Source organism: Mustela erminea, chromosome 16 (assembly GCF_009829155.1).
Source record: "Mustela erminea isolate mMusErm1 chromosome 16, mMusErm1.Pri, whole genome shotgun sequence".
In the NCBI taxonomy this organism is placed as follows: Eukaryota; Metazoa; Chordata; class Mammalia; order Carnivora; family Mustelidae; genus Mustela; species Mustela erminea.
The window spans coordinates 7,280,199-7,568,556 of NC_045629.1; the positions used below are offsets into that span (position 1 = coordinate 7,280,199).

The 288,358-nt window shown below is 39.5% G+C and overlaps 3 protein-coding genes and 1 non-coding gene across 13 annotated transcripts in view; 1 reads left to right on the top strand and 3 right to left on the bottom strand.

Moving 5' to 3' along the window:
* Positions 1-17,910: 17,910 nt before the first annotated feature.
* On the bottom strand, positions 17,911-167,070 carry ATP6V1H (ATPase H+ transporting V1 subunit H). Of its 3 annotated transcripts, XM_032316052.1 has the most exons (15): positions 166,829-167,069; positions 166,099-166,144; positions 165,348-165,503; positions 155,539-155,641; positions 154,446-154,535; positions 143,873-143,986; positions 142,957-143,061; positions 139,608-139,661; positions 117,737-117,834; positions 108,666-108,858; positions 94,393-94,571; positions 91,493-91,618; positions 79,533-79,634; positions 58,664-58,777; positions 17,911-18,274 (listed from the first exon to the last, which is right to left on the bottom strand). In XM_032316052.1, the coding sequence occupies exons 3-15, from the start codon at positions 165,458-165,460 to the stop codon at positions 18,214-18,216; spliced, it is 1,452 nt and encodes a 483-aa protein (XP_032171943.1). In that variant the 5' UTR covers positions 165,461-165,503; positions 166,099-166,144; positions 166,829-167,069; the 3' UTR covers positions 17,911-18,213. The 3 variants fall into 3 exon arrangements, with proteins under 3 accessions (XP_032171943.1, XP_032171942.1, XP_032171944.1); XM_032316051.1 differs by lacking the exon at positions 166,099-166,144 and having other exon boundaries at positions 166,829-167,070; XM_032316053.1 differs by lacking the exons at positions 139,608-139,661; positions 166,099-166,144 and having other exon boundaries at positions 166,829-167,070.
* On the bottom strand, positions 115,171-115,278 carry LOC116575586. The gene has a single exon (XR_004279849.1). It is a non-coding gene; the product is annotated as a U6 spliceosomal RNA (small nuclear RNA).
* A 30,609-nt stretch (positions 167,071-197,679) lies between the features above and the next one.
* RGS20 (regulator of G protein signaling 20) lies at positions 197,680-273,161 on the top strand. Of its 6 annotated transcripts, none has more exons than XM_032316079.1 (6): positions 197,680-197,878; positions 220,936-221,270; positions 256,574-256,722; positions 263,762-263,848; positions 269,383-269,617; positions 272,170-273,161. In XM_032316079.1, the coding sequence occupies exons 1-6, from the start codon at positions 197,728-197,730 to the stop codon at positions 272,356-272,358; spliced, it is 1,146 nt and encodes a 381-aa protein (XP_032171970.1). In that variant the 5' UTR covers positions 197,680-197,727; the 3' UTR covers positions 272,359-273,161. The 6 variants fall into 6 exon arrangements, with proteins under 6 accessions (XP_032171970.1, XP_032171965.1, XP_032171968.1 ...); XM_032316074.1 differs by having other exon boundaries at positions 197,681-197,880; positions 220,968-221,270; XM_032316077.1 differs by lacking the exons at positions 197,680-197,878; positions 220,936-221,270 and adding an exon at positions 222,106-222,162.
* Positions 273,162-283,180: 10,019 nt separating this feature from the next.
* The window catches only part of TCEA1 (transcription elongation factor A1), a 41,371-nt gene continuing 36,193 nt past the window's right edge, over positions 283,181-288,358 (bottom strand). For all 3 annotated transcript variants that reach the window (XM_032316081.1, XM_032316080.1, XM_032316082.1), the window contains 2 exons: positions 286,540-286,611; positions 283,181-284,783 (listed from right to left, as the gene is read on the bottom strand). In XM_032316081.1, coding sequence (XP_032171972.1) covers positions 284,775-284,783; positions 286,540-286,611 — 81 coding nt within the window. In that variant the 3' untranslated portion in view covers positions 283,181-284,774. The remainder of the gene's footprint in view (positions 284,784-286,539; positions 286,612-288,358) is intronic.

Genomic DNA, 288,358 nt, shown 5'->3' on the forward strand with positions numbered 1-288,358 from the left:
CATCTGAGAACAATAGCCAGGGCAGTAAGGAGGAGGGAACCATTTAGAGGAAACCCATCAAAGTCATACCTTCCAAGGACATTATGTGCTCTCTTTGCAGCTACAGATACTAAGAGCCAACTCTGGTGAAACACCTTCATGTCCAAGGATTAAATTCCCATAGCTTGAAATATACTTCTGAGTTCTTCCCCAAAAGCCAGGGAATAGGTTTCCCTCAGTGGATATGCAGTATGTCAAAGACCAAAAGTTTAAACTAGTGTTTACAGTGCAAAGTCTCTAGGCTCAGGAATGCACAGCCACCCCTCAAAGACCAGACTCACGGACTTTCCTCTGGAGCTGCCTACTGTGGGATGATTCATTTGGCTGAGAAGAGGAGGGCCCATGGCATCTGCTTCTAGGGCTGTGGCATCAGGTTCTGACGCTGGTGAGGAGGGTACTTGGTATCTCCAGGCCAGGCTGGTTGCAATCTACACTCACTTTCAGAATAAGCTTTCTCTATGGCCAGATCCACTTCCATTTGAGGCGCAAACTTCTCAGGGCACTTGGCTTATTCAATCACTGGTTCCCTGTAACTCTTCCTGAGAGAAACTCATGATGGAAAGTAGCTGTCGGAAAGCACCAGTCACCAGGCTGGTGGATTGTTCCTTATACCAGTAGTGGTAAAAATTAAAATTCCAAGCCTATGAGCATAACCCCAACAAGGGTCCTGTTTCCTCCCTATCCTCTGAGGATTCTGTGGGGATCACTCTCCCTGGCCTTTCACAATCAGAAGTCCTGCTTTACCGTTCATGGTACAGTGGACATGGGGGCTAGCTCACTCCACATCCATTCACCCTACTCTCCTTTGCCAGTGGAAGCCCCATTGTGTTCAGGCTCCTCCCTCCTCTTCAGGAGAAGATGGTGGTTATAAAGCAAGCAAGGTCATCCTAGTTGACCCTCCTGCCCAGCCCTTGGCTCTGCACTGCTTTTGACCATGAGAAGTGTGAGGATGTCTGCTAGAGACTTCTAACGTGTGGAGAGCAAGTCCTGTATGAGGCCTGGGGAGCCCAGCCTAAGGGTGAGCAGATACATAGGAAGGGACAGAACTGAGAGAGCCAGGGAACGGGATCTCCCCATGCTTCTCACATGGGACATGGACACTGATTTAAAGCTAGCATAAGACAAGTCTTCTTTTACTTGCAGCCAGAAGCCAAAGGACACATCTGTGTAAGATTTCTGTATGATTAAGCCTCATCACTCAACACTGAACACTTTCACAGGGCAAAGTCATGCAGTTTTCAGTCTATTCACTATGACCTTTCAGTTGCTAGAGTGGGCAACATGGAGTAATCAACCATAGAGCTGAGGTTTCTAATGGAATTTGGGGTTCCTTCAATCCATTTCCAGGATCTCAACCTGATCATGGTCTGAGCATTACTTTTATCAAACACTAGCATGAGGACATAACATTATAGTTATAAAATTCTTAGGTGACGAAAGCCAAGAGGAATTGCTAATAAACTAAATTAACAGCTGAAGGATTTGAAAATATGAACATCATTTACTTGTATATTAAAGAATAATTTGCCATGACCAATCCTAAACTATAAAGACATTTTAGCTTTGAGAAACCCATAGATTAATTTGGGGGTGACCTTAGAAGATCACATCCATAGGTCAAATACAATCTTTCATGGGATGAGTCCAAGAGCTGACACGAAGGTATGGACAAAATTCAACATCTACCACTGACAGGGGAAATCTTGGAGCAGACCAGCAACATGTGTCTCTTATGATTGATTGATTGATTGATTGATTGATTTTCAGGAAAGAGACTGAGAGAGAAGACAAGCAGGGAGAGTAGCAGGTAGAGGGAGAAGCAGGCTCCCCGCAGAGCAAGGAGACTGATGCAGCACTGGATCCCCGGACCCCGGGATCATGACCTGAGCTGAAGGCAGCTGCTTAATTGACTGAGCCACCCAGGCATCCCAACATGTGTCTCTTCTGAACATGTCAATCCTCCCAGGCCAACAAATGAATGTCACATAAAATAGAAATACTGGAGGTATTACCTTAAATATTAAGACCCGCCAAGAATACCCTATTAAGTAGTACTGTCCTGTGAGTTCAACCAACACAATAACTAAAAAGAAGCATTTTAAGTGCTTAGTATATACAGGCTCACACATTCTCTCCTTTAACCCTTGTGACTCCATCAAGCAGATACTACCATTTTTCTATTTTACAGGAAACAAAACCAAAGCCAAAAGAAGTTTGATAGTATTTAATTAAGAGGTGAATCAGAGCTTATTTTTAACCTTGATCTTCCCTTTACATATGTGGAATAGAAAGGGCCTGCACAGCTACTGGAAAGGATAAAATTGTCATTACATGTGATTATACACAGAAAAACTATAGGGCTGAAAGATTGTTAAAGTTCATAACAACATGGTGAAGCAACTAAATACAGGATAATGATATACATTCATAAACAATGTCCCTATATGCTAGCAATAGTGGTTAGAAAAGATAATGGGAGGGGGGAGGAGTCAAGATGGCAGAGAAGTAGCAGGCTGAGATGACATCAGGTAGCAGGAGATCAGCTAGATAGCTTATCTAAACATTGCAAAGACCTACAAATCCAATGGGAAATCAAAGAAAAGATCAACAATTCTAGAAACAGAAAATTGATCACTTTCTGAAAGGTAGGACCTGCAGAGAATTGAGTCCGAAGTGACGGGAAGAAAGACCTTGGGGGGAGGGGCCAGCTCCCGGCAAGGGGCGGCAACGGAGCACAAAATCAGGACTTTTAAAAGTCTGCTCCACTGAGGGACATCCTCCAGAGGCTAAACCGGGGTGAAGCCCAGGCGGGGTCAGCGTAACCCCAGGTCCCGCGGGATCACAGAAGGACCAGGGCTGTCTGAGTGTCGCAGAGCTCGCAGGTATTATGGCGGGGAAGATGGCTACAGTGACAAAGCCGAGGAGTGAGCTCTCAGCTCAGGGTTACCTTGAACTGGTCACAGGCTGGGTGAGCTCAGAGCGCAGCCAGAGGTCATGGAGAAGGAAGCGACCAAGCGTTTTTCTCCAAATACAAGCGACTGGGCGCTTTTCTCCAAGCTTCAGCGACTGAGAGCTTTTCTCCAAATGTGACCAGAGGCCAGGGAGACGGGAACAATTGGGTGCTATTCTCTGAGGGTGCACGGAGGAGTGGGACCCCGAGCTCTCGGCTCCTCTGGGCTGGAGATCGGGAGGCCGCCATTATCATTCCTGTCCTCCGGAACTCTACAGAAAGTGTTCAGGGAACAAAAGCTCCCGAAAGCAAACCGAGCAGATTACTTAGCCCAGCTCCTGATAGGGGTGGGGCAATTCCGCCTGGGGCAAAGACACTTGAGAATCACTACAACAGGCCCCTCCCACAGAAGATCAACAAGAAACCCAGCCAAGACCAACTTCACTTACCAAGGAGAACAGTGGAACTCCAGAGGAGGAGAAAGCAAAGGAAGGAATTCATGGCTTTCTCCTCATGATTCTTTAGTCTTGCAGTTAATATTTTTTTTCTTTTTTCTTCTGCTAAATTATTTTTTTTAACTTTTTCCCTTTCGTCTTTTAAAATTTTTTTTAAAGATTTACTTATTTATTTGACGGAGATTACAAGTAGGCAGAGAGGCAGGCAGAGAGAGAGAGGAAGAAGCAGGCTCCCTGCTGAGCAGAGAGCCTGATGCGGGACTCTATCCCAGGACCCTGAGATCATGACCTGAGCCGAAGGCAGCAGCTTAACCCACTGAGCCACCCAGGTGCCCTCGTCTTTTAAATTTTTTTAACTAGTTTATCCTAACAATACCTTACCAAAAAATAATAATAATAATTTTTGAACCTTCATTATTATAGTCATATTTTATCCTCCATTGTATCTAACTATATTTTTGTATATACAAAATTCCTTTTTTTAATATTTTTTCCTTATCTGTTTTTTCTTTTCTTTTCCTTTCTTTTTTTTTTTTTCTTGTTTATCCCCTTTCTGCCTCCCACAATTTGGGGTCTCTTCTGATTTGGTTAAAGCACATTGCCCTGGGATCTTTGCCTCCCTTTTAACATTTTATTTGCTCCTTTATATATTCTTATCTGGACAAAATGACAAGGTGGAAAAACTCACCACAAAAAGAAGAACAAGAGACAGCACCAAGGGCTAGGGACCTAATCAATATGGGCATTGGTAATATGACAGATCCGGGGTTCAGAATGACGATTCTCAAGGTTCTAGCCGGGCTCAAAAAAGGCATGGAAGATATTAGAGAAACCCACTCTGGAGATATAAAAGCCCTTTCTGGAGAAATAAAAGAACTAAAATCTAACCAAATTGAAATTTAAAAAGCTATTAATGAGGTACAATCAAAAATGGAAGCACTTACTGCAAGTATAAATGAGGCAGAAGAAAGAATTAGTGATATAAAAGACCAAATGACAGAGAATAAAGAAGCTGAGCAAAAGAGAGACAAACAAATACTGGACCACAAGGACAGAATTTGAGAGATAAATGACACCATAAGATGACACAACATTGGAATAATTGGGATTCCAGAAGAAGAAGAAAGAGAGAGGTGAGCAGAAGGTATATTGGACAGAATTATTGTAGAGAATTTCCCAAATATAGCAAAGGGAACAAACATCAAAATCCAGGAGATGCAAAGAAGGACCCCCAAAATCAATAAAAATAGGTCCACACCCCATCACCTGATAGTAAAATTTACAAGTCTTAGCCACAAAGAGAAAATCCTGAAAGCAGCCCAGGAAAAGAAGTCTGTAACATACAAGGGTAAAAACATTAGATTGGCAACAGACTTATCCACAGAGACCTGGCAGGCCAGAAAGAACTGGCATGATAATTTCAGAGTACTAAATGAGAAAAACATGCAGCCAAGAATACTATATCCAGCTAGGCTATCACTGAAAATAGAAGGAGAGATAAAAAGCTTCCAGGACAAACAAAAACTGAAAGAATTTGCAAACACCAAACCAGCTCTACAGGAAATATTGAAAGGGGTCCTCTAAGCAAAGAGAGAGACTAAAAGCAGTAGATCAGAAAGGAACAGAGACAATATACAGTAACAGTCACCTTACAGACAATACAATGGCACTAAATTCATATCTCTCAATAGTTACCCTGAATGTTAATGGGCTAAATGCCCCAATCAAAAGACACAGAGTATCAGATTGGATAAAGAAACAAAACCCATCAATATGCTGCCTACAAAAAACTCATTTTAGACCCGAAGACACCCCCTGATTTAAAGTGAGGGGGTGGAAAACAATGTACCATGCTAATGGACATCAAAAGAAAGCTGGGGTGGCAATCCTTATATCAGATCAATTAGATTTTAAGCCAAAGACTATAATAAGAGATGAGGAAGGACACTATATCATACTCAAAGGGTCTGTCCAACAAGAAGACCTAACCATTTTAAATATCTATGCCTCAAACATGGGAGCAGCCAACTATATAAACCAGTTAATAACAAAATCAAAGAAACACATCAACAATAATACAATAATAGTAGGGGACTTTAACACTCCCCTCACTGAAATGGACAGATCATCCAAGCAAAAGATCAACAGGGAAATAAAAGCTTTGAATGACACACTGGACCAGATGAACAACACAGATATATTTAGAACATTCCATCCCAAGGCAAAAGAATACACATTCTTCTCTAGTGCACATGGAACATTCTCCAGAATGGACCACACCCTGGGTCATAAATCAGGTCTCAACCAGTATCAAAAGACTGGGATCATTCCCTGCATATTTTCAGACCACAATGCTCTGAAGCTACAACTCAATCACAAGAGGAAATTTGGAAAGAACCCAAATACATGGAGACTAAACAGCATCCTTCTAAAGAATGAATGGGTCAACCAGGAAATTAAAGAAGAATTGAAAAAAATTCATGGAAACAAATGATAATGAAAACACAATGGTTCAAAATCTGTGGGACACACAAAGGCAGTCCTGAGAGGAAAATACATAGCGGTACAAGCTTTTCTTAAGAATCAAGAAAGGTCTCAAGTAACCCTACACCTAAAGGAGCTGGAGAAAGAACAACAAAGAAAGCCTAAACGAAGCAGGAGAAGAGAAATCATAAAGATCAGAGCAGAAATCAATGAAATAGAAACTAAAAATATAATAGAACAAATCAACAAAACTAGGAGCTGGTTCTTTGAAAGAATTAATAAGATTGATAAACCCCTGGCCAGACTTATCAAAAAGAAAAGAGAAAGGACCCAAATAAATAAAATCATGAATGAAAGGGGAGAGATCACAACCAACACCAAAGAAATACAAACAATTAGAAGAACATACTGTGAGCAACTCTACGCCAAGAAATTTGACAATCTGGAAGAAATGGATACATTTCTAGAAATATATAAACCACCACAACTGAACCAGGAAGAAATAGAACACCTGAACAGACCCACAACCAGTAAGGAGATTGAAACAGTCATTAAAAATCTCCAGACAAACAAAAGCCCAGGGCCAGATGACTTCCCAGGGGAATTCTACCAAACATTTAAAGAATTAATTCCTATTCTCCTGAAACTGTTTCAAAAAATAGAAATGGAAGGAAAACTTCCTAACTCATTTTATGAGGCCAGCATCACCTTGATCCCAAAACCAGACAAGGATACAAAAAAGAGAATTACAGACCAATATCCCTGATGAACACAGATGCAAAAATTCTCACCAAAATACTAGCCAATAGGATCCAACAGTACATTAAAAGGATTATTCACCACGACCAAGTGGGATTTATTCCAGGGCTGCAAGGTTGGTTCAACATCCACAAATCAATCAATGTGATACAATACATTAATAAAAGAAAGAACAAGAACCATATGATACTCTCAACAGATGCTGAAAAAGCATTTGACAAAGTACAGCATCTTTTCCTGATTAAAATTCTTCAAAGTGTAGGGATAGAGGGCACATACCTCAATATTATCAAAGCCATCTATGAAAAACCCACTGTAAATATCATTCTCAATGGAGAAAAATTGAGAGCTTTTTCGCTAAGGTCAGGAACATGGCAGGGATGTCCATTATCATCACTGCTATTCAACATAGTACTAGAAGTCCTAGCCTCAGCAATAAGACAACAAAAGGAAATTAAAGGCATCCAAATTGGCAAAGAAGAAGTCAAATTATCACTCTTCGCAGATGATATGATACTATATGTGGAAAACCCAAAAAACTCCACTCCAAAACTGCTAGATCTTGTACAGGAATTCAGTAAATTGTCAGGATATAAAATCAATGCACAGAAATCAGTCACATTTCTTTACACCAACAACAAGACAGAAGAAAGAGAAATTAAAAAGTCCATCCCATTTACAATTGCACCCAAAACCATAAAATACTTAGGAATAAACCTAACCAAAGAGGTGAAGAATCTATACTCAGAAAACTATAAAGTACTCATGAAAGAATTTGAGGAAGACAAAAATGGAAAAATGTTCCAATACTCCTGGATCAGAAGAACAAATATTGTGAAAATGTCTATTCTACCTAAAGCAATCTACACATTTAATGCAATCCCTACCAAAATCCCATCTATTTTTTTTTCAAAGAAATAGAATAATCTTAAAGTGTATATGGAACCAGAAAAGACCTCAAATAGCCAAAGGAATATTGAAAAAGAAAGCCAAGTTGGTGGCATCACAATTCCAGACTTCAAGCTCTATTACAAAGCTGTCATCATCAAGACAGCATGGTACTGGCACAAAAACAGATACATAGATCAATGGAACAGAATAGAGAGCTCAGAAATAGACCGTTAGCTCTATGGTCAACTAATCTTCAACAAAGCAGGAAAGAATGTCCAGTGGAAAAAAGACAGTCTTTTCAACAAATGGTGCTGGGAAAATTGGACGGCCACATGCAGAAAAATGAAATTGGACCACTTCCTTATACCACTCATGAAAATAGAATCAAAATGGACGAAGGACCTCAATGTGAGAAAGAAATCCATCAAAATCTTTGAGGCAAACACAGGCAGCAACCTCTTTGACCTCAGCCACAGCAACTTCTTCCTAGGAACATCGCCAAAGGCAGGGAAGCAAGGGCAAAAATGAACTATTGGGATTTCATCAAGATCAAAAGCTTTTGCACAGCAAAGGAAACAGTGAACAAAACCAGAAGACAACTGACATAATGGGAGAAGATATTTGCAAATGACATATCAGATAAAGGGCTAGTATCCAAAATCTATAAAGAGCTCAGCAAACTCAACACCCAAGGAACAAATAATCCAATCAAGAAATGGGCAGAGGACGTGAACAGACATTTCTGCAAAGACATTCAGATGGCCTACAGAAACATGAAAACATGCTCCAAATCTCTCGGCATCAGGGAACTACAAATCAAAACCACAATGAGATACCACCTCACACCAGTCAGAATGGCTAAAATTAACAAGTCAGGAAATGACAGATGCTGGCAAGGATGAGAAGAAAGGGGAACCCTTCTAACTGCTGGTGGGAATGCAAGCTCGTGCAGCTACTCTGGAAAACAGTGTGGAGCTTCCTCAAAAAACTGAAAATAGAGCTACCCTATGACCCAGCAATTGCACTGCTGGGTATATATCCTAAAGATACAAACGTGGTGCTCTGAAGGGGCACGTGCACCCAAATGTTTATAGCAGCAATGTCCACAATAGCCAAACTATGGAAAGAACCTAGATGTCCATCAACAGATGAATGGATAAAGAAGATGTGGTATAGATATACAATGGAATACTATGCAGCCTTCAAAAGAAATGAAATCTTGCCATTTGCGATGACGTGGGTGGAAGTAGAGGGTATTATGCTTAGCGAAGTGAGTCAGTCAGAAAAAGACAACTATCATATGATCTCCCTGATATGAGAAAGTGGAGATGTAACATGGGGGGTTTGGGGGGTAGGAAAAGAAAAAATGAAAGAAGATGGGATCGGGAGGGAGACCAACCATAGAAGACTCAATCTCAAAAAACAGACTGAGGGTTGCTGGGAGGAGTGGGGACGGGAGAGTGTGGTGGGAATATGGACATTGGGGAGGGTATGTGCTATGATGAATGCTGTAAAATGTGTAAACCTGGCGATTCACAGACCTGTACCCCTGAGGATAAAAACACATTATATGTTTATTTAAAAATTTATGGAGAAAAAACCCTTTTCACAAAAATTAAATTTAAAAAATAGGTGGAAATAATTTAACAGAATTTGTAGGCTCTGTATGTTGAAGCTATTATCACTTGAGACACCCTGACTAAATGGAGAGAGCATTTAATTTTTTTGGATGGGACAAGTTAGTGCTATTAGAGCCTTTCCAAATTAATATGTAGATTAAAATAAATTACATAAAAATCTCAATGGTCTCTTTTGAATCTAAAGAAGTGATTTAAATCTCATCTAGAAAAACTTAGAGAAAATCTAGAGAAATCTAGGGGAAAGGGAAAAACCTACAAAGTGAGTAGAGGAAAGCATCACTCACCTGCCAGTACCAGATATTATAGTGTATTTTAAAACATTAATAATCAAGCCAGCATGAACTGGAGCTGAGACATAAGAGAGCTCTTTGTACTATTCTTGCTACTTTTCTGTATGTGTGAAATTACATAAAAATAATGAATAGTATTATGTCAAAATAAGTCAGCACCTGAGCTTGTTATGCTGCCAAGACTAATTGGCTATGTCTGCATGCATTCCAATTCCATGGTCCCTGGGAGAGGATCCCATTGGAGCCAGGCTACCTCTGGGAGGGAACAGGAATGTGGAGTGCCCACTCGGAGGCCAGGGGTCCTTTGCTGGGTCTGGTGGGAGACTGTTCCTGGAGGATGAACCTGGAAGCCATTGCAACAGCATATTTGATGAGGCAAGTAGACTGAACACTCACTACCACAGAGCTCTGTATTCAGGAGTTGCAGCATCTGCTCTGGAGAATGGAGGTCAACAAGTCCGTCTTCATAATCACTGCCATGTCTTGGAAGCACTTAGCTCTCAGTGGAAACAAACCTCAGTAAGATGATTCAAGTGATGGATGGGTAGACGGACAGATATGCAGAGAGAAAGATAAATGGACATGGGAATAAACCTCCCTTGATGGCAAGGAAGAGTTCTGAACTTTCTACCATGCCCCTAAAAAGCTCCCTTTCCTTCAAAATCATCCTGACTCTGCAAGTGACACTTTGCAAGTGACAGAAACCTGTTTGCCCAGGCAAGTTCATCCCATCATGCAAACCTGACTACACCAGCCTCTTGTCCACCTAATGTGGATTGAGGCCACACACAAGACACTCCTAGGGCAACCTCCAGTGTGTGCTTCAGCCTCCTTCAGAAGGAATGCTCAGGTTAACCAGCCAATGAGAACAGGTAAATACACTCTGAGAAGCAAGGGAGGCAGAAGCTCCACCAGCACACAGGAAGGATCCTGTGCCAGCAGTGCCCCAGGTCCCCAGGGCCACTGGTTTTCAGCCAGGTGAAGAAAGGGCCACCTCTCTGCCTCCCTGCAGCTCCCACCTAGCTGTCACCCAACTCACCTGTCCACTCTTCACCCCCTCTATCTTCCTCTCTAACTCTTCTGTCTGTATCATCTCACTGCTTGTTACTTCTATCCATCCTACACGCCATTGGCTCAAAAGAGAGGTCTGAGTCAGCTGTGATGGTCCTGCTGGGCCCCCCACCTGGACTGGGCTGCCCCAGCTCCCACCACCATCTCCCTATTTGCTGCTTGTGGGTTCAGTCAGCTGTGCTGATGTACAGGGTGCCTGAGCGCCATCAAGGCAACACCCCTGCACAAAGCACCTGTCAATACCACTCCTTTTGTGGTGACCAAGGGCACAGCCCAGCTGCTCTCTATAGAGCGCTACCTCTAACAGTTGCAAATGCCTTCCTTTAATGTGGTTTTGGGATAACCAACCAACCAACCAACTCAAAACTTCACTTCTGCAATGGTTTCTCCAGACAGTTCCTGATGTCTAGGCTGCTGGGAGGAGGGCCACGTGACACCTGTTTTCTTCAACTTTGTACATCAAAATGTGATCCAGAATGTTTAGCATTCAAATAGAAACATTTTACATGACAAGGAGTTATTATTTTAGAATGAGTGCTTTTATTCACTACATCTGTATCTTTGGGGTAAATACCCAGTAGTGCAATGGCAGGGTCATAGGGAAGCTCTATTTTTAAAATAAAGTTGAACCTGAAAGATCAAACTTGTTCTATTATTCTAAATACTTGGCTCAAATGTTGAGAATTACTACAAACTGATAATGGCTCAGAGGGAGAAAATACTCTAACTAGAGTTGTTTGCAATAAAGCAGGTTGCCTGTTGCTGGTATTAATCACGAAGAGGCAGGATATCCATCTGTCTATGATGCCAGCTAAAATAATCCCATGTAATGATTACAATCTGTTTTCAATCCTTTACACTAACACAAATTTGAATTCTCACTTCAGATGGTAAGCGTTGTTGGAACAGACTCTAAAATCCTTCCAGCTCTGAGGCTATACACTCTGGCAAATCTGCCCCTCTCACTCCCAAATTTAATCTCAGTCTATTCTCAAATGAACTTTACATGTCAACTTTGATTAAAAATACCACTTTAGGGACTTTAGGTTAAATATAGTGAACGTTCTAAACACACACATTTGGGTGCCTGGGTGGCTCAGTCAGGGGTAAGTATCTTCCACTCAGGTCACGATCCGGGAGTCCTAGGATCAAGCCCAGCATCAGCTCCCTGCTCAGCGGTGAAACTGCTTCTCCTTTTCCCTCTGCCTGCCACTCCCCCAGCCTGTGCTCTTTCCCTCTCTCTTTCTGTCAAATAAATTAATAAAACCTTAAAAAATAGATAAACAAACACACACATTTATCTCTGCTTCTTCCCCAACCTGGGAAAACAGGTTTCTGTCACAAAACAGGTTTCTGTAGCAAAAGGCTACAAAGGATTAAAAAAGGAATAAAAAAATAAATCAAAAGGAATAAAGCTACAAAGACAGAGAGAACAAAAGAAATCATAGCCAACGCTATCATGAAAATTTGGGAAGCTGTACAAATGGTAACTAACTTCAGTGTCTGCTTTTCTACTCCACCGAACAGCCTGAAAGGGGTAGATGAGAGGAGGTGACGGCAGCCAGCCACACAGCACTCCAGGACACACCCTCTTCTCAAATCTTGGGAACTGGAAGCAGTGGGGCTTCCTGCACACAGTAGCGCTAAAGAGTTAAAATTCTGGAGGTATATAGAGGGGTGAAAGACCCAGACCCCTTCTGTGAATGTAGTTATTGTTGGGTTAAATCCGTTTTCTTGCTGTTTACATTCTGTGTCCCTTCCTTGTTCCTCCTCTCCTGCCGTCTTTTGGGTTAATCAAGTATTTGGAGTATTCCATTTTATCTTCACTAATGGCTCCTTAGCTATACCTCTTACTTATTGACTCAATGGTTGTTCTAGGGAATTATATATGCGTTCTTATTTCATCATGGTCTGTATTCATGTTACACCACCTCACACGTAATGTAAGAACCTTACAAGAGCGTAATTCAATTTCCATCCCCTTCATATTTTCTTTCTACCTGTTACTCAGTAATCTTTGTGCATTGGTTCTTTCGACCAAATTCCCTGATACTTTCTTTCTTTGGGAGGGAAAAAAGACAATGACATAGATGGTTACTGGAAGGTAAAGTATCTAGAACCAGTATTCCTCAGTCATAAAAGTGGCTAGTCCACTTTTATTCCATTTTTGGAAAAGTAGTCAACATTCTCTTCTAGAATCTGAAAGAGAATGTAAATTCCATGTCAGCTTTGCATAAATGAAGTAACATTATTTGTAGCTCATTCATCTTTCTGACTTTTCCACTGGGACCTTGTTCAGAAAGTTAAAGGAGCCACATCTCTTAACCAGAACAGAACATTTTGTACAGCAAAACAAAAGAGAACTTTGAAACTAAAAAGTGATTTCATCAGAAGGTTCAGATTTGGAAAATAACTTTGACACCTACGAACATTGAGTGGTTTCAAAATTCAGTCTCAAATATTCTCTATTTTCAAAGGCAAAGATAAAAACAGAGAATCTTTTAGGTGATTATGAAATAAATCAAAAGCATTAAAACTTGGCTCTGAGCTTTCCAAGATTTGACAGCTAGAGGTTACAAAATTATTTAAATTTTAATTACAGGAAAATTAACCTCAATTATTCTGCTGTGGCTAAACAAGAAGGCAAGGAGTTTTTTTCTAATTGGACATATACTATCAATCTGATACGTGTGACTGGCCTGGTGCAATGTGTAGGACGAGGCTTCACCAGTCAATGGGAAAGCTTTTCCCAAATTTTAAAATATAAGGGTCAACAAGATCCCCACAAGAGGAATTTTCCAGAAGAGCAAGATATTATTTCATTCTCCCTTTAATCTGAATGTCTATGTACCTCGAAAGATCTGAAAATCAGGTCTTTTTTTTTTTTTTTAATTACTGTGCATACCTACTCAGGTTAATTTTACTATAAATGATGGATGTATAATAGTTTAGAAATTTATTAAGTTTTCTCTCAAACTTTGTAGAACCTACTGTGCCCTCAACAAGAAAACCAATAACACCTGAATTCTGTACCAACTTTTTTCTAATATATTTTATTTTTAGCAAAATTTTTTTTCTCAAGTTGAAAACAGACTGATAGCCAATGAAACACAAAAGGATTTTTAAAACTACATAAAAATAAGTACAGAGAAACTGTTGAAATTATTCAATCCTGTATTTGATGATATTGTGTAAACTGTGTTTATTTAGATGGATTAACAAATTCTATAATCATCGTGCTCTTTGTTTAGGCTATTTTTAAAGATGTTTAAAAACGCTTAACAAAATTTGTTCTACTAAATGTATGCCTAATTAGATTTATAAGCATTAACTACTATCTGTTTGTCAAATTTATAAGTCTACCTTGTTAGGTGTTTGCAGTTTTTTTTTTTTTTTAAGATTTTATTTATTTATTTGACAGGCAGAGATCACAAGTAGGCAGAGATGCAGGCAGAGAGAGGGGAGGAAGCAGGTTCCCCGCAGAGCAGAATGCCCGATGTGGGGCTCGATCCCAGGACCCTGAGATCATGACCTGAGCCGAAGGCAGAGGATTTAACCACTGAGCCACCCAGGCGCCCCAGGTGTTTGCAGTTTTGTTGAACATACAAGTGGTATTAAAATTTTAGGCGGATTTAGTCAATGAATGTTAAAAGCCTTAAGCAAAGATAAAAAATGTTTTTGTAATTCTAAGAAATAAGTTCTATAAGTTGAATGTAAAGATTTGAAGGAGAAAAAGGTGCCTACAGATCATTTTAATACATGGGATAATAATTAAAATATGAGGACATGGGAGTATTGCTTCCCATGTCCAAAACCATTTCTTGGGAATTAAAGCATTTACAATTTCCATCAGAAAAACTGTCATTGAATCTACTTTAGAATTTATGCAAAATGAAACTAAAATCAGAATAATGTGCTCTTATGAAATTCAGAAAACTGCATTGTCTCATTACCAGAACTTCTGAAAACTGAAAGTCTTTCAAAACCTAATAATGTTACAGACCATTATGTTAACATGAAAACTGATCCTCTGCTGATGCAGAATCTGTAATTACTACATAGAAAACTTTTATCTCTTGTTTTTCCATGTTTGGGAAGTAAAAATATCTAGGTCAAAGCAATTCAGAAAACTTTCAGTCAAATAAATTGGTTTGGGGCGCCTGGGTGGCTCAATTGGTTAAGTATCTGCCTTTGACTCAGGTCATGATCCCAGGATCCTGGGATCAAGCTCCGCCATGGGCTCCCTGCTCAGCAGAGAGTCTGTTTCTTCTTCCTCTCCCTCTGTCCCTCTCTCAGTCTTCTCTCTCTCAAATGAATAAAATGTTAAAGGGAGGGTAGGAGGGAGGGAGGGAAGGAAGGAGGAAGTATTGGTTCAATCAGACTACCTTTTTTCTTGGCAAATATGAAGTCAACTCTCAAAGAAAACCCTTTCATCATCTTTATCCATTCATCTGTTGAAGCGTGTCTTGGCTCTTTCCACAGTTTGGCTATTGTGGACATTGCTGTGATGAACACTGGGGTACATATGGCCCTTCTTTTCACAACACTGTATCTTTGGGGAAAAGATGTGTCCATATATACAATGGAATATTACTCAGCCATCAGAAAGAATGAATATCCAACTTTTGCATCAACATGGATGGGACTGGAAAAGATTATGCTGAGTGAACAGAAGTCAAGCAGAGAGAGTCAATTATCATATGGTTTCACTTATTTGTGGAATATAATGAATAACAAGGAGGACATTAGGAGAAGGAAGGGAAAAGTGAAGGGGGGTAAAATCAGAGGGTGCGATGAACCACGAGAGGTTGTGGACTCTGAGAAAAAAAGAGGTTTTTAGAGGGCAGGGGAGGTGGTGGGGGAATGGGTTAAGACTGGTGGTGGGTATTAGGAAGAGCATGTATTGCATGGAGCACTGGGTGTGATGCATAAACAATGAATCAAGGAACACTACATCAAAAACTAATGATGTGGACACCTGGGTGGCTCAGTTGGTTAGGCGACTGCCTTTGGCTTGGGTCATGATCCTGGAGTCCCAGGATTGAGTCCCACATTGGGTTCCCTGCTTGGCGGGGAGTCTGCTTCTCCCTCTGACCTTCCCCCTCTCATGCTCACTCTCTTACTCTCTCTCTTTCAAATAAATAAACAAGATCAAAAAAAAGAAAAAAAGAAAAAAATCTAATGACATACTGTATGGTGACAAACATAATAAAAAAATAAATATTTGCTGTGGGTCTTTCATAGATAGATTTTATGAAGTTCAGGAATGTTCCCTCTATCCCTATACTGGAAGAGATTATACTGAGTGAAATAAGTCAAGCAGAGAGAGTCAATTATCATATGGTTTCACTTATTTGTGGAGCACAACAAATAGCATGGAGGACAAGAGGAGTTAGAGAGGAGAAGGGAGTTGGGGGAAATCGGAAGGGGAAGTGAACCATGAGAGACTATGGACTCTGAAAAACAATCTGAGGGTTTTGAAGGGGCGGCGGGTAGGAGGTTGGGGGAGCCAGGTGGTGGGTATTGGAGAGGGCACAGATTGCATGGAGCACTGGGTGTGGTGCAAAAACAATGAATACTGTTACGCTGAGAAGAAATTTTTTAAAAAAGGGAAAAAAAATAAAGTGAGGGGGTGCAAAACCATTTACCATGCTAAAGGACCATGCCATGGTAACCAAACTGTGGAAAGAACCAAGATGCCCTTCAATGGACAAATGGATAAGGAAGACGTGGTCCCATATACACTATGGAGTATTATGCCTCCATCAGAAATGATGAATACCCAGCTTTTGTAGCAATGGACAGAACTGGAAGAGATTATGCTGAGTGAAATAAGTCAAGCAGAGAGAGTCAATTATCATATGGTTTCACTTATTTGTGGAGCATAACAAATAGCATGGAGGACAAGGGGAGATGGAGAAGAGAAGGGAGAAGGGAGTTGATGGAAATTGGAAGGGGAGGTGAACCATGACAGACTATGGACTCTGAAAAACAATCTGAGGGTTTTGAAGGGGCGGGGCGGTGGGAAGTCGGGCTACCAGGTGGTGGGTATTATGGAGGGCACGGATTGCATGGAGCACAGGGTGTGGTGCAAAAACAATGAATACTGTTATGCTGAAAATAATTAATTTAAAAATAAATAAATAAATAAAAATAAAGTTCTTCTCATTAAAAAAAAGAAGAAGAAAAGAAAAACCATTCTGGTACATGAAATCACTAACCAAGAAAAACATCTGTTATCTTAACTAACTTTTCCCAAAGAATCTCTATGCTGCAAAGAAAGCAATATTCAATCGTTGAACACTACATCAAAAACTAAAGATGTACTATATGTTGGCTAATAATGAACATAATAATAATTTTAAAAAGAATAAAAACAAAATAAATAAATTAATCGATTAAAGACGAAAGGCTCAGATTTGGGGGTAGGGAGAGGGAACATGTATGCTAGGCATGCCCTGCTCAAGGCCTGTAGTTCCAGAGTAAAGAGGGAAGAGGACAGAAATAACTATCTACTGGCAATACTGAAACCAAAAAGTATTAAAAGAAAACAGACTTGAGGAGCGCCTGGGTGGCTCAGTGGATTAAAGCCTCTGCCTTCAGCTCAGGTCGTGATCCCAGGGTTCTGGGATCTAGCCCCCAATCGGGCTCTCTGCCCAGCAGGAAGCCTGCTTCCTCCTCTCTCTCTCTCTGCCTGCCTGCTTGTGATCACTCTCTGTCAAATAAATAAATAAATAAATAAATAAATAAATAAATAAAAACTTTTTAAAAAAGAAAAAAAAGACAGACTTGAGGTATGAAAATCCAAGAAAGAAAGTACAGGAAATCAATAAAATAAAAATAACTCTAGGGGTGCCTGGGTGTCTCAGTGGGTTAAGCCTCTGCCTTCAGCTCAGGTCATGATCTCAAGGTCCTGGGATCGAGCCCCACATCGGGCTCTCTGCTCAGCAGGTAGCCTGCTTCCCCCTCTTCCTCTGCCTGCCTCTCTGCCTACTTGTGATCTCTCTCTCTGTCAAAAAAAATAAAATCTTTTAAAAATAACTCTAAAGCTAAAATTCTTCACTGAGCTCCACAGGCAAATCTTTTGGACCATAGCATTATCTTAAAAATGTATTTAAAATTTTAAAGTTCTTTAAATATTAGCAGAGGATTGCTGTAATGTGTATGTGTACATGGTCAGATGGGCGGACGGATGGGTAGATGGACACAGATATGCAGAATTTCAGAATATTTACTTACCATTCATTACCTTACAACAATTCTCCCAATTTGGTTAGGAAAATAGATGATTTTTGTTATAGTTCGAGTAAGAAATAAGTAAATAGCAAAACCTTTTTGAAGCAAGAATCCTTTAATAATGATACTCATTTCCAGAGAACAATAAATACAGAAATTACAAGCGGTACATGTAACAGTAATCTTTTCCTTAGCAACAGAAAGCACCTACTTTTATACAACTTACAGGGCAAACACATTTAATGAAAATCAGCACTGGGAAAAGCGACACAACAGAAGAAAATTGCAAGTAAAATGAAAAATTACTTGTTCTTGACACTAACTAGTGAGATTCATACTCAGGTACTCCATCCCAGGCGAAACCGGAAGGCTGGAGATTCTGAGGTTAGAGGGCATGTTCAGCTTCGGGCAGCAGCGGTCTGGGGCTGCTCAGATTGGAGCTGTTTACCAAGATATTCCCTAAAACAGTAGGAATAAAATAACAAAGTTGTTTAACAAAGCTTAAACAAAATTTAAACGAAGTTTCAAAATCAAAGCACAGTACATCATGTCATCTATACTTACTTTAACATCTAAAAATTAGTGAAATATCTCCAGAAAACTAAACTTTTCCAGATTTGAAAGGTACCTATACTGAATGAATTTGAAACACTCTCTTTACCATGCATAAGTCATTACACACACAAACAGGTGATTCTACATGCAACTACAAGGCAGTGTCTACCTCCCTGTCCGGGTCAAGTTTTGTTTACTGCAGTCATACTTTTGCAATCGACGAAGTTCAAAATCAACTGAAGTAGGATTCCAAGTCAGTGGACTGATACATGAAAAACACATTTCCTGATACTAGTGAATGAATATTAAGTACCTAGACCTCGGAATGAAAATAAATCACTAAAAAATACCATCAAGATTGACAACACTTAACGAAACTTGTTACTGTGCACTTTCTCTGCACCAACATAGTCTAAAACCTTCACAAAGATGGTCATACTGAATCCACAAACAATCCCAAGTGCAGAGAAGTAGTATTCTCATTGTACAGGTAAGGCAACTGAGGCTTAGAGCAGAGGTTTCCAAACTACTTAGGTCACATTCTCCTTTAGGAAATGAACGTCGGCCCAGAGAACGTGTATACTTAGCTCTAAATTACACACAGATTTCACTGTTAATTCCAGGGGGAAAAAATAATCTCTTTCCTATTTTCCTGTGAATGACTTGCCCAAACTTCTGTTTCTGAACAAAAGAAGAGATTTTGTGAATAACATTTTAAGAAGTCCCCACTATGAAAAGGAAAGAGCATAAGTTTTGGATAGAGACCTGGATTTACATTCTGGGTGCATGCCTTCCCATGGACATAACAGTTCCAGAGGCTGTGGGATGAGGGCACCTGCTGGGGTCGAGTAGCAGGCACATGCAGGCGCACTGTCATCTTCTCTCCTCATTAGCTGACATTTAACCTCTCCTTGTCTAAGCACCTCCAGGAAATGACCTGTGGGCCACCAGCATGGACCAGTAATGTGACCCTACCTTTCTCCACAGAGGTCCAGAGAAAGGGGATTGAGGTAGTCCAAGGATTTTACTATGCTGCTCTACCTCCACTATCATGGCCTTAGTCCAAAGCTATCAAAGATATGAAGCAAGACTGAGAAAAGGAAGACAAGTTTGAGATAGGAACCAGACGGAATTCTGTGGACTTGGGCCAGTGAAGGTTTAGCGACCCCCCCAGCTCACGAAGATAAACTAGGACTGAAAATACTTAGGGACTGACTGTAACCTCGTATAGCATGAACATGATTTATGTGGGGGTTTTTTAACCCTTATACTGACTTATTAATTTTGGGTGTCATATTAAAGCACATAATATATTTTTGTGTCACTTAAGAGCTACACAAACAATCTAGACAATGGGTGTGGATCTTACTTTCAACCAACAGTAAGGAAGTAGTTCTGTCTAACTCACACAAGGGCAAAAAGGGAAACCACCTATAAAGTTTATTAGGAAAAAAGTAAGTTTATTGTCAATATAAATGTCACCACTCTGGAGAGGCCTGCAACTATGGAGTATGTGTGACTGCATAAGTTTGATGTGCTGGGCTATACTGCTGTTCTTGGGTCGGGAGGAAGATGAGAGGGAGGGTATAACAACATTTACCACAAAATTTCCAGATCTTATACATATATTATATATGCATATATAATATATACATATATTTGTTTTTTCCTATGTATTTAAAAAATCAAGCCTGAAATAGACATGCTTCATTGCAAGAGGGCCCTCTAATATTCCAATTTTAAATGTTAGACTCTTTAGTGTAAAGGATGAGCAGAATATGCAACCCCAAAATATGTCACTTTGGTGTACTATTGTGAACTGTAGATACTTGAAAATAGCCAAGTGCAGGGAGAGGCTTTCTCTGAACTCCCCTTATCTACCTAAAGACAGGTCCTCCAAAAGAACTCAGTTGTCCTAAGTCCCCTCCCTGGGAGTTTCATCAAACAGGGAGGACTGACTCTTATAACAAGAGAATAGTCTTAAAGTCCACATTACATCGAGAGAGACTTGACAGACCATGTCACAGTCTCGTATCTCCCACCTACTCTTGCTACGGGCCCAGCCATCATTCCTAAAAATCACATACTCCTTATAAGAGGCCTACATCCCCACTCTTTGTTCCCTATTAAGATGGAATTTAATCTTAAATTCTAAAGCTACAACTTTAAGTTACCCATTTTTTCCTGGGTATCTCCCATGTGTACATGAGGTATAACATGTTAATCAATAGCTTTTTTCACATTCATCTGTCATTTACTACAGGGTCTCAGCTAAGAACTCAAGAGTGTAGAAGGAAAATTAGTTTTCCTCCCTTCTTAGAAAACATTTAAAAAGTGTACCTAAAGATACCATGCCACCCTTCAATTATAATAAGCTGTGGTACTTTCAATAAGGTCCAGTGCGAAGGGCCATGTTCTAATTAGAAGTTTCCAAGACAAATCACAAGAGAATAGAACAATGCCTTCCAGAGCTCAGTGCTCTGAACTGCCAAGAGATGGAAAAGGGTCTGGCTGGCTCTGATCACACACAAAGGCTCCCATCTGCTCCACGCCTTAGAGAGACATGAAGGGTGGTTCGCTTCCCATACCAGGTTTAACTGATACTCAGGGATGAGAGTGAATACTTGGGAGGTGAAAGAGCTAACTGATTTCTTCACAAAAAAGACATAATTGAAATAAGGGTCAAAGAGGAATAACAGAACAAAACAAAGATGAGCCGTTCTGGCAGAGAATATAAAACGTGTCGAACCATGGCTTTTTGCTCACTGGTTTTCTGCTTTGTTTTTCTTGGCCAAAGGTCTTTATTATGGATGACATGCTCTACTATCCTCTCATTTTTTTTTTTCCTACATACAAAGTGGCCCTGAGACATCTACTTCTTTTTCACTACTTTAGTGCCTGGGATGCAGAAAACACAAGCCTTCCTTTGTGTCTGTTAAATAGAGTTTATGCAACTTAAAGATTCAAAGAACAAGAAAGAACACACATAAGGGGTTCAACTGTGAATGTGTACATCAAGAATCCCAGAGGAAACTTTGTGAGCCTAACTTGTAGGTCACAAAATGCTGAAAGTCTAATAGGAGAAGAAACCAAATGGGACCCATGGAGAGAAGAATCAAATCTCCTCAGGCTTTTCTAAAATTACTGTTTGTAATGGCTTATTGAGTTGTTAAAATACCAGAGAGAGCTGACCTGAGGCCCAACTGAAAAAGATATTAACTGTAGAAAAAGGATTTGGCCTACCCAAAGCTTTGGCAAACATCTACTCCTTTGAACTTAGCTTATAAAATGTTACAGTCTGTTTCCCTCATGTCAATTGGCAACATGCAGTCCATTAAAATATTCCCCAAAATCATCTAAGCCTGCCTGTGAACTCCCCATGACCCCCCAGCCATAGGGAAGTCCTGGCACTATGTGCCTGGGGCAGAGAACACAGGACAGTTGCCACATTCCACACATTATTACAGCAATCATGGACACCTGTTTGTAGGTATACCCACGCGTTATCCTCCTGTGTTTAAAGCATCTGTGTGAGGTGAGTGTTATCTCCATTTATAGCAAATCAAATGGAGCCTCAGAAAACTTCCAATAACAAGCTCAAGGACAAACTGAGCAAATGGCCTGGACAGGGCTCAGATCCTATTCTCTTTAATACTGTGAAGCTGCCAGGCCCCCAGAAAGAGCTCCAAAAAGTGTGAAAAGCAGCCACTATTCCTAATTTTACACATTAGAGAATAATAAGAAGGTATGAATAATGTCTTCAGGTTAAGGTAACATTACTGTCAGGCAAAAGGTAAAATAACTATGGATTTTACTTCCAGGGATTATAATGGATCCATAACAAAGGACTCAAGAAGAGTTATTTTAAGTGAATTATCTATGTATTGAGTTGGTCTTTCTCTCTGTACCTGAAAATCAATACAAAAATAAAATTCAACTTATAATTTGTTCAGAAAGTACCCAATTTGTACCAGCAATCCACAGGAGTTTGACATTAAATGTTTACTTCTACTAAGAAGCAAAATTTGAGAAGTATAATATTTTCTCCTCTTTAACTTCATCCATAATTTATATCATTTGGGAATCTAAATCTTTGAAACTGAAAAAAGAAAGGGTCTGAAGACCTACTCCCCTTTTTAAAAATCCATGTACAAAATTTCTCACAAAAGAAACCATGCTGCATGCTGGGAAAGCACTGATTAAGAAATATCTATTTTAAGGGGCACCTCGGTGGCTCAGTCGGTTAAGCATCTGACTCTTCGTTTTGACTCAGGTCATAATCTCAGGGTTGTGGGATTGAGCCCTGAGTGAGGCTCCATGCCCAGCAGGGAGTCTGCTTGAGACTCTCTCTCTCTCTGCCCCTCCTCCCACGGGTGCCCATGCACGCACACATGCTCTCTCTAAAATAAACAAATCTTTACCCACCCACCCCCCAAGGGCGCTTGTGTGGCTCAGTCAGTTAAGTGTCCAACTCTTAATTTTGGCTCAGGTCATGATCTCAGAGTTCTGAGACCGAGCCAGTGTGGCGCTCCATGCTCAGAAGGGTGCCTGCTTCAGGCTCTCTCTCCCTCTCCCTCTGTATCTACCCCTGCTCACGCTTGCTCACATGCTCTCTCTCTCTCTCTCTCTCAAATAAATAAATAAAATCTTTAAATTAAAAAAAAAAAACACCTATTTTATTCTCTTGTCAATGGCCATAAAAAATCTATACTTTGGCACTGACCATAATACCAAAAAATCACTTTCCAATTCCTGAGAAAGCTACACAGGGCTTGAAAGAGGTAGTCTGAAGATTAGCTACCTCGGTTGCAAGCTGTTAGTAGCTAGCATATCAAGAAGTGTTTACCTGGTGTATTTTTAACTCCTAGACGAGAAAGGCCTTCACCATATTACAATCTTCACTATACTTAGGGCTGTGTAAGTAGTTGAACATTTTTATTCTTTCTTTAAAATTATAGTTGAAAAAAAAAAAAAAACCCCGTAGTTGAAGGAACTATGATATCATCCAATATGCTTCACCTATATATAATTTAAACTCACAGTGACTTCACCCATACAATTTAGTGCCCGGAAAAGAGAGAATTTTCTCCTGACAAACATATTAATCTGTGAAAACTACAATCTCCCTTATTTCTCTTTTTCCCTTGGTTGCCAAAAAGCTCAGTAGAAATTCCATGGTTACTATCATTTTTATATTATTTTCTTTAGTCTCCATTTGATATGTAAGCTTTCATTACTAAAATTATGAAGGACATACAATTCTATATCCCACATCCTTCTGTGAGTTTATTACAATAATTATTAAAACTACAACTGAGGTAGAGGAGTTCCCTGTGAACGATAATCCTTCTGCTGTGTGGCTGCTACAGATCATCACTCAACACAAATAACTATCCAGCCCCAACTGTGAACTGTGAAAAGGAGAGGCCCAAAGATGGTGGAGGAGGAGGGGAATCCTATCTCAACCAGTGCCAAGTTGAGCTGAGTATCTACCAGACGATTCCAAACACCTATGAAATCAGCCTGTGATGTAAGAAGATATATCTGGATCCCTACAAACAAGAGTATCTCCAAGGCTGGTCTAGAGATATGAAATAGGGAGCCAAGATTCTGCAGGCAGATATCAGAAGATAAACAGAAGGAGGAGGGAGCCTCCAGGATCCCTGAACCGCTGGAGCACAAAAGCCTCCTGTGCTGGGGACCAGGCACAGACTGGCAGACTGGTCGCAGCAGGGAAAGGACTTTAGGTCAGCTCCCCAGCCTTCTAGTCTGAAACCTGGAGATTATGAACTGAGGGGCAGCTGGTGGTTTTAGAAGCACAAAGGGCAGAGATGTGCCTGGACCTGGAAGCGAGGGCTGGTAATGCTACTGTGGGGCGCACAACCCAGTATCCTGCCATTTTTAGCAGCATAGACAAATGGAGAGGGTATGGCCTGGAGAGCTCACTGAAGAACAGACTATGATCTCTCTGTTCTGAAGAGGTTTGGATACAGTCACTTCTGCTCTGACTCAAAGAGATGTGGAAAGCCACTAGGGAAAGCTGCCAGAGAACAGAAGTCCCAGGAAAACTGTTTTCACTGACCCCATTGCCCCCGCACAGAGGAGTCAGGGCAACTCTGCCCAAACAGAGTTGCCTGAGTAACAGTGCTGCAGACCCCTCCCCCAGAAGACAGGGTGGAAGTACCAGAGGCCAACAACCCTAAAGTCCCTATAAAACAGGTGCATCTTGTTGTGGTCAATAATCTGCAATCTATACATTCCCTCAACCACCTCAACAGAATAACTAAGAGGAGGAACCCACAATGTAGGAAAAACTCAGACTGCGACCTCTGCCACAGAACTAACTGTGGATATAAGCAAGATGTCGGAAGCAAACTTCAGCGTTCTGAAGACAATAGCTAAGATGGAGAAAATTATTAATGGCAACATAGATTTTCTAAGGGCAGAAATGAAAGCTGATCTGGCAGAACTTAAAAATGCTATCCACGAGATCCACTCTAACCTAGATACTCTAACAGCCAGGGTAAACAAGGCAGAAGAACAAATTAGTGATCTAGAAGACAAACTGACAGAAAAGAAGGAACAGGAGGAGGCCTGGAACAAATAGCTTAAAATCCATGGAAACAGAATTAGAGAAATAAATGATGCCATGAAACCTTCCAATGTCAGAATTACTGGGATCCCTGAAAGGATAGAAAGGGGGGGGGGTGATCATTAAATATATCTGACCAAATCATAGCTAAGAATGTCCCTAATCTGGGGACTGAAACAAGTATCCGTGTCCTAGAGGCAGAGAGGACGCCTCCCAAGATCAAGGAGAACAGACCAATACCCTGGCACGTAATAGTAAAACTTAGAAATCTTAGAACCAAGGAAACCATCTTAAGGGTAGTTAGGGGGCAGAGATTCCTTACATACAGAGGGAGGAACATCAGAATAACATCAGACCTGTCCACGGAAACCTGGCAAGCCAGAAGAGGCTGGCTGGCAAGACATATTCAGGGTACTAAATAAGAAGAACATGCAACCAAGACTTCTTTATATGGCAAGGCTGTCACTCAGAATGGATGGAGAGAGCTTCCAGGACTGGCAGAAACTTGAAGAACAGGTAACCACTAAGCCAGCACTACAAGAAATACCAAGGGAGGTTCTATAAAAGGAGAAAAACCCCAAGAGTAATACAGAACAGAAATATACAAGGACAGTCTACAGAAACAAGGACCTCACAGGAAACATGGTAACAATAAAATAGTATCTCTCAATAATCATTGTCAACATGAATGGCCTAAATGCTCCCATAAAGTGGTACAGGGCTGCAGATCGGTTAAAAAGACAGGACCCACCGATATGCTATCTACAAGAGACTCATTTTGAACTTAAAGATAGATCCAGACTGAAAGTGAAGGGATGGAGAACTAACTTTCATGCCAAGGGACCACAAAAGAAAGTTGGGGTAGCAATTCTCCTAACAGACAAATTAGATTTTAAGTTCAAGACTGTAGTTAGATACACAGAAGGACACTGTATCATTCTTAAAGGATCTATCCAACAAGAAGATCTAACAATTGTAAATATCTGTGTCCCCAACATGGGAGCAGCCAACTACATAAGCCAACTGTTTACCAAAATAAAGAAACATATTGGTAAGAATTCATTAACTATAGGAGATCTTAACACTCTACTCTCAGCAAGAGACAGATAATCTAAGCAGAAAATCAACAAAGAAACATATCATATGGTTTCACTTATTTGTGGAGCATAACAAATAGCATGGAGGACATGGGGACTTAGAGTGGAGAAGGGAGTTGGGGGAAATTGGAAGGGGAGGTGAACCATGAGAGACTATGGACTCTGAAAAACAATCTGAGGGTTTTGAAGGGACGGGGGGTGGGAGGTTGGGGTACCAGGTGGTGGGTATTATAGAGGGCACGGATTGCATGGAGCACGGGGTGTGGTGCAAAAATAATGAATACTGTTATGCTGGAAATAAATTAAAAAAAAAAAAAAGAAACAATAGCTTTGAATGACACACGGGACCAGATGGACCACACAGATATACACAGAACATTCCACCCTAAAACAACAGAACACTCATTCTTTTCAAGCGTACACGCAACTTTCTCCAGAATAGACCACACTGGGTCACAAATCAGGTCTCAACTGATACCAAAAGATGGAGATCATTCTCTGCATATTCTCAGACCAAAATGCTTCAAAACCGTAATTCAATCACAAGATAAAGTTTGGAAGAAATTCAACGACTTGGAAGCTAAAGACCATCCTGCTCAAGAATGTCTGGATCAGGGACACGTGGGTGGCTCAGTTGGTTAAGCAGCTGCCTTCGGCTCAGGTCATGATCCCAGCGTCCTGGGATCGAGTCCCACATTGGGCTCCTTGCTCAGCAGGGAGCCTGCTTCTCCCTCTGCCTCTGCTGCCACTCTGTCTGCCTGTGCTCGCTCTCCGCCCCCCCACCCGATAAATAAATTTAAAAAATCTTAAAAAAAAAAAGCTTTAAAAAAAAAAAAAATGTCTGGATCAACTAGGAAACCAAAGAAGAATTTACACAATTCATGGAAACCAAAGAGAACAAAAACACATCGGTCTGAAACCTATGGGATACAGCAAAGGCAGTCCTAAGGGGGAAATAGATAGCCATCCAAGTGTCACTCAAAAAAATAGAAAAATCCTGAATACACAAACTATCTTTACACCTTAAAGAACTGGAGAACCAACAACAAATTAAGCCTAATCTATGCACAAGAAGGGAAATAATTAAGATTAGACCAGAGATCAATGAATTAAAAACCAGAAATATAAAAGAACCATCTATGAAACTAGAAGCTGGTTCTTTGAAAAAATTAGTAAGATCAAAAAACCACTGGCCAGATTTACCCAAAAGAAAAGAGAACAGACCAAGATTAATAAAATTATGAATGAAGCAGGGTAGAGCACGACTGACACCAAGGAAATAGAAATCATCACCAGAAATTAGAAGCAACAGCTATATGCCAATAAGTTAAGCAACCTAGAAAAAATGGATGCATTCTTGGAAATCTATAAACTTCCAAAACTGAATCAGGAAGAAACTGACAACCTGAATAGACCAGTAACTAGAACAAGATTGAAGCAGTAATCAAAAACCTCCCAAAAAGCAAGAGCCCAGAACCTGATGGATTCCCTGGGGAATTCTACCAAACATTCAAAGAAGAAATAATACCTATTCTCCTGAAGCTGTTTCAAAAAAACAGAAACAGAAGGAAAACTTCCAGACTCTTTCTATGAGGCCAGTATTACCCTGATCCCAAACCAGGCAAAGACCCCATCAAAAAGGAGAATTTCAGACCAATATCCCTAATGAATATGGATGCCAAGATTCTCAACAAGATACTAGCTAACAGGAGGACCCAAAAGTACATTAAAAAGATTATCCACCATGACCAGGTGGGATTTATCCGTGGGATGCAGTGGTAGTTCAACATTTACAAATCAATCAATGGGATAGAACAAATTAACAAGAGAAGAGAGAAGAACCACATGGTCCTCTCCATGCCGAAAAGCCTTTCACAAAATACAACATCCTTTCCTGATTAAAACTCTTCATAGTATAAGGATAGAGGGAATATTCCTCAATTACATAAAATCCATCTATGAAAAACCCATAGCGAATATCATTCTCAATGGGGAAAGCTGAGAGCCTTAAGATCAGGAACACAAGAAGGATGCCTATTCTCGCCACTATTGTTCAACATAGTACTAGAAGTCCTAGCAATAGCAATCAGACAACAAAAAGAAATAAAAGGTATTCAAATTGGCAAAGAAGAAGTCAAACTCTCTTTTCACAGATGGAAAACCCAAAAGACTCCACACCCCCAAATTACTAGAACTCATACAACAATTCAGTAATGTGGCAGGATACAAAAATCAATGCACAAAAATCAGCTGCTTTCTTATACACTAACAATGAAACTGTAGAAAGAAAAATTAGAGACTTGATTCCATTTATAATAGCACCAAAAACCATAAGATAACTGGGAATAAACCTCACCAAAGAGGTAAAGGATCCATACTCTAGGAACTACAGAACACTCATGAAAGAAATCGAAGAAGACACAAAAGGTGGAAAAACATCTCGTGCTCATGGATTAGAAGAGTAAACACTGTTAAAATGTCTACGCTGCCCAGAGCAATCTATATTTTCAACACCAATCAAAATACCATCCCAATCAAAATACCAATGGCAGGGTGCCTGGGTAGCTCAGTTGGTTAAGCAACTGCCTTCAGCTCCTTCAGTCCTGGGATCGAGTCCCCCATCAGGCTTCCTCTGCTCTGTGGGGAGCCTGCTTCTCTCTCTCCCTCTCCCTCTGCCTGCCACTCTCTCTGCTTGTGCATATTCTCCCCCACCCTCTGTAAAATAAATAAAATGTTTAAAGGAAAAATACTAGTGGCATTTTTCAAAGTGCTGGAACAAACAATCCTAAAATTTGCATGGAATCAGAAAAGACCCCAAATCACCAAGGAAATGTTGAAAATGAAAAAGCTGTGGGCATCATGTTGCCTGATTTCAAGCTATATTATAAAGCTGTGATCAGTAGGACAGCATGGTACTGGCACAAAAACTGACACACAGACCAATGGAACAGAATATAGAGCCCAGATATGGACCCTCAACTCTATGGTCAACTAATCTTTGACAAAGCAGGAAAAAATGCCCAATGGAAAAATAATCGTCTCCTTAATAAATGGTGCTGGGAAAATTGGGACAGCTCAATACAGAAGAATGAAACTGGACCATTCTCTTACACCATATACAAAGATAAATTCTAAATGATTGAAAAACTTCAATGTGAGACAGGAATCCATCAAAACCCTAGGGGATGACATAGGCAGTACCTCTTCGACATCGGCCACAGCAACTTGTTCAAGGCAAACAAAAGTGAAAATGAACTTTTGGAACTTCATCAAGATAAAATCTTCTGCACAGCAAAAGAAACAGTCAACAAAACAAAGAAGGAACCCATGGAATGGGAGAAGATATTTGCAAATGACAATATGGATAAAGGGCTGATATTCAAGATCTATAAAGAATTTCTCAAACTCAACACCCAAAAAATAAGTAATAAGTCAAAACATGGGCAGAAGGCATGAATAGCCACTTCTCCAAAGAAAACATAATAATGGCTGAGAGATGCATAAAAAAATGTTCATCATCATTAGCTATTAGGGAAATTCAAATAAAAACCACATTGAGAGACCACCTTACACCAGTTAGAATGGCAAAACTTGACAAGGCAAGAAACAACAAATGTTGGATAAGTTGTAGAGAAAAGGGAACCCTCACACTGTTGGTGGGAATGCAAGTTGGTGCAGCCACTTTGGAAAACAGTGTGGAGGTTCCTCAAAAAATTAAAAATAGAGCTGCCCTATGACCAAGTAATTGTATTACTGGGTATTTACCCCAAGGATACAGATGTAGTGAAACAAAGGGCCATATGCACTATGTCCACAATACTCAAACTGTGGAAAGAGCCAAGATGCCCTTCAATAGTCATCTGTATTCAAAAAGTTATGTCCACAATAGCTGAACTGTGGAAAGAGCCAAGATGCCCTTCAACATATAAATGGATAAAGAAGATGTGGTCTTCTCTGGACTACAATGGAATATTACTCAGCCATCAAAAAGGATGACTACCCAACTTTTGCATCAGCATGGATGGGACTGGAGGGGATTATGCTAAGTGAAACAAGTCAAGCAGAGAAAGTAATCTATCATATGGTTTCATTTATTTATAGAACATAAGGAATAGCATGGAGGACATTAGGAGAAAGAAGGGATAAATGAAGGGGGGAAAATCAGAGGGGGAGGCAAACCATGAGAGACTACGGACTCCAGGGGAAAAACTGAAGCTTTTAGGGAGGATGAGGTTAGGGGAACGGGTTAGCCCAGTGATCGGTATTAAGTAGGGCACAGATTGCATGCAGCACTGGGTGTTACATGCAAATAATGAATCATGGGACACTACATCAAAAACTAATGATGTACTGTATGGTGACTAACATAACATAATAAAAAAGATACTAAAACAAAAAAATAGAAAAATGAAACTACAACTGAGCCATAATTGTATTCCTCTTAACCTTTACGTATCTAGTCAGAAAACAAATGGGTATAATATAAATCAAAAATGAAATATCTTTCTCTGGATGTATAAAAACAACTTTTTTTAAAATATTAACTTTATACTGGCTTATAACACAGATTTCTATTGGGTGAAGAGTAAACAATATTTAAATATTTTATACAGGCTTGGGTTTTTTAATGCTAGTTCACTATAGTTATTCCTCAGGCTTCTAGCATGATTTTCTGTATCATACACAAAGCAAATTTTGTTTTTACAAATCAGTTTTCTTATGTAACTACCGAACTATGTAAAAAATCAGTGCTCTCTCCCATCAGCATCTGATTTACATAGAGACACAGTTAAATTCCAAATGTAAGGACATAGAGTCAAACTGTTTCCACAATACTTTAAATATTTCAACCTAGGAATAGTGACCACAATGATGTGTACCATTTCCTAGTGCCTGCTATTTACTTAGCACTGCACTAACAGCTCCATCTACATTTTCTTATTTACTCTCCACCATAATATTCATAAAAGCTGTGGATGAGCCCCATTTTTATAAATAAGGAACAGGAATAAGAAACAGGAATTGAGCAATGAAAATGACACGCTGTAATGTTAGGGAAACTAGTTAATGGCCAGAGAGTATTTGTATCCATGTCTGATTTAAAAAGTCGAAGTCTTAATCACTATATAGTACCACCTCATGGTACACTATTCTACCTCACACTGACTGAGGCCATATTATTGTGTAGATGTGAGAGTAAAGAGCTTAAGAACATCACAATGTGAGTCCTCAAATTTATTTCTCAAATATATTTTCCTAACCACCAGCCATTTTATTTCCTAACAGCATCTAAATTCAAAGATTAATAGATTAGCAGTATCTCTAAAGAGGTCAGTGATTCTAAAAGTAGAATCTGTTTATGTGAATTCTGGTCCTAAGAAACAAAGATGTATATTTTAAAATCAATTGCATTAGAGTCTATTACAAAAGCAATTTAGGCAAAGTTTGCAATAACAAAATTATTTTTCACACAGGAATTCCAACAATCATTTTAAACTAGCTACTTAATCTAAAACATCCAGCCATAAAATCTATAAAATCTAAATATCCAGAGTTTCTTTAGCTCCAGCTTATTTTCAAGACTAGTCCCTCTTTACCTATTACCACCAGATTTATCATTAGATCAGCAGTGTCTTTCATACTTTATCATTTTTCCAACATATGGAGATGATATGCAATGCACTGAGCCACTCAAAGTATCAGACACTTCTTTTCCTTTTAACGATTTTAAGACTGGTTTTAATAGAGCAGTTTTAGGTTTGCAACAAAACTGAAAGGATGGGACAGAGATCTCCCATATACACCCAGCCCCCACGCATGCACAGCCTCCCCTACTATCACATCCCATACCACACTGGTACATTTTTTTTACCAAGGATGAACCTGCATTGACACACTATAACCATCCAAAGTGCATAGTTAACCACAGGGTTCATTCTTGATGCTGTCCATATTATGCCCTTGGGTGATTGTATAATGACATATATCATCATCATACAAAACAGTATTTTTAGTGCCCTCAAAACCCTCTCTAGTCCAGCTATTCATCCCTTCCTCCTTCCCCACACAACTGATCTTTCTATAGTCTGCAGCTTTGCCTTTTTAGACGTCACATGGTTGATTTATACAGCATGTAGACTTTTCACTTTGGCTCCTTCCACTTAGTATGCGTTTCAGGTTCCCTCACACCTTTTCAAGGCTTGAGAGCTCATTTCTCTTTCATGCTAAGTAATATTCCATAACCCTGATGGACCCAAGTTTGTTTATGCACTCACCTACTAAAGGACAGCTGGGTAGCGTCCAAATTTTGGCAATTATGAATAAAGTTCCTATAAACGTACCTGTGCAATTTTTCGTGTGGATTTAAGTTTTCAACCCCATTTGGGTAAATGCCAAGGTGCATCATTGCTGGATCATAAGAATATATTTAGTTTGATAAGAAACCACCAAATAGTCTTCCAAAGTGGCTGTACTATTTTGCATTCCTACCAGCAGTAACTGAGACTTCCTGTTACTGCATACCCTGGCCAGTATTTGCTTTTTGTCAGTATTCCAGATTTTGGCTAATCTAACAGGTATATAGTGGTATCTCATTTTTGTTTTAATTTGCATTTCCCTGATGACATATGACGTGCATCTTTTCATATATTTATTTATCAACAGTGTATTTTCTTTGGTGAGGTGTCTGTTAAGGTCTTGGGCTCATTTCTTACTGAGGCTGTTTTCTTATTATTGAGTTTTAAGGGCTCTTTGTATATTGCAGATAATAGTCCTTTATCAAACGCGTCTTTTGCAAATAAATATTTTCTCCCAGTATGTAGCCTGTCTTCTAATTCTCTTGACATTATTTTTCATAGAGACGATGTTTTTAATTTCCATGAAACCAACTTCTCAATTATTTCCTTCACAAATCATGCATGCCTTTACCATTGTATCTAAAAATGCATCACTATACCCAAAGTCATCTAGGCTTTCTCCCATATCATGTTCAAGGAGTTTTACAGTTGCACATCCTGCAGTTAGGTTTATCATCCATTTTAATTAATGGAGTTAGTTTTTGTGAAGGGTGTAAGGTCTATGCCAGATTCATTTTTGCATGTGGACATCCAGTTGCTCCAGTACTGAGACTATCTTTGCTGTACTGTATTGCTTTGCTTCTTTGTCAAAGGTCAGTTACCTATATTGGTGGGGGTCTATTTCTAGGTTCTCTATTCTATTCCACTGCCCTACTTGTCTGTTCTTTCATCAGTACCACACTGTCTTGTGTACTGTAGGTTTATATGAAGTCTTGAAGTCAGGTAATGTCAACCCTCTTAACTTTATCCTTCCCCTTTAATACTGTGTTGGCTATTTGGGTGTTTTGTTCTGCATATAAATTTTGGTATCAGTTGGCTGAAATTCACAAAATAACTTTCTGGGATCTTAACTGAAGTTGTACTGACTCTATGGATCAAGCTGAGAAGAACTAACACCTTGATAATACTGAATCTTCCTATTCATGAACACAGGGTCTCTCTCCATTTACTTAGTTCTTTGATTTCATTCATAGAGTTTAGTAGTTTTCTTCATAATATAGCTTATATATATTTTTTGTTAGATTTATACCTAAGTACTTCGTTTGGGGGAGGGAGTGGCTTTTTAATTTCAAATTCCACTTTTTCATTGCATGTATATAGGAAAGTGATTTACTTCTGTATATTAACCTTGTACCCTGCAATCTTATTGTAATCATTTATTAGTTACAGGAAAGTTTTTCTGTCAAATCTTTAGGATTTCCTACATAGACAATACTGCCATCTGCAAACAAAGTTTTGTGTCTCCCTTCCCAATCTGTATACCTTTCATCCCAATATTAGTTCCCGGAAAGTTTTTCTGTCAAATCTTTAGGATTTCCTACATAGACAAATGTCATCTGCAAACAAAGTTTTATGTCTCCCTTCCCAATCTGTATACCTTTCCTTTCCTTTTCTTGCCTTATTGCATTAAGCAAGAATTTCAAGTCTGATGTCAAAAACGGAGCCACACATGAGAGGGGATATCCTTCTTTGTACTTGATTGTTGTGGTAAAGCTTCCAGTTTCTCAATATTAAGTAAGATGTTAGCTATAGGGTATTTGTTTTTAAGATTTTTTATTTACTTATTTGGCAGAGAGAGATCATAAGTAGGCAGAGGGGCAGGCAGAGAGACAGAGAGGAGGAAGCAGGCTCCTTGCCGAGCAGAGAGCCCAATGCGGGACTCGATCCCAGGACCCCAAGATCATGACCCGAGCCGAAAGCAGAGGCTTAAGCCACTGAGCCACCCAGGCCCCTCAACTATAGGGTATTTTTTTAAAGATTTTATTTATTCCTTTGAGAGAGAGAGAGAGAAAGAGCAGGAGCAGGGAGAGAGGCAGAGGGTGAATCAGATTCCCTGCTGAGCTGGGAACCTGATGTAGGGCTCTATTCTGGGACCTAGAGACTATGATCTGAGCCAAAGGCAGAGGCTTAACCATCTGAGTCACTCAGGCACCCCTACAGGATTTTTAAATAGATATTCTTTATTAAGTTGAGAAAATTCGTCTCTATTCCTAGTCTACTGAGAGTTTTTATCATGAATGCATGGTGGATTTTGTGAATGCTTTTTCTGCATCTATTGATAAGATAATGTGGTTTTTCTTCTTTAGTTTGATGTGATGGATTACAGTAATTGATTGTTTTTGTTTTATTGTGTTATGTTAGTCACCATACATCATTGGTTTTTGATGTAGTGTTCCATGATTCATTGTTTGTGTATAACACCCAGTGCTCCAAGCAATCCGTGTCCTTCTTATTAGGGAGGCTCACCCAACCCTTCCCCCACTTCTAAATCCCTCCATTTTAGAAGGTTCATCTCCCACTCCAATTTCTTCCCCTTCATTTTTCCCTTCTTCTAATGTCTTCCATGCTCTTCCTTATAGTCCATAAATAACTAAAATCATATGGTAACTGACTTTCTCTGTTTGACTTATTTCACTTAGCATAATCTCCTCCAGTCCTATCCATGTTGACGCAGAAGTTGGGTATTCATTCTTTCTAATGACTGAGTAATATTCCATTGTATATATGGATGACATCTTCTTTATCCATTCATCTGTTGAAGGGCATCTTGGCTCTTTCCACAGTTTGGCTACTGAGAACACTGCTGCTATGAACATTGGGGTACATACAGCCCTTTACACTATATCTGTATTCTTGGGGTAAATACCCAGTAATGCAATTGCTGGGTGATAGGGTAGCTCTATTTCTCATTTTTTTTGAGGAACCTCCTGCAACTGCCCCTCAGAATAATGTGTTACTTAAACTATAACCCCTGGAGGATTTTACTAGTTACCAAGCACATTTAGATACGGCCTTAAGAAAAGCACAAGCTGGCAACAGGTCTTTGGGGGAAAGGACGATATATGGCCATGAAGCTGAGCAGCTGGGGAGCTGGGGATGCCCAGCCTGCTGAGGGCGGAAGGAAATACCGCCTGCTTCCCTTTTCCGTTGTCTCTCCTTCCTCTTCCCAGAAGTTCCCGTTATTCGTTAGATGAGTCCTTTAAATGTGCTTGGTTAACTGTAAACTTTACTCTCCTTCTTGTTTGTCCACAAGACATGTAACTAATGTTTGACCTTCATCGGTTCTTCTGTTGGCTAATGTATCTATCTAATAAAAGTGCGACTGTGGAGTTGCTCAGGGCAGCAGTCTTTTCGACTGTTGTCCCCTGCTCCCAATCTCTTGCAGCTGACTTATTTGTGCCTAATTCTTCTCCCGTTCGCCAACTGGTAGTGGCAACCTCCACACTGTTTTCCAAAGTGGCTGTATTCCCACTAACAGTGTAGAGGGTTCCCCTCCTTCCACAACTTCTCCAACATTTCTTGTTTCTTGCCTTATCAAATTTTGCTATTCTAACTGGTGTAAGATGTGGTTTTGATTTGAATCTCCCTGATGGCTAATGATGATGAACATTTTTTCATGTGTCTGTTAGCCATTTGTATGTCTTCTTTGGAAAAGAGTCTGATCGTGTCTTCTGCCCATGTTTTGACTTATTACTTATTTTTTGGGTGTTGAGTTTGAGAAGTTCTTTATAGATCTTGGATATCAGCCCTTTATGCATATTGTCATTTGCAAATATCTTCTCCCATCCCATGGGTTCCCTCTTTGTTTTGTTGACGGTTTCCTTTGCTGTGCAGAAGATTTTATCTTGAAGTCCCAAAAGTTCATTTTCACTTTTGTTTCCCTTGCCTTTGGAGACATGTCTTGAAAGAAGATGCTGTGGCCGATGTCGAAGAGGTTACTGCCTATGTTGTCCCCTAGGATTTTGATGGATTCCTATCTCACACTGAAGTCTTTCATTCATTTAGAGTTTATCTTTGTGTACGGTGTAAGAGAATAGTCCAGTTTCATTTTTCTGTGTAGAGCTGTCCAATTTTCCCAGTACCATTTATTGAAGGGATTGCCATTTTTACACTGGATATTTTTTCCTGCTTTGTCGAAGATTAGTTGACCACTGAGTTGAGAGTCCATATCTGGGCTCATTAACTAATTTTTTTAATGTTGAACCAACCTCACATATCTGGGATAAATCTTACTTCGTTGTGGTATGTAATTCTTTTTACACAAACTTTTAGATTCAATTTTTGTTGAGGATTTTTTGCATCTATGTTCGTGAAAAATACTGTTCTTTAGTTTTCTTGTAATGTCTTTGTCTTTGGTTTCAGTATTTAGGTAATGCTGGCCTCACAGAATGAGTTACGAAGTATTTGCTCTACTTATATCCTCCGAAAGAGACTGTGGAAAACTGGTCTAATTTCTTCCTTAAATGTTTGGTAGAGTTCAACAGTAATCCCATATGGGCCTGGTACTTTCTTGTTTTGGAAGATTATTAATTGTGGATTCAATTTCTTTAGTAAAGCCCTATTCAGATCATCTGCTGCTTCTTCTGTGAGTTTTGGCAGACTGTGTTTTTCAAGGAATTTGAAATTTCATCTAGGTTATCAAATTTGTGTGCACCAGACTATTCACAGTATTCATTTATTATCCTTTTAATTGCCATGAGATCTGTTGTGCTGTCTCCTCTTTTGCCTCTGATATTAATTTGTGCCTTCTCTTTTTTTCCTTAGATAGCCTGGCTGGAGGCTTATTAATATTATAGCTTTCTTCAGAGAACTAGTTTTTGGTTTTATTGGTTTTTTCTATTTGCTGTTTTCAATTTCTTTGATTTATTCATATTATTTCTTTTCTTCTACTTATTCTAGATTTTCTTTTCTTTTTCTCATTTCCTAAGTTGGAAACAAGATTATTGAGTTTTCTTCTTTTCTAATATATGTACTCAATTTTATATATATTTTCCTCTAAGCACTGCTTTCAGTGTATCCCATAAATCTGGTCAGTTATGTTTTCATTTTCATTAAGTTAAAAATATTTTTAAATTTCTCTTGTGATTTCTTCTTTGACCCATACATTATTTTAGAAGTATGTTGTTTAATCCCCACATGTTTGGTAATTTTCCAGTTATCTTTCTTTTACAGATTTCTAGTTTAACTCCACTGTAGTCTGAACACAGACAATGAATGACTTCTAGTCTTTTAAATTTGTTAAGGGGGGTTTTATGTCCCAGAATCTTACTGACTGTTCCCTTAGCTTGAGAGAAATGTATATTCTGTTGTTGGTGGGTGAAGTAATCTATAGATGTCCATCACATCCAGCTGACAGTGTTGTTGAGTTTAACTATGTCCTTAGTGATTTTCTGCCTGCTGGATCCATCCATTTCTGAGAAGGATGTTGAAGTCTCCAACTATAAGTGTAAAATTCACCTGTTTTTCCTTATAGCTCTATCAGTTTTTGTCTTGCATAGTCTGATGCTGTTGTTAGGTGTATACATGTTAACAATTACATTATCTTCTTGGAGAACCCACCCCTTTATCATTTGTAAAGCCCTTCTTTATCCCTGATAAACTTTCCTTAATTTGAAGTCTGCTTTGTCTGAAATCAATACCTGACTCCTGCTTTCTTTTGATTACTGTAAGCATGGTATATTTTTCTCCATCTATTTACTTTTAATCTATATTTGTTTTTATATTTGAAGTGGATTTCTTATAGACAATATAAAGTTTGTCTTCCACTTTTTTTTTTTTGGCCTTTTATGGTTTTAACTGAGCATTCTGTATGATTCCACTTTCCTTCCTTTCTTACCATTATCATATATATATCATATTTTTTTTTTTTTACTTTTTTAATGGCTGCCCTAGAGTTTGCAACACACATTTACAATTAATCCATGTCCACTTTTAAATAACACTTCACGGGTAGTGTGAAAACATTGCTGTCATCTATTTCAATTATGTATAAGGGTACATAAGCATATACACACACAATCGTCATAATCAAATACAGTGTTGCTATTAGTATTTTTGAACAAACTGCTGTTGCATCAATTAAGAAGAAACATTTTTATTTTACCTTCAGCTATTCCTTCTTTGATGTACTTCCTTTCTCTATGTAGATATGAATTTCTGACCTCTAATATTTTCCTTCTCTCTAAAGAACTTCTTTCCGTAGTCCTTGCAAGGAAGATCTACTAGCAACAAATACCCACAATTTTTGCCTGAAAAATTTTCCATTTCTCCTTTACTCCGGATAACTTAGCAGAACACAGAATTCTAAGGTGGTAGGCTTTTTCTCTCAACACTTCAAATATTACACGCCACTCTCTTCTTCCTTGCATGCCTTCTGAGAAGTTTTGTTCCTCTACAGGTAAAATGTTTCCACCATGGCACCCCCACCACCACGCCAGCAACTTTTTTTTTTAATTTATTTTTATTTATTTTCAGCGTAACAGTATTCATTATTTTTGCAGCACACCCAGTGCTCCATGCAATCCGTGCCCTCTCTAATACCCACCACCTGGTTTCCAGCAACTTTTTTTTTCATTGAGTTCAATTTTATGTAATTTGAAAATTATATGCCTCAGTGTAGGTTTTTGGCATTTATCCTGCCTGGTGTTCTCTGAACTTTGTCAATCCATGGTTTGAGGTCTGCGATTAATTTGAGGGAACTTCTCAGTCATTACTGTTTGAGCATTTCTTCTGTTCTTTTCTTTCTTCCCCTTCTGACGTTCCCATTACACGTATTTTACACCTTTTGTAGATGTCCCACAGTCCTTGGTTATTCTGTTTCTTTCAATCTTTGTTCTCTTTGCTTTTAGGGTTTGGAGGTTTCTACTGATATTTTTTCTAGCTTAGAGATTCTCTCCTCAGCCATGTCCAGTACACTAATAAAGACATCAAAGGCATTTTTCATTTCTATTATGGTGGGGTTTTTTTTAACTACAGCATTTCTTTGTGGTTCTTTCTTAGGACTTCGAGCTTCCTGCTTACACTCTTCACCCGTTCTTGCATACTGTTTATCTGTTAGAACCATTAGAGTCCTTAGCATAGCAATCATAGTTGTTTAAAATCCCCCGCCTGATAATTCCAACATAACCGCCATGATTGGTTCTGATACTTATTGCTTCTCCAAACTGTGCTTCTTGCCTTTTGGTATGACTTGTAATATCTTCTTGATAGTTGAGCATGATGTACTAGGTAAAAAGAACTGCTATAAATAAACCTTCAGCAATGTGGTGGTGAGATGGAGGGAGAGGAAGCATTCTATCGTCCTATGATTAGGTCTCGGTCTTTTAGTGAGCCATGGCCTCTGGACTGTGAACTTTGCAAGTATTTCTCAGGGTTTTTTCTCTCCACTTGGGTGGGACAGGATGGCTGGACTGAGCTGACTTGGTTATTTCCCCTCCTCAGGCCAAACAGACTCTGATAATATCCCAGCAGATAAGGCTCTATCTAGTTAGCTAGTTTCCCCTCTGGATAGGCTTTGTTAGGAAAAACAGGGTACTCAGGCATATTTCAAGATGGTCCTTTCCCCCTGCTTCTGCCAGAAGCATAAGGGGATTTTTCTCAGGTATCTACTATGGGAACCTGTTCTAACTTCTGGAGATAAATCTCACTGTATGGTAAGGACTTACTATAACTGGGTCCCCCTGGAGTTTTTAACTCTCAGACCTGCCCACACTGAGCCTCCTGAAATTCAGTACAGTTCAGGTTTTCCAAATCAGGCACTGGTTCCCTCACTGGTTTCTGCTTATGGGTCTGCTCCAATATGCTTAAACTCTGTATGTTACTTATCAGTCTATCTGTCTCCAGTCTTGAGAGCTTCTGCTAGCCCAAGTCTTCCTCTCTCTTATGTATCCAAGAAGAGTTAGTTTTTCAGTATGTTCAGCTTTTTACTTATCAGGATGGAGTGGCAACTCCAAGCACCCTACACGCAGCACCAGAAATCAGAAGTCCCTCCTTTTCCTTTTAAATGCTGGTCCGAATCAGCACGTGGTTATAACCAAAAGTAATCTGTGCAATGAAGAGTATATACCCTAAGTGACCTTAATACATACAAATCTAGTTATGCACCATACAATGTGGGAGAAATGTCTGTGTTGTTATAGGCACTTTTAAGAAAAAAGTTTATTTTTTTATTAGTTATCAAAATAGTATGTAGCAAAGTCCTTATTTAAGGCTTATTACAGACTCTTTTTTCTTGAATTATATTTAGACTATTAAGACTTTTAAGTACATGACAGTAGAGAGAGTGTCCATTTATCTTCTTTGAGTATTAGTACCTGGCATATTCTAAGAGGTCAATAACTGTTGAATGAAAATAGCTGACAAAATCCCACAGGAAGTTAGAACCTGAAAAAGAATGCCTTTTTCTCATAACAAGAAAATGTTCTGAAACACGAGATGAGACAAATATGCCAGCAGTTAAACCTACCAAATACTTCATAATCTAAGCCAGTTCGTTACTAGCAGAAACCTCAAAATTTAAGACTTTTAGAATCTGCTTAAAATACAAGAAGGCTCAACTAAATCCACAGTAAAGAATATTTTAGAAGGCAAGTTCAATGTTTTATTGGTATGTAGCAGAAAATGTATTAAATTAGCTTTATAATTAAGCTTAAAAGATCTTCTAAGCCTACAGAATTATTCTTTAGGGAAGCATTTCCCTGCAATATATGCAAAAACAAAAATAAACCAAAACATGTAGGCCAGTTGTTCCTCCAATATGAATTTATAATCACCTGAAATGAATCTCAGAACTATTTAAAATAAAGTAGATTATGCAAATTTGGAAAACAACGTGCACAGAAATAAGAGGGTTGTGATTTGTTTGTCTGTTTCATAACTAAGAATATAAACTATAAACCTTTAGTGTCACGGGTCTCCTCCCTCTTTTTCCCCCATACCCAACTTACCTCTAGGTTTTTTAGATTCTATTCTTTCCAACCCATGACCTACCTTACTAAATGGACATCTTCATAACCCACCGCCTGGCATGAATCTGTAGTATCCTTACTGATGTTTTTCCCTCCAGCCTTACCCTTTCAATTCCACCAGCCCCTGCTGTCTCTAAAATGGTCTTTCTAAAATGACAGTGTGATTATTTTTGCTAACCTCTGTCATTTTCTATAGTCTTCAGAAAAGAGTCCAAACCTAGCACAGCAAAGATAACCATCATCTGGCCACTACTGTCTCCAACTATATTTTCGGCTTCATAACCAGACTCCAGCTGTCTGGAACCAGTGGAAATTCCCCAAATGGGTCAGGATCTCAATATAAGTGCACACATAACTCTCTCCCTAGAATCCACCACACACATCCTGCTCTCCCTCCTCCCCTTCATTAGCTACCACCCCTTCATCTACCAACAGCTCCTACATCCCTTCTGCCTAAGACCTTCCCAGGCCTGAACTAGGGCCACTCTCCACATGGCCACACAGCCTTTCCCCACGTTGCTACAATGAAGCATGTGCCTGTCACACTTTACACACAGGAGTGGTATTACATTACTGTTCAATGAACAGTCTAACTTTCCCTTGAAAAATACCCGTAAAGTTAGCTTTCTTCAAATTCAGAAGTCCAGTGTAAATTTTTTAAGTACAAGATTAATGGAGTTGCCAATTATCAGCATCAAACTTCTCTTTCAAAAACTAGCTTTCAAATTAAAGTAAAATGAATTCATTTAAATAAAAACTACAACAAGCTAATTTTTTCGTTAATAAATCAGTAGTGGTAGTATAACTACTTTAGTGGTTTTAATTTCATAAACATTTCAAACATCAAATCTTAAGTTCTGGCAATGCCTAATACCATAAGGATTCCCAAACATTAACTTTCAAGGGATTACAAATAATTTTTCTAAAACCCTTAAAGGAAGAAGGGATTTTAAAAGAACATCAACCCCAAACATAATCCCAACTTCCTCTATTAGCTATGACAATGGAGGTAGGTCATATGGGTCCCAAAACCTAATAATCAATATCAAAGCACATACTTATCATTTTAACACATAAGATTATATAAGCATATTTAACTTTTTGGATTTAAACTTCTTGTTCTCCAGCAGCCTTTTTCTCTCCTTCTTCCTCAAAAATAGAACCAATGAACTTTTTTAGTAGGACATGTGACTTTAGCAAAGCCTTCATTTTCCAGTACCTTAGCCACATAACTAAGTACTTTTTGGGGGTGCAAATTCTAGGAGGCTCCCAGTTTCCTGGCCCATCCACAGTGATAAGAATGAGGGCCACACCCTAGGAATGGCAGTATGCAGAGCAATACCTCTGTACTATCAGTTCTGGACTACCTAGCCCTACCCTTTCGTGAGAGACAGTTTAGAACAAACATCTATCATGTTTCAACTACTGTTATTTTGGGTCTCTGTTATATCATTAGCTTATCATTAACTTATCCTTCCCATTATTTTTCTTCTTGAATAAAAATATGAGTATCTATACTAGATACACACTGACTTTAACACAAGTGTATGTGACTAGGTCAATTAACCTGGCATATAAAATATGCTAAAATAACAGTTCCCTGACAAACTTAAATAAATCCAGAGAGATGGCAGAACTCAGATTTTTTCAATACTGAAATTCTGACATTTTCCTCAGTGTTCTGCTTCAATACATAGTGGTCTCTGACACCATTTCCACCTGAGAGCTCATCATTTATGTGCTGCCTGTCCTAATTCTCACCCATGCAGAGATGAGCACAAAGGCTGACAGAGATGTCAAGCCAGAACTAACAAAAAAAGATTTAACAACAAACAAGTTAGAAAGCCTTAAGCACCACAGAAAATAGCAAATTATGACCATATGATCATCTATCCCAACTGAGAAACTAGCACATTATTCAAGACTAGTTAAGCAAAGAGACAGAAAAGCAGAAATCAACAAAAATAGCTACAAAAAAATGCCAGAATGTGATGACTTGCTTTTATATTATCCTTTGGGAAAAGTTCGAGGTTTCAAGTTGAATATTAATGATGTTTCTAAAAACATGATATTACGAGCATCTTGATCTGAAGAGCATTTATCACTGATAAGAAATCATTTAGTGGAGAAAACACAAAGTAAATTATTCATTAGCAAAATGAAGGGGAAATCAAAATTCTTTGTTTTAAACATTTCAGGCCACAAATTATATTCAAAACTGTGCCAAAAATCATTCAAGTAAAAAAAAAAAAAAAAAAACAGCAGCTACTCTAATAGCTACCTATTTTTTTGCTTTGCCACAAATACTTTTGGCAGTAAATATTCCATTCTATAGACAAACCTATTTGCTTGTTTTTATTTATTTGTTGACTTTAAAGATTTATTTATTTGAGAGAGAAAAAGAGAGGGCAGGGGAAGGGGAAGAGAAGGAGAGAGAGAGAGAGAGAGAATCTCAAGCAGACTCCCTGCTAAGTGCAGAGCCTAACTCAGGGCTCGATCTAATGACCCCTAAGATCATGACCTGAGCTGAAATCAAGAGCGGGACACTTAACTGACTGAGCCACCCAAGCACCCCTAAGTTGGCTTTTATAGTTAATAATCAATTTAATGCCTATTATTTATTGCACTCACCCTAATTTAACATGATATTAAGGTAAAATAACTTCTCCTAACAATTTTCTCCCAATTGGGAGCTTTGTTCTAAAGCTTCAACTTAAAAATTGATTTCAGGAAAGTAATTGATCTCTTTTGTCACAATATAAGATGTCTATTCTTACAGTCCTAATTTTTTAAAGTATATATTTAATAGTTTAAATCTAAGGTACTTAATTGTTTTTATTTCTACAGGGTTAAAAAATCAACAACTTTAACCTTGTTAAAGTAAATCATGGCTACCAAACAGTAAATAGATACTATTCTATCATGATACCTAGAGGAACCTCAGAATATTATTCAGGAACAAAGGCCCAAACAACTAACGTGTTCTGCTATCACCAACAAATAACTTCTGTATTCTTGGAATCCTCAAGCTTTAAAAAAAAAAAAAAAAAAAATGGTAAGAGAAGCATGAGAAACATTACTTCAAAGAGACCATAAATGATAAAAAAAAAAAAAAGGTGTTCCAAAAATGTATGCTAAGAGGGGCACCTGGGCAGCTCAGTTGGTTGGGCATCTGACTCTTGATTTCAGCTCAGACCATGATCTCAGGGTCATGAGATCAAGCCCTGTATTGGGCTTTGCTCTGGGCATGAAGCTTCCTTGAGATTCTCTTAACTCTCCCTCTGCCCCTCTCCTCCTGCTTCTATGCATGCTCCCTAAGGAAGGAAGATAGGAAGGAAGGAAAAATGGGAGGGAGGGAGGAAAATGTATGCTGATATATAATAAAACACATATAGTTACTTGGGGGAAGAAAAAACAGGTCCTGAGATGGCAACTGGGGCCGATCCATGAGTTCCTGCGTGTAGGAAAGGAGTGTCTGACTGCTGGGCAAGATCTACATACTGCTAGCCTTTCTGCACAAAAGACAGAGTGTGGAAGGAACAAAAGGAATGAAGAGATTCCTGTAATTAAGTCAGTCAGCAAACAGACCTGGTTTCTGCAGTCGAGACAAACATAGCAAGGACTTGAGGGCAATGGGACGAGGGTGGGGGGAATGATCAATACTGACAATGTTGATTGTCACTGACACTGACAACAAAATAGACACTGACAATGAACAGGCAGAGAGGAGACAGAAGGTGGGCTAGTGGTACAGCAATGTCACCTGAATACCAAACCAAAGTCCTGCCAAGTGTCTTAAGAAGTGTCTTACTGTGTAGGTATAATGGGAAAGTGTACACTCATTAGGCCCCCAAGTATGCTTTACACAACAGAATGACAACTTGGAATTTGAATTATACAGATGCAGGTTCAAATCTAAATCCATAAATCAGAGAACCTGGAAAATCACTTAACCATCGTTATGCACTGGACTTCACATCTGTAGAACTGCGAACAGAAATGTCCGTCCATCTTGTAGAAATGTGTGAAGACTATGTACATCCCTAGCTACTGCCTTAAGAATATTAATTCTCTTCTCTCTCACAGTTGGGAATAGGACTGTTCCACTCCACCTTCATCTATTATCTATATAGCATACCCAAATAACTGGTAAGAGTGGGAAATATTCTGAACACTTCAAGAACTGTTGCTTCCTAGCCACTTCCTAGTGTCAACTTCATTTTTTTAATATCAATTTATTTACTTTCAGCATAACGGTATTCATTATTTTTTCACCACACCCAGTGCTCCATGCAATCTGTGCCCTCTATAATACCCACCACCTGGTAGCCCAACCTCCCACCCCACTGCCACTTCAAACCCCTCAGATTGTTTTTCAGAGTCCATAGTCTCTCATGACTCACCTCCCCTTCCAATTTACCCCAACTCCCTTCTCCTCTCTAACTCCCCATGACCTCCATGCTATTTGTTATGCTCCACAAATAAGTGAAACCATATGATAACCGACTCTCTCTGCTTGACTTATTTCACTCAGCATAATCTCTTCCAGTATAGGGATAGAGGGAACATTCCTGAACTTCATCAAATCTATCTATGAAAGACCCACAGCAAATATCATCCTCAATGGGAAAAAGCTTTCAGCCTTCCTGTTGAGATCAGGAACAAGACAAGGATGCCCACTTTCACCACTCTTGTTCAACACAGTATTTGAAGTCCTAGCAACAGCAATCAGACAACAAAGAGAAATAAAAGGTATCCAAATTGGCAATGAAGAAGTCAAACTCTCTCTTCGCAGATGACATGATTCTTTATATGGAAAACCCAAAAGACTCCACCCCCAAACTACTAGAACTCATACAGCAATTCAGCAACATGGCAGGATACAAAGTCAATGTGCAGAAATCAGTGGCTTTCTTATACACTAACAATGAAAATACAGAAAGGGAAATTAGAGAATCGATTCCATTTACTATAGCACCAAGAACCATAAGAAACCAAAGAGGTAAAGGATCTTTACTTGAGGAACTACAGAACACTCATGAAAGAAATTGAAGAAGACACAAAAGGATGGAAGACCATTCCATGCTCTTGGATCAGAAGAATAAACATTGTTAAAATGTCTATACTGCCTAGAGCAATCTATACTTTTAATGCCATTCCGATCGAAATTCCACCGGTATTCTTCAAAGACCTGGAGCAAATAATCCAAAAATTTGTATGAAATCAGAAGAGACCCCGAATCGCTAAGGGAATGTTAAAAAACAAAAATAAAACTGGGGGCATCACATTACCTGATTTCAAGCTTTATTACAAAGCTGTGATCACCAAGACAGCATGGTACTGGCATAAAAACAGACACATAGACCAGCAGAACAGAGTAGAGAGCCCAGATATGGACCCTCAACTCTATGGTCAATTAATCTTCGACAAAACAGGAAAAAATATACAGTGGAAAAAAGACAGTCTCTTCAATAAATGGTGCTGGGAAAACTGGACAGCTATATGTAGAATGAAACTTGACCATTCTCTTACACCGTACACAAAGATAAACTCAAAATGGATAAAAGACCTCAACGTGAGACAGGAATCCATCAGAATCCTAGAGAACATAGGCAGTAACCTCTTCGATATCAGCCATAGCAACTTCTTTCAAGGTATGTCTCCAAAGGCAAAGGAAACAAAAGCAAAAATAAACTTTTGGGACTTCATCAAAATCAAAAGCTTCTGCACAGCAAAGGAAACAGTCAAAAAAACAAAGAGGCAACCCATGGAATGGGAGAAGATATTTGCAAATGACAGTACAGACAAAAGGTTGATATCCAGGATCTATAATGAACTCCTCAAACTCAACGCGCACAAAAGAGGCAATCACATCAAAAAATGGGCAGAAGATATGAACAGACACTTCTCCAATCAAGACATACAAATGGCTATCAGACACATGAAAAAATGTTCATCATCACAAGCCCTCAGGGAGATTCAAATTAAAACCACATTGAGATATCACCTTATACCAGTTAGAATGGCCAAAATTAACAAGACAGGAAACAACATGTGTTGGAGGGGATATGGAGAAAGAGGAACCCTCTTACACTGTTGGTGGGAATGCAAGTTGGTGCAGCCTCTTTGGAGAACAGTGTGGAGATTTCAAGAAATTAAAAACAGAACTTCCCTTTGACCCTGCCATTGCACTCCTGGGTATTTACCCCAAAGATACAGATGTAGTGAAAAGAAGGGCCATCTGTACCCCAATATTTATAGCAGCAATGGCCACAGTCTCCAAACTATGGAAAGAACCAAGATGCCCTTCAATGGACGAATGGATAAGGAAAATGTGGTCCATAGACACTATGGAGTATTGTGCCTCCATCAGAGAGGATGAATACCCAACTTTTGTAGCAACATGGATGGGACTAGTGCCACCTTCAAATATAAAGTCTGAAACATACAAAATGAAATCTTTAGCTAGGAGGAAAACATGTGCTTGGCACAAACTGGACACTTACCCTCCCCAATTTACCAATTCATTTCGATAAATATTTGCTAAATTGGTTCAGACAAGAGTTTTAATCTCACCAAGAGAAGAGGTACTGGCAGGGAGGTTTGTCTATACAGTTAATAGTAGACAATCTCCACCAAATTACCTTTCCAAGTAATAATCCCATCCAGCCTCTTCAGGGCCTTCCCTTTATCAGTTTCTCCCACTCTAACTGTCCCCCACCACCACCACCACCAATTGCATTTAAACATTTCCTAATATAGAAACAAGTGATGACAGCAAACATCCACTGTCTACCTCAGGCCCCCCATGAAATGCTGTCCTTCCTCCTCTGTCTCCTAGAGGGAATGACCACTGTGACTTGCTTTAATTCTTTACCATCTCTGGGGCAATCTGCCTGCTCATGGCCACCAAGTGCCCTGACCCAGGGCACCAATGGTTTTCTTGCTGTCACATCCAAGACGCACGTTCATGCCTCCTTGCCCTGGTCCCCTTGGTGGTAATTCACACTACCTACCACTGATCCAGTCTTGCTTGAAATATACTCTTTTTCTTCCCTAACAGTGTATGTTCCTGGTTTTCTCCTAACCCCATTTCTCATTAGAATCAGTCTTTCTCCCACCCCCACCCTCCTTGTGTAAAATCTATTGTTATTCTGTTGACACCTTAATACTTTTGTCTCAGTTTCTAACAGTGGTTCTTAACCTCTTCTGGCCCCAGACCCCTTTGCAAATTTGAGGAAAAGCATGTACCCTGCCCACAGAAAGTATTTATACACAGGCTTTTGCATACAATTTCAGGGAGTTAATCCAAACACCTCCTAGAGAAGAGTCCCATTCTTACATATATTTGGGGGGTAATCTCATCTACTGCCATGACTTCAATCCTCTAATGACTGCTTTAGCTCTATAAACTCCAGCTCACATCTTGCTCTGGAACTCCAAACCTGTATTTCTATCTTTTGAATTTCTCCTTGGATATAATACAGGGACATCAAATTTTGGGGTCTAAAATATCAACATTTCACTGCCATTCATGAATCCTGTTCCTCCTTCATCAGGTACAGAAGAGACCAAGGAACAGGCCCAGCAGGAAGCATGGAATCTAGAAGGGCATACATATAGTCAGCTCACTACAGGAAGCTCAAGTAGACAATCATGAAGACACTGAGGGGTTAGCCTGCAACCGTGGAGAAACCTGGAGAGGACCCTGGGCAGAAAAGCCAGCCTACAGAAAATAACTAAGCAGATGGGCTACAGATGCGAGGATTCACGTGGTCAGAAGGAAAAGGAGGTAGAAAAACTTGCTGCCTTGCTTCCCACCCCCTTTCTGGTTCCCAGTTTCAGCGAAACTGTGTGACTTCACCTACTACTGGATTCTGTGAGCTAAGTCGACATCCTTCTAATAGAGTTTCTTATATTTATACTAACTTGAGTAGATTTTTGTTTCTTGTAAATAAACCACTCCTAGTGAAGTAAAGCACACATACACAGAAGTTCAGATCATAGTTTACAAAGGTACTCTCACTAGCGTACTACAACCAATCACATTCTTATTTTGCTCTAGAAACTTCTAGTGGCTAATTTGTTTCTGTAATTTTATCATTTATATTACTTCTTGTGCAGCTCCTATTTAAATATGCAGCCTCTACAGGCAATCCACAAAAACACTGCAAATATTTTTTTATTGTCATCTAAGAATAAATTTTTACCACCCTTCAATTTTATCAGAAATGTAAGTTAACAAGTTAGCACACATATTCTTACTTAAAATAACTTTTAAAAATAGCAAAATTGCTGTAGGTTGTCAAAACATAATAAATTGGGTATACTTGATTCTGAACATGCAGAATATACAGAAAACATCTTAGAAAATAGGTATATATGATACATCTATACACACATACATATACACACAATTCTCTTATGTAGGAAAAACAAAATTAGACAAATGAAAAAGTACTCTCAAAATAATGTTTTGGGGCACCTGGGTGGCTCAGTGGGTTAAGTCTCTGCTTTTTGGCTTGGGTCATGATCCCAGGGTCCTGGGATTGAGCCCTGCATTTGGCTCTCTGCTCATCAGGAAGCTTGCTTCCTTTCCTCTCTCTCTGCCTGCCTCTCTGCCTACTTGTGATCTCTGTCTGTCAAATAAACAAATAAAATAAAATAAAATAAAATAATAATGTTTTACTAACATTACTAACACACTAACCATCAACATATAACCACCTTACCAAGTAAGACATCTCATTAATTTATATGTCTAATATGTCCGAAGAAAACAGATGTCTGCTGTCATCTAAATACCTTATGATTAAACTTCCTTAAAACTGTGTTAATGTTTGAATACATTAAAACAACACATCACTCGGTGTGCCAAATAAAACCTCTACTACTAACATCTGATGAAAGGTATGGTTAGGAAATGTTTTTTGAACAGTTTTGCAATGCCTATTATAAAAACACTCCTGAAGACATCAAAGATATAACGCCATTTTCAGAAAATAATATCTAAGATAGGAAGCTGCTATCAAGTCACATTTCTCTCAACATTGCTACCTGAGGGAAACTTATCAAACAGTACTCAGGTGCTAGGAAAGAAGCACTAACACAAAATTCTTCCTGGTTCAGGAGTGCTAACTTCTGGAATGTCAAGTGCCTGACTATATCCTCTTCTGCTTCTCCAGTGTCCCAGCACAACCCACGCAAGATCCTTCATGGATTGTTGCATTATCGTTTCTCCAGATTCAGTGTCCTACACACTGATAAATACAGACAGACTGCTGGCTCCAGAGGCATTACATTACACCTATAAAAAATAAAATCCCAAAACGCATTTTGCAATTACAACAATAATAACTGACTCTTGCGAGAAGCACCACTGGATGCTGAAAAAAAAAAAAAAAAGGACTGAAAGTTTGCTGGGAAACACAACCAGTATTTACAGTCTCCAAGTACTTCCCCAAAGATTACTTACTAATTATAAGAGGGAGAGAAGCTCATTACAGTAGAGAAACCTTATGCCACTTTAAGCAGGTGGAAGTTAACACTACCAATAATAGGGTAAATTGACTCAAATGCTTCCTGCTGAAAACACCAAGAAGAACATGACATCACCTCTGTGGTGTTCTGAGAAAAATGCATACCCTAAAGCTAATCGGGAAGAAAGAGCAAACTGAAATTGAGGGACATTCTACAAAACAGCTGGCCTTGTAGTCATTAAAAATACCAATGTTAAAAAAGACAAACACCAAAAAACTATTCTATTTAAGTGACACTAAAGAGACAGGATAATTAAATACAATGTATGATCCTAGACTGGACAAAACATATTTGCTACAGACAACAGTGCAAACAATAGACAAGGAAATATGAATATCAACTATGGATTACAGAAGCACATCATTGTGCTATAGTGATATTAAAAAATCCAGGTCCTAGGACATACGTGCTGAAGCATTTAGGGCTAAAGGATCATAATGTCTGTCACTTAGTCTCAAATTCTTCAGAGAGAGAGACAGGGAGACAGAGACAAAAAGAGAACATACAAATGCAGCAAAAAGTCAACAAGTGGTCAATCTAAAGAAAACAGCACTAGTTCACTGCATTGTTCCTTAACTTTTCAGTAGTTTAAATTCTTTCCAATTAAAATGTTTTTTAAAAAAATAGAAGTTTGGTTTTTTTTTTTCATATCTCCCTTCTCCTTTGCAACTGAGGGATGAAAACTACATCCGAGGGATAGGGGAGCAGGAAGCTGAACAATCCTGGTTCTTTTATGACCTCGTTCACTCACTCAGTGATTATACCAGCTCTGGATTTGCCTCGCCAACATGTACAGTTCACATTCCAAGAGAAAGATAAATCCCTGACATAATCCCTTCCGTAGGTACAGAGAATTCCAGGGAAATGTTCTAGAACACATAATCCCTTCTGTAGGTACAGAGAATTACAGGGAAATGTTCTAGAACTCTGATACCGTGTATGTCTAAGGAACCTGAAGAAAAAAAATTGTATTCAGATTACTGTGGTTGCATTAAATCTTCCTGCAATACTAAGGCATATGACCTCAAAGCTGACCTTTTAGCAAAAGCTCAGCCACTCCCAGGCTCCCAATTTCCTTTCTGGTGACACAGCTAGGGCTTCCCATATGCAGCATGCTGACAGAGTGCCTCTACGTAGAAGTCCTCCCTATCTAGACTCATCTTCACCAGCTAACTCCTTCTTGATCCTTAAGAATAAGCCCGGGCATCATCTCCTCAGGAAAACTTCCCTTTTGAAGGCCCAGGAAGAATGAGCCACAATTCCCAAGCTCTGATGGCACCTACTCATACTTCTGCCCAGCCCTCATGACATTGCACTGAAGGGGTGCTATGTCATGTGTGCTATGCCCTTATTTTCTACTTCCTATCTATTTTAGCACATATTCAATCATCTAATAAGTATTCCTGTCCATGTCTAAATCTCTGATTTAGTAGTAATAACTAGAGAGTAATAATACTCTGTATTTATTATTAATACTATATAATATATTATTATTATTATTACTCTGTAGTAATAACTACAGAGATAACAGTAAACACTCCCTCAACTGGGAAAGTAACTGCTACAAATGAACAGCACAGTGTTTAACCAAATGCTAAAATATTTTCTCATAAGATATTTCTGGGCTGTTTAGCAAGGCAGAGGAAACTGTCATTCAAGACACTATTTTTGTTCAGGCATCTCCACATACCTGCCCTTAAGGAAAGTGAGGCAAAAAGCTTCTGTAGGTACAGAGAATTACAGGGAAATGTTCTAGAACTCTGACACTGTGTATGTCTAAGGAACCCGGTCTTTTAGGAACACCACTGGCTCCTATTAACTTTTTTTTTATTTATTTATTTTCAGCATAACAGTATTCATTATTTTTGCACCTATTAACTCATTTTACTGAATTCATTTTTAAAAATAACAAGTGAGGGGGCACCTGGGTGGCTCAGTCATTAAGCGTTTGACTTCACTCAGGTTATGATCGCAGGGTCCTGGGATTGAGCCCCACACTGGGCTCCTTGCTCGGTGGAAAGCCTGCTTCTCCTTCTCCCTCTCCCTCTGCTTGTATTCCCTCTGTTGCTGTCTCCATCAAATGAATAAATAATCTTAAAAATATTTAAAAAAAAAAAAAGCGAGGACTGGTGATGAACATTCACGGTGAGGGTTAGATATATAGTAGGTACCTAATGCATGACTGTATAATTCTTTTAAAAAGTAAATCTAATACAAATTTAATTAAAGGAAATTTACATCAAAAGCTATCTTTGTTTAGACGACAGACTTATCACCATTTTTCTAAATGTATACCTCAAAATTTCAGTGGTGATGAAAACTTACCAATTCATTTGTTACCCATAAGATTTTGTTCCCCATCAAGAGAACATCTGGATGATCTACTTAAACGGAAACTAAGAAAATAATCCAAAAATGTAATCAAATCTCTAAGATGAATAAATATAAAGTTTGCTAAGTCTTTATCTAATTTTTAGCATACTCTATTCTATGGAGCTTTATTTAACACACACACACACACACACAAAGCCCATGAAACATTCATGTGACCAAAAACTAACTGCCCAACCCGCTGAAAGAGAAAGGAGAAAAAGCATTTAAAAGCCAAGCATGTTAGTTCATTTTTCTCTGTCTCCCCTTACTAGACAAGACTTTTCTTTTCTCCACACTTTACTGATCCTTCAAAACCCCAATCAGATGTCTGTCTGTCTAAAAAGCCAAGCCTAATGGAACAAAATAACAACATGAATTTGATCCACAGATACACTAGTCACATGCCCTTAAATGTGAAATCTGCATTTGATTTTACACTTAATTATAAAGTACAGCGACTCCACTGTCTATCAGTGGTTTTATACTCTTTATTGTCTAAATGCTCATTGTCTACCTCTTCCAAATGTTTACTTAGGCTGGTACTTTGCAACAATTTAGGATTTATGTTACACTGCCATCTCCAAAGCAATTGTAATTAAGTGGTACATAGTGTCCAGACAAATTAGTACAGCCTCAAAACATCTCTAACTAGCAAAGTAGAAGCAATTTTAGCCACCAACTTCATGGTGAAAAACAGGCTATATAGAATTCTTCTTCACTTGGAATTGGTTTTGACATATTTTCTAATTGAATTATATTTGTTTTGGAAAAATACACAAACGTGATACTAAAAACATATTCAAAGATTCTTCCACTAAAAATGTTGTATGAATAATGTGAAAAATTCCAGCACCCAAAGGGTGGCCACAATTTTTTAAATTAATCCTGGAAAATGTTAAATCTGGAAATGTTTTATGCTTATTAAAAATCACATGGAATGTTTTAGTAACATGATTATTAATGATAAAAGGCTTAATGTAGATTTTTTTTCCTTCAGTTCAGTTCAGTTCATAAGTATCTATTTTAATCACTGTATTTATGGCTATGTACTTACAGAATAATATACTAAGCAGACATAGACATTAGAGAACAAAGTAGTATCACTCATACACTTGGCTTGGGGAGGTCTCCGTTACATTATATACCTACACATAAAATAACTGGAGGGAACAACACTCTTATAACTTATTATTCAGCTTAAAAAAAAAAACACTGAAAAATAATCTAGAAACAAACAGACAATTCTACACAAGATCCACTACCTACAAAATTCAGTGTTTCTTTCCTGAAGTCCTGAGCTGTCCATATGCACATACTGTTGCTTCTGAATTAGAGGCTGATTACATTTAAAATCATTCTGTAGGAGAAAAATGATGACATTTTATGATATTGAATTATAAAGTATAAACTGAGGGTATATATAAAAGTTCTCTAGAGTATGTTGTTACTGTTTATATATTTTGGCAAATTTATTAATATAAAAATCTGGAGCTGTTCAAAGAATAAGAGGCACAGAATAAATGCACAGTGGGTATGGGAAGAGCATTTAGAAGGAGGGTTGTTAAGTGGGATTGACCTGCTCAATACCTCCTGAACTGAGGAGACATGCGTGTGTGCCTACCGTCCCCTCCCTCCCTGGCAACTCCAGCCCCCATCCACTCCCCAACCACATCAATGAGCATTTTTGTGTTCCATCATTCCATGTAAACATAGAAGAAGGGGAGAAACAACAGCAACGCTAAGACCTGCAATTCATGATACTTTTGAAATCAACCATAAAATCATGAAAAAGAATTAAGAATTTTCCCATGATATATAACTCTATATAGTCCCTGTTACATAAACTCAAATCCATCTCTATATTATCAAAAACTTATTATTTAACTCCTTAAAATGAAGAATCAAAATAAAAATCCATAGACAGCTCAGTTCTATAATTTCATAAGTATCCAATTTATACTTAAAATGTAATTTTAAACACATTTAAAACAAAAAAAATTCCATGCAGTAAAAAATAAGTATTATTTTACCATATCCAAAATTATGATTTAGTCTCATAAAATACAAGCTTTAGAAGGAATGCAACATCAAAAAAATCTAAAAATCATGTAGGGTAGAAAAGTGAAAGAAAATCCAGAATGTGTGGGAAATCTCAAAGTGTGGCCTAGGAGCAAACAATGAGTACAAATAAACATGCAAAAATGTCATGAAAAGCTGCTATTGCCATTGAGGCAGATTTCCATTCTACTTTGATCTATGATTATATTTTAATTATGCTCAACTAATTTCTTTCACTACACTGTACTAACATAAATCATTTATAAAAACTCATTTTAATTAAAACAAACAAAATGCCAGAAGGAAACAAAATCAATTCTGTTTTCATGTTTGTATCTGTGTGAAAATAAAACAATTCCAAGAGAATTTTGTAAGACTCAATCAATAAACATCTTTAAGACACAAGTGCCATATTTTCAGGGGGAAAAAAATCATTTACTTTAGGCAAGTAGGAAGGCAGTCTCCACCAGCATGATTTAATGAAGACAAATTAGATACCTGCATAAAGGCATAAGCTCAAAATCCTTTTTACAACTGGGGATATACTTTGCAGAAGATTTACTTTCCAAACTGCATTCTATTTGATCTCATGTTAATCTGACATTTAAATAAACCGCTATTACTTGAGCAATTTTCATACTCTGGCACAAAGAGACATGGAAATGTATATGTCACAACAAAATACGTGTCACAAAAAAGTTTTTCTTTATATGAAAATTTTTTTCAAAAAGAAAATGTAGAAAAATACTGACTCCATCAAAGGAGATTTGTCATAATTAAAACAAAGTTAAAAGAGCTTAGCCCATAATTAGGAGGAAAAAGGATATTCTCTCATCAGCTCGTCAGTGATAGAGAGCAAAGAACCAGTTTCTGGCTATAAAGACATTTATTTTTTTCTTTTGTAATCATATATTGAAAAATGTACCAAGAAACTAAATCAAGTTCCTAAATTCAAGGAAAATATTCCAATTGCACATGTCATCTTCAATGCATGATCATTTAAACAACGAAAATTTTCAACCAAAAAATTTTCTCCACTAGTAAAGAAAAAAGGTTAACTAACATTTTATCTCATACCCATCTTTTCTTCAACATCAGAAGTATATATCAAAAAAGAGATAAACCCAACAATAAATCCTTCATGAGAAAGAACTATTCAAATGAATTTTTCTTATTGACAAAGCAGGATTTATACTTCAGCAACCTTAAATTCAACAAAAAGAGAAAGTAAAATTGTGTTTTACAGAAGGCAAATATAACTTTGCTGGTTGCAAAAGCCTCAAATTCTACTAAATGCAAACATTCTTTAAACTAAATTCAAGAAAGAGGCGCAAAGAAACCAAGAGATATAAAATTACTAATGAATTCATTTTTGTTGAAAATGTGGCCCATGGTAAAGTGAAACAAGGAGAGAAATCCAGTGGAGTATTCTGTTTTTACTGATAGCCTTGAAAAAATTTTTCCTCCTGCTAAAGAGATAAAAACCATTTCTAGTGCCCTCTGCCTTGATTCCTTTCTTCTTGCACTGAGTATATGAAAACAAGTAAAAACACCTTCAGTCCATCAGGTGCAGATAGCACTAGCTCTGAAATCTATCCAAGTTCACCTACTTGTTACCTCAACTTTCGGTGTTCTAGTCCAAGCCACTAGCCATCTCTACTCTCAACCACAATGAGAATCTACTAAAACAGTCCTTTGCTTTCACACTTACCCAGGTATAATCCACTCGCCAGAGAGTAGCCTAAGAGATCTTCTTAAAACATGTATCAAATATTCTCATTCTTCCATTTTAAAATTTTTCAATGGCTTTCAACTCATCTTGTAAAAGGAAGAGCCAAATGGTAGCCCACAAGACCCTACATGATCGGTTCCCTGAGAGCATCTTCTTTCCCATCTAGTTCCATGCTGGCCCTCATACCACCCTCAAATTAAAGTCTCTCACACGTGGCACTGTTGACAGATTGGGCAGGACACTTCTTTGTGGTGGGGGGCTGTCCATGCATTTTAGAATATTTAGCAGCACCCCTGGCCTCTACCCACTTATACCAGTAGACCAGCACCCCCCATTGTCTCTGGACAACCAAATATGTCCCCAGACATTGCTTTTAAAGAAGCCAAGCTTCATGGCCCTTTCCTTCTCATCCCCTTTACCTGAAATGTTACCCCTAATACCTGGATTGTATGGCTAGTTCCTTATCATTACAGTGCCAGCTTAGCTGTTTTGGCCTACTCGGAGAGGCCTTCTCTATTCGTCCTACGTAAAGCTGCACCTATTTCCATCATATCTATAGCCCAGCATTTCATACAGGGTACAAAGTCCTCAAAAGGTGGTTATTGAAAAAATGCAAAATGTATTTATGAAAAAAAGTGCTTAAGTGGCAACATCTTAATATTTCATGTATGATGCCACAGCAGTGCTCCTGGATAGTCCCCTATACTGTACTGCCTGCATTTTTCAAATGCATGTCTTCCAAAGCACCATTAATTCTTTCCTTGGAGGTACTGGCAGTGTACCTGCCAGTTACATGGAATGTGTATTTGTTCACTGTGCCTTAACAAAACAGCCCAGCCCTAAAGCACCCTTCCAAATGGTGAAGCACGGAGAGGTACATGACCTCTTCAGTAGAGCATTGGAAGCACTCGACACCCAACTCACAGTAAAAATAGCCAGAGCAAAGGGAATTCTGGTTTGTTCCATCATGGACACAAAAGGCTCACCACTGTATCTAAACAATCACTCTTCAATTTATCTTGTTTTAGGTAGGTACAAAAGGTCCATAACTTTTATTTGAAAAATAAAAACAAATGAGAGGAAAAACGACTTCCATTACTTCAAAAGTAAAAGGCTATAATGAATGAGATGTGAGAGAGCTGAATCTTAGTTGATCAATCAGCTTTTAGTGTTTTCTTTAGTGTTTTCACATGAACCAGTAAAAACCATTTAGGTTAACCATACGCTGAATAGTTACACTGTGCAAAATTGTAAAGCCTCTGATTAGTAATCCAGCTGGATTCCATTCAACTCCAAAAAAGCTGGATTCCCTTAAGCCACAAATATCCTTTTAGTTAATCCTAGAATTGTTTTTGATATTAGTACTGTGAATACACATTTTTTGAGAATATCAATGCAGTTAGTCTTCCCAAAATGTTATCATTGCTCTTGATTACTAAAATATATTTCTAGATATTTCATCAAAACTGCTGATTTAAAAAACTACCCCTCATCAGTGCATTTATCAGAGAACCTTTCAAAGGGACAAGTGAGAGCTTACAGATCAGTATGGGAGAGGAAAGAAAAAGCCAGCACATACCAGTTGTGCACCATGAGTTTCTGCACAGCCAGAAGAGCATTGTAGCGAACCTGCTGGTCCTCGTGGTGCATGTGGTTCATGACCAGCTGCTTCCCACCAAGCTGTTCAATGACCCTGTGGAATAGAAGCCACTTTATGAAGATGCTGCAATTCCTTGCTAACTCACATTGTTAGTCGGCAGAGAGCCCACATACCAGAGCACCAAGGGATTTTAAAGAGAGAAGTTCCCATATAGGTGAGTAAACCAACACGTCTTTTTCAATATCATTTTCCCTAACCCACAGATTTAACATATTCAAGTATTTTCTCTTTTGAATTCTTACTGGGGAATCCAGCTGTTATTCTCATTTCCTAATCCAGGCAAGTATCCTCTACCTGGATACCTCACAAACAATTGTAGTATTCTAGAGTACAGTTTTCTAAGTTGTTGAGTATTAAAACTGATTACCAGTATTTCTGGCCTGCTTAAAAGCAGTATACTGAACAGCACCTAATGTCTGTAACAGTATCAGATCAGCATTAAATCCACCAGTTGCCATGCTGTGAGCGAGGCTCAGAAGACAAAAGCAGGGAACACAGGGTTAAAAAACACCCAGCAGAAGTCGTGTTAATTTCCTAAAAAAGACTTGATTTATAAGATATCTTCCCTTTCTTGTAATGAAGAAAGATGCCACATGACCTCCTGGCCAGTGAAACAGAGGAGAAAATTCCTACTGTCAAGAGCACCAAGGTGATTGACAAGTGACACTGCTTTTTATCACTGTGTCCTGTAATACCCTGAAAAATCCAGTTATCACAGATGCAAATATGAAGCGAAAATGGTGATTTGCTTCATGAAAAGAGGTTCTCTGTTTGTTGCAAGGGTGCAGCTGTGGCTAGAGCTGTGGAGGCTTTTAACCCAGCCCAACAGTGTGGAGTCTTCGGCCCACACCCTCTAGTGGGCACCACCATCACTACCACACAATCAGCAATAATGCAGGCAGGGCTTTGGTGGTTGCAGACAGTCTCAAGGACAGGTGGATGGCAGTCAGGAGTGTGAGAGAGAGGCTTTTGTCTGTAAAGCTTTTTATACTTTATTATTAAAGCACCTTTAAAAAAAAATATATTGAATTGAGGGGGAAAATACAGTGTAAGTATACCCAAACATCAGTTGAGTGCTTGTTATGCACCAAGTACTATGCTTTAAAACGTTGCTTACTTATCTAACACCAGCTCTGCTCATTATTGGATAGATTACATTAAGTCATTTAACCTAGTAAACTCCTTCCTGTCAAGTGAGGGGAACAAAGACACCTCTTTCATGGCATTGCTATGAAGACCAAAGGCCATAAAGCCCTGGTCCCTGCAATATGGTACGCCCATGTCTGTTGTTATAATGATAATGACACTGATGATGGTGACTGTGATGGTGGTGATAAGGACACAGGGGCTGCTTCCCTTAAATCCATTCTCCTCCAAGCAATCTTCCCCAAAATCTGAATTATCACTTCCCCTGCTTAAAACAATGCCTGACTGGGTCCTTCACAGTCTGACTTGGAGTCACAGTCACACACCTTTGCTCTCTGCACTGACTCCCAGGCCTTCTTTCAGGTCCTTCAACCACAGGCTCTTGGCACATGCCATTTTCTCTCCCAGAAGCTTTCCCACTTCATGTAACATCCCAGTATATAAAGGTAACTTCTATGCACCTTTAAGATCTTGCCTCAATTGCCACTTCCTCAGAGAAGTCTTCTCTCTGCCCATATTAATCCCTCAAATATGCCCTTTCATGGCGCTATGTATCTTTGCCTGTACTCACCTGAGTTGCAATTTTACACCTGAATGACTTTATAAAATATTAAATTTGTCTTCCTCATTATACAAGAAGATCCATGAAGGACAAACTATGCATGGTGTTGCTTACCCTATGTTCCCAGGGCTCAAGACAGAAAGTCCTCATCAAATATCTATTAACTAGATTATTGTATCTTCTTAATATGTACTACATTAGTAACAATATCTATTATCATCCAGTTTATTTTTGTAAAAATGACATCATTAAAGGTCAAATAAGCCTTCAAAAAAATAGCCTTTTATTGTAGTAAAACTGCCTAATGATAACCCTCCCTCAATTGCTCTTGCATACTATTACCAGAATCCCAAGAGCGAACATTTATGTACCACTTACTACCTGCCAGTTATTCATCTTTGCACTTTCCATTATTAACTCTTCCAAGAGTTTTAAGTAGCCTAGGATGGCAATTGGGATTACTAATGGAAAACAGAAATTTAAAAGAAAAACATACAAATTAGGAGTAACATTCAGGACAAAAAGTCATAAGGTCCAATATGCCTTTTTCTCGCATGTGCTTAGAATTATCCATTGCCATACTAGAAAATAATGATCTCCCTAAGGGGATGATTTAACTAGATATCAGTTTACCTAACATTTTTGTAATCACGTTAATTTTGTGGAACTGCTAAAACTCATAGGTATACATGTACACATGGTTGATGATAATAATATGGAATTCCTTCTGCCTCAGTATCACTGAGATGCCAAATCAGTAGATATCAGACACTAAAGTGAATCTGTGAGAGAACATCACATACAGAATTCATCAAGAATTCTAATAATTTTTAATCCCCTTGGGGAATTCTATGTCAAATATTAAAGGATCCAGGAAGGAGACGGATGATTTGTATGTGCTCTGTGGAACGCGATGAACCACATGGTAGGTCCCTCCCCAGCAGAAAAGAAAAAGGTGGTGATGGCTTCTAACTCCATGCCAAGGAAACCACACACAGAGACAAGCACATATTCCCTGCAGTGGCCCAAGCCTGAGAGGTCATGGTAATCCACAGCAGCAAAGTAGAGGGAGCCGCATCAGGATCAGCTAACATTCCCAGAGCCTGGGGATACAAAGAAGTTTGAGTGGCACCACGAGCCAGATAAACACAACACCCAGCCTAGGAGAGCTGTGGTGAATGGCCCAGAAGAGGTACCTCCAATATACCCAAAAATGTGCTCCAAAGAAAAATTCTCAGCTTCAGACATTTCTCAGGTGGAAAAACATTAAGCAGCCGTCAATAATACCAAATAAAAAAATCCCTGCTTCTCCCTGTTGCCTCCTCCTTCCCCATTCACAGCCTCAGGAAGACTGAAGCAGCAGTAGGTAAGCTCAGGGTAACAGAGCCAGGAGGCACCTGGGTGGCTTGGTGGGCTGGGCCTCTGCCTTCGGCTTGGGTCGTGGTCTCGGGGTCCTAGGATCATGCCCCATGTCGGGCTCCCTGCTCAGTGGGGAGCCTGCTTCCCCCTCTCTCCCTGCCTACATGTGATCTCACTCTCTGTCAACTAAATCAATAAACCTTTAAAAAAAAAAAAAAAAAGAGGAAGAGAAAGGACTGTGGGCCTGCACCTGCTGCGGGCATCACAGATAAAACAGAGAAGTACTATTTTTGAATAAGTAGCATGAAGGGCTACCAAATGTCTTCAACCAAATCATTTTTGTGATTTAAAATGATCATAGGGCTGTGAGGGTAAAAGTCATAACCTACCTAGGTTTTCATCCGAAGGCATGAAAAGATTATTAAAGGGGTTTGGGGGGAACAAATGTGAAGATATTGTTATTTCACCACAACCTCTTATTCAACCAACCAATCTGGTATTAGTATGTATGAGCTACTTTGGGGGTGGGGCCTGGCACAGCTGGCTTCTTACTCCCCCTAGTAAAGGTAATGCCTCTGTCTTCCCCTGCCTGTGCCTACTCCTTCCGGGGATACTTCTGTGCATGGTGATTTTGCAAGCAGGAATCCATGACACACAAATCCACTTTCTTTTCTCTTCCACACTGGTTCAGCGCCACCTGGAGCTAACGGGTTCAGTAACAGGAAGGCCATCTGTCTATTATTGACTTTCTCAGGGAAGATTCTATTTTGGCCTCTATCTGTTATTTCCTTTGTCAAGTTTCTCAATAGTCTGGAATTCAGACAAGTAGGAAGGTAATTATTTATTGGGCCCCATCTGGATCCTCCAACACATGGAAAATACAGCCGATTCTCATTATTTATGGAGGTTGTGTTCTATAAAGTCACCATGAATGCTGATTTAGTGAATACTGAGATTCTTAGGGGAAACACAGGATTATGGTCCTGCAAGCCTCTGGTCATGACATTCCCAACAACATTTCAATACATAGCCTTGTTTTACAGGTTTTTGTTTAAAGACAACTTAACATCTATTGTTGGTTCATCAACAATGAACTCCTAGCCAACAGCACCATAAATCATACTGGAATAAGCCTTATCTAACACATGCACTTCCTCCCTAAGGTACATCCCTTCATGTGCTCAGGACACCAGACAGCACTTCAGCTTGGAGGCCAATTTACACAGTGAAATCACCAAGAAAAAGCACAAAAATGCAAAAAACATGGCACTAAACAAATCTCAAAAAGGTCACCAGTTTATAGTGTAAGAACTAAGACAAGAAGGCTGAGCATTGCCTTCTTGGACTTCAGTTGTGTGCCCAGCAACTCAAACTTTCCTCTGCCCTGCATGTGTCTAAAAATGATCTTGAAAGCATGAATATTAATTTAAGGATTATCCATAAATTTTATTTTTTTTCAGTGTTCCAAAATTCATTGTTTATGCACCATACCCAGTGCTCCATGCATAATACCCACTGCCAGATTCACGGAACCCCTCACCCCCCTCCCCTCCAAAACCCTCAGTTTGTTTCTCAGAGTCCACAGTCTCTCGTGGTTTGTCTCCCCTTCCAGTTTCCCCCAACTCACTTCTCCTCTCCATCTCCCAAAGTCCTCCGTGTTATTCCTTATGTTCCGCAAGTAAGTGAAACCATATGATAATTGACTCTCTCTGCTTGACTTATTTCACTCAGCATAATATAATTATATATACTTATACATAAATTTTAACAAACAGGGAAATTCACAAATACAGAACCCATAAAAAACAAGGATTAACTATACATGAATAAACATAATCTCAAAAAGCCACCATCATATGTGTACAATATGATGGGTTTAAAAAATCAGAGATCACATACCATTTATAACAACAACAACAGCATTTTATACACGCTGGGCACAAAGCTAAGCATATTTTTTTATGTCATGTAATCCTCACAGCAAATGTGCTGCCTACCCCTCTATGGTAACCTCATATTACCAGCCGCAAGTAAATTTTAAAGAATTTTGCTTTTAATAATTTACATTATTATATTTATTCATTAAGCCTTCATTTCCAAACTCCAGAGATTCCAACAGATCTCACAGAGGGATGGACAATCTCTACTCCATGGAAATTCAGTGCTATAAAATGAAAAGACATTTCCTGTCTTCTAAATTTAATTGAAACACCAATTACTTTCATATTATACAGATGTCCAAAATCATTGATGCTTGAAAAAATAGTAAGAAAAGAATCTTCCCAGTTAGTATATTAATACAAGACATCATTAACACAAGACACCATAAAAAGGCAGGACAGCTGAATGATTTAATTTAGGACTTAGATCCAAGTACCTTTTTCATAAGGTACTATCTAATAACGGAAAACTCGCTAACTGTATTCCGAAGCAAGTCCAGTCACTAGCACATTAGGCTTTAAAGACTTGCAGTATTTAACAAACTCAGTATTGGCAAGAATTTTTTTTTTTAAGTGACTGAGAGAGGGGTTGGACAGAGAGAGAGAGAACACGCACGAGTGCATGAGTAAAGGAGGGGAGGATCAGAGGGGGAAGCAGACTCTCCACTGAGCAGGGAGCCTGATGTGGGGCTGATCCCAGGACCCCAGGATCATGACCTAAGCCAAAAGCAGATGCCTAGCCAACTTAGTCACCCACGTGCCCCCTGGCAAGAACTTTTAAGAAATGTGCAGCTGGGGGCGCCTGGGTGGCTCAGTGGGTTAAAGCCTCTGCCTTCGGCTCAGGTCATGATCCCAGCGTCCTGGGATCCAGCCCCACATCGGGCTCTCTGCTCAGCAGGGAGCCTGCTTCCTCCTCTCTCTCTGCCCGCCTCTCTGCTTACTTGTAATCTCTGTCTGTCAAATAAATAAATAAAATCTTTAAAAAAAAAAAAAAAAAAGAAATGTGCAGCTGGTGAACAGAGAAATGTAATTTTAGAATAAACTTTAAATATCCTAAAAAGCACAGCACTATTTTTGTTTGTTCTAAAGGTCTTTTCCCCTCTTAATGTAGTTCTACAATATATAATAGAGTTACATAAAATATCTTGATAAGGATTCTACTGTTCAGTATACTACTCATGGTTAATGAAGTTATATCACACTACAACATATTATGATTCCACAACTTGTTGCCAAAAATGGTTAAGTTGCATGTACTTAAACAAAAGTAGATACTTGCATATCTAAGAAAATAATGCACCCTCTAGAGTTTGTAAGTTTAATAACACAGAAATCACTATTTTGTTCACTATTTTGTATTATTCCATTTTGTTCCCCTTAAAGAAGGTCATTAACATTTCTAAAAATAAAAATAATTTAGGTAAATATTTACCAGGTTTCTAAATGGGAACATTCCTTCGAAGCTTAAAAGTGGAAGAAAACACAAAGATTTTTCACTGCAATGTAAGCTTCATGAGACAGTGCTGAGAATGGTACCCAGAATACAACTGATGTCAAATAAAGCCTTAATGCCTAGTGAATTAATGAATTTGACCATATGGTAACTGACATTAATATGATAAAAATTTTATGAAAAAAAATGAGGTAAAGAGCAAACTTTGAAAATCTCTATCTCAAATGTAGCAGCTAAATTCCCACTAAGTCACATAAATTAAATTAAAGTACAAATTAAAAGCACCAGGTACCGGTTTCCCCCATGAGAGTTTAAAGAGAAATGGTAACACTCATTGCTGCAGAGAAGGTGGTAGAGATGCTATTCTCACACACTACTGCTTGGAGCTTGAAGTCCTCTCTAATAATGTTTTTAAAATCTCAGGGCGCCTGGGTGGCTCAGCCATTAAGCGTCTGCCTTCGACTCAGGTCATGATCACAGGGTCCTGAGATAGAGCCCCAAATCGGGCTCCCTGCTCCTTCCCAGAGGAAGCCTGCTTCTCCCTCTCCCACTCCCCTTGCTTGTCTTCCCTCTCTTGCTGTGACTCTCTCTGTCAAATAAAAAAAAAAAAAAAAAAAATCTTTAAAAAAAAAAGTAAAATAAAATAAAATTTCAGAAGTACTTATATACGTTCTTTCAATGAATGTATTTAAGGGACCAGAAAATAATCAGAAATATCTGCAAAGAGTTACTCTGTTTTTATAATAATGAAAAATTGGAAACATACCAAATGGTCACTAGTAAAACTTGAGCACACTGGAATACATTTATCTATAGGCAGCATTAATATATATGTTTTAAAATTTGTAGATGGGAAATTACCATGAAAAATAAATAAAAACATGAGATAAAATGGGAGATATTACATGATCAATACTCTGAAAGGAAAAAAATGTATGTATAGAGAAAAAAACCTGAAAATAAATAAACTATTACTTTTACCTCAAAACTAGAGTCTTGTTTTTTCATTATTCTTTTCTGCATTTTTCAAGTTTTCTATAGTAACTTGTTACTTTTCATGATAACTCTAACTTAGAAAAGATAAATGAACAAGTTATTAATTTTTATTTGTACATACTATGCTAGGCTTTGTACAAAGGGAAACAAAGCTATTTACCTCATACAAAAGTGTGCATTTTAAGAGAATAAGCAGGAATTCTTTTGATAGCTCTTTCTCTCAACATTTACTCTGCCCTACTATGGTCAACGATATGCCTCATCAGATATAGTTCCTCTTTTTGAGAGCTCAGAGACCAGTTTCAGTGGGGAGAGGGGATATAATGAGGTGATCATTATGTATAAGCTGAAAAGGGCTATGGATATATATACTGAACACCGAAAGCACAAAAAATTGGACAGATACTGTGTTTTGTTTTAATGGCAATATACTGGTTTTCCAGATTAAAAAGAGAAGAATTTTTTTATCAGTCGTATTTTTACTTGAAGAGATAGAAACTTGCCTACCTAATTAAGACAGTTAAAGAATCCCTGAAAGGCAAGTACAGCTTGGAAAGCTGGGGAGCCGAGCGTGAAGGCTGTCCAGACTGATTCACAAGCAAGCGACCAAATTAGCAGTCCAGCAAGTGTGCTACTGGGGCGAGGCACAGAACCTTAAGTTTCCTCTGCTCGTCCCAAGACACAAGTGCTACGGTCTCCCGTCTTCATGGAGCCCAGCCACGGCTACTGCCTTAAAGCAATGCCTGCAGTACCCACTTCCCTCCATTCCTCATTCCTGCCAGAAATCTGGGGCAGCGAGATCTGATTTGCTGACTGAGGCCATAAGCATGTGGCTGGAAGCAACTGAGTTTAGGAAAGCATGCTGCTGGCATTTTTATCTTCTACAACGAAAGGGAGCACATGCTTTGGAAGGTGGGAATTCCTTGAATATAGGAAAACTGTTTAGATGTTGTACTACTTAAAAGAAAAAAAACAAATAAACATGCACTGCAGTATTCGAGGCAGAGAGAGGGAGGGACGTGCACTTGCCCAAGCCCTAGGAGGGTCTGATGGGGCTCTGGGTTGCTGTTGCAATGTTCTGCTGCCTGGGAATTATGCATGCAAAGGGGGGATGCTCTCTTCGGGACAACTCTCAGGCGCTAGTCATCAAAGTGTGATTTCTGGGTGTTCAGCAGGGCCACAGGTGGTCTTGTGCTTTTCAAGGACAAAGCAATGGAACAGTTTTATTCACATCCCACCATACACACACATTTGAAAAATAAGATTAATGAGTGGTGTTTGTTTCCTGGAAATTGTATCACAGTCTTAAAGGCTGTGGGTCCTTCATAAGAATTGAACTGGCAAGTACAGTTGACAGAATAAATTCATTCCGATAGTTTACTTTCATCTTATTTGCATTTATTGAGGGCACTTATTAAATTTGCTGTTGGGGGGAAGTTATGTTCTCCACCTGAATTTACAAAAACAAGTTAGTGAATCGAAAGGGTTTCTTTAAACTACAAAAGGAGTCATGAAAATAACAACAAATAGGTAAAACAACAGTAAATAGGACTCCATTTTGAATATCATATGTAAATCTGCACGTCAAGACAAATCTCAGTGTGATGAAAGAGAATGACAGATAGGAAATACGGCAGTATTACTACCTAAATCTTCATCACTGGACCAGCAATATATTCACCTGTAGTCTCCAAAACACTTTTGATATGAAACTTTGTCAACTGATTGATTTTACTGTTTGAGATGGAGAAGGGACAAAATTCAAAAGGAGGGAATGCCTGCTTTGTGATGAGTACAAATCATTCCCAAGAAACTTGTAAAAAGAAAAAAGTCCACCACAAGAACACTATATTCTTAGAGAAAGCCAAATTTCCTTATTAGGTAATGTTTAAAATCACATGGTATCAAAAACATACAGTGGAGTACAGCTGAGCTTTAAACAACATTAGGGTGGAGGTGGTTAGGGACACCAACCTCTCACACAGTCAAAATCCACATATAATTTTTAACTCCCCCATAAGTTAAGTACTAATAGCCTACTGTTGGACAGAAGTCTTACCAGTAACATGAAGAGTCAATTAGCACTCTTCATATAGCATATTTTGTATGATACACCATATACTACATTCTTACAATAAAGTAAGCTAAAGAAAAGAACTGTTACTAAGAAAATCGTAAGACAAAATACATTTACAGTACTGTATTATAAAAAATCCACATACAAGTGGACCTACACAGTTCAAACCAATGTTGTTCAAGGGTCATCTGCAATTGCTATGGTGCAGGATAGCAGATACTTAGCAAATGGACAAAATTACTCATTGAACTGGTACTTACTATGTGTTAAGTGGTGTTTAAAGCACATTACATATGAACTTATTTAGTTCTCATATTCAGAGGAGGAAACTGGCACAGAGAGGATATATGGCAAGGTTGTACAGTTACCAGGTGGCAGGGCTGAGATCTGAACCTAAGAAGGCAAGTTTAGTCTATGCACTTAACCACCAGGTAATTCAGTACAGATGACTGTGGTGCCCATTAGCTATTAGCATATGTACTGTGCGTGTATGGAGGAGATACTCCTGATTTCTCTGGAGGGCATAATGTGGACAAGAAGTTGTTGGACTTAGTACTGACAGAGGACTAGTTACGTTTGCCATGGAGAATTAGTGCTACATGGACAAAGAGATTAACTCAACTGGACCTTGCCTGCCTACTAATCTTGTCAGTGTTAAAAGAAATGCAAGTGTGAATTTGATCAAGTTATAAGAACTGAGTGAAGAAAAACATGGGGGAGCATAAGACTGCCTTTCTAAACAGAAATATGCCATTCTTTTTTCTGGGGGTGGGGAACTTACTTTCTTTGCTCGTACTGTTTTTCCTCAAGTTGTAGGAAAGGATAATTATTGGTTTCCTCAGTATGTGATACATAAGACAGCACTTACAGTGATAAATACCAGTAAAAATCCTTTCCATTATTCTAAGCAACTTAGCAATGTAGTAGTCATCATCTGAATAGGTTAAAAAATATCAACATCAGAGTGCCAGGATGGCTTAGTCGGTTAAGCATCCGACTCTTGATTTCAGCTCAGATCAAGATCTCAGAGTCCTGAGATCAAGCTCCACATCAGGCTCTGTGCTCAGTGCAGTATTGCTTGTTCCTCTCTCTTTGCTCTTACCCCACTTGCCTTCTCTCCCTCCCTCTCTTTCTCTCTAATACATAAATAATCTTAAAAAAAAAAAAAAAAAGAATATTGGGACACCTGGGTGGCTCAGTCAGTTAAGCAGCTGCCTTTGGCTCAGGTCATGATCCCAGGACCTTTGGATCAAGTCCCACATCTGGTTCCTTGCTCAGTGGGAAGCCTACTTCTCTGTCTGTCTGCCACTCCCCCTGCTTGAGTTCTCTCTGTCCCTCACTCTCTCTCTCTCTGACAAATAAATAAAATCTTTAAAAAAAAAAAAAGTATCAACATCAAATTTAAGATACCAACACAATTTGTTAAGGTGACTGATTTGTAATTAAAATAGATATATCATTGAAAGTTTGAATTTTTCCAAATCTAAATGTTTTTATTTTATTCAAGAAGGAAAAAAAATGAGGACTATAGTTAAAAACCACATCCACAAGCTACAACTGAATTTAAAGAGATACTTTTATATGGCCAACTGCAACCATAAAGTAGACTGGGAATTTTTTCGCCTCTGCCTCACAAGTAGCAACATTCATTTCCCTGCTTTTACATGGAATGGGCCAGTCAACTTAATATCTGATGAACTGTTAAAGCAGGTTTCAGGGAGAAGTCCTTCTGAGTCCACATATGATCTGAATATCCAGAACTATCTGCAAGAGGCTTAAAACTGTTGTAGGCATTCCTGCCAACTTACTGTAATGAGTTAACATTTTTTTAAATTTAGTAGCAATAAAAAAGAGAAAGTGAATAGAGACCTTGACTTATGCATGACTCAAGCATTCTGTTCTTGATACCTTGGTAAAAGATCATGAACAAAATAATTCCTATAACTGACATTAAAGAGTTATCAGTACTTCAAACTATAATTACATTTTTTGAGTATTGATTAATTTTATTACTGTTTATTTCAAACTGTGGGTCTGCAAAACCACCAACAGTCTATTTATTAAGTTTGAGAAATACTCCTATGTAGGAAGATGTGAGAATGACTTCACAGAGAGAATGAGAGTCTTCAAGGGGCTATGTGATGAGGAGAAAATAATTTGAAAATATATTTCAAAGAAGGAGGAACAGAAAACTGTAGAGAAATTAAGTTACTCTGAGATAATACTGGTGAGTGACTTCAAAAAAGAATGAATATACTAGTCCATGGATCCATGTAAGCCACTGGAAGGACAAAGAAAAATAGTAGCAGCGCCAGCGCTGCAGGCAGGCAGGCAGGCATGAATGAGTGAGTAACTGTTTGAGGAAGTGTTTTAGCACTGAGGATTGGTGCATATATGATACCAGCGATATGTAGTCTGAAGAAGTTAAGCATGGTGTCCAAGATAATCCTTAACTGGGGGAGACGCTTGGAAGGGAAGAAAAGTAGGGATGTGGTAGAACTGGATGATGTGAAGGCATAACAGGTTTCTGATTAGCAGTAGATACGGTGTAAACAGTGTATCCATAAGACACAATTGAAGCCCTAGGGTTCAAGACATTGGTAACAAGTCAGTACTGTAAAAGTAAGTTCTTAAATAAGCTTTTCACCAGTTTTATGATTTAGAATGAGAAGATTTTATCTATATTTGCTTTTTCCCTTTCCAAAAGTATTATAAATAAGCGATTATATCATTATGAAGGATTCACCTATCCTCTCTGTTTTTCATGTTAAACACATCTTAGGTGTGCCTGGGTGGCTCAGTGGGTTAAAGCCACTGCCTTCGGCTCAGGTCATGATCCCAGGGTCCTGGGATCTAGCCCCACGTTGGGCTCTCTGCTCAGCGGGGAGCCTGCTTCCTCCTCTCTCTCTAGAGTGTCTCTCTGCTGACTTGTGATCTCTGTCAAATAAATAAATAAAATCTTAAAAAAAAACACACACACACATCTTAGATGGGCTAGGGACCTGGGTTATTAGCTATATTTATATAAAAGCAAAGTTCATCTTTGTCTTATCTGAAGAGTCTCAATTTTTCATAATAAAATAGGCTATTTTATTTTTTTAAATTTATTTTTTATTTATTTTTGGCATAACAGTATTAATTGTTTTTTTTTATTTTTATTTTTATTTTTTTTTATTTTTTTTTTTTTTTAAGATTTTATTTATTTATTTGACAGAGAGAAACCACAAGTAGTCGGAGAGGCAGGCAGAGAGAGAGAGGGAAGCAGGCTCCCTGCTGAGCAGAGAGCCCGATGCGGGACTCGATCCCAGGACCCTGAGATCATGACCTGAGCCGAAGCAGCGGCTTAACCCACTGAGCCACCCAGGCGCCCAGTTTTTTTTTTTTTATTTTTAAAGTGGTATTAATGTTAGTTCTTATCATCAAAGTGTCAAGAACTAAAGGTCTTAGCTTTCATCCCACTTGCAAGCTAACAAGTAGAGCTGCCATAGTTTCATGGAGACCTGTAGAAGACACTGAGACTCCTGGGTCAAAGATAAATGCTAGTTTGTTACTCAAGGCAACTGCAGTAGCAAGAATATTAGAACTTTGTGCTGGTTCCCCAAACCACAATTTCACAGGAAAACATAAAGAGAATTCAATGAGCCCTGCATAAACAGTGTAAAGAAGAGGAACCCTGAACTTAGAGAACCCAAATCTCTCCTAATGGACAGTAAGCATCCTGCCCTTTGCTCCCAGGAAGACAACCATTTGAAAAGAGCATTCAACATGCAAGAAGGACAGAAAGCTGAGAGAAATATCTCCCCACATATAAAATCTTCATTTATACTTTATCTTGCTTTCTGGCAAGTTTACCTATGAATATACATCACTACAGTGGTCACTGTGATTAATCTGGCTGATGCAGGCTGGAATCAAATCCATAGCATCAGGATAAAGCACAGTGATCTTATCCAAGTCCCCCCAAGGTCCTGGATCTAATCAGCTGGAAAAATGCCATAAACCACCAGGGTCTACTTAAAATTCATGGGCTTTCCCCTTAAGTTTCTGTAGTGACCTTTACACTTGGCATTAATCCAAGTATAGATGGATACTTTATAAAGAATGTGCAGATTCTTCCTTGGAGCAAGAAGGAAGTCTAGGGCAATTCTGTCAACTGGCCAGTGCCAGTTTTGTTATTCTAAAATCTAAAATTTGTTTTCTCATTCTAAAATCATAAAACTGGCACTGTCAATTTGGCCATAACAAATGCTGGCCAGTGAACTGAATGGCCAGCAAACTGAATGGCCAGCCAATTGAGGCTAACTTGAATGTCTTCCAGGGTTAAGGTAGTATCACTAATCACTTCTTTTTGGGAAACACCACCGAATCACCAAAGGTAGTTCCTTTTATAGAGATCTCCATGTTCACCTGAGGACTGTATGATCTACTGGTAGTGTTTCCTTAAATACACAGAGGCTACTTATAATGTGTAAGTTACTATGGTTTGGGGAGGGAAGCAAGTTCATGCCTGGCCTTCATACAGAAGACCAAGGACATACCAAGGACACTCACAGCCCCTGGAAAAAAAGTGAGATCTTCATCAGTGGTTGTGGTGGGACAGGGGGAGGGCAGACAAGCTGACAGTGCCCTCAGTGTCACTTCCAGATGGATGGGTGAACCTTAGGGGTCTCAGTTGAAGTCAAATACCTGAGTCTAGTCCCAGTTTTAGGAAAGAATGACCTATTTGTCTATGGTACCAGATAGGTAGTATTTCTCTGCCCCGTGGAATGGTTAAGAGAGGCTCCAGGATGGAGGGTTGGGCAGACAAAAAGAGCTACTGACAGGTATTTTGCATGGAAGGTGCAAAAGCTATTATTATCCCTTCTGTTTCCAAAAGACTTCTCAACAGGTTAAAGGGAATGGCCATCAAATTGTGGCAGCACTCTCTGGAGGTAGATGACAGAGCCAGCAGTCAATTAAATATAAAGTGTCCAACAGTGGAGAGATCTCTTGTGTCTTTCTTCATGAGAAAAGCTATAGGAACAATTCCCTGAAAAACAAAGATCAGTAATATTCTCCCTCTCCTGTGTCTCTATTTTTCTCTGCATGTGCTAAAGTTGTTACCCTTCACTGCTACAAAATCAGCAACTATAACTTCACTTATTTTACAGCCATTTGATTAAATGTATCCAGACCTCAGTTCACAAGAAGGGCAAGAGCACTGCTATAAAACTTGCAGAGATGGGCGATGGGAGTGATGTCTGCTAGATGGCTGAATAAGACATCCTTCACATGTATCTCTCCTCCTCAAAAGCAATAATTTGCTATCCATCCTTGGAAAACTGCCCTCCTGGGAACTGTGGGATACAGATAGGGACTATGAAACCCTGGTGCTCTCTCCAACTGAAGAAAGACATCTTGAGAGGGCAGGATCACACCCAGGCAGCTGATTCACTGACTGCTGCCCTGGCTACAAACCCAGAAACAGCTCTAGAACCCTGAGAATTCTACCATCCCTATTGGCTCTGATTCTACCAAAATAAGGGGCCCTGAAAGAGTCACACCTACCCATCCATCAGCTAATAGGCACAGAGACCTCAGTCCCAGTTGTGTGGACCCTGAAAGAGCCTTTGTACAGACTCCAGCATCTCTCTGCTGAGTTCTGGGAGTCCCTCCCTTACCCAAGAAGTAAAGCCTTTTAAACTTTGTCAAACAGATTCTGAAAGGGTCCTATAACTGGTCTCTAGCTCATTCTGGCCAGTCCCCAAACATACTTGCTGGCACAGAGACCCAGCAGGGAACTTCTGGCTGCAGCCTTATAGATTCTGAGGGGTCCTATACATGGCTCTAGCTCCATCACAGGTGGCCTGCCAGCAGGCCAGCCAGCTTCAGGGACCTAGCAAGAGATGCTCTGAAAATACCCCAGAGAAGGCAGAAAGGGCCCTATATTCAGGTCCATCCCTTCCCAGCCAGTCCATGAGCAGTACTGCTGACCCAGAAAACCAGTGGGAGACACTCCCATCTGCACCCCAAGATCCTGGAAAGGTCCAATACTTGGTTCAATTCCCTCCAACCTGCAGTTACAGGCAGTCCTCCAACATAGGGACCTGGTGTGGGACACTAACATCTGTGCCTCAGGATATCTTGAAACAATCCTATACTCAGCTTCAGTTCCTTCAGCCAAAGTCAGGGAGTAGTTCCACCCACCCAGGGACCTGTGGCACAAATACCCATCTGTGCCTCTAAAACCAGATATGCAGACTTCAGCTGTGGCTGGGACACCTGAATCAGCCCTGGAGCTTGGTTCCAGTCCCTCTCAGCCATGGCCCAGGGCCTATCCTGCCCAGGGATCCATCAGTGACCAGGTAGCAGTGCTCCCTGGGACCTGCAGGACCCATCCACACACCTGGTAAGGGGATAGCTAAGGACACAACTGTGGAGACCGAAATGGATCCTTGTTCCGGCACTACCCTACTAAACAAGGTAATTGAGGCAGTCCCAGCCATCTGAAGACCAGACAGGAAACACACCTACCTAAGACCCCAGTAACAAACCTGCCAACCACGGACACCCCTGCAGACTCATATCTGTGCATAACCCACTCCAACTCAGCATGTATGTACTTTCAGAGGTAATGCCACCCATTAGCCCAGGCGACAGAGAAGAGTTCATTATCTGCTGAAAATGGTCTTAAAAGACTAGATGAGGTATTTACTCCTTTAAACGCACAGACATCGATGTGAGGCTACACATACCACAAAGAATCAGGTAAATATAACACTACCAAATGAAAATTAATAAAGTTCCAGTAACCGATCCTATAAAAATATGTATCTAAAATCTGCCTAATAAAGGATCAAAATAATCATCTTACAGAAACTTAATGACATGAAAGAGAACACAGACAACTAAGCAAAATTAGAAAAACAACACATGAACAGAATGACAATAAAGAAAGAGAAATAAACAGAACCAAACAGAAATCTTGGAGCTGAAGAATACAAGGACAAGACTAAAAAATGCAACAGAAATCTTGTACACACAGACTTACAAATCTGCTGTATCTGTGCCATTTGCTTCTGACGTGCATCCGGAATAAAGTTCTATGTAAGACCAGTAACAGCTCTATACAGAAGAATGAAACTGAACCACTCTCTTACACCAAATACAAAAATAAACTCTAAATAGATGAAAGACCTCAGTGAGAGACAGAAATCCATCAAAATCTTAGATGACAACATAAGCAATAACCTCTTCAACACTGGCCACAGCAATTTCTTTCAAGACATGTCTCCAAAGGCAAGGGAAACAAAAGCGAAAATGAACTTTTGGGACTTCGTCAAGTTAAAAAGCTTCTGAACAGCAAGGGAAACAGTCAGCAAAACAAAGAAGCAACCCACGGAATGGGAGAAGATATTTGCAAATGACACTACAGATAAACGGCTGATACCCAAGATCTACAAAGAACTTCGCAAACTCAACACCCAAAAAAACAAATAATCAAATCAAAACATGGGCAGAAGACATGAATAGACACTTCTCCAAAGAAGACACAGAAATAGCTAACAGACACGTGAAAAAGTGCTCATCATCACTAGCCATCAAGGAAATTCAAATCAAAATCACACTGAGATACCAACTTACACCAGTTAGAATGGCAAAAATCAACAAGGCAAGAAACAACAAATGTTGGGAGAAGATGTGGAGAGAGGGGAACCTACTTACACTGTTGGTGGGAATGCAAGTTGGTGCAGCCATTTTGGAAAACAGTGTGGAGGTTCCTCAAGAAGTTAAAAATAGAGCTTCCCTATGAACCAGCAATTGCACTACTAGGTATTTACCCCAAAGATACAGATGCAGTGATAAGATGGGCAACATGCACCACAGTGTTCATAGCAGCAATGTCCACAACAGCCAAACTGTGGAAAGAGCTGAGATGCCCTTCAACAGATGAATAGATAAAGAAGATGTGGTCCATCTATACAACAGAGTATTACTCAGCCATCAAAAAGGATGAATACCCAAACCTTTGCATCAACACGGATGGGACTGGAGGAGATTATAATGAGTGAAGTAAGTCAAGCAGAGAAAATCTATTATCATATGGTTACACTTACTTGTGAAACATAAGGAATAGCATGGACGACATTAGGAGGAAGAAGGGAAAAATGAAGCAGGGAAAACCAGAGGGGGAGACAAACCATGAGAGACTACGGTCTCCAAGAAACAGACTGAGGGTTTGGGAGGGGAGGAGGGTGGGGGGCTAGGATAGCCTGGTGATAGGTATGAAGGAGGGCACGTATTGCATCAAGCACTGGGTGTTATACACAAACAATGAATCATGGAACACTTCATCAAAAACTAATGATTATACTGTACGGTGACTAACATAACATTAAAAAAAAAAAAAACAGTAACAAAGGCTGGCTGGGTCAGCATGAAAACATCCTGCAGTTCAAACACTGAGTGATTCAGTAGCTACACTCAAGAATTTTCTATTTTTCCTAAAATAGGTATCAATATCCTGAGTAGTTTCCCATATGACATTTGCCTAATGTTCTCTCATTTATCCTCCATAAAAGAGGCATTTTGCACTCCAACATATGGAGTTCAGAGATGTTCATGCTCATTATTCCCATCCAGAAAAAGTGCAAGAGAAACTCTTCACTCAAAATGGACATGAACCTCCTCTTCTCATTTCTGAGAGCAAAGGGAGGCTGTCCCTTACTAACCTCAAGCCTACTTCTCCATATAGCAATGTCAATCCTGACAACTCAGCCCATGATCCATGTGATATCCCACAGCCCTGGCAAATTCTGCTCCAGATGAAACTGTCATAATTTTGGAAATGGACTTTACCAAGGTCCAATACAAAGCAGCCCGAGCAGCCAAATCAGATCTAGAAAAAAACAAGGTGAAGATCAAAAACAATATAGGTCAGAGACACTTGGAGCGAAAAGATAATTTCTCTGCATCTGGATCCAGTCACTGACATAATGTTTTATAATGCTTAAATATTTATACACTATAAGGAGAAGAGGAAGTTATGAAGTAATTGTGGAACGTTAAAGTATGCAATTACTTCTGTGGCTCTGCCAATTTTTCCTCACATTCTAAGATGTTCTGGGCTTACTTGACACTGTATAATAAATAAGATTAATGCTATCATGTCTTCCTTATAGTTTTGATGAATATAAAATATCCATATTAGTAATAGTAAAAGTAGCTAATACTTACTGAGTACTTGCTGTGTATCTCCTGGCACAACTCGGATCACTGTATTGGGTTAACTCATTTAGTCCTTACATCAGCCTCATGAGAAAGGAATACGACTATCGTCCATGGGAAAGGAATATGACTATCGTCCCAATTTTACTCATTAGGAAACAAACGAGCAAGTGAAACAGCAACAATTCACACCAAGGCACTATGCATTTCTGCTTTTCCAAATAACAGAAAACACCCCTTTTCTACCTTAAATGTTTTCTCCCTTGATATAATATTGGTACCCTGATTTCTTATTTTTCCCAGAAAAAGCCCAACTTTTCATTGTTGAGGTATCTAAATGATTTTAAATTATGTGGCTACCATCACCACATCTGTAAAGTCTTATCTATCTCATCCCACATGGAATTCCTCTCTTCTCAATACTCTGAAATACATAATTTTATCACTATACATCTACTATAACTTTTCTTTACAGGTATTATATTTTCTTCAATATTGTGAATCTAAGAAGAGAATCTAAGATCCTCTCTCTCACTCTCTCTCTGCCCCTCCCCATCATGCACATGTATGCACTCTCTCTCTCTCTGAGAAGGAAGTAAATCTTTTTTTTTTTAAAGATTTTATTTATTTATTACACAGACAGAGATCACAAGTAGGCAGAGAGGCAGGCAGACGGAGGGGGAGAGAAGCAGGCTCCCTACTGAGCAGAAAGCCTGATGCGGGGCTCAAATCACAGGACCCTGAGATCATGATCTGAGCCGAAGGCAGAGGCTTAACCCACTGAGCCACCCAGGTGCCCCAGTAAGTAAGTAAATCTTTAAAAAATAGTAACAATAGGGGTGCTTGAGTGGCTCAGTCGGTTGGGCTCTGCCTTTGGCTCAGGTTGTGGTTGTGGTCTCCAGGTCCTGGGATTGGTATCAGGCTCCCTGCTCAGAGGGCTCCAGCAGGGAGCCTGCTTCTCCCTCTCCTTCTTTCCCTCCCCACTCAGCTTGTGCTTGATTTCTCTCTCTCTCAAATAAATAAAATCTTTTTTAAAAATTAAAATAATAATAATAATAATAATGATGATGATGTCTCATCGTCTCTGTAACCAGCAAGACAGGAAACAACGTGTGTTGGAGAGGATGTGGAGAAAGGGGAACCCTCTTGCACTGTTGGTGGGAATGCAAGTTGGTGCAGCCAATTTGGAGAACAGTGTGGAGATTCCTTAAGAAATTTAAAACAGAGCTTCCCTATGACCCTGCAATTGCACTACTGGGTCTTTACCCCAAAGATACAGATGTAGTGAAAAGAAGGGCCACCTGCACCCCAATGTTTATAGCAGCAATGGCCATGGTCGCCAAACTGTGGAAAGAACCAAAACTGTGCCCTTCAACAGAAGAATGGATAAGGAAGATGTGGTCCATATACACTACGGAGTATTATGCCTCAATCAGAAAGGATGAATACCCAACTTTTGTAGCAACCTGGATGGTACTGGAAGAATTATGCTGAGTGAAATAAGTCAAGCAGAGAGAGTCAATTATCATATGGTTTCACTTATAACATGGAGGACATAGGGAGATGGAGAGGAGAAGGGAGTTGATGGAAAATGGAAGGGGAAACTATGAACTCTGAAAAACAATCTGAGGGTTTTAAAGGGGTGGGGGATGGGAGGTTGGGGGAGCCAGGTGGTGGGTATTATGGAAGGCTCGTATTGCATGGAGCACTGGTGTGGTGCATAAACAATGAATTCTGTTATGCTGAAAAGAAATTTTTAAAAAATTAATTTAAAAAGTGAAAAAAATTTTTAAATGATAATAATAATGTCTCATCGTCTCTGTAACTACTAGTAGTAGTCGAAAAATAATGAGTACTAACAAAATGGCTACTAAATTAAAATCATAAAAACCAAAGAAAATCATGAATGTGAAATTTCTAATGTGATCTCTGCTAGCCACCACACAACAGTGTTATTTTAATTAGGTTTATCATAATTCCCTATATTAATTAAGCATCTTGATTTCACTTACTCCATCAGTTTCTCTGCTAAACTACTTTTCCCTTACCGTTTGCCTCGTGGATAATGCCGCACATATTCTCCAACATCATGAGCAGCAACAGCTAAGACTTGTGGATCATCTGACACCTCCAGAAGTTTTGTCAAAATTCTGAAATAAATTTAATCCAAAGAGAGACTTATTTCTAGTTGTTCTAGAGGGCACAACAGAGCACAGTGTATTTTCAGGTATCTCCTGAAAATAGACATTTACAAAAGGATTTTCTACAGCTTTTACTATTACACATAATATATTACGTATGAGTTAGCAGTTTTCAAATCTTTACACATTATTATATCAGGTTACTTTCAAATTCATAATGCATACCACACACAATCCCCAAAATATCAAAAAATCCCCAATATAACTTTCCTGTTCTCTCAAAAAAGACAACTAGAATGTGAGTTAGTATTATTTTAATATACAGTTACCAGTGAATCCTTGCCAATTATATTTTGAAGATTAATCATTTGTAAGCCTTTTGTTAGTATTAAGAAGTTGCTTTAAGTTGTGATCATGATGGAACATGAGCCCTCAGCATAGACATTCCTTGTGCCCCCTCTCCCGCCTTCTTTCTCACTCCAAGTCTCAGGAAGAACTTGAACCTGAACTTCATAAGTAAAACAATGCAAAACAGCAAGTGAATGTTTCTGAGAAGATGGGCACCCAAATTCATAATCCTGGTTCCCTTGCTGTCCTTTCTCCAAAGCAACTGCACAGGCAGAGTGAAACCACTGCAGGAGCCTGACGGTGTTTCTAAGAACAGGAGCCAACCAGACACAGAGAAGGCTCCCTTCTGCTGGGAGCTGGAGCCTTGACCACAGATTTCTGCTTCCTCGAGGACCTCCAGGAAAAGGACTCATCTCACCCAGGAGATGTTTCTGGGTGCATGTTTCCTCAGGAATGAAGGGAAAGAGGGAAATGCACTACCCAGAATCCAATCCAGTGGGAGAGAGTCTTCAGCATGAGAGTGAGGGAGATCACTCAAGGAACGGATCATTCCTGTGTTATTGAAACTACTCAAGGGCACAGAAATGGAAAGAAAGCTCAACTCATTCCACAAACAGAACATACTGGGATAATCAATCAGAAGCAGTAATTATTTTAACTGCCAGGCAGAAGACCAACATATTAAAAAAAACTGTTTTCTAATATGCCAGCAACAGTCACTCCCTTAGACACAGATATATGAAAACCTTACAGAACTAGCTAACTGAATCAGTACAATACTGAGAGAGTATCTTTTCAGTTCTCAGCTCAAATATCACCTCTTGCTTAAGAGTCTCTGATCCCAAGATAACACCCTCCCCCTCACCATTTTCTATCCCCATTTCTTGATTTATTTTTCTTCACAGGACTCATCAGCACTAGCCATGGTATTACTTAGTTTCCTGACTACCTGTTTAGTCTCGTTCTCTACAAAATACAATGTAAGCCTAATGACAATAAGAAATTAATTTTATTTGCCATTGTGTTTGCAACACCTAGAAAAGTACTGACCATACAAAAAATGCTCAATACATACTTGCTGGAAAAAATGAATACACAATTTAAGTATAAAATGGTGATGCCGCCAACTGGGGAAACAATGTGACAGCTTCTAATGGAATTTAAAATGCACAGACCCTTTGATCCAGCAATTCTACTTCTAGGAATCTAACCTACAGAAATACCTTCACATTTCTACAAGGATAACTATGTACACTAGCTTAAAAATGACTAAGAGGGGCGCCTGGGTGGCTCAGTGGGTTAAAGCCTCTGCCCTCGGCTCAGGTCATGATCCCAGGGTCCTGGGATCGAGCCCCGCATCGGCCTCTCTCCTTACTTGTGATCTCTGTCTATCAAATAAATAAATAAATAATAAATAAAAATAAAATAAAATAAAAAATGACTAAGAGAAAAGGTTAGGGGGTAGAGTCCACATACAAGAGTTAGGTTTTTCCCTCCATTTCTTCTTCCGTGCTGGTGGCACCCGCTTTGTCCTCTATAAACCAAGTATGTCATGTACAAAGCAGTTTCACATTAACCATTTTATCAAAATCTCTACAACTTAGGATTATTGATTCTTCCTATTTTACAGAGAGGTAACACCAGAGGCTCAGTGGAATAAAGTGGCCCAATTAAAAAGAAAATAGATTTCAATTTTAAAAAATAATAAAACTAAGTCATTTTAACAGAGCCCAAGCCATAATTAGTGAAAAACATAAGTCAAAGACTAACATACTTAGATGGAACATGTATAATTAACTCTACATAAAGATGCAGATACAGATATGTCTATGAATGAGAGAACACTGGAGAGTATATCACCTGACTCTGGTTACCACTGGGGAAGACTATGAGAGAGAACAGCAGTGAAGAAATCTTTTTATTTTATTTCTGTATGCCTACAAGAATACTTAAATGAGGTGGCCCAGACTGTTCTATATAACTTAGAATTCAAAAATTCAGCACACATATTTTTTTTAAAGTTACTTAATTTTACTAACATGCTCAAGAAGTTACCATCCCTTAGAATTTCTAATTTTTTTAATTTAAATTCAATTATCCAACAGATAGTACATCATTAGTTTCAGATGTAGTGTTCAATAATTCATCAGTTGTACATAACACCCAGTGCTCATCAAATCACATGCCCTCCTTAATGCCCATCATGCAAGTACTCCATCCTCCCCAACCCTCCTTCCCTCTAGCAACCCTCAGTTTGTTTCCTATAGTTAAGAGTCTCTCATGGTTTTTCTCCCTCTCTGATGACTTCCCATTCAGTTTTCCCTCCCTCCCTATGATCCTCTGGGCTGTTTCTTATATTCCACATATGAGCGAAACCATATGATAATTGGTTTTCTCTCACTGACTTGTTTTGCATAATACCCTCCAGTTCCCTCCACACTGATGTAAATGCTAAGTATTCATCCTTTCTGACGGTTGAGTAATATTCCATTGTATATATATACCACATCTTCTTTATCCATTCATCCATGGATGGGTATCACTTGGCATCAGGGAAATCAAATCAAAACCATAATGATATACCACCTCACTCAGTCAGAATGGCTAAAATTGTCAAGTCAGGAAACAACAATTGAGGACATGGAGAAAGGGGAACCCTCTTACACTGTTGGTAGGAATGCAAGCTGGTACAGCCACTCTGGAAAACACTATGGCAGTTCTTCAAGAAGTTAAAAATGGAGCTACCCTATGATCTAGCAATTGCACTATACTTCTTCGATTATAAAATACAAACCTTATTTCTTAAGATCTGTATTAGGAAACATCTTGAATCACAATGATATTTGCTCATATCATTTGCATTAAAACAAAACTTAAACACTTAAAATACTTAAGTAATAAGAATCTACTTTAATAGTTCAAAAACCTGTAAAAGTCTATGAAGCTTGTGTACTTCAGTTTCTGCAGCTCATTTATTTGGTAACGTCTCCCAAGAGTACAACTCAACACTTCTTTGCCTACCTTTTTCTATCATCATGTCAGCATGTCACATATCTAACTCTATAAACAACAGGAAACACTAAAAAAAACCTGTCAATCAGGGAATTATTTCTTAGGAAGTACTTACACATGCCTTTTATCTTCCAGACTAACTGAGATATCTGCATTTCCAAATAATAGAAGAGATTAAATGAAGATTTATTATATGCATACACGTTTCAAATTCGATGTAAACATATACCTCACAACAAGAACCCGTAAATGAGAAAATGAGACCCAGAGAAGTTCCACAGTCTGCCTACAGACACAAGAAATGTTGAAACAGATTTGAATCACTGTTGACTCTAGTCCACACTAAACACAACTGCACCATGATGGCAGTTCCCTCAACTCAAGCACATGTAAACCCACAAAGAAAAAGCAAGACATACAGTCAATCTCCCATACATTTACTTTACTGGGTCACAAATCAGGACTCAACCGATACCATACATTTACTTTAATTTCAAACTTGCTCTTTTTAAAAGGCCAACTTGCAAAGGATTCTAAAATTACATTTAATTCAACTGAAACATTTTAATAATTTCAAAAGGTCGAAGTACTTTGATGTTATTTTTATTATTTTGAATTTTTATTAAGGTATCATTTTAGGAAATAAGAACATATCAACATAAGATTCCCTAAAAGCATAACAGAATATTTGTTCTGAGTACCTTAAACCAGAAACTAGCAAATTATAGCTGAAATCCAAAGTCAGCAGCTTCCTGTTTTTGTACATAAAGTTTCATCAGAACACAATCACACGCATTAGTTTACATACTGTCCACAACTGCCTTAGCACTTCAGTACTGATGCTCAGCAGTTGTGACAGAGAACAAATGGCTCACAGAGACTCCACTGCTTACTTTCTGGGCCTTTACAGAAAAAGTATGCCAATGCCTGCCTTATACAACCTGAACCATTCTTCATCTAGCAGAGACCTTTGATACTCAAAATATGGCCTGCAAACTCACAGCATTGGTATCAGCTTAAGAAATGCTGAATTACAGAACAAATCCTGGATCTCCAGAGCTAGAATATGCATTTTAACAAGATCTCTATTAACATTTGAAAAATATAGTCTTAGACTCAAAAAATGGTGAAGTAACTAAAATCAAATCTAGAAAATATGGAAATGATTTAAATGGTTATCCTTTAGGACCATTTAGGCCACTGAATACGTTCATCAACAATGAAAATATTTTTGTATTATTATCTGTAAACTGAGCATGCTTTCCATTTCTATATTCAAGTCATCAATGAAATTTTTCAAAAGAATAGGTCCAAAAAAAGAGATTCTGTGGTAAGCAAAGAAAGAGCTCCCTCCAACTCTTCTCTGAATACTTTTTTTTTTTTTACATTCTTAAAATTTTTTTATTATGTTATGTTAGTCTCCACATGGTACATCATTAGTTTTTTTTTTATTTAATTTAATTTTTTTTCAGTGTTCCATAATTCATTGTTTACGCACTACACCCAGTGCTCCATGCAATACGTGTCCTCCTTAATACCCACCACCTGGCTCACCCAACCCCATAACCCCTCCTCGCCAAAACCCTGAGTTTGTTTCTCAGAGTCCACAGTCTCTCATGGTCTGTCTTCCCCTCTGATTTCCCCCAACTCACTCCTCCTCTCCATCTCCCCATGTCCTCCATGTTATTCCTTATGCTACACAAGTTAAGTGAAACCATATGATAATTGACTCTCTCCACAAGTAAGTGAAACTATATGATAATTGACTTATTTCACTCAGAATAATCTCTTCCAGTCCCGTCCATGTTGATATAAAAGTTGGGTATTCATCCTTTCTAATGGGTGCATAATATTCCATTATATATGGACCATATCTTCTTTTTTTAATTTCTTTTCAGTGTAACAGAATTCATTGTTTATGCACCACACCCAGTATGCAGTATGTGCCCTCTATAATATCCACCACCAGGCTCCCCCAACCTCCCACCCCTCGCCCCTTCAAAACCCTCAGATTGTTTTTCAGAGTCCATAGTCTCTCATAGTTCATCTCTCCCTCCAATTTCCGTCAACTCCCTTCTCCTCTCCATCTCCCCATGTCCTCCGTGTTATTTGTTTTCATATAAGTGAAACCATATGATAATTGACTCTCTCTGCTTGACTTATTTCACTCAGCATAATCTCTTCTAGTCCCGTCCATGTTGCTACAAAAGTTGGGTATTCGTCCTTTCTGATGGAGGCATAATACTCCATAGTGTATATGGACCACATCTTCCTTATCCATTCGTCCGTTGAAGAGCATCTTGGTTCTTTCCACAGTTTGGCGACCATGGCCATTGCTGATATGAACATTGAGGTACAGATGGCCCTTCTTTTCACTACATCTGTATCTTTGGGGTAAAGACCCAGTAGTGCAATTGCAGGGTCATAGGGAAGCTCTATTCTAAATTTCTTAAGGAATCTCCACACTGTTCCCAAATTGGCTGCACCAACTTGCATTCCCACCAACAGTGCAAGAGGGTTCCCCTTTCTCCACATCCTCTCCAACACACGTTGTTTCCTGTCTTGTTAATTTTGGCCAATCTAACTGGTGTAAGGTGGTATCTCAATGTGGTTCCAATTTGAATCTCCCTGATGGCTAGTGATGATGAACATTTTTTCATATGTCTGATAGCCATTTGTATTTTTTCATTGGAGAAGTGTCTGTTCACGTTTTCTGCCCATTTTTTGACATGACTATCTGTCTTGTGTGTGTTTAGTTTGAGGAGTTCTTTATAGATCCTGGATATCAACCTTTTGTCTGTACTGTCATTTGAAAATATCTTCTCCCATTCCGTAGGCTGCCTCTTTGTTTTGTTGACTATTTCCTTGGCTGTGCAGAAGCTTTTGATCTTGATGAAGTCCCAAAAGTTCATTTTCGCTTTTGTTTCCTTTGCCTTTGGAAACATGTCTTGAAAGAAGTTGCTGTGGCTGATATCGAAGAGGTTACTGCCTATGTTCTCCTCTAGGATTCTGATGGATTCCTGTCTCACGTTGAGGTCTTTTATCCATTTCAAGTTTATCTTCGTGTATGGTGTAAAAGAATGGTCGAGTTTCATTCTTCTACATAGCTGTCCAATTTTCCTAGCACCATTCATTGAAGAGCCTCTCTTTTTTCCACTCTATATTTTTTCCTGCTTTGTTGAAGATTATTTGACCATAGAGTCGAGGGTCCATATCTGGGCTCTCTATTCTGTTCCACCAGTCTATGTGTCTGCTTTTATGCCAGTACCATGGTGATCACAGTACCTGGTGATCACAGCTTTGTAGTAAAGCTTGGTATCAGGCAATATGATGCTGCCAGTTTTGTTTTTCTTTTTCAACATTTCCTTAGCGATTCCGGGTCTCTTCTGATTCCATACAAATTTTAGGATTATTTGCTCTAGCTCTTTGAAAAATACCGGCAGAATTTTGATCGGAATGGCATTAAAAGCATAGATTGCTCTAGGCAGTAGAAACATTTTAACAATGTTGATTCTTCCAATCAAAGAGCATGGAATGGTCTTCCATCTTTTTGTGTCTTCTTCAATTTCTTTCATGAGTGTTCTGTAGTTCCTTTCCTCTATAGTACAGATCCTTTACCTCTTTGGTTAGGTTTATTCCCAGGTATCTTATAGTTCTTGGTGCTATAGTAAACAGAATCAATTTTCTAATTTCCCTTTCTGTATTTTCATTGTTAGTGTATAAGAAAGCCACTGATTTCTGTACATTGACTTTGTATCCTGCCACGTTACTGAACTGCTGATGAGTTCTAGTAGTTTGGGGGTGGAGTCTTTTGGGTTTTCCATATAAAGAATCATGTCATCTGCAAAGAGAGAGAGTTTGACTTCTTCATTGCCAATTTGGATACCTTTTATTTCTCTTCATTGTCTGATTGCTGTTGCTAGGACTTCTAATACTATGTTGAACAAGAGTGAGAGTGGGCATCTTTGTCATGTTCCTGATCTCAATGGGAAGGCTGTGAGATTTTTCCCATTGAGGATGATATTAGCTGTGGGTCATTCATAGGTAGATTTTATGAAGTTCAGGAATGTTCCCTCTATCCCTATACTTTGAAGCATTTTAATTAGAAACAGATGCTTGATTTTGTCAAATGCTTTTTCTACATCAATTGAGAGGACCATGTGGTTCTTCTCTCTTCTCTTATTGATTTGTTCTATCACATTGATTGATTTGCAAATGTTGAACCATCCTTGCAACTCAGGGATGAATCCCATCTGGTCATGGTGGATAATCTTTTTAATGTGCTGTTGGGTCCTATTTGCTAGGATGTATCTTGATATCTTTGTTAATGGACTCAACTTTCCTAAGATAAATAGGGATTAAAAACTGGTTTACCTATAGGGGTAGCATTGATTGGGGAAAGGGAATTACCTTGAAGATTAACTCTATATGAATATTTAAAAAAAAAAAAGAATAAACTAAAATAAAAATTTAAAAAAAAATAAAAAGTAAAAAAGCAAAAGAAAAACACAGGTGTCTGTATCAAAAAGTTCAGGTTAGGGGCGCCTGGGTGGCTCAGTGGGTTAAGCCTCTGCCTTGAGCTCAGGTCATGATCTCAGGGTCCTGGGATCGAGCCCCTCATCAAGCTCTCTGCTCGGCGGGGAGCCTGCTTCCCCCTCTCTCTCTGCCTGCCTCTCTGCCTACTTGTGATCTCTCCCTCTCTGTCAAATAAAAAAAGAAAGTTCAGGTTAAAAGGTTATTATGGAATTTGATGTACTGGACATCTCACTATGATGGTAAATAGGTTAAAAAGTTATATATATACATATATAAAATATATAAATTGTGGGAGTGAATTAAAAATAAAAGTTGTATCTATGAAGTAGTGGTGGTTGTCCTCATGTCTTTTTTTTTTGTTGGTTTTCTGGGGGAGAGGCCAGGGTTTTCAGGCAATGTCCCTAGAGTTAAGGCCTCCTGCCCCCATCAAGGGGGTGGGCTCTGAGGAAACCGGTTTTTCAGGCTTTTGTTTTCTGGAGATTTTGTTTGTTTCTTTGTTCAATTGTTTTCTCTCCCCTTGGCAGCTTTTGAGGGGTTTTGGAGGTTTAGAGGAAAGAAACTGCATCCAGACCTCCCTCTCAGAGAGAAGCCTCAGTCTGTTCCCCTCTGGGTGTTCCAGAGCACATAAATTCCCCCTCTGCCGCTGGCAGAGCACATTCCCAGGCATGTTCCCAGTCACGGTCTACGGGGTCATAGAAACTCCTGCTTGTACCTAAAACCACCATAGCTTCAGCTGTCTGGGCAGCTCCAGATCACCAGAGAGATTCTAAGAAGCGACAGTGCACTAAGATTTTCCCGCTGGCCCGGGCTGGGAGTGCTTAGACTCCCTGGTCCGAGAGAGCACTGGCTGGCCCCTGCAGGCACCTCTCAGGGAGGGGTGTGGGGCACAACTCAGACTCTGGTAGCGCAGCATGCGCGGAGAATGCAAAAGGCTGTGGTTCTGCCAGCTGGCACCTGCACACACCTCTCTGGGGAAGGGGTTGTGGGGCACAACTCAGACTCTGGTAGCACGGCGTGCGTGGAAAGTGCAAAAGGCTGTGGTTCAGCCGGCTGGTGAGGCTCCCTGCCCATCACGCAAGCCACCACCCAGATGCTCTCAGGAACCAAGACCTGGTTTCTTTGCCGCACTCTCTATGGCTCAGCGCCAGGGGTGGCTGTCCTAGGTCTGGGGACGTAAACCCCGGTCCCTAACCGTCCCAATTCCCACAATTTTCCCCCCACGATCCTTTGCTCTTTGAGTGCTTCCAACCAGATTCCAAGTTAATGCTGGTCCCCATGTACAGGGCACTCTCGTATTGGGGTATTACTTTCCAATGGGTCGCTTCTGGTGGCTCCCTCCCCTTTTGTTTTTCTTCGGATATCAGTACAATGTTCCCACTCCACTTTACCTGCCCCTGTAGAGATCCAGAAGTATATAATTTTAATCTCAGGCTGATTTCATGAGTGATCAGAGTTCTTTGGTAGGTAATCAGCTCACTTTAGGGTACAGGTTGAAACGGTACCTCCTCCTACTTCCCCGCCATCTTGTCTCCCCCCCCCCAATACAGCTGTTAAGTCAATGATAGATTCATTAATCAAGAGCCAAATCTCAATTACCACATTAACCACAGCTGAGATTCTGTCAGACACTCCAATGGGATCAAGGCAGCAACACAGCTTTGGAGTTCGAAGAAATGTGAATTCTGACTCTGACATTTGATCAAAATGTAATCTCGGAAAGGAGGCTTGTTCAAATCCAAAACAGAATTTATATTATTATTCTGACTGATCACTCCACAAATTTGTTCTTGTTCACTTTCACAATGTTTTTCCTCTGTTTTAAAAGCTTGTTTGCTCCCTCAGATTCTGCTTTTATTTTTAACATCTTAATTTTATTTTTTTCAGTGTTCCAAGAATCATTGTTTATACACCACACCCAGTGCTCCATGCAATACATGCCCTCCTTAATACCCACCACCAGGCTCACCCATTCCCCACCCTCAACCCCTCCAAAACCCTCCGTTCGTTTCTCAGAGTCCACAGTCTCTCATGCTACCCCTCAGATTTACCCCACTTCACTTTTCCTTTCCTTCTCCTAATGCCCTCCATGCTATGCTCCATAAGTAAGTGAAACCATATGATAATTACCATCTGCATGGTTTCTTATATTTCAGAATATTTCCTTATTCAAAATACATACTTATTTCAAAATTTTAACATGGAAGATTACAAAGTACTTTCTGTATACTATCAAACTAAAATTGATGGAGGAAAAATGAACTTACACTGTATACTTGCTAAGTTTGAAATTACCTGATAAAGAGGTCAAAGCCTCAGGTAAGTACAGTTCTCCACAGATAAAAAGAAGGCTAGTATTCACTGGGTTGGTTTTTTTTTTTTTTTTAAATAACAGAATGAAGATTTCTTCTGTATCTATTTTATCAGCTAGTTTGAAGAGCGGCACTAGCATGCACCTCCTTGCCAATCATCTCCAGACAGACAACTTTTAAGAACAGAAGCTGAGGGGATGCTGGGTAGCTCAGTCAGTTAAGTGTCTGACTCCTGATTTCAGCTCAGGTCATGACCTCAGGGTCATGTTAAGCCCCATATCAGGAGTCTGCTTGTCCCTCCTCTGCCCCCTCACCCCCTCCCAACTCACACAAATATACACGCTCATGCTCTCTTTCTTTAAAATAAATAAATTTTTAAAATCTTTAAAAGAAAAAAAGAATGGAAACTAAAAACAAACAATGACTTCAAATTTCTCTAAAACTAAAGTTCGACATGTCATTGTTTCTGGTTATTTAGTAAAACTACAGAGGCTCGTAAGAAGGTAAAGAGTAATATGAAGGAACCACAAAATTTAAAACCTAATGACAGAAAACAGAACATGCAAAAGGCTCTTTAAGTGTATCATAATAAAAATACATGTAATGCTTTAGTAATAATTTATAAACCAGCTCCCCTCCATTATATTCAAGTTCTCCAAAAACTAGATTTAAAAGGCATTATTCAAGCTCATTTTGCTACTTTTAAAAACTCAAAGGAGCACAACCATGCTGAAAAGATAATCCAGTTCTCCCACCATCTATTCTCCATCAGTCGCCAACATCTATCAATCACTCACTCTGGTTTGCCAAATGTTGAAATAAGCATAATGTATCCTTTTTGGTAATACAGGGAAAATAAGTATAAACAACAAGGATAGGTCCATGTAAGGTCTACATAAAACTCCCCACTGGACACTCGTATATATTTCATCTTCTCCTTCTAGATATCTCATTAAAATGACAATAAAAGAATTTTTTTCTTTTTTTTCTTCAAGTTTTTATTTCAATTCCAGAGGAGAGTATGCCTATCTTGAAAGGCCCTAGGGGGGCCTTTTTGGCTCAGTGATTATGTGTCTTACTCTTGGTTTTGGCTCAGGGTCTTGAGGATCTCCACCTCAGGGTCTTGAGATGGAGCCCTGCATCAGGCTCCAAGCTCAGAGTGGAGTAGGCTTAAGATTCTTTTTCCCCTCTCTCCCTCCTCTCTGAGCATCCCCACCCTGCTCACAGGAACATGTCTCTCTCTCTCTCTCTCTTTCAAATAAATAAATAAAATCTTTAAAAAAGGGTGGTTTTTTTTAAAGATTTTATTTATTTATTTGAGAGAGAAAGTGCCCATGAGAGAAAGAATGAACAGGGGAGAGGAACAATCAGGCTCCCCGCTGAGCAGCGTTCACGACCTGAGCTGAAGGCAGATGCTTAGCTGACTGAGCCACCCAGGTGCCACTAAAAAATTTTTTTAGATGCTTGAACAGTCGTTTCTGGAAAAACATATATCCAAATGACCAATAAGAATATGACAATGTATCCAACCACATAAGGAAACAAGAAAATACAAATTAAAATCATGAAATGGCTAAACATTTTTAAAGACTAACAAAAACATGTTGGCAAGGATGTGGTACAACAGGTATTAACAGTGTAAACTGGAATTTAATGACTTACTTTAAGAGCTCATAATTCTTCTCATTTAACCTCACAGCATTTTCTCTCCAAAATTTCTCAGATTTGTGCACAGGACTCCACTCCAATCTTCCAGATTTAAGTTCTGAACTGTATTCATCAAATGAGCTAAAAAATTTTTTAAAGAATTCAAAGTTTAGGAGAATCTAAGAGTTACTCGAAACTTAAGCAAAATAAAACATTTTTACCATGTCAACTATACTAAAAAAATCTTCACTGATGATTTAACTGCAAAGACTGACAAACCTTTGTACCTTAACAAACTACCACTAAACAGTTTCAACAGCTTGAATAATCTTTAATAAATCATGTGAAATTTATTCAAGGTCCTAATGTCCAATACTCCTGTCAATTCGAATGCTCATCATGAGATATTAAAAGGAACACCTGCTTTCAAATCTTCATCCTAATAAATAAATGCATACCAGCAAAGTATCTGATAATCTAGCAGTTTCTACCATGCCACTTAAAATACTGCATCTGCCAGCCCACTAGATACATTAATGTAAATTTATATAAAAGTATGTTACCTAAATATAAAATAAAATAGCATTTTCTAATACCACAAATGTCATAAACCATACACCACACTATACAAATAAAAATACACATCTGAATATAATATTGAAAAATGTGATTACATACACTGCAGAGGTAATTCACTAAATTAACACATTACAGATTAATTAAAAACAAAAAACCCTGTGCATATAGCAAACTGCAATGCAATTTAATTCAAAAATCATTCACTATGTATCAAGTAACTTAACTATTCAAAATTTTATAATATAAAAAATGTTTAATGTTGTTAGCCAGTGGACAGTGACAGGACAACCTTGAATATCCCTTCAAGTGAAAACTTAAAAAAGAATTAGCCATTTCAATACTGATTGGTAATTCGTAATAACCAGGATTTTACTGGTCAAGTTGAACAGAGTGTCTTGTTGAATAAAGTAATAATAAAGCCAGTCTGTGTAAGAAGTAAGTTAGTATCACTTAATATTAATATCCTAAACCTATAACAGGAAAACAGAGACAAAGCTCTTTTACCTGTCCCATCACCCTACTGGCATTAATGTAAATACCAGTATATTTCAAATTACCAAATTCAACATGAAAAATCAGTAAGTATTAATAACTGGCTAACACGGATTAAATAACTTAGAAAGCTAAGTATCACTAATATTTTTTTAAAAGAGATCTTAAATCATTATTACAGGAGAACTGATAATAAATTTTTAAATGAACTTACAAACATAATTTATAAAAATTTCAAGTTTACTGCTGGCTGGGCTACTTTATTACAATCAATTTATTCATATTTAAAAGTATAGAGAGACAAAAAATCATTCGCTTCTCTCCACAAAACTCCATTACAAATCACTGATGTGAGTGATACGCCCCTCTCCATAAAAGCATTTGGGCCTTGGGATTACAAACTGCATTGAATTATCTGGTAAATTTATATTTCTGGAACACATACTAGACTGAAGGCTAGACATTTGCTAGACACCTGAAAACTCACAACAAATCGTACAAGGTTAGAATTTTTAATTGCTATTTCACCAAAAGGAAAACTGACACTTTAAAAAGTCAAGAAGCTTGTGAAGGCTACACAGGAAGAAAGTAGCCAAACCATTCAAACTTGGCTCAGCCTGGCTCCCAAACCCAAACCACCTACAAAGAAAGATCTACTTCTAGATAGTAATTCTCTTCTAAAGATGTATCAATAGTTTAAAAACAAAGAATACATAGGTTTAGGGGAAAGACCACCAATACATTATGAAATAAAAAGAACAAAGTCTAGAAGAATATACAGAAGCCCATTTGTATATGTGTTTATCATGCTGGAGGGGCAGAGCTAGGATTTTTTGGAAGTAAACACAGGAAATGAGGCTGGGGACAACTATGTGGAGGAGACATGAAGTCCCTTCTGAACTACACAAGGATTCTTTTTTTTTTCTTATTGCATTGTACGTCATTTGCATAATTTTTTTTTAAGATTTTATTTATTTATTTGTCAGAGAGAGTGAGCACAGGCAGACAAAGTGGCAGGCAGAGGCAGAGGGAGAAGCAGGCTCCCCGCTGAGCAAGGAGCCCGATGTGGGACTCGACCCCAGGACACTGGGATCATGACCTGAGCCGAAGGCAGCTGCTTAACCAACTGAGCCACCCAGGCGTCCCCATTTGCATAATTTTTAATATAAAAAACAAATAGAGGCGCCTGGGTGGCTCAGTTGTTTAGGCGTCCAACTCTTGATTTCCACTCAAGTCATGATCTCAGGGTCTTGAGATCAAGAATCATACTGGGCTCATGTTGGGAAAGGAGCCATTCCTTCTCTCCCTTTCCATTTCCCCCTCCTACCCAACCACGCCCACACCTGCCCCCCCTCCCCCCGCCGCCACAAACACACTGCGTGCCCTCTCGCTCTCTAAAAAATAAAAAATAAATGATACCAATAGGACTTACAAAAGCAGGAAAAAAAAATACTCATTTCACTTATGGCCAAACCTCCTCCACAAATTAACAACCAGTACTGCTTAAAAAGATTCTAAACCGGGGAGATTCTTTATGGGTTCTAGGGTGACATGAACATCCTGTGGGAGTACAACCAGTCAGATTTCAGATAAGAGAATGGTGGGAATTTCCCCAAAAGAGAAGAGATAATGCATAGTTATCATTAACTGCTACCATAGTGATGAGCCAGTCTGTCATGAGTTTTTGTCCCTCGTATCCCCCAATCCTTAACAGAAGACACAAGAGTTTTAGTGAACTCTTTCGAGTTTATGGTTAGTAACAAATTTAGACTTTCTTAAAATACTAGGAAAGTCCAACAAGGCCGTATATATCCAGCCTGTAAGAATTTTAAAAAATTACATACCTAAGATCTTGGACACTCTCACCAAGTTTTTCCAAAAGAAATTTTATATCTTCACTGATATCTTCGTCATCATACTTCTGCTGTTCCAAGTTCTCCAACTGTTTCAGAACTTTGCACTGAATCATAGCCAGAGCATATTCTTGGCGAGTTTCTCTTTCAGTCGATTTTTCCAAAAAGTTCTGAGTTAGACAAAGACATGAAAAACTGTGTAATTTCTTACATGTGATAGTCTTAGGTCTCTGAACTTTCTCTTGTACCTTCTCTCCTCCTCTATTCTTAAGTTAACTATCACCTTTATGCAATGACTGTATCACAGATCCTTATTTCTTTGCTGTACACTTGTCCCATAACAAAATCGAACTTCTGATTCCTTGCTTACTTCCCGGCTTAACTAAAAGTTTTAAAATACTGACCCAGACAAGTCTCAAAACACTGAATATGTTTACAATTAAATCCATCAAAGCCTTGCTCACAGCCCGTTCCTGAGCTTCTGAAAGTTCCCAGTGAACTCTCCATTTGTTCATTAGCCACCTAGAGTACTCAGGATACTAAGAGTTTCTTCAGGTATCTCTATTAGAGGTTCTCAGTCAGTCTCCTTTTTTCCCTTCCAATCAACATCAAAGGGAAAACGGGCAGTAATTTAAAACAAAAACAAAAACAAAAAACTCTCTTGCTTGAACAATTATGAGAAGAGTTTTGTGACATCCTGGAAAATCCCCTAGTTTTCTTCTGTGATTTTCCTATTTATTAAGTACTTACAAAAAGAGCAAAAGAATCCTGAATACACTTGACCCAAAAACAACATGGGTTTGTCCTGTGCAGGCCCACTTACATGAGGATGTTTTCAAAATAATTCCAGTATAGTACTGGAAATGTATTTTCTCTTCCTCATGATTTTCTTAACACTTTCTTCTTTCTAGTTTACTTTATTGTAAGAATACAGTAATATAATACATATAATATACAAAATATGTATACTTGGCCATTTATTTGTTCAGTAAGGCAATAGTATGCTATTCATTATTAAATTCTGGGGAAGTCTAAAGTTATACATGGATTTTTTTAACACCAGAGGGGGTCAGCACTCTTACTTCTACATTGTATAACTATATTTATACAAATAAACTGTTAATTAAATTGACCAGTATTTCTAAGCGAAGACCATGCTCAGGCTTAGGGACAAAAACAAGCTCTGAAGAAAGCTACTTTCACCAAAATGATAAAGAAGACTTGACAAATGCCTCCCCTGAACCCCACCAAAAAAATCCTATAATAACAATTTCAAGTCAACAATACAAAATATTAAATTTTCTTCATAATACCAAAATATGAAATTATTTTCATAATACCAAAATATGAAATTTTTGTAGGCAAATTATATTCCTAATAATTATAGTAAATAAACACAGAAGGAAATTTAACTTAGCATATGGAAATTAGTGAAGTCAATCCTAACCAAAATTCCAATGACATTTTTCATGGAAGTAGAAAAAACAATCCCAAAGTTTGTGTGGAATCACAAAAAACCCTGAATAGCCAAAGCAGTCTTGAGAAAGAACAACGAAGCTGGAAGCACGATACTTCCTGATTTAACTAAACTACAAAGCTATATTGATCAAAACAGTATAGCAGTAGCATAAAATAGACACACAGACTAGATGAACAGAATAGAGAGCCCAAATAAAAAACCCCACGTATAAAGTCAGCTAATATTTGACATGGGAGCCAAGAATACTCAATATGGAAAGCATAGTCTTTGCAACAGCATTAGGAAAACTGGGTAACAACATGCAGAAAAATTAACATGGAGCCCTATCTCACACTACTCACAAAAATTAACTCAAAATGGATTTAAAGACTTAACCATAAGATCTGAAGCTATCAAATTCCTAAAAGAATACATAGGGGAAAGCTCCCTGACCCTGGTCTTGGCAACAATCTTTTATATATGACACTAAAGCATAGACAACAAAAGCAAAAATCAACAAGTAGGTAACATAAAACTAAAAAGGTGTGCACAGTCTCCTAGATCCACTACATTTAAGAGATTCTGCACAGGGAAAAAAAATAAAAACAATAAACAAATGAAAAGGTATCCTATAGGATGGGAGAAAATATTTGCAAAATATGTATCTGACAAGAGGTCAGAAAACTCCTACAACTCAATAACAACAAAATTTTAAAATGGGCAGAGTATCTGAACATTTTTTTCGAAGAAGGCATACAAAGGACCAACAGGTACATAAGAATATCACCAGTCATCTGAGAAATACAAATCAAAACCACAATGAAATATCACTTCACAGGGTGGCCTGGATGGCTCAGTCATTAAGTGTCTGTTTTCCACTCAGGTCCTGATCCCAAGGTCCTGGGATAGAACCCTGCACCAGGCTCCCTGCTCAGCAGGAAACCTGCTTCTCCCTCTCCCACAACCCCTGCTTCTGTTCCCTCTCTCACTGTGTCTCTCTCTGTCAAGTATATAAATAAAATCTAAAAAAAAAAAAAAAGAAAGAAAGAAATACCATATCATATATGTTAGGATGGCTATCATCAAAAAAACAAAAGACAACAGGTGTTGCCAAGGTTATGGAGAAAAGTGCACACTTGTGCACTACTGATGAGAATACAAACTGGTACAGCCTCTGTGGAATACAATATGCAGGTGCCTCAAAAAATTAAAAACAGAACTACCATATGCTCCAGCCATTCTACTCCTAGATATTATTCCAAAAAGAGTGAAAACAGAGGATATCTGTATTATTATCTGCAGAGATTATCTGCATTCCCATGTTTATTTCACCATTATTCACAATAGCCAAGATTTGGGAATAATCTAACTGTCCATGGAAGGATGAGTGGATAAAAAAAATGGGGTATATGAGTGTATATACATATACACAAATGGAATATCATCCAGCCATTAAAAAAAAAAAGGAAATATTGCCATTTGTGATATCATGGATAGACTTTCAGGTCATTATGCTAAGTGAAATGTCAGAGAAAGACAAATGCTATATGATCTCATTTATATGTGGAAGGTTAAAAAAAAAAAAAAAAAAACTTCAGTTAAAAAAAAACCCAAACTCATAGATACAGAAAACAGAGTGGTGATTGCCAGATTGCGGGGCAGGGGCAGTAGGGGGAGAAGGGAAGTAAACTAGGTGAAGGGAATTAAAAGGTACAAATTTCCAGTCACAAAATAAGAAAGTCCTGGGTGCGTGCCTAGCTCAGTTAGTTGGGTATCTGCCTTTGGCTCACAACCCACACCAGGCTCTCTGGCAAAGAGCCTGCTTCTCCCTCTCCCTCTGCCTGCCACTCCCCCTGCTTGTGCACATGCATGCTCTCTATCAAATAAGTAAATAAAATCTTTTGAAAAATAAAATAAAATAAGTAAGTCTGGGGATATAATATACAGCATGACGACTGTAGTTAATAATACTATATGTATTCCCAAAAGGTGCTAAGAAAGTAGATCCTAAAAGTTCTCATCACAAGAAAAAAAAAATTGTAACTATGTGTGGTAATAGATGTTGTTAATTATTAATCAGACTTACTGTGGTCATCATCTTACAATATATACAAATATCAAATTATTATTTGATAATAAAATGTTGTATGTCAATTATATCTCAATTTTTACTTTTTTTTTAAAGATTTCATTTATTCATTTGACAGACAGAGATCACGAGTAGGCAGAGAGGCAGACAGAGAGAGAGGAAGGGAAGCAGGCTCCCAGTTGAGCAGAGAGCCTGACGAAGGGCTCAATCCCAGGACCCTGGGATCATGACCTGAGCCAAAGGCAGAGGCTTTAACCCACTGAGCCACCCAGGTGTCCCTGTATCTCAATTTTTAAAGAATAAAGGTAAATAAACAATTTTTAGATACTGAAATTAAGATAACTGGTCACTAGCAGACCTGTGGTAGAAGACATGCTGAAGCACAGGTGGCCTATCTAAGGAGGGCCAAATAGTCAATATTTTAGGTGTTGAGGTCTCTATCACAGCTATTCAATTCTGCAATTACAGTGCAAAAGCAGGCATACAAAATACAATAAATAAATAAATAAATAAGCACAGCAGTGTTCCAACAAAGCTTTACTTATAAAAACCGGTGCTGGACCAGATTTGGCCCATGAACTACTACAGACTGACGAGCCCAGAACTAAGGGAAATTCTGCAGGTGGCAGAAAATGACACTGTACAACAGAAAGATGAATCTACAGGAAAGAAAAAAAGAACCGCAGATACAGTTCTGAATAAATATAAAAAACGATTTTTCCCCTCTTCACTTGGTACATTCACCATGAAAGACCATAAGATGAGCCATAAAACAAGTCTCAAATTTCCAAGAATAGGAACTTTTTAGAATATGTTCCCTGGCCATAATGAAATTCAATTATAGACCTTATTCTGTGGGGAGCCCTAAATTCTGATACCCTCTCCCTTTATGAAACTCTTCCCTTCTCCCTTTGCTTTTGTTAAGACTTTACCATTATTTTGCTGAATTTTCTGTTACTTTTTCAAGTTATTTTTCTTACTACTTTCTTCTAACTTTAGAAACATACCAAAACTCTTGCTCATATGATCCATATGTTATTTGCTCATAAGATCTGCTGACTAGAGAATTAAATTTCATATTTGAGGTATTATCATAACTAGTGATTTCAACTCTAACCTCAACACAGTTAATATAATAACTAAGGTAGAACACCACTATTACATTCTTCTAAAACCACCTCTTCTCTCAATTCTCCAAAATAATAGTACTCTAGAACTTAGTCATACTTGATTCTCCCCTTCTTTAACCCTATGTCAAATCAGTCAATGAGCCTTATCATTTTCCCTTTAGGTTTTAATTTCATCTTTTGCTCTCATTATAAAAAATGAAAAGGATTGAATGAATTATGAAAAGCACTTAAGAAACTGAACTTGCCAAAAACAAACCTAGATAATCCAGCAGCAATGTACTCTTTAAAGGCCCTAAAATTCAATGTCATTTTTACCTTAACAAACTCAAAAGTATAAATATATCATTTTTATCTTTTTGTCCAAGTAAAGGTGCAGAAATCTTCCCTAAGAGCACAGAGGAATCATGTGACAATTCAGCTCTTTCCTTCACCAGGACTGCTAGCCTTGTGAAATTATACAAAGCAGGGCTTATATTATATATATATATTATATTATATTATATTATATTATATTATATTATATCATATTATATATGCTATGTCTTTTTTTTTCTTTATCATTCTCACATTCCTGTAACTGTTAAAGAAGGACTTCTCAAACCGTCTGTGGTGAAAACCAGTTGTGTTTGTTTTTTAACTTCCAATCAGTCATGAACAAATACTTTTATAAAATACAATAAAAATGATTTTTAGAAATATGCATTTTAAAATACACACAAAATATAAGCTCAAATTTTATATTATTAAATTTGACAGATATGCAACTATTCCATCAAGTTACTGTAAGCTTCTAACAGCTTACTCTTACTTTCTATACGTACCCACTGCAGAATGCTAACAGTCCACAGCACTGCACTGACATGACACCACACTTGAAGTATCAATGTATAAACACTTACCCTGAGATTAAAAATTGTCTCAGTATTACTATACCTCATTCAAACTTGGTACCTAATGCGCAAGATAGATAAATACCTGAAATAAGGAATGAGGTACAGACTTGGGAGTAAAAATTTTTTTTTAATATTTTATTTATTTATTTGGCAGACAGAGATCACAAGTAGGTGAAGAGGCAGGCAGAGAGAGAGGAGGAAGCAGGCTCCCTGCTGAGCAGAGAGCCCGTTGCGGGGCTCGATCCCAGGACATTGGGATCATGACCTGAGCCGAAGGCAGAGGCTTTAACCCACTGAGCCACCCAGGCGCCCCGGGAGTAAAATTTTTTGATAGCAATACTTCCATGCCAAAGCAGTAGGCAAAACAGCACCCACACACTTGAACTAGGGTGGACCTACCTGAAAGGGCGACAACTATAAACAGCCTGCACAGAAAGATGTAGGTAAGTACAGGTCTGTGTCTGCGTGTTCATGTGTGTGGGGTAAATTAAATATCATGACTACTATAGCCAATAAAAATCCAAGTCCAATTTGGTGGTATTTCTTTTGAACTAAGCCTTTCTGCTGAAAACCACTGAGATGTAAAAATATAATTTATCTTATTATCTGATATATTACATAGGCTCTTGACTAAGTGGAGCCAGAAAGAGAAATAATACTCACAACCAATGTAAAACTCTAAACAACAAATATGATCTTCGATGTCTCTTTCAGCCACAGACTCAAAACGTACTAATTTATTTTAGGAACTAAAGATTGACAAATCAATTTAACCAACAGAATAACGTTTGCAGAGACCTGGAGTCCAGCACCTGCTATGAATAAGTGAGACTGACATTTTCAAAAATAAAATTCACCAAACCAAATGGAAAAAAAAAATAATTAGCCATTTTTCCAGCTCACAGCAACTCAGCAAGCTTCCTGAAGTCTTCAGCACAAAAATTTCCTTCCTGAGTTTCAAGATGTGGGAAAAAATACACAACTAGACCATCCTTAAACAACCTCATCAGTGAATCTTCTTTAACAGTTACAGGAATGTGAGAATGATAAAGAAAAAAAAAAAAAGACACAGCATATTTTCACCTACTGAAGGTCTAAGTCAAATGGCTTTACTATGCCACTACTAATGACTCAATTTTAACTCTGTTGTGTACAGTAAAGTTACGAATGTCTAAAGATATTCTTCTCATTTTTGGCCCTTAGAATATTCCCTTAATGACTGTGCGGTCCCAAATTTAGCACAGCAGAGTCTAAAAAACCAATATTCTTGCCAAGAGATTGAGTCTATTTTACATAATCTGAAATCCAAATGAGATAACAGAAGCCCAGGAATTAGCCTAATAATTAGTTCCATGTGCTGTGGGTACAAAATTCAAACTGTAAATAAAGTTTAAAAGGTTTTTAAATCTTGTTAAATGTTAGTTAAATATTCATGCTGCCTTTTCTAAATCAAACAAGTCAGCATTGAATCTTTGCCTATGTTCAACAACAAGCAAGAACGCAATTTACAGAGGTAGGGGATTTAATAGGCAAACTGCTATTATTCTCCGACTTTCTGGAGAGAAAAGGCGAAAACTGTATATTTACTATTGCCAGGCTCCTGCTGTCTCTCTGAATCCTTACCTAACCTCAAAATGAGTTAAGTATTACTAACCACCTTTCACAGACAGAGAAATTCATTCTAAGTTCAGGTCATTCTCCCAACAACACAGCATTGAATTCACACCGACATCTTACCCACTTCAGAGACTATACTCTTTCTAATACACCATACTGAAAGGAAAATCAGAAAAGAGCTACACTATTGTACTTCTCAAATTTCCATTAAAAGTAGATAAGCAATCTAGACAGGTCAAAAAAAAAAAAATAGAAAAGGAAAGAAAAAACCCTAAGAACGTCAGTCCAGCTACATAGTTCTTTGGGACTTTTTGAGCTTTTTATGTTGTAAACCTTCTTCATGATGACTTCATGAAGTCACTGCATAAAGACAAGAATTTTTTTTAGAGATTTATTTAGATATGAGAGAGAGAGAGAGAGAGAGTGCATACATGAGCAGAAGGAGGGACAGAGGGAGAAGCAGAGTCCTTGCTGAACAGGAAAGCCTGATGCTCAATCCCAAAACCCCGGGGATCTTGACCTGAGCGGAAGGCAGCCACTTGACCAACTGAGCCGACCAGGCACCCCTAAGGACAAGCATTTAAACACAATACAAAATCCTGAGAAAAAGTATCTTATCTTTTTCATTCTTCTATTTGCTCAGTCCGTTACCACAATTGGTCTTTAGTCAACATCTGATAGATGAATAAGACAATCCATGAAAGAGGAAGAAAGAGTGGATGGGAAAAGGAAAAGGATAAGAAGACAGGGAGAATCTCAAAGGTGGGATTCAATTAATATCAACTAACACCTCTCATCTATGATGTGGCAATATTAGAAATACCTGCTTCCAATGGCCCCTTTATTTTACATAATAATGATCTAAAATGAAAATCAATGAGATGGAAGAGGAACTAGGCAGGAGAAAAATATTAAGCAGGGTTTGTAGGCTCAGATAAAAAAATGACCATATAGGGGCGCCTGGGTGGCTCAGTGGATTAAAGCCTCTGCTTTCAGCTCAGGTCACGATCCCAGGGTCCTGGGATCGCGCCCCCTATCGTGCTCTCTACTCCGCGGAGAGCCTGCTTCCTCCTGTCTCTCTCTGCCTGCCTCTCTGGCCTAGTTGTAATCTCTGTCTGTCAAATAAATAAATAAAATCTTTATTAAAAAAAAAAATGACCATATATATTATATTTAAGGCAGCTTATCCTGAGCTTTAGATTAAATCTTAATCCATTACTATAAATTACTAGTAACTGATTTCTTACTATAAACTCACAGAAGTTACTATATTACCTAAATAATACTTATTAGAAAATACAAGTTTATTGGGGCACCTAAGTGGCTCAGTCGGTTAAGCATCTGCCTTCAGCTCACATCATGATCTCAGTGAGGGTCCTGGACTCAAGCCCCACCTCCGGCTCCCTGCTCAGTGGGGTGTCTGCTTCTCCTCCCTCTGCCTCTCCCTCCTCTTGTGCTCTCTCTCAAATAAATAAAAAAAGAAAAATTTTAAACAAAGCGTAATTTATGAAAACTGAGGGGAAAAAGTTAAAAGTGTAGAGATCTACTCTTTCAAACAGAAGAGCTAAATTAAGAGCCTGACTTTTAGACCTTCTCTCTTCCACATCATACCTTTAAAAAACAAGTTACCTTATTATCAAATTATAGGAAGAAATAACTTTCGATAAATGTTTACAATATCAACACTTAGAACAAACATTTTAACTTAAAATATATAACTAACATACAAAAAAGGATAAGTATATATAAACTGAAAATACTATTCATTTGCAAGTTAATTACTTAGACAACTGTTGATTTATTTCCCAGAAAAGAAAGTCATACAAAGAAAAAAGTAAATAATAATGATCCAAATCATCTTTCTAGGATAATCTAATTGCAGACATTGAGCTGAGGGTAACTAACTTTCTATGCAATTTAGCAATTACTAAATACATCTCATTTTCAAAAAGAGTTTTCATGACAACTTAGGAAGAGTTTCCAATTTAGAAAAAAGTCTGTGCACTAACACAAAATAGGGACTCTCTCCTTCTACTCTTGCTTTCCACAGTAAGTTTTGTTAAGTAGATTATTTTAATAAAATTCTAACATATCAGTAACCTTAACATACTCATGAAAACTGGAGTAGGAGACTCACGGGTAGGTTCATTCTCAGTGCAGAAATATTTGCAAGTAGATATTCTGTCACTGAATTTTATTATCATATTTTTAAACATGAGAACCAAGCAAAGCAGCCAAAAATTTAAAAAGGAATTTAACTCAGTCAATAAAGAAAAAAAACAATAAAAATACCAATAAATTCAATACCACTACCCCACTCTTTATACTCCTACAGTCACAGATACTTGTAATACTTATTGAGGGCCTACTATGTGCCAAGTACTCATTTAGCCCACATTTATTTTTTCAAAGGGCATTATCATATGAGCATAAAGTCCAATGAGAGACTTAAGACAGATGATATTACTCTCACCAGACACATGAACAAACCTGAAGCATGGAAAGGCTAAGCCAATTTGCCAAAGGCACAGAAGCCAGCCCAAGAGCCCAATGAACATGAACAAGAACGCACTGTGCATGCTGGGCATACCCACTACCACCAATCTGAGTGCACACACACTTCGTAGAAATTGACACCCAGCGTGATCTGCCCAAGCATGATCTGTAAAGAGATGATAATTCAGACCCCCTCTTAACCATTGTTTTCAGTGCCCACTACAATTCATCCAAAGTTGATCCACCATGTAGAAAGGGAACAAAGATCATAAATTACAGATTAAAATATCAATAGGCTTAGGTGCTTGGGTAGCTCAGTGGGTTAAGCCTCTGCCTTTGACTCAGGTCATGATCCCAGAGTTCTGGAATCAAGTCATGCATCAGGCTCTCTGCTCAGCAGGAAGCCTGCTTCCCCACCCCACCCCCTTCTCTGCCTGTCTCTCTGACTACTTGTGATCTCTCTCTGTCAAATAAATAAATTAAATCTTGAAAAAAAAAAATATATATATATATATCAATAGGCTTCCATTTCTGGGAGTGAGACTATGTTTAATGTTTATAATTTTTCTACAGTACCTTTTTTTAAACCTAGAGAATATTATTTTCATGTATAGGAAAAAATCAATTTTTTCCATTTTCTTAATTACAGGTGCTTAATTTGGAATAAGAAGTTTTAATAAATTAAAGACTCCTATAACTACCACAGGACAGAAAGGAAGAGAAACAAGGGAGAAACTCAAAACAAAGACAAGCTTTAAGCCTTCAAAAAATAAATACATGGAGTTGAAAAGATATAATCCGTATTCAGCCATAAAGAATAGAGTTTAAAAATGCAATCAGCTCTGCCTCATGTCCATCAGAGTAGGCACAATATACAATAAAGTAGCACGAGCAGATCTGACAGAGCCTTGTTCAGACGCACTGTGCTTTGGTGCGTAATGCTCCAGAGCATGAATACACCTTAGGGTGATGAAGTGACACGATGGCTGAAGGATTTACATTGGCCCCACCAGTTCAATGCCCAGAAGGATAATACAGATCAGCAAAGCAAATGCTCCATTTTACAGAGCGCGTCTGTTCCTTCAGGAAGCAAATGGTCATGAATCAGGACAGTATCTTCAACGGCCAGACTTATGTGCTCCATTTATTCCCTTAATATTCATATCAAGGTGGGGACAGGGGACGATCAATAATCAATCTACAAGAACAAATTACTGACAATTCCAAAGTCAGCCTCTTAGTTAACATTTATTAACCTCTCTCCACCTTTGTATTAAAACATTCTTCCAAAATCTCTGGGAGCCTTCTCTTCTCCAAAGCTTCTCCTTAAACCCACAATTCTCACCCTCCACCTTTTTTTTTTTTTTTTTTAAGATTTTATTTATTTGACAGAGAGAAACACAGGGAGAGAGGGAACACAAGCAGGGGGAATGGGAGATGGAGAAGCAGGCTTCCTGCCAAGCAGGGAGCCCGATGTGGGGCTCAATCCCAGGACCATAGGATCATGACATGAGCCGAAGGCACACAGTTAACTGACTGAGCCACCCAGGTGCCCCCCCACCTCTTTTATATTACTTTTCTTCTTGTACATTACTTAATGCTCCATTAAAATGACATTATTTATTTACATATTCTGTCTTCACTAAACTACAAGCCTTCCAGTGTCAAGCTATAGCTCAGGCATTTGTGGTCCCTATTAATTACATAATGACTGAAATAGAAAAGGTACTCAAAACTTGGTTTTTGTGAATTAAATTGAGCTCTAGCAATGAAAGGAGACCATTGGAAGATCCTAATTCTAGAATTCTTCATCTTTATTAAATAAATAAGACAATGAATAATGAAACAATGAAACACTCAAGTAGAAAAAAGAAGTATATTCAACTTAGCTACTAAAATACTTCACAGGGTGGAGTCTTATTAATACACCTACTCTGATTTAAAACTGATTATTACCTTATCTGGACTTAAGTGAAATTTACCTTGACAATTCACATAGTTTGCTAGAAAATCTAAAGGCAGAGCCAGTACGGTGAGGCATAGAAGGTACCACATTTACCTATTTCTTAAGAGTAAACTACAGAACAATTTCTACATGAAAAAGAATGTATTTTCTTTTTTTTTTTTTTTTAAGATTTTATTTATTTACTTGACAGAGAGAGATCACAAGTAGGCAGAGAGGCAGGCAGAGAGAGAGAGAGAGGAAACAGGTTCTCTGCTAAGCAGAGAGCCCAATGTTGGACTCAATCCCAGGACCCTGAGATCATGACCTAAGCTGAAGGCAGAGGCCCACCCCACTGAGCCACCCAGGTGCCCCGAAAAAAATGTATTTTCAAGTAAGCAATCTGAATTCCTCTCTCAGCAGGACTGACAGTTCTCCTTTTCATGGTTTCCCTCCCTTTTAATGCCACTCTTAAGATTCCTGAGAAAATGCACTAAGAAAAGAAACAAAGAAGATGACAGAGTTGTTAAGATGGTGGCTTTGGAGCCAGACAGCACTCACTGAAACTCCAAATTCCAATCCTACTGCTTACTAACTGAGGAATCAATCTGCAAATCTTGGTTTCCTGATCTATAACATTAAAATAATCACAGAATGTATTGGATGATCAGGAAGATTAAATAAGGCAATGCATGAAAATCATTAATAAATTACAACAGTTATTATTCTTAGCATCAAAGACAGGTTAGCATGATGGTTAAGAGCATGAGTTATACTGCCTGAGACTTAATTCCTGCTCTGCCACTTCCTAGCTATTTTGGCAAATTACTTAACCTCTTGAGGCCTAACTAATGCCCATTACATGGAATTCTTGGGAGATTAAATGAGTAACACATTTAAAGCAATTAGAACAGTGCCTGACACTGAATAAGCTCTCAATAAACATTAGTTATTATTGCTATTAACTATAAACATCTAGAAAAGAGTTCCTACACGTCAAATTTTAAAATTTTAAAGGTGACAAATGCTATGAGTAAGCAATTTATAGGAAGAACAGAAATAGCTGATAAAGATACTAAACAATGCTCAGCTTCATTCATTATTAACAGAATACAAATTTAAAATAATGATTTCACTTTTCAGCTCATCTTTCGCAACAATTAGAAGAAATGCAAGTGAAAGAAAGGAAAAGCATGCACTCTCAATATGTAGCTGATGGAAACGTAAATTTGCACATTAATGAAAGGTGATTTGATGTTACCCTAACAAAACTGTAAAAGTTTATTACTTAATTCAGCAATTCCATCTATAGAACTATATCTCAACAGAAATATTCATCAAAGTGGGTAGACATGTAGAAGAATGCAAACATTTAAAAAAATTACTAAAGACCCACATATATGAAAATGAACACATATTCATTATATATTGTTAAGAATAAAGTTATGGAACAGTATAATATGATGTCATTTCATTTTTAAATACAAAATAAAATTACACACCTAGTTATATGTGCTTAGAAAAATCTGTAAGATGTTAGTCACTATGTTCGGCAAATGTGACGTCTATGCTATTTAAATTTCTGCAACACATCTGTACTACTTTCTAGTTTTGATTTGCTGTTGTTTATTTAAAGAAAGCATAAAGAGCAATTAATAGTTAAAAGCAGACTGTGAAGCCATTAACTTGGATTTGCATGTCTATCAGCAATGTGCCTTCTCTCAGTATCACCATTTTTAAAATGGGAAGACCAATACTAATACTAATGATACCAATATACTAACAATAACAACAATAATCATCATGTTATAGGGCGGTGGTAAACATTAAATGAGTTAACAAATGGAAAGCCTTAAAACGATGCATTGCACAGAGTAAGCACTCTCTGAACTGCCCACTATCATTACTCTTGGGTAGCATCCTTAAAAGATACGAGGTCAGTCAAGTCATCCCTCAGAAGCCCAATTAAATCTTAAGGTGACCAACAAAATAATCAACACACAACTGCTAGAGCAAATACACTGGGTATGGACAACTGATTAACAATACTTTATTTCTGTGTTATAGCTTCCTGGCAGCCAGAAGATCTAGAATTCCGGTTCTAACTCTAGTCCCCCTCTTGTCCTCAATTCCCTCAGCTGTTCAAGAGAGGAAGCTGACTTAGATATCACCCAAATTCTAATATCCTAACAGGAAAACTTTACTAAACAAAATGATTACAGATCTTTGGAGTTGCTTCAGAAATACACTCATCAGCTCATCAGCAGATCCAGAATCTGAAATACAACTCTATATTAAAACAAGGGCCCCTTAAGAGAAAAGCTTCCATAACAGCGTCTTGGAACACACTGCAATGAAAAAGAATTTCCTCATCATACAATTACATACAATTACATCTCCTACACATTTTACCCACTTAAATGTCTATTCCCCAATCCCAGTCCCCAGTGTCACAATGAATTAGTGAGATTTTACTCTGTGTTCACCAAGGCCCCATAGTTTCATGACTACGTGAAGAACAAGCAATTTTTTCCCACCTGCTAAAAGCCCTCAAATGTTCTTCACAGGAAGAATGCCACACACACACACACACACACAACTAAAAAAAAAAAAAAAAAAACCATAATAAAACACTTACACGGAATGCTGCAAGAATAATTCTTGTCACTTTCTCTTTCACAGATTCTTGAAGAATATCAGACAGGACAGGAATGATATTATAGCGCCGCAGGTGTTCACACATTTGAGGACTGAATGCCAGGAGCCATATTGAAAAAATCATTTGATACTGGAGTTGAAAGCCACACTTGTTACTCAAAACACCCATGATGCTGAAAAGGAAAACACATTAAGAAGACATTTACTATAACAGTGCAATAAGAAAGAAAAAATAATTGCTTATTCTCTTTCTGCACTAACAGAACAAGTCTCTCTGAATTATGTCCTCAGTTTCTTTTCTGCCAGATATAAGCAAGGTAGGTCCCTACTTATAGAGGCCCATTTCCATCACAGTCTCACTTAAATCTCTCTCCAAAAATCACAGGATTTCAGTGTTCAGCAGCAGCTGCTGCAGGGAAGCAATGAGAAAGGAAACATAAATTTGCAATACAGTGGAAGAAATGGTAAGACATTAAAAAAAATACTTTTTTTGTATTTAAAAAAAAATACAAAAGGATTTGTTAACACAAATGGATGTACACGTTGATGAAGTCAGAAGGTGTATCAAGATTTTGAGTCTGGTAAACCAAGAGGATCATTTGTAGACTTAAAAATACTTAGGAACCTCACACAGAGAAAAGGGGATGATTGGGGAAAAACCTGTCATGAATCAACTGGACACAGCCAATCTTTAACTCTGGGGGTTAAAACCTCAGAAGCTTCTAGATGAGCCTCCCATTTTACTGATAAGGAAACTGGGAAAGCCATATGGAAATGGTTACATCAAGGAAGAAGACTAAGGAAATTTCCCTGGGGAATGCCTACATTCAAACAAAAAAGATAAACCACTAAAAAATGACCAAAGGGGTTATGGGGAACTCAAAACACAACACAAAGAGTGAATCCTAATGTAAATATGGGCCTTAGTTAATAAGAATGTATCAATACTGGCTCATCAAGTGAAAGAAATGTACCATACTAATGTAAAACGTTAATACAGGAGAACTATGGGAGGGTGAGTATACATGGGAATGCTGACTTCCAATTTCTAAACATAAAACTTCTCTTTAAAAAGTCTAGTAAGAGCACCTGGGTGGCTCAGTTGGTTAAGCAACTGCCTTCAGCTCAGGTCACGATCCTGCAAGTTGCAGGATCAAGTTCTTCCTCAGGCTCCCTGCTCAGCAGTCTGCTTTTCCCTCTGACCCTCCCCCTTCTCATGCTCTCTTTCTCTCTCATTCTCTCTCTCAAATTAAAAAAAAAAAAATTTTTTTAATTTAAAAATTTAAAAAATAAATAAAAAGTAAAAAATAAATTAAAAGTTTATTAATAGAGCTACCCTACAACCCAGCAATTGCATTACTGGGTATTTACCCAAAGACACAAATGTAGTGATCCGAAGGGGCACCTGTACCCTAATTTTTATAGCAGCAATGTCTACAATTGCCAAACTATACAAAGAGCCCAGATGTCCATCAACAGTGAACAGATAAAGAAGATGTGATAGATATATACCATGGAATATTTCACAGCCATCAAAAAAATGAAATCTTGCCATTTGCAACAACATGGATGGAACTAGAGAGTATTATGCTAAGTGAAATAAGTCAGTCGGAGAAAGACAATTATTATATTGCTCTCACTGATATGTGGAACTTAATAAACAGGGTGGATCAAGGGGAAGAAAAAATGAAACAAGATGAAAACAGAGAGGGAGACAAAGCCTAGAGATTTTTTTTTAAGATTTTATTTATTGATTTGACAGAGACCACAAGTAGGCAGAGAAGCAGGCAGAGAGAGAGGAGGAAGCAGGCTCCCTTCTGAGCAGAGGGCCCGATGCGGGGCTCGATCCCAGGACCCTGGGATCATGACCTGAGCTGAAGGCAGAGGCTTTAACCCACTGAGCCACCCAGGCGCCCTGAGATTTTCTTTTTTATTTTATTTCAGTGTTCCAGAATTCATTGTTTATGCACCACACCTAGTACTCCGTGCAATACATGCCCTCCACAATACCCACCACCAGGCTCACCCAACCTCTCACCCCCTTCCCCTCCAAAATCCTCAGTTAGTTCCTCAGAGTCCACAGTCAACCCTAGAAACTCTTAATCTTAGGAAACAAACTTAAGGTTGCTGGAGGGCAGGCTGGTCAGGGGGAATGGGGTAACTAGGTGAGGGACACTGGGGAGGGTATATGCTATGGGGACCACTGGGTATTGCAGAAGACTGATGACTCACAGACCTGTACCCCTAAAACAAACAATATATTATATGTTAATAAAATAAATGAATTTTTAAAAATAAATAAAAATAATAAAGTCTATTAATAAAAATAGATTTTTAAATCTAATCTTACAATCTACAACTACTAACTATTCGGAAGGCTTGTATTTGTGCCATTTCTCCATTTTTGTGATTTGTATACAGTTATAAATCTACTGAATCGCCCTTAATTTTCTCAGGCTTAATTTTTCCCTTACCTCTTTTCTATTTGGGGTTGTTTTTTTTGTTTTGTTTTTTTTTTTAAAGATTTTATTTATTTATTTGATAGAGAGAGATCACAAGTAAGCAGAGAGGCAGGCAGAGAGAGAGAGAGGAGGAAGCAGGCTCCCTGCTGAGCAGAGAGCCCGATGTGGGACTCGATCCCAGGACCCTGAGATCATGACCTGAGCCGAAGGCAGCGGCTTAACCCACTGAGCCACCCAGGCACCCCACTATTTGGGGTTGTTATTTAAGACTTGCTTTTATTTAACATTGATGTCAGTGTTTCAAAAACTGTAAAATCAACTCATTTTATACTATTAATACCCTAGTACCTAATTTCCTTTTGCTCTCTGACTGTTCCACTTATTAAGGTAAGCCTTCTATACTTCGCTTTGTGACACTGTGGCTGAGACATTAAGCCACAGTTCTGCTCTGCCAGCTGGCTCTGCCAACAGAAGCAGCTAGAAGCTGACTGCCAAGATAGAGGAAGAAGAGGCTTTGTCTGTCAGCTTTGTGCTCCTGTGGGTATCACTCCATCAACAGTCCTGCACTTCCACAGCAGCAACTGCTTTCCCGTGGCAGCAGCTGAATTCAGTTTGCAATAGCGCTGGCTGAACAGCCTCACTGCACACACTCAGAGAGAGCAGCACCAGTCGAGGCCCTTCCTCTGACTTCAGGAACACAAGCCCTGGATTAAATCTCAGTTGAATACACATTGTCTTGAAGCAGGTAAACTTTAGTAATTCCAATCTCTTACCTTTGCTCCCCAACTATAGGAGAAGCATCTCTACTTGCTACCTCTCTTGACACTTGAGAGTACTTTTGTTTTCAGAAACCTAGTTAACAAATTTATACCTAGTTACCTGTTCTTTATATTAAATTACCTCTGTTAACAAATCATGTAAATGTCCAGAGGGGTTATACCGAGCTCTGGATCAATACACTATCGCTGAAACCAAAACAGAAAGATTCCAAAGGAAGCTGCGGTCAACAATGATGAATACTGCAGAGAAACTTCAGAGTTCAAAATCTGTCTACAATATATATGACTCTACTGAAAAAATAAGGAAGTCTTCTATACCCAAATATTAACCACAAGAAAAACCCTAATGAAGCAAAATAAAAGTTCCTTGTTCTGTTCTTGTTCTGTTAGTTAACAGAAAAAGGAAGGGTTTCCCCTAGGGGCAGGAACCCTAACTCTGAAGATAGTGGATCATGAATATGCTTTAAGGGGATACAAAGGACACAAAGGCCCAAGATAAACCTAATTTAGTAATTTAACAAATATTTGTTGAAGATCTGTATGGCAGGTACAGTGCAAGGCACAGGGGACATAATGGTGAGCAAAAACAGACACTGCCCATGTTCTCAAGAAATTTACGATCTAGCAGAGTGGGAGGGAAGGATTCTTAAAGGAAGTGACCCTTGAGCTGAGACCTGAAGAATGAGTCAGTATCTAGTCCCATTTAGGTCTCCACTATCCTTCTTAAACTGATGAGTTTAGTGTCATTTTTAATCATTGAAAAAGCTACCAAATGATGCTACAGAATCTTGAATGCTACCTTTGTTAGCATTCACTTTCTAACTAGATTATAATTTTTTTAAAGGAAAGGGACCATATGTTTCTTTGTATTTCCTATAATACACAGTACAACATTAATCAGAGAGCTCAAAAAATACAAATAGTCAAATCCAAAATTAGAAGGCTAAGGTCCATGTGCCAAAATAATTAGTGTTCTATTTTGTTTTTAATTGAGGTTTAAAAAGAAAATCAAACCAATGAAGAGCATAGGGAGACAAAATACCTGATTTACTGGTTTACTGATACACTTCTAGCTAACTGCTGCTCTTCAAACCTATGAGTACCTCGCACCTCATCACACAGTATCACCCAATATTATTAATGATGGTATTTTTATTATTTTGATGCCTTTTTTTTTAAAGACTTTATTTATTTATTTATGTGACAGACAGAGATCACAAGTAGGCAGAGAGGCAGGCAGAGAGAGAGGAGGAAGCAGGCTCCCCGCTGAGCAGAGAGCCCGATGCGGGGCTCGATCCCAGGACCCTGGGATCATGACCCGAGCGGAAGGCAGAGGCTTTAACCCACTGAGCCACCCAGGCGCCCCTATTATTTTGATGCTTAAAACAAATCTTACCTTTCATTTACATACTACTTACATTATATACTTACTTTATACTTCCAAATACTTCAATCCCAATTGAATCTGTGGAGGCAATTATCCCAGAAAAGGCTCCTTTGCGCCAGTATTTAATGAATCAATGCTAACTTTTAGACTTTCTAGAAAGGTCAATATGCAAGACCATGCAAAGTACATTTCTGGTATTATACAGGTATATAAGCATTCAGAAATAGTATTTTATCATTCGCATAAAAGGCTTTTTTCCTAAGACTTTATTTATTTAGCAAGAGAGAGAGAGAGAGAGAGAGCAAGCACAAGTGGGGGAAGGAACAAAGAGAGGATCTTAAGCAGACTCCCTGCTCCATCCCAGGACCCTGAGATCACAACCTGAGCTGAAATGAAGAGTCAGATGCTCATCCGACTGAGCCATCTGGGTGACCCCACATAACAGACTATTTAACAACAACAAAAAAGTTACCTAAAAATGTTCTAGAGTGTTTTGTTTTGTTTTGTTTTGTTTTGTTTTAAACAACTTGGCTAGTCTTTATTACTAGATCTTGGTGCACACCTCTAATTATTTCCTTGGGATCAACTCACTGAATTTCTAGGTCAATTTGTAGGCACATTTTTTTAATTTATTTTTTATTTAATTTCGGCATAACAGTATTCATTATTTTTGCACCACACCCCGTGCTCCATGCAATCTGTGCCCTCTATAATACCCACCACCTGGTACCCCAACCTCCCACCCCACCCCCGCCAATTCAAACCCCTCAGATTGTTTTTCAGAGTCCATAGTCTCTCATGGTTCATCTCCCCTTCCAATTTACATCAGCTCCCTTCTCTCTAACTCCCCATGTCCTCTATGCTATTTGTTATGCTCCACAGATAAGTGAAACCATATGATAATTGACTCTCTCTGCTTGACTTATTTCACTCAGCATAATCTCTTCCAGTCCTGTCCATGTTGCTACAAAAGCTGGGTATTAAAATAGCAGTTCCATTCTCTTCAAAAAGCCTATACTTGAGTTTTTTCCTCCTCACATGATTCCTGCTTGTGATTTGAGGAATACCAAAAAGAAACAAACAAAGGAAACTTCCAATCCTAAACAAAAGAAATGGACAAACAGAAAGGACACGTTTTGTTTCTTCAAAAATGAAAATATTAAATGAGCTTTTTGATTGTGACACTAACAGTAAGTTACCGTACCTTTATTTATGCCTGCTCTCAACCTAAAGGTCTCTAATTTTTTTTATCACTGTTAATCTAATTAGCAGTCATTAGTATATTGAAATGTATAGGTTGAACATGGAGTATGCTAAACTACATTTGTCCCTGCTCTTGTTGCTAAACTGAACAGTTAATAGTGCTTCCTGTCCTCCAAAATACTAAGTGCCAGTAACTAGAAGAGCTGCATTTGGTTAACTTTAGTATACCATTAGGGTCCACTGGACCAAATTTTAGTATTTGAGTTTATTTTTTGACCAATTCCAACTGTTTATAGAAATTGCTGGTTCATGACTTTTATTCTCTTTACAGGTCTTCCAAAGAACAAAATGAAATGTATATTTTGTGTAACAGAATGAAATTCAATTTATTTTGCAATTACTATACAGGTCTATTGGATCCATTCATAAACCTAAGATATACTATGGGATTTCAGTGATTTTATATTATCCATAATTTGAAGAATTATGCTACTTCATTATCCAAGATATTATTTCATCAGTATACATTCATTATTCCCAACTATGCTAAAAAAATTAAAGACTAAAATTATAAGAAAACTGGAGAATGGTGGAATCATCTAGGAAGATGATATAATAATGAAACATATAATTACCCTTTCTTATTGTACTGCCCAAAATATGCATCATTTTTACAAATTTGCATGTCATCCTTGCATAAGGGTCATGCTATTTTTCTCTGTATTGTTCCATTTTTAGAATATGTGCTGCTGAAGCGAGCAGTGCATCATTATTAAAAAAGGTAAAAAGGCTGGAAACATCAACTCTGTAGTCTACCTTTAGATTTCTGTGCAATAAAAAAATTAACATAAAGTCAGTCCTGAAACCACTATTCTTAGAAGTCTGCCTACAAAGTGAGCCTTTGGCTGGCTTCTGAGTATCTGAGCAGTAAACAGTCCCCTATACTGATACAAAACTTTCCCTAAATGATAAAGGTGGCTCACTATATCTATACTGTATGCTCAAACAATATGCTTATGTTTATACTGAACACCTGCTATCCTTCTGGAGTCTGGAATTCTCCTGTATGCGAGGCAAAGGGTGCCTACCTGACAAACTTCCAATAAAAACCATGGGTGCTGGATCTCCAGGGAGATGCCTGAGCAGAAAAAAAAAATCACACAAATGTTGCTATATTCTCACTGCTGGTGGAAAAGTACATTGTGTGACCCCCACAGGAGGGATACAACATAAGGAAGCCTAACATGGATTCCTGCAGATCTACTGTGTCTCTGAAATAAATCCCAGCCATGAGAATGATTACATGCCGAGTCCCATGAGTCCTTATGCTGAGTCTTCTGACACTGTGTGAACACAGAAATTCAAAGAATTCAGAACTTTTTATTTTCCATCCATAATGGCAATTACCTGAGGAAGGCACTTCATAATTATTAGAAGAATCAAAAGTTGAAAGCAAAGAGAGAGACAGCATTCTGTTCTAAAAAATGATGATGAAATTGGTCATATAAGTGAAATCTCAAACTATGAGTCTTCAGATGACTCTATCATAAATGCATTTTGCCAAATTCAAGAATCACTAAGTGAAAATATATCTCTAAGGACAAAAAAAAAAAAGGAAATACAGTATTCTCACTTATTTAGCTGTTCAACATGAAAGCCTTCAACACAATATTTTGCAAAAAGAACCTGGACCATTCCATTTTGCTAAAAGGACATATGATGGTTTTCCTTCATCCTTCAGGATGTTTGTGCACCAAAATTCACTTACTACAGAAATATTTACCATGAAAAAATTTTTATTTTGGAGAGAGAGGGTACATGCGAGTTGGGGGAGTGGAAGATGGGGGAGACAGAGATGGAGAGAATCTCAAGCAGACTCCCGGCTGAACACAGAGCCTGACACAGGACTCAATCTCATAACCCTGAGATAATGACCTGAGCCGAAATATATCAATTAAGCCACCCAGGTGCCCTTACCATTAAAAATTCTTATAGGAATTTCTAGTGGTTGTTTTCACTATTTCTTTTTTCATAATTCTGTTAATTATACATAAAATGGCCAAATATATGTTTTCCTAAAGATCCATGTGGCAAATTGTCATGACTATTTTTCCTGACATACTAAAGGTTAAGTAAGTATAAACAGATTGAAATTTTGCATTAGAAATAAAACATTACTAATTTACTGAGTCAAAAGCAATTGAGTATTTCATTACAATTCTATGAAAGTCATAAGAAAAGCCATTTGCAGAAGTAACCGAGCTGAGGAAGTTGCATGCAAATACTGGCTGAGGAAATCCCTCTGGCAGGTGTATCCCTACACTGGAGATGGAGGAATCAGCCTAGTAGAGTCTGATGACACAGAATCAGGGGTCTTCAATCAACTCTTTTGGCTCACCAAGCAACCTTCTGTTGACAAACTAATTTCCTGTATAGGTTTTCCAACAGATAAACAACATCTTCATAACCAAAAAGGCTATTTGGTTTAAGAGTAGAAAGATCTCTCATTATGAATAAATAAGTTGGCTTTTTGGTAAAATGAATTTTGTTTGTTTGGGGAGGGGGGAGTTGTTTGTTCTATAAGTACATTTGCTGACCTCAGAGGGTAGCTCCTCAAAGTTTCTGAACCTGCAAATTAGGACTCCACAGAGAATGGTCTAATTACATTATGAAGAATGGATTATATTTATTCTTGTGGATAAGATCTTACTGATTTCTGCCTACATTTACCACAAGATACTTTTTTTTTTTTAAGATTTTATTTATTCATTTGACAGACAGAGATCACAAGTAGGCAGAGAGGCAGGCAGAGAGAGGGGAAGGGAAGCAGGCTTCCTGCTGAGCAGAGAGCCCGACGAGGGGCTTGATCCCAGGACCCTGAGATCATGACCTGAGCCAAAGGCAGAGGCTTTAACCCACTGAGCCACCCAGGCGCCCCTACAAGATACTTTTATAATTATTGTTCTATTCTGAATACCTAGAATTTGTTCTACCAAGCGTTAAGAGTTCTTAACCTCTTAAATAGCACAGGCCAAGTGAGGTTAAGGGGAAACATTCCATTTAGTAGTTACTGACTTCCATGAAGGTTAACATAATCTACTGTTAAACAGACATGAAAAATATATATATTTTAGATGATTAAATGTATTAACTTCCTTGAAAATGTCAAGGAGAGATGCATCCAAATGCTATTCTACATTAAAAGTAAAAGGGCACTCACCAGTTTACCCCATCTGCTTCTACCCAGGCAAAGCGGTACTCATTGACCCGAAGCATCAACTGCAGACACCCAGCAACACACTGCACATACTGAGAACTCTATGCAAGAAGAAGCACAAGGTTTTTAAAATTGGAAAACATTTAAAGACATGAGATCATGCATATACAAAAAGTCTGGATTTTTTACCGAGTTTCTTATAGTTAAGACATTCCGAAAGTTCCTGCTACTTTTTCAAAATCAACCTCCATTTTTGTTCTCCTCTCCACCTCTTAGAAATGCAGTTGACTTTCTCTGTCAAATTAAACCTATATAGTTCAAGACTACTTAACACACAGGGAAATCAAGGAACAAAGTAACTATATCCTTGATAATGGCTTGACAAATGTTATCATCTTGCAATGTTTCACTTAGTCCTGAAGAGAGGCACTACAGAGATAATACTGCTCTCCATAACTGCAGAAATATCAAAGAATGACAATAAAATTAAAAAGATAAAACTGTATGCTTTGAGATGAGTCTGTATTTAAATGGTCTGAGGTGAGTCACTGATCCTTTCCAATACTCAATTTCTTTGTGTATTTGGGGGTGATGCCCCCCAAATATCCCAAAGGGGTACTGGTAGGATTAAGTAAAGTAATTCATTTGGCATCAGCCAGACATTTTGTAGAAATTCAATAAATAGGAATTTAGAAATATATGTATTATAGCATATAGGAAATCTAATTAAATATTTGAAAAAGATCTTTGCTCTATACTTTTTAACAACTATTAGTTCAATAGTACCATTCTAGGGAAACTGTGGCTAAATCTGGAACCTGAAATAAACAGGAATACTATTCCCAGGAATAATGAGGACACCTCCATCTTAGCAAAGCTAATAGCAACACCTGGCCTGGTCTCTTCTCTAAATGTTTACCATGAGCCTAACATCTGTAAGAACAGAGACAAGTGGGATTTTCAGACTCTAGCCTTAAAGAACATGAAAATAAAATTTAATTTAATCTAAAAAATAAAATGAAAAGGAAGGAAGGAAAAGAAAGAAGAAAAGAAGAGAAGAGAGGAGAGGAGAGAAAGAATAAGTAAGCAGGGAGGCAGATAATCGAGAATGTTGTAAAAATTCACAACACCTAATGTATACGATGCTACTAAGTTCTGTGTTTTAACTCAAAGTTCATTAAAACGTAACAATTCAAGGAAATTCTAGGCACTCAATTACAAAAACACAATGATATAAGTACATTTGGTGGAATTATCAAAAGTTATCAAGAAAAGGTTGTCTTAGAGAAACTAGTAAACATAGATGCCCAAGAGCATTATGTATCCAGTAATATAACTTGTCTAAAAACTCAAAACATTAGCAGAAATGACCCAAAAAAAAGTGAATTTTCAGCTCTAAAACAATCTTCCATTATGGAAAAAAGAATGTTATTTTGCCAATTAAATCAGCAGGTAGTAATCCTTTGTGAAAGTGGAATTCCATTTTTTCTTGTTTAGAGAGATAGCCCCGCAAGGTTTCTACATAAATGCAACCTATGACACTCTCCCCTCTTCCATTTATTATCAATTTCTTCTCAACACAAAAATATCTTCGTTCACTGGAAGCTTTTCTCTTCTCTATCCATTTTACTACATTACATTGAAATACACAATACATTTCAAATATGGATAATTCACTGTCACAGAGCTTCCGGATTCACATTATAAATGTGCATGTTAAAGATCTGGTTCTAGGGATGCCTGGGTGGCTCAGTGGGTTAAAGCCTCTGCCTTCGGCTCGGGTCATGATCCCAGGGTCCTGGGATCGAGCCCTGCATCGGGCTCTCTGCTCATCGGGGAGCCTGCTTCCTCCTCTCTCTCTCTGCTTGCTTCTCTGCCTACTTGTGATCTCCGTCTGTCAGATAAATAAATAAAATTTAAAAAAAAAAGATCCTGGTTCTAAAACTGTATTTGCACCTATTATACATAATGAAGCGGTCCAAATACCATCCCAGAAATCACTTTCAAAGTGTACAGTGAGAACAACACTGGCAAATGATAGAAGTATTGCCCTCAATTAAACAAAGTAAATCATATCACTTCATTATCTATCTTTTACTCACATGTGTCCTACTACTGTCATGTATAAAATTACTCAACAATTTTTTTTTCTAAAAAAATCAGTCTTCAATCAAGCCAAGTCACCATCTCTACTCCAAGACTAAGGTAATTCAGTACTGCTAGAGAAAATTATACAATCCTGCAAAGCCTTCAAGCACTTCTGGTCTATTCTCTCTGCCATTCCCCAGGCACCATACTCACCACTATCCTCCTGTCCTACACCGTTCCCTCCCTCTCAGCAGTATGAGAAAATATACATACCATTAGTTAGAGATTTGCCAGTAGCCAACATCTCACCCCTAAACCAAACCATGCTTATAGCCATTCTTGCCTCTCTCTCACCTAGGAGACCAGCAAACTTATTCCTGTCCATGACCCTCAGCCCCAGAACAGTCTTAATCCCATTCCTCCTACACGATGCTCTGTCCATCAGACCCCTCTCTACATCCTCAGTCTCTGTTTGATAGCTTTCCTCTCCTCAGCCTCCAAATATATTCAAACCTTGCCCACCTTAAAGCTGTCCCTAAACCTTGTACCGATCTCTGCATCTTTCTTCCTCCCAATACATGAAGTTTCTTGAAGGAGTTATCACCAAACTTTTACCTCTTTCGTATCTTATCAAGCCATTAGTATGGCAAATTCTAGGATCACCACTGAACTTAAAATGTCAGTTCCAAAAGTTACTTTCACCTGAGAACCAGACTTCTATCTCCAACTACTAACTGAACAACTCTGCCCCATTCTCTTCACTTTCTGAATGGACTTACCTGCTCCAAGTCTTACTTAGACCAACTGATAACTCCCCCACCATGAAAAAAAGGCAGTAGTACATAGTATGGTAACAGTATAGTAGTATAATAGAGTATATAGTATATAATCTTTAGAAACAAAGGCTCCAGAGCCAGCCTGCCACACTCAGCCACCTGCAAACTACATAACCTTGAATGAGCTTCCTATCTATAAAATGGGGATAACAGGACAAATCCCATGGAATGTTGGTATAATTTCATTAGTTAATGTATGAAAGAGTTTTCAATGGTACCTATCATACAATATTCAACAAATGTTTGCTGCTGCAACTACTACTGTTTTCTGATTTCTCCAGATGGAATTAATCACTTCCATGTGCCACATATAAACCTCTATTTGTAAATCCCTTTGCGCGAGTGTGTGCATGTGTCTCAATCATCTTCATTCAACCAGAGAGCAAAAGAGGAATCTTTCTTAATCTCAGCATTTAAGCATAGTCCCTGGCAAAAGAAAAACAACAACAACAACAAAAATCCAGCACTTTAAAAATGTCTGTCTGCATGGGGGCTTAAGTGGGTAGGAGAAGAATAAATGAAACAAGATGGGATTGGGAGGGAGACAAACCATAAGTGACTTTTAATCTCACAAAACAAACTGAGGGTTGCTGGGGGGAGGGGGTTTGGGAGAAGGGGGTGGGATTATGGACATTGGGGAGGGTATGTGCTTTGGTGAGTGCTGTGAAGTGTGTAAACCTGGTGATTCACAGACCTGTACCCCTGGGGATAGAGTATTATGCCTCCATCAGAAAGGATGAATACCCAACTTTTGTAGCAACATGGACGGGACTGGAAGAGATTATGCTGAGTGAAATAAGTCCAGCAGAGAGAGTCAATTATCATATGGTTTCACTTATTTGTGGAGCATAACAAATAGCATGGAGGACATGGGGACTTAGAGTGGAGAAGGGAGTTGGGGGAAATTGGAAGGGGAGGTGAACCATGAGAGACTATGGACTCTGAAAAACAATCTGAGGGTTTTGAAGGGACGGGGGGTGGGAGGTTGGGGTACCAGGTGGTGGGTATTATAGAGGGCACGGATTGCATGGAGCACGGGGTGTGGTGCAAAAATAATGAATACTGTTATGCTGGAAATAAAATAAATAAATAAATAAATAAATAAATAAATAAATAAAAATGTTTGTCTGCTAATTGAAAAATTAAATATTCATTCCATTCATTTTTTTTTTAATCATGCCATTTGGTTTCAGGAGAAAAAAAGTAAAACTTTGAAAGTTTTAAGATATATTTTGTCCAAGTCAAGTGATTTTTGTTTTCTGCCTAGTAAGATACGGTTTCTTTTTTAAAAAAAAAAAAAAGGACAAAATATAGAAGCCCCCAAATTCTGTATTATCTGTTCCCTTAAGCTCATTTCCATGATAATAATATAAAAATGTATTACTACCCTCCACATTGTTCAATGTAAACACAATCCTGATCTTTTCCTGCTGCATATATTTTTCTTTTTGCTAGAATCTCCTATTCTATTAGGACTTTAAAACATTCTTAAAATAGCTGTAATTGCTAATAGAAAATCCTGAAATCTCACAAGATTTCAAAGACAAGCTGAACAAGAAGTGAATGGCAGAGAAACAGTCTATCTTACAGGACAATATATAAAACTGCCAAACTGATGAAGTAGTATTTGAGATAATCAAATCCTGCTCCTTCCAAACAGAAATGTCACAACAAAGAAGCAAATAAGGAAGAAAAAAATCTCTGTGCCTTCCCTTGAAGCTGTACTGGATCCTCACCTTTTCCAGCTGACTCCCCTTGACTACTATGAGTCTCTGAGTCTCCCTGACTCCTATGCTCAAAACTCCAAAGGACATCTCCTATGCTCAGCTTCTGGGTCCTAAGTATAGTTATGAACTAGAAGTATGACTTGACAAGAAGTATGAAACCTCTTTAATATTTGTGTACATGAATTTTACTGACCTTAATTCTACATGAAATTCTTTGTACACATTTACGATAAAATCAATGGGCATGCATGCAGGTGGTGCAGCTGGGTAAGCATATGACCCTTGGTTTCAGCTCAGGTCATGATCTCAGGGTTGTGAAATCAAGCCCTGCATCAGGCTCAGTGCTCAGCAGGGAGTCTGCTTGAGCTTCTCTCACCCTCCTCCCACTTTCTCTATAGAATAAATCAATCTTTTCTAAATAAATAAGTAAATAAAAATAAAATAGAATCTTTTTTTTAAATAGCCAATCAATATAGAATGACATAAAATAAAACCTCCCACCCATCACCCCTCAGTACCACTGTGTAAAATGCAGAGTCTATGCATTATATGTACATCTTTTTTCAAAAAATACAAATAAGATTATACCCTAACTTTCATTTGCAATTTTCTTTTTCCATTTAAGAACTCTTATACTTAGAGATCTGCCACATTTTTAATCATCTATATAAGGATTTTTAAATCCATTGTGCTCTCTCAACTTTGAAGAACTCCTTCATTCAACAACATTTACTCTATTGCTTACATTATCTGGTATGCAGAAGGAACTCCACTCTTTTTTCAAATATATTTGTAGTTGGAATCCAACCGAAGATGAAGAAGCCCATTTGCCCTTACAGTTCTAGTAAACTGTTCGACAGCTACAACCCCAAACTGCCTGGAATGTCAGAAACTAATAAGGAACATAAGGTCTCCATCATTCTACGTCCTCAACTAGTCCCCAGAAAGGTTCTACTAGTCTGTATTCAGTATTGATTCAACAAATATTTACTGAGTAACTGCTATGTGTAAGACACTACTTGCACTGAACACACAACCATGCAAACAGACCTCAATCCCTTCCATCAGGAATCTTACAGTCTAATGGAGAAAGAGGAAAAGCGCTGAATTACAGAGCGTACTGGAGTTTGACATTGAACTAGAGTGCAATATGACAAAAATACCATTAAGAAAGGGAACAGGAAATGCAGAGAAGGAGATGGGTGCTCTTTTAAATAGGATCCTCGGGGAGGGACTCACTGCTAAAGAGACAAGTGACAGAGTCCCAGGAAAGTAAAAAAGTAAGCCATGCAGCAATTCGAAGGGAAGAGCACTAATGCTGCAAGATGGCAGAACCAGGGCCATGCACTTATAAATGCTGCCCTCCTTCCCGTGGCTGCTCTATGCCATGTGACTCCTTAATATTCTTAATATTCTTCAATGGCTTCCCCCTGCCGAGGAAAAGTCCTAAAACCCTATGTGATCTCTAAGGTCCTGAATACCCTGGGCCTGCCTGCCTTCCTTCCTCACTCTCCCCACGCCTGCACCTCTACAGCACCACTCCCTCTCCTTTCTCTGCCCATGCTCTCCAAACACTTCCCTACAGTGGAGGCACAGGCCTCATCCCTCTGCTTCCTCAGTAAGGCTGAGCAAACTTGCCCAGATGAAACCCCTAACTGTAAAGGACCTGTGCTTCTCTCTTACAAGCACTGCCAGAAGGGTACTAAAATAATCACAGTGTGTATTTAATTACTGTCTAATGCTGTCCTAAGATGAAGTCCTGCCCATCCCATTCAGTGCTATGCTTTTGGCATCATGCACTATTCCTGGTAGGTACTCAATATGTATTTCTTGACTGAATGAGCAAACAAAAGAAACACAACCAAATTTCACTATATCTCACACAAATTCCAAATGAGTGGGACTTTAGTAACAATCAATACTGCAGATATATATACAACAGCACCATTATCATTTCTTTTTGGAGCTGAAACTAAATCTTTTTGGTAGTATGGATTTTATGTAACTGTCTAGTACTTTCTTTAAATTTATCTCAATTTGAAAACTAATATAAGGGGCGCCTAAGTGGCTCAGGGGTTAAGTCTCTGCCTTCGGCTCAGGTCATGAGCCCCGCCTCCGGCTCTCTGCTCAGCAGGGAACCTACTTTCACCAATCTCTCTGCCTGCCTCTCTGCCTACTTGTGATCTCTCTGTGTCAAATAAATTTTTAAAAATTAAAAAATAAGAAATAAAAAAAATAAGCCAGTCATAAAGAGACAAATACTATATGATTATTCCAGTTATATGAGGTAGCTAAAGTAGTTCAATTTACAGAAACAGGAAGTAGAATAGTGGTGACCAGGGGCTGGGGAGAGAGAAAAAAAGGAAGTTATATAATGGACATAGAATTTCAGATTTCCAAGAAGAAAAAAAGGCCTATCGATCTACTTCATAGTAATGTGAATATATTTTACACTACTTATTTAACTGTACACTAAAAAAAAGGGGATTATGATAAATTTCATAGGGTTTTTTTTACATTATTTATAAGAGTTATACACCATGGCCAATAAAGTAATCTACATATTAACAAGCTAAAGACAAAAAATGCCATAATCTTATCAATTTGTAAAGAAATAGCATTTGATAAAACAATACCCATTCACAGGGAGCCTGCTTCCTACCACCCCCGCCCCCACTCTGCCTGCCTCTCTGCCTACTTGAGATCTCTGTCTGTCAAAGAAATAAATAAAATCTTAAAAAAAAAAAAAAAGTTCACCATCTTTAAAAAATATTTTTTTAAAAAGAAAACTAATATAAATTGCTAGTCAATTCTGGCCGTACCTTATATCACCCTATTTTACTAGAAAATATTTATGGTAAAAGAGCTCACTTAAGCCAGATGATAATTTTCATTTAAATTACAAAAGTAGGGATGCCTGGGTGGCTCAATCCATTAAGCATCTGCCTTTGGCTCAGGTCATGATCCTAGGATCCTGGGGTTCTAGGGTAGAGCCCTGCATCAAGCTCTTTGCTCAGCAGGGAGTCTGCTTCTCCCTCTCTCTCTGCTCCTCCCAACTACCCCCATGCCCCCGTGCTCATGCACTCTCTATGAAGTAAATAAAATCTTTTTTATAAATAAATAAAAAAACAAACTGCTAAAGTAATTCACTTCTCCATTAACAAAAGTATCACCCATATGGGCAATTTGGACTGACTAAATAACAGCAACAAAATACATACACACAAAAAAGATATTTTAGGTACTCATTGCATTGTTTCCTAAATTGTATTTGTTTAAATGTCATCCAACCAGAGTTCTTCCTTAAGGTAAACTTTTTGTTTTTTTCAAGAATCAAAATATATCTTCTAACCTTCACAACTAATCAAAAAATTTCTTTTTTCTTTCAAAAAAGAAATTTAAAACGTTTTATAAAAATAATTTATTAACATTTTTCAAAGGATTTTTAAACAATTAAAAGAGAAATTAAATTATAAATAAAAGGGGAAAGTGGAGGGAGAAGTCAAGATGGCGGAGAAGAAGCAGGCTGAGACTGCTTCAGCTAGCCGGAGATCAGCTAGATAGCTTATCTAAAGATTGCAAACACCTGAAAATCCATCGGCAGATCGAAGAGAAGAAGAACAGCAATTCTGGAAACAGAAAAACAACCACTTTCTGAAAGGTAGGACCGGCGGAGAAGTGAATCCAAAGCGACGGGAAGATAGACCCCGGGGGGAGGGGCCGGCTCCCGGCAAGCGGCATAGCAACCGCACACAAAATCAGGACTTTTAAAAGTCTGTTCCGCTGAGGGACATCGCTCCAAGGCTAAACCGGGGCGAAGCCCACGTGGGTTCAGCGTGGCCTCAGGTCCCGCAGGGTCACAGAAGGATCAGGGGTGTCTGAGTGTCGCAGACCTTGCAGGTATTGGAACGGGAAAGCTGGCTACAGAGACAGAGCCGACAGTAAGCTCGCAGCTCGGTGTTACCTTGAACTGGTCGCAGGCTCAGTGAGCTCGGAGCGCGGCCGGAGGTCAGGCAGACGGGAGTAACTGGGCGCTGTTCTCTGAGGGCGCACTGAGGAGTGCGGCCCTGGACTCTCGGCTCCTCCGGGCCGGAGACCAGGAGGCCGCCATTTGTATTCCCGTCCTCCGGAACTCTACGGAAAGCGCTCAGGGAACAAAAGCTCCTGAAAGCAAACCCGAGCGGATTACTCACCCCGGCCCCGGGTAAGGGCAGTGTAATTCCGCCTGGGGCAAAGACACTTGAGAATCACTACAACAGGCCCCTCCCCCAGAAGATCAACAAGAAATCCAGCCAAGACCAAGTTCACCTACCAAGGAGTGCGGTTTCAATACCAAGGAGAGCAGCAGAATTCCAGAGGAGGAGAAAGCCAAGCACGGAACTCATGGCTTTTTCCCTGTGATTTTTTTTTTAGTCTTGCAGTTAATTTAATTTTTTTCTTTTTCATTTTTTATTTTTTTTTTTTCTCGCCTTGGGGTAAAATTGTTTTTTTTTTAACTGTTACCTTTTTCTTTTTTAACGATTTTTTACTAGTTTATCTAATATATATATTTTTTTCTTTTTTACATTTTTCTTAGGTGTTTTCCTTTTTTTTAATTCTTTTCTTTTCTTTTTTTTTTTCTTTTTTCTTTTTTTTTCTTTCTTCCTTTTTGAACCTCTTTTTATCCCCTTTCTCCCCCCTCACGATTTTGGATCTCTTCTAATTTGGTTAAAGCATTTTTTCCTGGGGCTGTTGCCACCCTTTTAGTATTTTACTTGCCCCTTCATATACTCTTATCTGGACAAAATGACAAGACGGAAAAATTCAACTCAAAAAAAAGAACAAGAGACAGTACCGAAGGCTAGGGACCTAATCAATACAGACATTGGTAATATGTCAGATCTAGAGTTCAGAATGACAATTCTCAAGGTTCTAGCCGGGCTCGAAAAAGGCATGGAAGATATTAGAGAAACCCTCTCGAGAGATATAAAAGCCCTTTCTGGAGAAATAAAAGAACTAAAATCTAACCAAGTTGAAATCAAAAAAGCTATTAATGAAGTGCAATCAAAAATGGAGGCTCTCACTGCTAGGATAAATGAGGCAGAAGAAAGAATTAGTGATATAGAAGACCAAATGACAGAGAATAAAGAAGCTGAGCAAAAGAGGGACAAACAGCTACTGGACCACGAGGGGAGAATTCGAGAGATAAGTGACACCATAAGACGAAACAACATTAGAATAATTGGGATTCCAGAAGAAGAAGAAAGAGAGAGGGGAGCAGAAGGTATACTGGAGAGAATTATTGGGGAGAATTTCCCCAATATGGCAAAGGGAACGAGCATCAAAATTCAGGAGGTTCAGAGAATGCCCCTCAAAATCAATAAGAATAGGCCCACACCCCAACACCTAATAGTAAAATTTACAAGTCTCAGTGACAAAGAGAAAATCCTGAAAGCAGCCCGGGAAAAGAAATCTGTAACATACAATGGTAAAAATATTAGATTGGCAGCTGACTTATCCACAGAGACGTGGCAGGCCAGAAAGAGCTGGCATGATATTTTCAGAGCACTAAACGAGAAAAACATGCAGCCAAGAATACTATATCCAGCTAGGCTATCATTGAAAATAGAAGGAGAGATTAAAAGCTTCCAGGACAAACAAAAACTGAAAGAATTTGCAAATACCAAACCAGCTCTACAGGAAATATTGAAAGGGGTCCTCTAAGCAAAGAGAGAGCCTACAAGTGGTAGATCAGTAAGGAACAGAGACCATATACAGTAACAGTCACCTTACAGGCAATACAATGGCACTAAATTCATATCTCTCAATAGTTACCCTGAATGTTAATGGGCTAAATGCCCCTGTCAAAAGACACAGGGTATCAGAATGGATAAAAAAACAAAACCCATCTATATGTTGCCTCCAAGAAACTCATTTTAAGCCCGAAGACACCTCCAGATTTAAAGTGAGGGGGTGGAAAAGAATTTACCATGCTAATGGACATCAGAAAAAAGCAGGAGTGGCAATCCTTATATCAGATCAATTAGACTTTAAGCCAAAGACTATAATAAGAGATGAGGAAGGACACTATATCATACTCAAAGGGTCTGTCCAACAAGAAGATTTAACAATTTTAAATATCTATGCCCCCAACGTGGGAGCAGCCAACTATATAAACCAATTAATAACAAAATCAAAGAAACACATCAACAATAATACAATAATAGTAGGGGACTTTAACACTCCCCTCACTGAAATGGACAGATCATCCAAGCAAAAGATCAGCAAGGAAATAAAGGCCTTAAACGACACACTGGACCAGATGGACATCACAGATATATTCAGAACATTTCATCCCAAAGCAACAGAATACACATTCTTCTCTAGTGCACATGGAACATTCTCCAGAATAGATCACATCCTCGGTCCTAAGTCAGGACTCAACCGGTATCAAAAGATTGGGATCATTCCCTGCATATTTTCAGACCACAATGCTCTAAAGCTAGAACTCAACCACAAAAGGAAGTTTGGAAAGAACCCAAATACATGGAGACTAAACAGCATCCTTCTAAAGAATGAATGGGTCAACCGGGAAATTAAAGAAGAATTGAAAAAAATCATGGAAACAAATGATAATGAAAATACAACGGTTCAAAATCTGTGGGACACAACAAAGGCAGTCCTGAGAGGAAAATATATAGCGGTACAAGCCTTTCCCAAGAAACAAGAAAGGTCTCAGGTACACAACCTAACCCTACACCTAAAGGAGCTGGAGAAAGAACAAGAAAGAAACCCTAAGCCCAGCAGGAGAAGAGAAATCATAAAGATCAGAGCAGAAATCAATGAAATAGAAACCAAAAAAACAATAGAACAAATCAACGAAACTAGGAGCTGGTTCTTTGAAAGAATTAATAAAATTGATAAACCCCTGGCCCGACTTATCAAAAAGAAAAGAGAAAGGACCCAAATAAATAAAATCATGAGTGAAAGAGGAGAGATCACAACTAACACCAAAGAAATACAAACTATTATAAGAACATACTATGAGCAACTCTACGCCAATAAATTTGACAATCTGGAAGAAATGGATGCATTCCTAGAAACATATAAACTACCACAACTGAACCAGGAAGAAATAGAAAGCCTGAACAGACCCATAACCAGTAAGGAGATTGAAACAGTCATTAAAAATCTCCAAACAAACAAAAGCCCAGGGGCCAGACGGCTTCCCGGGGGAATTCTACCAAACATTTAAAGAAGAACTAATTCCTATTCTCCTGAAACTGTTCCAAAAAATAGAAATGGAAGGAAAACTTCCAAACTCATTTTATGAGGCCAGCATCACCTTGATCCTAAAACCAGACAAGGATCCCACCAAAAAAGAGAGCTATAGACCGATATCCTTGATGAACACAGATGCGAAAATACTCAACAAAATACTAGCCAATAGGATTCAACAGTACATTAAAAAGATTATTCACCACGACCAAGTGGGATTTATTCCAGGGCTGCAAGGTTGGTTCAACATCCGCAAATCAGTCAATGTGATACAACACATTAATAAAAGAAAGAACAAGAACCATATGATACTCTCAATAGATGCTGAAAAAGCATTTGACAAAGTACAGCATCCCTTCCTGATCAAAACTCTTCAAAGTGTTGGGATAGAGGGCACATACCTCAATATCATCAAAGCCATCTATGAAAAACCCACCGCAAATATCATTCTCAATGGAGAAAAACTGAAAGCTTTTCCGCTAAGGTCAGGAACACGGCAGGGATGTCCATTATCACCACTGCTATTCAACATAGTACTAGAGGTCCTAGCCTCAGCAATCAGACAACAAAAGGAAATTAAAGGCATCCAAATCGGCAAAGAAGAAGTCAAATTATCACTCTTCGCAGATGATATGATACTATATGTGGAAAACCCAAAAGACTCCACTCCAAAACTGCTAGAACTTATACAGGAATTCAGTAAAGTGTCAGGATATAAAATCAATGCACAGAAATCAGTTGCATTTCTCTACACCAACAGCAAGACAGAAGAAAGAGAAATTAAGGAGTCCATCCCATTTACAATTGCACCCAAAACCATAAGATACCTAGGAATAAACCTAACCAAAGAGACACAGAATCTATACTCAGAAAACTATAAAGTACTCATGAAAGAAATTGAGGAAGACACAAAGAAATGGAAAAATGTTCCATGCTCCTGGATTGGAAGAATAAATATTGTGAAAATGTCTATGCTACCTAAAGTAATCTACACATTTAATGCAATTCCTATCAAAGTACCATCCATCTTTTTCAAAGAAATGGAACAAATAATGCTAAAATTTATATGGAACCAGAAAAGACCTCGAATAGCCAAAGGGATATTGAAAAAGAACGCCAACGTTGGTGGCATCACAATTCCGGACTTCAAGCTCTATTACAAAGCTGTCGTCATCAAGACAGCATGGTACTGGCACAAAAACAGACACATAGATCAATGGAACAGAATAGAGAGCCCAGAAATAGACTCTCAACTCTATGGTCAACTAATCTTCGACAAAGCAGGAAAGAATGTCCAATGGAAAAAAGACAGCCTCTTCAATAAATGGTGCTGGGAAAATTGGACAGCCACATGCAGAAAAATGAAATTGGACCATTTCCTTACACCACACACAAAAATAGACTCAAAATGGATGAAGGACCTCAATGTGAGAAAGGAATCCATCAAAATCCTTGAGGAGAACACAGGCAGCAACCTCTTTGACCTCTGCCGCAGCAACATCTTCCTAGGAACAACGCAAAAGGCAAGGGAAGCAAGGGCAAAAATGAACTATTGGGATTTCATCAAGATCAAAAGCTTTTGCACAGCAAAGGAAACAGTTAACAAAATCAAAAGACAACTGACAGAATGGGAATAGATATTTGCAAATGACATATCAGATAAAGGACTAGTGTCCAGAATCTATAAAGAACTTAGCAAACTCAACACCCAAAGAACAAATAATCCAATCAAGAAATGGGCAGAGGACATGAACAGACATTTCTGCAAAGAAGACATCCAGATGGCCAACAGACACATGAAAAAGTGCTCCATATCACTCGGCATCAGGGAAATACAAATCAAAACCACAATGAGATATCACCTCACACCAGTCAGAATGGCTAAAATCAACAAGTCAGGAAATGACAGATGCTGGCGAGGATGCGGAGAAAGGGGAACCCTCCTACACTGTTGGTGGGAATGCAAGCTGGTGCAGCAGCCACTCTGGAAAACAGCATGGAGGTTCCTCAAAATGTTGAAAATAGAACTGCCCTATGACCCAGCAATTGCACTATTGGGTATTTACCCTAAGGATACAAACGTAGTGATCCAAAGGGGCACATGCACCCGAATGTTTATAGCAGCAATGTCCACAATAGCCAAACTATGGAAAGAACCTAGATGTCCATCAACAGATGAATGGATCAAGAAGATGTGGTATATATACACAATGGAATACTATGCAGCCATCAAAAGAAATGAAATCTTGCCATTTGTGACAACATGGATGGAACTAGAGCGTATCATGCTTAGCGAAATAAGTCAAGCAGAAAAAGACAACTATCATATGATCTCCCTGATATGAGGAAGTGGTGATGCAACATGGGGGCTTAAGTGGGTAGGAGAAGAATAAATGAAACAAGATGGGATTGGGAGGGAGACAAACCATAAGTGACTTTTAATCTTACAAAACAAACTGAGGGTTGCTGGGGGGAGGGGGTTTGGGAGAAGGGGGTGGGATTATGGACATTGGGGAGGGTATGTACTTTGGTGAGTGCTGTGAAGTGTGTAAACCTGGTGATTCACAGACCTGTACCCCTGGGGATAGAGTATTATGCCTCCATCAGAAAGGATGAATACCCAACTTTTGTAGCAACATGGACGGGACTGGAAGAGATTATGCTGAGTGAAGTAAGTCCAGCAGAGAGAGTCAATTATCATATGGTTTCACTTATTTGTGGAGCATAACAAATAGCATGGAGGACATGGGGACTTAGAGTGGAGAAGGGAGTTGGGGGAAATTGGAAGGGGAGGTGAACCATGAGAGACTATGGACTCTGAAAAACAATCTGAGGGTTTTGAAGGGACGGGGGTTGGGAGGTTGGGGTACCAGGTGGTGGGTATTATAGAGGGCACGGATTGCATGGAGCACGGGGTGTGGTGCAAAAATAATGAATACTGTTATGCTGGAAATAAAAAAAAATGCTTATTGAAAAAAATAAAAAATAAAAAAATAAAATAAAAAAAAATTATAAATAAAAGGGAATTAAAATTAAAAATTAATGAAAAATTATTAAAAATAAAAGGGAAATATTATGATACCCAATTTTTCAGATGAGCCTTAAAAAGGAGATGTAATTTGCTGAAATTAAAAGAGTGAGTTAATCTTCGACTAGTCCTAGGAATCCACTCTCTTCATGGTTTAGCCAGAGTTCTCTGTGCTGTACCAGACATCCTAGGCTGAGAACTGGCCACAAGATGACCTCTCACTGCAGCAAAACTCACTGGTACAGAAAAACTATTTTTATTTCTCAACACATTTAAGAGAAATCTTCCAGTGTTGCTGAAATGCAAACTCTCCTACTTTATGGTGGAATAATCACATCACAGGAAAAACAGCAACTGGTAAAATTCCCCTTTGTGGCAAATATGATCTCAGAGATCCATATTCTGCAGAATTACAAAGTAATTTAAGGAATCAGAAAGCAGGCAGGCAACAAAAGATAAACATAAAAAACAGTGATATTGTACCAAAATAAAACTAATGTTATAAAAACATTTATAGACATTATTTTCAATATTCACCTTCATAATGCTGTGATTTAAGTACAAACTAAATGAGAAAGAGCAAATATTCATTTAAATTTTGGAATCGTGGGCACTTGAAATAACATGTCTGCTTGAAAAGTTCAGCTTTACATAAAAAGCACCTGTCCCACAGAGTAAAAATGCACAGTACAGTGGAATTGGTGAAGCACCAAGCTGAACTTTTCAAACACATATGTGACTAAAATAGATTCCAGAAGCCAGGTTTATGTGAAATGGAGGACTGCTGATTTTAACAGCCCCAAAAGTATTTAATGTTTCATGAATATTGTACAAATCTCTTCTTGTAGAACTAAAAAGTGAGTGTGAGCATATTTGTGTGTCATTCTTAATTCTATTACAGATTCACTTTAAAAAATAACACAAGACAGAAAAAAATAACACAAAACAATGTAAGTGTCAGTTGGGACTGGAACAACTGAAATTCTCCATAGTTTGTTGAGGGACATGTAAATTGATTGAGAACACTGATTGTAGTATCTACTAAATTTACATATACCTCACAACCCAGCAATTCCACTCTAGAATTAAGTGCTCCAGACACAAGTGATTACAGTGATCACAGCTATCCAAAGACAGGTACAAGAATGTTCATAGCAGGATTATTCATAATAGCCAAATACTAGAAGTAACCCAAAATATCCACTAATAACAGAATAGAGAATATTCGTTTAATGGATTATTATTACTATGGCAATAAAAAGAATGAATTTCTGTTAAATGCAACATGAATGAATCTCACTAGTACAATACTGGCAAGAGAATTCAGATACATAAGAGCATACTGTATATGATCCCACTACAATGGAGCTCAAGATTAGGCAAAACTAATCACTGGTAATAGATACCATGAAAACAATAACCTTGGTGAGAGTTTAGTCAAAGGGAGGTATTGAGCAGGAGGACACAGGGCATGTAAATTCATTTAGCTGAACAGTTAAAATCTGAGCATTTTACTCTGGGTGAGTTAAGACATAATTATAAAAACACAACACAGTGGTAACTGAACATAATAAAAAAACTAAATTAAAAAAATTTTTAAAAAAAAACAAAAAAGAAAAGAAAAAGCAAAAAGACAAAGGAAGGAAGGGAAAAGAGAAGAGGCTTTGCCTATCAGGAGTTTTGCCAAATTATCTTTCGCAAATCACTTAAAATCTTCAAAACTGTTCTATCATCAATAAAGAGAAATACCAGCCCCAACAAATTAAAGGGAGAAAATCTCCTCAAATCTGAATTCTAATCAGTTCTACAAAGCACAAAAAATCACAAGGTATATTATTATTACCTCGTATGCAGGAACTAAAATACATATATGAGTTCAAGAATTCTCTTGAAGTTGGCTCACTCAAATAGATCTAGTCAATACTCACAAAATACTAAGATTAAGTTAATGTCTAAATTAAGATAATTTAGTCTTATGCTTGTTTTACTAAAAAGAAAGTAATTTCATTATTAATTTACAAATATCTAAATCTCCTTCAAGCGATGCTTTCAACCTAATTGGCTCAGTCATGTAACAAGATTCTTTACTATACAGAAAAATTATGAACTTAAGAAAATAATACTTACTTTATAAATTATTGCTTTGTATACAACTTCAAAGAACACATCTAATGCACCATATTAGATTATTTATTGTTATTATCAGTGCTGTGCTTTGGCAATGATTTGTAAAAGAAAATCTTATACTGAAATACCTTATCACTTAAATTTCTTTTGTATTGCCAGAATATACCTCCAGACAGTCCTCCCAAAAAATCTGATCAGAAAAAACTCAGATTCTTGTCTTCCTTCCTTAATGTTCATTCTGTGCATTTATTTTAATGATCCCCAATATTTAAAATGCATTAATTTTGTGGGAAGAAGATAAAAGGCCATTAAAAATGAAAATCCTCCAGGAACTGCTTTAGGTTAATAACAATGCTCCTGAAACTTACACAGACGCCTAACTGATTGTGAATTACTTTGAGTCCTCACAGAATTCATAGTTCACCAGCCAGAGCAGATCACAGTTAAGTAACAGGCCTGAGCTGTATGAATTCCTGACACAGCCCACTTATTTCTGCTACTTGGGCATCACTTTCAATGTAGTTAACAACGAAGTAGTAAAGAACTAAATCATTAAAGTACTCTAACTCTTCTGGAAGACTGAAAAGTGCTGCCATCAGTGCAGCATTAAATTAAAAACAAAGTCAAAACAGTAAAACCATCTTCATATTAACGAGGATATTAGAACTGCCGCAGAAAACAATTTAAGAAATTTGGCCAAAAGCCAAATCTATCATTTCTCTCATTCTAAAATGCTATTATGTGCTAAAACATGCACAAATCCTAAAGACATTATGCTAAGTGAAAGAAGACAGTCAAAGTCAGGAAATGACAGATGCTGCTGGCAAGGATGCGGAGAACAGAGAACCCTCCTACACTGTTGGTGGGAATGCAAGCTGGTGCAACCACTCTGGAAAACAGCACGGAGGTTCCTCAAAAAGTTGAAAATAGAGCTACGCTATGACAGCAATCACACTACTGGGTATTTACCCTAAAGATACAAACTAGTGATCCGGAGGGGCATGTGCACCCGAATGTTTATAGCAGCAATGTCCACAACAGCCAAACTATGGAAAGAACCTAGATGTCCATCAACAGATGAATGGATAAAGAAGATGTGGTATATATACACAATGGAATACTATGCAGCCATCAAAAGAAATGAAATCTGGCCTTTTGCAACCAAGTGGATGGAACTAGAGGGAATTATACTGAGTGAAGTAAGTTAATCAGAAAAAGACAATTATCATAAGACCTCCCTGATATGAAGAATTTGAGAAGCAACATGGGGGGCTTAGGGGGTAGGAAAAAAAAAATGAAACAAGATGGGATCAAGAGGGAGACAAACCATAAGAGACTCTTAATCTCACAAAACAAAATGAGGGTTGCTGGGGGAGGGGGGTAGGGAGAAGGTGGCTGGGTTATGGACACTGGGGAGCGTATGTGAGTGCTGTGAAGTGTGTAAACCTGGTGATCCACAGACCTGTACCCCTGGGGCTAATAATACATTACATGTTAATTAAAAATTTTAAAAAAAGAAAAGCCAGTCATAGAGAACCACCACACTCCATGTGCTTTACTTTTATGAAATGGCCAGAAGAGACAGAAAGAGAAAGAGAGACAGGGGACCAGTGGTTGCCAGCTGGGAGTGGGGAGCAGGAATGAGGAATAACTATTAATGTGTACAGGGTTGTCTTTCTGAGGTGTTAAAAATGTTATAAAATTAGATTGTGATAAGAGCTGCACAACTCTGTAAGTATACTAAAACCTAGTGAACTGCAAATGAATGGATTTTATGGTGCATGACATATATTTTGATTTAAAAAAACTAAACAAAATTGAAAATTTATTTCCTCACTTGCCACCTTTCCAAGTCCTCAATAGCCACACAGTGGCTACCATAATGGAAAGTTCCAACATCATGGAAAGTCCTGACGGACAGAACTGCTCCAGAACATTAAAATGCAAGAAGAAATAATGAGAACCTGGCAACTTCATCAACTTTACTTACTATCAATGAAACGATGTTTATCTAGTAGTAACTAATGCCAAACTGTATCCACAACAAAACAGCCAGAGATCAGGACACAGTCAAATGGGGAATCACCTTGGTTCTTCCTACACAAGTTTAAGTGAAGCTGGACAGAAGAAAAAGAAAAGAAACAAACAAGAAATTCCCAGATTCTTTCTAAATGCTGCAAAGCCTCTGAGAGATCACCATATTCATCTTCTTATCAGAGGATCAGCACTAATCAATGTTCCCAGCTGTGCAGCTTTCTCAGAGGACTTGAATACTCACATTAGACAAGAAAGAACTGAGCAGCTTAAGGCAAGTATGTTAAGATTTGGTATCATTTATTATTTTCATCTCCAAGCAAAGACAACATAATGCCTGCTAATGAAAGTCTACTTATATAACATCACTTAAATAAAAACGTTTTTAATGATCCACTCATAACTTACAATGATGCTTCCGTGACCATTTTAAAGGTAAGACTGTTGAATGATTCTTATTTCACATTTTGCAGTATAAAACTTGTGTCTGTTTTACACTGACATCAAGTGGCAATATCATGAAATGCAACTTCCCAAACTGCTTTTCTTTTCTTTTCTTTTCTTTTTTTTAAGATTTTATTTATTTATTTGACAGAGAGAGATCACAAGTAGGCAGAGAGGCAGGCAGAGAGAGAGGAGGAAGCAGGCTCCCTGCTGAGCAGAGAGCCCTATGTGGGGCTTGATCCCAGGACCCTGAGATCATGACCTGAGCCGAAGGCAGAGGCTTAACCCACTGAGCCACCCAGGCGTCCCCCAAACTGCTTTTCTATGCTCTTAGAAAACTGAAAGCGATTTTTAAAATATAATACCAATATTTTTACATGTCTGAGCAGGCTATGCAACTTGGATAATGCCTAAAGGCCCAACTGCAACTTCTTTTGCCTCAAAAGGAATTCTCTTGGCAAACAATTCCTTCCTTTGGGGTTTTTGCCACTCATTAATTGAATGACTTCACAAAAACTGGTATTGCCATTCTGCGCAGCCTCACTGCTCACATCTATACAATGCGGCTTACAGTAAGACCTAAGTCAAGAAAGGAAGTATGAATATTTCAAGGAGATGTAAATGTAAATGAATAAAACTGTGCCGAGCACATAATAAGAGCTCAATATTAGTTACCAATTCAGATTCCCCTATTAAATCATATCAGAGCAGAAGCTACCACGTTACGCTCAACTTATCAAAGTCTGCTTTCCAAGGAGATAGCCATCGGAAAAAGTAAGAACCTTCCGGACGAGCCAGCATGTTTAAAGTTTGAAGGGTATGAAAGGGAAGAAGGTCAAAAATCGAAGGTCATCTTTTCCTTACCTACTATTACCTCTGATGCTATTTCTGCTTGGGATGTATGTGTAGGAGTCTACCAGGTAAACCACTTTGACTAATGTATGCCAATTCAATTAATTAGTTTTATTTTTCAAATACACTGGACAGAAAAGAACATCATGTTCATGTTTTTCAGAAAAGAACATTACTCATTATGTAAGCTTTAATAATTTACAAGCACGTTAATCACTCAAATTTATAAGATACATAATTCTTTAAATACCTTTTTAAAAATTTATCAATAACTCCAAAACATGAATTAAATTATTTTTCAGAATTTCAAACCCGTAAAAACTCAAGTCATGAAATAAAAGATTCTCAATTTAAACATGTGCTTATGACTGAATATCTAGACTTCCAACCTATCACCTCCTTACCCCACTCTGACCCCAAGATTGTTCATGTAGTTCTACACCTTGTTCTGATTCCTCTTCAGAAGGTTAACAGCCACTTTCTGGCCTAACACACTATTTGTCAAGTCCTTCAATACCTGCCCCAAGAGAAGCCCTGCTTTTGGCTTTGAAAATGGGTTCTGCTGTCACCTCCAGTGTCAGAGCACACAAACAGATATATTCCATGCTGATTACAGAAGTACTGTCAATTAATATGGATATGAAATGGCTCCTACACAGCTTTATTTAGGTCTACCACAGGCGGGTGGGAGACACCACCCTCTGAAGATGCCTTCCAGTTTCCCAGAGATATTTCCCACTAACGAAGATAGATGCACCTCACCTACATTTCCTTCTTTTTTCCCTCTCTTATTCTCAATTAGCTCTAATCATGCCAACCCTTACTTGTCCAAACTTATTGCCAGTTCTTGAAGTATTCAAAATATAACAAAGATAAACTGCTCCCAAATGGGGAAGATAAGTCCAACCAAGAAGGAAACTTGGGGAGACGTGATTAATTTTAACCTTTACCCTTTGGGCTCTACAAAAATGTGGGGAGAGTTAGGCCAAAAAAAAGGGAAGGTAGGGGTTCTGCCCAACACATACCCCACATAAAGCCTTGAACAACACTGTGCAAGTAATGAGCTTTATCCCATCAGGAAACTGAAATGTTTCCAACTCCTTGACACACTGTTCACATATCTGTTAAGCAGATGTTGGACAGGTTATCAAACAATGAAAGCATGAAGAGAGTAAGTAACTTTATGATTTCTCACTCCAGCTGTACATCTGAATTCAGACTCTTGCCTTGATTCTCAGGTCTAAGATAAAGGGACCTGAAAAGAAGAGCAACAGGGAAGAGCAAGTCTCCTGTCTACCAACAGACCATAAATATTTATTTATACATAAATATAGAGTTTTTACAATGCTATTAACCTAACTGAAGGTTAATATGGATTTACATTTGGGGAACTAGTAAACATCTTTAAAATTTTAAATGACTCAAAATAACTTATATTCATGGTGTTAGGAGTCCAGTGAATTAAGAAGGAATATACTTACATCACTTGAAGAGACTGTTCCTGTTTCAACAGCGACACCGCTACCACGCAGTTTCTATTACGAAATAAATAACTTATTACTTAGTTTTGTTTTTAATTTTATCCTAATTTATCAGCTTATGAAAGGGAGCTAAGCAAATTTTATTATTTTTATTTCCTAATCCTACTTAATGGAGTATCATCAACTAATAAAAAGCATGGGGATGACACAAAATATTCTAAATATTACAGTCTTCCAGACAACTTAATTAAAAATGGAACAATAATAAACTGAATACTAAGCTCCACTAAATTTCGTAAGTGAAGCTGGTACAAATTTCCAAGTCTCAGAATTTACTTACTGAATAGTTTTTCAAGGAAGAGGACCATCTTAAACTGAACCATCTACAATATATTTTGTGGCAAAGCTTTTAAAATAGGTGTCTAGTAATGAGAAGATTCTACACAGAACTTAGATTATCAACAGCAATCCTAGCAAGTTATAATGACAATCAGAACTTCACATGTTATATAATGTCTAAATGATATATAAAAATGACTGAAGAAAAGTTAAGGTAGAAAGCCAAAGGTTGAATGTACAAGAGAAAAGTAGTAATGAATTTCTGAAAGGAAATTTTTATTTAGTTTTATTCAAACTGATTTTATTTAGTATCTACTAATTGCCAGGCATGAGGCCACCTGCAACCCAAAGAGAATGCTTAAACTACCAAAAAAGAAAAAGCTCTTAAATGTCACTATAAAGTCAACAAAATATCAAACTTGCAACTAATTTGGACATTTGAAAGTTTATTTCTATTAAAATTATGAAATTGTGGTTCTTTTTATGAGGGAGAAAACACTAACAATAGAGAAAAAGAGATCTAGTGCCATCACGTGACATTTAAGCAAAACAGCAAACAGAATGCCAAATAATCCTAGGTTTCATTCCTTAAACAAGAAGTCTGTAATTTGATCCTGATAGAAAGCTATGGAATAAGTGTCTGCCCACAGCAAAAGAGACAGTGCAATTCAGATCCTAGCAGAAGCAGTGACCAGACTCTGAGAGGCAAAGCCAGAAGGGGCCTAAGCACCCTGAAGAGTCACTTTGTAGCAGGACTTGGAAAGCAGAAACACTGAACCAGAACTACTTAAAGCCAAAGACTTGATGATAAGAAGAATGCACCAGAAAGATAAAGAAAAGGTCTTTTAAAGTATTTATCTAATACCAAGAAGCTCTGTTCTAATAAAGACTGTTCTAGACACTGAAATATTTTGCTTCCACTAGTGATGATAAAGATATTTCCCCCAATTCTTGGACACAGTTATAACATAGTTAATCATTCCAAAAGTAATAAATCATCTGCAAGGCACCATATAAATGTTATTCTTGTGAGGGAAAATCTAAGATGAAACAACCCAAAATGTTAGTGGCAAGCTACAGTATACATTCTTTCCTACCAATTTTCATTTTATGAATCCAGTTACAACACAGCCTCACTACCATTACCATAAAGCTAACGCAAAAACAGACTGAAGTTGTTCAAATGAAGAACTAATTTCAAAAAAGAAAAAAAGGGGTGGGGGGAAGGTTAAGCATTCTGACCCTATATGATACACACCTAGAAATTTAAAAGCTCATCTTTACACACCTATTTTTCATGTTCTAAGTATGTTTTTTAAATACTTCACAAATTCAGTAAAATCCACAAATTTGTGGCTCTTGTAAAAATACCTTTGAAAACTAAGCCATGGGTGCCTAGATGTCTCAAGTCAGTTAAGCATCCAGCTCTTGGTTTCAACTCGGATTGTAGGATCGAGTTCTGCAACAGGCTCCACGCTCAACAGAGTTTGCTTCTCAACAGAGTCTGCTTCTCCCCTCCTTCTCCTTCTGCCCCTCCCCCTGCTCTCAAGTTCTCTTTCTCTAAAATAAATAAATCTTTAAAAAAAAAAAAAAACCTAAGCCATACAGACTGTTAAGATTTATGCTATTGACATAAAAAATAATAATGTTCAATACACTCCAAAATATCCCTATTCAAATATAAAAGACAATTAGATTTCCCCAAAAAGGCAAGCAACGATAAAACAAAAAGTAAACCAAGTAAATGTCATGGTGTCTCTCCTATGTCTCAAATTAAAATCTATTATAATGTCACCTGAAATCTGAATTACAAATTTATTTCAAACAGACATTTATTTGTAATCGAACACTATTTCAATGCACTAAGTACCTATATTATTTTCCTGGTCCCATTCCTCACATAAGACATTCCCACACCAAAATCCCATTCTCTTTTATGCTTTCTCCCCCAGAATACTCCTTCCCCACCCACATTCATTTCATTCCCTTTCTGAGATCACTCCCAGTTCCCCCTTACCACTAATATTAGTCACTGGAAGCCTAAAAGAAAGAACCACTGAGCCACCATAAGTGTCCTACCTTTTGCCTGTCCCAGGGAACTATGCAGACAAAAACAGAAAACCTGACATTTTCCCCATCATTTAACCACCAAGTTATTTTCTTCATGGAGAAGTAGAGCTAGAGAGGTCTGAAAGCAACCAAGATGACCACTAAGCAGGCTTCATGTTTAACCTTAGGACCAAATGTTCTAAGTGACAGTAAATCCTGGGAAGGTGCCACTGTGCAATGGTTACCTCGCAGCTGTACCCAGCAGCTCCAGGCTTACCTGGGGGCACCTGGAAGCCTGGTATGGACTCTTGAGAAAGACCAGAATAACTGGATTGATTGATCAATGATCTGTGTAATGTGCTGTCTGTAAAACTCCCCTGACAGCGCCCAGAGATAGTTTGTTTACTGGTGTAACAAGTCAGACAGCTTGGCCTGGTTTTGTGACCAGAAGGACATTAACGATCTCACTAGAAACTTACGAAGAGCTCTCCCCAAACCCAAGATTTCCTGCACAAATCCTGAAAGTTCAGAGTCTCCAAGGCAGACATGGGAGCTGCACCTGAAGTCTCTCAGTCTGAAGCTTGCCTACACTCTGTGTCCTGCTATACTGTTTCCTTTTTCCTTCTTACAAGCCTTACATGAGTATGCTGTCTGGAATGTGCAACTCCTCTCAGTTCTTCCACCTATGTGAGCTCGGCAGCCACCTGGGAAGAGACTCCTTGCCCACTGAAGAGCATGAAAGGAAAATCCCAAGTGGCAGAAGACAGAAAGGTATGAGTTGAAGCTAGTCAATGAAAGAAAAAGTGAAGCATACTACCATACCTGAGAGTAGTTTGACTTACTTATCAAGTTCAAAACGGCATAATTTTAATATAACTTTTTTGTAATTTCCCGAATAGCTGAATATGGGTGTCACATTCCCTTCAAAGATACTAAAAAAAAAAAAAAAAGTGTCTTTTACCTGTGAACTCAGCTGAGTTTTTATCCAATTGAAATAGTAATTTAAGTCACTGCCTTCCATTAGTTCCTTCCCCCAAGCTGCTAACTTTGCAATAATTCTTGCTGCCTGAAAAATAAGAAATGTATTTGAATACTACATTGGTTGATTCTAAAATCACATCATATACCTTTAAAAGCAGGATTCACAACCACTTTGCTGTGATTTTTTTTTCAATATTCAACTCCTTCCAAATAAGTTTGTAAAATATATTTTGCAATACAGTCAAAATATATTTTTAAACAGTTCCTTTCACATGCTCAAAAATGTTTTACTAACAGCAGTTCTTGATTTGAAAAGTTTAAAGACATCTACTGAAATGAACAGCCTCAGGAGCTCCGCTACTGCAGCCCACTCCACGCTGGGAATAGAAAATGCTTGTACAAAGATTTACTCTCTCAACTCTTCTCTCATACCTTCTCTATACTCCATAAAGGACTGTTCAGTGTTAAGCCTTCCAAAGATAGTCTTCCAGGGTAAGTTTAAAACAGAAGTGTGTTTAAGATATTAAAAGAACAAGTAATTACTAAATTAAAATAAAAATTAAGCACAGTGGCTACTTCTAAACAAAATTTTACTTCTATAGCAAAACACAGGTTAATCCTATCACAATCTAAAGCTCTTTTTGCATGCAATCTAGCAAAGACTTTTATGCTAATGAACTCTACAAATACTCTACAAAACTTTAACTGTATCAAAGCAACTCCATCTCCTCTGTCTTCCCAATATCCCCACACTACTAACCATCAATAAGGAAACACTGCTTTGAAAAATTAACATTACAGCCTTTACTCCTCTGGGAACTGGGACATTACCAAGTCGTAAACAGCCCACATGTGTTTCTTCCCCAAATCAGAAATTTGATCAATTCAAAATTTACCATATGAACAGTGAAGAGATCCTGCCGATTCAACATTGGCAGAAAGTAGGACCAGGCAGTGTTCTTGCTGCGTTTAGCATAGTCAAAGAAAATACTAACCCGCTGGTGATTTTCCTAAAAAAGAAAAGAAATATCATTAATCGGAATGCATTATACTACTGTGCACTGCTTCTCAACCTTTCATTCTGTGTCCCATCAGTCAGTGTGATTTTCTTCCTCCAGTTGTTATTACGGGTCCAGGGTGATGAGGGGGGCAGGCATACGTACTTTAAAAATAAAATCACCTTTGGGAAGGGCCTAGGTGGCTCAGTCAGTTAAGCACCTGACTCTTGATTTTGGCTCAGGTCATAATCTCAGGGTTGTGAGATCGAGCCCTACTTTGGGCTCCATACTCAGTGAGGAGTCTGCTTGAGATTCTCTCTCTCCCTCTCCCTCCACCCCTCCCCACCAGCACAAGCACATGCGCAGGTGCATGCTCTCTCTCCTTCTCTAATAAACAAATAAAACTTTAAAAATATAAAATAAACCATGAGAGACTATGGACTCTAAAAAACAATCTGAGGGTTTTGAAGGGACGGGGGGGTGGGTGGTTGGGGGAACCAGGTGGTGGGTATTGGAGAGGGCACGGAGTGCATGGAGCACTGGGTGTGGTGCAAAAACAATGAATACTGTTACGCTGAAAATAAATTTAAAAAATTAAAAACATATATATATATAAAATAAAATAAAATCACCTTTAATTATTGTGATTAGCTTTAAGTCAAGTGAGCCAAGCTAGCAGATCTCAACCCTGCAGGACGTAGCATCTAAATTACATTTAATCTGAGCCTGCACCTCTGACCTACCCTTCCCAATGTTTTTTCCACACAAATAAAATCAGGTTACTCCTAAATATTATGATAGAAAAATCAGGGCAGATAAAGATATCAAAAAAACAGCATATAACACTAGCAGAAAGACAGAGGATTTGAAAAACAATTAATTCTTAGCCCAAAACAAGCATACTCTACCTCTCACCTAAATTTTACCTGCCTTTCACTGGCTCAAATATACTTTCTGATTCACTAAATGAATATAGTTCTAAGTAGCAGCTTTGGTAAAAGCACAAAAAAAAACCCCACATAAACAATAATTTTTCAGATCAACACTTAATTCTTTTTAAATATATTGTTTTTAATCTTGGTCTGCTAACAGGTACCTATTTGAGGAAGAGACTAACATCTCTAAGTAATGAATCATTTATTATTCAAAATAACAATTGCAAGTTACGATGATTTTATCAAGGACTCAAAATTTGGATAGGTCATCATTTACTCCATTGGTGTGTTATTTCCCAAGTTAAAACTGTAATATCATTGCACATAACTGAACAAAGTAGACTACATACAGAAAGAACAGAAAATATTTTTGCATTTTAAATAAGTTTAAAATTCATCTCCCTTGAGGTGTCTGGGTGATTCAGTCAATTAAGTCTCTGACTCTTGGGGTGCCTGAGTGGCTCAGTCATTAAGCGTCTGCCTTCAGCTCAGGTCATAATCTCAGAGTCCGGAGATCAAGCCCCACATTGAGCTCCCCGCTTAGCGGGAAGCCTGCTTCTCCCACTCCCCCTATTTGTGTTCTCTCCCTTGCTCTGTCTCTGTCAAATAAATAAATAAAAACTTTTTTAAGAAAACTCTCTGACTCTTGATTTCAGCTCAGGTCGATTTCAGAGTTGTGAGATCGAACCCCACATGGTGCTCCCCACTCAGCAGGGATTCTGCTTGAGATTCTCTCTCTCCCTCCCCCTCTACCCCGTCCCCTGTTCTCTCTTGCTCGCTCTCTCAAGTAAGTAAATAAAATCTTTCTTTTAAAGATTTTATTAATTTATTTGACACAGAGAGATCACAAGTAGGCAGAGAGGCAGGCGGGGTGGGGAGGGGAAAGCAGGCTCCCTGCTGAGCAGGACTCGATCCCAGGACCCTGAGATCATGACCTTAGCTGAAAGCAGAAGCTTAACCCACTGAGCCATCCAGATGACCAGTAAATAAAATCTTTTAAAAAAATTCATTTTTCTTGACTTTGTAGTCAAGAAAGTGGTTTTGTGGTTTCAATTCCTGCTTAAAAACATATCTTACAGAGGAGGAGTTAAGATGGCAGAGCAGCAAGGCACTCTAAGCTAGCCTCATGGATCCAACACAGCTGAATCAACCAAATCATTTTGATCAGAGGATTAAGAAAATCTGCACAACTTAACTTTTTTTTAAGATTTTATTTATTTATTTGAGAGAGTACAAGAGAGAGCATGAGGCAGGGGGTGGAGGGAGAGGGAGAAACAGGCTCCTTAGCTGAGCAGGGAACCTGATGCGGGGCTCCAAACCAGGACCCTGGGATCAGGACCCTGAGCCCAAGGCAGACACTTCATCAACAAAGCCACCCAGGTGCCCCCAGGACTCTGTGATTTAGAGTATTTTAGAAATGGAAACTATAACTGAAGGAAACACAAACACTAAATTTGGGGATATTTAAAGACCAACCCTACCAATTTTCTCTCCTCCCGATCAATACCCTCTTTGCTGATTCCCTTGGTAATGGATTTAAGGCTCCCAACCCTTGAGACTGGGGTTTTAAGGTTCTGTCATTTCAAATTGTGTTGAATAACTTATAACTAGTTACAAATAATTTGGTGGGAGGTAGCTCCTACACCCTCTTCAGTTGTAGAACTCTTCAGACAGAACATGGCTGACGCAAAGTTCAAAGACATGAAGTAGGAGAGAGAAAAGCCATGGTGCCCTGAAAGGGAGGCAGCCCTTTTGGTGTAGGGAAGCCAGGGAGAGTGAGAGCAGGGGAGCAAGCAGCATGTAGGGTTCGCAAAAGATGCTGCAGTGTGGGGAACTCCTGGGTTGCACTAAGAGAGAACACTCCCCGTCCTGAGTACACTTGGAAGAGGCTATCTATTGACTTTAAAGAGGAAAGGCCCACCAAGCAACACTCATCAGGCAGAGAGATGTGTACACAGAGGACAGAAAACCTGGTCTTCAGCTTTTCCTGGGGCACAACAGACTCCAGCCACCCTGCATAAGCCCTGAGACTGCTTTTCTGGGACAGAATGGAACAAGGTGTACCAGGAGGCTCTCTACTATGGGGTAAGGGAGAGGGTCTGAGTCTTGCCTGGCCCTTTAAGATTTGGAGTTTTGAATCCCAGTCCCTGGCCAGAGCTAAAACACAGAACCATGATGCCAGGCATGCCCAAGCACAGACAGGTTGAGGGCAGGGGTCTGACAAAAGCCAGGGACACACAAGGAAAGACTGTTCACTATACTGTGAGGACTTCGTAAACAACAGTGGCTGTGAGTTCCCCTTCTGGGGGACAAGAGGGTAGAGTAGCACCATTTTTCCAAACATATACACTCACACACACCCAGCCCACCAGCACCATAGGATTTCAGAGAGAAACACAGTGCCTCCAGTGGAGGCTGGAGTCCCCTACACCAAACCCCACACCCCTGCACCCAGCAAGGGCATCCTTACAATGGCAAATGTGACTGTGAGCCAGCCCAGCAGGCTTCTCCCTCAGAAGACTAACACAGGCCCCCGTGTGTGACAAGCCTACCAATCACAGAGTGCTCCAAAGAATCAGCTTCAGTTCTGGTGGTACGAGAACAAGGCTTTCTTTTTATTTTATTTATTTATTTATTTATCTATTTATTTATTTATTTTTATTTACTTTACTTTTTATTTTTTATGTAATTTTTTATTCATTTTCTTTTTTTCTTTTTTCTTTGATATCAGGTTTAGGTTTTTTTGTTCATTTGTTGGCTTGTTTCTTTCCTTTTCTCATTTTTTGGATCAGGGTTTTTTTCTTTTTCTTTTTCTTTTCTTTTTTCCTTCTTTCTTATTCCTTAGAATCAGGCTTATGGTTTCTATTTGTCTGTTTGCTTTTTTGTTCCTTTTCCTTTTCTCTGTTCTTGAATCAGAATCCTTTTTTTTAAATCAGACTTAAACAAATCAAAGCACACTTAGTTAAAGGTCCAAGCAGGAAGAACTCTGTACAGAGTACCGACCTGTGGTATAGAGCTACCAAAAGACAACATCAGAGTCCACACAGCATACACCAAAATCACCCATATACCAGAATCACCCCCTTAAGCTCCAGGCCCTAGACAGTGTATTACCCCTTTCTAATACAGTATTACTCTCTTGAGCAGGAAGCATAACAAGCTTTCATAATATGCAAAAGACAGAAACCTAAACATAATGACAAGATGGAGGAATTCTCCCCAAAAGAAAGATCAAGAAGAAATCACAGCCAGGGAATTGCTCAAAACAGATATTATCAATATATCCGAACAAGAATTTAGAACAACAGTCATAAGGATACTAGCAGGGTTTGAAAGAAGCATAGAAGACACCAGAAAAACCCTGGCTGCAGAGATAAAGACCTAAAAACCAGTCAGGCAGAAATAAAGGCTATCACTGAGATACAGAACCAACTGGATGTAATCACAATGAGAATGGAAGAAGCAGAGGATCAAATAGATAATACAGAAGATAAAATTAAGGAAAATAATGAAGATGAAAAGAAGAGGGAAAGAAAACTATTAGATCAAAAATATAGACCTCAGGAACTCAGAGATTCCTCAACACACAGTAATATCTATATCTGTATCACAGGAGTCCCAGAAGAACAAGAAAAAGGGATAGAAGGTTTATTTGAACGAACACGGCTGAGAATTTCCCTAATCTGGGGAAGGAAATAGTCATTCAAGTTGAAAGAGGCACAGAGAAATCCCCTCAAAACCAACAAAAACAGGTCAACACCAAGATACAGCACAGTAAAACTTGCAAAATACAAAGATAAAGAGAGAATTCTGGAAATCAGTTAGGGACAGAAGGTCCTTATAACCGACAAAGTTGAACACATAAGGTTAGCAGAGACCTATCCATGGAAATCTGGCTGGCCAGAAAGCAGTGGCATGATATATTCAATGTGCTGAATGGGAAAAGTATGCAGCCAAGAATACTTTACCTAGCAAGGCTGTCATTCACAATAGGAGAAATACAGAGTTTCCAAGATAAGTAAAAACTAAAGAAGTTCGTGAACACTAAAGCAGCTCTGGAAATATTAAAAGGAGCCCTTTGAGTGGACAAGAGAGACCAAAAGCAACAAAGACTAGAAAGGAACAGACAAAATCCACAGGAATAGCAACTTTACAGGTGGCACTAATTTTATATCTACCAATAACTGCTCTGAATGTAAAATGACTCAGTGCTCTGATCAAAAGATACAGGGTATCAGAATGGATTAAAAAAAAAAAAAAAAAAAAACAAGGCCTATCAAAATACTGCTTACAAGAGATCTCATTTTAGACCCAAAGACACCTCCAGGTGAAAGTGAAAGGGTGAACAACAATCTATCATGCTAATGAATATCAAGAGAAAGCTGGGCTAGTCATACTTTAAGCAGACAAACTAGATTTGTAAATCAAAGACTGTACCAAGAGATAAAGAAGAGCACTATATCATAATAAAAGGTTCTATTCATCAAGAAGGTCTAACAATAGTAAATATTTATCCCCTACTTGTGAACAGCTAAATACAGAAATAAATTAGTAACAAACATAAAGAAACTCACTGATAACAATATAATAATACTAGGGTACTTTAACACCTCACTCACAGGAATGGACAGATCATTTAAGCAGAAAATCAACAAGGAATCTATCTATGGCTTTCAATGACACACTGGACAAGATAGACTGAACAGATAGACTCAAGGCATTTCATTCTACAGCAGCAGAATACACATTCTTCTTGAGTGCACGTGGAACATTCTCCAGGACAGATCACATACTGGGTCACAGATGAGGCCTCAACCAGTACAAAAAGATTGAGATAATGCCATGCATATTTTCAGATCACAACTCTGTGAAACTTGAAGTTCAACCACAAGAAAAATTTTTGAAAGACTACAAATACATAGAGGTTAAAGAATACCCTACTAAAGAATGAATGGGTTAACCAGAAAATTAAAGAAGAAATTTTTTTAAAAAAACCCACATGGAAGCAAATGAAAATGAAAACACAACAGTCCTAAAGCTTTGGGACATAGCAAAGGCAGTCATAAAAGAAAAGTATATATAGCAATAAAGGCCTTCCTCAAGAAGCAAGAAAAGTCTCAAACACACAACTTAACATTACAACTAAAGGAGCAGGAAAAAAGAACAGGAAATAAAGCCTAAAACCAGCAGAAGAAGGGAAATAATTAAGATGAAAGCAGAAACCACGGATACAGGAATGAGAAAAACATTAGAACAGATCAATGAAACCAGGAGCTAGTTCTTTGAAAGAATTAACAAAATTGATAAACCCGCAGCCAGACTTACCAAAAGAGAAGAGAAAGGACCCAAATAAATAAAATAACAAATGAGAGAGGAGAGAGATCACAACCAATTGCACAGAAATGCAAACAATTGTAAGAGAATATTATGAGCAATAATATGCAAACAAATTAGGCAATCTGGGAAAAAAATGGATAAATTCCTAGAAGAAATAGAAAATTTGAACAGACCATTAACCAGCAAAGAAACTGAATCAATAATCAAAATTCCCCCCAAAAAATAGAGTCCAGGATCGGATAGCTTCCCAGGGAAATTCTATCAAACAATGAAATAAGAATTAATACCTATTCTTCTGAGGCTAGCCCAAAAAAAAGAAGTGGAAGGAAAACTTCCAAACTCCTTTTATGAGACCAAAAACTTGAATTTGAATAAAACAAATAAGCAAAACTTATCTTCCACCCATCACTGTTCCAGGTACTCAAGTCACAAACCTTTTTTTTTTTTTTTTAAAGATTTTATTTATTTATTTGGCAGACAGAGATCACAGAGAAGCAGGCAGAGAGAGAGGAGGAAGCAGGCTCCCTGCTGAGCAGAGAGCCCGATGCGGGGCTCGATCCCAGGACCCTGGGATCATGAACTGAGCCGAAGGCAGAGGCTTTAACCCACTGAGCCACCCAGGTGCCCCACAAGTCACAAACCTTTAAGAATAAGAATAAAGCCCTTCTTCTCAAAGCCATTTAATAATTGCTGTTGATACCTGAGCACCAAAAAAAAAATCTTAATCTTCAAAATTATGTACCTAAAACTGAACAGGTAAGAAAAAAAAACAAGCAATTCTGTCCAAAACTATTCTATCCAGAAGTGTGAAGAATAAAATAACTGAATCACAAACAGGAAACCATTTGAAATTACGGTATTTTTTTTAAACAGCACAAGAAATCAAAGTTTGTGCAAATTTCTCAATGTAACTAAAATGTTACCAATAAAATCAACTGTTAAAATGTATTTAATCAATAGCTAAGGATAATGTCAGCTACCTAAATCTGAATCCCTCATAAAAAACAGGTCAACAGGAAAAGAAAAAAAACTGTATTTGAACATGTTCAACTTTAGATCCAAAAATGTGAAAGTCTGACAATGCCCTCTGTTGGCAAGGTTGCAGAGACACAGGCATTCTTGTATGTCAGTGGGACTGCAAAATGGAATTTTATGGCAATAGCTTACCAAAACTATGTATGTAGTACTCTTTTGCCCAGCAATCCTATTTCGAGGCATTTACCACGAAGTACACTCCCAACCCATATGAAAATAGATTTGCCCAAGGTTATATCGGCTTTATTTCTCATTACAAAATATTGGAACCACATTTTGGTCCAACATCTTAGCGAGGCTGCTCCCCACACCTCACGATGCCACCCAAGGACAATAAGAAGAAAGATGCCAGAAAGCCAGCCAAGAAAGACAAAGACCTAGTGAGCAAATCTGAAGGCAAAGCCAAAAAGAAGCAGTCCAAAGGTTCAGCACATGCTCAATAAGCTTGTCTTGCTTGACAAAGCCACATATGACAAATTCTGTAAAGATGTTCCCAACGATAAAGGTTAACCCCAGTTGTTGCCCAAGACTGAAATTCATGGTACCCCAGCCAGGAAAGTCCTTCAGGAGCTCCTCATAAAGGATTTATCAACTGGTTTCAAAATAGAGCTCAAGTAATTTACACCGAAAGCACCAACGGTGGAGATCTACCAGCTACTGGTGAAGATGCATGATCAGGCCCAACCCAATGAACATTTCAAAAAATAAACCTTTTTTCAACTCAAATAAATATGTATATGAGCTAACCTCAATGTCATCATATGAGAGACTGATTAAGTAAACTACAGTACATCCAATACTTTGTTGTAAGGAGACTGGCTGGCTCAATCAGAGGGTGTGCAATTCTTGATCTTAGGGTTGTAAGTTTGAACCCCACATTGGGCGTAGAGAATACTTAAAAATAAAGTCTTTAAAAAAAAAAGTATTTTGTTTTTATCAAAAAAGAGTATCTCAGAATGGATATGGAATGATTTCTGGCATATTCTGTTAAGTGAGATGAGTAAAATATAAGAGATGGTATTTGGTACATGCTTTTTGTAAGAAAGAGAAGGAAGTATGTATCTGCCTATTTATGCAGGGGGGAAAAAACAGGAAGAATAAACCAGAAATCAATGATACCAGTTACCTAACAAGAGTTAGGTAGGAATGCAAGGGATGGGAGTGAGGGTTTGGTGACATTTGTCTGAGCATTATCTTTTCTGTACAGTTTTGACTTCTGGAAGCATGTTAGTGTTTTACATAATCAAAAATAATAAAACAAAATCTGTAAGAATGAGAAGAAAATAAGTAGAACACCAAAAAACACAAATGACCCTAACTGTATTTCAAGAAAAATGATATAACTACTCTGAAAGAAACCTGAACACAATTCACTGGCTACATACATACTCTCAGCTTAAAGAAAAGTACCGCAAACAAATACTGAACTCTAGATAAAGGGTTCACTCTTCACAGCTGTATGGGTCAGCCATTTTGAAACTCCTTTCCTTGTGCTGGGTGGAACAGACAAGTAAATATACAAAGGACAAGAGGAATTCACAATTTCACTGTCATAGAATAGTTACAAATACAGAAAAGGGAGATTAGAATGAACTAATGTTGAGCTGAAATGAAACTGATATAGTATGGACTCATGGCTTCTAATTTACAGATAAATGTATAAAAAGTGAGGGTATTTGTGGGGCACCTGAGTGGCTCAGTCAGTTAAGCATCTCTTTGGCTCAGGTCATGATCCCAGGGTCCTAGGATCAAGTCCCTCATCAGGCTCCTTGCTCAGCGGAAGGAGCCTGCTTCTCCCCCTACTCCCCACTCCTGCTCTCTCTTGCTATCTCTGTCTCTCAAATACATAAAATCTTTTTAAAAAATGAAGATATTTGTGTGTGCAAGCATGTATGTGTTGTATGTATGTATACACATATAAATAAAACCAAAGTCTGCATGCCAATTCAAGCCTGTTCATTCTAGGTACAATCCTATATAGTAATCAGGATAACCAAGGCAGACCACAACATTCCCCATTTTTCTTAACTTTACTAAAGGAAAAAATACTAAGAGAGACCATGATCATTCTCAGACAGGCCTGTATCAGTCCAGGCTGGATACTGACCCTTACTCATATTATAAAATCACTACATTACTATAAATGACATGAGGGTCCCTAAGTAGACAGCACTGTACTTCTTAATTAACTTCTGTACCTTCAATTACAATCAGTACAACAACTGGAACATAGAAGGCCATCAATAATGTTTTTCCTTGGGGCGCCTGGGTGGCTCAGTGGGTTAAGCCGCTGCCTTCGGCTCAGGTCATGATCTCAGCGTCCTGGGATCGAGTCCCGCATCGGGCTCTCTGCTCAGCAGGGAGCCTGCTTGCCTCTCTCTCTCTCTGCCTGCCTCTCTGTCTACTTGTAATCTCTCTCTGTCAAATAAATAAATAAAATCTTTAAAAAAAATAATAATAATAATGTTTTTCCTTGTAAACTGATGGAACAATGCTCCACATAAGAAACCACACTGATACTGTTCTTCAAGTCCTGAGACATGCAGTCAGGTACTGGATTTAGCAGCCAGGTGCCCTGTCTCAAAGAGAACCACTCAGTACACCAAGATTTTAAACCTAAATTACACTCTGTTGTAAAATACAAAACTGTGAATAAGGGAGGCCCCTCTGTGTTGAGAGACAGTAAAAGAGTAAATAGAAACTTTATGCAACTGGAAAAGTCTGATGATAAGCAAAATGTTCTCCAAAGAGACAAGACTTTGAGGGCAAGCACCTTGCCTGCATTCAGCACTGAAGCCCCAGTGCTTGGCACTGACTTGAAACATATAGCAGGGGCATTGAAATCTGTTGAATGACTGAAAGGGAAAAAGCCACATTGCCCGTAAGTACAAAGAACATCCAGAAAGCCTCAAGTGATTCACCCAAAATTGTTGCTATTTGACATAGAACTCCTAAGGTATTACGGGGAAAAAATACAGATTGATTACCAGATATCCTAAAAAACAAAAGTAGCCCGTGTGGGGGCATTCCCATCTTTAACACTATTAGCAATTACAACTCTAAAAGAGAACCCATGGTATAAGTGAAACCATAAAAAATACTGTTACTGCATGGAATACAAACTAATGAAGTCAGCAAATGTATTAAGTAAAGAATATACCTACCTGCAGCATATCATCTACCATAGTTAATATGTACTGAACTGTCTGTTCTTTGGAGATATGGGTCATCAAATTTATAAAGGTTTTAGCACACTGAAAAAGAAAAAGTAATGTTAACTTATTTTCAACTACAAAAAACATTTTAATGGAATTTCAGCAAAATATTATTTCTCTTGCATAAATTCTAATACAAATGCTATTACCAACAGATCTCAATTACAAAAAATGGATACTTTTTACAAATACTTTGATGAAGTATGATAGAAACATACTATGACTTGCATTCAATTTTGACCATTTTTAATGATAAATTTCAAAGTGTTTACTACTTTTAACAGACCTAGTAACTATAACTCTTGACTGACTGTGGTAACATAAAGATTAAGTTACACAGACAACCAAAAATTATCAGTGATTTTGATTTGGGGTTGTTTTTGGTTTTGTTTTTTCATTTGCTGGGAAGCAGAACACTACAGCAACAAGGGATTAGGATTAGAATCAGAAGGCCATGAACTGTCTCCATCCTACAACATTTCAACTATGTGATAATCTCTGGAATTCAACAAAAACTGGAGCTAACAGTATGTTTCCTCACAGATTTCCCAGGATTGTTGCGAGAATCAGACTGAGTTGCATACAGGCTCTTTCAGGCCATCAAGACCCCATATTAGAAAATCTGATGGTCATATTCTAGAAATTTTCTTAAATTCCTTAAAAAATGTTCTTAAAAAAAAAGTTAAGCAACTTTAAAAGCAAAATATACTTTGAAACTTAATTTCCCTTCTAGGAATCTATTCCAGAAAGATTTTTAGAAATGCAGAAAAGGATAGAGGAATAAACATACCCAATATAACATTTTTCCAAAATGAGCAAAGAGAACTGGAAATCTTGTCTTCCAATAAAGACAAACACAAAATGTCTTTTTATTGGAAAATGTCTTTTTATTGGAAGACAAAAATGTCTTCCAATAAAAAAGGACTTTTAGCTAAATTATGATGTGTACCTACAATGGAATGTCATAAAGTCATTAAAACTCTTTTCTAGTATTTTTAATGACACAAGGAGGTGTTGATGACATAATGTTTATATCCCTCACCTGACTGCCTTCAGTTTGGAGCATCTCTTGCTTCTCTTCAGGACTTCTTTTCATTTCAAACCTTTGAATGAATTCACAATCTTCAGCAGAAATCATCTGCCCCCTAGAAAGTAAGAGTAACTTGGGTTTTCTCAATAAAAGTCAATCACCACCGTGAGCAAGGGATACAGGAATCTCCCATCTTTCTCCTCTCTCCCTGGGAGTTAACCACTAGGGTGGGCACACAGGTCCTGGCAGCAGATAGACCTGAGTGAAAGCCTGGCTCCACCACTTACTGATCATCCAACCTCTCTGGACCTGAGTTAATTTATCTGCAAGGTGGGAATAATATCCACATTGCCTTTAGGGGCTGATTTGAAGATGATATTAGATGATTCATTAAGGTGGTTAGCATAGTGCTTAGCCCACAGAAGCACTAAATAACTGACACCTCTTAGACTGTCCAAAGTCTCACCCTATCCCCTATCCCCCTCACAGCCAAACAATTCACTTGGTTTTCTACTCCATCAAGACCAAAGCCACTTTATACGAACTTCTACAATCATTACCTCCAGTATATTCTCATATTCCCTCCAGACTCAGAAAAATGTGATCTTCCTCCTCTCTGAAAAAATAACCTTTCCATCCTGACCACTTGTCCTCCCACCAATCATCCCACATTATCCTGTTTTCCTCTTACTTCTTTCAGGGGTCCCTTCTTCAGTGGTTCTTTGCTCCCCAAGGCTTCTTCCCAAGCTCAATCCTTGGAATCTTATTTTTCTCTCCCAAATTCTTTCCTTCAGTGAGATTCAAACCAAGAGAGTCTAGCCTTTTTTCTCTGCCAAACCATCTCAGTCTTCCACCTCTTACCATTTTCACAAATTCAGCCTCATCACAACTGAACCATCATCACCTTCCCTTCCAACCAGGCATGACCTCACAGCTGACTCGTCAACAACTCAAACCCTGTCTGATGCTTCCTTATAAAAAGACCTGTCAGCAAAACAGCCTTGCTAGTCTCTATGACACTGGATACTTCAGGACATACACCAATCTTTTCAGACTATCAGTATAGTGGGGAAAGTAGAGAATTTGCATCATTATGAGGAAGAGTTCCAACTGCAACTGTGAAATTTTGGTATGTCACTACCCCTCTGAGCAATGTTTGCCACACCAGTAAAATGGAAATTATAATACTACCTGCCCTACTCCACTGAACAGTTGTGAAAAAAATATTAAGAAAAAGCACCTGATGAATATAAGCATGAAGTAAATACAAGTTTAAAAATTTAAAATGCTTTGGGTGCCTGGGTGGCTCTGTGGGTTAAAGCCTCTGCCTTCCACTCGGGTCATGATCTCGGGGTCCTGGGATCGAGCCCCATATTGGGCTCTCTGCTCAGCAGGGAGCCTACTTCCCCCTTTCTCTCTGCCTGCCTCTCTGCCTACTTGTGATCTCTGTCAAATAAATAAAGTCTTTTTTAAAAATTTTTCTTTAAATTAAAAATGTTTATAATATGCTCCGTCAATAAATAGCATCAATATATTGTTTAACTCAGTAGTTTTAAAAACTGCCCTTCCCCACCCCATGCCCCCAAGTATATCGAGAGAATAATGTACCACAAAAGCCCAACAGTGAAAACAATGAATTTGAAGCAGGTTTCCCCCACATGCATAGTTACATGTAGTCCTTTTTCAGATCTGTCTTTGATTGGATTCCTGGTGGCAGGCCTTGACATGGAGGTTGGTGCGTGGGCAATCTATGTAGGCAGTGCTCCCTAGAGGGCCCAGGGAAGGGGTGGAGAGCACCGGACGTTGAAGGGAAAGAGCCCAGCCCAGATTCAGGCAAAGTCCTGAAGAGAACAGGTCTCTGACCACATAGGAGAGTCTGGGAAGGTGAGATCCTCAGACCTATGCCCTCCCACAATACAAGGGAACCAAACTTTCAAACTTCCTGATACTCCTCCCCACAACCCCACCTTCCTCCAAAGATCTTGACTTTCAAGTATTCAACATGTCAGTGTTTTATTTTACCCCTTCTGGGTTTTCTATATACTACTACTATATACTAAACTATTTTATATCCTGTTAACTTGCTTCTGGATTTTGTAATCTACTGCTGTCATTCTTGTATCAGTTACACAGTTTGAAGCTTGTAACCTTGTTTTCACATATGCTCCTTTTTTTTTAACATGGCTTTTTTTGGTAAACTATTCTCATGCATTGGATTTTATCAACAAACCTTTCCTTACCAACCCAAACGGGAATTTCAAGTCCTTATTTTTCTAGATTCCTAAGGCAAGTGAAAACGTGACCATTTCCTGACACTCTCTTCCTGAGCTTCCGGATTCTTCTTGTCCTCCTCAAAAGACTCATCAGTGTTCTTCACAGACTCCTTATCTCCTATCCTGTGCCTCAGGTTCTATGGAAGGCTCTCTCCATTTGCACTCCTTAAAACCTCCCTGAGTGCTCTCCACTAGCTCTGTGTAGGTAGCTTACGGTCTGAGGCCCAGGCTGCCCTCCTGCAGTCCCCTCTCACACACGGGGACCTCTCCTTCAATAGAAGAAGCACACAGGCACTCCAAACCCTCCGAGGCAGAAATGACATCACTAACATATATCCCTACACACACTCCACCGCAGCCTGGTTAATGGGATAACGAAAGTGCAAAGAAAGCGGGGGGAGGCACTTTGCCCTGTTTTCTCCATGGCTAAGCACTTCACATACCAGGCAGGAATAAATGCACTCTGTACCCTGGGATAGACCAGCAAGGTCATCCCGTCCAGCGATGGCCCCAAAATAAACACAGTCTTTTTCATAAACCTGAACTTCCTAGCTAAACCAATTTCAGCCCCAAATTCTGCTATGCTGATGTATAAAAGCATATCATAACCTTTGCAGATAGGATAATCATGTGAAAAAGTTATGGTTTTTCTACCATGACTAAAGCGTACAATGAAGGTTACACTTGGTAACCTTATCAATTCTATGGCTTTCTTTTCCATTTAAATAATTGGTTTTTATTTCGTAAGCCAGTTCTGAAATCTGTCTTTCCTGCATTTGTTTCAAGTAACCTTCTTCTTTTCTTGCTTAAATTCTTTTGTCTCTCAATCTTCCTTGGACAGTCCCATCACCTAGCAAGTTAGGGACTCTGGTCTCTTTTCTAATGACCTGAGACCACTCAGACACCAGTCCTAGCCATCCTTCCACCTACCATCAGTCTCCTCCTGACTTCCCTGTCTCTGGAGTGGCTCAGGCCTAAGGTAACAATCCACCAAAGGGTTTCCTTGCTTTTGATTCACCCCACATCCCTCTCACCTACCACCAGCCAGCTTTCTCAAGCATACATCTAACAGTATTTCTCCTTTCGTATCAGTCAGACTGTGAATTTGAATGGCAATTCTACCTAGCACCTAGGTAAAGGCATTCAGGAAAAATCTCTTGAATCAACTGACTAATTAAAACCTGTATCAGCAGGTACATGTTACTTAACCTATCTGCACAGCTATCTGCTCTTCTTTAAAATAAGGCCAAAAATAAATAAATAAATAAATAAATAAATAAGGCCAGAAAAACAGATCCTACTGTTGACATGGAAGCAACATGAAACAGTCCATGACTTACCAAGTACATTACTCCTTTCCCAAACACTGTCTCCACCACTGCCCAACATCTACTCTACCCATTAATGATCTAATCACCCAAGATCAACTATCAGCCTGTGTGTCAGGCACCTTTAAGAACAGGTAACACAGCAGTGAATTAAACATCCCTCTTTGAGCTTGCATCGCAGGGAGGAAAACAAAAACAGACAAATACAAAAATAATTTTTTTTAAAGATTTTATTTATTTACCTGACAGAGAGAGATCACAAGCAGATGGAGAGGCAGGCAGAGAGGGAGATAGAGGGAAGCAGGCTCCCTGCTGAGCAGAGAGCCCGATGTGGGACTCGATCCCAGGACCCCGAGATCATGACCTGAGCCAAAGGCAGTGGCTTAACCCACTGAGCCACCCGGGCGCCCTCAAAAATAATTTTTTAAATACACACATGCATACCATAATGCCAGGACATTAAATGCTATGAAAACAAAACTGAAGCTTGGTAAAGAGCTAGAAAGTGCTAACAGAGGAAAGAATATATTCTCGGTGGATTACAGTGAAGGCCTTTCTTCTTTTTTTTAAATTAAGATTTATTTATTTATTTTAGAGACAGAGAGTGCACAGGCAGGGGGAGAGGCAGAGGAAGAGAGAGGAAAAGCAGACTACCCACTGAGCAGGGAGTCTGACACAAGGCTTGATCTCAAGACCCTGAGGTCATGACCTGAGCCAAAACCAAGAGTCAGAGGCTTAACCAACTGAGCCACCCAGGCGCCCCACAGTGAAGGCCTTTCTGAACACACCTGTGCAGAAAACTGCATGAAGTCAATGAGCTGAGTGATCTAGGGAGGAACTTCCAGACAGAGGTCTAAGTCCAAGCACAGTGGAGCAGCAGTAGCTTCAAAGAGCAAGAAAAGCAGAGTTGCTGTATATCTGTGACCAGGGTGGCATAATCTGATTTATATTTTCAAAATGACTGTCACTGCATTGTAAAGAACTGCTCTTCAATTCCAGTTCTAGATATTTATCCCTGGAAAACAAACACTAATTCAAAGATATGTGCACCCCAGTGTTTACTGCTGCATTATTTACAATAGTCAAGATATAGAAGCAACCTAAGTGACCACCAACAGACATAAGGATAAGGAAAATGTGGTATATACACAAAGGAATATCATGCAGCCATAAAAAAGGATGAGCTCTCGCCCTTTGGGACAACATGGATGGACCTAGAGGGTAATAGTAAGGTAAGTAAGTCTTGGTAGGTGACTCTTGGTTTTGGCTCAGGTCATGACCTCCGGGTCCTGAGATCAAGCCTTGTGTCAGACTCCCTGCTCAGTGGGTAGTCTGCTTTTCCTCTCTCTTCCTCTGCCTCTCCCCCTGCCCGTGTACTCTCTGTCTCTAAAATAAATAAATAAATCTAAATTTTAAAAAAAGAAGAAAGGCCTTCACTGTAATCCACCAAGAATATATTCTTTCCTCTGTTAGCACTTTCTAGCTCTTTACCAAGCTTCAGTTTTGTTTTCATAGCATTTAGTGTCCTAGCATTAAGTCAGGAAGTAAGTCAGACACAGAGAAAAATCCTGCACATTTCACTTATGTGTGAAGTCAAAAAAACAAAACAGAACAAAAGAGAAACACATTCATAGATACAGAGAACAAGCAGTGATGAGTAAAGGAGAGGGGAGTGAGGGGAAGGGCGATTAAGAGGTACAAACCTACAGTTACAAAATAAATAAATCATGGGGATGAAAAGGACAGCACAGGGAATATGGTCAATCATATTGTACTAACTTTGTGTGGTGACAGGTGGCAGCTAGACCCACCAAGATGATCACTTCATAATGTATAAAAATATCCAATCACTATGTTGTACACCTGAAATTAACATAACATTATAGTCAATTAAATCAATTTTTTAATTTAAAAAAAGCAGACTTGCTCCTATGGGGGACAATGAAACCTGACACAGCAGGCAAGGGTCTGTTAAGAAGAGAGCATGTGAAAATGACAGTACAGACAAAAGGTTGATATCCAGGATCTATAATGAATTCCTCAAACTCAACACACACGAAACAGGCAAACATATCAAAAAATGGGCAGAAGATATGAACAGACACTTCTCCAATCAAGACATACCAATGGCTATCAGACACATGAAAAAATGTTCATCATCATTAGCCCTCAGGGAGATTCAAATTAAAACCACACTGAGATATCACCTTACACCAGTTAGAATGGCCAAAATTAACAAAACAGGAAACAACATATGTTGGAGAGGATGTGGAGAAAGGGGAACCCTCTTACACTGTTGGTGGGAATGCAAGTTGGTGCAGCCTCTTTGGAGAACAGTGTGGAGATTCCTCAAGAAATTAAAAATAGAACTTCCCTATGACCCTGCAATTGCACTCCTGGGTATTTACCCCAAAGATACAGATGTAGTGAAAAGAAGGGCCATCTGTACCCCAATGTTTATAGCAGCAATGGCCACGGTCGCCAAACTATGGAAAGAACCAAGATTCCCTTCAACGGACGAATGGATAAGGAAGATGTGGTCCATATACACTATGGAGTATTATGCCTCCATCAGAAAGGATGAATACCCAACTTTTGTAGCAACATGGACGGGACTGGAAGAGATTATGCTGAGTGAAGTAAGTCAAGCAGAGAGAGTCAATTATCATATGGTTTCACTTATTTGTGGAGCATAACAAATATCATGGAGGACAACGGGTGTTAGAGAGGAGAAGGGAGTCGGGGTATATTGGAAGGGGAGGTGAATCACGAGAGACTATGGACTTTGAAAAACAATCTGAGGTGTTTGAAGTGGTGGGGGTGTGGGAGGTTGGGGTACCAGGTGGTAGGTATTATAGAGGGCACAGATTGCATGGAGCACTGGGTGTGGTGAAAAAATAATGAATAGTTTTTCTGAAAATAAATAAATTGAAAAAATTTAAAAAAAAAAAAAAAAAAGAAGAGAGCATGTGAGAGATAATGACAGCTTACACATGGCAGTGAAAGTGGAGCTAGAGAAAAAGTGGTAAGATCTGGGATGAGTTCTGACGCAGAGCTAAAAGAATTTGTCTGTATATGGTTAGTTATGGAAGAGAAGTGTCAAAATGCTCGATGGGTTTGGGCCTCCAAAGCCAGTGAAGGAAGGTGCCACAAACCGGCCTGCAGCAGCCGGGAGAAAGCCCCACCCAATTACCTGAGGCTCCCCTAGTGCTGCATGTTCTTCCCCAATTCAGCCCCCCACCGCTCCTCTGCTTGGACAACTCCCACGAGTATCTTCATGTATTCTGTGAAGTCATTCCTAAAGCTCCCAAATAATTATTCGTTCCCTGCTTTTGCTTTTTGAGAAAACTTCACATATATTTCCATTTTAATGCTTCCCACTTTTTATTACTGAATCTTTTTTATTTAAAGTTCTGTTTCCTCATCAGACCTTATACTCAAGTGGGAGAATGATATTTTACAATATTTTATGATTCTTGGATCCTCAGGATAGAGTTTTACTAGATTCTATCTTGACTAATAGATAGCCATGTCCATTCATTTAAGTACAGTATAGTTCAATTACTAAGAAAAAGTTTAACCAAACAAACATACATTTTTAAAACACTGTATTTTCATAATAACGTGTTAGTCCATATGGGCTAGAGCATATTGGCCTTTTGACATTAGAGGACTTTTCCAAGGGTTTTATTTTTATCAGAATAAGATGTGATACAAGATTCCCTGAGAACTCATGTGTCATGGATGGCCCCAATGACTTGTAAGCTCTTTGGGGTACATTTAACATCCACCAATGTCCCCTAAACAGTTGGCTCAACAGCAGGCACACAGTAACATTTGATGAACATTTGTATACAGATATACAGAGTAGAGAAGCTTTATAAAGAAATGCATGAGATGGACAACAAAGTAAAGGACAGAAGTAGGAATGAGACTACAACTTACTAGTACAGAGGCCTTGGAAAAAAAGGAACAGAAGAGAAAGCAATTAAAAATCTACATTGGGGAGGGGGGCCTTGGTGGCTCAGTGGGTTAAAGCCTCTGCCTTCGGCTCAGGTCATGATCTCAGAGTCCTAGGATCAAGCCCCGTATTGGGCTCTCTGCTCGGCAGGGAGCCTGCTTCCCTCTCTCTCTCTGCCTGCTTCTCTGCCTACTTATGATCTCTGTCAAATAAATAAATAAAATCTTTTAAAAAGAAAAAAAAATCTACATGGAATTAAAAATGTTCCATGCATGCTAGGGAACTTCTGCAGTCAGCCAGTGCCTTATGGTCAGTAACAATATCACTCTATTTAGGTTATAAACAGAGTCCAGCTTTATAAACATGAAACTCCTTGTCCTCTAGTCTAAACACACTTTGGACTAAAATTAGGAAACAGAACTTGAAATCCTAATTTCACAGGGGCTTTAAACAACTACACAGATAGAGATAAAGAGAGAAAACATCACAAAGTCCCTCCTCCTCTTGCCCTTGAGTCCATGGCCCCATAACAATCCAGTCCCTTAAAGCAGGAATCCAGACTCATCTTAGATTTTTTTTTCACCCTCATACATTAAATCAATCACTAAGACTTTCTCAAATCTATCCAGTTCTATCCATTCCAATAATCTGAATACTGCTAAAGTCTCACCCCTAGCTCTAGGTTTGTTTCCACAAATCTACCCTCTACTTTGACAACAGAACAATCCAACCAAAAAGCAATCTGACATCTAACCCCCACTTACAAACATTGGTTGTTCCCAATACCTACAACAGCAATTTTAAAACTCTGTTCCTGGAGGCGCCTTCACAACTGGCTCCTTGCTGCCTCCAGCCTCAGCCCTCTGCACTGCCTGCCTCCAAAACATGTTTTATTCCCCACCTAAAATGCAGCTTTTAATTCTCTACCTTTGAAAACCTCCCAACAGGAAAGCCTCCCAGAGGTAGAATTAACTGTCATTTTTCTGTCCACCTATATCGTTCCCTGTGTACCTTTCTACTATCTCAGTTAACATACCAAATTTAAATGATCTGTTTATATATTTGACTACCTACCAGATTATAAATTTATCTTTTGAAGCCTCAAAGCCTAGAAAAATGCCTCACACTTGAAGGCAGGAATAAATGTTTGATAAGTGACTAAATTAACAGAAATAAATGCATCATTTTTATACACTCCATGTCCCTCTTACAGCAAAGAAAACTGTTAAATATAAAACTAAAGATTCCTTGGGGCACCTGGGTGGCTCAGTGGGTTAAAGCCTCTGCCTTCGGCTCAGGTCATGATCCCAGGGTCCTGGGATCGAGCCCCACATCAGGCTCTCTGCTCGTTGGGGAGCCTGCTTCCTCCTCTCTCTCTCTCTCTGCCTACTTGTGATCTCTGTCTGTCAAGTGAATAAATAAAATCTTAAAAAAAAAAACTAAACTAAATATTCCTCAATTTGTTTTTCAAAATGTATATGCAAATCTTAACTGAATTTCCTTAATAAATCACTTATAAGTATACCAAAATAAACAGATATGAACTAAAGTCAGTATGATAAACTACAGTTAAGAATAAACTCTTACTTTATAGATAAATACAGAACACCAGCATGCTAAATCTTAATGCATACAAGAAAGAAAAGGAAAGAACCAAAATTAATTAACAGTATATTCAACATACTGTTTGTATTCAACTGTGTTAATACTTTAAGTACACTATTTGAGCAACAACTCTATCTATCCCCATTTCACATTTACTTCAGTGAATCTCAGAGAAGTTAACAGATTTACTGAAAATTACCAGTCTAGTAGACAGAAGAAACAGAATTCCTAAACCCAGGTTTTGAAATTCAGAATCGACACTGTTTTTACTAGTTCTATAAGCCATTCTGCAACACCTCCATCCCCACATTGATCACCAAGGCACAACAACAAGCCAGTCTGGAAGGCTTTGCCCATTATGCCCTTCCTTAGCTACAGATCCCATGAACACGCTGCCCACACTTCCCACTCATTCAAAAAGCACAACTTTCCAGACAGAAAAGATCAAAACTGCTCTGAGTGGCTCTGTTCCCCTGCTAGAGCCTCAGGCTGTTTCCAGCACCTCTTATGTCAAGTAAGAATTCTAAGGAGGAAGTGTTTTCTTCCACATTTATTAGCATTTTTCCCAGTATTCCTCTCATAGAAGCATGATCATGAACAAGTTTTATGTGAAAGCACATGATTATCCATGATTCACAGCAAATCAGTACTTACTGAAGATAGGACTGCCAGTTCACTTTATTTGCGCGAACCTCTGCAGCCTTGGCAGCAATAATGTTTGTTGGAACAGCAGCATCTACGGCACCTCGGATATCCATTTTGGTCATCTAGATTTTATGATCTCAGATGTTTTTCAACAGATCTTCAATTCTGATGCAAGATGAAACCAGAATACCAGATGTTATCATTTTTAACAACCACTACTATCATTGCTTTTATAATTAATATCATCATTATCTTACTCTCCCCAGACAACCATTCAACTCAAATATTGAATATCCTAAATATTAAATATTATTATTATATTTCAGATCTTGCCCAATTACACCACACCCCATAAGAGTGTTGCCTAAAGATTTTTTCATTTCCAAGAGAAGTTTTTAATCATTGAGTCTAGTCTTGCAGTAAATTTTTCAAAGTAACTCTTAAAGACACTGACATCAGAAATCATCCTTTAATAAAACGGGCATACAGTTTAAATGTATACAACTGGGATCATACTTCCTCTGGCAGGAAAAATAACTTGCAGAGATAAAACCAATTATTTCATTTACATTTACTAAACATCATTTTTAAGTGACGTATACGAAAAACCTACAAGTACCTTCTAAAATGACTCATTCAAATTAAAAACCCCAAAGTGGGAATGTCATTTCTTCAAAGACAGAGCTTTCTTTTTTCAACAAAGTTCACAGTATTTTCATAACCAATTTTGGGAGAAAGTTTTGGAACGAATACCACTTACAGTTTAGGTACAACCGACAATGGGAGTCTGGTGTGATGACAAGAACCTGCAAAATGAGCTTTCGTGTAATTCTCACTTCTAAATTCACTAGTAAACGCTTAAGCCTGATTTTATCTCAATACAAAATATTTAGGTCCTGGTTCACAAAATGTTAAGTTCACGCCATGGCCACAAAGAAACTAAAATCATACCCAAAATTCTATTCTACAATCCCAATGACCTTAGTCAGTTTGGAACTTAATCTCTACATCTGGGGATTTGCTGCCTAAACAAGCGAAAGCAATAGACACAGGTATGGCGGAGATAAAACTGGCTCTGTCCGGGTCAGGCTGGAACCCTGGTACACCCAAGCGGACCCAGGCCCGGCAGCCTCTCCCGGGGTAGGTGAAAGTGCCTCATTACCGTCCTATAAATCCCTGAACAACTCAATTTTCAGCAGGCCAGGGCCTGCCCCAAATCTGGGGAAAGTACACTTCTTAACCTTTCCTCCCCCTCCCCCCTGCTCCTCTGCCGTGGAGGAGCTCCAGTTCCGTAAACCTACTGGAGGCCTGAAAGGAAAGAAATCTGGGAGACCCCGGCGAGAGGAGAGCAGAAGGGACCTGCGCAGCCAGAAACCAGCGCGCGCGAGGGAAGCTGGGGAGGACGCAGGGGTCGCCTCACCTGGGCTGAGGCAGGCGACAAAACGCGAGTGCGGCCTTACTTCGCAAACCCTGGGGACCCCACAACTCACCCGAAGGCGGCGGGGACGACGCAGCGGTTCAGGCCGTCGGGGCCACAGCCGGGCTGGGGCGCCTGAAACAGCGTGGAGATCGGCGTCTCCTGCCCGGTAAAGAGGCCGGAGAGGCGGAGGGAGCCACAGACCCCGGGAAGTGCAGAGATTCCCGCACCCAGGAGACGTTGGGGGAGGCGCTGGCAAAAGGAAGCTGGAGCGGCCGCCTTAGAATGACAGGAGGGTCGGTCACATGACCAGAGACACGTGACAGCCCGGAAGCCGGAAGCTGGGAAGATCCAAAACAGCTCGCGGAGCGTCGTAGCTTTTAGAAGGGTCTTGCACACGGACGGGAGCTAGTGTTTAGGCGACTGGCGACAGAGACTCCGGAGGGACCCAGAACTTAAGCCCAGGCTGGCCCGTCAGGAGGGAGGGGAACAGGATGGGAACGTGGGGACCACCACCCCAAAACCCAGAGCCCCGCTTGGGGGCAGCCGACGTCCCCACTCTAAGGCCGAGTCAGGCCAAAATTTCTATCTTAACCGTCATTCTTTTGAAGTGTTTGATTTAACGTTTTTAAATAGATTGACTTCCATATAGACTTAACAGCTCAATGTCATAGGCGTTCTACTCTGATGTTAAGTATGAAATTGATCCTGCAACGTGGATCACAAAAGTTATCTTGCCCTCGGTTTAGCAAATTCTGCTTCATGTAGTATTTGCAATTACATTTTTAAAAAGTTTTCGTTTTGGGCGCCTGGGTGGCTCAGTGGGTTAAAGCCTCTGCCTTCACCTCAGGTCATGATCCCAGGGTCCTAGGATGGAGCCCCTCATCTGGCTCTCTGCTCAGCGGGGAGCCTGCTTCCCGCCCCGCCCCCACCGCCTGCCTCTCTGCCTACTTGTGATCTCTGTCTGTCAAATAAATAAGTTTTCGTGTTTAGTGAAAATGCAAATTTGACAACCCTGCCTTAAGCCCAAGTTGCCCCAGTCCAGGCCTCAGCTATCTATCCTTGTCTTAAGATAATAATGATATTACTCAATACTACAACTAGTGGACAGTCAGGTATATGTAATAGCATGTTTTTGCTAAATAGCACTGAGAGGGATTTATAAGTAAAACCAACACATTTCTACTAAAAATGTTACATTTCAGTCAAGTTTTAAACACTTAGGAGTAAACACATAGTGTATAATTTTTTTTTCCTATTGCTGTTTTAACAAATTACTACAAATTCATGAGCTTAACACAAATTTATTCTTTTATAGTTCTTGAGATCAGAAGCCTGACATGGGTCTCAATCCATTTCCCTGCCTTCTCCAGTTTCTAGAAGATGCCTTCATTCCTTGGCTCATGTCCCCCTTCCTCTATCCTCAAAGCCAGCAACATCACAGCGTGAATGTGCGCCCTTTTCCTTTCTCTTTTTCTTCTTCTATTACTCCTCTGCCTCCCACCTCCCCCCCACCACCGCCGCCTTCTCTCCATACAGCTGAGAAGCCTTCTCTGATTTTATGGCTTCATGTGATTAGATTGGGTCCACCAGCATAATGCAAGCAACTCTCTCCATCTCTAGGTCCTTAACCTTAACCACATACGTAACCCTGTTTCCAGTCTGCCATGTAAGTTAACATATTCACAGGTTCCAGAGGTTAGAACATAGACATCTTTGGGGAAACATTATTCTGCCTATCACAAATATAGAGTGAAGGATCCACACTAGTGTAACTGGTTGAGTAAACATACAGAAGGGCCCTACATGATATCTACATTATATTTCTAAAGTAAAAATTTTTTAAAACTTGACCTAATACTGCAAAATGTTTACCCTTTTTTTTAGATTTTATTTATTTATTTAATTTATTTGTCAAAGCACAAACAGGGGAAGTGGCAGACAGAGGGAGAAGCAGGCTCTCAGCTGATCAGGGAACCCAATGTGGGGCTTAATCCCAGGACCCTGGGATCATGACCTGAACCAAAGGCAAATGCTTAACCAACTGAGCCACCCAGGTACCCCAAACGTTAACCTTTTTAAATCTAAATAATGTACATGGATATTCCTTGTGTTGTTCTTTTTATTTGAAATTTTCTTTTAATAAATTTGATACTATGGATTGAGTACATTTATATGTGAAATTCTAGCCCAAATTAATGTAGGACTTGCTTAACTAAGAAAACTGTGGAATTAGAATCAAAAAAAAAAGATTGCAGATGCTAACCACGATACTAACTTGGTAAAAAAAATAAATTCTTTGTTAACAAAGCTATAGGTCACAAAACTGTTTCTTTTAACTATAATTTTTTTAATTTATTTGATAGACAGAGATCACAAGTAGGCAGAGAGTCAGGCAGAGAGAGAGGAAGGGAAGCAGGCTCCCTGCTGAGCAGAAAGCCCAATGCAGGGCTCGATCCCAGGACCCTGGGATCATGACCTGAGCCGAAGGTAGAGGCTTTAACCCACTGAGCCACCCAGGTGCCCCACTAACTATAATATTTTAAACTTGCTATATGTTTCAGAGTTTCTGGTAATGGGAAAGTAACCCCCTGAGGCGTGGGACTTTGGGACTTACAGCAATGACATGTGATCAGGTGTTGCTGGCATTTGGCTTACAGTGACTAGAGATAGTAAGTGTTGGGGAAGGATACCAGCTCAATACCACACACAAGACATTTTCTAGCCAAAAATGTCAGCAGCACCCCTATGGAGAAAGCGGGATGATGACTACCTCTACCTGATCAATCTGTAATTCCAAACATGAGCGTATATTCTAGGCTGTGGTGAGAATACATGGCCTTACCATGACAGAATGACATCATTGTGGTGCATCTGAACACAAAGAGGCATTGCCAGAAAGAATAGCATAAGTATCTACTCAAATGTTACATGGGCACACACCATAACCAAGCAATCAAACTTGCAGGAATCTCTGTTAGTAAACCTTCAGCATAAATGTGTGAAGATATCTGTACAAGGATTTTCAGTGCAATATTTTATTATAATAGCAAAAAAAATAGAAAACTCTATTTGTCAGGTCAGACTGCCATAACAAAATGCCACAGATTGAGTGGCTTAAACAACAGCACTTTATTTCTCCCAATTCTAGAGGTTGGAAGTCCAAGATCAATGTTCTGGCTATTTTAGTTACAGATGAGGTTCCCTCCTGGCTTCTAGATAGCCACCTTCTTACTGTGTCCTCCCATGATGGAGGGAGAGAGAGAGAGAGAGAGTGCACACATTTACAATTCACAAGGTGTTAGTTATTTTTTATTATTATTAAATGCCAGAACTGGTGAACTTTACCTTCTTGGGTGCAGGGATATTTTTTATTCCTATAAATATTCTTGGGTTTTGTTCCAGAACATGCTTCTATTACCCACAGTTTAATATTTTGGGTCTTGCTTTTAAGCTTTATTAGGCAGAACTAAAGCAATGTGTCATCTAGGATTAATTTTCCCCAATACTGAAGCAAAACCCTCTGAGTTCTGAAATACCCAATACGTTGTGAGTTGTAAGTGTTCCCACTTTGAGGACAGGTGCTAATCCCAGCCTTTTATAAGCTACCAGGATTGTTTCTTCTATCCTCTGAGTATTTCTTTCCCCAGCCTCAACTTGTCTCCTTACACAAGTACAATGATCAGTACTCAGCTGAACATTCAAGAGGGACCCTGTGAAGATCCCCAAAGTTTCGCTCTATGTAGCTCTTCCTCACCAGTACTCAGCCCTAGGAACTCTACCTGCCATGGCCTCTCCAAACCCCCTGCTCCATCACGTCATCTCAGGGAGACCACCATTCCATACTTGGGCCCCCACCCCTAAGTCAGAGCCTGAAAACTCTCACAAAGCAGGAAACCAGGGCATCCATAGGACTCACTTCATTTGTTTCCTGTCTCTTGGGGATTGGTGCCCTTCATTGCTGACATCCAATGTCTTGAGTACTGGGTTGTTTTTTGTTTTTTCATATACTTAGTCGAGTTTTTAGTTGCTTTGGTTGAAAGGGTAAATTCATCCAGTCATTCTGCCTTGGACAGAAGCAAAAGTCTGGGTGCTTCCTTTTGAAAGCAAATATAAGGGCTTTCATAAAAAGAGGAGAAGCATGAAGTAATCATGTACTAATAAATTCCCAAAAGGTGAAACAGAGGTAATATTATTTTCTCAAATCAGCAAAATATTTCTTGCTTTATTTCCAACCTGAGAGGTAAATGATAAGTTAAGCTTTCATCAAAATGTTTTCAGTTCCTTTTTTCTTAAAGTGACCCTCTTTTGAAAAACATTTGACAAAGTACAACATCCAGTCATAATAATATCCCCCAACAAAGTAAGTCTCGACAGAACATATCTCAACATAATAATGGCCATATATGAAAAACATACAGTAAACATTATACTCAATGGGGAAAAACTGAGAACTTTCCCCCTCAGGTCAGGAATAAGACAAGGATATCCACTTTCACCACTTTTATTCAACATAATTCTGTAAGTCCTGGCCACAGTGGTCAGACAACAAAAATAAAAGGCATCCAAATCAGTAAGAAAGAAGTCAAAGTTTCACTATTTACCGATGACATGATACAACAGATGACATGATACATGATATTCAATAAGGTTGCAAGATATAAAATCAATGTGCAGAAATGTTACATTTCTATATACTAATAAGCAGCAGGAAGAAAAATTAAGAGAACAATTCCATTTACAGCTGTACAAATTAATAAGGCATCTAGGAGTAAACCTAACCAAAGAGGTAAAAGACCCATACTCTAAAAACTATAAAACATTAATAAGAGAAGTTGAAGTGACACAAGGAAATGTTCATGGACTGGAAGAACAAATATTGCTAAAATGTCCATACCCCCAAAGAAATCAATGCATTTAATACAATCCCTATCAAAATACCAACAGCATTTTTCACAGAGCTAGAGAAAACCATCCTAAAATTTGTATGGAACCACAAAGACTCCAAATAACCAAAGAAATCTTGAAATAGTAAAGCAAAGCTGGAAGCATCCCAATTCCAGTCTTCAAGTTATATTACGAAGCTATAGTAATCAAACAGTACGGTACTGGCAAAAAACAGACACATAGATCCATGGAACAAAATAGAAAACCCAGAAATAAACCCGTGATTATATGGTCAATTAATCTTCAACAAAGCAGGAAAGAGTATCCAATGGGAAAAAGACAGTCTCTTCACCAAATGGTGTTGCGAAACAGACAGCAACAAGCAAAAGAATAAAACTAGACTGACCACTTTCTTACCTGCACACAAAAATAATCTCAAAACTGATTAAGGAATTGAAACCAAAAAATTCTAGAAGAGAGCACAGGCAGTAATGTCTTTGACATTAGTTGGAACAGCATTTTTCTAGATATGTCTCCAGAGGCAAGGGAAATAAAATCAAAAATAAACTATTGGGACTGCCTGAAAATAAAAACCTGCACAGCAAAGGAAATAATCAACAAAACTAAAAGGCAACCTATGCCATGGGAGAAAATATTCGCAAATGACATACCCAATGAGGGGTTAGTATCCAAAATCTATAAAGAACCATTCAAACTCAAGACCCAAAAAACAAATAATCCAATTAAAAATTGGGTAGAGGGCACCTGGGTGGCTCAGTGGGTTAAGCTGCTGCCTTCGGCTCGGGTCATGATCTCAGGGTCCTGGGATCGAGTCCCGCATCGGGCTCCCTGCTCAGCGGGGAGCCTGCTTCCCTCTCTCTCTCTCTGCCTGCCTCTCTGTCTACTGTGATCTCTCTCTGTCAAATAAATAAGTAAAATCTTTAAAAAAAAATTGGGTAGAAAACAGGAACAGATATTTCTCCAAAGAAGACATCCAGAGAAACACATGAAAAGATGCTCAGCATCACTCATTATCAGGGAAATGAAAATCAAAACTACAATGAGGTAACACTTCACGACTGGCAGAACTGCTAAAATCAACAACACAAGGGATAACAGTTGTTAGATGTGGAGAAAGGGGAACACTCTTACATTGTTGGTGGGAATGTAAACTGGTGCAGACACTGTGGAAACAGTATAGACCTCCCTTAAAAATAGAACTACCCTACAATCCAGCAATTGCACCACTGAGTACCCCAAAATACAAAAACACTAATTCAAAGGGATACATGCACCCAAATGTTTATAGCAGTATTATTTACAATGGCCAAGATATTATTGAAGGAACCAGTGTCCATCCATAGATGAATGGATAAAAAAGATGTGAGATATCTCTCTCTCTCTCTCTCATACACACACACTCACATTAGTTAGCCATAAAAAATGAAATTTGCCATTTACAAACAACATGTATGGAGTCAGAAAATATAATGCTAAGCAAAATAAGTCGCAGAAAGATAAATACCATATAATTTCCCTCTTATGTGGAATTTAAGAAACAAAACAAATGAGCAAAGGCAAAAAAAAAAAAAAAGAAGAAGAAGAAGAAAAGAAGCATGAGAGAGAGAGAGAGAGAGAGACTAACCAAGAAGCAGAGTCTTAACTCTAGAGAATAAACTGGTGGTTGCAAGAGGGAACAGGTGATGGTTGGCAGAAGGATGGATGAAATAAGGGATGGGGATTAAGGAGTGCACTTGTTCTGATGAGCACTGGGTCATGTATGGAAGTGTTGAATCACTACATTGTACACCTGAAACTAATATAACGCTGTATATTAACTATACTGGAATTTAAAGAGATAGATAGATAGATAGATAGATAGATACATAGATAGAAATTTTAAATAGTTAATACCAATAAAAAATATGGTCCTCCTTTGGTTCTCCAATATCCTGAGTTTCCTGATGTCATCATTATCTTTATTCCTCACTTAAAAGGGAACTAGTTTCTACTATTGAGATATAAAATATAGATCTCCACATATTGCATGGAGCACTAGGTGTGGTGCATAAACAAAGAATGCTGGAGCACTGAAAAGAAATAAAATAAAATAAAATTTAAAAAATACAGATCTCAGTGCCTCTGACATTGGAAGAAATGCTCTTGCAATTCATGTCATCGTGGTTCCTAAAGGACAAAGATTGGATGTAGAATTCTGGAATTTAAGCAATGTAATATTGTAAGTCATGAGATGGAAAGAATTTCTGAGAAAAACAAGGATTTGAACTACACATCTGAAAAAAAAATCAAAATCCTCCCTTATCACTTTTGTTAATAACCTTAGTTATTGAATATGGGCTGTTATGTGAATAAAAATGAACTAAGATAAAATTGGAATGTATTCTATACTACACCCACAGTTTCATATATACTATCCATGTAAAGTTTCTCTTTGTAAGTCAGTTTGAAAGCAGGACATAAACTATTCCCTCTTAATGCCTACAAGCAAAATATATTTGAACAAAACTGATCTCTATTTTCTGAAGGCAGTCCTGGAAGTCTAGATACAATAGACCTGTTGGTGCCAGTAATATGACATATTGAGTTTGAAATTCATATAGAAAGCCAGGTAGAAATGTCAAGGAATCGGTTAAACAGATCTTTAGAAAGAAAGTTCAGGATGGAGTCTGGACTGGAGATGTGATGTGGATATCATCAGTGTGGAAGACAAAATTCCCGTCTTGAGAATGGATGCAGTCAGCCAAGTGTAGGAACCAAAGGAGGCTAAAGACAGAATCCTGAGGACGTAATATTTATGGGGGATTAGGAAGAGGAAAAATAATAATGAAAAGAAATGTTCAGATAGGTAGGAGGGGAAAAGTCTGTGGAAGACTGACAACATTAAGGGGACAGAAAGTTGCAAAGCAGAGGGACTGGCTTACTGTGTCAGATGCTATAGGCAGGCCACATGAAGGAGGACGGACAAGGGACCAAACTATTCCATTACGAGTGACTCCTGGCATTGGTGACAGACGTTTCAGGGCAGACTGAAGGATGATTACAGTTTTTTAGAATTTTTTTTAAGATTTTATTCACTTAAGAGAAAGAGTGCAGGGGGAGGAGGAGGGGAGAAGCAGCCTCCCCACTGAGCAGAGAACGGGACACAGGGCTTGATCCCAGGACCCTGGCCTGAGCCGAAGGCAGATGCTTAACCTAGGTGCCCCAGGTTTTATAGAGCTTTTTAAAATCTGAAGTTAACATGATCAAAGAGCAACTCATTTAACTTGTCTGTGATTAAATTCCAAAAACCAATCTTTTAACTTCAAGGAGCTATATGGACTATTAGCTCCCTAAAATTTTATGGAGATAACTTCTCACTACCATGAATTAAACTTACTTTTCCAAATGGATGGAACAGGAGGGACTATGTTAAGTGAAGTAAGTCAAGCAGAAAAAGACAATTATCATGTGGTTTCATATGTGGAACATAAGCAATAGCACGGAGGAACACAGGGGAAGGGAGGGAAATCTAAAGGGGGAGAAATCAGAGAGGGAGACAAACCATGAGAGACTATGGACCCAGGGAAACAAACTGAGGGTTTCAGAGGGGAGGGGGTTGAGGGGATGGGGTAGCAGGGTGATCTGTATTAAGGAGGGAACATGTTGTGATGAGTACTGGGTGTTATATACAACTAATGAATCATTGAACACCACAACAAAAACTAATGATGTACTATACGGTGGCTAACTGAACATAACCAAACACACACACATTCACAGGCAAGGTTTAAAAGTAAACCAAGTGGAGAAATCAAGAAATTTTTCATTTTATTCATGCAGAATTTGTTTTTCCTGAGGCATCCAGAAAAACAGGGTTTGCATTCACCTACCCTAACACACATCTCCTCATTATCCTGTTAGCTCCAATGGTGAAAAGGGGCCCAGGGCTCAGGGCCAAATGCATGTCTTTATCTTCAAACTACTTTTTAAATATCATACTTAAAGATAGCACAAAAAATGAATGTTTAATGCCATTTTACAAAGGAGTTGAATGTCATTTGTAGACTTAGGAGTTATTCAAAATACAGCACATATTGCATATAATTTTTGGTCAGAGTGAGGAAATAATAAAGAGAACCCTCATCATGGGTAATTTTCAAATTTCAATTAATTAACCAAAAATTAAACTTGATAAAAATCAAGTAATTCAATTTAAAGTATTTTGATTATAATAAAATATCTTTTTTTCCATTAAATGGGCTTTGCATCACGTTTTTTTATACCCTCATATTTTAATTTTTTATTTTTTATAAACATATATTTTTATCCCCAGGGGTACAGGTCTGTGAATCGCCAGGTTTACATACTTCACAACACTCACCAAAGCATATACCCTCCCCAATGTCCATAACCCCACCCCCCTTCTCCCAACCCCCCTCCCCCCAGCAACCCTCAGTTTGTTTTGTGAGATTAAGAGTCACTTCTGGGGGTGCCTGGGTGGCTCAGTGGGTTAAGCCGCTGCCTTGCTGCCTTTGGCTCAGGTCATGATCTCAGGGTCCTGGGATCGAGTCCTGCATCGGGCTCTCTGCTCAGCGTGGAGCCTGCTTCCCTCTCTCTCTCTCTCTGTCTCTCTGCCTGCTTGTGATCTCTCTCTGTCAAATAAATAAATAAATAAAATCTTTTAAAAAAAAAAAAGAGTCACTTATGGTTTGTCTCCCTCCCAATCCCATCTTGTTTCATTGATTCTTCTCCTACCCACTTAAGCCCCCATGTTGCATCACCACTTGCTCTTATCAGGGAGATCATATGATAGTTGTCTTTCTCTGCTTGACTTATTTCGCTAAGCATGATACGCTCTAGTTCCATCCATGTTGTCGCAAATGGCAAGATTTCATTTCTTTTGAATGCTGCATAGTATTCCATTGTGTATATAAACCACATCTTCTTTATCCATTCATCTGTTGATGGACATCTAGGTTCTTTCCATAGTTTGGCTATTGTGGACATTGCTGCTATAAACATTCGGGTGCACGTGCCCCTTCGGATCACTACGTTTGTATATTTAGGGTAAATACCCAGTAGTGCAATTGCTGGGTCGTAGGGCAGGTCTATTTTCAACATTTTGAGGAACCTCCATGCTGTTTTCCAGAGTGGTTGCACCAGCTTGCATTCCCACCAACAGTGTAGGAGGATTCCCCTTTCTCCGCATCCTCGCCAGCATCTGTCATTTCCTGACTTGTTAATTTTAGCCATTCTGACTGGTGTGAGGTGATATCTCATTGTGGTTTTGATTTGTATTTCCCTGATGCCGAGTGATATGGAGCACTTTTTCATGTGTCTGTTGGCCATCTGGATGTCTTCTTTGCAGAAATGTCTGTTCATGTCCTCTGCCCATTTCTTGATTGGATTATTTGTTCTTTGGGTGTTGAGTTTGCTAATCTAATCTTTATAGATTTTGGACACTAGTCCTTTATCTGATATGTCGTTTGTAAATATCTTCTCCCATTCTGTCAGTTGTCTTTTGGTTTTGTTAACTATTTCCTTTGCTGTGCAAAAGCTTTTGATCTTGATGAAATCCCAATCGTTCATTTTTGCCCTCGTTTCCCTTGCCTTTGGTGATGTTCCTAGGAAGATGTTGCTGCAGCTGAGGTCGAAGAGGTTGATGTCTGTTTTCTCCTCAAGGATTTTGATGGATTCCTTTCTCACATTGAGGTCCGTCATCCATTTTGAGTCTATTTTCGTGTGCGGTGTAAGGAAATGGTCCAATTTCATTTTTCTGCATGTGGCTGTCCAATTTTCCCAACACCATTTATTGAAGAGGCTGTCTTTTTTCTATTGGACATTCTTTCCTGCCTTGTCGAAGATTAGTTAGCCATAGAGTTGAGAGTCTATTTCTGGGCTTTCTAGTCTGATCCATTGATCTATGTGTCTGTTTTTGTGCCAGTACCATGCTGTCTTGATGATGACAGCTTTGTAATAGAGCCTGAAGTCCGGAATTGTGATGCCACCAACTTTGGCTTTCTTTTTCAATATTCTTTTGTCTATATGAGGTCTTTTCTGGTTCCATATAAATTTTAGGATTATTTGTTTCATTTCCTTGAAAAAGATGGATGGTACTTTGATAAAAATTGCATTAAATGTGTAGATTGCTTTAGGTAGCATAGACATTTTCACAATATTTATTCTTCCAATCCAGGAGCATGGAATATTTTTCCATTTCTTTGTGTCTTCCTCAATTTCTTTCATGAGTACTTTATAGTTTCCTGAGTTTAGATTCTGCGCCTCTTTGGTTAGGTTTATTCCTAGGTACCTTATAGTTTTGGGTGCAATTGTAAATGGGATTGACTCCTTAATTTCTCTTTCTTCTGTCTTGTTGTTGGTGTAGAGAAATGCAACTGATTTCTGTGCATTGATTTTATATCCTGACACTTTACTGAATTACTGTACAAGTTCTAGCAGTTTTGGAGTGGAGTCTTTTGGGTTTTCCACATATAGTATCATATCATCTGCGAAGAGTGATAGTTTGACTTCTTCTTTGCTGATTTGGATGGCTTTAATTTCCTTTTGTTGTTTGATTGCTGAGGCTAGGACTTCTAGTACTATGTTGAATAGCAGTGGTGATAATGGACATCCCTGCCATGTTCCTGACCTTAGTGGAAAAGCTTTCAGTTTTTCTCCATTGAAAATTATATTTGCGGTGGGTTTTTCATAAATGGCTTTGATAATATTGAGGTATGTGCCCTCTATCCCTACACTTTGAAGAGTTTTGATCAGGAAGGGATGCTGTACTTTGTCAAATGCTTTTTCAGCATCTATTGAGAGTATCATATGGTTCTTGTTCTTTCTTTTATTGATGTGTTGTATCACATTGATTGATTTGCAGATGTTGAACCAAACTTGCAGCCCTGGAATAAATCCCACTTGTTTGTAATGAATAATCCTTTTAATGTACTGTTGAATCCTATTAGCTAGTATTTTGGTGAGAATTTTCGCGTATGTGTTCATCAAGTATATTGGTCTATAGCTCTCTTTTTTGATGGAATCCTTATCTGGTTTGGGGATCAAGGTGATGCTGGCTTCATAAAAAAAGTTTGGAAGTTTCCCTTCCATTTCTATTTTTTGGAACAGTTTCAGGAGAATAGGAATTAGTTCTTCTTTAAATGTTTGGTAGAATTCCCCCGGGAAGCAGTCTGGCCCTGGGCTTTTGTTTGTTTGGAGATTTTTAATGACTGTTTCAATCTCCTTACTGGTTATGGGTCTGTTCAGGCTTTCTATTTCTTCCTGGTTCAGTTGTGGTAGTTTATATGTTTCTAGGAATGCATCCATTTCTTCCAGATTGTCAAATTTATTGGCGTAGAGTTGCTCATAGTATGTTCTTATAATAGTTTGTATTTCTTTGGTGTTAGTTGTGATCTCTCCTCTTTCATTCATGATTTTATTTATTTGGGTCCTTTCTCTTTTCTTTTTGATAAGTCGGGCCAGGGGTTTATCAATTTTATTAATTCTTTCAAAGAACCAGCTCCTAGTTTCGTTGATTTGTTCTATTCTTTTTTGGTTTCTATTTCATTGATTTCTGCTCTGATCTTTATGATTTCTCTTCTCCTGCTGGGCTTAGGGTTTCTTTCTTGTTCTTTCTCCAGCTCCTTTAGGTGTAGGGTTAGGTTGTGTACCTGAGACCTTTCTTGTTTCTTGAGAAAGGCTTTTACCGCTATATATTTTCCTCTCAGGACTGCCTTTGTTGTGTCCCACAGATTTTGAACCGTTGTATTTTCATTATCATTTGTTTCCATGATTTTTTTCAATTCTTCTTTAATTTCCCGGTTGACCCATTCATTCTTTAGAAGGATGCTGTTTAGTCTCCATGTATTTGGGTTCTTTCCAAACTTCCTTTTGTGGTTGAGTTCTAGCTTTAGAGCATTGTGGTCTGAAAATATGCAGGGAATGATCCCAATCTTTTGATACCGGTTGAGTCCTGATTTAGGACCGAGGATGTGATCTATTCTGGAGAATGTTCCATGTGCACTAGAGAAGAATGTGTATTCTGTTGCTTTGCGATGAAATGTTCTGAATATATCTGTGATGTCCATCTGGTCCAGTGTGTCATTTAAGGCCTTTATTTCCTTGCTGATCTTTTGCTTGGATGATCTGTCCATTTCAGTGAGGGGAGTGTTAAAGTCCCCTACTATTATTGTATTATTGTTGATGTGTTTCTTTGATTTTGTTATTAATTGGTTTATGTAGTTGGCTGCGCCCACATTGGGGGCATAGATATTGAAAATTGTTAGATCTTCTTGTTGGGCAGACCCTTTGAGTATGATATAGTGTCCTTCCTCATCTCTTATTATAGTCTTTGGCTTAAAATCTAATTGATCTGATATAAGGATTGCCACTCCTGCTTTCTTCTGATGTCCATTAGCATGGTAAATTGTTTTCCACCCCCTCACTTTAAATCTGGAGGTGTCTTTGGGCTTAAAATGAGTTTCTTGGAGGCAACATATAGATGGGTTTTGTTTTTTTATCCATTCTGATATCCTGTGTCTTTTGACAGGGGCATTTAGCCCATTAACATTCAGGGTAACTATTGAGAGATATGAATTTAGTGCCATTGTATTGCCTGTAAGGTGACTGTTACTGTATATGGTCTCTGTTCCTTTCTGATCTACCACTTGTAGGCTCTCTCTTTGCTTAGAGGACCCCTTTCAATATTTCCTGTAGAGCTGGTTTGGTGTTTGCAAGTTCTTTCAGTTTTTGTTTGTCCTGGAAGCTTTTAATCTCTCCTTCTATTTTCAATGATAGCCTAGCTGGATATAGTATTCTTGGCTGCATGTTTTTCTCGTTTAGTGCTCTGAAAATATCATGCCAGCTCTTTCTGGCCTGCCAGGTCTCTGTGGATAAGTCAGCTGCCAATCTAATATTTCAACCATTGTATGTTACAGACTTCTTTTCCCGGGATGCTTTCAGGATTTTCTCTTTGTCACTAAGACTTGTAAATTTTACTATTAGGTGACGGGGTGTGGGCCTATTCTTATTGATTTTGAGGGGCATTCTCTGAACCTCCTGAATTTTGATGCTCGTTCCCTTTGCCATATTGGAAAAATTCTCCCCAATAATTCTCTCCAATATACCTTCTGCTCCCCTCTCTCTTTCTTCTTCTTCTGGAATCCCAATTATTCTAATGTTGTTTCATCTTATGGTGTCACTTATCTCTCGAATTCTCCTCTCGTGGTCCAGTAGCTGTTTGTCCCTCTTTTGCTCAGCTTCTTTATTCTCTGTCATTTGGTCTTCTATATCGCTAATTCTTTCTTCTGCCTCATTTATCCTAGCAGTGAGAGCCTCCATTTTTTATTGCACCTCATTAATAGCTTTTTTTTTTCAACTTGGTTAGACTTTAGTTCTTTTAGTTCTTTATTTTTCCAGAAAGGGCTTTTATATCTCCCAAGAGGTTTCTCTAATATCTTCCATGCCTTTTTCGAGCCCGGCTAGAACCTTGAGAATTGTCATTCTGAACTCTAGATCTGACATATTACCAATGTCTGTATTGATTAGGTCCCTAGCCTTCGTTACTGCCTCTTGTTCTTTTTTTTTGTGGGGAATTTTTCCGCCTTGTCATTTTGTCCAGATAAGAGCATATGAAGGAGCAAGTAAAATACTCAAAGGCAACAACCCCAGGAAAATATGCTTTAACCAAATCAGAAGAGATCCCAAATCGTGAGGGGGGAGAAAGGGGATAAAAAGAGGTTCAAAAAGAAAGGGAAGAAAAAGAAAAGAAAAGAAAAAAAAAGAATTAAAAAAAGAAAATGAATAAAGAAAAATATAAAAAAGAAAAATATATATATTAGATAAACTAGTTTAAAAACGTTAAAAAAGAAAAGGGTAAAAGTTTAAAAAAAATTTTAGCAGAAGAAGAGAAAAAAAATGAAAAAGAAAAAAATTAAATTAACCGCAAGACTAAAAAAAAATCACAGGGAGAAAGCCATGAGTTCCGTGCTTTGCTTTCTCCTCCTCTGGAATTCCTTTGCTCTCCTTGGTATTGAACTTGCACTCCTTGGTAGGTGAACTTGGTCTTGGCTGGATTTCTTGTAGATCTTCTGGGGGAGGGGCCTGTTGTAGTGATGCTCAAGTGTCTTTGCCCCAGGCGGAATTGCACCGCCCTTACCAGGGGCCGGGCTGAGTAATCCGCTCAGGTTTGCTTTCAGGAACTTTTGTTCCCTGAGCGCTTTCCATAGAGTTCCGGAGGACAGGAATACAAATGGCGGCCTCCTGGTCTCCGGCCCGGAGGAGCCGAGAGCCCGGGGCCCCACTCCTCAGTGCGCCCTCAGAGAACAGCGCCCAGTTACTCCTGTCTGCCTGACTTCCGGCCGCGCTCCGAGCTCACCGAGCCTGCATTTGGTTCAAGGTAACCCCGAGCTGTGAGCAAACTGTCAGCTCTCTCTCTGTAGCCGGCTTCCCCATTCCAATACCCGCAAGCTCTGTGACACTCAGACACCCCCGATCCTTCTGTGACCCTGCGGGACCTGAGGCCATGCTGACCCCACGTGGGCTTCACCCCGGTTTAGCCTCTGGAGCTATGTCCCTCAGCGGAACAGACTTTTAAAAGTCCTGATTTTGTGCTCCATTGCTCCGCCGCTTGGCGGGAGCCGGCCCCTCCCCCCAGGGTCTATCTTCCTGTGGCTCTGGATTCACTTCTCCACCAGTCCTACCTTTCAGAAAGTGGTTGTTTTTCTGTTTCCAGAATTGCTGTTCTTCTTCTCTTTGATCTGCCAATGGATTTGCAGGTGTTTGCAATCTTTAGATAAGCTATCTAGCTGATCTCCTGCTAGCTGAAGTAGTCTCAGCCTGCTACTTCTCCACCGTCTTGACTCCTCCCCCCTATAATAAAATATCTTTGATTAACACATATAAACAAAGGATATAATAAGCTGGCATTTTCAACAAAAAGAAATAACAGTCATCCAAATTGGCAAAGAAGAAGTCAAACTCTCACTCTTTGCAGATGATATGATACTTTATGTGGAAAACCCAAAAGACTTCACTCCAAAACTGCTAGAACTCATGGGAATTCAGTAAAGTGTCAGGGTATGAAATCAATGCACAAAAATCAGTCGCATTTCTATACATGAACAACAAGACAGAAGAAAGAGAAATTAAGGAGTTGATCACATTTACAATAGCACCCAAAATGATAAGATACCTAGGAATAAACCTAACCAAAGATGCAAAGAATCTGTACTCAGAAAACTATAAAGTACTCGTGAAAGAAATTGAGGAACACACAAAGAAATGAAAAAAATGTTCCATGCTCATGGATTGCAAGAACAAATATTGTGAAAACGTCCACACTACCTAGAGCAATCTACACATTTAATGCAATACTTATCAAAATACCATCAACTTTTTTCAAGGAAATGAAACAAATAATCCTAAAATTTATATGGAACCAGAAAAGACCCCTGAATAGCCAGAGGAATGTTGAAAAAGAAAACCAAAGTTGGCAGCATCACAATTCCAGACTTCAAGCTCTATTACAAAACTGTAATCATCAAGACAGTATGGCACTGGCACAAAAACAAACACAGAGATCAATGGAACAGAATAGAGAGCCCAGAAATGGACCCTCAACTCTATAGTCAACTGATCTTCGACAAAGCAGGAAAGAATGTCCAATGGAAAAAGACAGTCTCTTCTATGAATGGTGTTGAGAAAATTGGACAGTCACATGCAGAAGAATGAAACTGGACCATTTCCTTACACACATGCAAAAATAGACTCAAAATGGATGAAAGACCACAATGTGAGACAGGAATCCATCAAAATCCTTGAGGGGAACACAGCTGGCAGCAACCTCTTCATAGAAACATCACCACAGGCAAGGGAAGCAAGGGCAAAATGAACTATTGGGACTTCATGAAGATCAAAAGGTTTTGCACAGCAAAGGAAACAGTCAAAAAACCAAAAGACAGCCGACAGAATGGGAGAAGATATTTGCAAACAACATATCAGATAAAGGGCTAGTATCCAAAATCTATAAAGAACTCATCAAACTCAACACCCAAAGAACAAACAATCCAACCAAGAAATGGGCAGAAGACATAAACAGACATTTCTACAAAGAAGACATACAAATGGCCAACCAGACACATGAGATAGTGCTCCACATCACTCAGCATCAGGAAAATACAAATCAAAACCACAATGAGATACCACCTCACACCAGTCAGAATGGCTAAAATTAACAAGTCAGGAAACAACAGATGTTGGTGACGATGCAGAGAAAGGGGAACCCTCCTACACTGTCAGTGGGAATGCAAGGTAGTGAAGCTACTCTGGAAAGTAGTATGGAGCTTCCTCAAAAAGTTGAAAATAGAGCTACTCTATGACCCAGCAATGGCACTGCTGGGTATTTACCCTACAGATACAGACATAGTGATCTAAAGGGTCATGTGCACCTGAATGTTTATAGCAGCAACGTCCACAATAGCCAAACTATGGAAAGAACCTAGAGGTCCACCAACAGATGAATGGATAAAGAAGATGTGGTATATATATACAATGGAATATTATGTGGCCATCAAAAAAAAAAAAAACAAAATCCTGCCATTTGCAATGACATGGATGGAACTAGAGGGTATTATGCTAAGCAAAATAAGTTAATCAGAGAAAGATAATTATCATATGATATCTCTGATATGAGAAATTTGAAGGGCAAGGCAGGGGTTGTGGCAGGTAGGGAGGGAAAAAATGAAACAAGATGAGACTGGGGAGGGAGCCAAACCATAAGAGACTCTTAATCTCAGGAAACAAACTGAGGGTTGCTGGGGGATTGTGGAGTAGAGATAGGGTGGCTGGGTGATAGACATTGGGGAAGGTATGTGCTATGGTGAGTGCTGTGAATTATGTAAGACTGATGATTCACAGATCTGTACCTCTGAAGCAAATAATATATTTTAATAAAAAAATAAGTTGTCATTTTTACAAATAGATGAAAACACTAGTTTTCTTCATTGTAAAGCTGAGAGGAGATAGAAGGAAATATTATTCTATTATAACTTTCTAGTAAGTTGAGTCTGAAAATATCTAAGTTTCATATCAATGTGTCAAGAGTACAGATGCTGAGAAGAAGAAATTAAAAAGAATAATTAAGAGTGAATTTATTTTAATTTTGGGGGAGAAACATTAAAAACTCAGATGTAACAAGTTAAACCACTGGTATAAAATTGATTTATATAATTATTGTTATGGGCCAAATTATGTCCTTCCCCCCAAATTTCATATGGTGAAGTCCCAATCCCTCCTCAGAATGTGACTGTATTTGGAGATAAGGTCTTTAAAAACATTATTAAGTTAAAATGAAGCCCTTAGGGTGCCCCACTGCAATTAACTGGTGTCCTTATTTAAAAGAGAGAGAGAGAGAGATTAGGATATAAGCATTCATGAAGAATATGCACCACCTCCCTATTAGCCTTAGAACAAAATCCAGACTTCCTGGTCTAGCATTCAATGCTCCCTGCAATATGGACCCAACATCATTTCTTCCCCTGGGCTCTAATCCAGCTGTTACCACAAGCTGCACCAGACCAGATGAGTTTTGTGTCCTCTCCTTCACTCCATCTCTCTTCTTGTACCAGGAATGCCCTCCTGTCTCTCCTCCACTAATCACCCACATTCATGAATCAAGGCCCAGGCCATGACTTACCTATAACACTATCTTATCATTCAGTTACTACTTAATCTAAAACTTAAGTTTTAAATTGTTAAGTTGGATTGCATACTGACTTTTAGTAGCTTTTTCTCCAAATATATCTTTTTTTAAACTAAACTATTAGACCTAAATTTCCACTGATTCCTTCCACATATTGATGATTCCTTCCCTAGTAATTGTCTCCTTTTAATCATTTCCTATATTTCTAGACCTGTGCTCTCAATGGAAACTGAGAGATAATATTGTCTTCAAGGTGTCAAAATGGTCCTTGAGGTTGAGAAACCCATAGACTTTACAATGACCTGTGACCCACAATGACTCAACCCTACCCACCAAAATTTCCTTAAATGTTTAACTTCTCTTGTTAGGGAGAAACCAAATTCACTTTAAAATTTGGTTTACTCTGCCTTCGGCTCAGGTCATGATCCCAGGATCCTGGGATCAAGCCCAGCATCGGGCTCTCTGTTCAGCAGGGAGCCTGCTTTCCTTCCTCTCTCTGCCTGCCTCTCTGCTTACTTGTGATCTGTCAAATAAACAAATAAAATCTTTAAAAATAAAATAAAATTTGGTTTAATTTTTTTTTTCTCTTCTGGGGAAAATGGAGAAAATGTTGAGAAACACTGCTTCTGTCTAAGAAAAAGATTTCTGGCTGTGTTAGTTCTCCAGGACTGCTGTAACAATTTTGTCACAAACTTGGGGGCTGACTAAAAAACCCCAGAAGTTTCAGAAATGTATTATTTCTCAGTTCCAGAGGCCAGAAGTCTAAAATCAAGGTAACAGCAGGACTATGCTCCCTCCCAAGGGTCTGGGATAGAATTCAAACCTTGCCTCTTCCAGCTTCTGCTATCTATAGCATTCCAATCTCCACCTCTTTGGTTATGATGCTGCTTCCACCTCCATGCTTTATGAGGGCTTTGCCATTGGATTTTGGATTTAGGGCAATTGAAAGATGATCTCCTCATCTCAAGATCCTTAACTTAATTACAACTGCAAAGACCTCTTCCAAACAAGGAAACATTCACAGATTCCTAGGAGTTGATGTAGACATATCTTTTAGGGACCACCAATCGGTCACTACCCTGAAATATACAGATCCTAATTATAGGAAGACAAAGGGTAGGAAACAGAGCACAGCCAAGTGCTGTCTGGATGGCTGCCTGACTTGTTAGGAACTATGTATCAGCCAGTTGGTCCTCAGCAGTGTGTAATATAATATGCTGTTGTTAAAGGAGGCCATTAGACCCCAATGGCAGTAATGCCTGGGTAGCCTACATAAACAAACCTAAACCTAAGCCAGAGTTAATTCCTGTAAATGCACTTGTATTCCAGAAAACAAAATTTAAGAGCAACCCACCACAGGGCACCTGGGTGGCTCAGTTGGTCGAGCATCTGCCTTTGGCTCTGGTGATGATCCTGGGGTCCTTGGATTGAGTCCCGAGTCTGCTGCTCCCTCTCCTTCTGCCTCTGCTTCCCCCGCCCCCGCCTGCAGCCCGATACCATCTTTGCTTTCTCTCTTTCCCCGACCCCACTCTCTTCTCTCTCTCTTTCTCTCTCTCTCACACTCAAAATAAATAGATAAAATATTTAAAAAAAAAAAAAAAACAATCCCAAGCAGCCAGCTAGGTTTTCTTAAATGAAGCACTTGCTTAAGCTGTGGCCAGTCAACTAATCCCCTTGCTTTGCTTCTGCATCTCCTCCGTAAAAGCCCTTTCCCCAACTCCTGTTCACAGAGTGCCCCAGCTACTTTTGGTTTGGCACTGCCTGATTTGAATCTGTGTTCTATTCTCAACATCGAATTGCTCAAATGAACTCTTCAAAGTTTTAATATGCCTCAGCTTGTCTTTTAAAAATTCTGGTGTCAGCCATACACAAAGATAAACTTTAAATGGATAAGAGACCTCAAAACGTGAGGCAGAAATCTATCAAAATCCTAGAGGAGAACATAGGCAGTAATCTCTTCGACATTGGCCACAGCAAATTCTTTCAAGACATGTTTTCAAAGGCAATGGAAACAAAAGTGAAATGAACTTTTGGGACTTCATCAAGATCAAAATCTTGTGTACATCAAAGCAAACAGTCAACAAAACAAAGAGGCAACCCACAGAATGGGAGAAGATATTCACAAATGACACTATAGACAAATGGGCTGATATCCAGGATATATAAATAACTCCTCAAACACAACACTCAAAAAACAGATAATCACATCAAAAAATGGGCAGAAGACATGAGCAGTTACGTCTCCGGAAGAAAACATACAAATGGCTAACAGACACATGAAAAAAATGTTTATCATCATTAGCCATCGGGGAAATTCAAATCAAAACCACACTGAGATATCACTTTACACCAGTTAGAATAGCCAAAATTAACAAGTCAGGAAATAACAAATGTTGGGGAGGATGTAGAGAAAGGGGAACCCTCTTACACTGTTGGTGGGAATGCAAGTTGGTGCAGCCACTTTGGAAAACAGCATGGAGGTTCCTTAAAAAATTAAAAATAGAGCTACCCAATACCCTGCAATTGCACTACTGGGTATTTACCCCAAAGATACAGATGTAGAGGAAAGAAGGGCCATAGGTGCCCCAATGTTCATAGCAGCAATGGCTAAATCACCAAACTGTGAGATAAGCCAAGATGTCCTTCAACAGATGAATGGATAAAGAAGATATGGTTCATATATACAATGGAATAGTATGCTTCCATCAGAAAGGATGAATATCCAACTTTTGCATCAACATGGACAGGTCTGGAGGAGATAATGCTGAGTGAAATAAGTCAAGAAGAGAAAGTCAATTATAATATGGTTTCAATTACTTGTGAACATAAGGAATAATATGGAGGACATTAGGAGAAAGAAAGGAAAAGTGAATTGGGATAATTGGAGGGGTAGGTGAACCATGAGAGACTGTGGATTCTGAGAAACAAACTGAGGGTTTTGGAAAGGAGGGAGAAAGGGGATGGGTAAACCTGGTGGTAGGTATTAAGGAGGGCACATATTGCATGGAGCACTGGGTGTGGTGCATAAACAATGAATCTTGGAACACTGAAAATAAATTAAATTTAATTAAAAAAAATTCTGGTGTCAGGAATAGGATCCAAAGAAGATCTTCGACCTTTCAGGGAGCTATTGGGCAAAAGCACCTGCTGAGCCCACTGTGTCCACTTCTTTCTTTGAGGGTACAGAAAGTTCCGCTCACATCCGATCTCTGCAGCTTTTGCACTGTGAGCTCTCCAGCTTTGTTTGAGAATTTTTTCCTCCAGAATAGGTCTAAAATTGGAGTTGGTCTGGCTTAAACTGGTCTGGGTCCATTATGAGGACTCCAGTAGGTGAAATTCTCTTTTAACGGAAAAAGAGACAGGGCAAAACAGAAGGGGTTCCTCTAAGCCCAAAGAGTCTGGAACTCCTCCAACTAGAATTCTCCCTGAGTATACATAGAAAAATTATGAGCCCAGAGCCTGTGTTTATCTGAACTAGTAGATGAAACTTATCAAAGATAATCTTGAATTACATTGACCACAATGGGGAACTTCTAATCTAGATAAGATTATCCATTTATAAGATGCCATAGAGAAAAAGGCATTCCAATACCAAATCTCCCCCCCAAAAATGGGATACATCTTTTGATTGATATGCAGAAGCTTCTAAGAGACAAAGTGAATTAGAAATGGCCTCTCAGAAATTTCCTTAAAAAACCAATGAAACATAAGGAATAACACGGGAGACACAAGGAAATGGAGAGGAGAAAGGAGTTGGGAGAAATTGGAGGGGGAGACGAACCATGAGAGACTGTGGACTCTGAAAAACAATCTGAGGGTTTTGGAGGGGTGAGAGGGTGGAAGGTTGGATGAGCCTGCTGGTGGGTATTTGGAGGGCACGTATTGCATGGAGCCCTGGGTGTGGTGCATAAACAATGAATTCTGGAATGCTGAAAAGAAATTTTAAAAATAAATAAAATATTTTTAAATGAAAAAAATCGTACATTGTCTCCATAAATATTAGTAATAATCTTTAGGCAACAGAACGAGTAATCTTAATTTATTCCAACTGCAAGAAACGCAATTTGAAAAAAAAAAAAAAAAGAAACGCAATTTGGATCCAACAGTTCTTTTAAAAACTAGTGAGTTTTGTATTATAACACTTGTCTCATGTATAAAATTTAAAAAGTGTCTGCTCTACATTTATTTATGTCTATATATGTGCTATAAATGTGTGACTTTTCTATCTCCAGATGGTATTGGCAAAATTAATTTGTAGAACTCTGTTTAATTGGCTTAAAAAAAATAACGTATTTACATAAATTAAGTATTCTCTCAGAAATATAGAAAATAACCCAAATGTTTTTCAAGTTCACATGATCTTGCATAATCTGGGTATTTAAAAGCTAGTCTAAGTTTGGTTGGTTTAATGAAAACATTCATGTCTTCAGAGTTATCAACATTAAATATAATGCAGACATATACAATTTCAGTTCTACCTAGGTTTACTAGTCAAATAAGCTGATATTATGGCTTTTGCAAAATATTTCAGCAAGAAAAATAAGTTGAGGTGATGGATAGCTGTTTGATACCGTGTGAAATTTTCAGGAGTAATCTCGACATCATTGTTTAGAATGAGTGCATTGAATAGATGTAAGTAAAAGTTTGTAAATGCACTTTTCAACAACAATTATGTTTTATGTTACATCTACTTAAAAGTGGTATCTTTCAAGAATCTTAAATAAGAGGGCACCTGGGTATCTCAGTTGGGTAACCCTCTGGCTTTGACTCAGGTCATGCTCTCAGGGTCCTGGGATCAAGTACAACATCAGGCTCTCTGCTCAGTGGGGAGTCCGCTTTTCCCTCTCCCTCTGCATGCCACTCTACCTATTTATGTGCTCTCTCTCTCTGTCAAATAAATAAGTAAATAAATAAAGTCTTAAATATGTGCATATATATCAGATGGTCTCTCCTGAGCTGGGAAAATGAGAAACAAGACAAACAAGGAGATGAATAGTAAAAACCTTTCACAATCTGACATCATAACCTACGAGTTTCACAGCAAAACAACTTAACCCTGATAGTGATTGAGGGTGACACTAATACTATTTTTGTGGTCAATCCATCATGTACAAGAAGATGGCCAAAAGGGGGTACTGTTAAAGTAATTAACTTAGGAGACCATTAGACTGAGCTTCCTCTAATGCCTTGGTAGACCATGTGACCCAGAGTCAATTCCTACAAATGCACTTATACCATAGAAAATGACATTAAACAATCACAGCCACCTAGATTTCCTCAACATAGTCAACTGCCTAAGTTGTAGCCCATCAAATCATTTCTTTGCTCTGCTTCCACATCTGTTCTCTACAAGCCTTTTCACAAGCTCCTGTCAAGCACTTTCAGTTTGGTGCTGCCTGGTACAAATTGATAGTAACTCAAATAAGCTCTTGAAAATATTTATGTGCCTCAGTTTATCTTTTAACATTAGGAACTGAATGTTTGTGTTTTCCTCAAAATCCATGTGTTGAAGTCGTAAACCTCAAGTGATGGTATTTGGAAATGGAGGCTTCAGGAGGTAATTAGGGTTCGATGAGGTCATATGGATGCTTTCATCATGGGATCAGTGTCTCCATAAGAAGAGACATCAGACACAAAGAAAGCCATCTGAGGACACAACGAGAAGGTAGCTGTCTCCAAGCCAGAGAAAGGGCTCTCACCAGAACCCAACCATGGCAGCATCCTGTTCTCAGACATCTAGCCTCCAAAAGGATGAGAAATATACTTCTGTTGATTAAGCCACACAGTCTATGGTATTTTGTTATGGGAGCTCAAGGTGGTAATACACAATACCAATGAAGCCGCTCAATCCCACCACCAAAACAAAATATGATTAAACATCATTGGCAACAGAGACTAAAATTCCTGTGAACAGACAAAACACAAGAGCAAGCATGTTTCATTCCTCTCTCTCTCATCCCATTGGAGACACATCTTCAAAATTTGCCAGGCACTCCAGTGTTGGGGGTAGGGGTCTGTGTTCTTCAGAGTTGCTCAGAGTCAAGTTGAGGAGCACAGATGCAGACAGATGGTTTCAGTAAGTGCAATGACAGAGATACATCTCAAACTGCTCCACGCACCTGGAAATGGAGGCTGATGCTGCAGCTCACAGAGAGGAGAGAGAAGTCCAGCACTCCATCTTACCACTGACGCTTGTGCCCATCTTAGGCAAGACAGGCAAAGCACATTCCAGGCAAAAGAGAGAAAGAAGGATTCATAGATTCTGAATGAGTCCCTTTCCTTCCTTCCACTCTTTATCCACCTGAAAATGCTGTCATTTTTAAGATGAAGCTGTTCACTTCCTGGCATGATGCAGAACATGTCCCTCTGCATCACTGAGCCAAGCTGGTGACCAGGTCTGCTGTGCGTGGCATCTTCTCTGCACCACTCCAGCCCCAGACCTGTCATTATGCCTCAGGTTTCAGCAGATTCCATGAGTGCTTCGCTGTTCAGAGAGGCACAAAGGCATGAAAAAAAAAAAAATCAGGAACAATGCACTGAGAGGAGAGAAGATGGTGCTCAGGTCACCTGGGATGGCCTTCTCCAAGCATCACCAGGGGGGTCTATCCGGCATTAGGGAGAAGAGGCAGGCACCCCCTCATGATACGTCCCTCACATTATCTCATTGATACATCTGTCGGTGACCTCAAATTGCCTGATTATCAGTTATAGCATATGAAAGATATCCTTTGAGCTCCTTTGTAATTTCTTGACAATTGAGCCCCAGATTTGCTACTTAGAAGTGACACAAGGGAAATAAGATAAAACTACATTGACAGGAGAAAAATAATGGTAATAATTAATGTGTTCTTTAAATTAAGTCAATACCCCATATATTTAACTTTTTTTCCCACTAGAATAGGATCATGTTATATGTTTGGAGAAAATATACTACTTAGAAGTCATCAGAAATAGAAAAAATATAAAATTTCAAAGGTATATCTTTAGTCTAAAACATAGTAAATGTTATGAACATCATCATTTCCGATCTTTTCTTTCCAAATGTGGGTTAAACTTACATTTGCCCATAGAGATAGAGGAGTTCCAGTCAAAGCAAATCCTATTCTAAAAGATGATTTAACATGAAACACTTACTGCCCCTCGTGAACATTATGCTACCAGCCTGCCTTCATTTGGGGGAAGACTTCAAGAAGTTTTTGCAGCTCACTAAATAAACTATTAGTTTAATGAAAGAATCAGCTTTTCCATTGTCTTTCACACAATAGCCATTTGGGGGAAGCTGACCTACTCTGGCCTAACAGTAACTCTGACTATTGATACCATGACGCCTTTACAAAGTCCTCTAACTAACTATCCCAATAGCCTCTGTGTTAGTATTACCAAAGCAGACCTAATGTCAGTCACACAGGATTTCACGTATTTGTGATACCAGTGCCTAAATTCTTATGATAACTGAGCTTCAGGATTTTCCAAGTAGGTCAATTTTATTTTATTGCTCTATTGGCCCCATAATGACAATCTCCCATAATGGGAAAATTTAAAAATAGCTTCTGAAGTGGCTCAAGTAATCCTGCCTCCCAGTGATTCCTGCCCTTTTGCAATCCTTTCTGCTTGAGAACGGGTGAGACCTACTGACTTTCTTCTAAAAAACAGAATACAGCAAAGGGAAGGGGATGTTCCTTCTGACATCAGGTTATGAAAGACTGTGACTTCCATCTTGCTTGCCTTCTGTTGGGTTGTTCTCACTTACTTGCACCAATGAAGTAAGCTGCCAGGTGGTAAACTGCCCCGTGCAGAGCCTGATGTGCCAGGAGCTGAGCGTGGACTCCAGTCAGCAACCAACAAGGAATTGGTGCCCTTAGTTCACTTGAATTCAAGGAACTAATTCTTGTCAACAGCCGTGTGAGGGAGCCTAGAAGTGGAGCCTTCCCCAGTGGAGCCTTGAGATGACTACAGCCCAGATGACACCTTGACTCAGCAGAGACCTTGAGCCCAAGGATGCAACAAAACTGAAACCAACTCCTGTTACCGTCAGACAGTAAAAGTTATCTTAAATGGCTAAGTTGTGGAACACTTGTTATGCAACAATAAATAACTCACCTGTTATGTAACAATAAATAACTATCAAGTCACAGGAGCCAAATAATAATAGCTCACATGTAGCACTCCAAAGAGCCCTTCATCTGTCCTGCAGGTTGAAAAAAAACAGATCAAGCTAACTTAAGCAAAGGGTAATAATATTCTCAAAATAAGATTTTTTTTATTTTTAAGGAAGTTATTGGATCATGTAATTGAAGGGTCTAGGATTCAGGGACAGTGAACTGCTCAAATGATGTTAGGACTCTGTCTTTCTCTCTGTCTGCCTCTCTATTCTGGTTCTCAGTGAACTGATTTCATCCTTAAGCAGGTTCTGTGCAAATATTGGCAAAGTAATAGCAACAGACTTATTTCTACTAGTTAGTCACCCCAGGGGAAAACAAGCAGTACTGCTTTTCTGATAGTTTTAGCAAAAGTTCTAGGGCTGAGCCTAATTGAACAATTCACATGCTTGACCTTGAGCAGTTATTGTGTGTGGGCAGGATGGAATTCACTAACTTGCCAGATTGTGGCAGACCGGCAGCTGGATGCACGGTGAACCCTATGCAAATCACAGGGATTGAGGATGGGATAGATGTATTTTCCCGAAGAAAACTAGAGTTGTGCTCTTAGAACTAAATAGTGGACAAGAAAAAAAAAAAAAAAAAAAAGAAGTCCACTCCATGCCACCTCTTCTCAGCCCCCTGCTCACACATACACGCACAAGCACAATCCCCTATTTTCCATATATATACTTGCAGAAATGTTCCCACTGAACATATTCTAAATGACATTTAAAATGTATTCACTCAGGGTGCCTGGGTGGGTCAATTGTTAAACGTCTGCCTTCAGCTCAGGTCAGGACAGATGGAGCCCAGCAGTGGGCTCCCTGCTCAGTGGAGAGCCTTCTCTTCTGCCTGCTGCTCCCCCTGTTGATGCGCTCGCTCTCTCTTTTTCTCCCCCTTTGTCCAGTGCTCTCTCTCTCTCTCTCAAATAAACAAAACCTTTTTTAAAAATGTAATCACTGATTCTAAAGGAAAACAAACCAGAATCTTTTCTAGTCACTGTATCCAGCTGAGAGTCAAGGGTCAGTTGGTGATTTGTACTCCTTTCAGTCTGGTCCATGCGTGGGCCCTCAAAGCTATAAATCCATGGTTAAGTGATACTTCTACCACAAATACTTCCAACACACAGTGATGAAGGAAAAACAAGGTAACTGGATCCATGACATAGACCGAAGTCTGCCTATCCTACCAGTAGAGCGAGTGTGATCCACAATGTGAGCTATGACAAGTTGGGCAATCTTGGAGAGCTCCCTTGTCTTGATCTTCCTGTCTGAGATGGGCCCCTGTAAGGAATTCCCTCCCTGGACCTGCATACCATCAGCCTCATTTGCATGAAGGAAGAGTGTTGGTTGGGCTCCTCCAGGCTTAGGATTTGTCTGTTCATCTCCATTAACACTTACTCAATCGGCTGTCAATCCACCAGCTTTCTGCCACTCTCATGAGTAGCAACCAAGTTAAAGTCATCGAGATTAATAGTCCGTTAACCTCCCTCTTTTGACCCCACTTTGAGCTGTTTTTGCTTCCTAGTCACAAGTCCCTCGGTCCTGCCTGTTACACTAACCCTTTAGGAGATGTCCTTTTACTTGAGATAATGCAAAATAAATACATATATGCCAATAAGTACTTTACTCAACTTTGACAGATAGTAAAATTCTTTTTTCATGTTGATTCCTCTCACTGTAGTCCCCAGAAACTTGGTTTACACAGAATGCCAGGGAAGGCTGATCAATGCTACTGTGCCACTATACATACACACACACCCCTCAAATATGAAAAAATAATTTTTACTAGGATCTCTCAAGAACTGAGTTTGCATTGCTTTATTATCAGATCTAGATAAAGTTATCAAATTAAATTTAAGAAGATGAAGAATTTTCATATAAATGATTGTTAACTAGAAAGAAGTTTCCAAACACAAGAATTTTTGCAAACATGGAGAAAGTGCTAGAGAGAACTTAGCAATTTTTGAAAGATTTCCTCCATGGTTTGATACCACAATAGATGGTGCAAAAATGAAAGCTGGAGCAAGAGAAAAATGCTGGTGGACCTACGTGACATCATTAAAGAAAAAGAGAAACACAAATCATCTAGTTTGCAGAGTGGCTTTATTGATCATTGGTATATCTTCTTTGGAGAAATGTCTATTTAAACACATCATTAATTTTCAGTTAAATTTTGTTTTATTTTGTTAGTTGTAAGAACTCTTTACATATTCTGGATATAATTCTTTAACTATGTATATGTGATTTACAATATTTTCTTCTGTTTTGGGGTTATCTTTTCACTTTCTTGATCAGGTTTTTTGAAAATCAATGTTTTTCATTTTGCTGAAGTCCAGTTTACCTGTGTTTTTCTTTTGTCCCTCATGCTTTCGTTGTTGTATGTAAGAAGGCCTTGCCTAAATCAGGGTCACAAAGATTTACCCCTACATTTTCTTCTAATAGTTTTGTAGTTTCATCTCTCACATATAAGGCTAAATTCATTTTGAGTTCGTTTTTTATGTGGTGTGAGGTAGAAATTCAACTTAATTTTTCCACCTCTAGTTATCCCTTTTTCCAGCACCATTTGTTGAAAAGACAATTCCTTCCTCTGTTGAATTATGTTGGCAACTTCTCAAAAATCAATTGATCATAAATATATGGATTTATTCACAGATTCTTGGTTCTATTCTGTTATCTATATGTCTACCTTTATGTCAGTACCACAATATTAATTACTGTGAATTTATAATAAGTTTTAATAAGTTGTATTAAGTTATAATAAATTTTAAAAGTTTTAAAAACTTTTAAAATTGAGAAACACGAATCTTCCAACTTTGTTCTTCTTTTTATGAGATTTTTTTTGAAATTGACAGCTCTCTAGTATTCTTTCCCAAAAGTGCCAGCTGCCGATCGGATTGAATTAGATTTCACAGGGGTTTTTGCAATACATGGAATTCACCAGCAAATTACTCTTAAAGAGAGAAAATCAATCATTTGGAGCAGAGATAAGCTGAAGGCAAGGCAGCCTTGGATTGATCCCATCTGTGCAGGCGTGTGTGGAATTCAGCAGATAACCTGGGGAGAGGAGGAGGGGGAGGCTGGCAGAGAGAGGGCTGGAGGGGGGAGGAGGGAGAGAGGAGGAGGGAGGGGGAAACAGGAGGGGTGATGGAAGAGGAGGGGAAAAAAAGGAGAAATGGAAAAGAGACCAGGGGGAGAAAGAGCGAGGAGAGAAGGGAAGAATGGAGGAAAAGATGAAGGAACACATCTGGATATTCTGGGTTCCTTCCAATCTCATAGGTGAATTTTAAAATCAACCTATCAATTTCTGCAAAAAAAAAAAAAAAAAAGAAGAAGCTGAAAGAAAATAAAAAAGGAAGGTGAGATGTTGATAGGGATTGTGTCTGTTTTGTATACCAATTCTGGAGGCTTGGGGTCATTTTACAAAAGGAAAGGTTTCCAGTTCATAACCCCCAGTAATACACATCTACGTCTTCACCTCTGTGACCCAGCAAGGCCTACCTGAGAATTAGGTATCCCTTGAGAGAAAGGTATTATGTTCTACTTTTTTGCATTCTGTTTAATAATCTTTATTTATAAGGCACTTTACAAATGTGAAGTACCATGTTAGAAGACAACTCTTGGCTTAATCACTAGATGATTAATTACTTCATTAGAAAAATCAATTTAATCCTACATGATATCAATTAAGGTGTAATAATCCTGGTCTTCAGTTTGGGTATGAGTTTAGCACACATTTCTAGCCACAAAGCTGACTGCTGCTGAAATGACCTTTCAAAAAACCTGAATAGATTAAGCGGACCACCTGCCTCTGTATTGCATAGCCCAGGTACTAGTCCCTGTCACATTAGTCATGTCACAACATGATGACTAATTCAGAATTTTACAAAACGATCTATTCCCTTTGTTATTATATTTTAAACAATATATCTCGTCTATCATTTCTTTCAATTTTGATTTAGGATTAAGTTTGAATTAAGAGCTCATTGCTGCCTGTAGGGGGCAGTCATAACATACCTAGACTTTGAAAAATAGGAGGCTCTACCTGGAATAGAACACTAGCAGATAAACTGCTGATCCACAAAACAGATAATCCTTTTGCTTCAGATAGTGTAACTTTCCAGGGAGGTCCCCAACTGACTGACAGATGGCCCAGAATCAGCCGAACGAAGAGAAATAGAGTGGACTGGGGCCAGTGTTGTTAAAATCAGGCTGCAGGATTCATTTGGAACTTTATTGTAAAAACATGCCCAGCCCTTCCCAAGACAACCAAGAGTGCCTCCAGAAACATTTCTCCAGGCCATCTGCGTGGAAGCAATTCCTGCCCCTGCCTAGGGCTGAGGGATATAAAGCAAACATTCACCAAACCGTGGAAAATGAAGGCAGCACCAAGGTCAAGGTAAGATGATTTCCACAATCCATGACCCTTACTTGACAAAGAAAAGGTTTATGCAAAAAGAATATAAAACCATAAGTAAGCTTTCATAGTATTGTTCCTCTGTCTTATTGAGGATTTATCAAAATATTTTCAAGCCAACCCCAAGAGAAAAACTAGAACCTTGATAATAATTATCAGTTCTGTCCAGTTTTCTCCAACCTAAACGGTTTCTCTTGTCCAGACAAATGCTTATGTATTGTTTGTTTGTTTGCTTGCTTGCTTCAGGAGGTAATGTTTTAAAAAGCAGGAGACATAGTCATGGATTTTTCTGACTATTGATGTTCTGCAGCTATTGTGGCTCAGATGTTTTTCTCTGAAATAAAAATTATATCCCTTATAGTAATGAAAGAAAAATTATAGATTGCTTTCTACAAAAATTGCTCAAGGGAAAAACTGATAAAATAATATAAGAACATAAGAACATTAAGAAGCTAAGGGATGCTTTTCCTAAATTCATAGTTTCCTGTGGTGAATTTTCTAAGCATGAATTTCTACCAATAGATAACATTATTTCCCTGAAGAGTGACAATGTCCCTGCTCAGTGTAGTATCTTTGCAGTTTAAGTCTGTAAATCCTCTTAACTATGAATAGAATCATCTCTAAAAGGTTATTCAGAGTGGAGGGGGATGGGCATGTGTTAATGCCTACCAATAATCAGACCTCAGAATTATACACTGCAATCATACTACAGCAAACCTATCTAAATACTTTAAGACCAAAAAAAAAAAAAAAATTGATCTGTCCTTGTGCCATGGCTCATATCCTGATAATAATCATGATTTATTGTCAGACATCTTATTTTAACCAATTGGTACAGGAAGAAGAAAAATGTAGAAAGGTACTGACCTTCAGTTTTGAGCTTTCAGACAGATGTGAACAAATAATATGCGATAATCCACAGCTCCTATTATCACCTGAGCACTAGGTCTTTAGGAAACTACAATGAAATGGATACACTGGCTGGAAGTCCTTAATTAACAGGCATCTACACCTAAATGTATGGAACCCATGCAAAAGAGATTTCTGAAAGGTGGAATTTAAAGCTACTCTGAGGAAACAGAGAGCAAAAACAACATAGGTATGCTTTATGTGTGCATATATATATATATTATGTGTACACACATATCATTTCAAAGTTCTAACTGTATTGAGGGGTATGCTTTAGACAGAATCATGGGCAAATACACCGGGAAAGTTTTAAGAATCAGCGGTATATCTTTCCACACCATCCTGGAATTAAATGCACTACCAGCACCGGGCAATCCAACCTGTGATCTTGACCTCACTCACCTAAGTAAACAGGTTCCAGCCTGTACAACAGCAGGTTCGAGCAGTCAGGAGTGATCGATTTGGGTTGCTACTGACCTCGCCACTCAATTTTGCCTCCTCAAAAAAATCTTTTTATGTTGCATCTGATATAGATACACATATAGGTGAACATGTTCCTCTTCTACATATATAAGGATGGTAGAACTCAATTCATTTTTATTCTACAAAAAGCACAGCGTCCTTACTATTTGCAAAACCTGGGCTAGGTTTCGAGAAAGAGGAAGATATCCTCCTTCCTCTTTGCAGACTTATAATATATTGGGAAAGACAAACATATCAACATATTATCAAATTATCATATTATCGGCATGACTCATGTCAATAGTAGATTATATCTATGTGATTACATTGTTTTGATCAGGAAAGCAATAAGAAATAGAGATGATATATGACTGATACGGAGTAAAACAACTGAAAATGGCCTAATGAAAGAGTGAGAGAGATGAAATTTAAGAGAGAAGTGAAATAATGTCTAGAAAGTAGACAGGGAGAGCATGAGCTAGAATGTGTCTAAATGTCCAGAAGCCAGTGATAAAAATCCTCCACCTAAGCCTCACACATTATATAAATATTAGCTCAAAATGCATCATGGACTTATAAAATGTACAACTGTAAGTAAAATTATAAAACTTTTAGGAAAAAAATTTTTAATCTTTGTGAGCTAAAGCTAAGCAGAGTTCTTAGACACCAAAAGTATAGTCTATATAGGAAAAATTAGTAAATTGAACCTCAAAACATCAAAAATAAACTTTTGCTTTGCCAAGAACCCTGTTAAGAGAATTAAAAAGACAAACTACAGACTTTGAGAAAATAGTTACAAACCCTTATCTGACAAAGGCCTTATATTTAGAATATATCAAGAATCACAAAACTCAAGAATAAAATAACAAAAAATCCAACTAGAATATGGGCAAAGAAAATGAACAAGTATTCCATCCAAGAGCATATACAGATGGCAAATAAATACATGAAAATATAGTCAGCATCAAAGCCATTAGGAAAACACAAAGTAAAAGCCCAATAAAGCATCACTACACACCTATCAGAATAGCTAAAATGAAAACCAGTGAGTGGTGCTTTGGTGGCTCAGTTGGTTAAGCATCTGACTCTTTATCCCAGCTCAGGTCTTGATCTCAAGGTCATGAGTTCAAACACTGCATTGGGCTCCACTTAAAAAAACAAATTTGACAAAAACCTAGTGCTGGCAAGGATATAGAGAAACTAGATCACCCATACATTCCTAGTAAGAATGCACAATGGTACAACCTGTCAGGGAAACAATTTGGCAGTGTCTTACAAAACCAAACATGCAAGGATCCTAGGGCCCAGCCACTTCACAATTGGGCATTTAGCCCAGAGAAATGAGAACCCACATTCACACAAAATCTGTACACCAACATTCACAGCATCTTCCTTCACAACAACCAAAACAGAAACAACCCAAAAGTCCTTCAAGGGACGAATGAAGGACTGTGGTGCATCCATACTATGAAATACTATGAAACAACAAAAAAGAATCAACTGTTGATATACAGAAGAAATGAAATATTGATACATGTCCCTTGGATAAATCTCAAGGGAATGATACAGAGTGAAAGTCAAATACTGTGTGATTCCATTTATATAACATTCTTGATATAAAATTATAGAAATTGAAAACAGATTTGTGTTGCCAAAGATTAGGATACAGAGAAGGTGGTGGATGTTACTACACAGGGGTAGAATGGGGAACTTTGTGGTGGTGGGATAGTCCTTTATCTTGATTTCAGTGATGGCTACACAAACGTAGAGATGTGAGAAAATTCCTTAGAATTACACACACACACACACACACACACACACACACACACACGAGTGCTTGTAAAACTTGGGAAATCTAAACAAGCTCTATGAATTGTACCAATGTCAGTGTCCTGGGTCTGATACTCTACAAAAGCCATGCAGCTTCTATTAGAAAAACTGAGCACTAGGTGCCTGGGAACACTTTGCACGTTCTCTTTTGGAACTTACTATGAATCTCTAATTATCTCAAAATAAACAGTTAAAAGAAAACAAAAGCTGTTAGACTGATGATACCAGCACAGTATTGCCTACATTTATTGTTGTGGTTCTTCAATTGTTCTTTCATTTGGGTCCTTGAGCAATTTCACTGGGTCAGTAGCCGCGGTGTCATTAGACCTGTTTTAGAGATGAGAAAACAGGCTTGGAAATAGTGTTGGTTACATGTGTGAAATCATCTGAGTGGTGATTTGAACCTAGGGTTTTGTTTTGTTTTGTTTTGTTTTATACTGGTTTTATTACTAATTCAATAGCTTCTGATAGTGATTTAGAAAGTAGGCTATAATTTCATAGGCTTGAAGCCAACGTTCTTAATAGTGTTTTCCCTGTGCATTCAGCCCGAACTGCCCCAACATGGGCCACTAATTTACTACAAAATAAATTAACACCCCCGCACCCATCTCCAGCAGAATTTTTTTTCTCCATCAGGACTTTTGCTTCCTTTCATTTAGGACAAGGAGTGCAAGTGGGAAACAGGGTATCCCCTGGGCCAATCACTCTTCCTAAGTGACAGACATGAGAGAGAAAACATTAAAGCCACACTGACAAGAGGTCAAATCCCTCTATCGATAGAGACTTATACGTATGTGTCAGTGCATTCTTCTTCAGTAATAAACATGGTCAGAGCTTAGACAAGAAAGTTGTTCCCACGAAATCATTTTTTTTAAACCTGGAAATTAAGAGTCTCATTGTCTATGGACTAAGCCAGCCAGACACCCCTCCAAAAAGCAATTATTTGTATCATTCTACCATCAGTGCACCTCTAAGAGCACAGGCTTCTAACTGCTCACCTGTTCCAGACATGTGATTCCTTGAGCAGCTGATCAAAGCAATTGTTTTAAGATGTTATATGCTAAAAGGAGAAAAATCAATGTCAAGGCCCCAAAAGGTAGCTACAAAGACAATGGACTTTTGTCCATTGTCCATTTTTATCCAAAAGGATTTTTAAAAAAGAAGAAAAAAAATCTTAGTAAAAAGGAATTGTGCTTCTGGTATCCAATACTTTAACATTAATGTATTCAGAAGAGAAAATTTGTCTTCCCACCATTTGTGAGTTAAGTTCAATAAGAAGGACAAATTTTGTTCTTGTTTTTTTTTTTTAAGGCCCTCTGAAAAGAACTCTGTAGTAATTAGTTTAACACCTGAGATGCTGACAAACCTCTTCAGAAAAAGTTTCACTTGGAAGTTCATTGTGATTATATCTCCCACAGTTAGCAGGCAAATATTAATTGGTAATCCTCCCATACCTGCTGTAGGGTGTTCTAGATGAGGCAAAAAAGGAGTATAGTTATCTTTTATTAATAATAATATTATTGTTGTTGTTAATTTTTTTGTTTCTTAAGTTCCACCTGTGAGTGAAATCATACGGTATCTTTCTCTGACTTATTTCGTTTAGCACAATACTTCTTGACTTCCAAAGTACAGTGGTTGGGGCCACAGAGAGTCCTAATTATACAAGGGCAGGACACTACCACTTCAGTGGAAAACCCACATAGTGCTTCTCTTCTTACCTTATAATTTTCCGAATCACTAAGTAACTGAAGACAATTGATTTATGGCAAGAGAACTTTAAAGAAAAAAAAGTTATGTCCCAAGGATTACTCATAACCAAGTGTCACGGCAGCCCCATGCCTGTATCACTGTCGGGAAATTCTGCCTACTGAGTCAGAATGTTTCCTGCTGCTACAGGCAGCTTTGGCTCTGGGCTGGCATTGACTGTACCACCATGGCATACTCCTGTAGAAAACAGAGGGAGAATTTTAATAATATATACCTGTGTTATATTCAAGAAGATGTTGCATTTCTGAAGTTAGGTGTCACCAAAAAAAGTAAGTTTTAATGGAGATAAGACATTTAGTCATTGATTTAAAAAGGGAGGGAGGGAGATTTAACAGGGGATTGGATGCCACAAAAATTAAGGTCAAAATAGAAAAATATATTTAAGAAAGTCGGTCACAGGGTGCGTGGGTGGCTCAGTCACTAAGCGTCTGCCTTTGGCTCAGGTCATGATCCCAGGGTCCTGGGATCCAGCCCCACATAAGGCTCCCTGCTCACTGGGAAGCCAGCTTCTCCCTCTCTAGCTCCCCCTGCTTGTGTTCCCTCTCTCACTGTCTTTCTCTCTCATAAATAAATAAAATCTTAAAAAAGAGAGAGAGAAGAAAAGAAAGTTGATCACAACACGGAGGAGAAAGATGAAGAAACTAAAATTATGAAGACATAATAGAGAGGAAGGTCATATCTTGGAAACTCACTTTAGGGACATAAAGGAAACAGATAAAAGTGGGATCTGAGTAGGTGAAACAGCAATAATCAAGTTTTCTTTAAACATAATTTTATATTCCCAATGTAATAAAGATTTCAGACAATAATCTAATAAAATATACAGTATTATAAGCAAATTTAATGGAAATAGAACTAACCCTAGAAATACCCTCATAGTATGTTCAAATTTTAAAAATTAAGGCATTTCAGTAAATATCCAGAGGGGGGAAAAATAAGATTACCTAAAAGGAAACAAGAAGGATCTTCACCTTATAGTCCTCTGACTAAATAACTGAAAATAACTGAATTATAGCAAGAGAGCTTTAAAGAACACATTTAAAAAAAAAAAAAAAGAACACATTTTTACATCCCAAGAATTATTCATAAGCCAGTGTCATTCATGCCCTAACTGAAGAGAAAGACATTTAAGATATGCAAGTGTACAGATTATGACACAGCCACACTTCCGGAAAAAGTCACATGAAAATATGTTTCAGAGCAATGAAAAATAAGGAAGCCACAGTTAGGAAGGATTGATGGTAATTATTGAAACAGTCACTCAGATGGAGATATGTGATGTAAAAAGGAACTGCAAAATGTGATTATTCTTTAAAAGTTGGGTTATATTCTAAAAAGAATGGAGAAATGAAATGAAGGAGGGACGAGTCTTACAGCTCCAAATCAAACTCACTGACACGAAGAGAGGAAGGGAGAAAAGGAAAAACAACTGCCCTACTCATCCTGTCCGGTAAGAGGAAGTCAGAAGAAACTGTGGTTCTGCTTTTTTTTTTTTTTAAGTCCCAAAGAGGCAAGTGGAAATGCTTTCAGAGGAAATGACAGATGACCTTCGACTTCCTTTAAAATAACAGGGGATCTGGGGAGTAAGGAGAAGAGATGAAGCAGAATGGGCAATATGCTGATATGGAGTGATGGATATGAGAGTTGATGAGTGTATTTGCTCTGGGGTTTTTTTTTTTATTTGAAAATTAACATAATAAAAAGACTTTTTTTAAATCTCAAAGACTGGAGCTTAGAATTTACCCTTTGAAATTAAACAACAAATAGACACCCAAGTACATAAGTACAATTTACCCATTTATCTCTTTATTACCACAGTAGGAGCTGTTAGCACACACTTCACACGGTCACTGGATAGCACAAATGATCTTGACCTTTCGGAAAAATCTTTAAAAATGGCAAAAGATCCTAAGAAAAAGATCATAATAAATAAGTAAGTAAAAATTAAACATAAAATAAAAGTGGCAAAAGATCCTGTCTGGAAGTATTAAAAACATACTGTGAAATTCCTGCTTGGCCTCATTATGCGGTTCAGGCTTTTTTTCGTAAATCTTATAATGCTCAGATGTTTAATTAATGATTAGGAAAAAATAGGTGTCTCAGTCTCATTTCCCCTTTTCAAAAGATCTCATAAAAATCATGTTGTTGGCTTTCTGGTCAAAATCAAATCAGCCTTGGGGCAGCCAGCTGTTTTAGTCAAAAGAGCCTGTGACTCTTGATCTCAGGGTTGTGAGTTCGAGCCCCACATTGGGTGTAGAGATTACAAAGAAAATAAATAAACTTTAAAAAAAAAACAAAAAACAAGCCAGCCTTCACAAAACTGTAAAATCACTGCAAATATCTCTGGAAATTTACATTAAATTTTGCCTTCTTGGAAGGCGAAGATGTAGATGAACTTCACTGGAAGCCTCTTTTTTTTTTTTTTTTTTTTAACATCTTAAATTTTACTTTTTTTTTTTTCAGTGTTCCCAGATTCATTGTTTATGCACCACACCACTGGGAGCCTCTGACAGGAAACTTGTTGTCATAGGTTCTATACGAATCAGCTATTTCCACTCTGTGGGCAAAAGCAATTCAGATTAGGTTTGTAATGTGGAAGTTTATTTTAGAAATGTCCACAGACTGGCTTCATAGTTACTGCATATAAAATGACTGAAAAAAGAAATTTTAAAATGAAGTACACAGGCTGACAGATAATATTTAGTTTAAAATGTGCAGTGACTATTGGAATATATTTCAAATATTCAAAAATGGAACCCAGATTGCAGACTACATAAGTAATTTAATTTGACACCAGTGATGTAACCAGATATGTTTTCCCATAAGAATATATTGTGCTCACATAATGTTGAATTCTCAGCCTTAAAAATTCTAAGGATTCATTTTCAAGTGATAGAGCATTCCACGGATTCTTATCTGCAATAATACTCAAATATCGTAAGCATAATCTCAACACATTTTGGTAACTGCCTGTTCAAACCGTCTATGACCAGAAGATAAAAGGAAACAGCAGGAAGGCAGGAGTCTGGCCGTTCAGAAACCTGAGGCTAGGAGTCCATGGAAGGTGCCAGAAAGACAGCTCAGCACCAAAAACAAGACTCGCATCACTGCCTCTCCATGTTCTCATTTCCAATTCCCAAGAGAGAGAATCTGGCCCAGTATAGGTCTGGTATCCACTCCTGGATCAATCTGTTCTGGCCCTTCTATAGACTGAGAGACCATCTTAGAGGAGCTGACCACCATGTTTTGAGAGACTGCAACTTTGAACCAGCATATGGCCTTCCAAAGTAACGATGACACTCGAAGGAAATAGTGCTAATTTAGGCGTTTGAAATCTGGCATTTTTGTATCTATCACTTGCAGGGTTTATAATCACATTTCAGAGATAAATCCACACATCTCCTCCATTTATCCTCAATTTAGCAAAGATCTGTGGGCAGGCCCCAAAGTAACTGAAGTCTAGAATCACCAGACAAACCCCCACCTTCACCAGACATGGGGGACTGTGAGGCTTTTGTGTGATCCTCTGTGCTCCCTCCAGTCAGTGCGGGTCATCCAGTAATCCAGACACACAGCTAAATGAATATTTTTTTAAAGATTTTATTTATGTATTTGACAGAGAGAAAGAGAGAGAGAGAGAGGGAGAAACAGACTTCCCACTGAGCAGGGAGCCCATCATGGGGCTCAATCCCAGGACCCTGGGATCATGACCTGAGCAGAAGGTAGATGCTTAAAGAATGAGCCACCCAGGTGTCCCTCCATGAATATTTTTACCTATAAACTGTTATTAAAGGTTGCCTGAGGTTGTGAAAGAATAGTTGAGCAGAAATGACCAAATAGAATGCATAAAACGTTACTAGAAAGAAATGATCAAACATTTGATATTATCAGTTTCACACATTTCTGCATTCCATGATAAATCTGCTCTCTCTGCTTCTGCAAGTTAGACTGGACCCCATTTCTTTAAGACTTTTTTCCGACAATTTTCCCAGAATGTCACATGTTCAAAGCGAGTATTTTTTGAAGTTTTCAGTTGAAGTGAGAGCTGTACTACCAGCAGCATTATCCAAGGAACACATGCACTTAATTACATAGATAATTCTGTTATAAAACTCATTTGATAGATGGAAGAACAGGCATATGATTGGCAAATAAAAGCCAGCAACTATGGCTTCCTTTTTTCATGTTTGTCTTCTCTTTTAAAATAGAGGCCAACTAACTATTTTTGACAACTTGCTGGTACCATTAAGGTCAGTAAGTTTCACCTTTGCAAAAGTGGCAATTTTAGAAAAGAAAGGCAGGCAACTTCCATCATGGGTTGGCCCCTGAGGGAGTCCAGGCTTTGGGGGACCAATGATTGTCTTCTGTCTATTCTTCACAACATCTGAGATGGGCAAGTTGAAGATCCAGATGGTATGAGGGACAGAAAGCAAAAGAAGGTCTCTCAGGCACCGTGTCCATTAGCATGGACCAGCTGGAGAGGTCACAGAAGTTTGCAGCCCTCGCTGTTTCCCCTGCCTCTCATCCTAGACCCTTCCCCCACATTTCCAGGCATCCCCAAGGCACTTCATTGTCTCATTCTGGCCTGGTCTCTCTTATTAGGAAAAAAAAATAAAGTCCAAATTCTTTTGCACTTAGATGTAAAGGAATTCTTAGATTGTTCCTACTCACAAAATCTACAGGGAATGGTAATATTAGATCCACAAGAATGACCTTGCAGTAGTGTAATGTGGTATATGTGGAAGCTGAGCAGAAGACAGACCTGGTGTTTGGGGCTATTTCTGGTCCTTCGTCAGAAGCCGCACTCCAGCCTGGTCCAAATCCCAGCCGCATCTGGCACCGGCTTCTGCTGTTGATCATAGAGCAGCCCAGCATTCTAGGCATCCTCTGGCACTTTCAAAACCTCCTCCTTTTCTGTGCAGTCTTGGCCAAAGGCCAGGTTATAACTCTGCTTGCTCATCCATCAGAAATGAATTGGTTTTTAGATACATGAAACCACAAAGAAGAGAGGGAAAAAATGGATACCTTTGGGTTTTAGAAAATCAGAGCAGCAGAGGGCTCATGACATTTTCAAATTTGCATGGAGTCAAGATTCAGTGTTCAGCAGCATCCTTACCTCATGGCACATAACCCTTCACCTCATGCCCAGACATTTTGAGGCACCCAGGAGCGAGATGGGCTTTTCTGTCTTAATACTCTGTAACAGTAAGGCCTAAGGGAGTGAAAGAACAGTAAATGCTGACACCTGGAGGACATTGCAGTATTGCAGGATCTCAAGCCAGTAAAGCTTGAGGCTCAGATGTAACTGACAGAAATCTGATTCCTTGAAGACATCCTTTATCCCAGCTGAAGTTCAGTCGTGTGCATCTTTTTGGTGTATGCTGGTGCAAACCAGGCAATAGGATGACATAAAAGCAATGTCTTTGTACTGGCCAGAACTGGTTTTTTAATTCAGGTCCAAGTCAGGTTTAATTCTCTTTGTCTTGGTTTTATCATCTATGAAATCAAGACAATAATACCTCTCGCAAGTAATTTTATTAGTTTTTTGTTAATCAGATACTTTGACTTTTAAAAAACAATCTGCACCCATGGGTCCAGGCTTCCCATTGGTCCTGCGCTGCTGTCCTGGGGAACCCATGCTTGTTTGGTACCCAGTTTCCCCCAAAACAGTTAATCTAATTATTCCCATCTACAGGTAGAGCCTCACTCATATTGGGCACATCTAAAAGCCCAGTCAATACTGGTTTGCTAACTGATTAGTAGTAGAAGAAATGTATTATTTTCCTACTTTATTCCCACCGCGTGGGTAAAATACTGAGTTTCTCTACCCCTTTAAGCTAAGATTGTTATTAGAATCTTTATTCAGCCAAATGTCTCAAGTGCCACGAAGGAAATTAATGATAGTTGTGGATTCTGGATGGTCTCAAAATATGAAATTTCAAGTCCGTGCCAACTTCCAGCTTCCTCAAGAAAAATACCCCTTTTAAAATGCAAAGCAAAGCAATCCAATTCAGTGGTGTCCAACTCAAAGAAATCAGTGAGAGCTAACAAGTTTTCCCAGCAGCCAAGCCAGAGGAAAGAGAAAGCCTTAGTACAGGGCCCTGTGCAGCCTGGGTGAGACTCACACAAAGCCTGGTTTATTAGGAACCACTGGAAAAGCTACAAAGCTCATGCTGCCTTCCTGAGCCCTGTCACAAATTTCCACTTTGGACCGAACAATGTCTCCCCTTGTTCTTGCCATCTTGCTTGTTGATTTTTGTGCTCCACCAGTGTGAAATTGGTGGATCCGGCCTGGGACCATGGGGACAAATGGAAGACAGGCTCCTCTAGGAAGACCTGCCTGTGTTCCCTTTCACATCACACCTTCTCTGAACAGGCATTTTAATAAACCTTACGCCTAGGAGGCTTGCACGTAGAATTGTGGCAGCTTCTACCCTGCTGTCTCTCTTGTCTGTTGCAATTAAGGTTTGAGGTATGTTGTTTAGAAGTTAAAAATCATGTTTTAAAAAAATCTTTTTATTATAGCACCTGGATGGCTCAGTCAGTTGAGTGCCTGCCTTCAGCTCAGGTCATGATCCCGGGGAGCCTGCTTCTCCCTCTATCCCTCCCCCTACTCATGCTTCCTGTCTCTCAAATAAATAAATGAAATCTTTTTAAAAATTTTTTCTTATTACAATAAATGTCAAATATACATAAAAGCAGAGAAAATTGCATAGTAAATAATAGCATAATAGAACCTGATTGACACATTACCAGCTTCAACAATTACCAACTCCAGATCACATCACGTTTAAGTTCATTCATTTACAACTATTGATTGAACACACATTATGTCTCAGTACTGCTTTAGATTTTTCTGAGACACAGGTCTGTATAAGGGCAAAGTCCTGACCCTCCCAAACTATTACAATTCAGTGCAGGAAATGCTGTGACAAGAGAAAGTATATGGGCAGCTAGCCCAACCTGGGAGAGCTTCCTGGAGGAAATGGCATCTAAGCTGAGACTTGAAGGCTAAGTAAGAGATGGCCTTAGGATAAAAGAGGAGAAGCAGATTAGGAATGGGTAATGATTCAGCAGAAGGAGAATTTATAAAAAGAGCCAGGAATGAACATGAACAAGGGGATTTTTAGGAACCGAGGAACCTTAATATGATTGGAGCTTGAAGTACAAAGAGTGAGAAAGAAAGGTAGGTAAGAGTACAAATCAAATCATAAAAGGTCTGCATGCTGTATTAGGGCCTAAAGAGAAATGAGGAGCCAGTGATTGGAGCCAGGGGAAGTGGGGAGTGGGTAATGTGATCACACTTGCCTTTTAGAAAGATCCCTCCTTCTGCAGGGTGGGGAACAGGTTAGAGGGGACCTAAGTGCTGCACAGGCTCCGAGGTGGAAACTGCTTAGGAGAATGCTGTAATTTAATTAAGTGAGCTGGGGAAGTCGCAGAGGGGATGTTGGTAAGTGCTTGCCTGGGGAGGTATGCTGGGCTCCAGAGCTCCCTGGGGATTCTGCTCTGCTTCTCTTCTCTAAGGTATAGGGTTAGTGTGTGTGTGAGTGTGTGTGTGTGAGTGTGTGTGCCTCCTCCTTTGGGGAGGGAATCCCAAGAGAGGACAATGGAAAGTGATTACGTAAAGGAGAATGAGTCCCACAATGAACCCAGAAATCAGCTCTTTGGAAGCCCTAGAGACCATCTTCACTAAATCTGCCTGGGCAGGAAAGGAAAATGTACACACATTTCCCTGGGCAGGAAGGGAAAAGCCCAAGTGAGCACACACTTACCCTAAGTCACAAGGGATAGGGCTGGTAGGGCTTCCGTCTCCCGACTCCCGCCACCCCTTCCTCCATCTGCGGCTTTTCCACTGCTCTGATTTGATCCACTTCTCCCTTCTCCCCTCCACACCAGGCACCCCAGGGGAGCAAGAGAACCCCTGAAAAATGTTAGCATTCAAATGGAAGCAGTGCTGGAAACTTTTGTAGACGGACAACATAAGAAAAAGAAGACTTCTGATTATGCGAGCAGCCCCGTCCCCTGCATTTCTCACGCTTACATTGTTCAAGATTTTGTTTGCTTCCACCAGCTCTTAGGATTTCAATGACAGGGTTTTTCATTTCTCATAGTCACTGACACCAATCCTTGAAAAGCCTTAGGATGAAATATTACAATAGGAACCCTTGTTGACCTGTTCCATATTTTCTTAAGAGAAACTGCCTACGATCTGAAAAACAAATGTTTGATTTACAATTATACCGGACTCTGCCAATCACTGTGCAAAGCTTGGCTGCACTAAGACTAGAAGCTTTCTTGAAAAAAATAAATAATTAAATAGGAACTTTATAAATTATACAGAGTTTCAACTATATTGTATTTCATTTCAGAATAACAATATTCTGCACTCCAAGGATTTAACTTACCAAAGGTGTCTGACACCTGGGAGGCAGGTTCTCCCAGAAACTTCACTCTGGTGTGTATTCTTCAGTATCTAAAATTTTAGGGGCTTCTCTGTTGGTGCTTGAAATACTGTTCTTTAGCTTTAGGTAAATTGGGCTATTATAAAGCTATATAGCCCTTTTAGGATCTCAGAGAAGTAGAGAATGAGCAGCCATGTGATCGATGGACCCAAAGCCTGTAGAGTTGAAGTCGTGAATTCAATCTCCAGTGGTAGTTTGGAAGCAAGCTCGTCATGGAATTCTCATTACTTGCTGGGTGTGAGAAGGAAGGGAAATTGGAATTTTAGTTTAAGAGAAAGAAAGTGGTCGAAGGTACTTTACATTTAGCTGCCATCGGAGGCATTCGGAGATATGGATCAACATTGTTGCTGTCCTTGATGACTGCCACTGTCAATCCTCATTACTGACATCAGTAAATAATGACCATGTCTCCTGGATGTGGTTCAAGAAGCACCAGTCAGGAAGCACCAGTCTGTGGCCCAGTTCCGCTCCTTGCCAGCCTAACAGATATCATCTGAGCTCACTGGTCTGTAGCTTTCTGACCAAAGAGCAATGAGGAAGGGGGTGGTGAGTAGAGAGATGCATGTATGAGAACATTTTGTAAGTGTTTGCACATCAGGGTAAAATATGTAAAAAATATGATGCAAGGAAGTATGCAAAATATAGGAGGGATTTTGTTGGAGCACGGCTTACTATACTTCAGGAATAGCTTGCTTGGAGATATATATATATATATATATATATATATATATATATATACACACACACAAACACATACATATATATATGCATATATATTTTTTAATTGTAAGAATGCATGATTTTTAAAAATATGGTAGTTTGGACAAATGCAATTTTTATAGAGCTGGAGATCCCAGAAAAAGATCACTAAATTTTCAAAAATTAATTTTGAAGTTTTCTTTTTAATTTTATATTTTACATAATAACTCCCTTCCTGATCTCTAGAGGTATAAAATATTATAGAAGAAAGAGCACAGACTTTAGTTCATTTTAGTCTTAGTTTAGTTTAGTTTTCTTTACCTTCTCAGCCTTTTTAATGATCTAACAGATAAGAAAAATGGAGGAGAAGGCCCATATGGATCTTAAAATCTTAAGACTTTGGGACATGGGCCTTTTAAAATTCTTACCATTTAAAAATGTCCTGGCTAACTTATATTTTTGAATTGGAATATTCAAAATCAGACTCGTCCAGTCTTACAGTTGTCATCTAATACAATTGTTGTGGTCACCCCTACATAGGCAGATGGGCTTTCCCACCCATACACCCCCAATTTGATTCTCTTGTCCAGACCAATGAAACCACATAAATACCAAGAGGGCATAGAGAGATGTATTACTCCCATAACGAGGCCCTCTGAGGAGAGCAAGTCAGGTTGCTTGCTAACCGGTCCAAAAATGGCTGAAGAGAACAGAAGGAGGAGAGTGGATTAGAATTTTATGGTGGGGCTGGAACTGAGGGTTCTCCTCTGCAAGAGTCAAGACCTCCCTGCACGTGCCAAAAGAGAAAGCATCGAGGCTGTCCTGTTTGTCCGAATATGAGGCAGAAAGGAAAGGAGAGTAGTGGGGACTGAAAGCTGTCAGCAGTCAAGCATTTAAGAAAGAAAGAAAGAAAGAAAGAAAGAAAGAAAGAAAGAAAGAAAGAAAGAAGAAAGGAAGGAAGAAAAGGAGCCAAGTCTTTATTACAGACTCTGTTACAAAAATACAGAGCATTACAGTGTAGACAATATAGTAAGTCTCCATCTGGCCAGGCTCCAGCCTCTACTCCCTGATCCACCGAAGGCAACCACTCTTCAGTCTTAGCAGCTTCTTTGTATCCTCCTAGAGATAGTACACATATATACAAATATATGTACATGGGGGCTCACGTGCGCACACACACACACACACACACACACAGGATTCGTTCCTTTTGGGAACAATCAAAGGGTAGAAACTTCATAGTCCAAGGTTTGTTTAAATTCCTTCAAACTTGATCTATTATTTTCTGTATGAGTGTCTTTGACCCAGTTATTTCACTTGAGTCTCAATGTAGTCTTCTGTAAAATGGAGAGGACATGAATAACTGCCTGCAGGTTACAAAGAGAAATAAATGACATGACATCTAACCAGAGTCTGAAACGTGATGAATGATGTCCCTTTTGTCTTATTTTCTTCTACTTCTCTAGCTGTTCCCTTTCAGTCTCATTAAAAAATTTCTCTCCCTTTACCGACTCTGAAAAATTGGAAGTTCCCTAAGTTTTCATCTTTGGTCCTTTTCTCTTCTCACTGGACTCATTCTCCGTGGCTAATCTGGGCAGCATCAAAGGTTCTAAGACAGCTTATGGATTGATGACTCCACTCAGGCTCTGTCTCCTGCAGTCCACACATGAACTTACAAAAGTCTACTGACCATGCAGATTTACATGTCTAACACGCACTTCAAAATTAACAATTGTCTTCACTTTTGCCCAAACTCTTCTTCTCCTAGGTTCTCTCTCACAGTAAAAATGGGTACCATCGTCCACCCGGTTTTGAACTAGCAATTGGGGAGGCAGAACCGTTGACCTTGCTCTTGTCCTCATTTCACACGTCTAATCAATTCCCACATTTCATTCACACTATTCAAAGTTATCTCTTGATCTGTTAATTTAGTTATCTCTACTCTATTTAACACTTACCTAAATCAAGTCATTACCATCTCCCCAAAAATTATTGCAACACCATGTTCCCTCATCCCTCTTTCCAGTCATGCTTGCCTCTAAGTAACATCATAGGACAGAGAGATTCTTTCTAAAATACAAATCTGATCCTATTAACTCCCTGATTAAGTTTTGTCAGTGGTTCCCCATTTCCATCTGGATGTGGTTCAAACTCCTTAAGTTGATTCAATCTTATTCTATCTTTTCATCTTTTTCTTAGAATTTACCCAATTCCAATAGCTTCAAATACCATTTTATGCTAATGACTCCTAAATGTACATCTCTCCTGGACCCCCACCCAGACCTCTACCCTGAGCTCAAGCCTCTTTTACAACAACCTATTTAGCAGCTCCATTTGAATGACTTATAGGCATCTACAAAATATGTTTAGCAGGATTTTTTTTGAAATTTTTATTTATTTATTTGATAGAGCGAGATCACAAGCAGGCAGAGAGGCAGGCAGAGAGAGAGTGGGAAGCAGGCTCCCCGCTGAGCAGAGAGCCCAACTTGGGGCTTGATCCCAGGACCCTGAGATCATGACCTGAGCTGAAGGCAGAGGCTTAACCCACTGAGCCACCCAGGCACCCCATACCAGGATTCTTGATTTACCTCCTCATCTTCCTCATTTCAGCAAGCCACCCACCCAACTGCTCATCTCAAAACACCTGGGTAAGATCTTTGATTCCCTTTTTCTCAGCCTGCACATCCAATCTACCTGAAGTGCAATTAATTCTAAAACATATCTCAGTCTGTCCATTTCTCTGTATTTTATCCCCATTACTGTCCAAGTCATCAACTTTCCCCACGTGGACCATTGCAAAGTCTCCTGTTTTCATTATTCCCAAGCGTGTCCCCTTCCAATTCACTCCAATACAAAGCATCAAAGGAGTCTTTTAAAAATATAAATCAGATCTTGTCACTTTCTTGCTTAAAACATTTCAGTGACTTCTGATTGCTTTTAAAATAAAATCCAAAATCCTTGCCATGACTTACTTGTCCTATTCAGTCTACATAGATTCTTACTACCCCCTCCTTCACCACACTGTAAGAACAGATCATTTTCTTCCTCACTCACTTTGACTCCAGAGCCTCTAGAGCAGCCTGATACTGAAGAGACACATGATAAATATTTGCTGAAAGGATGAAGAAATGACTGGCGTGCAAGACCTTTCTCGGACCCTCCTTTAGCTATTCTCCTTCTACCTCTATGTATCACAAGCTGTGTCCCCCTACACTCTAGAATAGAATTGGAGTTGGCAGTATCTATCTTGAAAGCACGTTTAGCTGAGGGAAGCAAAAATCAAAGCGAGGGAACCCCAAGAGATTCTGGCAGAATCAGGTGATTTACTCAGCTGCTTTTCCCAACGGGGTGGACATTCTCAGACTCCTCTGAGCTCACACCTTGAAGAGTTTTTAATGTTTTCTTGAACTGTGGGAAATTATAAATAATATAAATAAATTACTATTTTAACCAGTTTTTAATGTATCATTCAGAGACATTAAATGCATTCAGAAGGCTGTAGGACCATCACCACTATTTCTAGAACTCTTCCTTCAACCCATACACTCTGCATCCATCAAATAATAATTTCCCATTCTCTCCCCCCAGCCCCTGGTAATCACTATTCTACTTTCTATCTACATGAATTTGCCTATTTTGGGTATCTCAGATAAGTGGAATCATATATTTGTCCTTTTGTGTCCAGCTTCTTTCACTTAGCAAGTTTTTGAAGTTTCCATGTTGTAGCATGTACCAGAATTCCATTCCTTTTTATGAGTGGTTAATATTTGAGCTTGTTTTTGCATTCATTTGTCCCCAAAAATACTCATTGAGCATTTTAAGGGCTGAGCACTATTCTAGACCCTACTGACATAGCAATGAACAAAAGAGAAAAAGTTGCTACTTTTGTCATATAAAGAAGTAAATACGTAGTATGCCAAATAGTAAAAAGTGCTGTGCAAAACCAGTATTGCAAGAGTAGCTGCACACGTGGAAGAGATCTTCGTGGTAGGACAGGGCCATTCATGTTGCGCACTGAGGACTAATGTAAGGACTTTGGTTTTTACTCTGAAATAAGAAGCCAATAGAAAGTCTGAAGTTAGAGAGTGACATAGCCTGACCTGCATTTTTAAGAAAAATCCTGTCTTCAATATTAAGGGGAAATAAAGCAAAAGGGAAGTAGAAATACCAACTAGGAAGAAAATTCAATAGTCCAGGTTAATGATGATAAGAACTGTACCAGAGAGTATTAGTCAAGGTTCTCTAGAGAACTAGAACCTACAGGACATGTACATGATCGACAGATGATGAGACAGAGAGAGAGAGAGAAGGAAGTGGGGAGGGGAAGGAAAGAGGGATAGGGAAAGGAGAGAGAGATTCAGCTAAGGAATTGACTCATCCAGTAGTGTTGGCTGGCAAATCTCAAATCCAAATCCGTAGGGCAAACCAGCAGGTTGGAAATTCGGGTGAGAATTGATATTTCATCCTTGATCTAAAATCTGCAGGGTATATCAACAGGCTGAAAACCGAGGCAGGGTTTCTATGTTTTCATCCTGTAGCCAGATTTCTTTGGAGGGAGAATCTATTCTATGCCTCTTTTTCATTTCTGGCCATTTGCTGGCAATCTTTGGCATTCATTGGCTTGTGGATTCTTCACCTCCATCTCTGCTTTCATTTTTACATGGCATTCTCCTGGTGCATGTGTCTGTGTCCAAATTTCTCCTTTTTAGAAGGACTCCAGTCATATGGGATTGGGGCCCATGCTATTCTAACATGACTTACCTAATTATACGGACTATCATCCTATTTTGAAAGAGGCCATATTCTGAAGTACTGGGGGTTAGGACTTCAACATATGATTTTGGGGGAGACCCAATTCAGTCAATAACACAGAGAGATAGCTGTGAATATAAGCAGGGATACCCCAGTGTTTTTGAACTGAACAAAGTGATCGAGTTACCATTCACTGAAATGGAGGAAAGTCTGCAAGAGAAAATCAAGAGTTCAGTGTTGCATATAATTCCAACGAATATATGTATATCTATTCAAATAAAGACCCAACTCCTATCTTAAGCTCCTCACTCAGTTAACAACACCAGCAGGAAGGCAGAGGGCCCAGTTATCTCTGAAAGGAGAAAACCGTCAGTGTTTCCCTTTTCCAGACATACATGTCACCTAAGTAGCCTTTATTGCTTCCATTCCTAGTCACACCTTCCCCACTATCAATGCTCATTATGTAACATCTACTTATAACACCTCCATATAAGTCCTAGGCATAGATCCACTTAAAAAGTTATTAAAAGAATGGATGAAATCAGAACTAATTATGAGATATTCTTTTTAACAGTTGTACTTTCACTAAGAACATCAAGATTTGAAATGAACCCTAATAGAAACATGTTATTAATAGTTTGGTTGGCCTCAAACTAATATTAACTTGTGACTCTAATATCCATGATCTGTCTATTATATCTTTTATATCTATTTATATTTATATCTATTATATCTTGCCATTTTCCAATCTGCTTTATAGTCAGCACAAGCAAAGACTTGCCAGTGGAGTTTTAAATCACTGCCAATTGGATTCTTATATCCAAGTGAAGGAATTGTTTCTCCAAATAATGGAAAATTAAAATGTATAATATACCTAGACCAAAGTAAACAGAATTTTTTTAAGAGTCCAGGGTGGAAAAAAATAGATCCTTTCATAAAATTAAATCTAAATTCAAATTCCATTCTGTGATCTTAATTCTAAAAGCTCTGAGAAATTTTTGGTTAAAAGTATTTAATCGTCTGGTACACTGAAAAGAAACTTAAAAATAAAGATTTTCTTAAAAAAGTATTTAATCCTGCCATGGATGCTTCTATTATGAAAGACTATTGAGGGGTGAATGAAAATTTTCAAATTTGCCTTTTTAAAGGCATAAGATTTTTCTGTATATTTGGGTGTGGTGGGTTTTTTTCCCTCTCTGCATGGTTCAGTAGACAATCTGATTCATTAAATAGTGGATATTCGATCTTTATAAAGTATTCCCTAAGTCTTCTGGATCCTTATGGAGCAGTGCTTTCAGGAATACAGATTCCAAGATGATTCTGTTTTGTGGCCAATATTACTGAAATCCTCAGTCATCTAGAATCTGGCCTAAAAGGAAGACAGGGATCTCTGGAGCACTGCGGGTAGGTGAAGGTCTTTCCTCAGATAACATTTCTCAGATCAAATTTTGTGGTACATTGATAGTCCCAGAGCTCTGTCCTTGCCAGGAGGGCCAGAGGAAGTCAGATTTCAGCACGCTGCCCTTCTCATGCTTCAGATCCCTGCTTGTTAGGGAAGCCTGTAGCCACTGCCCAGACTTGCTCTGATTGCAGAGTGTGTCCAGACAGCAGCCAGAATTGGAGAGTAGGTTGCTGATCCTGAAAGAAAAGACCAGTCTAGGGAAGGGTAAAAGCTGAATGTCTCCAAAGGAGCAGTGGAGCCGGGACGTTGTGCTTCTGAGGCTGACTTTGAGACTTTTATTCTGTCTGAACATTTCCACTATTTTCCTCACAAGCGTCTCTGTCCTGAAGCAAAGGACCGAAGCGAAATGCCTAATGAAGCGTGCCCGGGAGAAGGGGCGTGCAAAGGACTTGGGAGGGAAGAAGAGAGAAGGGTCAGGTTACCGGTTCACATACTCGCAAGAAACCATTTGAAAATACGAGCTGGAGACGAAAATTCGGGGACCCAAGGAAGTTCCCTGAAGCTTCCTTCGGGGCCCTAGGAGTGCGGCGTGCGGCCCAGAAGTATGCCTGCTACTCATTTTCAGGGATTTAAGCTTTGCTCAAGCCGTGGAATGAAGGCTGTTTGGGAAGGGTCGCCGGTGGGTTTAGTTAAGCTCTGGGTCGCCAGGGGCTGAACCAGTTCTTTCTCGGCTTCCTCTGCATGGGGTCCTTGAGGCCTCGGTGCTCGCAACCCCTTAGGTTTTGCAGCCATCCAGCAGCGCACTCGGGGCAGGCGCGGCGGCGGCAGCTGGCAGGTGCGCACGAAGTTAGCTGCGAACCGCCCCAGCCCAGCTGCCCGCGGCATCCGAGCTCTATTGAAGCCGGCGAAGCACACACACCGACCCCAGAGCAAAGGCCTGGTCCCCTGCCCTCCTCCCCGGCGAGACGAAAGCTGGGCGCCAAGGCCGGCTCTGAGCGTTTTCCAAATCTCTCCTCCCCCCCCCCCCCCCCCCCGCCTCGAGTGATCTGTTGGCACTTCTCCAGAAGCCTCCCGGGGCTCTCAGGGCCATTCCCTAAAATAAACACGTGGTGCCAGAAAGCGGGGGAGGGGAGAGAAGCATCTAAACTGGGAGAATGAAAATACTAGGAGAAAGACTCCATTCTCCCGGAAAAGGTATAAGGGAAGCGAAACTGTGTGAACTTACTCGGAAATGCAAACCAAGCTCCACTCTTTCCCCGAGCGCATACAAACGACCGAAAGACAAATCCGCCAACACGTTCGGCGGCTTCCCAGAAAGGGCCTCATGAATGAGAATGGGTTGCTAGGTTTCCTCCCTCCCTCCCAACAGTCGCTTCCCCCAAGACTTCCACCGCCTAAAGAAAACATGCCGGGTCTGGCAACTGCTGATCTGGGGAACTTAGCCAAGCCCACGGAGGCCGCCCTCGGCGTCTCCCGCCTTCAGGACCCTGGAGAGCGGCCGCTGCGCCCTTGGGACTCCCGCCCCGCTCGCCCAGCCCCGTTCAGCGCCTAGCCACCCTGTCACTTCTATTAGCTGCTTCCCGCCTCCACCTTCAATCTTCTTGGCAACCGCCATTCTTGTTTTTCACAAACAGATTAAATTGTCTTTTTGTTTTACTTGAGGGAGCTGTTTGGATTGGCTGACTTAGGTTCTGGATTGTAGCTTCTCTGAAGGTTAGTGGACCAAGAAGCTCTAAGAGCTCAAAAATGAGAGCCTGACAAGGCAGGACCTTAAGAAGCCACTGAGTTCAATCCCTTTACTCTATAAATGAAGCAGATAAATTAAAAGAATAAAGAGACTTTCCCAAGGTTAGTTGTGGAGTTAGTTGCAAGGCTCAGCCTAGAACCCCGGGCTTCTGACTTTTAAATTAATGCTTCCCTCTACTTTCAAAGAAAATAATAATGATTTTACCTTTACACTGGCAGTTTAGATATCCTAAACAACAAGTGGAAGGTGTAAAGCCCTGTGTTCCTGAGAATAAGATGGACACACAGAGTGCAGAAAGGGGCCCTGCAAAGTGCACACTCATGAGACCCAACACAGTCCTGGTAACCCACCCACACCAACCAGCACAACCCAGGTCAAATCAGCCAGTCCCTTCTTCCACCCAGCCTACGTCTGGGATTGCTCAGTCTTCTGACACTAATCGATTCTCTCCTAAGCACTTCCCATACCGGAACCTAGTAACCAAGTCCAACTTCAGTGACTCGGCAGGGAGAGCTCTAGGCACTTTAGGAGGTGGGGAAGGTTCAGAGGGAAAGCGGGAGAAGAGCAAGAGTTGCAAAAGTGAACTAGATGTTCATTCACTAGAAAATCCTAAGAAGGATGAATATAGATACTTTTATATACTGCATCTCACATTTAAGGTGCATATGAACCCCCTGGGAACATTAACATTCAGATTCTGACGCTAAAGTTCAGGATCTGGTCCCAGATTCTGTATTTCTAACAAGCTCCTGGTTGTCATTGAAGCTGCTGGTCCAAGAACAACAATGAGTGCAGAGTTAGAAAGGGGGAGGGGAGAAGGGGGTAAAGGAGAGAAAGGAGAGGAGAACCCAACCAAAGGCCTTTCCTTTTGCTCTCACCTACCTTCTCTTGCACCCCCAAAGTACAGCCTCAAAATGCTGCAGTAAATGATACTAAATACACATTTTCTTCAGTCTGTAGCTAGACCCTACAGTAATGGTGTGTTGCTTTTGTTTCTCTCCCCTTACCTCCTGCCCTTCCTGCCGCCGGCCCTGCACAGCTCCCAGACTCGCCCGCTGCCCCGAAGCTGCTCGGTCTCCTTTTTAGCAAGCTCTCTGGCCTCGCGCGATGCTTCTCTCATCTTCTCCGGCGACTCCCTCCTGGGGGTCCCCAGTGGCGCCCGGACTTCTCCATACGGCTTCTCGCTTGCTCCCTACCAGCTGGGCTCTCACGGGGGTACGGGGAGCGACCGGGCCGCCTCTTGCTCCTTCTGGGGTCAGTTCTGACACTGCCCAGCCGACCCCCGGGGGGACGCCCGCGCAGAGAAGAGGACGCCTGCGCTGGGCAGAGCTCGCCCATGCCCGTAAGTATAGTTGTCTCCACCACGCCCCACCCCCCCGCCTCACCCAGGCACCAGCATCCCCTGCTCTTCCCTAACCTCGACTGACCCACTCCATGCCAGGCCAGCAGGGGCTCCAGCCCGCAAGGGGCTAGGGCGGAAGGGGGCAGGGGAAAGGGCAGAGAGTTTTGGTGGGAAGGGCAAGAGAGGCTACAGCTAGTTCAAGGAAAAGGCGCCAGCGCCTGGCCTCACACCCCCTTTCCGCAGGAGACCCTCGAAGCTACTTTTTCCTGGACCATTTCCTTCCAGTGTCAATGGAAACTGTGGTAGCGGGAGGGAGTCCTCGCCCTTCCTGAGTCGGCTTCTCAAACTCTGGTTCCCAATGGTGTAGTTCAACCCCCTTCTTACAAGCCTCCCCCTCCACGCGCCACCGCCCCCTCCTCGTTTTCCCACTCCCATGCCCTCTCAGCGTCTGCAGGCTCTGGAGGCCTGGGAGGAAATGACGTGATGTTATTTTTGTGTCAGGTCAGCTTCCAGCTTCAGTTTAGCCCTCTAAGCTCCCGCGCCGGGCTCAGGCGGTCGGTCTGAGTCTTGCTCTCGAGGGTACACGGCGGGGTCTATAGGGACACGCAGTGCTCTGTGCCCGCGGAGCTGGGAGGCAGCGTTTTTCCCTCTCTTTACCCCTGCACTTCGGAGCTTCTGGGGACGGAGGGCAGCTGCCAAAAGTCTCAGCGGGATCCGAAATCCGGAATTAGCCAACCCTCCCACCCCTACCCCCACCCCCCGACCTGGTGGGGCCTCCGGCTCCGGCAGCAGGAAGAGGGCGTGGAACTCCTTTCCAGTGAGGGACCAGCAGAAACCGTACCGGGGTGGGACGGGTGCAGCTCTCGGAGTGGCAACCGGAGAAAGAGACAAGGTAGGAGGCTGCCCTCCAGATGCCGGGTAGTCCGTGGCGTGACTCTCCAGGGCTAGAGCACGCCCTCCGCGTGCGGCGCACCACTCCCCCCCACCCCCGGCACACTCACACTTGCACCTCCCACCGCCCCGCTTCATTCACAAGGTCTGAGCACGCATTCCCGCACAGCCGAGTCTCGCTCAGCCCCCGCGCGCCGAAGGGAGGGAGCGCAGAGGGGGTCTTGCAGACTCTCTTCGCGCTCGCCTGGCTTAACGCCCACACTCTGGATTCTGCCTAATTCCGGACTGGAGGAGGGGGCTACAGTCCTGCTGCGGGGTCCAGCTTGGAGCCGGGCTCCCCCCAGCCCCCGCCGCAGTGGAGCGCGCCGCGGCAAGAGGGAGGCGAGACCGGGATAGCCCGGCTGGGGAGGCGGGAGTGAGGGGGCGGGGAGGAGGGTTAGCTGAGGGAGCGTGACAGAGGGAGAAGAAGGTGAGAGGAAAGACCGAGAGCCAGAAGAAAAGGAAAACCAGGGAAAGCAATCGCGGGCGTAGTAAGGCCACCAGTTGGTACTGTAATTAAAAAAAAAAAAAAAAAAAAAAAAGGCACACGCGAAACGCATGCGCACGGCCGACGGAGGCGAGCTGGCCCGAGCTTCCCCTCCGGCTCGCCCGGCGGACGGTGAAATCGTGAGTACCCCGCATCTTCAAACGCTTTTCCCCTTCTCGGTCTCACTAAGGCCTCGGGCTGGGAAGTGGCCGGGGCCAAGCGGGACGCTCACGCAGGGCAGGACCTGGAGCTGTGGTCGTTGCCGCGATGGCAGAAGTCTGCTCATCCACGGGTCCTGCCGGTAGGTCAGTCAGTGTGTATTTTAGGGGTGTATGGGCTTAGGGTGTGAGTGGCTCTCAGGAGGGTCCCAGCCACCAGGATCAGTTTCTGCCGGGTCCAGCGGGGCGTGCGCGCGATTCAACCTCTGTGGCCTGGGGTCAGTGAGTGGGTAGCCCTTAAAGACTAAAATACGTACTGAACCCCCCAAGTAGATTTGGGGCACTCCGGGCTGTGGAAACGTCGGCATTCTCACCGGGCCGGGCGCCCGAGACAGACAGTTTGAGCGCAGGGAGGACGGAAGAGGAGACACTCCCTGAATCACAGAACCTCGCTTTAAGAAAAGCGCGACTCAGGCGGGGGACGGGGGAGCACCTGCACTTGCACCCTGGAGGGTCTGATTGGGTGTCCGCATTCACGCTCTTGAAAACCTAATGGACTGAACTGTCCGCGCACCCTTGGACAAGGCGGTTAAGGTGCAGGCGCCGCGGGTGTTTTTCTTGAACAAACCCGGGCGATTGAATCTTCCGCTCTCTCCGAGAGGCGCTAGGTAAGTTGGAACATGTCGCGGCAGCCAGGCTGCGGAGACTGGAAGGGGGCGTGGGCGCGCGGGGTCCTAGGAGGGACGTCGCGCCCGCGGGACGGAATGGTAGGACCTTTTAGGGTGGGTGTGCGTGGCGATTCCCCTCCCCCCAGCGGTGGGGAGGAGGCGGGGTAAGGGCCTAGGAGCAAGCTGGGCTGGTGGGCGTTTGCGGGCGGGGTCTCTGTGCTCGGCGTCTGGGGGAGTGAGCTGAAAACGGTGGGCACTGGGGAGTCTCTGTTTTACTGCCTGCCACCAGGCGTGGGTGGTGAGTGGGCGGGGAAGGGACTGCTGGAGACCGCGCTCCGAGGCAGGAGTGGAACTCGCCAGGTTCGGAGGAAAATCCGGGCGAGCGGCCAGGGCCCTGCAAGACCCCAGCGGCGGGCGGGATGCGGCGGGATGCGGCGGCGGAGAGTGCTCGAAGCCCGGGACGCGGGCACGGACTGGGAGTCCGGGGTGCTGCTGCGGCTCCCTCGCGGCCAGCAGCGGACAGTTACAGGGGTGAAAGTGAATGCATTTTCTATCCAGAAGAAGGAAAGCGCCAGAGAGGAACTCTCTCCTCCCTTCTTTTCTTTCTCTGAATCCAGCGGAGGCCCAGGGCTCTTTCGGACCACATCTTTGCCTACGGGGCGCCCTCGCTGGAGTTCCCAGGGCGTCCCAAACATGGCAAGTGCGGGCGATGAGGGCGGGACTCCTCTCGTTCACCGCCTTGCAAAAGTAGTCACTCGGCCGCTGGGCTCCTTCACGCCTCTAGACTGGGGAGAGCAGGGAGTTTCCTGCCCCAATCCCCGGTCATCCCTCTTGGGTCTGACCTCCTCATCCGGGGCACTGGGCCCCAGCGTCGCTTGGCTTCATTTTTCTTCTATTGATTGCAGATTATGGAATTGACTAAACAAGTGTCCGAGTTCAAAAAACGAACTGATTTCGTCCCTAGACTTGGCAAGGACATGTGTAATGAAAGGACTCCATCTGTAAATGCTTGGTTTTGTTCATAACCTAATTTTTGCTCATAACCTCTACTGGGCCTCATCCTATGTACTTTCTACTCATTAAATAACATCTTCTATCTCGTGTATCAGTAATGCATATGAGGAGCAGTATTGCCTGATAAGTCAGAATCCAAGTTCTGTAACTGTCTGGATTCAAATCCCAGCCTAGCTGTGTGACTTCTGGAAGTGACTTAACATTTTGGTGCCTTTTCTTTATCATCTGTAAAATGAGGATAAGAAAAAGTACCTGTACCTACTTTACTGGGTAGCTTCCAGCTTTCAGTAAATTAATACTGTAGAGCTCTGTCACATACCAAACAAGAGCTAGTATTACTATTGTTGTATTTATGCAAAATTGGCTAAGTAGCTTTCAAAATACTGTATAATAAGATCAGGAACAAAATGCATCTTTTTGGATATGCTATAAAGAGTATGTATATCAAAGTAGAAGATGTCCATCACCAAAATTAGAAAAACAGTAAATATTTCCTATGTTGATATGTAAATTTTAAATATAGTGCATTTGTATACCATCTGGACTCTTTATTTCAAATAGTTATGAAATACTTATATACACTTTTCAAACAGCATTTTTGAAAATTATCTTTAACCTTCAAAAAATGTTTCATTTTGTTAAATGATGTGCATAAAAAATACACACTAGGTCATGGTATATACAGAAAATCCAAGGTCTCCATTAAAATATTGCACCAGGTCAGTTTGTATTTAAGAGAATCTGGAAACATACCTTGCAAGCTAGAAATGCTAACTTCTCTAAGATGATTGTAAACATTTTAGCCAAAATACTCTTATAATATCAAGAACATAGAAAGATAGGGGTGCCTGCTGGTTCAGACCCTTGATCTCTGGATTGTGAGTTCAAGCCCCACAACGGGCACAGAGATCACTTCAAAAATAAAGAAAGAACTACATAGAATAATAAAACTCAGATTCCTTCACTTTACAGCTGAGAAAACACTCAGAGAGGGTAGAGGTCCCTACTGGAGATCTCTAGGTAAGTAGAGCTCCAAATAGGATTAGAGTTAAGTCTTCTGACTCGCCACCTAAGGCTCTTATGCACCACGCTGATGTGTTCCTGTTTACTACAGGTTTGTGAACCTGTAACAAATAGGAAACTGGAAGTCATTACATAAGGGAAAATATACAAGCATGTGTTATATACAACACGAGAAAGACGGGACAATAATTTGACTACTGTCCCACAGCTTCATCATGGTCCAGCACAGCAGAAGGTAGAACTACAAAACTTACTAGGCTAAGGTCACAGATCAAGCCAGAGGCAGAGCCAGCACTAGAATTCAGGGTCCCGCTGGAGTACGCATTTGGTTGCATATTCTGTTAATACCTTGTAGCAGTTTTTCCTTAGAAATCACTTTTGAGCTTTTCTTAAATTCTGAAAATTTCCTTCCTGCTGACTTAAGAGCGCTTTTTAGGAAAGGCCTTCAAATTTACATAAAAGGAGATTTTATTATTCCAGATTTTGTGGACAAGCAAGAGTGAAGTGGGGGAAGCTTTCTTATTCTAAGGCAGTGGCTTGGTAAATAATGGTTTCCTCTCCAGGCACTTGAATTTCCATTCCTAAAATCCTGCAGTTCTTTCATTACTGCATGTTTAATGCATGTATAATGACATTCACCTTCCACAGAGAGGCGCAGCAGGTTTTTTCAAGGTCGAGCTCACACACGAGCAGTTTAGGAATTGTATGGCAGAGCCTTTCAAGTAAGCATCTAGCCTTACAAAGTTAGTTAGGATTATAGGAACGATGTGTCCTTCAAAGAAAGCACTTGTAGGAATGGTGCTTGCCTCCTTGATGAAGGAAACCATGGTTCTCTCCAGTGCATGAACTGGGATATCTTACCCTTGACTTTGCACCTCTGTATACCTACCACATGTTTTTAGGCAGAAATACAGGGCATTAAGTAGGGAGTGACTTTGTAGCAATCTCCCAAGCCAGTTTAACAGAATCAGGTTTTGAAACCACATGTGTTAAGTCAAGTCCCAGTATGATTAGAATGTGAATCACTGTCCAATTGGGAATATTTCAGATTGGTTTCCAGTGTACCACCAGGTGAGTCATGGTGTGAGCTGCTTCTAGTCAAATACGTATAGTATCAGTCAGCAGCTAACAGGGTTCACTCTGAGTCAGAGCTTAGCATTTAACACAAGAAGCATGAGTCACTGACTACCCGGCACCTACTTGAGATGGTCTCTGAATTTTACCTTGAGCAGCTTAAGAATCTAGACAACACTGCATTGGGTGAGTCAGTTCATAGTACGATTGAATGGGCTTCCGTGGCGGCCATTCATAATAAAGTTTGATGTGACCAAGAGCACAAGGGAATATTACATGATGATGGATTCATAGGATAAATTGCTCTTATTCTAATCCTGATTATTAGTTTCTAGCTGTTTGCACGGGGAATCATTTGTGAAATGGGAGTAGTAAGCGCTATTGCCTCGCAGGCATATTTCACTTCAGTTACTTCTTAAAGTCAACTAACTATTCTGGTTTGGATGTGCTTGATTTCTACTTACTACTTAATTTTACTCCAAATTGCAAAATCCTTTTAGAGTACATGTTAGTGTACTAACATGCAGTTACTTAGCAGTTTGGCTTCCTGCGGTCTTGGGTTGTACATCTGCACTGCAGGTCAACCCCACAGTGAGGTACAGGAGGTACAGGAATACACTTCGTTCTCCCCTTTGGCTCCTTAGGTGCCTATCACCCCTAACACTAACTGAACGGTATTTGCTCAGGAGCTGGAACACGGGCTTGTGGTGCTATTCCAAGTCTGCCAGCTCTCAGCACTTTTTGGGTTGCATGGCTAGATCAACATAAACTTAAACAGCTGTTGGCTTTTATGCAAGACAGTGGAAGGAATGATGCAACGTATACCTTACCCCACCTTTGCCAACAAAATTGACATCTCAGGGTGGAGTGGGAAGGACATGTAAAGGACTAGTAGATTTCTTAATTATTGGTAATTAGTGGCAAAATGTTATTATCTTGGGAACAAAGGTTAGACTGTTGCTTAAAAGTACACATATATTTTTCTGTATCTTCTGGACAGAAATACAGGGCATTAAGTAGAGAGCAGTTTTGCAGCGATCTCCCAAGCCAGTTCAGCAGAATGGCTCCAAGAAAATCCCAGACATTACATACACCTTTATTGTGTTTATACAAATATCCTTTCCTAGCAAATAACCCAGTTACTAATTCATACATCTTCTTGCTACACCGGGAAGTATAGATACTTCTTGACATTTAATGGGGATGAGAACTAAAGGGTTCCATTCTTCCTAACTTGTGTAATTCCTGGCAAATTCAGGTCATTAGGATGCTAATGAATTAGACTTACACATAAAACTGCAACAGAGTTTCTATATAAGTTTGTTAAATTTCAGGGCGGAGTTATAAGTACTTTTGTGATGTTATTACTTTTACCCTTCTTTATTTGAGTTATAACTTAAATAGTAAAGTGTACACATCTTCAGTATACAACTTAATCAACCTTACATGAGTATAGCCCCGTGTAACTTCCTATCATCTAGATGAGCATTTCTCAACCTCAACATTATCGACATTATGAACTAAATACCTGCCTATTTGGGAGACTGTCCTGTGCATTGTAAGATGTTTAGCAGCATCCCTGTCCCTAGATGCCAGTAGCACCCTTTCCTAGATGTGACAACAAAACATGTCTCCAGACATTGCCAAATGTTTCCTGGGGGGCAAGATCACTCACCACTGCTCTAGATCAAGATATCGGATAATTTCAGCTCGTATCCATAAGACCCCCTCTTTCTTTCTCCCAGTCATTACTCCCACAGATAACCACTCTCATTAGTTTTCAAACTATATACAGTTGACCCTGAAAAACAGGTTTGAACTGCTTGGGTCAGCTTATACATGGATTTTATTTTTTTATGTATTATACTACTATAGAAGAATTTTCCTTCTGATTTTTTAATAACATTTTATTTTCTCTAGCTTACTTTATGATAAGAATACAGTGTATAATACATATAACATAAAACGTGCATAAACCAACTGTTTATGTTATCAGTAAGGCATCCAGGCAACGGTAGGCTCTATAGTTAAGTTTGCGGGCAGTTGAAAGTTATAGGCAAATTTTCAGCTGCATGGGGACAGCCAGCAGCCCAACCCCCGATATTGTTCAAGGGTCACCTGTATTAGCTGGGCCTTTTCTTAGGAATTATATAGTATATATTCTTTGCATCTGGTTCTTTAGCTCAGCGTTATTTTTTAGAGATTCTCTTGTTGTTTTGTGTATTGTGATGTTTCAGGGCTGTGCAGTGTTCCTTTGTGTTAACACAGTACAGTTACTCGTCTATTTCATCTGTTTTATTTATCTATTCCTTCTGTTGAAGGATATTTGAATTGTTTCTAGTATGGGGCTATTATGAATAATGCTAATATTAGTATTCTTATTCAAGTCTTTTGACAAACATAAGCCTTATTTCTGTTGGAAGCCCAGGAGTGAAATTGCTGGGTAAATATGTTTAGCTTTAGGAGATACTGTTTTTCAAACTGTTTTTACACTCCGAACTAATTTACAACCCGACCAGTAATATATTGCTTTGTGACCTCACCAACACTTACCATTGTCCACCTATTTAGTTTTAGTCATTCTGGTGGCAGTGTTTTGCTAATTCATTATGGTTTTAGGTTTGTTTTTTTGTTTGTTTGGTTGGTTTTTTTAGGTTGCTTGGGTGGCTCCTTTGGTTAAGTGTCTGCCTTTGGCTCAAGATTATGATCCCAGGGTTCTGGAATCAAGTCCTACATTGGGCCCTGTGCTCAGTGGGAAGCCTGCTTCTCCCTCTCCCATTCCCTCTGTTAAATTTTTTTAAAAATCTTTTTTAAAATTCTATTTCTCTAATTGCTAATGATGTCGAGCATCTTTTTGTTGGCTTCTTTTCTTTTTGTTGGCTTCTTCATCTTTTTCCATTGTGGTATTTGTCTTCTTTTTCATTCATGAGAGTTCTTTGTATATTCTGGATATAAGTTATTGTCAAAAATGTGCATGTGTCCGTATGTTTTGCACATCCCAGTCTGTGCCTTGCCTTTATGTTCTCAAAACGTTGTCTTCTGACTTCTGTAGGTTCTGTTGAAAAGTCCTGAAGGTAATATGGCTTTTCCTCTGACTGATTTAAAATTCTTCTCTTTGTTTTTGACTTGCCACAAATTGTGTGGTTTTGCATCTGTCCTGCTTTCAATGCACTGAGCTTTTTTATCTGTAGATTGATATCATTCATCAGTTTTGGGAAATGTTCACTCAACAACTTCTTGCCTGCTTTCTCTCTTTCTCTCCTGCTTCTGGGACTCAAATTCTACAGGGGTACCAGGGTGGCTTAGTTGTTTAGGATTGAACCCCACATGGGGCTCCCTGCTCTTCAGGAAGCCTGCTTCTCCCTCTCCTACTCCCCATTCTTGTGTTCCTGCTCTCGCTGCCTCTCTCTCTCTCTGTCAAATAAGAAATAAAATATTTAATAAAAAAAAGTTCTACATATGTTAGATTTGGCCTTTCCTCCCTTGTGTCTCTTATTCTATACTCTGTTTTATCTGTTTGTTTGGTCTCTCTCTCTTCTTCCCTTCGAATACTTTCTTTTGACCTGTGTATTATTTTATTTAACCTGTCTTCTGCTGTGCCTAGGATTCCATCAAGCCATCTAGAGAGCTGTTAATTTCAGAAAGTGTTTTGTTCACAATGTATTATGTCTATTTGATTCTTTTTAATACATTTAAATTCTCTGGTGAAATTCTTCATCTTTTCATCAGTTTTGTGCATCAAATTCTTATCTACTAAATCCAATATTGATATTGTTTGTGAATCTGTATCTATTATTTGTTTCTTCTGTCATATTTTTCTGTCTCTTCACATACCTCCTGACATGTATTGTATGTACACATCGTATATAAAGAAACTGTGTTTGTTCAGGTAATATGGTTCCCCAGCAAGGACTCTCCCTTGGACGGGTTTCCTGTGTGAGGGTGAGAAGCTGTCCACTTCAGTACTAATAGGTATTGAAAAGATTGGGGCCAGTTGCAATTTTAATAAGAAATAGGCAACCTCTGGCTTTTTCCCATTCCTCAAGTGTTTTCTCCTGGGCTTCAGAGTTAGAGCCTAGTGGGTTTCTATTTCCTCCGTCTTGAAAGACTGAGACACTCGGTGTCCCCTTCAGAAGTTTTGAGCTTGCTTTCTGCACCCACCTTACCCAGGTGGCTTTCACATCTGGTAAATGCCTGGAGGAGGCCAGTTATGTGTTTGAGAATGGTCTTGTTACACATGGGGACTGGCTGTCCCACATGAGACTATGGAGTCCCTTTATATTCTCAACCCAAGCCTAGAGTCAGCAAATGCCCTCAAGGGGAAAAAACACCTGATGACAGACTTCTCACTTTTGAAGAGCTGTGCCTCTCAGAAATTTTAATTTAATCTTTTTGCTTCCATAGCTCTTTGATGTCTTTAGAAATCTGATTCTAGTTATTTTTCTGACTTTTTTGGTTGGTGCAAAGAACTGTGGTCTGCCCTGATCTGTTGTCTTTTTTCTTAAAGATATTTTTCCTGAATTAAGTTTCTTTTCTTTCTTTCTTTTTTCTTTTCTTTCTTTTTCTTCTTTCTATCTTTGGATCATATTTTCATCTTTCTATTAAATCACTTGTTTCCAATATAACTGAGAAAACTAACATTAAAAATCTTGCCATTTAAAAAAAACCTTGCCATTTACAACTGTAAAGTGTACTGTATGTTTTATGAGTTTAAAAATGTTAGAAGGAAAAGAAGTATGTTATGATCCTTGCAACTCTTTATGCTTCGCATTGCAGTTACATAGTGTAAAAAACACGAGCATTGGGATGAAAGAAAACTGAGCTTGAATTTTTATTTTGCTCACTTAGTTTTCTGAGCCTCCAATTCTGAAAATGTATAATAGGAATAATTACACTTACTTTATAATAAGAAATGTGCAGCATAAGTTTCAAGAGAGCATTCAGTAAATGGGACCTATTATCATTATTCCTCTAATATGTATCCATCATTATTTTAGGCCCCTGAACATGTATAATTTTATTTTCAACACTTATATTTTGATATATTTTTATCTGGTACAGATACTAAGATTTTTACCATTCAAACAGGGTTCTGAAAAGGGTTTTTTTTTTTAAATATATAAAAAGCCTATACCTATGACTTAATACCTATGAAAATATTACTTAATACATCTATGAATTCATATTTTGCTAAAATTTTTGTGTTTTATAGACCACAAAATAAATAAAATTTAGTAACAGAAAGAATTATATTCAAAATAGTTTGCTCTCAGTAAAGTCCACAACTGACTACTTGGTGTCATACCAGTATGGTTTATTACAAGATGTTGCCAATAAGAAAACAGTACTAGGAAATACTTTAAAAAGTCTACCAGCATTCCCTGGAAGGGACAGCTGGTTCATTTTTGCAGAGGAGAATCTGTGTGTTGGCTAGGAATAATTTTAACATTCTCTCCATGAATGCTTCAAATATAACTAATATTCATATTAAAATTTTCTATTACAAGCCACACTTTTATTTTGACTTACGCATTTGTTTCTTTTTTAAAAGACTGCACTAGGGGTGCCTGGGTGGCTTCGCTGATTAAGTGATTTAAGTGTCTGCCTTCAGTTCAGGTCATGATCTCAGGATCCTGGGATCAAGTCCTGCATCGGACTCCCTGCTCAGTGGGGAGTTTGCTTCTCCTTCTGCACCCCCCCACTCGTGTGTGCTTGCCTGCTCACTCTCTCTCTCTCTCAAATAAAAAATTAAATTAAAAAAAGACTGCACTAGTATAGGGAAACAATTAGATTCTGTTCTAAATAGAAGGTGAGAATAGTAGTCTTAGAGGCAGGAAGGTTGTTTCTGGGATACACAGGCCTCTCCTAGCCTGAGAGAGCAGGACAGCACCTCCGATCTGTGTCCCCAAGGCCACAGATGTACCTCAGCCTTTAGTTCCTCAGCATCATGAGGCTGGGCTTCACTGGTCTGACCTCCAAATTCTAGGGAGACTGTACTCCTTACAGTTTGTGGGCAGATTTAAGTCAAGGCACAAGAATTGTAGGATCTGGTTATGCAACAAACTGGAATTTATCAAATTCCTATGAGAGCTAAGGCTTTGTTGGAGAAGTTAAATTACTTCTGGCCCTTTAAATGACTAATTAGACTGTGCTATTCTTTTGGTGAAATGAAGTACTTAGTAACAAAAACATCTGAACATTATGACCAGATGATGTTGAATAAATTGGGGCCAAAAGAGGGTGAATGAGAGGATGCAAAGAAGTATGAAAAAGGTATAATTCTGCAAAATCTAAGAAAGTGAAAAACTCACCTGGGCATATTAAACAAATGTCATAAATGAGAAAAAGTGTTTATTTCTTTAACCTTCAATGATGTATTCAAAATCATGAATGTATTAAAACTATAAATACTAATTTATGGGGCACCTAGGTGGCTCAGTCAGTTCAGCGTCCAACTCTTGATTTTGGCTCAGGTCATAATCTCAGGGTCATGAAATCAAGCCCCACATCCCACTTAAGATTCTCTCTCTCTCCCTCTACCCCCCAAAAAACTATAAATACTAATTTAGATAGAGCATACATTTATTTAAAATATATCATATGTATTTTAAGAATCAGGAGCTACATATACAGAGATTATGTTTTCTTAATGGAAACTGGTTGTCAGGGTGCCTGGGTGGTTCTGTCAGTTAAGTGCCTTCCCTTGGGTCAGGTCATGTTGCCATGTCATGATCTTGTGACCTGATCCCCACGTCTAGCTCCCTCCTTAGCCAAGAGCCTGCTTCTATCCCTCCCTCTGCTACCCTGATCCTGTTCTCTCTCTTTCTTTATGTCAAATAAATAAATAAAACCTTTAAAAAAAAAAAAAAAAACTAGTCATCTATGAACTTTTTTTTTTTTTTAAGATTTACTTATTTTAGAGAAACAGAACGCACGAGCGGAAAGAAGGGGCAGAGGGAGAGAGAAAAATCCTCAAGCAGACTCCCCATTGAGTCATTGAGCCCAATGACACAGTGCTTGATCCCAGGACTGTGAGATCAAGATTTGAGCCAAAATCAAGAGTCAGATGCTCTGTGAGCCTTTTAATGTATCCCTTAGGATGGGGGTTTTATTTCTGGATCTCTGTATCTAACCACCTTATATTGTCTCACAAAAAGATTGTCAAGGAGCTGTGGTACTACAGGGAGGCCAAAATGCATAACCATTAAACATTTCAGTTACTTGAAATTTTTTCAGTTTGAGATGTTTGTTCTAAATATCTAGCTAATTAACATTTTATGCCAAGGGGGGATGGGAACTTCAACTTCAGTAGCTATTCTGGCACAAATTGTAGAAAACCAGAACCTTGAGGACCAGAGATTCTCCCACATATACCCTGGGAACAGCAGACAAAAACATTCCATCAGCTCAGCCCCCAGAGACTGTCTTGGGAACACTAAGGGAGCATGGAACCAAGGTAGTACATTGGAGTTTCCATTCTAATCAGAAGCAGCCCTGCTAGAAAAAGGACTCCAGAGGCATTTACAGAAGGGTATCCAAAAATAACCCAAACCTGTCTAACTGTGGCCCGTGCACAGCTATGGTGTCAAGAGCAAGGCCCTGTGGGGTGGTGGGATGGACCTGAGCCTAGAGCCGAATGATCTATATTCAAGTCTGTTTGGGGGCTGATTTGGGGGAGTTGGGCGTATCACACAAGCTCTGTGAGTCTGAGTTCCCCATGGATAAAAGGGGATCTTAAAATATCCACAGAATCATTTCACAAATTAAATGTAAGGTGTGATGACTACTACCTTTGCTCATATAGATAAAGGAGAAACTGCATTATTTGGAAGCCATATTTAGAAAAAGTAGGCTCTGATAAAGAGTTCAGATTCTCTTCCGGTGTCGTAGATTGTCACTGAAGGCCACAGAAAGGAACTCACAAAATGTGGACTGTATTTAATCGGTAAATATTTTAGTGTTTACGGGTCACGTGGTCTTTATTGCAACTACTCAACTCTTGCCACTGTCTTGGAAAATCTGTGGGTAATAAAGTGCAAGGAGATTAGAGCTCACTGTAGCGGTCCGTGCAAAAGACGGTGCCCACCTGGGCTGGGCAGGCAGTGGACTTGGAGAGAAGTGGGTAGACCCGACGTCCACTCCAGAGTGGCAAGCTTGCCAGTGACTGAGCAGCAGAGAGAGGAATCAAGGTGATTCCTCAGATGTGGGTAGACAGGGGCACCATGTATGGACTGGGAGAAGATTGCAGAGGAAACAGAGGGAGCAGAAGAGGGGACTCCGGACTCTACTCTAAACCTTAAACTCTTTCATGTCCACAAAAGCTCCAGCTGTGGTGGTGAGTAGATGCTGGTTTGATGTGTTTTGAAATGAAGGGATTGGTCTGGGCTGGAGGAAGAAAGAATTTGTTAGGCTCTTTATGAAATGCGGCTTGTTGTCCTGTGTACTAAATTCTCATGAGGTTCTGGTGGCAGATTCTTTGGCATAATCAATGGGATATTACTGTCCTAGAATCTGCACTCTTTTCTAAAACTATAAACAATCTACTGAGATTTTCTATATATTTACTACAGAGGTTAGCAAACTAGGTTGCCTGGGCCACATCCAGACTGCTGCCTGGCTTTGTATGACCTGCACACCAAAAATGGTTATTACATTTTTAAAAAATTACTCTGTGTGTGTGTGTGTGTGTGTGTGTGTGCGCGCGCGCGAGTGTGTGTGTGTGTGTAGAAAGGGAGAGAGAGAGAGAGAAATTTATTTTGAGGAATTGGCTCACAGGATTGTGGAAACTTGGCTCAACCAAAGTCTTGATGGGCTAGGGCTGCTGGCATGTTGGGGACTCAGGGAAGAATTCTAGTTCAAATCCAAAGGCAGTGTGCTAGCAGCATTCCTTCTTGCACGGGGGAGGTCAGTAAGTCAGCCACAGCCCAGTGGAAGAGATGCTGAGGGAAAGGCATGGGGGAGGGACATGGAGCTTCCGTGCACTCTGTGGGGACACTGCTCTCCTAGCATCTAGATGTGGTCACCAACTGAGAAGCTCAATATTTACATTTTTTTAATTGTTGGGGGGAAAAATCAAAAGGAAAAGAATATTTCATGACATATGAAAATGTTATGAAATTTGAATTTCAATGTCCATAAAGTTTCATTGGAACACAGCTACATTCATTCAGTGACATGATGTCTGTGACTGCTTTTACACCAATAGAGGCAGAGCTGAGATGTTGCTATAGAGACCATATGGCCTGCAAAGACGACAGTACTGACTCTCTGGTCCTTTACAGAAAAGTTTTGCTTCCCTCTCATCTATAACCTAAATATAAGTGTGAAGTATTACTGCATTTTTGTAGGAAACAGTCTATATGAAAGTAAATATGACGTTCAACCACTTAGCAATGTTTTTTCTTAGAAAAACTGTTCACTCTTAAAAAAATTTCAGAAAGACAAGACCAAACTTCAAGGAAAGAGACAATCTCCAATAGGAAATGAAGTCAGAGGATCTAACTTAAGGTTCCTTTTAGTATCCAACATCTTAATATTCAGCATTTTCCTATGAACAGGAAAACTTCAGGACATTTAGCAAGCCCCAAAAGTACTAAGGAAGAAGGGCCAGAGGGAAATAATATGCACAAAGGCTGTGTTTATAACTCTGATGCTCGAGGCTTTCAGAAAGTCAAATCACTTACAATCTAAAAAGTTTAAATGGGATGGAAACTTGGTATCATCACAGGATGGAAACATCTAATAATGGACATAAGGCAAAGTTTGAGGACCCAATGCTTCTAAGGGATCATGGAGAATTTTCTATGTGGGAAGGTAGAATTTGTAAAAAGAAACATAGCAAAAAATTTGCCTAGACAGACCTGTAAGGACTACAGAAGTCTAGCTGGTTACTTAGGAACACAGATTTTCTACACTTTTATTATCCTTAATTTGCATGTACATTAACACATTTCACTACCAATCTGCTCTAATTGGTGGAAAATTAGTTCGTCAACTAACAAATAGTCATTCAGGCCTAATGTCTGTAAGATCTGTGGCCAGATAAACAGAGCAGATTAGGAGAACCCCAGTAGACTGGAACAGAGTGGTGGGGGGCTTCTGCAGCCCTGGGTGAGGGCTTACTCTTGCTTGTGATCAAAGAAGGAGGCCTTGTCCATTAGAGTTTCCATAGTTCTAACTAATTGCTTTGGGACAATGATAGGAAGCTTCACTACAAATGTTATTTACTAAGGACAGTTAAAATAAAAATGTTACTCTTAAGAAATCTAATAACCTTATAATAAGCACATTTAAAACATAATTTCCATGTAATAATAGCAATGCTTTCGTCATACCCAACAAAGTTAACACAATTTTAGCATCACTTAACCTCTCTATTCATTTGCTAGAGATGCCATACCAAATACCACCAACTGGGTGGTTTAAACAACAGAACTTTATTTTCTCACAGTTTGAAGGCTAAACGTTCAAGATCAAGGTGTCAGCAAGTTTGGCTTCTCCTGGCGTCTCTCTCTGGCTCAGCACTCAGCTCGCTTCTTTGCCCTACCGTGTTCCTCCTCTGGGTGCACACGTATCTTCAGTGTCTTTCTTGTGTCCAAATTTCTGCTGCTTATAAGGACACCAGTTAGATTGGATTGTGGCCCCACCCCACTGGCCTTCTTTTACTGTAATCACCACTTTTAAAGACCCTGTGTCCAAATACAGTCACATTCTGAAGTGTGGGTATTAAGACTTCAACCTAAAAATGAGGGGGACCCAATTCAGTCCCTAACACTGACTGTGTCACATCATTTCTCCTTAGTTTCTGTCTGACTACTTCGTCTACTCTCCATCTTTTTTTTTAACATTCTAACTTGGGGAAGAAACTGGATCCAGTGCCCCAGGAATTACTCTACATCGTAGATTTATTTACGTTTTCCTCATGACGCTGAACGTGTTCCTCTACTTCCTGAGTTTCTGCAAACTAGATATTATATCCAAAGGCTGGAAGAGGCTTAGGTTCTGTGACTTGACCAGACCACTTCATGGGTGGTGCTTGAACTGCCTACTGCATTGCATCAGAAGGGCACCGTATCTGTTCCACCAGCCCCTTTTAGTTATACCAAGAACATTATTTCCTAAGGGCCTTTCAAAAGCTTGGTAGGTCAGTTCAACATTGACAGAGTGGCTACCAGGCTACTCTGGGCATATGCAGCAAGGGTAACAGGAGACTGCCAAAAGATCTTGGCAGTGTGTGCTCCAGGCCAGCTCTTTGATGAAGTCTTATCCCTCAGTGAGGCTGGAATGCTTCCTTGATTTGCAGCCCTTCACTACCCACCTACCCCCACTTTCTCCACTCCCCACCCCCACCCTTACACAGCCTCTTCCGAGCTGCAGTTTCCCTGGCTGGCCTTGAGCAAGGATGATGGTGATTATATTGCATTTCCCCCTCCACATTGTTAATTTGGAGAACTCTCTGGGTTGAGGAAACGGTGTCACCTCCAGAAATGCATCTGAGGATATCAGAGTTTTCCAGACCCTTGTCCTGGTATGGAAAGGAATTCAGAGTGTACCTCCGAGTAGGGGCCAATTAGGAGAGCAAAGAGGGCTTTTATCCGTTTTCTTGCTGGGAGGGCATATTCCTTGTATCACCTCAGAACCGAAGAAGAAACTGGCTTCACTCTGAAGTTGCATCCTTACTTTAGACAGTTTCATAAGTGTGAGTTTATAGAGGATTTAAATTCACATCAAATTTCAGTTCACACTCCTAGGGCTATATTGAAGCATGCATAATACATGATACCCTCTGGGCTTTAGATGTATTTAGATTTCAAAACCGGGGAAAGAGATGAAATATGCAGATTGAACACAGTGAGGGCCAATGTGGGATTAACTGCACTTACTCACTATCCTCTCTATCAAATAAAATTTGAAATGTAATGAGTTAAGCTTTACTCATGTCTGTTTCTCCACATGCACTTTGAGAACCATGTCTCCACAGTTGCATGTAGGAAAGACTATAAACATGATCATTCTCTGGGCCGAAGAGCACTTCTTGTGCTTTTAACCAGGGAAAGAGCTTGCATTCTGGATCTTTGTACCAACCAACTCCCATATACAAGAGCATACTGAAATGCTGTGTAAGGTGATTGGCATGTTCATCTGAATTTCCCACTATAACATGATGTTTGTGGAAGTATTTGCTTTTTTTTTTTAAGATTTTATTTACTTATTTGGGAGAAAGAGAGGGAGAGAATGCAACCAGGGGCCCAGGCAGAGAGAGAAGCAGACTCCCTGCTGAGCAGGAAGTCCGACTTGAGACTCCATTCCAGGACCCAGGAATCATGACCTGAGCTGAAGGCAGATGCCTAATGAACTGAGCGACCCAGGTGCCCCGGCAAAGTATTTTCATGACACTTCCTTTTTCAGATATAGACTTGAAAATCTGTCTAAATATGAGATGTTATACACAATTCTGGGCCATGATGTAGAGTTTCCTTCGGGAGTCGGGTGGCTTGTCCACGCTCCGACTACAACCCCAGTGCTGGATCATGCACCCACAGCCCTCTGCCCCTCGCCACTTGCAACTCTGTGTTACTTGTGTGTCGCTGCTCCTCCCGCCACGTGTTGTCTCCTTACTCTTCTTCCCTGCGTGTCTGTCTTTCCTTGCCCTGATGTGTCTCAGCTCTAAGTCATGGAATTCCTTTGTCATAGCTAACAAAAGTAACAATGCCCGATTAAATACCATGCCCAGTGAACGTGAAGTTTACAACACAGCAAGTAGAAATGACTCAGCCACCAGAAGCCCAGCACAGGCACATGACTTACGGAGGGTCACCACGTTAGAGCCAGAACAGAACTTGCGGCCAGCGTCCCCGCTCTTCTGGACTCGTGCAGCTCAACATGCTGCCTTTAAAGTAAATTGAAAAATGGCATCTAAAAAAATTGTTTTAATTGTAATTGATAACCATGTTACATTTGTTTCAGGTGACAGTCTATATAAAGTAACAGCATTTTAATAATATTATATTGGGAGATAATTCATAATACCATACAATTCACACATTTAAAGTGTACAGTTCAATGGATTTTTTTACTCTATTCAGGGTGTGTAGCCATCACCATAATCCATAATCACCATAATTATAATTATAACTAATTATAATTAAACTTGCAATAATAATGGCATTAGAGTAGCACTTAACTAGTCTTCGGATATCTTTCATGTACATTCTCTCATTTATGACTTTGAGCCGGTCTCCAGGTGGCTGACATCCAGATGAGGACGTGAAGGCTTAGGAGGATGAAGTTGTTTGGTCCAGACCACACAAGTGGCAAAGGTCAGAGTAGAAGTAGACCCTCTGACTTGATGCCCCATGATCTCTTCCCTTCATGGTGCAGATCACTATACACCATTGTAGAAATTCTGGATCAACTGCCCATTTTTTTTTTAATTTATTTTTAAAAAAATTTTTTTAATTTATTTGAGAGGGTGGGGGAGAGCACAGAGGGAGAAGCAGGCTCCCCATTGAGCAGGGAGCCCAATGTTGGGATCCCAGGACCCTGGGATCATGACCGGAGCCAAAGGCAGACATTTAACTGACAGAGCCACCCAGGCGCCCATCATTGGTCATTATTTTTCAAAGATTATTCTTTAAGTGCTAGCCCAAGACTTGTAGGACTTCTCCAAATAAACCTGGTATTCCCACTTGGCTTCTGATCCTGGACACTACAGGGATGCATACCTCCACGATCTGGCTTCATCGGATGCCCCTCAGCCTCCTGCCCACCATGCTCTCTGGAAATCAGTCTGCCAGCAGAACGCCCCAGGTTTTCACAAGTGTCTCAACATCCCTTCTCTTCCTTCTCTCACGGAAACCTGGCTACTCTCAAAGATAGTGCTTTCCCCCACGGCCCTGGTAGTTGCAGGCATTTTTCCACTGAAATTCTACCACTTACTTCCATTCTTAGAAGTTAAGTGGGTGTCTCTATGGCCACTTCGAAAACATTCTTCCCTCAAATACCCTACTCTTAAGTTCCGAGATGGGCTACAACATGGATGAACCCTGAAGACGCAATGCTGGGTGAAGTAAGTCAGATGTGAAACGATAAATACTGTGTGGTCCCACTTATTCCAGGTACCTAGACGACTCATCTTTTTTGAGACAGAAAATAGAATGGCGGTTGTCAGGGTCTGGGGGAGATGGGGATGGGAAGTTAGTGTTTCACGAATTCAGAGATTGGAGATGAAAACATTCTGCAGACAGATGGTGGTGATGGTTGGACAGCAGTGTGTGTGTGCTTAACGCCACTGAACTGTACACTTAAAAATGGTTAAAATGATAAATTTTGTTATGTAAATTTACCATAACTAAAAAAAAAAAAAAAAAATACTTCTTTTGAAGGCTTGTCCTTAGAGTGAACCTCAGCTTCTGCTCCTTTCCGTCATCTGCTCACTCTCTGGCCCCTGCCCTCAGGTAGAAGACTCTAGAACGTGGGCGTCATTTTCTCTCCAGTGCTGGCCCTGTCTTCATTCCTGATTTCTTCAACATTCCTGTAAATGACCTGTGGTACCCTCTGGTGTCTCAGCTTCTTGATTTCTCACTTCCAGAAGGCTTTTCCCCTCCTACACCTCAGCCCTCACTTATGCAATCATCTGTAGGGTCAGCCATGACCAACTGCACCAACATGGAAACCTCGTCCTGAAACCCATACCTGTGACTTCCCCCATTACCTCATTCTGGTGCTCTCCTCCATAAATTCTCTGGTCTCTGAGGCCTCTAGCCCATTCTCATCTCCCTGACTCACATGTCCTCAGCAGCCTCCATCCCTTCCTCATTCACCACCCTTCCTGCATGTTCGGGGATGGGCCAGTATCATTCGTATTTGCAGTTGCTTCTCGGAAGCACTGCCACCCCACCAGCATCCATGTGTACCCACCACTACATCGCTGGTCTCACTTCAGGTGTCCCATCCTCAGAGACCTTCCCTGCCCTCAGCCCCTTATCACGCTATAGGGTATTGACCATTTTAGCATCTCACCAATATTTTGTCATGGTTTTGTGTTTCTCTACCTAGAACATGAGCCCTTGGCAGAGATAGTCAGGCTCCCCCCACAGGACACCCGTCTGCAACACAGACTATTTCAGGTGGAACTCAATAAATGTGTGACCAGTTCAGCAGGAAAATCCTTTGAAAACAAACAATGTGGTCATATTTTTAACCTTTTACCCTTGGTTTTTAATCAGGTCATTCTTTTTTTTTTTTTTAAGATGTTATTTATTTGAGAGAGTATGAGCAGGGTGGGGGAGAAGGGAGAGGGAGATGGAGAAGCAGACTCCCCGCTGAGCAGGGCCTCCATCCCAGATCATGACCTGAGCAGTTGCTTAACTGACTGAGCCACCCACGTGCCCTTTATCAGGTCATTCTTTGCCTGACCCTCCTGCTACATCATCAAAGACTTCGCATACTGTCCACATTTGAGAAGCTGTGAAACACAAGCTCCCAGGAAGAATGTGAAGCCCATGTCCCTGCTACCGTTTCTCACAGTGTCTTGTTGACAATATCCAACAATGCTGGAACATACAGAAATCTTTCACAAGGCCATGATCGTGCTTATTGGGCTCTAGATTGACGCCAAGAACTTCGAAGGATGATTTCTGTATGAAAGGGACACTCATGTCAATCACCATTACACATTTACTATGTTCTGTTAGCCACCGTATTATATGTCATTAATTTTTTTAATTTATTTTTTATTTATTTTCAGCATAACAGTATTCATTGTTTTTGTACCACACCCAGTGCTCTATGCAATCCGTGCCCTCTCTAATACCCACCACCTGGTACCCCAACCTCCCACACCCCCGCCACTTCAAAACCCTCAGATTGTTTTTCAGAGTCCATAGTCTCTCATGGTTCACCTCCCCTTCCAATTTCCCCCAACTCCCTTCTCCTCTCTAACTCCCCATGTCCTCCAGTATGTCATTAATTTTTGAAGCAGTGTTCCATGATTTGTTAGTTGTGTATAACACCGGTGCTATTACACATTTTTAAAAGCTCCTTCCTTCATAATGCTTTCTGGCCCTTTGACATACGGGTCAAAAACACTGAAAGCACAAGGCAAACCTCTTGTGGTAAGAGTAAACCAAAAAAGGAACACTTCAAGTGGAGAGAGGAGGCAAGCCAGCATGTGGAGTCTGGTGTGCAGGCTGTTCGTGCTGGCAAGACTTCCCAGGCGCGTCGCTCCCCGGCCTCATGTTCCCTGGGAGGCTCATGAAGTCAGACGCCCTGGCAGGTGACAGACATCCGGATAATTATAAACCTCTGTTCCTCCCGTCTTCCCTTACCATGTCTTCTAGCCTGCCTTGTTCGCATTTTAGCATTAAGACCCTGCCGTACAAACAGAGAAGTGCACATACGTTTTCACCACCTCAACACATCCCTGTAACCTGCACCTGCATTGCGGCAGCAGCACATTATAGGTTCCCAGAAACCTCCTCACCAAGGTGAAGCACTATTCAGACTCCTCGCAGCGAACAGCCATTTTGCTGGGGCTTGTATTTTTCTCTTAAGGGAGTCATGCATGGTCTGTTTCACCTGGCTTCTCTTACTCAGCGTTGTTGGTGCGATTCATCCACATGTCCAGGTAACTACAGATCGATCATTGCTGAGTCATAGCTTGTTGTATGAATATAGCACAATTGACGTATTCTACTGTTGACATTTGAGTAGTTTTAGGCGATTACCTGTTACTACATAATCCAAGAATATCCTAGTGTATGCTCTTGGTGCAGCCTTACTGGGGAGTGGATCCCAGGAGCTGCAGTGGCTGGGTCAGAGGTGTGCACATGGTCAGCTTTCACGGATTATGAGAGTGTCCAAAGGGTTGTATCAGTGTGCGCTCCCGTCAGCAATGTAGGTTTTTCCATAGGAGCACCATTCTTGGCATTTTCTTCATTACTTTACCTCTTCTGGGGTGTGTGTGTGTGTGTGTGCGTGTGTGCCTTTCCCCGTTTTAGTAGTTGGCTAAATCTGCATGGTATCCTTAGACTGATTTTAGGTTATGGATTGCTATGAAAATGAAGAAAAAGCAGGGCACCTGGGTGGCTCAGTGGGTTAAGCCTCTGCCTTCGTCTCAGGTCATGATCTCGGGGTCCCGGGATCGAGTCCCGTATCCAGCTCTCTGCTCAACAGGGAGCCTGCTTCTCCTTCTCTCTCTGCCTGCCTCTCTGCCTACTTATGATCTCAGTCAAATAAATAAATAAATCTTTTTAAATTTTTAAGAAAAAGCTGAACTTATAATTTTTAAAATAAGATGTATTTATTTTAGAGAGTGTGCGGGGGAGAGGAGCAGAGAGGGAAAGAGAGAGACACTTAAATAGACTCTGCACTGAGTGTGGAGCCCGATGTGGGGCCCAATCCCACACCACCGAGATCATGACCTGAGCCTAAACCAAGAGTTGGGCATTTAATCAACTGTGCCACCCAAGCGCCCCCAAAAAGCTAAACTTTAGATGTAAAAACAAAAATGACTGATTTTTATATTTTTGACAGAGGGGTCAGATGGAATCCATTCATACACTGGCAACTTATTTCTTCTACGTGAAAATGGGCAGCTTAATTTGTTAAGCCATTGTGTTATCATTATATATAAAATATATGTAAGTGTGTATAGAGATGTGTATATGTACACATATAAATATATGTGTATTATTTCTAGTCCTCCTGTATGTTAGGCACTGCTATCCTGCCATCGTGAAAAAAAAATCACTGTATTGATGTTTTGATGTATGTTTCTTTTTAAGATATTTTGGATATGGTAAACAAATGAGATGTCCAACAATTGTCATAAGAAAAGAAATATCAGTTTAGAAAAATGTGTCAAATTTGACTAACATAGAATGCTAGTTACATAGTCCTAGAATTAATATTAACCTTTTCTTGACTACATCTGCTCTCCACCTAGCCATCTTCCACAGCAGTTAGGTCTCTGAGAGATAGCACATAAGAAACTGTGAGGAGCAGACCACATTCCTGCCCAATTTCTAGCCACAGTCATTGTCAGGTTTCTAACCCTCCTGACCTAGCTGATGACCTAGCACTGTCCGTGCTTCTCTCGTGGCTCTTCAGAGTATAAGCCAAAGCAGCATCAGAAAACCTGTTGTTCTCCTTTTTTAGGGAGGGGCAGATGGGGCAGAGAGGCAGAAGGAGAGGGAGAAAGAAAGAATCTCAAGCAGGCTCCATGCCCAGTGTGGAGCCAATGCCGGGCTCAATCTCACAACCTTGAGATCATGACCTGAGCCAAAATCAAGAGTCAGATGCTTAACCAACTGAACCAGCCAGGCACCCTTCTTTTTTCTTTTTAAGTAATCTCTATGCCCAGTGTGGGGCTTGAACTCAACCCAAAGATCAAGAGTTACATGTTCTTCCAACTGAGCCAGCCAGGCATCCCCAATAACTTGTGTTTCTTCAGTTCCCCAGCCTTACCTTCATCCAAAATGAAAATGTATCTCCCAAGGAAAAGCATACTCATCCCAAAGGCAACTGCTTCCCTACCAAGTAACACCTAAAACACTGCCTTAGAAGGAAGAGTAAAAAAGAAAGACCACAGAGGGAGGAAGGGCAGTGATAACTCTCTCACACCTCCTTCCAGAATGCTACCCCTTTTTCAATGATCTAAGGCCAGAATAGAGGCCGAATGATTGATGTGGAGACTTTCTTCATGATCCAAGGTCAGAGATGTTAACTAGGACCTAGGCATGTGGAGAAAGAAAGGGGGATGGACACAAAAGAATCCTGGGGGGGAGACTTCATTTGGCTTTGCCACCAGATGGAAGTGGGAGGAGTGGAGGGTGGCTTCAAGCTTTCTTCAACAGGATAGACTGCAACTCTGCTTACCAAGACAGGAAGAAGGAGAGAATGGGTAGGTTTGTCCATGGAAATAAGTTTGAATTTGGACTTTAATTTTTCCATGTTGCAAATATGTTGTCCTGTGTTTTTTGTTTTTTTTTTTTTGTGGTTTTTTTCTATAATTTGCAGTGATTTACTCATGCATTCTTGGAAGAGGGCCCATTCCTTGCTGAGAAGCACTAAAAAAGCTGGCAGAAATTCTCGTGCAAACCGTTAATGATTGCCTGACACATTCCTTCATGATCTGGAGATTTCCTAAAGCAGCCCCACAGACAAAGTTTGTAATACACATTTAGTACTTTCCAAGGTGCCCTGAGCTACTTTATTACTGGGAATACATCTATCTCCAGTCTCCTTGAGAAATTCCCCATGGTTTTGGGGATAAGGAAAGCCTAGATAAAGATTTCAGTCAGTACTTGCAAAATGTTCCTTAATTGTTGGCTGGTATTAAAAAAGAACAAGTTAAAATATGCATAATTGATTAATTCCCTTCAGATCATACTATTTTTATTATTTCCCAAAGGCAATCATAAAAGTTGAGTCACACAATACGTCCATTTAATAATAGCAGAAAAGAAGAGAAAGATGTTACTATTATGGTCTTAAACTTGGTGGCAGCTATTTAAACAGCAGAGTAAAGATTTCCATTCACAGGCACTGTGAAACAGATGGTAACATACTTACATATTTTTTTAAGAGGTGAGGAAATGTGTAAACATCCATTTGGAAGTAATTACAATTCTAAAATGCCTATTGTTATTAGTATGCTTTCAGTTGACTTCCCCTCCTTGAACAATGAACCAGCTTTTTCTAAAAATAACCCCCAAATTATTCAGACAATAAAATCAAAAGACAAATTTTTGAAAACTCCTAGTTTTGCACAGAGGAAGAGCTAAGGTCTTCCGCCACCCCACGAGCTCCTAAAAACTGTTAGCTCTCTGTGTCACAGAAGTAGAAGATACAGCTCTGATTAGAGTTCTGGTCCATTTGACTATGTAGAAGTCAGTGCAAGTAACTTCCAGCTTTTATTAATATTTCATGAGCTGGGATGAGTTGGACTTCTTTCTGGTGATGACTGTGGCACAAGATAATGTGCCCACATTCCCTAAAATTGGTTTATTTCAGGATCCAGCTAAACAAAATGGAAACATCACTGTTGACCTGGGTTCAGCTTATTTCCTGGCGGCTAAGAATAACAGGTGGAAGTCTTAGGCAGACAGTGGGCGTGGCTGTGACTTAATAAGCCTCAGGTGATCTGGGGGTCAAAGCTTGGACTCTATGAGTCAGAGAAAGCCACCTTTACCTCTTGGTGTTTTCAGACGATGTAGCTAAACCCAGGAAGCTCAGGAGTGAATGAATGGGCCCGGCTGATTTCAGTTGGTCTGTTTTTCAAACGTCATGGTGTAGATTCTCGAATGAAGGAGACTTCCTGTGGGTTAACCACCCTCAAAGCCAAGCACTCTCAGAAGCAAATCCCTTGAGATTCTGAAAGCCCAGTGCTGATCACACCTGATATGCACCTCCCTACAACCTGTGTAAGGACTTGGAACAATCCCTTTCCCCAGACTGTTCACTTGAATTCTTCCAGTTCCTCAGAAGTCAGGTGCCCTCTGAGAGAAACCCGGATCCTAGGTTCCTCCACTGCCCCCGCCCATCCCCGCAGGTGAGCACCCAACTCCAAGAACAAATGCTGCATCTCCTGCAGAAGGCTCACACGTGGCTGCCTGCCATGTGGCCAATGAGGACACCTTGGGTGTGCTTGCCCTGTGGCAGGGTCGGCGTGCAGAATACAGACCTAAAGGTGGCATCTGTGAAAACTCATCATGCATCCAGGGCGAAATAATGTTAGAAAAAGCTGTTCCAGGGTGGGGAAACTTAAAAGACAGAAAGACCAAAATCAGGGTCAGATTAGGAGCAAATTCTGCTAACTACTCAGCATTGTTACTGCAGAACAAGGAAAGAGAGTGTCTCTTGAGGCGGCAGCACAGAGAATATTCCTGGAGTTATCACCGCCATTTTTTTTTTTTTAGTTTATTTTTAAATTTATTTTCAGCATAACAGTATTCATTATTTTTGCACCACACCCAGTGCTCCATGCAATCCGTGCCCTCTCTAATACCCACCACCTGGTACCCCCAACCTCCTCCCCACCCCCCCCCACCCCCCACACCTTCAAACCCCTCAGATTGCTTTTCAGAGTCCATAGTCTCTCATGGTTCACCTCCCCTTATTCTTTTGACGCAGCTCAGCGCCCTGGCAGTGGCAGCTCAGCAAGCAGTGTGGATAGATGAACAGAAGTGGCTCCCGAGGAAGGGAGCTTTGTTCCTAAGTACAGATCTGATCATTTGAACAGGCTCAAAAAAGTTTTCGGGGGGGGAGACCAATAGAAGGCATGACGGGAAAAAATATAATTCACGTGCACCCTGTAGTGTATGAGGAAGTCTCACCCTCAGGGTCTCCCCCTCGTTTGTAGTAAACCTAGTAGAGCTGATATATTTGGAATTACTAAAGCTATCATATACCAGAGATAGTTCTCCACCTGCACCTCCCACCCTATTTGGACTTCATTTGTAACTCCTTCAATGTGAAAACAGGAAGGGCAAAACTCAAATCTGTTACTTTTGCAACTGGTAAATAAGGTGGGAGGTGGGGGAGGGGGGATGATTGAGCTCACGGGTGGTGAGGAGGCAAGGCGTTCTATGGTCTGTGCCCACCCCATTCCCACTCTTCTTTATCTAAGATGAGGGTATGGCATAACAATTCCTCACACTCATAAATCACCTTTCTTGTGAAACACATGATGTTTTCAACGTGCTGACAGCCTGCTTATCTGTATTACGATTTAGAGTCTTTCCAAAATATGTAAAGAATCGGAGAGACCCCATTTGGTCTGGGAGTAATGATTCCACTGTGAAGCAAGTGACCAGGCTAATGGGTTCTTGATCCCAATGACATTATGATCTCAGAAAATGACTGGAAAATTCTAGAAGTGGCTACACAACGTATGATTTCCTTTATATGCCATTCTGGAAAACATAAAACTAAAGGTAAGCAAAGCTATATCCTTACTCCCAAATCTCAATATATTCAAAAGTGGAAAAGTCATAGAGGCCACATTTTCTAATCCGTGAAAAAAAAAAAAAATATATATATATATATATATATATATATATATATATACACATACATATATATGTATATATATGTGTGTGTATCCCAGTGACAGGTTAGTCAAGAAACTAAGACCTTGTTTCTGAAAAGCCTTGGATAAAAAGAAATCTGAACTTAAATTTGATCTGAGTTCTTTGGATTAAACAGTAATGCCACATTCAAAACTCATAGTTAAGATCAAAGCAGTAATTGGATAAAAATGTGTAGCCCAAAATGCATTAATTAGAAAACAGTAATGATGGAAAATAAATGAACCAAGAACTTAGTGCCAGAAGTGAGGATAAAACTAACAAAAGCAGTTTTTGAGAAAGATAAAGAGTAATTGAAATGAAAACAGAAATCCATGAAATTTACAGTGATAAAAATAAAAGTTATTTTACCAGCAAAAACCGGTTTATTCAAGAATACCAGAGATTGTAACTGAGGACAGGCAGGTCACAGCAAAAAATCATGGGCTAGCACAACAAAGGAGAGTAAATGTTATTTAATAAAAAGGAGGAAGCTGGGAAGGGGTTGTTTTGAAAAAAGGTCCATTTGAGAAAAGCAAGAGTTCAGGATGATGAGGGTTTCTCATTGGCTGAGTTGCTGGGGTAGTTGATTTCTTGGAGGAGATGCAGTGTGTATCTTTTCCTGTTGTGGCCTGTAATTGAGGTTCTTTCCTGTTGAGGATTTTTCTGTTGAGGTCTGTAATTGGCAGTTCTTCCTGTAATTGACATCAATTGGTAAGGGGTGAGAGCTCCCCCTTCTGGTCTCCTGACTCCTTTTTAGTGAGGTTTCCCTTTATTAATTTTCATACGCTGGCGATCCACTGTGGAGTACTGCCCAAAGGGGAGATACTTCAAGAGGCAAGGTGTGTTAAAGAAAAAGGAAGTCAGAGGCTCTATAGATGGATTTAGGATTTGCTTTCATGGGAAGTTGGCCTCTCTAGTTTCCTTATATATTGGTTTAACCTTCAGGGTTCCAAACTGTCACCTGATGGTAGGATCATTTTCTAAGAATTGCTCAGAATGGTCTTGAATTTATGCCCTCTAAGATTCTTGGTTCTCCTTCATTGGCATTTTGCCTATAAATCAATACCCTTGTCTATGATTCTAACAAGAGCTCAGGTCTTGGGCCTTAAGAGAGAAGATTTTTTTCATAGGAGACTTGATGTGTCATCAAATTCCTAATGCGTAATTCAAAAATGGCTGTTTGCAGAGGTTGGAAACTATACTGAAAATAAATAGCTATTAATGATCATCCAAGCACCAAGTTTAAGTTTACCAGAAAATAAATATTTTTTTCTGAGCTAATTATGGTTAGGTTAAATGTTTTTTCTAACAAGATACTCCTTTTGATTCCAAATTACTAAAAGAGTATGATCAAGATTAAGAGTTTGCCCTGGCTTTTACTTAAACTTTGAAAGAATTCTCTTAAATGCCAGGTTCCTAGGAATTGGTAAAAGCCATGTTTGAGTAGGATTATCTTTTGGTTAAGATCTGAATAGTTAATAAATGGCCAACCTATGTTATTCACATTTCCTCAGGCTGTTCTTTAAATGCCATAAATTACAGAATAAAGCATCTGAGGTCACTGACATTGGTTTGCATTCCTGTAACGCCTCAAGCAAAGGCAGCCAGTTACTGGCTCGTTCGTTATGCATGTGACATCCCAACAGACATCGAAGTGATACCTAGCAGTCCATGCCCGATACTCACCTCAGAAGGAAAACAATAGCAAAGATAAAGAAGCACCTATTTCATGTTATTTAGAGAGAATTAATGGAATTTAAATGTGTGCAGAGTTCTCCCACAGATATGGTGATGGCAAAGGAAAAAAGATATGTGAAGCTAGTTTGGCTAATCAGACACCAGTGTATAAAAGGACTAGCTGAGCTGATACATACCAATGGCATATTTTAAAAATCTTTAAAACGTGTGGCATTCATCCCATATACGTTTTTAGGGACGCCTGGGTGGCCCAGTGGGTTAAGCATCTGCCTTCAGCTATGGTCATGATTCTGGGATCGCACCCCACCCTCGGGCTCCTTGCTCAGCGGAGTGTGCTTTTCCCCCTCCCTCTGCATCTCCCCCTGCTTGTGCACTCTCTGTCTCTCTCTGACAAATAGATAAATAAAATCTTTATAATACATGTTTTTAGGCCTCATATTAGCTATCACATTAAAAAATTAAGTCTCTACAAGTATTTGTAACATAAATATTGTAATATATTTATGTAATAACAAATATATTTGTATTAATAAATTTATGTAATATAATTATGTAATAACAATGTTATTTTGTAACATTAAATATGTTACTCTCCCATAAGCAATCACACAATTGTCTTTTAAACAAGCAGGCAGTAATTAAAAGCATTACATTCTGACAGTGATGACTATTAATAATGATTTTCAGAAATTTGCAAACTAGATGAAACGGATTTTTTTTTACAGGAGATGAAAAAAATACCATACTGACTCAAGGAAAGGAAGAAAGGAAGAACAGAAATGAAAGAAGGAATTGAAAACATAGTCAACAAGCCAGAGATTTCAGTAATTTTACAGGCAAATTCTATAAATCTTCAGGACTGACAAAAATAATTTCCTAATATAGATAGGGGTGCTTGGGTGTCTGAGTCAGCTGGGCATCTAACTCTTGGTTTCTGCTCAAGTTGTGCTCTAGGTCATGTGATCAAGCCCCGTATCAGCTCCATGGAGTCTGTTTCAGATTCTCTCCCGTCTTCTCCCTCTCTGACTACCCCCAACTCTCTCTCCCTCTCTCTTGCAAATATATTAGTTAATTAAATCTCTAATCTTAAAAAAAGATTGATTTTTTAAAAACTCCTTATAAGTTTTATCAAATTTATCTCAGCAGTATAATAAAAGAATAACCATCTTTTTTTAAGATTTTATTTATTTATTTGACAGAGATCACAAGTAAGCAGAGAGGCAGGCAGAGGGAGGGGGGAGGGGAAGCAGGCTTCCCGCTGAGCAGAGCCCAACGCGGGGCTGGATCCCAGGACCCCAGGACCATGACCTAAGCGGAAGGCAGAGGCTTAAACCACTGAGCCACCCAGGCGCCCCAAGAATAACCATCTTTTAAACTGAGGAAGAGTTTACTTAGTAAGGTAAAGGTGATTCAAAATTAAGAAATTCATTAATTTACTTCATTCATTATTCAAAGAAGAAGATTCATATTCTTAATAGATTCATATTCTCAATAGACTTTTTAACTGATAGAATTCAACATTTTAAAAACTTTAAAGAAGATTTTCAAACATTTCTAAGTGTACAGTGGAAGGGAGCACCTGGGGGTTCAGTCGGTTAAACATCCAACTCCTGATTTTAGCTCAGGTCATGATCTCAGGGCTCCATTCTCTCTCCCTCCCCTCAGCTTGCGCCCTTGCTGTCAAAGAAAAAAAAATTGTAGAGAGGAAGGTATAACAAAGTCCACGCGTTAATGACACAACTTCCAACAATTATCAACATTTTGCTAATATTTAATATTCAGCTTTTATTAACATTTTTTGCCTTTTCTCGTGCTCTCCTATTCCACCATGGCTCAGCAGGGCATAAATCATCAAGACTAACTACTCTGTCCACTGAGCCCTCCAGCACCTAGTAACTGAGTAAAAACCATCTCTATTCATTTAAAAAGATTGGAAATGAGAGGAGATAGGTTGCTTGTAGATTTTATAGGAATAGCATATATTTCTTGTTTACCCAAAGTTTTAAATAATTCAAGATGTCCATGTTAACGAACCACATGTAAGGTTTCCAAGAAACCATACAAGAAATTCTAATGTTGAACAGAAGAAAAATTAAGTAGATTATGAAGCTAAGTTGAAACTCTATAAAGATGAATTGAAACATGAAATTCTGAGAAAAGAAGGGAGGAATTTTAAGTGAAAAAAAAAAGTTAACAACCATGTCTAGTCCAAGAAATACCAAAAGAACATAATCATCAAGCATTATTCAATGTGGAAGAGCAAACTAGAAACATCACAACTGTATACAGTGCTGTAAATTTTTAATACAATCACAGCCACATGCACCTCTCACCTGATAAAAGACTTCTGTGTTCAAAAGAAGACAATGGGGCGCCTGGGTGGCTCAGTGGGTTAAGCTGCTGCCTTCGGCTCAGGTCATGATCCCGAGGTCTTGGGATCAAGCCCTGTATCAGGCTCTCTGCTCCACGGGGAGACTGCTTCCCCCCCTCCCTCTGCCTGCCTCTCTGCCTACTTGTGATCTCTGTCAAATAAATAAAATCTAAAAAGAAAAAGACAATGCCTTTTATATATATGTAATTCTTTCAGGAACCATCAGTAAGGTGTAAGGCCAGCAACAGGCGCAAGGATGAGCAAATTGTGTACATCTAGACAATGGAATGCTGCTCAGAAGTTTAAAAAAGGGATGAAGGATTGATACACATAACCATCATGAAATAATCGTGCTGAGTGAAGGAAGCCAAACAAAAAAGATCCCATTTGTATAAAATTCTTAACAAATGCAAATTAACGTACGGTGGGAGAAAGTAGATCAGTGATGGTTGAGAACAGGCAGGAGCAGGAGAAAGGGGCCTGATGGACGGATTCCCAAGGGGTGTGAGGAAACGTGTGGTTCATGATGTGCTTATGACTGTAGTAGTAGCTCGCAGGTATGCACATGCCAAAGCGTACCAAATTACACACTTTAAGCAGTATGTGCAGACTGTATGTTTCTTGCATCTCAACAGAGCTGTTTTCAAAAATGTGTAAGAACAGACTTTGATGTCATTTGCCTTTGATTTCTGAAGGCTGTCTTTAGTCATGGGCAACCCCATGACATTCTCTCAGAGTTTGCTCACTAAATCATTAAGTCTTGGGGGCGCCTGGGTGGCTCAGTGGGTTAAGCCGCTGCCTTTGGCTCAGGTCATGATCTCAGGGTCCTGGGATCGAGTCCCGCATTGGGCTCTTTGCTCATCAGGGAGCCTGCTTCCCTCTCTCTCTCTCTCTGCCTGCCTCTCTGACTACTTGTGATTTCTCTCTGTCAAATAAATAAATAAAATCTTTTAAAAAAAAAAATCATTAAGTCTTTCCAGGATTTACAGACATGAGGTGTATACAAGCAAATAAAATATGTTAACTAAAAGGATAAGCGGAGGGAGAAATGACTCCTGGGCGGCTCAGTCCGTTGGGCAGCTGACTCTTGGTTTTGGTCCAGGTCAGGATGGAGCCCTGCATCAGACTCCACGCTGAACTTGGGTCAGCTTGAGGTTCTCTTTCCTGCGCCTTCTGCCCCCCCCCATACTCTTTCTCAGCAAAATAAATAAATAATAAGATTAGGAGGCACAGCTTATTCTGCGCTGTGTAACTAACAGAAAAAATATGCTTAGCTCTGTAAAATTATCTTCTCCCAGAAACCTCCAGCACATATTCCACATATGGGCAAAGTGCCATCAAGTCTTCTTATTAAAGTCATGAAGAAGTGAAAGGTACCTAAAAGTACTGTTACTTTTGGATATTTATGTGGCCAGTGAAATTAGACCAAGGAGAGGAAGGATCTTGGACTTGGAAAGGTACAGAAAGTAAACAGACAGGCGTGACTATTTATAGACTCTATGGTCGTCCACCTAGAAAACCCAAGAGGATCAGCAGAAGGACTACTACAATTAATTCAGGAATTCAACAGGGAGGCCAGATACAGTACCCTTAGCCTTCCTATACACTAAAATAACTACTTAAAACCTTGAAGCGGGGAAGTATTTACAATAGCAACAAAAACAAATCTATAAAATACTTAGGAATAAATCTATCAAAAATATGCAAGACCTGTTTGAGGAAAGTCTTTAGAATCTACAGAGAGGCAGGCTCTCGATGAACACACAGTTCATGTACTGATCGGGAAACCCCAGTGTTGCAAAGATGTTGGAAGAGTAGTCCCTTGAAACCCATTGACGTTACCACGTTACAATCCTTCCTTCTGGGAAGCTGTTGGGATTTTTTTTTTCCTTTTTAATGAGGCAAGTTGCATCAGTATCTCTTAGAAAATAATTAGCTGGGGTATCTCCTTCTCCCAGCACCTCTGTTTAGAGCCTGTGCTGGCTTGTCCTTGTCCCTCAGTGTCCTGAATGAAGGAAAACCACTGTCAGTCTCTCTCTGCTGCAATGCCACAGATGCCTAGAGGAGCCCCAGGTTTCTACCCCAGGGGCATTAAAAGGGGCATGTCTCCTCATGGTGCCCATAAAACGTGGCTTTGAGCTGGACAACTGTCTCTGTCTCCACCCTTTGAACAAGTGAGCCACCTCAGTGCAGGCATCCTGGACTCATCAGGCTGGGCACTGTGGTTGGGAGTTGTGAGCGTTGTTCCGGCTGTGGATGAAAGGATGGTAAACACTTGGCTGCGTCTCTCTTGCAGTCCTGGAACTACATCCTGGGATAATTAAAAGAGCTACTCCAGAAGAGTCGCCCTGATTTGGCAGGTACTCAAACTGATCTCATTTCTCATAAATAGACCTTTAAGTTCAATGTGATCCTACTCAAAAGCCCAACGTGGTATTTCTGGACCTTGAAAAGCTGATTGCAAAATTCAGCTGGATGAGAAAACAGACATGAACAGCCAATACCAGTTTTTTTAAATTTGTTTAGAGAACTTTGCCTACCCAATATAAACACATATACGAAAACTGTGATCATTAAAGCAAAGTCCAGGGACACCTGGGAGGCTCGGTCCATTAATCGTCTGCCTTTGGCTCAGGTCATGATCCCAGCGTCCTGGGACCAAGCCCTGCATCGGCTCCAAGGTCCAGTAGGGAGTCTGCTTCTCCTTCTCTGCCTCCCACTCCCCGCACTCATTCTCTCTCTCTCTGACAAATAAATAAAATCTTAAAAAAAAAAAAAAAGTCCAATAGACTATAATAATTGGTAATAGTAGGAAGAGATCAATCTAATGTTGGAACAGAAGAATACATCCAGAATTTAATCCCAAAATCCCATCTAAGGTTCTTTAATGTAGCTTTGGTATTTTTATTTTTTGCTTTTACTTCACCAACATCTGAATGACAGCCTCAAATGGAAAAGTTCACTTGGCAATTTCTCATTCTTACATTGCTTTTATGCTTCTCTCTTGTGGTCCTCAGGAGAAGGACAGGGTGAAGGATGTAGACCTTGTTTGCCATGGCTTACTGTCCACTGAAGTAGGCCGGGGCGGGGCGGGGCGGGGGTGGGGGTGCTCCTGCAGAAGGCAGGACCAGAGCAGAGCTTCGGTCCCTAGCCCTCCCTTGCTTCCTGGGACTAACGGAGCAAAAACTAAGTAGCAGGTAGGGTCTAGGTGCTTTGCACATATCGCAGTGGGGTATCTTCTTCAGAGTTTCACAGCTTGTTAAGACTTGAACCTGTCAGTAGGGTCTCAGAAGCCAGTGGCCTCCCAGGACTTCCATCCTCCCTCTCGGGATATTTCCTCTTACAGCCTTATTAACATGCCTGCCATCTTGGCCTGGCTTCCTCCCATATGCATGCGCTGGTCCACAGTGCTCACACTGTCATGCCTTGTGGGCATCCTTAATTCAGCTCTCACCTGGGACTGCTCCCTGGCCGTTGAGCCCAGAAGGGACATCAAAAGGGACATTTGAGGGCTGCAAAATGCCCTCATCATAGCCATCACCATGATGGCCTCATGTAGGTGATGTCAGTGTTTGAGTCCTCTCCTGACCTGGAACTGCCTTAGAATAGGGACCCCTGCACTCGCCCCTTTATTCACAATGCCGGCATGAGATGTTGGCTATAGAAATGAATAAGTACCAAATTTTGCCAGAATTCTCAGAAATGATTTGGAGAGAGTCAGAATTTTGTCTTCTCTGCGATCCAGACAACCGACTCTCTGGCTTTGTGTGGTGGTAACAGCCTCCTCTTTTGCTCGCCCTGTTGCAGCCCATGAGATCTGAGCAGACGGAGATGCGGAAACGGCAGATGCCTGCACCCCAGGAGACCACCGGCTCCATGCCAGACCAGCCCGGAGCAGGGGACCGCGGGTCCAACGCCTGCTGCTTTTGCTGGTGCTGCTGCTGCAGCTGTTCCTGGTAAGGTTGGGGCTTTTCTCAGTCATGTCCTCCTGACTGGCAAAGGGCACCCTGGAGTAGGGCCAGCTTGTGATTAACTCAATACGTGTTTTTCATTTTATTTTTTTAAATATTTATTTATTAGAGAAAGAGAAAGAGCATGAGTAGGAGGGGCAAAGGGAGGAGGAGAGGGAATCTCAAGCAGACTCCATGCTGAGTGTGGAGCCCAGCATGGGACTCGGACTCCCAACCCTGAGTTCATGACATGAGCCGAAACCAAGAGTTGGGTGCTGAACTGACTGAGCCACCCAGATGCCACATGCATGTTTTTTAAATGACTACTATACGTCTAACACTGATTTGGAATCTGTGAAGTACAACAGCAAATACACACACACACACTCATGCATGCACATGCACATAACACGCACACACACACGAGGGGCTCTGTATTCCAGCTCTCAAGGGACTTCTATTCAAATCCCTGGCATCATGTTTGTGTGTTAAACAACTAAAGAAGAGTCCATGGCCATTGGCGATTGAATATTAATATTTGGGCAGAAACAATAACTTAGATGGTTAGAAAGGACTGAACTCAAGGAAGCTACTTGGTAATAAAGGCTTTGTAGAGGACATAGAATTTAAGGTGGGTCTTAAATATTGAAGTAAAGTGGAGGGCACCTGGATTTTACCTTCAGCTTTGCTTTTATTAGTTTCATGTTTTCATAAAGAGAAATGTCAAAATATATTCTTAACTGAAGAATATAAAATGATAGGGTAACTTACCAGTACAGGAAGATACATAATCTTTGCTTCAAAAGATAGATACACAACTTGAACGGAAGATATTCTTGACCCTTCGAGTCACTGTCAAAGGTCTGGAGAAATGTATAGAGTTTACATCATAAGAACATTAGGTGGCATTTCTGAAATCTTGGCTACGGAAAGTGCTTAGCGCCCCCCAAATGTGTGCCTGACTTTAGGCAATTAAGTTATTGTATATTTATGTAGGCTTGACCACAAGTTGGACCAAGACCTCACTCCACAGTAGAGAAGACCACAAGGTGATAGTGCCGCTATCAAGAACAGTGACAGGACTATTAGAATGGGGGTGAGGCAGGTGGAGGCTGACATGAAATGTCCAAGAAAATTTGGTCTCTTGCTTGATTTGTGCTACGGTTAACTTCCAGGAAGTTCCAGTCTGGTGGACGAGACCCAGCAATACAACACTCTGACAACTGATGGAGTCCTGATAGTGGGTGGTTGCCCTGTTCAGAGCAAAACCCCAGGCGGCAAGTGGGAATATGAGGGACATGGGGCTGGCAGGAGGCAAGTGGTCTGGCACTCCCGGCAAGGCTTCAGCCCCAAGTAGGAACATAGAGGACTTGGCAGGAAGCCAGAGGAGAAGCCTGTTTGGGTACACCTTACACATGCAGCTGTCCAGGATCCACCGTAGACCAGGAGGATATCCACCAGGCGTGACAGGATTTCATTTTGGCCCCTCTTCCAGTCTTTCACTCCACTAATCAGTTTCAGTGAGATGATTAGAGATGATTGTGTGAGAGATGGGCAGAGATATCCTAGTGCTGGGAAGACACCTGTTGACTGGGTGACTGGTCACCCTCCCTTCTCTGCTACCTCAGAGAGACACAAGAGGCTGAGATTGTAGCCTGAACAATGTACGGGACTGATGGTGTGGGCACAGCAGGTGGTGCCATGCTGTTTCCAGAGGAGGCTCCTTCTACTGGCACCAACTGTGGTGACTGAACCATGGAGCTGTGCTTAGACACCATCATCCTAGCCAACACTTCTGCAGCACATATTGTGTGTGTACTTAACAGATAACAGAGCAATGGGAAACAATGTTGAATTGTTATATTGTACACTGAAACTAACATAACACTGTTATGTTCATTGGACTTCAATTAAAAGAACACAATAGAGCATTATCTTCAAAGAACTGGAGAAAAGTAATGGAAAACTAAGTCAAACTATTAATTCAAGGGCGGGGGTAAAACAAGACATTTTCAGACATCCAAAGGCCAAGAGAGGTAACTGTCTCAGACCTTCCCTAAAAGAAAGGGTGTACTTGAGGAAGAAAAAAATGAAGTATTAATCTGATTGAGAAAAATTGAAAATGTCCTTAAAATTCATGAACAGAGAATGGATAAATATATTGCAGTGTAGTTATGGAATGCAATAGCATATAGCACTTAAATGCATGTGCTGGAGGGGAAAAAAAATTGTGGGGTGCCTGGGTGGCTCAGTCAGGCGTCCAACTGTTGATTTTGGCTTAGGTCATGATCTCAGTGTTGTGGGATTAAACCCCGCATCAGGCTCCAGGCTCAGTGTGGGAGTCTGCTTAGAATTCTTTCTCCCCTTTCCCTCTGCCCCTTCCCGCCCCTCTCTCTCTCAAATATATAAACAAATAAATAAAATCTTCCAAAAAAAAAAAAAAGTACACAGCAAACTTTAACTGTTTCAGTGTTTACTCTCCTTGATTTTCTTTTTCTCAGCATGCTTTTGAGACTTATCCGTGTTGATAATACATAATAGAGACAATTTTTAAGAAAAGAAAAGGGCAATGTGTTTTCTAAACCCTTGTATTATCTTTCTCGAAATTCTGCTTCATAGCCTTCTGGCATTTCATTTTATCAAAGAAGTCATGCAGGTGCTTGATTTCTTAAAACTAAACTTTTTTTCCTTTCTAGAAGATTGAAGAATTGTTTCCTCTTTGTAGCTCAAAATTTTACCAAAATATACCTAACCATGGGGCTCCTTTTACTGAACGGCTCTTAAACATAGTGAACAACTATTGTGGCTTCCAGCAATGTTTTCTTGTTCTATGTAACAATAACAATACACTCAGGTTAAAAGCTTGACACAAAATATATTTTTCACTTTTTTAAGAACAGAGTATCTCATTGAGAAATATTCCTACTTTTAAAAAATAAGACATGGAAAACATGTCAAAGTTTAAATAAAGATTGCATTGTTTAATTCCAGTTCTCTTAGACATCTTGTTTCAAATTCATCCTTTCTTTTTCTCTTTGATTTTTCATACCCATTGTGTATTGATGTTTTCTGCTTACAAAAGAAGCCTAAGAAGTCAAGCAGTATTTATGCTCCTACAGTGAGAACACCCTACAGATGCCTCTCAAGTTTTTGTTTCAAGAAACCATTATTTACTGAAACTGGCATCATGAAAGCAACAAGTCAGAAGAGTTCTTGCATTTCTAATGACTTTGCATTAACGAAAAACAGCTGCGCGTGCACACGCACAATTACTGAAAATCCATAAAGCAAACGTGCTAAAACTAGGCTGAATGACTCATAAAATGGTGGAAAGAGTGGAAAGGAAAGATATAATAAAAGGAATAGAAAAGAGTACAGGAACAATAGTCAGATAAAGCAAACTCAAATATCCAATAGTAAAAATCCATTTTGAAATTAATGGGGAACTAAAAGCATTTCTCCTGAAAACAAGAACAAGGCAAGGATGTCTATGCTCTCCCCTATGGCTTAACATTGCACTAGCTAAGATTGCACTAACATTGGTGCAGCTGGACAAGAGAAAATAACCGTAAGATTCAGAAGAGAAGTGCTAAGACTCTCCCTATCTGCAGAACATATGAGAGGAGACCTGGAAATCCCAAAGGAACAGTCGCTAAATTAATGCAAATACACAAGAATTCAATATGAAGAAAGATATAATACTAGTGTAAAAAAAGAATAGTCTTCAGAATATAAAGAACTCTTACAATTCAAAAATAAAAAGACAAACCAGTTTATAAGTAGGCAAAAGAGGGGCACCTGGATGGCTCAGTCAGTTGAGCATCTGACTCTTGATTTGGCTCAGGTCATGATCTCAGGATTGTGAGATTAAGCCACGAGTAGGGCTCTGTGCTTGGTGGGCAGTCTGCTTAAGATCCTATCTCCCTCTGTCCCTGCCCACCCCTGCTCTCTCTCTCTCTCTCTCTCAGATAAATAGATAAATCTTTTTTTTTTTTTTTAAGACATTTCAGGGTGCCTGGGTGGATCAGTCAGTTAAGCGTCTGCCTTCGGCTCAGGTCATGATCCAGTGTCCTGGGATCAAGCCCCAAGTCACATCAGGCTCCCTGCTCAGAGGGGAGCCTGCTTCTCCCTCTCTTCCCTGCCTATACTCTCTCTTGCTATCTATGTCTCTCTCAAATAAATAAATAAAATACTTTAAAAATTAAAAATTTAAAGACATTTAAATTAAATTAAACTAAAAATAATAGGGGGGCATCTGCATGGCTCAGGCAGTTAAGCATCTGCCTTCAGCTGAGGTCATGATCCCAGGGAGCCTGTTTCTCCTTCATTCTGCCTACTGCCCCCCCTTGCGTATTCTGTCATATAAACAAATAAAGATGTCATGAAAAGAAGGGCCACCTGTACCCCAATGTTTATAGCAGCAATGGCCACGGTCGCCAAACTATGGAAAGAACCAAGATGCCCTTCAATGGATGAATGGATAAGGAAGATGTGGTCCATATACACTATGGAGTATTATGCCTCCATCAGAAAGGACGAATACCCAACTTTTGTAGCAACATGGATGGGACTGGAAGAGATTATGCTGAGTGAAATAAGCCAAGCAGAGAGAGTCAATTATCATATGGTTTCACTTATTTGTGGAGTATAACAAATAGCATGGAGGAGATGGGGAGTTAGGAGAGGGGAGTTGTGGGAAATTGGAAGGGGAGGTGAACCATGAGAGACTATGGACTCTGAAAAACAACCTGAGGGTTTTGAAGGGGCAGAGGGTGGGAGGTTGGGGGAACCAGGTGGTGGGTATTATAGAGGGCACAGATTGCATGGAGCACTGGGTGTGGTGCAAAAATAATGAATACTGTTATGCTGAAAATAAATAAAAAATAAATTTTTTTAAAAATTAAAAAAAAAAATCTTTAAGGGGGGGCGGTCGTCACGGGCAGGGAGGGAAAAATGAAACAAGATGGGGCCAGGGAGGGAGACAAACCATAAGAGACTTAATCTCACAAAACAAACAGGGTTGCTGGGGGGAGGGGGATGGGAGGGATGGGGTGGCTGGGGGATGGACATTGGGGAGGGTATGTGCTATGATAAGTGCTGTGAAATGTATAAACCTGATGATTCATGGACCTGTACCCCTGGGGCAAATAATACATTATATGTTAATAATAAACAAAAAATAAATAACATATTGTGAAGTTGAAACATTAAAAAAATTAATAATAAATAAATATAAAAGTAGGTAAAAGATCTGAGCGGACAGGTCTCCAAAGAAAACATATAAAGAGCAAATAAACACATGAAAAACTATTTTAGCCATTAGCAAAATGCAAATTAAAAGCACAATGAGATACCACCGCTTACCCCCTCCCCCAGATGGTAAGAATAAGAAAGACAGACACAAGTGTTGGCAAGGATGTCAAGAAACTGAGTCTTCCAGCATTCCTGGTAGGAATATAACATGGTACAACTGCTTTGGAAAACAATATGCACCCTCCTCAAAATGTTAAAAATAGAGTTACCCTAGGAAAGCATTTCCACTCCGAAGTGTCTACCCAAGAGAAATAAAAACAAACGTCCACAGAAAAAAAAAAAAAACTGGTACATGACCGTGCACAGCAGAATTATTTGTAAATAGCCAAAGAGTGCAAATAACCTAAATGTTCATCAGCTGATGGATGGATAACAAATTGTCACATATCCACACAAGGGAATGTTATTAAGCTGCAAAAAGTAACGAAGTACTGATACACCCACTACAACATGAATGAAACATCAAACCATGATGCTGGGTGACAGAGGGCAGCCACCAAAGACCACGCGCTCTAGCATTCAGAAGAAGCGTGTCTATAGAGACAAGAAGTCCGTTAGCGTGTCTCTGGGGCGGGAGGACGTGGGATACAGGGGTGATGGGGAGGAGCTGCTCTTTGGGCCTTCCTTTCAGAGTGATGAAAACGTTCTGAAGTTAGATTGTAGTGAAGGTTGTACATCCCTTTGAATATGCTACAAACCACTAAATTGTACACTTTAAACAGGTAACTTCCTGATGTATAAATAATGCTCAGTAAAGTAATAGCCTTGATATGTACAAACAGGAACCAGTTAGGAGATGAGATGAAAACTGCATTTGCAATAACAACACAAACACTTGGAGTAAGTGTACAAAGAGATGTATAAGACGTATACAAGGAAATTTAAAGTCTCCTGAATAATACAATAAATTTTGTTTGTATGCTTTCCTCTAACACTTTTTCCAAGTATACCTATAAATATTTAAAACCTCCATTGGATTGGAAACACAAACACATTTTGCCTAGAGAATGCACACTTTTTTTCAAGGTGCAGAAATGAGATGAAAACCCAAAACATCCCTGATAACCTGACCTTTTTATTACTTTCTAATGGACATGTTTTTATGAAAATTACTATTAATGAGGGCACCTGGGTGGCTTGGTCGTTAAGCGTCTACCTTTGGCTCAGGTCATGATCCCAGGGTCCTGGGGTTGAGCCCCACATCAGGCTCCCTGCTAAGCAGGGAGCCTGCTTCTCCCTCTGCCTGATGCTTCGCCTGTTTTTGTTCTCTCGCTCTGTCAAATACATAAAGTTAAAAAAAAAAAAAAACCTATTAATTTAAATGTAAACTCTCCCTCAACTAGTGTAGACCATAATATTATAATTTATTCTGTTAATATTTTAGCATCATACTTCTGGTTTTTTTAAAATATTATTTATTTATTTGAGAGAGAGTGAGCACAAGTGGGGGGCAGAGGCAGAGAGAGAGAGAGAGAGAGAAGCCGACTCCCCGCTGAGCAGGCAGCACAACAGGGCTCCATCCCAGGACCCCGAGATAATGACCTGAGTTGAAGGCAGATGCTTAACCAACTGAGTCACCCAGGATCCCTACTTTCAGTTTTCTTAAGAAAACCAGTCAGGGTCAATTTTTTTCAAGAAAAGAAAGAAATTCTACATGGTGATCTGGAGTTCCATTTAAAATATTCGATGCAGAATGGTCTCAACTGACATGGAAATGTCTTGTTTCATGCAGTCTTACTGTTAGAAACCAAGAAGAACAGAGACCCAGGAGGCCCTCCCATGAACTCAGAAGAGAAGACCTTCCAACCTGTGAAGAAAGGTAAATCTCATTATTGTTTAGCTCACTAAACTGACAAAAATGCCAGCCTTATTTTTTCGGCATCGTAACAGTTTCTCTAACTGCAATTTAATAATATCAAATCACAATGTGGCACCCCATTTCCACTCTGCAGAGTTCATTGTGTGATACGGAGAAAAATTAGTTCCATTATTAAGTTCATCCCTGCTAATCACAAATATAAATCGATGCTTCTTGACAAAATGTGACATTATCCTATTTTCATATGATAGACTTTTTAAAATAAAAGACCATAGTGAAACATATATGTTTAATTTTCAGGAAAGTTTTAGAAGTCCATTTTTTTCTTAACTATTAAGTTTATACTCTAGCTAATGTAATACTGTCTTCATTTTAGTATTTTGAAAAAAAAAAGTTGGGAAGAAAACACATTAAATTACTTTCCATAATACCAGATTTTAAAGTTATCTCGTTTTGTCCTATATTATTAATTGGCTTACTTTCACTTACCCATTCTAATACCTTTTCTTTTTTTTAAGATTTTATTTATTTATTTGACAGAGAGAGATCACAAGTAGGCAGAGAGGCAGGCAGAGAAAGAGGTAGAAGCAGGCTTCCCGCTTTGACAGACAGAGATCACAAGTAGGCAGAGATGCAGGCAGAGAGAGAGAAGGAAGCAGGCTCCCTGCTGAGCAGAGAGCCTGATGCGGGGCTCAATCCCAGGACCCTGGGATCATGACCTGAGCCGAAGGCAGAGGCTTTAACCCACTGAGCCACCCAGGCGCCCCTAAATTGCTTATTTTTGAGGGGGAAAAAACAAGTAGACTAAAAGGTTACTTAAGTGTTTCTTTTTCATTTTTTATCTTATTTATCCTTACCCAGATTTTTCAAAGTCTGGGAAGCATAATGAAATCTTCCACAGTCTGGGGCACCTGGCAAGCTCTGGAGGAGCATAAGACCCTTGATCATCATGAGTTCAAACCCCATGTTGGGTATAGAGAGTTCTAAAAAAAAAATAAGTAAAAACTTTTGAAAAATACTCCACAATTTATGAGTTTGTTTAAAAATAACTTTTATCAAGGGACATCTGGATGTCTCAGTGGGTTAAGCTCAGGTCATGGTCTCAGGGTCCTGGGATTGAGCCTCACATCGGGCTCCCTACTCAGTGGGGAGCCTACTTCTCCCTCTGCTCCTCCCCCCACTTGTGGCACTCTCTTTCTCTCTCTCTCTCAAATAAATAAATTAAAAGTATTTTAAATAGCTTTTATCTTGAGGCACCTGGCTAGCTCAACTGGAAAAGCATGCAACTCTTGATCTCAGGGTTAGAGTGTTCAAGTCCCATGTTGGGTGTAGATTACTAAAAAAATAAACTTTTCTTTAAATGGCTTTTATTTTATATATTCTGTTATGTTGTATTCTGTACCAAAGCTTTGAGGCTTTTATTCTGGAACCAGAATGCCTCGTTGAGGGCTAACTCTAACCATACTGACAGTGGGACCTTGGGCACTTGACTGAGAAGCCACACTCTGCCTCAGTTTCCTTGTATGTAAAATGGGGATCACAGTTTACTGTTCGCTATTGTGAGCCTGGCAAGCACTCAATATATGTTGGCCATTATTTGTTCTCAATCAAATTCCAGAATATGAAATGACTTTATCCAACATAGTGCTTTTCGTTTCCAATTCTACTTAGATATTAATATTATTCTTATTGCATTTGCCTCATATATCTTTGCCTATATTGTTCTTAATTTTTGTAATATTTTGTATGATTTGTATGATTGCTGAAAATAGCATTATGTTAGATTTTGGTCCCATAGCAGTCTGTCTCTAAATGGGGAATTATAATTCAATGACATTGGGTCAGTTATTTTGATGACGACTGGTAAATTTAATCTTCTAGCATATTATTTGATTCCTTGTAATACCTCTTAATTAATTTCTTAATTTTGTTTGGTTTTGGTTTTTGCTATTTGAACTGTGCCTTTTTTGCTTTTAGGTCCTTCAGTAATGCATATTGTTTTCTCTTGTTTTAAATATTTTTATTTGTTCCTGTGTGTTTGTTTTTAAGTAGGCTCCACACCAAATGCAGGGCTTGAACTCACAACCCTGAGATCAAGAGTTGCATGCAGTACGGACTGAGCCAGCCAGGCACCTCTGCTCTCTCTTTATTTTTAAAAAATGTACTAACAATTGCCTTTAAGTTTTTCAGAATCATCCTTTAATATGTATTTCTGAAAACTGACAGGAATAAAAAACTATCTTTTGACTCCTCATGTTTAAAAAACATAACTTAGGATACTTAGCCACACCAATTTAACTTTCTGAAAAAAATCCAAGATCCAAGATTTTTATGTAGATTACTTTAAGTTACTATTTTTAAATTATGTTTTCAGCATCTTTTAAAACATTTTCTTTCAAAACTAATTTCCCTAGATATAAAGGATACTTTGTTTTCATACACAATGCTTTTTTGCATGATAAAAAGTCTACCCACTATAAAAATAAAACCCAAACACTACGAAAGTTTTGCAATAAAAACTCAGTCTTCCTTGTTTTCTAGACCTTGTCCCAATCTCCAGATATAACCGCCATCATGGGTTTTTTTTATATGTCCTCAAAGGAATTTTCTATGCATTTACACATAGTTGAACAGAAATGGGATCCAACTATACACAATGAAGCTAATTTGGAAACTAACCTTGAAACTATTGTTTCAATATCCTTTTTTGGGGAGGGGTCTGCTCACTCCCTTCTCTCTACAATCTACTTTCTCTGGTCTTAAACCTTTCATGTATGCTTCACTGCTGGTTCATTATAATCCATCTTCAAGATGTGGTTTCAAGAAAAGGACATAGAATTTCTACTGTGAACTTCTATATATGTGAGTGTGTGTTTTTTTCTATGACCTTCACACAACTAGGACAAGTAGCCACATATCAAATTTTGGGGTATACATCTTCTACCCCTCCAAACTAAATACAGAATTTTTGGCAGTGTGGCAAAGTAGATCACCAGAGGGGCTTCCCAATGTGGAACAACATATTTTGCATTATTCCAAAGCTTTTGCATCGCTGGAATCCTAGAAAGTAAGGAAAATGACAAAGTACCTGAAAACCCAAAGCAAATTTAAAAAGTAAGCAAAAACCTGAGAGGTGAGACTGCTAAGCACAGGAATGAAGGGTTTTCTCTGAGAACAAGTACAGAGCAGGGTGGGGACGAGGTGTTGAAACTGAGATCCCAGATTAAGCCCTGATTTATGAAAGGAGCCCAGGTAGTCCGGGGTCAGTTACACACCTAGATCTCAGGAGAAGCCAACACACGACATCGCTGGAGGAAAGAAAACATACCCAATTTTGACTCTCAGTTTTCTAAAGAGTAAGACCAACCAGAATCTAAACTAAAACTTAAAGGATACAACCTACAGCCCGTGACAGTCTGTAGAAACGATGCTTGGATTTAGAGCCCAAAGGACTTCACATATTAGAATCATCTATAAAAATATATAAAATAATGGTTTCTGAAACGTATAAAGCAATCAAAGATGGAATCACAAAAATAAGTGAGCAGAATCCAACTATCAGAAGTGTCCAGGAGGACTATGAAGTTGTATTATAGTTTTGCATGATGTCACCTTGGGGACACTGGACAAATGACACATGGGATCCCTCTGTATTATTTTTTCTTATTTCTCTGTTTTTAATATTGTTTTTCTGAGGCCAGAAGTCTACACTTTTCTTGAGGCCAGAAGTCCAAAATCAAGGTGTCAGCAAGGCCATGCTCTCTGATGGCTCTAGGGGAGACCTCTTCACTCTTAGAGCTTCTCTGATGGCTCAGGAGTCCTTGGCATTCCTTGGCGTCATGGCAATCACATGACCATCCTTCTCCAGTGTGTGCCTGTCTCTGTATACAGATTCCCCTTTGTTGTTGTTGTTTTCCTTAAAATTTTATTGATTTATTAGACAGTGAGAGAGAACAAGCAGGGGGACCAGTAGACAGAGGGAGAGGGAGAACCAGGCTCCCTGCTGAGCAAAGAGCCTGGACTGGATCCCAGGACTCCGGAATCATGACCTGAGCCCAAGGCAGACACTTAACCAGCTGAGCCACCCAGGTGCCCCCAAATTCCCCTTTGTATAAGAATATCAGTCCACTGGGCGCGTGGGTGGCTCAGCCATTAAGCGTCTGCCTTCAGCTCAGGTCATGATCCCAGGGTCCTGGGATGGAGCCCTGCATCGGGCTCCCTGCTCAGTAGGAAGCCTGCTTCTCCCTCTCTCACTGTGACATCTTAATCACCTCATCTTAACTTAGTTAAATCTACAAAGACTCTGTTTCCAAATCCAGTGACATTCTGAGGTACTACTTATGATGTCAACATATCTTTTCTTAGGGGACAGTACTCAGCTCACAACACCCTCCTACAAAATAAACACTAAATTCAGTGGGGTTTTACACATTGGTTCCACAAAGCAGTTCTGGAATTAATCATTCCAAGGTTATACAGGTTGTGTATAACTACCCAAATGTCTCAGAAATCAATTCAACAGGGATACCACAATCAGATGAGGGCAGTACAAGATTGGGAAGTTGGAAACAAATTCTGAGTACTCAGGAACTCTGGCCACATGGAGCCATGCGGGCGAAACTTTGAAACTTAGTGTGGGGTCACAAAAGCAAGTGGCAGAAGAACGTAGCGTCAGCCATTTTTATAAAGTGAAGGAAAAAAAACCACTGAAGGATATGTTCTTCAGGGATACCTACCTACATAAACACAATGAGAAGGAAGGTGGGGGGGAGAAATTATTTGATAGGGATCATTGTTGGACAGATGATGTTTTCTGACCTCAATATAATTAAAATATAAGTAAAAATGAACTAAACCAGGGTGGGTCCAACGTCAAACCCAGCAGTTCCCTCAGGGTGGGGGAGTCAGGAGAGCGGGGTGTGGCCAGGGGACGGCGGGAGGCGCGGCTGGTGGTGAGGAGCTGGTTCTCACGGTGGATACTGAACTCCAGGGTGTGCTTGTTATCATCCTTTAGAGCTTGCACTTATGTAAACTATTCTTTCCCCGTTCTCTGTAAAATTCTTTTTCAAATTTTAAAAACTTTAAAAAAATTTTTTTTTAATTTTTAAAAAAAAATTTTTAAATCTGTGGCTGTTCTGGAAGGTAGTGTGCTAAGTTCTGATGTACTTCTGTCAAAAGTCACTGGGAAGCCTTGGTCAGATGCTTCTAGGGTTTTTCTTTACTGTTACAATTTTAAAACTTTGTCAGGACTCATCCAGATGTAAATAAGTACCTTCTTAGCAGTTCTAACGATCGGTCTGCGAGCATTTAATGGGCAACAGCCGTGCACTCCAGCTGAACAGCTGGAAAGGATCATACTCATGTGTTTTTGCCAAGGGCCTATGGAAGTGAGCACAGCTCTCTCCTTTCCTAAAAGGGCCGAGGGGCACATTATCATCCTCAGAGGGGAAAAGGGTAGGTTTCTAGTGAGGATATTCAAAGTAACTACTGATAACATAGCTCCCTCTTGCCCCTTTCTTTCCATCTCCACTAAGCCCAAGTCCCACCCTGGAGGAAGTCAATGCCTGGGCTCAGTCCTTCGACAAGGTAATGCTCACTCCAGCGGGAAGGAATGCTTTTCGGGAATTCCTCCGAACAGAGTTCAGTGAAGAAAATATGCTTTTCTGGATGGCGTGTGAGGAACTGAAAAAGGAAGCTAATAAAACGATCATTGAAGAGAAAGCAAGGATAATCTATGAAGACTACATTTCTATTCTTTCTCCGAAAGAGGTATGTACTCCCACAAAGGGCTTCCTCCTGGGAGGCCCTTGGAAAAAGGACATCGTCAGTGTAGGGTCACAGGGCACAGTGACAGCTAGTCCAAAACAGAGATGACTCCACCCGCACTCATACTATCCAGATGCCTTTGACCGTGGTCCCACACGTGGGCTCCCCGTGGGCCCTGAAATCTGTGAAAGACTTTGTGCCTCTTTCTGGAAAAAGTATTCCTGACTTTCACCAGCTTCTCCAGAAGGGGGAGTCTATGCATTTTATTGTAAACACTGTTTTAAAACATTAAATCCTATAAGCATTTCTTTAAAATTGTTCTTTTATTCTGAGCACCAATATTTTTTACAGGTATTTTTATTTGACTAGACATAGCCTCACTAATATGAGACAGAGCTTTTCCTGAGGTGTCCTTCCCTTAGAGCAGAGACACTATCTGGGAGATTCAGTCAAGCTTCCATCCCCCCAGTTTTTGTTCCTTCGTATCTAAAATCGGTGGGTTCAGGGTAATCTCAAAACCGAGCTCCTTCTTTCTTTTTTTTTTTTTGTTTAAAGATTTATTTATTAGAGAGAGATCGTGTGAGTGAATGGGAGGAGGCCCAGAGCGGGGCAGAGAGAGAGAATCTCCAGCAGACTCCCTGCTAAGCATGGGTCGTGATCTCACGACCCTGAGATCATGACCTGAGGCGAAACCAAGAATCAGAAGCTCAACCGGCTGTGCCAAGGCAACCCTAGCTCCTTCTTTCTTAAAATTCCAAGTGGAACTCCAAATTCTTTATATTCTTGAGTGGAATAGTAAGGTAGACCAGGGGAATTTGTGGAAGCAGATCATAAAGTCCTCCTGATTGTAAACTTCAGACTTAGCCTGAGTGTCTGGCCAAGTCAATGCCGGGCCTGAAGTTGAAGTGTCAGAATGGGGTTTGCTTTAGAAGAAGCGCTCTGACCAAACAGCGGGGTGATGTGGAGGGGCACTCGGGAGACAGGAGGCCAGTTAGGAAGCCAGTGAACCAATCCAGCAGGAAACGGTAAGTGACCTCAACAAGGGTCTTGGCAGAGAAGAGGAACGAGGTAGACAGGTCTTAGAGGGGTTAAAGAGGCAGGGTGCCTGAGACTTTGTGACTAAACACAGAGCCAGAGGGAAGGATGAGAGGGACTTGGAATTGGATGGAAATAAATCATTCTCTTCCTCCACAAGCTATGTAAGAAAGAGATCAGAGATCCTGGCAATCTGCGTTGAATGCAGAGTTGGTCTTTGAACAACACAGGGTTGGGGGCACTGACCCCACACAGTTGCTAACCTATGTGTAACTTTGACTCCCCAAAAACTTACCTACTAAGAGCCTACTGTTGGCCAGAAGCCTTAGTGACAACACATACATACTTTGTATATGTATTCTATACTGTATTCTTAAAGTTACAGAAAAGGAATTGTTACTCAGAAATCATAAGAGAAGAATATAATTCAAACCCATGTTGTTCGAGGTCAACTGTATTGAGCTACCTATGGGTGGGTGCAAGGGGCTTTCTAGGAGGAAAGTGGGTATATGCATCTGGAAAGACAGATCACTGAAGTCAGTATTTACTGATTCAGCTAGTCATATTTTCAGGTTCATACAAAGTAGTAGTATGTGCATTGTACAGCACTGAAACTATCATGGCCTCCTGGGGCAGAGCTGGTCCGGCCAAGGTCCTTCGCACAGAAGAGAAGATGTGTGAGCTTGGCTCTGCAGCCTGTAGGCATGTTTGTCTGGTATCCTATGGGGAGAGTCTGAGCCCAGTAGCTTGCTCCGGTCTGAGACCGCCTTTTCTAGGATGAGGAAAACATCAGAGAAAGAAGAGCAGTGTCTCCTAAGGTCTTAGTGCATTCCAAGCACTTTAAATAAATTCTCACTAAATCCTCACCAATCACCATTATCCATCACCATTTTCCTCTTTATGGAGGAGTTCATTAAGGTGCAGCTTACTTTGTCCCAGGCCCTACAAATAAGCAGTGACACATAGCTGGGCTATAAACACTGGCCCTGTGCTCTTAACCCTTCCACAGTGCTCTGAGTTAGCATCCATTCACCGGCCAGCCTGATGCTCATTCCCAGAAATTTGCAACTGTGTTCGACCTGGCCACAGCCTGGGACCTCCAGGGCTTAGACCTAATGTTATTAGGAAATTAGCAAGTCTGTTCTTCAGAGGACACAGTACAATCTATTTAAAGGAAAACAATGTTGTGGTTTTCTAGAACAGTGTGATCCCACCAGCACTACCTAGAACTTGTGACAAATAACACCTTTTCAGGCCCCTCCCCAGACCCACTGAGTCAGAAGTTCTGCAGGTGGGGGCCGGTAATCATTTAACAGCCACTCCAGGGGCTTCTGATGCTGCTAAAGCTGGAGAAGCCCCTGCATTATGTGTTCAGTTTCTTTTTCAGCAATTTAGATTTTTGGATGACTTTTTGTTTGGTTTGGGATTTTTTAAAAAAACAGAACAAGCCATCATGCAATGGGGATGGATTTCCAAAGAGAAATATGTCTAATACCACTCTTATGTGTTTCTACTGACAGGTCAGTTTGGACTCCCGAGTAAGAGAAGTCATCAATAGGAATATGGTGGAGCCATCCCAACACATATTTGATGATGCACAACTCCAGATCTACACCTTAATGCACAGAGACTCCTATCCCCGGTTCATGAACTCTGCCCTTTATAAAGATCTGCTGCAGTCCTTAGCTGAGAAATCAGTTGAAGCATAGGATGTTATCAAATATATTTATTATTAATAAAATAATAAAAGAACTGATGGACTACATCTAGTACAAGGAACTTATAGGTAGTAGTACCTTCTACTAGAGTAATACTTGGGCTGTTTTAATAAACATGCTTCCTTTTACAGAAGCCTATATATTCACAATGTAAACTGTGGCCACCTGTACTGATACTTTCGGGGGGAAAGTGGGGTATGGCTGTCTTAGAAAAAGATAGGATAGTTACATTTATGGTTACCGCAGCATGTCGTCAATGGCGAACGATACTCTAGAAGACTCCTCCTGCCTGGGGCACGTGGGTCCATTGGAGCCAAGAGGACTGCCTTTGTTTTGCATGAGTGCAGTATCTGATGACTCTCCTCCCAAGGAAAAGGCGTTCAACTGTTTCTTAGCTACTCCTTCCTTCCGTCTGGCTGATTTGAATATTTTGCTTCTCAGTGCCATCACAGGACCCAAATTCCCATTTTATAAAGATGTGTCACCACTACTTATAAAATGGAATTCTGCTTTTATCTTAGAATCTGTGTATGTGTGTGCACGTGTGTCTCTAACGGTTAATGAAAGTACTGTGCTCTTAAGTGGATCAGTCACACCTGTTTGGTAAGAGAAGTAGTGTTTAGAAAATGCATTTGTTGAAAAGTTACCATGATTTTATTATCAGAATCTGCCAACTTAGAGAATGAATTTTTAATTTGCAACTTAGTCCCGTTCATAACGGAACTTTCAAATAAGTATATTTTCATTTTTATTCTTCAAAGAAATATGGGCATTTTCAGTCTAAAAAAATAAAGCACAAGAGTTTTATCTCCATTTTTTTTTTAAGATTTTTTATTTATTCATTTGACAGATAGAGATCACAAGTAGGCAGAGAGGCAGGCAGAGAGAGAGGTAGAAGCAGGCTTCCCGCTGAGCAGAGAGCCCGATGCGGGGCTCGATCCCAGGACCCTGAGATCATGACCTGAGCCAAAGGCAGAGGCTTTAACCCACTGAGCCACCCAGGCGCCCCTTTATCTCCATTTTTATTCCACATGTTAAATATTGGGGACTATAAGATGAAGTAAGTAGGGAGATCTACAAGGTATCATTTAGCTACCAGGCTAGGATTCTGACTTTTTTACTTTTCTTAAAGATTTTATTCATTTATTTATTTGACAGACAGAGGCACAGCGAGAGCGAGAACACAACCAGCAGGAGTGAGAGAAAAGCAGGCTTCCCACTAAGCAGGGAGCCCGACGCGGGACTCGATCCCAGGACCCTGGGATCATGACCTGAGCCGAAGGCAGACGCTTAACAACTGAGCCACCCAGGCATCCCAGGATTCCGATTTTTAAATCCCACTATTTATAATTGTAGGCACATGAAACAACTTCAGGGTAAAACTAGTAGTTTGTATCCCTGAGTCATCCTGAAGAAACCCATCGCTGCAGTGAATGGGAAAGGCCTCCAAAATCTGGAACAGTTTGAGTAGTGGGTTAGAAATTACATGCAAGGGGCCCATGGCAGGCTTCACCCCATGGCGGGTGGTGGGGGAGGGTCTTTCCTTCTGGTTACCCTCACCTGGCCTGATGATTTCTTCATTACTCTCTTCAAGCCACAGACTAAGACCCTTGTCCTCAGTCAAACATCTTAACCTCCTACTTTATGGTGAAAGTGGGGCCCCACCCGCTTCATTTTCCCATGTAACCTACAAATATGTCTGGATGGGCATCTGTTCTCACCTCCGTCAGTCCAGTGCCAGAGGATGATGGGCTCTTTTCTCCTTTTCAAGGCACCCTTACATGTGCCTTTAATGCCATAGTCTACAGCCTCATTTTTTCACTTGACAGAGGACATAACTGTGATTGGGGTTATAAACTCTGCCCTCTGGTTTACATGTAAGTAAGGATGATACGTGTCCATGGCCGCTATGGTATACTGTAGCAAGTACTAGAACAGGGAGGAACTGAGATAGAGAAGTCTTGAGGGTCTACAGAAGATTTTGGCAGAGGATGTGAGGGTGTGTGTGTGGGTGTTGGGGCAGAGTTGTAGGGAAGGTATTTGTAATTGAAGCAACCCCATATGAGTCTAGTTGCAAACATGCAGTGTATGAAGTGACTGTTAAGACAGATAAAAGATGTCAAGACATCAGTTGGATGTCTCGATCTGGGTGGTTGAGATTTTAGGCTGGAGTATTTGGGATTTTTCCACACAGAAGAATAAGATTGCTAGAAGAGTTAGAGTATGAAAGGAGCTAAGGGTAAATCCTGGCATCAGTGGACCAAGAAATAAGTTTCCAAAGAAAATTTAGAAGGATTTGCCTTCTCGGTTCCATTAAGAAAGGGGATATGGCAGCAAATGAACAGTGGGAGGCACTCCTCTCCCTCTATTCCCTCATGCTCCTGTGTCCTCAGTCTGACCTTGAGATTTTCCCACACCACGTGGGTCCTTGGGTTCCCCAATTCGAAAGGAGCCTGTATAAGATAACTGCTGACTCCCCTTCCTTTCCCATGAGACTTGGCACTCCCACTGTCTCCATTTGCTCATCTCTGCATGTGCTTCTTGTACCTCGGCAGCGCACCCACCCACGTGGCGCGATCTCCAGCAGCCCAGCCTGACACCACCGCACCCCCAGCTGACTGCCCAGCCTGACACCACCGCACTCCCAGCTGCCTGCCCAGCCTGACACCACCGCACCCCCAGCTGACTGCCCAGCTCCCTGACACTGCCCATGCCTCAGTGGACACACAACTTCCTTGTCTCTTGCTCTCTGTGTCGTCCTCTTCTCCCTCCACCTCCTTCCCAGCCAGACCGACTGCTGCTCACTGCTTGATGGTGGATACGTAGTCTTTCTGGGCCTCTTTCCTCACCTACAGAAACGGGGATAATAATGGTACCTTATCCCTAGCAGTGCTGTTCAGATTTTTCCCCCCAAAGGAGAAAGACGTTTACTGAATATAGTGGAAGCGAGCGGCGGGCCTGACACTGAAGGAGACGGTAGGCTTGCTGTGCAGATTCATACCAACCCACGTGGGGGCGCCTGGCTGGCTCAGTCCGTAGGGTACAGGCTTCTTGATCTCAGGGTGTGAGTTCTAGCCACTGTTGGGTCTAGAGATTGTGTAGAGATTATTTGAAATCTTTAGGGGCACCTGGGTGGCTCAGTCAATTAAGCATCTGCCTTGGGCTCAGGTGATGATCTCTAGGTCCTGGGACAGAACCCTAAATGGAGCTCCCTGCTCAACCAGGAGTCTGCTTCTCCCTCTCCCACTTCCTGCCTCTCCTCCTCCCAATTGTGCACTCCTTGCTCTCTCCCAAATAAAACCTTTTAAAAAAATAATTTAAGAAAAAACCCTAATCCATCTAAAATATATTAAGCAGTCACTGGATGTTAGTTATTGATGTTATTGTCTACTAAATGCCACAGCCTCCAAGGATTAGGCTTCGGCTTACTTTTGGTTCCCCTTCTCATTGTTTAAATTACCACCAACATGTTCTATATGGGGGATCAGAAGAGACACATGAGAAATATTTTGGGGTTAAGATCAGCAGGGCTTGGTGACTGTGCAAGTCACCATATGGTTCCTCTTCTAATCTATATGGTTCCCCTTCTCATTGTTTAAATTACCGCCAACACGATCATGGCTACCAGGTAAGAACCAGGTGTAGACTTCCTCGAGCTCTTCATAATCAGCTGCCTGTTGGACATCTCCCTTTGCATATCCCACGGAGAAGTGAAATTCATCTTAATTCTGACTTGTCATCCTGCTGCCCCTCTCCCTCCAAACCTCACCCCTGCCTATCTGCCCAATTACCCAGCCAGTCACCTAAGCTCTTCTCTAAGTGCTAATTTCTTTCTTGTTTCTCCTTGCCCAGTCACCAAGCCCTGCTGATCTTAACTCCAAAATATTTCTCATGTGTCTCTTCTGATCCCCATTACCTCCCATCTGCCAGTAAGTAGCATTGCCAAGAACCTCGTAAGTGGTCTCCCTGCCCCCATCTCAGCCTTCCAAAGCCACCTTTCAAAATGCCACAAGGTGACCTTTCTCACACATAAATCTGCTTGTCACCTCCCTCTGCTCCTTAGAATCTTCAGTTAACTCCCGACTGCCTGGAGTACCAATACCAAATTTCAGGTATGAGACACAAGCAAGGGCCTCTATATATAGCTGGGTTATGCTTCCTAGCCAACCCTCCACATATACTCTAGAATATATACTTATAGGCAAGTATATCATTTCTTAACTGCTCATACTGTTCATACTTTCTGCTGCCCCCACCCCTCTCTACAATGCCACCCTTCACTCAGTGAACTGTCATTCTTTTAAGATTTACCTCACACATCACTGCCCAAAGGAAACCTTACCTGACCTCTTGATTCATACTCCATTTGGTGCCATTCTTTAGTATTCTGGGATTTTCCTGTTATCATCTGAGTTTACCAATTATGTTGGCGTATCTGTCTTTCCCATTAGACTATAAGCTCCAGCAGCACTGAAAATATTTTACCCTGTATCTAGTTAAAAACAGTATTCAATAAATGTTTGTAGAACTGGAGAGTTATAGCATGAAACTGAAATTCCCATAGTTATAGAACAAAAATTCCATGCCAAATTTATTTTACAATGTGTCACATCTCAGAAAGAGATCATCACAGCCCAAGTGGCTATAGAGCTCACTAACACTACAAACCAATCCGGTGGGTAATCGCTAGTGACATCTACGTATATGAAAGAATCCTGGAGCAGTCCCAAAAGGATCATACAAATTCAATGTAATTCTAAAGTTTTTAAGACTTCTTTTTTTTTTTTTTAAGATTTTATTTATTTATTTGACAGAGAGAGATCACAAGTAGGCAGAGAGGCAGGCAGAGAGAGAGAGAGGAGGAAGCAGACTCCCTGCTGAGCAGAGAGCCCGATGCGGGACTCGATCCCAGGACCCCGAGATCATGACCTGAGCCGAAGGTAGCGGCTTAACCCACTGAGCCACCCAGGCGCCCAGGTTTTTAAGAATTCTTAAGTAAACTTTGAAGGGATTATTTTGTTGGGATAGATGACACTCCATTTGGAAAAAATAGATACATAAACAAATATAAATTCCAAACTGTCTAAAGATCTAAAATTTTTTTAAAAAGAGAACATTATTAGAATATAGGAAGAAAACATTGGCCATACTTTTGTAACTCAGATGGAAAAGGTCCTCCCCAGCAAAACATAAAACGCAGAAACCATAAAATAATAATAGATTGGATAGGATGAAAAAAACAAGTTAAATTCTGTGCCACAGAGACAACATAAAAAGAATTAAAACACAAATATCATGGCGCCTGGGTGGCTCAGTGGGTTAAAGCCTCTGCCTTCGGCTTAGGTCATGATCTCAGGGACCTGGGATCGAGCCCCACATCAGGCTCTCTGCTGTTTTCTCCTCTCTCTGCCTGCCTCTCTGCCTACTTGTGATCTCTGTCAGATAAATAAATAAAATCTTAAAAAAAAAAAAACACACACACACAAATATCAGGCTATAAAACACTATAAAATTACTATGCAGAATGCATTAGGAGTACCTACAAACTAACAAGACAACTCTATAGAGTAAAAAAGAAAGACACAATAAAAACAGAGCTAACATAATAAATCAACTGGCTATAAACAAGAAAAGATGAGCGTAATAAATACAAAAAGAGAATCCTATGAATGCAAATTAAAATGAGAGGATACTGGTTACTATTTCCTCCCTAGATTTGCCCAAACCATAAGGTTCAATACCCAGTATTATTAGCAAAGGTGTCAGGAAATGGGCCTTTATATCCTGTTGACAGGTAGATAAACTAGTTTGACTTCTTGGAAAGCAATCTGGCAATATCTATCATATAAATGTGCATATCCATTAGCTAGCCAGCTAAATTGTTAAGAACATCAAAACAATGGGTAAGAGTCTATTTTTTTTTAAGATTTTATTTATTTATTTGACAGAGATCACAAGCAGCAGAGAGGCAGGCAGATAGAGGGGGAAGCCCAACTCGGGCTCCATCCCAGGATCCTGGGATTGTGACCTGAACTGAAGGCAGAGGCTTTAGCCCACTGAGCCACCCAGGCACCCCTGGGGAAGAGTCTTTAAAGGAAATGTTACATATGTGCATAGACTCCTCTACAGTGAAAATGAATCCCATATATCTATATCCACTCAGAAGCAGTATTAGGTCAACTATTTAAGGAAAAAAGCAAATTTTGGGATATGTATGTGTGCCTATTTATGTTAATAATGGCTATTCGAGGGGCATCTGGCTGCTTCAGTCGGTAAAGCATTCAACTCTCGATCTTAGGGTCATGAGTTTGAGCCCCACATTGGCCACAGAGACTTTTTTTTTTTTTTTTTTAAGATTTCATCCATTTATTTGACAGAGATGCAGCAAGAGAGGGAGCACAAGCAGAGGGAGTGGGAGAGGGAGAAGCAGGCTTCCCACCAAGCAGGGAGTCCAATGCGGGGCTCAATCGCAGGACCCTGGATCATGACCTGAGCCAAAGGCAGACGCTTAATGACTGAGCCACCCAGGCGCCCCCTTATTTTTTTTAAATGGCCATTCTAAAACAATTTCCTCACTGACTAAGTGACTAAGATGGGTACTACTTCAAGGCCTTTACAAATTCTTGTTTGGCCCTTCTTACTCACAATTCTAAGGGAAGATGGTATTACCCTTTAAGAGGTGACGTTCCTTGCTGTAAGTCTTACAGCTAATAAATGGTAGTCAAATTCGAATCTGCGCAGATGAAAAGCCTGTGCTCTTAACTACTATGCAATGCTGATTCCCTAGGAAGAGAACTAGAAAGTCTAGTATGATCACATACACACAAATACAGACATAGAGAAAATTACAGAGCCAGGGAGATCATTTTTAGTTCATGATTTTGACCTAAAAGACAAAGGTAATAAAACCAGTTTCATAGGTGGTGGTTAAAAGTAGCCTTGACCAATCTCTTCTGCCCTCATGACTCATGAAGGCTCAGGTAGCCAGTTTTTCTTTTTAAAACATAACATGACAAGCATTTATTAAAAATCAGTCTTCATTAAAAAAATAAACTTAAAAAATAAAAATCAGCCTTCATATATAATGGACAATAACTACTGTCTTAGATAAGGCAGCTTTTTTTTCTTCCACTAGTTACTGAATTTGGAGCTAAACCATCTAAGCTTTCTTTCCTAGTATGTGCATAAGCAAAAACTTCTATTTTGAGTCATCTAAAGTACAAAAGTCACCAAACAGGATTCTTCCTGAATAATGCCAACTTAATCTCATGAGAGATGAAGTTGTGGCCTTGGCATTATAAACTATCAACCTGTCCCAGCGGAATACAGTGGAAAAGCAAATAATCAAAATATTAATTATAAGAAAAGTAGAAATTAAAGCTTTATTAGCCTAAGAATGAGAAGTCTGAGTAAAGGAGTAATTATCTACTTAAGCATAAAAATCTTTAAAATTAACGGTATGGTGACTATAGTTACCAATGCTATATCGTATATTTTAAAAGCTGCTAAGAAAGTAGATCTTAAAATTTCTCATCAGAATAAAGTATTGTAATTTTGTGTGGTAAGTGATGTTAACTACTTATTGTGACATCATTTTGCAAAATACACACATACTGAATCATTATTGTACACCTAAAATTAATACCATATTATATGTCCATTATATTTCAAAAATTTTTTAAAATGGGAAGTGGGGTACCTCGGCAGCTCAGTCAGTTAAGGTGTCTCACTCTTGATTTTGGCTTAGGTCATGATTTCAGTGCTGTGATAACAAGCTCTACATCAGGCTACATAATGGGCATGGAGCCTGCTTAAGATAATTCTCTCTCCATGTCTCTCTAACCCTCCCACCCCCCAACAAAAAAATAAAAAATAAATAAATAATAAATAAAGTTTTTAACAGGGAGAAGATTAAGCATTTGGTCTTATGGACTTGTTCTGATGAATTTTAAAACAGGATTAGGACTGCAATCATTAAGAGGGTAAATAATGGACAGATTAGTGAAAAAATCCTGAGGTAAATCAGGCTGATAAATAACTTGTGACTTTAATTGCCCTTCCAGATCACTTATGCTTCTTGTGCAATTACCTGGATATCTCAGTAGTACTCTCAAAGCTTTTTGTATTCTGATAGCAGTACTTTTATTTAGAATCATTTTACATTAACCCAATTCAAATGTTTATCCAAAACAATTTAGGATTTTTAAAAAATTTTTCAGTTGCTTGTTACAGAAATCTGAAACTAGCTTAAACACAAAGGAAATTGACTGGCTTGCATAAGCAGGAAGTCCAGGGTGGTTCTAGCTACAGCAAGTTCAGATCCAGACACTCAGTGTTATCCAGACCTTCTCTCCATCTCAACTGCCTTCGCCTTTGCCACACACAAAGGACTCTGTATATTGTAGGCAAAATGATATAACAAGCCCCAGATGCAGTTCCTGCTAGTTCAGCTATTCCAGTAGGGATAGCATTTATCCTATTTCAGAGAGCAACCCCAGAGAAGGGGCATGAGGTAGAGTAGGATGGTGAATGACAGACCCCCAAGGTCAAACAGAAGTGAGAAGGCATCCCCAAAATCAATCAGACAAGATGTCTAGGAACTACTGCCAAAAAGACAAAAGGCAGAGCTAAGCCATTCCATTCCACTGCTTTTATGGTTTGTGCTTTTTTATTTTACATCAGCAATACTTTCAATTGGCATTATTATAAAAATAATTTGGATATATACTGTAAACCATATTTAAGGGTTTAAAAAATCCTGAGGTGTTTTGAGTGTTTTAAGTGTTTTGAGCTGGTCATATGGCAGGTCATATATGAAATGTTGTTGCTATAATGAAATGCATGCATTAAGGGGAAAAAATAATAATTAACTATCTTTTTATAGCACCCAGAGAGAGGAATCAGAATAAGTCATTTGAGGTAGTCCTCTGTGCTTTCATTTTCTATCCACTAGTTGGGTAAACAAGTATAGGAGTACACAGGTCCGCTTGAAAAAAGAAAAAAAACTTTTTTCAATTAATATAATAAAAACTGTTACATCACTTTGCAGAATTCAAGTACCAAAAGAGATCTCCCAAGACTCTGGATTCATTACATTTCTTCCTTTAAGGCTGGGAGTCTAAAACATTGACAACCAGTAGCTATTTATCCTACTTCTACAGGTCCTCAACACATGGGATACTCCTCACATCTCAGCTCCTGTATGGTCAAGAATAAATGTAATGCACAAACACAAAGATAACCAGGAAAAACTACTTCCTGAGCATCTACTATGTGACAAGTATACTTCTAGGTGTTAAAGATACAGCAGTTAACAAGTTTCTCATAAAAACTTACTGACTCCATCTTTATTAACAGCTATTGGTTATCTAATAAAGCCACATGACTTCCCCTACACATCTTTTATTACTTTTGACTGACTTCAGTTAACCTTTCTGCAACATAATTCTTCCATTACTACCTAGGAACTTGTCAATCAGTAACTGTTCTATTTACTATAAAGCATCATCTTCAATCCTGGTACTTTTCTTATTTTGGAAACTGACAAAAATATGTGGTTTTTATGTCAGTGACTATTCACATCACATTTCCCAGTGGGATATTCAACTCTTCTTAAATGGCTAATTTTCTATAGCAGAAATGTGTGCGTGTGTGTGTGTGTGTGCGCGCGCACGCACACACAGAGCTGGAGGAAGAAGCGCAATTACAGATTAAAATTCTTTAAACCATAACATTCTCATTACAGTTTTTATTTTGAGAAGTAAATTCAATTCCAATCGCTGAATTACACTTTGATCTCTAAGAACAATCACTGTGTACCTATAAAAATTCAAAGTATATGTTATTTCTTTCAGTATCTTTTTAATAAAATTATTCTCCATTTGTTATATACAAATTTCAATGTTTGGGTATATATAAATATTTCAAGGGTGCCTGGGTGGCTCAGTCAGTTAACTGTCTGACTCTTGGTTTCAGCTCAGGTCACAATCTCACGGGTCGTGGGATCAAGCCCCAAGTAGGGCTCTGAACTCAGTGGGGAATCTATTTAAGGATTCTCTCCCTCTGCTCCTTCTCCAACTCATTCTCTCTCTCTAATAAATAAATCTTTATCAAAGTATTTCGTCACTTTTGCCATGTCTTCCCAAAAGTTGTAAACCAATGCTCATCACCTCTGAGCTAGAAAACCAAAATGGTTATTTTCTGCTTTCCTAGGATGGTCCTTCATTAATTCTCACTGTCTATGTCTCATTTAATTCTTCTGTATGTTCATTTTACACAGTTACTTTTACTTCCCAGTACTTTACAACTGGCTAGTATTTTTCTCTACTAAGACTATGTGGTCTCATATTGTGTATGTGCACACACGGGATATGCTTGATGCTCTACTGAGAACCACTCCTCTCCCTCACCAGGAGTCCAGGAAAAGAAAAGGGAAAAACATGTTCTCTGCACTACTGCTCAGTATTAGTCTCTACTTAAAACTAGGAAGGCATCACCTAACTAAAACTATCCTCTAAAAACACGTTAGTAGTTGGGGACACTTGGGTGGCTCAGTTAAGTATCTGACTCCTGTTTTCAGCTCAGGTCATGATCTCAGTCACAGGATTGAGCCCTACTTTGGGCTCTGCACTCGGCATGGAGGCTGCTTGGGATTTTCTCTCTCTCTCTACCCCCTCACAGCCCTCCCTGCACACCCAGATGCCCACACTCTCTCTCTAAAATAATAAATAACCATCTTAGTAGTTGTGGGGGGAAACCTTTGAAACATAAGGTAGAGCAGCTGTCAATATCTAAATAAAATGACAAAAAGTGATACATGTTTAATAACAAGAAACTTTATTGAATTACAAATTTAAAAATGGATCACTTAATTTAAAAGTGTGACTATTTTAGTTTTATTCTTCCAAAACTCATTCTTCCAAAAATGCACTTTATTTTTTAAGTGATAAAGTTAATCTGTGAAATAACAAAGTAGAGATAGGATGGTACCAGTGGGCCAATGCTCATATATGTGGTCCTAACATGAACCTTTAATGTTGCTTTCTGTATTACATCAAACTGATTTGCATTTTTAAAAAATGGGAAAAGGGAGCAAAGGGGAGTGCAAAGCATGTACTGAAGTCTTCCTATAGGAGTATGATAGAATACAGATTTAGCATGATAAAATGTGGCCTTTGTAAAAATGGCCTTTAAGATATGCTAGAACAAGTGTACCCTAAGGAACATTCCCTAAGGAAATCATTTTTTCTTATTCCTAACAAAACAAATGGTACACATGTAAAAAATAAATTTTAAGTATAAGATCTGTACTGTAAAACCAACTGCATTATAGCCCATATATTTGGTTTGTTGAACAACCTCATTCATGGTGTAACAGAAAAAGACCAAATTCAACTCAGGACAAAAATATTTTCTATCAACCTCCATATGGAAAGACCACAGCTCTAATGATCTATATAGTCCTTAAACTTAATCCTTGGTCAGTAAAGATTTCCAATCAAAAATCAAGTCATATCTGTTTATAGTAACTATACTGTACTAAAATGCTAATATTTCCTTCCAAGTTTGTCTTCCTATGAGGGGAAAAATGGTCAGAAGCTTTCATTCTTTGCCTATGCTGGGATTTATGAAAAACCTACCAAACTACAAGAGTGTTCTGCAAAACTAAAGTACAACTACAAAGTCAAACAGGTAAATAAACAACAAAACCAAACTGATTTCAACAAAGTCAAGTCATGTTTCCAAAAGTAAAATCTAGTAAGAAAAAGTCATAAACATGTACAAGAAATGATTATCACAGTTAGTTACAAATGCAAAATAATATCTAATTATCCCAGACTTGTGAACATAATAATTAAGATAATCTCATAGGCTAGTTCAAATATTATGTACAATTTAGATAAGCTGGTCAAGTATTACCTGAATATACACCACATCTGATAAACTTATATTACCTTTTCTCCTCCTTTACTATTTGCATGTATGTGCCAATATGGGGGAAAAATGTAATTTCCATTTTTATGTATTAACTGAGAAGAAGAGTATTCCTACTTTGTGTGTTTGGACTTTTAAAAAGTTAAGGTTCATTTTCCTTTCAAAAGAAAAAAAAGTAAAAATAAATTGCCAGAAGTTTAACTGTTAAGAGTTTAATATCAACTTACTATAAAAATGAAAAAAAAAATGTTTTGAAACAGAAACTATACAATTATTATGTGGTCTCCCTACTGATCTGAAACTACAGAAGGCATTTAAGGAAGGAATGCTATGGCAAAAACCAAGACTAACCAAAGGGATGTATGTTACTTTAAAAATCTGATTTGCACGTAAACTAGATGCTTGGCCTAGTTTTAAAGCTAATTACAAAATCCATTTTTTAATGGTCCAGACATTTTGCCATTTCTTCCAACTCAACAGAACTGTCAAAAAAAAAAAAAAAAAGTATTTCATGAGATCTTTAAATACAGACAATGGGGTGTACCCCACCCCCCATTTAACATAGTATATACCTTATACTGATAAAAAAGAGGCATTTTTTAAAAAGATGTACTTCTCAGACATGAACAGACACCTACCTACGTGTTTATCTTTTCCAATTTACAATCAGTAGGAATATATAACTGAAGAAATACTATCAATTTTTTTTTTTATCAAGTACCCCTCTTTTTAATGTTTTTAGGTTAAAAAAAAAATTAAAAAAAAAACTTAATTCCAATCTTGAACTTCTAAAGTAAGCCATCCTTGGGCATCAGCTTGCTACATTAAATTGACCTTTCTTAAATCCAAGAAGTACTATGTCAAAACTCTGCTGCAAACTGCCTGTATTCAAAACCAACTGCAATATGCCCCATAATAATAGAAATCATCATCATCATCATCACTATCATCCATTATGCAAAATAAATCTAAGAGCTATCTAGAAAAGCCAGACTTGCTCTACAGAACTAAAAATAATTTTTAAAAAATGTCCCTCTCTTTAACCAATGTAAAAAACTACTCAGGATGGGAGACACTATTTCAAATCATGACAACACTCTCAATACCAAACACTCTCAATACCAGTAACCTTCCCAGCTCAGAAGATTATACATCTTTGTATATAATAAAATGAGTACTGGTCTCAACCTCTAAAATAATATCTAGGGCCAAACCTATACCATATTTGTGGAGGATATTCCCCCATTGTCTAGCTTTTAATTCATTTCTGACTTTCAGAAAATGTTTTAACTTAGGTGAATAATTCAAAAGGGCTAAATAATTCAAGAGCATTAAAGGGCTAAAGCTAAGTATAGCTTAGAAAAAAAGAAGAATCACACAAGCTACAAAACCAATAAATGCAACCATTTTTGAAATACAATTAGCACTTTTTAAATATAGTATCTGTACTCTTCACTACAGCCTATGATGTAGATATTATTTACATTTAATATGTGAGAAAATTACAGTTCACTAATTATAAGAAGCAGAGTTCAAAACCTGTTTGGCTCCAAAGACTATATACTATATCCCTACCACGTGAGTCTCCCCAAATACATATCCCTAGCACTCGCATCTCCATTAACAATAAAAATGGTCTCAGAAGTGATTCTTCTCCCAAGTTTAAATTATATTTCTGTGGCTCACAAAAATCACTCAAAAAGGGATCATTTAAATAACACACACTTGCCTGTGTGGGGCTCATTCAAAAGTACATAGGCTATATGAAATCTCAGTGAAAAGCCTACCAAACCATGAAAGTGCTCATCTGTTAATTCCTAAAATAAACACTAAAACCATCCTGTTGGATTTCAACAAAGTAATCTTTCCAGAATCAAAATCTAAGAAGACAAGTAATACCCAAAATCTCTGAAGACAGAGTTTCCAGAAGTACAAGAGTCAAAGCAATTAAATGAGTATAAGTGTATACAGGACTATGATACAGTAAGTGCAGCTAAGATTCAATCCTGTTACTCCCACACCAAAACCATATGAAGATAGAAAAATTAAATTAACATTCTTAATTTCTAATACAGTACAATATAGTATATTCCTTTACAAATGGTTTGTCATGGACTTCAATAGTACTAGATAGCATGAGAAGATGTATGTATTTAGATACCTAGGTAGTCTTATGAAAAGATGTGAAAAATTCTATTATAAATGGATAAAATATGAATATAAGAAAGTGTCATATACCTTCCATCGATTTCCACATTCATTGCAGACAACAAATGTTGTCATCGGTTCATCAGCACTACGAGTTTGTACCTACAGTAAAATCAAGTGAAAAATATTATTTTTTAAAATACTATAAAAAGTCTGACCTAAATAAGAACATTCTACATTAAGAGATACAGTAATCACAACAGTACCACAATAAAATGTATAAGAGCCTGAAACAAGTTCAAATAAGCTAAATAATGTCAAAAGGACACATATTTCAAAACTTTATTTTTCTAAGTCATTGTTTGTCTTTTCATGTTTAATTTATCCCAGATAAGTGGGAAAACCTTCTAAAGTCACACATACTTTTTATAAATGGCTAATAAATATTTAAAAATTTCATCATCACTAAGAAGCACAAAAATGTTAATTAAAAGATACATCAATCTTCTCTTATAAATTAGCAGAGATGTAAAAATTATGAGTATTTCATTCTGAAAAATATAAACTGTCACAATCTTTCTAAAAGTTAGGCAGCAACAAAGTAAGAGCCTCAAATATCCATTCTCTCTGACCTAGGAACCTGACATCTAATCTATTGCAAGATGGTAACTGGAAACACAAAGACAGCTAAGTATCTGATCACAAAGTACAGATCAATATCACTAATCATTAGAGAAAGGCAAATGAAAACCACAAGGAATTATCATCTCACACCTGTTAGAATGGCTACTATGAAAAAGGCAAGAAATAACAAAAACTGCTGAGGAGGTAGAGAAAAGGGAACTCCTATACACTGTTGACATGAATATAAACTGGCATATCCATTGTAAAAAACAGGCCAGCAGATCCTCAAAAAATTAAAAATTATACTACCACACAATGGCTCAGAACTCTTGATCTTGGATCTTGGGGTCATGAAAACTCTTGATCATGAAACTCTTGATCTTGGGGTCATAGCCCCACATTGGAGTGTAGACTTAAAAAAAAAGGCAGAGCATAAAAAGTAAAAAAAAAAAAAAATTAACTATCTTATGACCCAACAATCCCATTCCACAAATACATCTGAAGAAAATGAAATCAATACCTCAGAGAGTTATCTACACACTCATGTTCACTGCATTACTCACAATAGCCACGATATGAAAACAATCTAAATGTCCTTCAGCTCAAGAATGGATAAAGAAAGGTTATTCAGCCACAAAAAAGAAGAAAATTCTGGGGCGCCTGGGTGGCTCAGTAGGTTAAAGCCTCTGCCTTCGGCTCAGGTCATGATCCCAGGGTCCTGGGATCGAGCCCTGCGTCTGGCTCTCTGCTCTGTAGGGAGCCTGCTTCCTCCTCTCTCTCTGCCTGCCTCTCTACCTACTTGTGATTTCTCTCTCTGTTAAATAAATAAAATCTTTAAAAAAAAAAAAAGAATTAGAAGAAGAAGAAAATCCTACCACTTGAGACAACATGGATGGACCTGGAAGGCATGCTAAATAAAATATGCCAAAGAATGACAAATACTGTATGGTATCACTTATACATGGCATCGTAAAAATGAATGAATGCAGATTTCATAGGAATAGAGAACAGATAGTAGTTGCAGGGGCTGGGAGAAGGGGGAAATGGAGAGATGAAGGTCAAAGGATATAAACTTTCAAGTACAGGAGAATAATTTCTGAGGATCTAATATACAGCATAGTGACAATAGTTAAGAGTAGATCTTAAGGAAGCTCACCACACACACACAAAAAGAGTTAGCTATGTATGGTAATGGAGATGTTAACTATCTTGATCTTGGAAATCATTCCACAATGTATATGTATATCATATCCATCCCACTGTACACTTTATTTATTTATTTTTT

Excerpts from the sequence above, each read along its gene's own strand:
- RGS20 (XM_032316079.1), top strand. The coding sequence starts at position 197,728 with ATGCCCAGCCCTTCCCAAGACAACCAAGAGTGCCTCCAGAAACATTTC. Across the intron at positions 221,271-256,573 it reads GGCAGAGCTCGCCCATGCCC|CCCATGAGATCTGAGCAGAC; the intron begins GTAAGTATAGTT and ends GCCCTGTTGCAG. Across the intron at positions 256,723-263,761 it reads TGCTGCTGCAGCTGTTCCTG|TCTTACTGTTAGAAACCAAG; the intron begins GTAAGGTTGGGG and ends TGTTTCATGCAG.
- ATP6V1H (XM_032316051.1), bottom strand. The coding sequence starts at position 165,460 with ATGACCAAAATGGATATCCGAGGTGCCGTAGATGCTGCTGTTCCAACA. Across the intron at positions 117,835-139,607 it reads GAACAGTCTCTTCAAGTGAT|AGTTCTCAGTATGTGCAGTG; the intron begins GTAAGTATATTC and ends CTTCTTGCATAG. Across the intron at positions 94,572-108,665 it reads TTATTCTTGCAGCATTCCGT|AACTTTTTGGAAAAATCGAC; the intron begins GTAAGTGTTTTA and ends TGTCTAACTCAG.